At 40.8% G+C, this 257,952-nt stretch overlaps 4 protein-coding genes and 1 pseudogene across 4 annotated transcripts; 1 reads left to right on the top strand and 4 right to left on the bottom strand.

The window, feature by feature from the left end:
- Positions 1 to 9,041: 9,041 nt before the first annotated feature.
- On the bottom strand, positions 9,042 to 60,747 carry TMPRSS7 (transmembrane serine protease 7). The gene is made up of 18 exons (XM_052643792.1): positions 60,700 to 60,747; positions 57,656 to 57,863; positions 51,115 to 51,245; positions 46,394 to 46,461; positions 44,662 to 44,855; positions 42,867 to 42,905; positions 41,894 to 42,122; positions 40,322 to 40,452; positions 37,785 to 37,897; positions 27,597 to 27,703; positions 23,414 to 23,550; positions 21,409 to 21,516; positions 18,812 to 18,922; positions 17,793 to 17,909; positions 16,630 to 16,801; positions 13,953 to 14,221; positions 11,989 to 12,125; positions 9,042 to 9,212 (listed from the first exon to the last, which is right to left on the bottom strand). Exons 1-18 carry the CDS (start codon positions 60,745 to 60,747, stop codon positions 9,042 to 9,044), a joined length of 2,490 nt encoding a protein of 829 aa, XP_052499752.1.
- Positions 60,748 to 81,482: 20,735 nt separating this feature from the next.
- TAGLN3 (transgelin 3) lies at positions 81,483 to 95,929 on the bottom strand. The gene is given in 7 exon segments (XM_052641167.1): positions 81,483 to 81,802; positions 81,805 to 81,941; positions 83,292 to 83,394; positions 93,755 to 93,929; positions 95,133 to 95,314; positions 95,641 to 95,740; positions 95,872 to 95,929. Coding segments are annotated over 5 exon segments (822 nt in total). The 5' UTR covers positions 95,313 to 95,314; positions 95,641 to 95,740; positions 95,872 to 95,929; the 3' UTR covers positions 81,483 to 81,575.
- An 8,488-nt stretch (positions 95,930 to 104,417) lies between these two features.
- On the bottom strand, positions 104,418 to 118,667 carry ABHD10 (abhydrolase domain containing 10, depalmitoylase). Its single transcript, XM_052643810.1, has 5 exons — positions 118,517 to 118,667; positions 115,872 to 116,055; positions 112,066 to 112,177; positions 111,524 to 111,661; positions 104,418 to 105,161 (listed from the first exon to the last, which is right to left on the bottom strand). The coding sequence occupies exons 1-5, from the start codon at positions 118,656 to 118,658 to the stop codon at positions 104,817 to 104,819; spliced, it is 921 nt and encodes a 306-aa protein (XP_052499770.1). The 5' UTR covers positions 118,659 to 118,667; the 3' UTR covers positions 104,418 to 104,816.
- A 7,576-nt stretch (positions 118,668 to 126,243) lies between these two features.
- Positions 126,244 to 217,224, bottom strand: PHLDB2 (pleckstrin homology like domain family B member 2). Its single transcript, XM_052651140.1, has 17 exons — positions 215,879 to 217,224; positions 194,837 to 195,217; positions 184,972 to 185,115; positions 183,804 to 183,941; positions 170,951 to 171,079; positions 164,668 to 164,823; positions 163,277 to 163,387; positions 160,622 to 160,711; positions 156,623 to 156,766; positions 153,574 to 153,714; positions 152,265 to 152,364; positions 144,858 to 145,065; positions 135,114 to 135,204; positions 133,822 to 133,968; positions 131,488 to 131,707; positions 127,289 to 127,374; positions 126,244 to 126,479 (listed from the first exon to the last, which is right to left on the bottom strand). The coding sequence occupies exons 1-17, from the start codon at positions 217,211 to 217,213 to the stop codon at positions 126,339 to 126,341; spliced, it is 3,762 nt and encodes a 1,253-aa protein (XP_052507100.1). The 5' UTR covers positions 217,214 to 217,224; the 3' UTR covers positions 126,244 to 126,338.
- A 2,615-nt stretch (positions 217,225 to 219,839) lies between these two features.
- Positions 219,840 to 220,354, top strand: LOC128058718 (peptidyl-prolyl cis-trans isomerase A-like; annotated as a pseudogene).
- The last annotated feature ends 37,598 nt before the right edge of the window (positions 220,355 to 257,952 follow it).

The following is a 257,952-nucleotide window of genomic DNA, read 5'->3' as shown; positions in this document are numbered from 1 at the left end:
AGAGTCGCTCAGTCCTGTCCGACTCTTTGCGACCCCATGAATCGCAGCACGCCAGGCCTCCCTGTTTATCACCATCTCCCGGAGTTCACTCAGACTCATGTCCATCGAGTCCGTGATGCCATCCAGCTATCTCATCCTCGGTTGTCCCTTTCTCCTCCTGCCCCCAATCCCTCCCACCATCAGGGTCTTTTCCAATGAGTCAACTCTTCTCATGAGGTGGCCAAAGTACTGCAGTTTCAGCTTCAGCATCATTACCTCCAAAGAAATCCCAGGGTTGATCTCCTTCAGAATGGACTGGTTGGATCTCCTTGCAGTCCAAGGGACTCTCAAGAGTCTTCTCCAACACCACAGTTCAAGAGCATCAATTCTTCGGCACTCAGCCTTCTTCACAGTCCAACTCTCACATGCATACATGACCACAGGAAAAACCATAGCCTTGACTAGACAGACCTTAGTCGGCAAAGTAATGTCCCTGCTTTTGAATATGCTATCTAGGTTGGTCATAACTTTTCTTCCAAGGAGTAAGCATCTTTTAATTTCATGACTGCAATCACCATCTGCGGTGATTTTTGAGCCCAAAAAAATAAAGTCTGACACTGTTTCCACTGTTGCCCCATCTATTTCCCATGAAGTGATGGGACCGGATGCCATGATCTTCGTTTTCTGAATGTTGAGATTTAGGCCAACTTTTTCGCTCTCCTCTTTCACTTTCATCAAGAGGCTTTTTAGCTCCTCTTCACTTTCTGCCATAAGGGTGGTGTCATCTGCATATCTGTGGTTATTGATATTTCTCCCGGCAATCTTGATTCCAGCTTGTGTTTCTTCCAGCCCAGCGTTTCTCATGATATACTCTGCATAGAAGTTAAATAAGCAGGGTGGCAATATACAGCCTTGACGTACACCTTTTCCTATTTGGAACCAGTCTATTGTTCCATGTCCAGTTCTAACTGTTGCTTCCTGACCTGCATACAGATTTCTCAAGAGGCAGGTCAGGTGGTCTGGTATTCCCATCTCTTTAAGAATTTTCCACAGTTTATTGTGAGCCACACAGTCAAAGGCTTTGGCATAGTCAATAAAGCAGAAATGGATGTTTTTCTGGAACTCTCTTGCTTTTTCCATGATCCAGCGGATGTTGGCAATTTGATCTCTGGTTCCTCTGCCTTTTCTAAAACCAGCTTGAACATCTGGAAGTTCACGGTTCACGTATTGCTGAAGCCTGGCTTGGAGAATTTTGAGCATTACTTTACTAGCATGTGAGATGAGTGCAATTGTGCGGTAGTTTGAGCATTCTTTGGCATTGCCTTTCTTTGGGATTGGAATGAAAACTGACGTTTTCCAAGTCCTGTGGCCACTGCTGAGTTTTCCAAATTTGCTGGCATATTGAGTGCAGCACTTTCACAGCATCATCTTTCAGGATTTGAAATAGCTCAACTGGAATGCCTCCACTAGCTTTGTTCGTAGTGATGATTTCTAAGGCCCACTTGACTTCACATTCCAGAATGTCTGGCTCTAGGTGAGTGATCACACCATCATGATTATCTGGGTCGTGAAGATCTTTTTTGTGCAGTTCTTCCATGTATTCTTGCCACCTCTTCTTAATATCTTCTGCTTCTGTTAGGTCCAGACCATTTCTGTCCTTTATCGAGCCCATCTTTGCATGAAATGTTCCCTTGGTATCTCTGATTTTCTTGAAGAGATCTCTAGTCTTTCCCATTCTGATGCTTTCCTCTATTTCTTTGCATTGATCGCTGAAGAAGGCTTTCTTATCTCTTCTTGCTATTCTTTGGAACTCTGCATTCAGATGCTTATATCTTTCCTTTTCTCCTTCGCTTTTTGCCTCTCTCCTTTTCACAGCTATTTGTAAGGCCTCCCCAGACCGCCATTTTGCTTTTTTGCATTTCTTTTCCAGGGGGATGGTCTTGATCCCTATCTCCTGTACAGTGTCACAAACCTCATTCCATAGCTCATCAGGCACTCTATCTATCAGATCTAGTCCCTTAAATCTGTTTATCACTTCCACTGTATAATCATAAGGGATTTGATTTAGGTCATACCTGAATGGTCTAGCGGTTTTCCCTACTTTCTTCAATTTAAGTCTGAATTTGGTAATAAGGAGTTCATGATCTGAGCCACAGTCAGCTCCTGGTCTTGTTTTTGTTGACTGTATACAGCTTCTTCATCTTTGGTTGCAGAGAATATAATCAATGTGATTTCGGTGTTGGCCATCTGGTGATGTCCATGTGTAGAGTCTTCTCTTATGTTGTTGGAAGAGGGTGTTTGCTATGACCAGTGCATTTTCTTGGCAAAACTCTATTAGTCTTTGCCCTGCTTCATTCCGCATTCCAAGGCCAAATTTGCCTGTTACTCCAGGTGTTTCTTGACTTCCTACTTTTGCATTCCAGTCCCCTATGATGAAAAGGACATCTCTTTTGCATGTTAGTTCTAAAAGGTCTTGTAGGTCTTCATAAAACCATTCAACTTCAGTTTCTTCAGCGCTACTGGTTGGGGCATAGACTTGGATAACTGCGATATTGAATGGTTTGCCTTGGAGACAAACAGAGATCATTCTGTCGTTTTTTAGATTGCATCCAAGTACTGCATTTCGGACTCTTTTGTTGACCATGATGGCTACTCCATTTCTTCTGAGAGATTCCTGCCCGCAGTAGTAGATATAATGGTCATCTGAGTTAAATTCACCCATTCCAGTCCATTTTAGTTTGCTGATTTCTAGAATGTCAATGTTCACCCTTGCCATCTCCTGTTTGACCACTTCCAATTTGCCTTGATTCATGGACCTGACATTCCAGGTTCCTATTCAATATTGCTCTTTACAGCATCGGATCTTGCTTCTATCACCAGTCACATGCACAACTGGGTATTGTTTTTGTTTTGGCTCCATCCCTTCATTCTTTCTGGAGTTAGTTCTCCACTGATCTCCAGTAGCATATTGGGCACCTAATGACCTGGGGAGTTCCTCTTTTGGTATCCTATCATTTTGCCCATGAACAGCAGGAAGGCCAGGGGTCTCCAAATGGAAAAAATAGCCTGCAAGTGTCAACAACAACCTTTCAGTACCCCACCACCACCACTGCCACATATACACATACACACACACAGTCTTAGGAAAAAATTATGCACCAACCCACAATCCAAGTCCATGGTTCAGAACTTCTGGTCTTATGAGCGTGAAATTGTTTGCTAAGCAGGGTGTGTGCTGAGAGCCAGCTTGCTTCCCTACTTCTCATCCCTGTCTCCAACAAACACACATAGTGAGATAAGTTTGTGTTGCAGACACATTGCATAAAAATTAGCTCCATTTCAGAAGACACTGACTTGTGTCCAAAAATCCAGCATCCTTGATGCCTGCTCTTCAGACACTGCCTAGATATCCGATCTCTCTAATTGTTTCTTGCCTGCTACCGACTCATTTGGACTTGGGATTCCATCAGCCTGCCAGATGGGGTCCAGCTAACTGTAGCCGGTCAGCTGCTGGCTGGCACTGGCTTCTCCTTTTTCTACCCTAAAAGGCAGATCTTGCAAGACTCAGTCTGCATTCTCAGCTAGAACTCTTTAAGAGGATTTTTAATGGAGGAGCAAGGGTTAAGGGAACCAAGAAGGGATGCTGAGGCACCCAAGTTCTAGCAACAGCAGAAAGCCCTCTGTACCCTAAGGCTTAAAAGGGAGTAGAGCCTGATTAAAAACCAGAGCCATTATGTTGTACCATTGTGACAGGATCTGCATTTGTAGCCACTGCCAGGACCATGGTCTAGCAGTGCATGTGTGCATGCTAAGTCGCTTCAGTCATGTCCAACTCTGTGCAACCCTATGGACGGTAGCCTGCCAGGGTTCCCTGTCCCTGGGATTCTTTAAGCAAAAATACTGGAGTGGATTGCCATGCCCTTCTCCAGGGTATCTTTCCAACCCAGGGATGGAACCTGAGCCTCTTACATCTCTTGCATTGGCAGGTGGGTTTTGTTTTTGTTTGTTGTTGTTTTTTTTAACCACCAGTGCCACCTGGGAAGCTATATGACCCAACAAGAAGGAAAAATACTCTGATTTTCTCCCCAACTACCAGGAGCCTGCCTGTAACTCCCACTGGAAACTGGTGATGGAGGATAGGGATGAGCCTCCCAGGCTCAGAGCAGAGAATGAATCAGAGGTGCAAATAGGGAAGAACCCGCTCATATACCTTTCCCTGCAATAACCAACTTCCAGTTTATCTTCTCAGACATTCAGTAGTCAGTAGTCTCCTCTGGCTTAACCACATTCCTCTTCCTGGTTGGCTCTCACCCTCCCCCATTCTGTTGCTTCCCCTACTTCTTTGTGAATGGTGCTCCCTCTGCTTGAAATGCTTTTTCTTCCACTCCAGCCCATTTCTGTATGGAGAACTTCCATATGTCTTTAAATCTTAGCTGAAACACACTTTTTCCCACTAAACTTTCTCTGATTCCCCTCCTCCACGAAAAGTTATCCACACTGTTCTCTGCTACCAATACATGTTGTTTCTGGGCCAACTATGTCACATATCCAGTCTAATTTAATTCAAATGGTAGTACTGAGTGATTGCTATGTTTCAGGCATTCTTCTGGGTGCTTGAGATGTGTCTGAAGAGATAGCTGAATAAAACAAACTCATTGTCATTGTGAGGGCAATATTTATCAATGGGAAGCAAATATAAGTAATATTTCTAGAATATTCAAAGGTGCTGTGTGCTGTGGAAAAGATAAACAGAGTAAGGGAGGCTGGAGAGCTGAGTGGTGCAGGCTGGGAGCTGTGATTATAAATTGGGTGGCCAACTAAGGCTTCATTAAGAAAATGAAATTTGAGCAAAGAGTTAAAGATGATAAGGGAATTAGCTGTACAGATTTCTGAAAAAAAGAAGGAACTCCAGGACAAAGGACCTGAGGCTGGAGGCTGTTTGACTTTTACTGTCTGAGAACCACTAAAGATGCCAGAATGGCTGACATGGAGTATGAGGAGCAATATTTTTTTCCTTGTCTGTCTCTTCCATTGTTTAAACTCCTGAAATCTATCCAGCACAGGGCCCTCTATAAGTGTTGATTAACTGGACTAGTCTCCGAAATGATAACTTGCTAGACCCGAGGCCTAAGACCCCAACTAGAACCATTGTGGCATTGTTGTTTAGTCGCTAAGTCACGTCCAGCTTTTTTGTTACTCCAGGGATTCCCTGATGGCTCAGCAGTAAAGAGTCTACCCGCAATGCAAGAGATGCAGGAGATGGAGTGTCAGTCCCTGGGTCAGCAAGATACCCTGGAGAAGAAAATGGCAACCCTCTCCAGTATTCTTGCCTAGTAAATTACGTGGACGGAGGAGCCTAGAGGGCTACAGTCCATAAGGTCTCAAAAAGTTGGGCACAACTGAGCTCGCACAAACACTGAACTATTGCCCACCAACTCCTCAGTCCATGGGATTATTCAGGCAAGATTACTGGAGTGGGTATGTCCTTCTCCAAATGATCTTACTGACCCAAGAATCAAACTCTCATCTCCTGCATTGGCAGGTGGATTCTTTCTACTGAGCCACCAGGGAAGCCCTGATTAGAACCATTAAAACCTCTCAAACCCCAGGTCCCATTCTTACCCAGCCCCAGGGAACTTTTCCCATAAAAGCTCAGTCTCAGTGAGAGATCCCCTCTGTCGTATCAGATGGATTGTAGCTATCTTCCAACCCTGGTTTCTCCATGAGCAGATGTCTAAAAATCTCCTTCACTCCTGCAGAGAATCAAAAAGCTACTGTTTCCTGTCATATGCACAGTCTACACCAGATTTCTCAATGCCTTCTGAGTACAGTGAAGTGAGGCTTATATATTCTCTTACCTAGATTCTAATGCATTTCCAGAATTTCATAAACCTAGCCCCTGTACACTGTTGACATCCCTATGGCAGCATAGGTTTTGAAGAAGAGTTAGGATCAAATTTAAACCCTTGCTATCTGGGTGTTCTTGGGCAAGTTGTTTGAAGTCTATGAGCTTCTCTCCTTATAAAACGGTTCCTACCCAGTAGAATTAGGAGGATTAAATGAGGCAATTAAAGAATGCATTTATCCCTGTGCCTGGCAAAAGCAGAATCTCAGTAAATATTCCCAATATTCCTTTCTTTTCCATGACTATGAGTATCTCTGTAACTAAAACCTGCCCACCCCAAATTCTTTGCTCCCAGAAATAACCTTTGTATACTGAATATATTGACTTGTTTTCCTGTCCTATCAACTTTTCTGGATTACTAACACTTGCTGACACCTCACAATATACTCACAATGAACTACTTAAATTCTTACTTGTAACTTGTTCTGATTTCTGATAACCGCAAATTTCTTCATCCCTAGCCAGCTGACCTAGAATCTATATGGATGTTGCAATTTCTATTTGAGGACTTTTTTCACTCTGCCAGTCTGACTCTAAGCTAAGGATTCAGAAGTCGTTAGAAAGAAGTGTTTCTCCCTGGAGGTAGAACCAAATTTAGATTAAATAATTCTTGTTGAAGGCTTAGGATTTGTGAATGAGGAACCAATTTCTGTTTAGATTTGTTTTTGCATTTTCTTCAAAACTTCTATAGGGGTGGCTTTTTAAAGGATATTGTTCTTTCATAAATACCTCTTTAAATGTGTTTTCCAAAAGTATACTGTTCTTGCACAAATAGTTCTTTTTAATATAATCTAAAAATTATTATTGACTCAATTACTTTAGTTCGTTCAAGTTGTCAAATGTAAATAACATTAAAAAATTAAAACATGCTTCTTGCCAAGACTTGCTGACCAGTATAAAATGTTCAGTTTTGCTTTTCTTGTCATAATACTTGTTTTCTTTCTTCATCTCTTGTAAGAGCAAGTAATTTCCCAAATGGTTATCATATAAAACAAAAAGTAACACCATTAAAGTGACATCAGTAAAGCATCTCATTAGCTTCAAATAGATTTATGCCTTTTCAAAACACCACAATTGTACCCATATGTTGTCAGATGGCAAGCAGCACTATGCTGAACATCAGTAGTTGGGTCAGCCATGCAGAATAATCAAAGCAGAACACAACTGAGAAATAGTTGGTTGGCTTGTAGTGTTTCATTTTGCAGTTATCGAGGCACTGTGAAGAAGGCCAGGAGTCCCTACAAATTCTCCCCAGTAGTCTGACACATGGAAATGCTCCAGTCTTTGTTTTTGGAGACCATTCCCCACTGCTAAATAAACCAATCTTGGAATTTGCCTCTACTCACATTTTTGCAAGAATGAAGTAGATATTTTCACACTGTTCAGGTTATAAAGGCATCTTGGCATGAAATAGCCAAATAAGTTAGGCTGGTGTTTCTCAACCTTTCCTCCATCTCTGCACTGATGAGGATCATGGTACACTCACATTAGCACCAGCTAGTGCTTAGAATGGTACCAAGTATGTGTGGTTTGAAAACTCTCTCTGATGAATCTGAAAGATCATGCCAGCCATCCTTCATTTCCTAACTGAGATCATAAAGTTGTATAAAGTTGTGAAATATTCTGTTGAAATACAAATTTCCTTAGAAATGGTCATAAATAAAAAGTACAATTCACCATGTACCTAGGTCACAGCATTATGAGGCAAAACAAACCTTGGTTTTAAGAACTGTCAGCCTAATTTGCTCTTCTCTGCAGTGGATTCAGTAGCTAAGCTCCCATTTGTGGATTAAGTGGTGACTTGGCCCTCTGAACTGTACTATGTCACAGCTAGATAATGAATCCGGAAAGATCTATTCAGAGGGTATCACTAAAATCGATATTTTAAAATGGATATCAAAATGGATATTTCTGAAGGAAATAGTCTTTTAGTAAATAAAAATATGTTTTGCAAACTGGAAAATATTCACTGTCTCAGGGAAATCATATTCAGAGTCCAGTCTTACTATCTGATCCTGGTTATGACACCTTTTGCTCTCTCTTCTGCTGTTACATTAAGATTTTCCGAAGTCCTATGAAAACCAGTCCCACTATTTTGAGCCCTACCAAAAAAATAGCATTGCTATTACTTTTTTGACTTAGTCCCAGGGAAAAAAATAATATCATTCTTCTTTCTGCTTTTTTTATCTATTTGGTGATATTGTTAAGTCTGGCCTCTTTTAATGAAAAGTTTATTCTGAGATAAAGTGTGAAACACACTAAATCTGGACAAAATAAATCAATAACTGTGATATACTGAGCATGTACTATAGATTTACAACTATGCTAGATATTATAAGGCTCTGAAAATAAAAGAAAATCTTGGCCATTTGAGTTTTATAAAAGGATCAGAAGTTAGATGATTTCTGAAACTTTTCCCTTTCAAAACAATCATCCAAAAACTCTTTTGTCTTTCAATTGTTGGCCAGCCTTGCCACAATTTTTTTTAAATCCCATATAAATGTTTTCAATCCTCCTACCAGAATGCTTCATTCTATCATTTTAATGAAAAGTACTAATTGTTAGTTTTGTTAGCTGTTTGATGTTTTCTCTGTACACAATACTACCGTGTTATTGCTGAAGAAATGTCCCCGTGATATGGTTAGACCAAATCATGGAAAATGACAATATAGGTATTTCCTCTGTCAGTAATAGAGTTTGCCTTTATTTGCTTCGTGAAGGAGTCATTTTTATACATTCCATTAGAACACCAAAGATCAGGTGTGATTTTTTTTTATGGAACTTATTTCAATAAATCATATTTACCTAGATCTTTATAAATATCTGCCCTTGAATAGGAACATAAATTAAGGTGTGGATTCCTGAACATCTCACCCACTTATCTTATTTTAGAGGCTTGGTTCATGACATTACTTTGGTTTTCTTCCATTCCTGAATCAAGGGCCCTTTGATCCTTAAGAATGAATACAGCTGTATCCTAGATGCAATTTTTCTTGGAATAAAATACATATTAATCTTCCTGTCTTTCAATAAATACCAAATGTATGCAATCTGAAATTTCCAGAAGAAAAAAATTATCTCATTTTATTGACAATTACTGCATTTCTTTTAAAAGAATCTATCACATAAAACACAGTCAAAAATCAAACTTGCACAATTACAAAAGAGAAGGGACATATTTATGAATCCAGGGAACAAAGTTTGACACCCTTGTGTAAACACCAGGAAAGTTTGGTCTTCCACATCCATGACCCCAGCTAACAATGCCAGTCAAAATCCATTTTCCATCACTCTTTCTTCGACAGGATAAAGGTCCACCTGAATCTCCCTATAGAAGAAGATAACATTAAGTAAAAAGCATTTTTGTTCCATGGTTGTCAATTTTGTTATTAAAGTGCCTAATGAATTGTGTTCAAACTCCCAGTCTGACAGGGTTCTTAGCTAATTCCTATGCAGTTTGGGGAAGTATCAAGAAATAATGTGAAACTTCTAATGTCATTTTAGAATTATTTTTCCTATAATCAAAAAGGTGCATTCATCATAAGAAACTTGATTCTTTAGGCCAGGAGTAACACTTGAAGATTCTTGCAAAGGAATCAACTTTCACATACCTCCAAACAAATAGCAAACCTCAATAATACAAATAGTAGTAGTAGTAGTAATAGTAATAATAATAGCTAACATTTATTTAGTGCTGGGATATGCTAAGCACTATTTTGGGTCATTGAATCCTCATAATAACCTTTTGCCCCCAATGGTTCACAGCCTTGTCATGGTGAAGGGGCTTGCATAACTCAATGAAGCTATGAGCCATGCTGTGCAGGGCCACCCAAGATGGCCAGGTCATAGTGGAGAGTTCTGACAAAACATGGTCCACTGGAAGAGGGGATGGCAGAACACTCCAATGTTCCTGCCATGAAAACCCCATGAACAGTCTGAAAACATGAAAAGATACGATATCAGATGAGCCCCCCAGGTTGGAAGGTGTTCAGTATACTACAAGGGAGGGGTCAAGAAGACTTGTCACGACTGAGTGACTTTCACCTTCGTTTAGTGGTCGTATGTGCTAAGCACTGTTTTGGGTCATTTAATCTTCATAATAACCTTTTGAGGCACGGTTATCTTAGAGGCTTGGTTGACTTCTACCTCTCTGCCATGCAACTTCAGTGTTGGCTTATGGCCATGAGGACAAAAGGAAAGGAGACCCTCTTTAGCTGGAAAGGTCCAATGACACAACTCCAAGATCACAGGCTGATAGTTGTTACAGAAAAATCACTTTCACTTGAGAGCCCTTTCTAGTATCTGCATTCCAAAAACAAAGGCTGAAATGATTCAATGTTTAAATAATTTCTACAGTGTTCATTACTTAAGGATAATACCTGAAATTTTATTTTCAGCTAAAGGTGTTTGTGAGTGCTTAGTCATGTTTGACTCTTTGCAAGCTCATGGACTGTAGTCCACTGACGCTTCTGTCCCTGGGATTCTCCAGGCAAGAACACTGGAAGTGGGTAGCCATTCCCTTCTCCAGGGGATCTTCCCGGCCCAGGGATCGAACTTGGGTCTACCTGCATTGCAAGCTGATTGTTTACCATCTGAGCCGTCAGGGAAGCCCTAAAGCTGCCTACTCAGAGGCCAAGTTAAAAAAAGCATTCCAGATTTGTCCTTGGATGCCACCCCCACAATTCTAAACCTGATCAGGTAAATTCTAAGTAGTAGAGACTGGAATCTTTTTAACTGTTGGCACACCAACTCTCTGAAGCCTCATTCAACCTCTAAATGCTGGTAGCTATGGAGAACAGGGCTATATAACCAACTACCTGCAGGTAGCACCCAAAAGACAGTAGCTTTCAGAGATAAGAGTTCAAATCCCAGCTCAACTAGCTGACTTAGGCTCTCTGTGCCCCAGTTTCCTCTTCTATAAAATGCGGATGAAAGAATAATTTGCATGCATTTGTGTAAAGATCCCGGAGAAGGCGATGGCACCCCACTCCAGTACTCTAGCCTGGAAAAATCCCATGGACGGAAGAGCCTGGTGGGCTGCAGTCCATGGGGTCACGAAGAGTTGGAAACGGCTGAGCAACTTCACTTTCACTTTTCACTTTCATGCATTGGAGAAGGAAATGGCAACCCACTCCAGTGTTCTTGCCTAGAGAATCCCAGGGACGGAGGAGCCTGGTGGGCTGCCATCTATGGCGTCACACAGAGTCGGACATGACTGAAGCGACTTAGCAGCAGCAGCAGCAGTGTAAATATCCTAGCACCGTCCTTGCCACAAAATAGGAATTCAGAAGATAGAAGTCATGTTTATAATCAAGTTTTTGTAGCACAGTGTCTAAGGTTATGGAAAGATGTGGGAACAACTCCTCTGCCTGCACGTGTGCTCAGTCATGTCTGACTCTTCACAACCCCAGGAACTGTGGCCCAGCAGGCTCCTCTGTCCATGGGATTCTCCAGGCAACAATACTGGAGTAGGTTGCCATGCCACCCCCAAAGGGATGTTCCTGACCCAGGGATGGAACCCAAGTCTCCTGCACTGGCTCATCCTCTAAAACATCTGCTCACTTTTTGGTAATCCTATAGGTATCTGCATAGATTGGAATCTGAGACTTATAGAAATATCCCCCCAAAGGTGACCTTCAACTTCACCACTGTCAGGAGGCCTCTAGTCACCTTTCCCACTCCTCTTTTCTTTCCCCCAGGCTGTGTGTCAAAGGATTAAGTGAATAAAATACTTGTTATTTTAGAAGGTACACAGCCACTGCTAGAGAAATGGGTAGCGATCCTAAAACACTGTGTATGTGCGTCTTGCTATGTTTTTTAGTTTCTGGTTATTAAGACAATCATGGTAGAATGATAAATGCTGACCCCATTCTAATTGTTGGAGAAAAATACATGGGACTAGAAAATGAGTTTTACAGATCCAATTAGTATTTAATCACCTTTCCCTCATCTCAGACAAGTGGATTATAATTAGTATCTGAATTAAGGCAATCACCTGCCCGAGTTATTGACATTATTATTATTATCCAGATGGTGTAGATTAAACATGAAAGCATTTATGGAAAGTACAACATGTTAGACAAAGAAAACATAAGATGACTTACTCTGCAAGCATCTTTCTTGCCTGACATGACACCCGCACAGAACATCCTCGAAGTGATGATGCCATAGGTGGAAACACAGAGGGTTTGGTCAATGAGTTCTACCTCTGCTTGCTGCAAAACAGGGGAGCCTTTATTGTCTGGAAAATACACAGAAGTAGAAATCAAGGCAATGATTACACTTACTTTATTAGACAATTTATTCATTTTCTCCTTTTACTCTATAACAATTTTTTTTAGGTAAATTCTATTATGATCCTCATTTTTTCAAATGAAGACATAGGGCTTAGGAGGATAAAGGACTTATCTAATGGCACACAAATAGTGAAAAAATAGAGCAGGATTCAGACCCAAGGTCTGACTCAACCATTTGAGCCATCTGATGGTGCCAAGGTCAGACTCAACCATCTGAGCCAGGGTGCCATGGTCCTTCTCCACATACCTCCTGCCTTCAAGACTGTGAGTCAGCAACAGCTGTTGCCAACACTCCCTGGTCAAGAGGGCCCCTTAAGTGGAACATGATAACTGACATCTGGGAGTATCTAGGAACCATAAAAACATAAGAGTTTAGATCCTGCCCTTTCACTTCCTTTTTAACCCATATGGCTAAGATAATTCATTGATGCACTCACGCTTGTAAAGAAAATACCCATCAGCAGTGCAAGGCTGCCCAGCTCCCGGAAAGGTGTGGGAGTGACCTGCACCTGCTCACAGCTGCACAGCAGCTGCAGTGGTGGTTACATCCACTTCTGGGGCTGGGGAACACAGCAGTGTCATGCAAAGTTTTGTACTGTACATGAATGTTAAAAATGTTCTTTGTGTGTAGTAAATATTTAATAATACTATCAGAAACAGTAGAGTCAGCAGAATGATTTTTTTTAAAAAAAGAAAACGCCCCATGATGAAGTGGTTGAAGAAACTCTTTCCTCTTATGATATACAATGATATAATGAAAGCCCTGAGCACAGTCCTGATGGTTTATAGGTGTTCGAGCAGTGATCTGCCTTCTCCCAGAAGGCGCACACAGGTGGTGAATTTGGTGAGTTCAATAATTAAATGTAGGTAGTTAGCACTGGAGAAGATGCCCATAGTGAATCTTTAGAGAGTGTCAAAGCAAGACCAAGATACAGTTCAAGATTTAAAGATAATGTACCTGTTGTAAGCAGTTAGAAATGACTATAAGGGAATCCAAGAGAAAGACTAGGAGATCAAGAGAAGCATCAGCTCTCACCTCTGGGGAGATGTTCACAAAGTTTTGGATTATTCTCTTTACTGTGTATGTAGAATCCTAAACCATAAAAACCTTGGCAGGGCAGATGTAAAGACTTCCCTGCCATATAATCTGACCTTTGTGCATATGATAAAGATGCCCGCTCTGGGCGGGGTAATTGTAAAATGGCATTCTCCCTCGGTGGACCATTCCTAGGCCAATGTGACCACCCCCAAAGCCTGAATCAGCAGTCTGGGGAACTGAGGACAATCTGGGTTTCAGCCTTCACTCTCATCCACTTGCCCAGTTGCCCTCATGAAGGACATACTTGCATAATCCTCCAGACAATTGTCTATGAGTTGACAGTAAATTGTGTATGAGCAACCTTCTCTTTTTTATGAAAATGAGTCTTTTTTTTTTTTTTTTTGATGAAAGGGAACCTAAAAATATGGAGGAAATGTTCTTCTATAGCAGAAAACATAGCAAACCCCTCCGAGATTGCAAAGGGCCTGTACTATCCTGTCCTGCCTTGCTCATAGACCTTCCCTTAAGAAGAGGTTCTCACTTCTTTGGGGGACAAGGGGAGAGCATCATAAAACCGGAATTCTAATACTCTCCTCCAGCCTATCTATCAGAGTTGTCAGAAGGCTCAGATGAGATCATATACGAAAACCCTCTCCGTGAACCCCAAAGCACCACATCAACACGAGTTAGTGTCGTCTGGAGGGGAGCGGAGGGCATTCACTGACACACACACCTGCTTCGTGCCTGCGCCCCCAGCCGGTCACCCAGCACTTCTCTCCACTGCGCACTTTCTGGCCGGCAGGAGGAATGCATATTGGCTGGATGAGCTGCTTCAGGGTCTCAGGCCAGGCGACACTGAGCTGTAGCAAGGCAATATCATAGTCAAAGGTCTGGCTGTTATAGTATTCATGGACCACAATTCTTCTCACTGGGGAGATGAACTTGGCATTCCCCTGCACATACATGCCAAGGTGCGCAGTCCACGGTGTGGGATCAGACAGCCTGGTATGAAAGGAATGAAGCAAGAAGTCAGAGGCTTGTAGAACTATACATGGTTTGCAAAGAGCACTCCATAGAGAGAGAGGGGCTGCGGGAAGAGAGGTCTGACTTTCACTCCCTATTGTAGTAACTGACTCTGCCTCTGAGCCTCCCTTGTCTTCTTAGTAAAACCAAAGATAATGTAAGGTAGAGTAGGGCTGGCAGATGAGAGCTGGGTCCCAAAACATTCCATCAGTGAATTCTAAGGACATGCTGGAAATTTTCTTGCCAGCAGTATTTCAGGAACCACCCACAAGTCAAGATTGTTAGTGACTGGAGTTTATTTGGTACCTTCTCCCTATTCATGCTGACAGTGGTATTTGATGGAGACAGACAGGGCCAGTAAGACAGTGATCTGGGGATCCTTTTATCAAATTCAAATGATACCAAGAGACATTAGAAATCAAAGTGTTCCAAGCGGGAATTTAAGGAGATTTCTTTTTGCAAACTACCAGAAGTCTTAAAGATTGCTGCTCTAACTGCTCAAGCTTGACTGTCCACAGGGCCCCACTCCCTGTGAGCCCTCAGTGGACTGGCATGAAGTCATGAGGGCTTTGTAATCTCCATCTGAGGTTTCTTATCTCCGCCAGCACAGCAGCCTTGCTCTGGTGGGGTGAAGAGAACGTGGACGCTTTGGAAGAAAAATAAGGACAGATCCCAAAGTGCTCAGCCCCTAATCTCACGTGCAGTACAGGGACCCAGGGGAATATTGAGGGTCATATATTACATAAAGGACTAGTGATGGAACAGAAGCATAGCCATTTCAGTCATTAACATGAATCCTGTAATTTCCAGGAGAAACAAATACTCTTAATTGTATGAAGTGAAGCGAAGTCGCTCAGTCGTGTCCGACTCTTTGTGACCCCATGGACTGTAGCCTACCAGACTCCTCTGTCCATGAGATTTTCCAGGCAATAGTACTGGAGTGGATTGCCATTTCCTTCTCCAGGGGATCTTCCAGACCCAGGGATCGAACCCAGGTCTCCCGCATTGTAGAGAGATGCTTTACCGTCCGAGCCACCAGGGAAGTCCATAAATTGTACAAAGTCATTGAAATACTTTTAAAAATTCTAAGTGAGAAACAATTGATATATTTTTGTACCTAGGATTCAGCCGGTTCCAAATAAGGTTACATTTTAAGTGAAGTTGTTGTCTGAGCTTTTTTTTCACCCTTAGCGGGGAGAATGTCTGGCCCACGATAATCCCATTGGTAAGGGCAGACAGAGCCCTCCCAACAATTACACTAAAGGACTTGTTTGTGATCCTTCTCTCTGATACTGTGATTTATAATAAAAAATATACATTTGGTCATCCTTCCATTCCTGGCACAGAGCTCCTAAAACTCGTAGAATTTCCTAAGTGATGAGAGGGACCAAAGTGTCTTTTGTTATGTTACTGAGGTTACTTGGGGACTGCAACTAAGGCTGAAGGGGTTAGAGGATGAATCTGTGTCCAGTGACCAATGATTCAATGAATCGTGCCTGTGTCAGGAAGCCTCCATAAAAGCCCAAAAGGTCTGGAGAGCTTCCAGGTTGGTAGACACGGGAAGATTGGGAGTGAAACTGTCCATGCATGGAAAGCTGCACTCCTTCTCATACCTCACCGTATGTATGTCTTTCATCAGGCTGTTCCCAAATTGTATCTTGTTACAATAAACTGGCAAGCCAGCAAGTAAAATGTTTCTCTGAGTTTTGTGAGCTGCTGTAGCAAATTAGTAAAATCCAAGGAGGGGGTCACTGGAACCTACACTCTATAGCCAGTCAGTCAAAAGTGCAGGTGACAACCTGGACTTTCTACTAGTGTCTGAATTGGGGGAAGGGGAGTAGATTTGTTAGACTGAGCCCCTAAAGTGCTTAATCTGTCTATCTGGGGAGACAAAGTCAGAACTGAGTTGAATTACAGTACACCTAGCTGGTGTCAGACAATTGCTCGGGGGTGTGGGAACCCTTCCCACCACCACCCTGGAAACTGGATACAGAATCGTTGCCTTCACACCCTGAGTAGGGATCTCCATACTCCAGTGCTGTGCTCCACACATTCCTTCAGTCATCCCTCAGTGCTGTGCTCCACACTTTCCTACACTCCACAGTCTTCACACATTCCCACAGAATTCCTTCCAACTTGAAAGCGCTATCTCATTTTCTCAGCCTAGTAAAAGCCTATTCATTCTTGATACACTTTTGTGACCTTCCCTTTAAGTCAGTAATACTTAAAAAGAATATTCGGCATGCAATTGGTGTCACAGAAACAAAACGAAATTAAGAATGACCAACTGAATTGATTGAATGGATCCAAGTGCGAGCTTCTTCCCACAATGTCAGAGTAGCTCTGTGGTCTGTGGTCACTTCAGAGTAAGAATTGAGATGCTCTACCTGCTTCCATGGAAACAGTGGGCAGCAGAGAGGAGCCACTCCCTGGAGATGACTGAGGCGCCACAGTAGGCAGATCCAACGAAGTGGAGGCTGACTTGCCACGGCCAGCCCCCCTCCTGGGTGTCGGTGCCCCCGATGATCCGGTGGAGGGTGGGGGAACTGCTGGTGCAGCCTTTAGGAGAGGAGGGGTCCCATGAGTTAAAGGCAGACTTGGAAGTAAAACCAAGCAGTCAGTCAAATTTTGAGCTGGGTTGGGAAGTAACTAACCAGGTAAGCAACTGGAAATCCCTTGCTTATCTAGAGAGGCAATACGTGGGTCTGTCTGAAACCAGCACCAACAAATCACTACCTGCCTCCTGAAAACAGGCCTTGATGCAGAGTCTCTGTACAGTAATACACATGTGGGGAGGAAGGGATCTATTAGTAACAGCTGTACCGATAGAAACAGCAGCTGTGGAGTTCAGGGTGTTAGGTAGAGAAGAAAGATTAGTCCCAAAAGCAACCGAATTAAGAGTGTCCTTGAAATTGTGTTGATTTGGGAGAGAATTGTAAGTCCAAAACAAATGAAAACCTAGTTAAGAAAAACTAGGTATCAAAACAATTATCTCCCAGTGTAAATAGTGTTGAGAAGGACATGCAGTTAACATGCCGGCACATGGCCAGTTAGAGATCATGCAATTAATAATAACACATGGCAGACTACAGTTCTCAGGTCATAGCTAAAGAGAGAACCAGCTCTTGACATTGATCACAACATAAGGCATAATTAATAAAATCATCCACAGCATTCCAGTACCTATTTCTTTTCTCATAGGTTTTTTTTTAAGAGCTTATGCCTTGATTAGGGTTATTAGAAAGTGGGAGTTCTGTATGTAAACACCTAGTGTGGGAATAGTTATTATCAAGAAAGAAGGCAGAAAATAAAGAATAAGTAATTTTTGATTATTTCTTATTCTTAAGAATTAAGAAATAATTGAAAGAATTCAGTCTAGAATTTTTAATTCTGAGAAGCCATTTCAGATTCAGTTCACCAATATCTACTATTCTTCCCTGGCCTGTGGCAACTTCTGCCAGGAGAATTATACCACGAAGGAAATGAAAATGAAAAACAGGTCGACTGAGGGAGAAATACAAAAGATCCAAAGGAACGTGTTTCTACTCACGACATCCTTCTTCATCGGTCCTATCCGGACAGTCCATGTTGCCATCACATTTTGCATTTTGTTTCCTAATGCAAACATCATTGCCACACTTAAAAGTTCTGTCATTGCATGGAATACCTAAAAACGAACAAAAGAAGAGGCTGATTTGAGAGAATGACACTGCGCTCCGTCCACCAAGGATGGCTTAGCCACAGGGTCAGTATTTGCTGCACACGGCAGAGGGAACTGAAGCAGCCCCACAGAGTCCTGTCCCTGTGTCTCAGCAGAGCCACAGAAAGGCAGGCAGGCACTAGTTGAGAAGCAATCCAACAGCCTCTCCTTTCTTCCACTGTAGGGGAGATGCCAAGCTGTATCAGTGGCTTAAGCTATGCCCTCTTTGCCATTACTTTGTCTTGTTCTCCAAGAAAATTTTAAAGCAAAGATCATACTCAGTCCTTTTATTCCATTGGGGGCAGGGGGAGGATGGACAGATTTTGTGAATATACAGCACATTTGTTCACAACTCTGGCTGTGTGTGTTTTTATAGGGGCTAAGTAGACTATACCCGATCACGGTATCTGGCACATCCCTCTATATCCGACCCACAGTATACTTTAGTCAAGAGCAACATTAAAATTACGTCAGCAAGGAAAATCTTCCAGTATTCTCTCTCTTTCCCTCTTCTCTCTCCACACACACGCGCAGACTCCACCCCTATTAGTGAACAACTCATCCATTTTATCTGGGCCCAGGAGGATTCCTGGGACCTGAGACTTTCAGTGGGGAAACTAGGACAAGTCGCTTGCCCTAGCTCAACAGAGATATTTTGATTTTGGCTTAGAAGAGTGTGCTAAGGCATAAACACCCATGGTTGATTCATGTGAATGTATGGCAGAAACCACCACAATATTGTATTTAGCCTCCAATTAAAGTAAATAAATTAATTTAAAATAAATAAATAATAAAATGGGAAAGTTGGAAAAAAAGGAAAAAAAGAATGTGCTAGGGAGACCAGCAGAGTGCAGAGCACTCCCGCTCACTGTGAGTGCAGTTCTGCTCATCCTGGCCGTCCTCACAGTCCTGGAAGCCGTCACAGATCAGAGGGCTGTGCTGCCTGAAGGAGCTGGCATTGCAGGCAGGTTTAAGAGTCACTGGAAGGAGAACAGGCAGAAGCTGGTGAGCCTAAGACATCAGCAGGACCCCTGAGGACCAGCAGTGCTCCTGGAAACACGCAAGTGGTTAAGATGATTTAAACAAAACAAAATGGTGTTTGCTCAAAACTGACGGCTCCAAGAGGAAAAGTAGATGTTTAAGCTTTAGTGTAACTCTTTGTACTTTGAGTTTGTCAGATCTGACTTTTGCTGTGCGTAAATATATTACATTTTTGTGGTTTATTTAATTATAATTAAATGTAACATAAGATTTTAAGGAAAATAGAAATCATAAGCTGTTAGCTAAATTGCACTTGTTTACCTTCCTAAACAAGATGGAGTGTCCTGAGATTGGGGATTTTGTCTTACTCATCTCTGTACTTCAAGTGCTTGATTAAGCAGTTGTTATTGTTTAGTTGCTAAGTCGTGTCTGACTTTTTGTGACCCCAAGGACTGTAGCCCACCAGGTTTCTCTGTCCATGGGGTTTCCCAGGCAAGAATACTGAAGTGGGTTGCCATTTCTTTCTCCAGGGGATCTTCCTGACACTGGGATCAATCTCCTGCACTGGCAGGTGGGTTCTTTACCACTGAGCCACCAGGGAAGCCCGATCAAATAGTAGGTGCTCACTAAAAGCTTATTGAATAGATTAACGAATGTGAGATCTTAAAAAACAACAGACTTGTAGTCTGTTGGTAAGGAAAACTCTCTTTAAAATTATTTTACCCTGGAGACATTCATTTCCTGAATTAGGAAATACCAGTATAAATCTTATTACAATTTTTCTTCTTTGAAATATTTTCAGGAATTTCCTTTAAACCAGTGACAGATACAACATATTGGTGAGTACTCTTAGAAGGTATAACTTCTTAGACATTTCTGGTTTTTTGAGAAGTCATTATTTGTGTTATCTGCTCTTGTTTTTTTCAAAGGTACATCTTGAGGGGAGCAGAAAGGAGGACATTGCTGCTCTGAAATAGTTCATTTATCTACTCTGAGAGTACCTAGTAATCTAGTCAACTCCTAGAGAACAGCTTACCACATGGCATGATGAGAAATGATGATTACTAAAACACGGTTCTCATTACAAAGTAATAATAATCACTTTCACTTGGAGCATCAAGTGATGCATTAATAGGAAATAATAACATAAAACACAAAAGCAACCTCAATCCCTATATAATAGTATATATTTTCTTAAGAAATAGAAGATCCTATAGATTTAAATTCTTAATGAAGCCTAAGTTAAGAGAGTTTTATTTTGTTTTGCCAATAAAAAAAGGTGTAGAGTCACAGGTCATAAGTTTTCAGTTATTTATATTTCTCTACAATATGGAAAAGATTAAACAGCTTCACCATAGCAATTATATTAGAGTTAAACTCTGGATCTCTATTTATTTTTAATAGTTGTTCATTTATTTGGGCTGCATCAAGTCTTATTTGCAGCACACATGATCTTCAGTTGCAGCATTCGAGCTCTTATTTGCAGCACGTGGAATCTAGTTCCCTGACCAAGGATCGAACCAAGGTCCCCTGCATCGGGAGCATGGAGTCTTAGCCACTGGACCACAGGGAAGTCCCAAACTCTCGATCTTTAGGAGAAAGTGTTACCAGTGTATGGTCTGGTGAACTATTCTCCCCATATTGCTCCCTGAAACTGGAGATAGATTCAGAAATGATGTGCAAATAGTAATGAAAAGCCAAATCAGAGATTCTCTGCCCCCAAATAATAATATCCAATACCATACCATTTAATTATCACCATTGTGATATTGATGCAAACTACACAGGTAAAAAAAAAATCTTTTTATTTTTAACACCTGTACTCCATAAATGAGCATTCTGAAATAGTTTACTTCTCCACAGATTCTGAACTTCTTTCTAGAGGAAAAATCCACGCTTTAAAATGGGATCATGTTTAAGATTGTGGTAGACTGAATTATCAGCCGCAGGTCTTCACTCCCTAGAGTAGTATTATGCACCTCCACCTTTGCCATGGTCCCAAAGTGTGGAGAATAAACTCCCCTGCCCCTTGACTCTGGCCTCACTATTTGACTGATGGAATATGACTCAAGTAATACCGTTGCAGCTCCAAGCCCAGGACTTAAGAGGACACTTGTATTTTTGGTCACCCCTCCTTTGTTTCTACCACTGCTGTGGCCAGTCCACTAGTTCAATGAGGAAAAGAACCATGAGAAGTAGAGCGGACTCCAGCCTGAGAAGAACCAAGCTCAGGAGGACCCACAGCTTAGGTAATGACACCCAGCTGAGTCCAGCCTAGATCAGTCATACCTCAGACAACCCACAGAGGGATAATCTAGAGCAAATGATTGTCATAAGTCACTGAGTTTGGGGGTGTGGGGGGGGGTAATTTGTTATGTGGCAATAGACAACAGCTACAAAGACCAGGATATGTATCAGCACCAACAATGGTCCTGGCAAGCTACTTATTCCTAAGAAAAGTCATAATAAAAGCTTGAATACCCACCACAGAAGAGTTCATCGCTTTCATCAAAGCAGTCATTTACTCCATCACATCGCTGTGCCTGAGGGACACACAAACCGGAGGAGCATCTGAAAGATCCAACAGGACAGGCTAGAGACAATAAAAAAATTAAAAAATAAAAAAAATAAATAAAAAAATCTTGTGTGGGTCCCTAAAACACACCAGAACACATTAACAAAGAAATGTGAGTTGCTAAGTGATGTGAGTAGCAATGTGGCAACAGTAATAATACAATTTCTCCATCAAAGCAAAGCTATAGCTGATATTTGAAAGAGCAAAAAGGAGAATTTAAGAGAGCAAAGAAAGCAAACGAATCCACGAGAAGCTGAGTCAACACTGCACTCAGGTCACCATGTACAGTCGAACTCCTACACCTCCATCCTTGACTCAGCAAGGATGTGAGTCTTGGCTTTATCCCAGACTTGAAGAAAGAGAAAACTGGAGCATGACTTCGAATCTAGTAGGCTCAGAGTGCAGTCTTTAGAGCTTCTGGGGAATTTAAATGGCTTTCTGGTGTCTCTGAATCCTCTATGATCAGATACATCATTCTGAGTCTGTGCATTTAATTACATTTTCAAGTGATCTCTACCATAAAATGTATTAGTAACCACTGATCTTAAAGGTTGGACCTAGAGAGATTAACAACTGTTCTCAAAACTCAGGACTCCTAAGGCACTTCAACCAGGCTATTCATCAAAGATTCATTGCCTGCATGGCCCAGAGTCCTTACTCCTGGGCTTGTAGCTAAACATGATAGTAATCATGAATGTTTTCTCTCTGCCATGGTCTAGAGGACTGTGTTCGTCACCCTCCAAATTCATATGTTGAAATCCTAATGCCCAAGGTGATGGTAGGAGGAGATGGGGCCTTTGGGAGGTGATAAATGATGAACCAGAGCCCTCATGAATGAGATGAGTGCCTTTATTTCAATAATAGGCCCATAGAGCATCCTCACTCCTTCCATTACTCTAGGACATAATGAGAAATCTGAGGCCAGAAGATGGCCCTCCTTCAACCAGGCTGGACCATGATCTTGGATGCCCAGCTTCTAGAACAGTGAGAAGTAAATTTCTGTTCTTTATAAGCTACCTAGTCTATGCTTTGTGCAGATGAATAGGAATAGTGCATGGGTCAGGTCAACCACTGTCTCAATAGCACACAATGGAGAGGATAAGTTCCTAGAAAATATTCATCGTTCGAAAAAATAGTTAAAAATAAGATAGCTTACTATTTACCTCTATCCTCACTGGTGACTGTAGTATTCTGATACTCAGAAGTGTAACACTCTGAATCCAGAAGGAGATATATTAGTATTGGCAGAGATGGAAGGGTCTAACTGAGCTTTCTCTCAAGTCTTAACTTCATGGATTCCTAGGTGGTCAGCCCTTACTTTCCCTGCTTTTAAAACAGGTCGTGAATTTCCTGAGTCAGTGTCTACTCTCTCCAGCACTAATGACTTCCCTCAGACACTGCCTTTTCTGCTGACTGCCTTCTGGCCATGTTCCCAGTAGTTCTCAGTGTGAAGCTCAACATTCTGAAGATTGACATTTGGACTCTCCTTGAACGACCAGCTCCCCTTGGGTATCAGAGGCCACAGTGAATTGCAACTATTGCCCTTCAATCCACCAAGTGATGGTGTAAACCTCATATTTACAAAAAATTATGGATAGCAAGAAGAACAATGAATCAAGAAACTGATATTTCAGGAATAAGGTAAGACTCTATTTTTCAATTATAGCAAGCAATTATATTATTTCTTCTATAATTTAAACTTCAGCAGAATAAATACATAATTGTATGTATTATTTATCATATATTTTGTTTCTACTATATATTTATTTAAATATTATTATAAAAGTAGGCTAGTCAATCGCAGAAGTAAAGAAGTAGTTTTCATTCCTTAAAGTCTCAAAGTTTAGAGTCATAAAATGTTGGCCTCTGTTTCACCTTTCGTTATGGTTTCTTAAGGGGCTGATCTCCATCTTACGTTGACTGATGTTGTAACTGCCATATTCCACCAAAAGCGGCTTGTCCGAAAGCCTTGAACTGCACTGCAGCTGAACGTGAACCAGAGGACTGGGCACGCGGAAAATCGTCTGGTGATCCATGTAGGAGCCGCAGTACCTGCCAGCAAGGGTTGGGGGCACACAGTATGAGACTGTGTCAACTGCTTGTTGACCAAACTCACTGATACTTTGGTCATTTGAGCTTTGTAAACAGAGATGCTTATAGTAACGCTGATGGTAGTCATCCGTCCTATGCCAAGTTATTGTGACTGAGTCACTTCTGTCCCCTCGACAGGGAAGCCCACAAATAAAACAACAGCAGTGCTCTAAACATTATTACCTATTACTTTCCTCACCAATACTTAAAACTGGAAGAAACATGGGTTTATATCTCTTAGTCTTCTCTCTTCTTTCAGCATATATATAACAGTCTAACAAAAAAAAGAATTGCCTACTTTGTTCGGCTACCAACCTCTCTACAGAACAGAGTAGAATCCACCAACTAAAATTAAAAGCATGCAAAAAATTTCAGCAACACTTAAAACAAAAGACAACAATATTTCAGTCTAAATTGAATTCTGGTGAACTTCAGGGCTTGTCCTTGGCAAAGTTTCAAAATAGTGATATCTAGCTGCAATATTTGCCTACTTCAATTTCTTCTTATCAGCTAGGAGAAAATGTCCCTCTTATTAGTAATTTTTATTATATGAGCACTATGGTTAGTGGAACATGAAGTATAATTATTAATACACTGGGTACCCATGGTATGTTAGGCTCTGCCCTGTGTGGTCAAGACTTTTCCAGGTGAAATATGTAAGTTTCCAAAGGGAACCAATAAACACTAGGCTTGAGGGGGGTCATTCTCCTTTGGAATCTGTGAATGGCAATCACTCCAGGTCCCCAAAGCATTTGGGAACCACACATGTTCCATGGATCAGATGCTGTTGTTCAGTGGGAAGATCCTATCATTTCACAGATCAAAATAAGTGAAGTGAAAGTCACTCAGTCGTGTCCAACTCTTTGCAACCCCAAGGACTATACAGTCCATGGAATTCTCCAGGCCAGAATACTGGAGTGGGTAACCCTTCCCTTCTCCAAGGGATATTCCCAACCCAGGGATCAAACCCAAGTCTCCTGCATTACAGGTGGATTCTTTACCAACTGAGCTATCAGGGAAGCCCCACAATTCAAAGCATTCATGTATATTTCAGGACGAATCTTCTGCATTTGGCTGAAGTTCAGGAGCTGATGGGTGAATATACCAGCTCTGGAGATATGAGGAGCTGCAAGGACCCAAATGGCTAAGTGGGAACCAGCATCCAAAAGGCACCTAAAAGCTGAGTCAAGCTCTTGGGTCCAGAGTCTACTCTAGGTGTTCATCTTGGAATCAGAATCCTGCTTTCTAATATGATGATGATCGTATCAGTATCTCATAGCGATTTTAACATTTACTAGAGTTTTCTTGCAAAGATGAGCCTCACTATGATGTTAAGGAGAAGTCAAGGGGAAAGGGACCTTTGAAACCTTGCTTGGGCTAGACTTTACACGGGACAGTGTGGAAGGAGGCATACTGGAAGTTCTGATGCGAAGAACTGACTCTTTTGAAAAGACTCTGATGCTGGGAAAGATTGAAGGCAGGAGGAGAAAGGGACGACAGAGGATGAGATGGTTGGATGGCATCCCTGATTCAATGGACATGAGGTTGAGTGAACTTTGGGAGTTGGTGATGGACAAGGAGCCCTGGCGTGCTGCAGTCCATGGGGTCACAAAGAGTCGGACACAACTGAGTGACTGAACTGATAGTGGTAGTTTATGAAATGAATGTAAAATAAAGTGAGAGATTGATAAGCCAAGCAAGTGTTAGTTTACATGGACAGACAGGTGACAGGTAAGAAAACTGAGATGTAAGAGGTGAAGTAATTTGTTAAAATTCAAATAGCGAATAAGAAGAGACAGGATTAGGATAGAGTTCAGTTCAGTTCAGTCGCTCTGTCGTGTCCGACTCTTTGAGACCCCATGAATTGGAGCACGCCAGGTCTCCCTGTCCATCACCAACTCCCGGAGTTCACTCAGACTCACGTCCGTCAAGTCGGTGATGCCATCCAGCCATCTCATCCTCTGTCATCCCCTTCTCCTCCTGCCCCCAATCCCTCCCACCATCAGGGTCTTTTCCAATGAGTCAACTCTTCGCATGAGGTGGCCAAAGTACTGGAGTTTCAGCTTTAGCATCAGTCCTTCCAAAGAACACCCAGAACTGATCTCCTTTAGGATGGACAGGTTGGATCTCCTTGCAGTCCAAGGGACTCTCAAGAGTCTTCTCCAACACCACAGTTCAAAAGCATCAATTCTTCAGCATTTCAACAGATACTAAATCTTTACACTTTCTAACAAACCAACTGCCTTCCTCTCAGGAACTTGGTTGTACAAAGCTTTGAGGGAGGGTTATTCCTTTTTCAGGTTTGTATACTGCATTCCAGTTGCCCTGAGCACTCATACGCTACCCCGTGTTCTCTAAATTTAGGATCACCAGGCTTCCTGGTATCAGCATTGCTTTTTCTTCCTTCTCTACTATAGTTCCAAAGCTTTTAGGCTACTTAGCAGCAAAGTGTCAGAAATTAGTTCAATTAGAGCCTTTCTGATGAAAAGAACTGATAATGAAAAGGGCTGGCATTTAAAATCCTTTGGATACCACTAGTATCAAAAGAATCTGATAGGATTTCAGCCAACCCACAAGACAAGGGGAAGAACTGGCCCTTCAGGAAAAGTATTTAGGGCAGAGAGCTTTCCCGGTATTTGTGGGAGGAAACCGTCCATATTTTGGCAGCAATACATCGTGAGTGGTAGAGGTTGTTACTTCGGTGAGGGAAGTATCCCATTTTTCAAAGGACTGCTTTAAGCATATAAGTTTACAAAAGATTTCTAAAGATTTGTGTTCTGGACCTCTAATTAAATACCAAAATGCAGTATCTTTAAAGCCTTGGGGCATATTCACAGTATTTATGCATCTGATGTCATTTCCTCAGCAATCTTAATCATATTAATCATAGTTAATATATTTTGATGTATGATAAGCATCATTTCTCTGAATGCTTACTGAAAAAAACTCCACTTTATTACCTCATTTTACAGACTGACAAGCAAAGCAATTAAATAATTTGTCCTAGTTAATATAGCTACTAAATAACAGGGCTGCAACTTGAACCTAGGTCTTCTGCCTCCTGCATAATAGACACTTGATTCAAAAATACTTTCCAAGGGAGTACAGGCCACATATTAATAATGGCTCCAAGAAAACCTTTAAAACAAGCAGAAAATAAAAGTAAAAATGCTAGTCTCTGAGTAATGTCTGACTCTATGTGACTCCATGTCCTCTAGCCCGCAAGGCTCCTCTGCCCATGGAATTCTCCAGGCAAGAATACTGGAGTGGGTAGCCATTTCCTCCTCCAGGGGATCTTTCTGACCCAGATATCAAATCCGGGTCTCTTGGAAAATCATCTAAGAGTCTAAAGAAAATAGAAGAAGTTTGCTCAGAAACTTCTGAGCAGAAAGGGAAGGTTTCATTCATGGAAGAGCAAGGAGCAAAGAGTCAGCAGACAGATTTCTCAGGCTAACTTCACAAGTATCTTTAAAGTAAACTGAGAAGCTAATTGGCAAAAACAGGGCATCCTGTAATTTTTTAAAATATGAGACCTATTTTAACTTTAGAAGCAAATAAACAGTAGGAACAACTAAAGAATGAATTAAGGGAAAGAGTGAGGACTTACTAGGTCAATTCAGGAAGCCCAGACACCTAGATTTCTCTCAGTTTCTTTCTCCTATGGCACAGAATTGGCTAATGGTTTCTAGCTTTTATAATCACCAAGGCTTCTCTTTACTATTTTCCTTCAGGACTGCAATGCCTTATCTACCAATTATTCTTGCAAAGTACAGAGTGTGTATATCCATAGCGCAACAGCACAGAGCAGTGATGGAAACAGGGATTTATGAATCCTGGCTTAATACTTTATGAGCTGAGCAACCTAGAGAAAATTACTTAACTCCTATATTTTCAGTTCCCCTGTCTGTAAATAGCAAAGTGAAAACTCTTTGGAGAGAAGAAATCCAAGGCTTTAAACTTCTGGGCAAGGCTTTTCATTAAATTCTTCATATATGGTAAACACTTACATGTGCTCATTGATTTCCCACCATCCATGGTCACAGCCTTTCATACTCTTCTTGGTTATTGAATAGTTATGGAATTTCAGTGCTATGCCAAGAGTTGACAGGGGAGACTATGAAAAACAAAGGTAAGTCAGTGTCAGAAAAATGATTCAATTGAAGAATGTGTTTCAGACGAAGATTTTGTTACTTGGAACTCACTCCCTGGGCTTGCTGTTTTAAAGGCAGTTTATTCTTTGTGCCCTGTGGCACTTGGTGAGGTAGACCAGTTGCCCTGAACATGCCGACCCAAGGAAAATATGAGGGAGATGGAAGTGAACCACTCAGTGCTTAGGGAGCAGCTGTGAGACACCAGTGTGATAAACCTGGGATAGACGCATTAGTTCATCTCTACATTTCTGCTTCCTCCTAGTAAATGAGCTCAACTTTGAAAACACCCACTTGTTAGCAAGTGTACACACTTTCCTCCCTGGATACAATAATGTCATAGTTTATTAAGACACTATTCTGATTCTTTAGAAAAGGGAAGAATGAATCAATATCCTCTTTATAGTAAACCTTGGTATTCCGGAAGGCAGTAAATGAGTCACCACTATTATCAGAAAAGATCAAACGCGAGAAGTAGTTTCCTATTTGGTACATGCACAAGTGAACACACACACAAAATGCAACTGGCCTTGTTGTGGTATTGTATGCTACGCACATACAGCACATCTGATATGCCACAATACTTGTTTTATGTTTGATCCAGGGATTAAGAGTGAGTTCTCACATTTTAGAGAGTAGAATTTTGGTTTCCTTATTTTCAAGTTTTAATTCTATCCAAGTTAGATAAGAGATTATTTATTGCAGTGTAGCTTTTAAGTTTTTAATTTACCAAGAATTTTGTTGTGATCAAATGTATGAAGTCGCCAAGGTCATTTTGCAAAGGAAGGTAATTTCTGTTTATACATATATTACCACACTTATTATTTGTATGATTTAATACTCTTCCTAGCCTTATTTGTTGACCTCCGCCCTCACTGCCTCTATCATGAGCCAAGAAAAAGAAAAACCTCTTATTGAAGCACTCTCCACTTCTCTGTGTACTTCCTATAAGTTTTACAAGCAATAATACTATGTCCTTTGGTGTATAAATACTTGTAGTTCTTAGATCCCTGGGTGGATTGTCTTCTTTATCACTGTAGATTGCCTTCCTTTTCTCACTGCATGCCCTGATTTAAGCGTTGTCTGGCGTTAAGGTTGAGATCTCTGCTTTCTTATTGATTATGTGGTCTGGTATAAATGCCTATTTTTATTTTCAGATTTAGTAAATCACTTTTTAAATTCATTTTGTGTTTTAAAAACAGCATATAGGTAAGTTTTAGGCAATATTTTGCGATTCGACCTTACTGTCTTGTTCTTTTAACATATGAATTTTGTCCATTGGCTGTTATTTCTCTGACAGACATTTGGTTTTTCAGTTATGTCATCATATTTCACGTTACAGTTTCTTTGCCGTGTGGTGTGCTTCTTTCTAATCTGTGTTTAAATATAGTAGATTTTCCCCTTTAGCCTACCTTTGAGAGGGAATGGGTTGGGTACTTTGTGACTCCGATTTAAATGTCACAACATCACCGTTAGGCAGGTAGTATGATACCCATCCTACAGAAGAAGAACTCTAGGCTAACCAAAAACAAGTAACCTTCCCAAGGTTAAGAAATGACCTACTCCTGCATGTCCAAACCAGTCCTGCATGTCTCTGAAGGCCTCCTTTTCCTTAGTCCCAAGTAGAGATCCATGTTAGGAACTCAACAGGATTGTTTTTTATTCACCATAAGACTCATGAGAACACATATCACATTTTTTCCACTTGTCATCTATTTCTTTATACTAAAAAAAAAAAAATGCAAACTAAGAGATAGTAAACTCTTCAAAGAATCAATTAAATTGTACAGCATAAGAACATATTCCCGTGTAATCCTCCACTAACAAACTCGCTTAGGCATTTTCACTGAGTCCCAGGGCACCAAAACAAAATGGCTTTATAGGCACCACTACCCCCTCTCCCCAGAACAAAGCCTGACTACAGTGAAATGAAATATGTCCCCTTGCACACTAATTCCACTGACACAGAATGGCACACTTTCTACTTTCAGACCCAGATTAACCAGGAGGAGCTGTTGATATTACTGTGATACATGGAGGGGCAAAGGGCAGTTTCACAAAGCGTTGCAAGTTATTTTGACAAATGAACAAGAAACATGAACAACCTACTAAGTGCACTATCTCCTTCTACGTCCTATACTCTCTATTCCCATTGGCCAGCCCCTGCCTTTTCTTTGTGAACTTGAACCAAGTAAGGGGAGGAATTTTCCTGATCTGGACCTGCTGTATTTAAATATTTCTCTAGTCAATGATGATGACAGAATGCAGGACATGCCTTATCTTCAGTTACCCCTAGCTCGCCAATGGTTGTGTCCACACAGCTCAGATGAACTTCAGATGAACACTGGAGAATTCTGCAGCAAAGATGCTTGCCACAGAAGCATGGAAGAGAGATTTCCTTCTGGGAATCCCATCTGACATGAGGAGGTGAACGCCCATGGCCCACGGTGATCCCTGCTTGTGTCGGGCAGAACATACCTAATTGTACAGGGTGTTTGGCTGATAATATCTGTGATAAAACAACTCAGAAGACAGCTTCTTTCTTTGCTTCTGAGACTCTAAAGCAAAACTGATCATTTGGAGAAGAGAAACGGAAGAGAGGGAGGTGAATGTTCAGTGAAGTGATCGTTATGACACACAGGGGAGCTGAACATCTCTGTTGTTGTTTTTCAGTCGCCCAGTTGTGTCCTACTCTTTGCAGCCCCATGGGCTGCAGCACACTAGGGCTGCCTGTCCCTCACCATCACCCAGAGTTTGCCCAAGTTCATGTTCATTGTATCAGTGATGCCATCTAGCCGTCTCATTGCCTGATACCCCCTTCTCCTTCTGCCCTCGATCTATCCCAGCATCAGGGACTTTTCCAATGAGTTGTCTATTTGCATCAGATGACCAAAATATACTGGAGCTTCAGCTTTAGCATCAGTCCTTCCAGTGAATATTCAGGGTTGCTCTCCCTTAAGATTGAATAGTTTGATCTCCTTGCTGTCCAAGGGACTTTTAGGAGTCTTCTCCAGAAGCACAGTTTGAGGGCATCAGTTCTTTGGCTTTCTGCCTTCTTTAGGGTCTGAACATCTTTAGGAGCCCAGAAAAGCAGGGGCTGCTGAATTTATTTATGGAGGAGGCATGATTCCTTCTAATTCCACGTGGATTGCTCACTATTGGAGTGGCTTCTGGCAAATGATTTGCCCCCATTTCTGTTTTCTTATCTATAAACCATAACTAGAGTATCTACCCTACATCAGAGCTATATTTTGAGGAGCAAAATGTATGTGTGCTGAAAGCACTAAAGTACTAGACAAAAGTGGGGCTTTCCAGGTGGCACTAGTGAGCAGTAAGAGACTTGGTTATATCCCTGGGTTGGGAAGATCCCCTGGAGAAGGGCGTGGCAACCCACTCCAGTACTCTTGCCTGGAAAATCCCACGGTCAGAGAGACTAGTGGGCTACAGTCCATGGGGTCACAAAGAGTCGAAGCCACTGAGCACACTAAACAAAAGTAGACCACATATTATAACCTCAAAGTCCTTTTTTCGTTTTTCTGATTTAATATCTCCCTTCTCTGTAGTCTACAAGCTCTGCCAAGGACTTTGGTCACCTTGCTACTAGGCAACCCCCTACAGGTACAGTGCCTGACACGTAGCCGACAGTCTACAATTGTTCATTGAATGAACAGGAAGGAGAGCTTGGGAGAAGAATCAGGTGGGCTCTAAGTTGGAGCAAGAGTTAAACTTTCTCAGATAAATAAGACCTTAAAAACTCAGCTGAAAGTGAGTTGGCAAAGGGAATTGATTGTTCTTTGGTAGATTTGGAAATTGGACCAAGCACTAAGAAGGATGACATAATCAACTCTTGCGTAAAAAAGGTTTATCATGACTTGAGTCAGTATTTTTGCTGCTTAAGTCATCTGGTTCTTAATCATTTTTAATAAAGGCAAAGTTATTTTGCAGGTGACAAATTATTTTTTACATGATTTCCATTCCGAAGCATGCTCTCACGCAGCTATCAGTGGCTGCTCAAAGCTTTCTAAGGAAGGAACAGCTTTATTTAACCTTCACATTGAGAAGGACTGACCTTGATCTCTGAGAAATGGTGTCATCCCAAAAGTCTGTCCCCAGTATTTCCTGTCTCTCATTTCCCATTTCCCACCCCCAGGCTCTTTTCCTTATGAAGATTTCCTTTTATTCAGCATTTCTAACCCTTGATTCAGTGAAACAGAAAGTGATATGATATTTGTATTTGTTCAGTTCAGTTCAGTTGCTCAGTCATGTCTGACTCTGCAACCCCACGAATCGCAGCACGCCAGGCCTCCCTGACCATCACCAACTCCCGGAGTTCACTCAGATTCACGTCCATCGAGTCAGTGAGGCCATCCAGCCATCTCATCCTCTGCCGTCCCCTTCTCCCCTTGCCCCCAATCCCTCCCAGCATCAAAGTCTTTTCCAGTGAGTCAATTCTTCGCATGAGGTGGCCAAAGTACTGGAGTTTCAGCTTTAGCATCATTCCTTCCAAAGAAATCCCAGGGCTGATCTCTTTCAGAATGGACTGGTTGGATCTCCTTGCAGTCCAAGGGACTCTCAAGAGTCTTCTCCAATACCAGAGTTCAAAAGCATCAATTCATCGGTGCTCAGCCTTCTTCGCAGTCCAACTCTCACATCCATACATGACCACAGGAAAAACCATAGCCTTGACTAGACGGACCTTAGTCGGCAAAGTAATGTCTCCGCTTTTGAATATGCTATCTAGGTTGGTCATAACTTTCCTTCCAAGGAGTAAGCGTCTTTTAATTTCATGGCTGCAGTCACCATCTGCAGTGATTTTGGAGCCCAAAAAAAATAAAGTCTGACACTGTTTCCACTGTTGCCCCATCTATTTCCCATGAAGTGATGGGACCAGATGCCATGATCTTCATTTTCTGAATGTTGAGATTTAAGCCAACTTTTTCACTCTCCTCTTTCACTTTCATCAAGAGGCTTTTTAGTTCCTCTTCACTTTCTGCCATAAGGGTAGTGTCATCTGCATATCTGAGGTTATTGATATTTCTCCCAGCAATCTTGATTCCAGCTTGTGTTTCTTCCAGTCCAGCGTTCCTCATGATGTACTCTGCATATAACTTAAATAAGCAGGGTGACAATATACAGCCTTGACGTACTCCTTTTCCTATTTGAAACCAGTCTGTTGTTCCATGTCCAGTTCTAACTGTTGCTTCCTGACCTGCATACAGATTTCTCAAGAGATAGGTCAGGTGGTCTGGTATTCCCATCTCTTTCAGAATTTTCCACAGTTTATTGTGATCCACACAGTCAAAGGCTTAGGCATAGTCAATAAAGCAGAAATAGATGTTTTTCTGGAACTCTCTTGCTTTTTTCGATGATCCAGCAGATGTCGGCAATTTGATCTCTGGTTCCTCTGCCTTTTCTAAAACCAGCTTGAACATCTGGAAGTTCACAGTTCACATATTGCTGAAACTTGGCTTGGAGAATTTTGAGCATGACTTTACTAGCATGTGAGATGAGTGCAATTATGCGGTAGTTTGAGCATTCTTTTGCATTGCCTTTCTTTGGGATTGGAATGAAAACTGACATTTTCCAGTCCTGTGGCCACTGCTGAGTTTTCCAAATTTGCTGGCATATTGAGTGCAGCACTTTCACAGCATCATCTTTCAGGATTTGAAATGGAATTTCACCTCCATGAGCTTTGTTCGTAGTGATGCTTTCTAAGGCCCACTTGACTTCACATTCCAGAATGTCTGCCTCTAGATGAGTGATCACACCATCATGATTATCTGAGTCGTGAAGATCTTTTTTGTACAGTTCTTCCATGTATTCTTGCCACCTCTTCTTAATATCTTCTGCTTCTGTTAGGTCCATACCTTTTCTGTCCTTTATTGAGCCCATCTTTGCATGAAATGTTCTCTTGGTATCTCTGATTTTCTTGAAGAGATCTCTAGTCTTTCCCATTCTGTTCTTTTCCTCCATTTCTTTGCATTGATCGCTGAAGAAGGCGTTCTTATCTTTTTTTGCTATTCTTTGGAACTCTGCATTCAGATGCTTTTATCTTTCCTTTTCTCCTTTGGTTTTCACCTCTCTTCTTTTCACAGCTATTTGAAAGGCCTCCCCAGACAGCCATTTTGCTTTTTTGCATTTCTTTTCCATGGGGATGGTCTTGATCCCTGAAACCTTACACAGAAAACTAGTCAATCTAATCACACTAGGACCACAGCCTTGTCTAACTCAATGAAACTAAGCCATGCCAGGAGAAGGGAATGGCAAACCACTTCAGTATTCTTGCCTTGAGAACCCCATGAACAGTATGAAAAGGCAAAAGGATAGGATACTGAAAGAAGAACTCCCCAGGTCAGTAGGTACCCAACACGCTACTGGAGATCAGTGGAGAACTAACTCCAGAAAGAATGAAGGGATGGAGCCAAAGCAAAAACAATACCCAGCTGTGGATGTGACTGGTGATAGAAGCAAGGTACAAGGCTGTAAAGAGCAATATTGCATAGGAACCTGGACTGTCAGGTCCATGAATCAAGGCAAATTGGAAGTGGTCAAACAAGAGATCGCAAGAGTGAATATCGACATTCTAGGAATCAGCGAACTAAAATGGACTGGAATGGGTGAATTTAACTCAGATGACCATTATATCTACTACTGCGGGCAGGAATACCTCAGAAGAAATGGAGTAGCCATCAGAGTCAACAAAAGAGTCCAAAATGCAGTACTTGGATGCAATCTAAAAAACGACAGAATGATCTCTGCTCGTTTCCAAAGCAAACCATTCAATATCACAGTTATCCAAGTCTATGCCCCAACCAGTAACGCTGAAGAAACTGAAGTTGAATGGTTTTATGAAGACCTACAAGACCTTTTAGAACTAACATGCAAAAGAGATGTCCTTTTCATCATAGGGGACTGGAATGCAAAAGTAGGAAGTCAAGAAACACCTGGAGTAACAGGCAAATTTGGCCTTGGAATGCAGAATGAAGCAGGGCAAAGACTAATACAGTTTTGCCAAGAAAATGCACTCGTCATAGCAAACACCTTCTTCCAACAACACGAAAGACTCTACACATGGACATCACCAGATGGTCAACATCTAAATCAGATTGATTATATTCTTTGCAGCCAAAGATGGAGAAGCTCTATACAGTCAAAAAACACAAGACCAGGAGCTGACTGTGGCTCAGATCATGAACTCCTTATTACCAAATTCAGGCTTAAATTGAAGAAAGTAGGGAAAACCGCTAGACCATTCAGGTATGACCTAAATCAAATCCCTTATGATTATACAGTGGAAGTGAGAAACAGATTTAAGGGCCTAGATCTGATAGATAGAGTGATTTTTATTTGTACCTTAAACTAAAACTTAATCACAGCAATGTTTAGGAACTTTTAAGTTATACATGGGATCAATAGCTGTGTTACCTCAAAAAGAATTTCAAAATCACCTGGAGGTTTTAGAAATGGAGTCTTTCTTGTTCTGTGTGTTTAGTCACAGTCATGTCTGACCCTTTGCAGTTCCAGGGACTATAGCCCTCCTAGCTCCTCTGCCCTTTTATTTCCCAGGCAAGAATACTGGAGTAGGTTGCCATTTCCTACTCCAGGGAATATTCTCGACCCAGGGATGGAACTTGCGTCTCTTGTGTTTCCTGCGTCTCCTACATTGACAGGCAGATTCTTTATCACTAGCACCACCTGGGAAACCCCTTTCTTATTCTAGATATTATATAGAAGATAACTGTTCATTAAAGAGATTGAAGAGACAGATTTGATGTCTTTCCCTCCTCTTTCCCCAGCCCTTCTCATCTTCTCTTTCCCTCTTCCCGCCTCCCCCACCTTCATATTAGCTAGCCACCTGAAGCTCTGAGCTTGTGCTTCCGAGGCACCGAGAATCTGGCAGTGAGCCAGAGTTCAGCACCTTTATGTCTTAAATATATTTTAAATGTTTATGATAATGATTAAAAAATAATTTAAGGATGCATGCTGGCAGGACATTGACACCAAGTACAGATTTGGGTCTAATGAAATTATTTCAGTATTTAACGGTTATGACCTTGTACAAATCCTACATGAGCAGTAAGCAGGCTCCTGCCTGGGAGACTTTGCCTTGGCTTTTCCCTTTGCCTGCAACACTGTTGCCCTCAGCACACACCAGGTTAGTTCCCTTGTGTCTCAGGGTTCTGTGCAAATGTCCCCTTGTCAGTGAGGCTTTCCCTGATCATCCTATTTGAGACAACAAATCCCTGACTTCCTACCTTTCACACCCCCACCCCGACTCCGCTACAAAGCCCCTCCCCAGCTTCATTCTCCACAGCATTCTACCATCATGGAATGCGCTATAAACATTTTTGTTGCTGTTGTTCAGGTGCTTGGTCATGTCCAATTCTTTGTAAGTCCATGGACTGCGCACACCAGGCCTCCCTGTCCTTCACCATCTCCTAGCAAACATGTTTGCTCAGGCTCATGTCTGTTGAGTTGGTAATGCCATCCAACCATCTTATCCTCTGCCACCCTCTTCTCCTTTCCCAGCATCAGGGTCTTTTCAAATGACCCTTCACATCAGGTGGCCAAAGTATTGGAGCTTCAGCATCAGTCCTTAAAATGAATATTTAGGGTTAATTTCCTTTAGGATTGACTGGTTTCATCTCCTTGCAGTCCAAGGGACTCTTAAGAGTCTTCTCCAGCACCACAATTCCAAAGCATCAATTCTTAAGTTCCAGCATTCTTTATGTCCAACTCTCACATTTGCACATGACTACTGGAAAAGCCATGGCTTTCACTCTATGGATCTTTAAACATTTTACTTGTTTATTTGGTTGTCACCCGACTCCCTCTACTTTATAGTGAATTCCCTGAGAGCAGAGCTTGTGTGTGTGTGTGTGTGTGTGTGTGTTTGTCAGACTTCATGGATCCTAGTGTCTAGAATACTGCCTGACACATAGCAGGCATTTAATAACAACATGCTGATTGAATGCAAGCTAGACAGTGCCTGCTGCTTACATCCAATATCTACATCTCATAGACACTGGACGGTCTCACAAAAATTCCTTCATATGCATACGCTGGAAAAGCAAAGGTGACACCTTGCCCTGTCTCCCTCTACTGCTGCTGCTGCTAATTTGCTTCAGTCATGTCCGCCTCTGCACGACCCCAGAGGCAGCAGCCCACCAGGCTCCTCCGTCCCTGGGATTCTCCAGGCAAGAACACTGGAGTGGGCTGCCATTTCCTTCTCCAGTTATCTCCCGCTACATGAATATTAAGTTGAAGAAGGAAAAATAGGTAACAAACTGAGATTTTTAAAACAAACAGAGAAACAAACAAAAACCAGGAACTCCCTGTCTAGCACTAGAAGAAGTTGTATATATTTCATATAAATTTGTACTGATTTGTTTATACAATGATATATATGTTTTTTGTTTGTTTTAATCACTAAATCGTGTCTGACTTTTTGCAACCCCATGGACTGTAGCCTTCAAGGCTCCTCTGTCCATTGGATTCCCCAGACAAGAATACTGGAGTGGGTTGCCATTTCTTGCTTAATTCAATTTTTATTTTTTAAATTATTCTTGCCAATGAAGTAATTAAAAATTAATAATAAATGAGCTCGATCATAATAAAATAAGTTGTTTGATCCTATAATAATGTCTTTGCATTTTTCAATCTGAGCCATCAGGGAAGCCCCTGGAATATTCGAGTGGGTAGCCATTCCCTTCTCCAGGGAATCTTCCCAATCCAGGGTCTTCCACATTGCAGGCAGATTCTTTACCATCTGAGCCACCAGGGAAGCCTGCATTTTTTAATACAAACAAAATAAGAAACTGGACAAGTAAGCTCCAGGCTGCAAACAGCAGTTAATTTGTGGGAAACAAGCTGAAATTACAACAAACTTGAATGTTATAGGTAAAATATTTTAATAAAGCTTAAATATTATAAAACTAACATTCTTTTCAATAATTTAAACAATCAGTATAATTAAATTCAGAAATAAATTGTTACTAAGAATAAGATAACAATATTTTTTCTAAGATAGTGGTAAAACTAGGCTACCTGAAATTTCCAGGTACACTTGCATTTCGGAGGATAGTAGCTTGGGTAATATGGACTTGAAAATTTCCCTTCAAAACCAGTGATTTCTTTGACCAACACTGTGTTTTCACATTCTGAAAAAAATATCCAGTAACACACAGTGATTTGCAGTTGTGAAATTATGAGAAATAACTAGTATACATTTCTTTAATTATAAATACACATTCTCTTGACCAATAAATACTTATCTTTGAAATGTAAACTACTTTTTAAAAAGATATAGTACCCTAGGATATATAGCTATTATATTCTTCAAAGTTTACACTTGTTTTCAAAAATTTTATTTTGGTTACAGATCTATAGGATGCTATTTCTTTCTTTAAAATACATGGTTTAAATATATTTTTTCTTCCAGTTTAATTTTAATTTAAATATTAAATTAAAATAATAATAATTAAAATTAGAGCTATAATTAAAATATTAACCCTGTGTATATATTTTGACATACAGCACTATAAATATATATTTCTAAAGCTCTGAGTTAATTTTGTTCAAATTAGTGTGTATTTGTTATCAAGGGTATACCCAGTTTACGTAACATGTTACACTCTTTAAGACAATCTAAACATCTATTCTTACTGATATGGTCATCCTTCTGCTGGAATATAAGCTGTCTAAGAGCACTGATTTTTTAATCTATTTTGCTTATTATTTTCCTAACACCTAAGTAGTTCCTGGCATACAACAGACATTCAATAAGTATATTTTTAGTGAACAGACAAATTCTAGTACCATATTTCTGTTATAATTCTTTTTTTAACCATTGAAGTTACAGATAACTTTCAAAGCAACAATTGAAATATCGAGTTCAATTTTGTTCAATAAATTAATTTTACATTCGGCTTTGTAAAAATTTATCAAAATGAGCCAGTGCCCTAAAATATCAATGAACCTGTAGCTCTCACCATCTATTTAAGCCAAATTCTCTTCCCTCCTCACCCTCATCTCCCATTCTGATCTTTCTGTTGATGTTCATAATGAAGTCAGCAAAATCTGTAAGATTTGAGCAGTTTCCAAGGCAACAAATGTTACAAAAACATGAGAGTTTCAGTAAGGGCTCTTTTCATTCTGTTCTGTTTGACCATTTCAACCCAAGTCAAAAAAAGAAGAATGAAGGGAAAGGTCACTTTGTGCTCACTAGAAAACCTCTGGGTTTTGCATCACAAGCACCTTCTAGGATGGCATTCATGTGCACGCATGCTAAGTCACTTCAGTTGTGTCCGACTCTTTGCGACTTTATGGACTGTAGCCTGCCAGGCTCCTCTGTTCATGGGATTCTCCAGGCAAGAACACTGGAATGGGTTGTCACATCCTCTTGCAGGGGACGTTCTTGGCCCAGGGATCAAACCCACATCTCTTATGTCTCCTGCATTGGCAGGCTGCTTCTTTAGACTAGCACCACCTGGGAAGCCTGGTACACGTGTGCATTATTGTAAATGAGAATTCACAAAAGAATGTGCTAAAAGGATGTGCTCTACCACACTACTGTCCCTCAGCTCCAAACCCATCCCTCTCTGCTCTTCAAGGCTGGTCTGGCACTCTGCAAACTTCTTTCTTTTACCCCCTGATAGACTCTGCCAGAGGGCTTCCCAGGAGGCACTAGCGGTAAAGAATCCACTTGCCAATGCAGGAGACGTGAGAGATGAGGGTTCGATCCCTGGGTCGGGAAGATCCCCTAGAGAGGGCATGGCAACCCACTTCAGTATTCTTGCCGGGAGGATCCCATGGACACAAGAGACTAGAGGACTACAGCCCGTAGGGTTGCAAAGAGTCGGACTGAAGCAATTTAGCAGACAAGTATAGTAAGGGGTGCTAAAGAGAGGCTAGAAATCTGGAGAGGAAGAACAGGACTTGTGTGTTTCTTATTTCTGGGAGTGTCACCCCAGCAATGCCACTTCACCCCTGCAGGTTCTCTTCCTTCTTGTAGCAGAGTTGAATACTGCTAGCAGTTTTCCCACTTCCACTTTATTGTGTCTCCCTGAAAGACCAGCTCAGCTGTCTCGCACCCTCCCCTCAGAGGCCTGGGTCCCAACTTAATGAACTTCCAAAATCATAGACATGAACACCAGCTAGGCAGGACCCCCTCCTCAGAGGCCTGAATTTCATTCCACAGACCGTCTCCTCCAAGTCCTAAACTGTAATCACTCCAATTGCTTTTATTTGTTCCTCCAACTCTACCAATGGTAGTTGCTTCCTACATGTGTTACAAATGTAATAACTTACAGTCTTTTTGTTTTCATGTTTTTATGGGATTTTTTTTTTTTTTTGCCTTTTGAGATACCCATTTTCATACCTCTACAACTGAGCTAACAGTTTTGTATATTAAATCCTCTCTGTTAGAATAACTAATAAAAGATGCCCCTCTTCTGATCAGACCCTGACTCAGGATCCTGACGTAATGCAACTAGTATTACAACATAGCCTCAGGAGAGATATGACTGGAGTATCTTATCAAAACAAGTATTTCTCATAACTTATTTCAACTGGGAAAGACTTACTTTGTTCTGGAATGACTTCAAAATATGCCCGAATTCCTGATAGCCTCCATACCTGAGGAGACTTAAATGTCACCAACATGAGATTATTTGTGGAAACAAATGATTTTAATGTTCTTGTAGGTTCACAAATTCTGAAACCAGATAACAAAACAAAAGTGCATAAATAATACGTTGTTGAGGGTTGGACCTTCATCCCCACTAATTCTGCACATTTCTTGGGCCATCTGCACGATTCTCATGTTTTGGACTTTGCCAGCCAGGTCTTCATCAGTTAGTTGCCACAGGACACTACAGATGGAGGGGAGCTGATATAGGTACAGAAATTTTTGTCCAGTGACTATGGAAGAATGCTCCTGGATGGCTGTCACTGGACCCTCCTTGAGAGCAAACAAGGTATACCTGAAGGGTATTTAATGGCAAAATTCAATAGCTCTTCACCAGGGAAAACTGGGTTTGAAACTTAGCTCCATCACTTAACTGAGCAATGAAGTAACTAATTCCTCATAAATGACAGTTTCACAACTCTGAAATGGTAGTAATAATAATAGTATACTCCTCATAGCATTGTGATGGGGATTAAATGAGATAATAACTAACTGTGTCTGGGAATACTGAAAAGAAACCAATAACAATGATTGAGGGATAAGAATTAGTCACAAGTACTTTTCATTACAAATTTTTAGACACTGAATTTTTAACATGTTCATTCACCACCAAAATATGAAGAAATAACACTTGCAAAAATATTATTCTATATATGCATAAAAACTATTAAAAATGATAGGATAACTTGTATGTCTTTTAGCACAATGAGTAAAAATAACAAATTCTTAATAAAGCCTACTGACATTACTAGGTTATCAAACTATTAAACAGTCACAAAAAGATGTCTACTAGTAAGTAGAAAATACTAAGATATGTATATATGTGTAGAATAATGTACATGTATGAATGAAAGAATATATGCAAAACTATAACATTTATTTTTTCTGGGTAATGGAAATGCAAAATAATTAACATTGTTTTCTCTGATTGACCTCACTTTCACATTGAACATTGTGTTATCTTTATAATTAGGAAAAATTTTATTTTTCTACAGCTATGTAATCATAACAGAATATTTATTCAAACGGGCTTCCCAGGTGGCTCTAGTGATAAAGAACCCACCTGTCAATGCAGGAGACAGAGAGTTGTGGGTTGAATCCCTGGGTCAGGAAGATCCCCTGGAGGAGGGCATATTTAAACATTCTACTGAAACAATGGCCTTCACTGTGATTGTAATGAAGTAAAATTAAGGTTCCCCACCCCCCACAAATCTGTTATATATCAAAACTACTGACCGAAGTTCCCACTGTACTGATTTTGACTGTTGTATGCTACAAGTGGAAAGAAACATTGTGTCTGATAGGCTCTGGCTAATCCATGGGGCACTAGCTAAGGCATGGGTCAATCTCCAACCTCATGAACATACACAAAAATGATTTAAAAAAATCCAAGGGCAACCCACACACTGCAAAAGAGAGACGTCATAAAAGCTCTTCTCACTTGCCCACTAGAGTGCCTGCATCATACCTGTACAAGATGGTGCTCCGGATTGGCAAGAGAGAGTCATAAATGGTCAGGGAGTCAGTGACACAGCTGTCGGCTTCAATCTGGACAGACTCTATCGAGAGTCGGATCAGATGGCCCACTATGGCCACCAGCTTGAAGTGGCACCGCAGCCTCCCTGAGGTTGTTGAAATCTCCAGAGGGTAGCGGAGAGACAGGTGATCTGCGTAGAAGTCCTGGGAGCAGCCTTTGTCTGCGGAGACAGCACTTGGTTTTGCTTTGTTTTGTTTTAAGAATGATTTTTCTAGAAATCTTTATAAAAAAATAAACAACAAAAGAGCTCACATGGAGAATATCTGCTGCTTTTGCTAGCCTAGAATCCACTCTCATATCTTCTGATAACAGTGCCTAGATTTTACTTTGAGAAACCATCCTCTACATGGCTTCATTGGGGTTAAACTCACCCCTAGATCCAGAGGTGAGCACACAATGAAGACTGACCAATCAGAGCCAAAGAAGCTGGTTCGGGAAGTGGCATATCAGCCAGTTTGAGACAATGAGACTCAGTGCCAGGACTTCTGCAGGAACTATCATGAAATATAGGTGAGGTTTTCTTTTTTTCCTTCAGGGTTGCTAAACTGATAAATTATAAGCTTGGATCTGCTGGTGGCCATTTATGCCACCACAATGGAAGAACCACTTGATGAAGCCTCAACAGAAGAAAGCAAAAATGCAGAGTCCTGATGATATTTTATCTTAGAATCTGGACCCAACCATGTCTGCAACCAACATACTCTATGTATATCCCAGTTATATGAGTCAATCAAGTTTCCTTCATGCTTAACCTAGTTTGAATATCCATTTGTCACTTGCAACTGAAAGAACACTAACAAATACCATTGAACAGGAAAGGTACAGCCAGAAAGGATATAGATTTGTAGGCAGGGACATGGGTTGGGGGAGGAAGGGCAGGGAAGAAACCACAGATAGAATTTACCAGATCCTATGGTTGAAGAGTAATCTGACCGAAGACCAGCTGCAATGAAAAAGTACATAGAAAAAAAACCTGTCAGTCCCAGAAATCAGTTTGTCAGAATTTTGCTTAGTAAAAATATTTTCAGTCATTTAAAAGCAATCAGTATATCTGAGATTTGCTTTAAAATAATCCTGTAAGGTCAAGGAAGTCATTTAGGTGTTTAGAGATCAAATAGAACAGTAAGGAGTTGATAGTTGTTGAAGCTGAATGAAGGGTGTAAGAGTTCACTAAACTATTCTCTTTACTTTTATGCTTCAAATCATCTGTGGTCACAAGTTTTAAACACTTTTTACGACAAAAAAACCAACAAAATATGAAAATAACTGCTTTTGCATCTGAAATAGTGTATGTGGTACAGAATTTTCCACTAGACATTTTCCATTCATTCATTACTTATTCCAAATACTTTTCATCTACCTACTATATGCCCGCTTATATCTATCTATCTAACTTAAATCAAAATAGAAAGGTGCATACATTTGGGGTTAAATAATAATTAAACCACTTTCCTGTTAAGACAAGTGATGGAGTTTGCGTTTTGACTGTGCTATGGAGCAGGCCATTTTGGAGCATTGGAACACACTATAGAACATAGACACAGGTCTGTCTGAACAAAGGAAGAAACAAGCAAAGTAAACCTCAGGGAAACTTTCCTTCTTCAGGACTTTGTCCCTTGGAGCCTTGGTCTGAAGATGCCTGCAGCCAAATTAAGCATAGGGGAGGGTTTGTTGTTTAGTCACTCGGTTCTATCCGACTCTTTTGTGACTCCATGGACTGTAGCCTGCCAGACTCCTCTGTCCTTGGGATATTCCAGGTAAGAATACTGGAGCAGGTTGCCACTTCCTTCTCCAAGGGATCTTCCAGTCCCAGGGATTGAATCCGTGTCTCCTACATTGTCAGGCAAGTTCTTTACCACTGAGCCACTAGGGAAGCCCCATAGGGAAGGATACACTTTAATAAATTTAATTTCATAAATATGAAGTGAAGTGAAGTGAAATCGCTCAGTCGTGTCTGACTCTTTGCAACCCCATGGACTGTAGCCTACTGGACTCCCCCGTCCATGGGATTTTCCAGGCAAGAATACTGGAGTGGGTTGTCATTTCCTTCTCCAAGGGATCTTCCCGACCCAAGGATCGAACCCGTGTCTCCCACATTGTAGGCAGACGCTTTACCATCTGAGCCACAAGGGAAGCCCTGTTACATTTTATATATTTCATAATATATTTCATAAATATGTTTGACCCTAATTCTGTTGTCTAATCATTGTATATAGCATTTAGCAACTTTCTTTATCAATGTACCTCCAGAGTCTTTAGCTAATCCTGTTCCACTGAGATTGTGGAAAAGAATACAGTCATTTCTCAATATCCACCAGGAACTGGATCCAAGACTACCCCCAAGGACACCAAAATCCAAGGACACTCAAGTCCTTTGTATAAAGTGGAATAGTATTTGCATTAAAATCCATGCACATCCTCTGGTATACTTCAGATCATCTCAAGATTACTTATAGTAGCTAATTCAACATAAATGCTGTGTAAATTTGCCAGCCTGCAGCAAATTCAAGTTTCGCTTTTTGGAACTTTCTGGATTTTTTTTTCCTGAATATTTTGAACCCATGGTTGGTTGAATCCATGAATGCAGAGTCCGTGGACACAGAGGGAAGACTGTACTTCGTGACAACATTGATTATGATAAAACAGTATCAAGAGTACAGCTGGAAGGAGAGCTTGAAGAAGAATTACCCAATAATCACCATTTAGTACCACGGAGTCCATGTCCACAGCCAGACCCTGCAGGCTCCCCACAGAGGTCCGGTTTATGATGCTTGTCTGGATGGAGTCCTTCAAGATAGCAGCCACACAGTCCTCACAGAAGATGTGGCCCTTGGCATGAGGCATGACAAATACAAGCCAGAAGTGGACAAGGAGGCCACCTTTGTTGTTACTGCTACAGTGAAAAGAGAAAGAAGTTCAGGGATATACCTCTTCGGAAGTAGACATTCACAAGGAGCCAGTGACCCAACTGATAAATTCAAGGTGAAACCAACGAGCACACCCTTCAATAAATATAACTTCCTTCTTTAGGAAGCCATTGACCACTTTTATGGGAATTTAGAAAGAAAAGCATCTTGATATGTGTATTCTTGCACTGGATTCAGATCTAGAACCATTAGTATATTTTGCATCTCCATGGAGAATACCGGAGAAGGCAGTGGCACCCCACTCCAGTACTCCTGCCTGGAAAATCCCATGGATGGAGGAGGCTGGTGGGCTGCAGTCCATGGGGTCATGAAGAGTCAGACACGACTGAGTGACTTCACTTTCGCTTTTCACTTTCATGCATTGGAGAAGGAAATGGCAACCCACTCCAGTGTTCTTGCCGGAGAATCCAAGGGATGGAGGAGCCTGGTGGGCTGCCGTCTGTGCGGTCACACAGAGTCAGACACGACTGAAGCAACTTAGCAGCAGCAGCATGGAGAATACACTGTTTCTATGGGTATCAATCAATGTTCACCGCCATTACACATAACAACAGTTAGAATGTTTGATACCTCGGGATCTTTAGACACAGTGCTAAATCTGCTTTATCCCATTAATCCTGTGAGGAAGGTCCTATTACTCTTCCGACTTTACACATGAAGAAATGAGGGTCAACTCAAAATCATACAGCTGCTGAGTAACAAATCTAGAATTCAAGCCTAATTTGGTTTTCAGGTAGCTGCTCCTGCTTCAGTTTGCTCTTGGAGCAGAATCTCCTAAGACATAAACATTGTCATGTTTATGAAAAAAACATAAGATAGCGTTCTACCACACATATTTTGGGAAATGGAAAGTGGAGGAAAGGAAACAAACTGCTTTACTACAAGACTTTCTTAGTGCCTTTAATCTGCCAAAATGAATTGTGAATCTCTGCAGATATAGCGGAGGTGGGGGAAGGCAAGATACAGTACACAGCACACAAATTTTCCTAAAAATCATTTGACCATGGGATGCTTTTTTTCTCAGAAGAGTTCCAGCCACTAGCTTTTTACTGAACATATTTTGAAATACATCAATCAGTGTTTTATTTTTGCCTTCACCTAATGGTAGTGGACATGTTTATGGCCACTTTGCCTAGCAGCATTAGTACAGAGGTCCAGGTTAATTCCGGGTGTTTGTGTCTGTTCAGTCTCTCAGTCGTGTTTGACTCTTTGTGACTCCATGGGCTTTAGCCCACCAGGCTCCTCTGTCCATGGGATTTTCCCAGCAAAAATACTGGAATGGGTTGCCATTTCCTTCTCCAGGGGAGCTCCTGGTGAGTTTCAGTAAAGGAAGAGAAAACCTCAGCATGACAAAGATCTGGATCACAATTGTGCTAAAAGGGTATTAACCCACAACTCTCCCCAAGAAGTTACTTGCAAATGGTGTTATTACAGCCCTTCCACACCATTGTGAGGAATTTACGGCAGTGAATGTAGAAGTCCCAAAGCAAGGGACTTTCCATACCTGACATCTGCAACTACAGACTGCTTGTAAAATTCGGAGAAGGCAGATGTTGTATAAACCAGGTTTATCTGCAACAGAAGAACAAAGGTATCTGAAGTCTTTCAAACTTGGCTTCCATGCACAGTACCCAGCATTCTATAGGTCCAAGCTTTGACAGTTAGCAAGGAGAAAAGCCAGGCTCAAGCTAAAGACTTCTAATGCCAAACTCAGGCATTATTCTTTGCATTAAAATAATGTATTACTTCCTGTATCAGAGTTACTGTCATTCCGCTGTTGGTGAAAATTACTCAGTTACCTCTACTCATTTATTGCTGTCTTTAGATACCCTAGAAAATGGCAACCCACTCCAGTACTCTTGCCTGGAGAATCCCAGGGATAAGGGAGCCTGGTGGGTTGCCGTCTGTGGGGTCACACAGAGTTGGACACGACTGAAGTGACTTAGCACAGCAGATACCCTAATCAAGCTTAACTTCAGAATTATGCTACTCCAATAGTAAATTTTCCCCACAATAAGTAAAATTCCTTTAAGCACATTTTCAAAGCATTTGACCCAATCTCTTCTATCAAAGTATACCATGGAAAATGTATATCCTCAAGGACACATTCCTAAATTAGCCACTAGAGGGCGAGTAATACCCACGGTAGAGAGTAGAGAGTGGCGTGAAGTCGCTCAGTCGTGTCCGACCCTTTGCGACCCCGTGGACTGTAGCCTACCAGGCTTCTCCATCCATGGGATTCTCCAGGCAAGAATACTGGAGTGGGTTACCATTTCCTTCTCCAGGAGATCTTCCCGACCCAGGAATCAAACCCGGGTCTCCCTCATTGGAGGCAGACGCTTTAACCTCTGAGCCACCAGGATTTTACATCTCCCTTCAGAACTCTCCAGTCTCCAGGAATTTTTTTTTAACACCATAAATGGATCTCAAAAAGAGAGCTACTTCAATCAACTGATAGTGTGCCCTTACTTAGCATTTCTAAAACCAGTTTCTTCTACCAAGTCTTCCCCTGTATTCCCCTTCCTGCTGCTGCTGCTGCTAAGTCACTTCAGTCATGTCCGACTGTGCGACCCCATAAAAGGTAGTCCACCAGGTTCCTCCATCCCTGGGATTCTCCAGGCAAGAACACTGGAGTGGGTTCCCTTTACTCAGTTCAGTTCAGTCGCTCAGTCGTGTCTGAGTCTTTGCGACCCCATGAATCACAGCCCGACAGGCCTCCCTGTCCATCACCAACTTCCGGAGTTCGCGCAAACACATGTCCATCGAGTCAGTGATGCCATCCAGCCATCTCATCCTCTGTCGTCCCCTTCTCCTCCTGCCCCCAATCCCTCCCACCATCAGGGTCTTTTCCAATGAGTCAACTCTTCGCATGAGGTGGCCAAAGTATTGGAGTTTCAGCTTCAGCATCAGTCCTTCCAATGTACATCCAGGACTGATCTCCTTTAGGATGGACTGGTTGGATCTTCTTGCAGTCCAAGGGACTCTCAAGAGTCTTCTCCAACACCACAGTTCAAAAGCATCAATTCTTTTGCACTCAGCTTTCTTCACAGTCCAACTCTCACATCCATTATGACCACTGGAAAAACCATAGCCTTGACTAGACGGACCTTTGTTGGCAAAGTAATGTCTCTGCTTTTGAATATACTATCTAGGTTGGTCATAACTTTCCTTCCAAGGAGTAAGCGTCTTTTAATTTCATGGCTGCAATCACCATCTGCAGTGATTTTGGAGCCCCCCAAAAATAAAATCTGACACTGTTTCCCCATCTATTTCCCATGAAGTGATGGGACCAGCTGCCATGATCTTAGTTTTCTGAATGTTAAGCTTTAAGCCAACTTTTTCACTCTCCTCTTTCACTTTCATCAAGTGGTTTTTTTCGTTCCTCTTCACTTTCTGCCATAAGGGTGGTGTCATCTGTATATCTGAGGTTATTGATATTTTCCCGGCAATCTGGATTCCAGCTTGTGCTTCCTCCAGCCCAGCATTTCTCATGATGTACTCTGCATATAAGTTAAATAAGCAGGGTGACAATATACAGCCTTGACGTACTCCTTTTCCTCTTTGGAACCAGTCTGTTGCTCTATGTCCAGTTCTAACTGTTGCTTCCTGACCTGCATACAGGTTTCTCAAGAGGCAGGTCAGGTGGTCTGGTATCTCCATCTCTTTCAGAATTTTCCACAGTTTATTGTGATCCACACAGTCAAAGGCTTTGGCATAGTCAATAAGGCAGAAATAGATGTTTTTCTGGAACTCTCTCGCTTTTTTGATGATCTAGCAGATGTTGGCAATTTGATCTCTGCCTTTTCTAAAACCAGCTTTGAACATCTGGAAGTTCACAGTTCACGTATTGCTGAAGCCTGGCTTGGAGAATTTTAAGCATTACTTTACTAGCGTGTGAGATGAGTGCAATTGTGCAGTAATTGAGCATTCTTACATAGTAGCTACATAGCAGCAAAATCACCTACCTAACCTACCAGAGCCTCTTGATGAAGGTGAAAGAGGAAAGTGGAAAAGCTGGCTTAAAACTCAACATTCAAAAAACTAAGATCATGGCATCTAGTCCCATTACTTCATGGCAAATGAATGGGGAAACAATGGAAAAAGTAATGGACTTTATTTTCTTGGGCTCCAAAATCACTGCAGATGGTGACTGCACCCATGAAATTAAAAGATACTTGTTTCTTGGAAGAAAAGCTATGACCAACCTAGACAGCATATTAAAAAGCAGAGACATTACTTTGCCAACAAAGGTCCATCTAGTCAATGTTATGGTTTTTCCAGAAGTTATGTATGGATGTGAGAGTCTGACCATAAAGAAGGCTGAGTGCCGAAGAATTAATGCTTTTGAACTGTGGTGTTGGAGAAGACTCTTGAGAGTCCCTAGGACTGCAAGGATATCAAACCAGTCAATACTGAAGGAAGTCAATCCTGAATATTCATTGGTGGGACTGATGCTGAAGCTGAAGCTCCAATACTTTGGCTACCTGATGTGAAGAGCCAATTCATTAGAAAAAACCCTGATGCTGGGAAAGGTTGAAGGCAGGAGGAGAAGGGGACAACAGAGGACAAAGGTTGGATGGCATGACCCAGTCAATGGACGTGAGTTTGAGCAAGCTCTGGGAGATGGTGATGGATAGGGAAGCCTGGAGTGCAGCATGTCCATGGGGTTGCAAAGAGTCAGACATGACTGAACAACAAATGGCCCATGAGAAAAACACAAAACTCCCGAAACCTTGGAAATAATACAGCATCATGGAAAAATATGATCCACGAGTTTAAATTCACTGTGCAACACAGAACATGTCACCTTGGCCTACTGAGCTTCCTTTCCCCTGTCGCCTTCTCTCTTTTATATTCTGTAAAGAGGTGATAAAAATGCCTACTTCCTTGGGTGGGATGATAAATAGTTATAATTAAATGGGTTGAGCACAGTACTAACTATACAGACAGGGTCTACACAAAGCCAGCATTGAGTCTGCAGGAGGCCAGGGAGGGTTGCTTTGAGAAAGTTTTTTGGATGGATCATGAATGACGGGTGGAGGAATTTCATTCCCTAGAGGATGGACAGAAAAGTTTAGGTCCAAAGTGAGTAACACGAGAAATCAGAGCCACCAGACAGGTAAGTGCAATGATTATTCATAATGTGCAATGATTATTCATACCAAGCAAAGACTGCTTTATTTCACAAAGTTCCTGTGGGAGAAAGTGGTGAAAAATGAGACTGGGATGATCAGGGGACAGATCTGGAAAAGTGCTTGCCTGCCATTCTTCAGAATCAGTATGTTATCCTTATGCCAAAGGAGGAATGTTATTGTTGAAGGATCACTCCAGCAGTAGAGAGGAATGATTCTGGGTGGGGATGGAGGAGTACTGCCTGGGATTGGAAAAAAATGTTAAGGAGATTTAAAAAGAATGTCTCCCTCTTTGGGCTAATTGGAGAGATAATTGATGTTTAGGAAAGGCCATGATAGATATTTTTCTGTTTGACCAGTTATACTTCTAGGAACTCAGCTAAGGAAGTAATCAGAGACACACAGCTTACCTGGTGGTTTTGTTATAACATTGTAACAGCAAAAATTGGAAACAACTAAAATATCTAATAAAAGGGACTTTCCAACTTCAAAGCTATCAAAATTTATGTGTTTTTTTCAAAGACTATGTACTCCCATAGAAACATGCAATATTAAGAAGAAAAAGTCAGATTATAAAACTGACTATCTACTAATACTCCAGTTCTGTGCTATATCCTATGTCTGTGTGGTCCAAAATCAAAAGAGGCTCTATCTCTGGAGATTGCATTAAAGGAGATTTTATTTTTTCAATACTTTTTCTAAATTTTATAAATGTTTACAATAAATACGAATTAGTTCTATAATAGGAAAAGTGGGTTTTTTTAAGTGAAGAGATGATAGTGTATCAGTTTTGAAATAAATGTGTATGGATCACAGAATTAATCAGCATGCATGTAATTTCTGTACTAGAAGGCATTTTAAAGTTCATCTGATCCAATTACTTTACTTTATAGATAAGAAAAACTGAAGCTCAGGAAGTCATTTCTTTTTATTTTCAGTGGAAAAAAAAGAAATAATTCTATAAAATAGCGATTTTATCTTACAACCATGATGAGCTAAATCCCATGTTTTCCTGAGTTCTTCCTTGAGCCCCCCTCCCTCCCCTACTGACCTCACCTTTCCCAGCCTCTCCCAGCTCCCGCCATCACCTCACCACTTGCCGCACAGTCTGCGCCACTGACAGAAATTCCCTGGACTCCTTCTGTCGGTATTCAGGAAGAAACTCAATGTTGGTGATGCGAAACATCCCAGCAAAGTAAAAAGCATCTCTGCTTTCAGTCTTACCTGTAAGACAGGAGGAAAGGTGGTCAGTATGCCTTCCCATCTGTGTGGTGGTAAGGCATGATCTATGTCTGTATCACTGTTCTAAAACGCTTTTATTTTAGACGGTTTTGTATTTTACTGGTCATAGTCTGAGAAGTTCTAAATGTAGTTTACAACATCTCTTCCATCAGCATCTGTCCTAGAGTCATTAAATAAGGACTTTTGATAGCTCAGTTGGTAGAGTCTGCTTGCAATACAGGAGACCCTGATTCAATTCCTGGGTTAGGAAGGTTCACTGGAGAAGGGATAGGCTACCCACTCCAGTATTCTTGGGCTTCCCTTGTGGCTCAGCTGGTAAAGAATCCACCTGCAATGCAGGAGACCTGGGTTTGATCCTTGGGTTGGGAAGACCCCCTGGAGAAGGGAAAAGCTACCCCCTCCAGTATTCTGGCTTGGAAAATTACATAGACTCTTTAGTCCATGGAGTCGCAAAGAGCCCAACAGGACTGAGCAACTTTCACTTTCAGAGTCACTAAGGGGCCAAAAACATAGAGCATAGACAGTGTTCACATGTCTCGCGTCTGTGGCAGGTAAGGGGGTAAGAAATGTACACTGCCAGGCTCTGGAGTGTCACGAGCACAAGTGGGTGAAGAGGGAAGGACTCCCCCAGCTGACCTCCACTGAGCCCCAAGTCTCTCATCTCCTTTCTGACTTTTGTGGATGATGCCGTGGGTGCTGGGCTGATCTTTAGCTCTGAGAAATGCATGGAGAGCTTATTCACAAAGTGTGGTCCTCAGTCCAGTGTCAGATACTGCTAAGTCACTTCAGTCATGTCTGACTCTGTGCGACCCCATAGACGGCAGCCCACCAGGTTCCCCCGTCCCTGGGATTCTCCAGGCAAGAACACTGGAGTGGGTTGCCATTTCCTTCTCCAATGCATGAAAGTGAAAAGTGAAGAAAGTGAAAAGTGAAGTCGCTCAGTAAGGTAACGCCTGCTCAAAAATTCTGTCCAAGGAGGACCACGGGACTGGATATTATTTGAGCCAGAAACTGCTGCCAAGACAGACAAAGATATTGCCATATTTGAGATGCCTTCAGATCCCTGAGAATAGCCTAGGGAGATGAGGACTCTCTTTTCAGACTTTCCTTTTTGTTACAAGGTTTTATTGCTATGAGGCATCACCCCCAGGTTCTCATGGCCATGGTATATTTCTTTGCTGAGACACATGTCCCATGGTATCAGAACTTCCATCTGCATTTCTGCCTTTCTAAATGAACAGTAAATTTTTTTGTTCCTCAGCCCTTAACATGGGTAGTGAGTGCCTGACTCAGATTTCAAGCTCAATCAATGTTGGTGGGAAGGAGGGGAGAGGAAAACAGAGAACAGTCTCTCTTAGAACAATGCCCAGCACCTGGAAATGCTAAATAAGTGATGGCTGAATTAAAAGAAGGTGCAACCAGGATTTGCTTGGTGGTCCAGTGGTTAAGAATCTGCCTTGCAATGCAGGGGACACAGGTTCAATCCCTGGTCAGGGAACTAGAATTCCACATGCCCATGTGCCACAACTACGGAGCCAGCACACCACTACTAGAGAGTCTGTGTACCAAAACGGACGGTCTTGAATGATGCAACAAAGATCTCCATGCATGCCATACCTGAGACCAGACACAGCGGAACAAATATTAAAAGAAAAAAAAAGAAGGTGCAACCCAAGTGCCACAACTACTGAGCCAGCACACCACTACTAGAGAGTCTGTGTACCAAAACAGAAGGTCTTGAATGATGCAACAAAGATCTCCATGCATGCCATACCTGAGACCAGACACAGCGGAACAAATATTAAAAGAAAAAAAAAAGAAGGTGCAACCTGTATGAAGACTGGGGAGCTACCTCCCTGTGTGATCCATTCAGGGGTCACGTTAGCCATGTAGTGAGCCTGTGGAGGGGTGGGGAGGGGCCAGAGGCCTGAGCTCCTGTCCTAAATTTGTTCTCTCAAGTTATGAAGTTGAGCCTTCTAAAACTGAATTCCTCTGCCAAGTTTAGGACTAACTTTTCTGTCCAAAACTCTCTTCCTTTTCTTGTCCTACAACTGTTCACCTCTAAGAAAAGAGGGAACTGAAACAGAGCAAGACCCTGTGGGAGCCTGCTGGGTACAGAAGCCTTTCTGTTTTCCCCATTTCTTTTTTGTAGGAAAAAGGATTCATCCTCCCAGACCTTCCCTGAGTTACAAAAGGTAGATTCAAATGGTTACCAGTTAGAAATGAAAGAACGCAGAAATAAAGGAAATGTGGTCATGAAACAATTGTACAGCGATAAAGCAGAGACCTAGTTCCTCCTCGAGGGATATACATCATGTCAGGGGAGTGTGTCATTTCCTCAGTTCTGTTTTGTCACAACAAAAATTTGAAGCGACGGACCAGCGTTACAGCCCTCGGACGGGCCAGTGTCACAGCTCCAAGTTACAGCTCAGTTTTATTTAGAAAATAAAGGAAAATACATCCTCGAGGCAGGAAGGCTTGCCGACCCAAAAGACACAAAGAGGAGAGAGACAGAGAGCGAGCCCTGGCCCTTTGGCTCCTCTTTTTATGTTTTTTCTCCTCCCCCGGACTTGCCCTATGTAAACTGGGCTAGCCAAGAGTGCTGTTTGCTCCACCTGAGGTCCTCACTCCGTCCTCTGACCTTCCTTTGTTCTATTTTCGCAAGATTTTCCCTTCCTTGTCTTTTAGTCACTGTCATTCTGGACTCATTTTTCCTATTCTTACTACCTAACAATCACAATCTGGTCTATATCTTTGCGTTCTTAAGGCAGTGGCACCCCACTCCAGTACTCTTGCCTGGAAAATCCCATGGACGGAAGAGTCTGGTAGGCTGCAGTCGATGGGGTTGCTAAGAGTCAGACACGACTGAGCGACTTCACTTTCACTTTTCACGTTCATGCATTGGAGAAGGAAATGGCAACCCACTCCACTGTTCTTGCCTGGAGAATCCCACGGATGGGGGAGCCTGGTGGGTTGCCGTCTATGGGGTCGCACAGAGTCAGACACGACTGAAGCAACCTAGCAGCAGCATAGGAACTAAGGCCCCCAAACAGGTGGAGAATGGCGACGTCAGTCTGAGCACAAACACGTGGACTCCAGACTGGCTTGAACCAGAAGGCTGAGATTGAAACAGATTGAACCAGAAGGTTGAGATTTCTGACATACCATCTTGTTATCTCACCACCAACCATCAGAAGAAAGTCACACACCCCTCGGCCCACATTCACAAAATTTTCCTTTAAAAACTCTTCCTTGAAGACCATCAGGGAGTTAGCATCTTTTGAGCATGAGCTGCCCATTCTCCTTGCTTGGCTCATAAAATAAACCTTTCTTGCTCCAAATTCTGACATTGCAATTTGCTTGGCTTCACTGTGAGTTGGGCACATGAACTTGGGTTCAACAACAGTTATGTAACCTTGGACACACCACTTTGCCTCATTAGGCCTCTTGTATAAAGAAGCATTTGTTTCTGTCTCTGATTTTACTAACAAAGTCATTCTTAGGTGTTTGTTTGTTTGTTTGCTTTTTCTGTTGCAGATTCTTAAAATTTAAATGAAAGCTCTGACCACCTGGAAGCTCACAGGTGGTGAGCTTCCTTCTTCTATCTGTAGGTATTCGAGGGATAAACAACGCAAGAGAGTTCAGTTTAGCCAGCTTACATTTATCTAACTCTTCTGCTCAGGTCAACATACAATCCCTGCTTGTGAAACTGAGCAGGACCCTGTGGGGCCCTCCTAGGCACAAAAGCCTTTCTGTGTTCCCCGTTTTCTGATTTATAAAAAATCAGGGAAGTAGAAGAATGCAGAAACAAAGGAACAATCAAGAAACTATAGTCCAGGATCCTGGTTCTTCTGCAGGAACCACCCATACAGATGGAGGATGGTAACTTCAGGCTAAGCACAAGAATCCTTGAATACCACCCTGTTAGCTCACCAACCAATTAGAGGATAGTTGTATACCCAGCAGTCCTCAGTCCAGGTTTTTTATCTGTAATAACTTCTCCCTGCAAACCATTGGGGACTTTAGAGCATAAGTCACCCATTCTCCTTGCTGACCCCTGCAATAAACCTTTCTCTACTCCAGCCTCCAATATTATGGTTTATTTGGTGCATTGAACAAGCTTGCATTCAACAACAAATGGTCTTCCAGATGAGCTGTCCACCTCATTTCTGTTAAAAAAAAAAATCACATGGAAATTTCCTGTTGCTCCAGTGGTTAAGACTACATGCTCTCACTGCTAATGGACAGAGTTTGGACTCTGGAAATAAAATCCCACAAGCCTCAAGGTGCATCCAAAAAAATATAAAATATCACAAGCCCCAAATGGAGTCTTTTGCCCCCATGACTGCAAATTAAGACCTAATTGCAGAACTTCTCTTGTGGTGCAGTGGATAAGAATCTGACTGACAGTGCAGAGGACACAGGTTTGATCCCTGGTCTGGGAAGATGCCACATGCCCTGTCCATGTACCACAACTACTAAAGCCCGCTCACCCTGGAGGCTGTGCTCTGCAGCGATGAGAAACCATCACAATGAGAAGCCCCTTCCCCCATGCACAAGAGAACGCCTGCACAAAGAAACAAAGACCCAGCATAGCCAAAAAATAAATTTGAAAATAATAATAAATAAATAAAATTATAAAGAAAAAGGCTTAATTGCAGTTTCACTCTCTCCGGGGAATGTGACCTTTAAACAGACAATTTGAAAATTCCTGATCAACCCTAGAGGGAAACCGCATGATAAAAGACCCCTGCTCCCCCAAGATCTGAGGGGCTGCCCAGAACAATTCTGTCTTTTCTCCTGCTAATAGCCTCCTTGTCCCACCCTCCTTCTGCTTATAAAATCTTCCGTTTTGTTCACCAGCTCCAAGGTTTTTATTTACTATTAAATAAAATAGTACTTATTGATTTATTTGCTAGTATTTACCATTTACTATTTTATTGACTATTAATAGATGGGATGCTGTGATTCATGAGCAAGTACATAAAGCCAATTATATCACTAGATTTACTTGGTTGAATTTTTGTTTTTTAACATTTTTCAAGGCCACCCTCCATGCTCAAATTTCATGTATCAAAACTAACCTCTGTTGTTTGTGAAACAATTCTTTTATTCATACCTGTTTTCCTTTCCTCATACTAGCCTGTCTTTCTGAAATGCCCTTCTCTGATATTCAGACAACCAACAAATTACCTCATCATAGTGATGTCCCAAAACTTTATATGAATGTGCTAGGCAATGCAAATACATCAGTTTAGGGCTGGCAGAGAACTGATGGGAAATAAGTTGGTTTGCTCTGGGATGGGGCTGTGTGTCTTTTGTGTTTGTCTTAATTGCTCATTGACTTGACTGCCTTCACTAGTCTGTAAAGACAGATTCTTTCCTGTCTACCACTCTGTTCCATGCCTTTCACAGGGTCCAGCTCATAGCCGGCCCTCCCAGGCTGTGTCAAATGAATTCTCAGAAGCCAGTTCATGAAGCCTTGTCTAGACTCGATCCCTGAACAGGTTGTTGGATGCTTCCCTTCGGTGACTTCAAAGTAATTGCTTAAGAAAAAAAAAAAAAATCTGTCCTCACTCCCTCTCCAGCACTGAGCTGTGAGTTTTTTGAAAGTAGAAAATGCATCTCTGAGCTTTTTAAAAGTAGGAGATGCATCTTGGTGTGCCTGATGCATAGTACCACACAAATCATAGCTGATCAATTTCTATATATAATTGACCTGAACTTCTCAAGACAATATTCATTAATTCTTTGCCTATAATTTAGTTTTCCAATCAAATTTTAATACCCTTGAGAGTATCTTGCATTAAATATAATCATGTGTAGGGTGGGAAGTCCAGCATAAATCAATAAATGCTATAGTTACTGAGCTGCTTGGGTAACTACTCTCTACGGAAGAACTTAGTTATTACTCCTATCCAAAAGCATCAGTAAGATTGACAAAAACACAATCAACTGCATAAACAACATAAAAACAAAGAAGAGAAAGGTGCATTAGTAAACTGAAGTGCAGGGAGCTGGAAGCATGAGGTTGCCTAGCAACAGGCCTGAGTGGGTGGATGAGGAAATAAAACAGCTTAGCATTCCATTCATTTTTCACAGCTAAAAATATGTTACATTTCTGAACCAGTCAAAAGCTCCCAAGCATTTTCCTCAGGTCTTCTCTTGCTGGTATCTCTGCTCCTCTGGGAAGAAAGCAGTGGTGGTAAACTAAGAAATGGGAAAGACAATTCTGGCTTCTTCCTTAAAACCTCAACAGTTTTGAAAATGGCTTTCAGTCTAAGAAGTAAGAAAATTCTATCAGAAACACCCAAGGGCAGATGGGACCTGCATTGCCAATAGAACCCTCGGGGCAAGCCCTAACACCAAAGGAACAAGGGATTTCCACTCACTGACGTAGAGCCACAGCAGTGTCCAGGCTATGACCGCTAGGATGAATAAAAATACTGTGAAAAGAATGATTTTGTTTTGGACGTTCCAAAAGGGAGCTTTCTTCTTGAGTTGCTTCTTGGCTTTGGCTCCGGCGATGGGTTTTCTTGGTGGTCGTCTCCCTGGCAACTTCCCTGGGGCACTGATGACCTGAACTGAGATATTGGATATCTTCAAAAGAATGAGAGATGTGTTAACAATTAGAAGTAGTCTAGGGGTTAAATACAACCACTCAGTCAGGAGAATCTTAGTGCTAACAGGCCTGCATAAATCAAATGCTCTACATAAGCAACGACTTGCACTGAATCACACAATTAAGACCAATCAGAAAAAAAAAAAACAAAACAGTATATGAACTCCAGTGAAATTTTATCCAGGTTCTCCCCTCAACTTTCCAATTCTGCTAAATAGATACTAGAGAGGATAGACCTGAATTTTATGTAAGTGAAGACTAAAGGACCTAAAGGGCAGACAGTTAGGATTCTATGTGGGTTGATTCATGAGTCCACATCTCTGGGAATGTATGTGTTTGCAATATATATAGCTTTTTTTCCCACAATCAGTGTCTTCTAGGCTGAGGCAGGATTGACAGTAAGAATAGAAGTGAGTTCCTCAGAGAAACGAACTGATATCCTAATTATGGCTTCATGAACCGGTGGTCATGAAACCAAGCAGGACCTCCCTGTGTCCAGGGGTTCCTGGACACAAAAGCTGTTCTGTGTCCCCCATTTCTTGACTACAGGAAATGGGCTTCATTCAGCCTCCATTACCTTTCCTGAGTTCCAACAAGCAGGTTCAAACTGTTGCTAACTAGGGAAGGGTGGATGCAGAGACAAGGGAGGAACAATAGTCCAGCCTTGGGTCAGAGTCTTGGTTCTCCATCAAGGGATACACATAACAATATTTTTGAGCCATTTTGCAGATACTGAAATCCCTACCAGGTAGGAGAAATTAATGGTATGCTGCCCACAAGCATGTAAATCCCAGACTGGTTGGAACCAGAAGGTTAATGATGTTGACTCCCACTTACCTCACCACCAACCAATCAGAAGGTGGTCCACAAACTGGTCGTAACCTCTGTGAACCATTACTATAAAATTTCTCACTATCCCCTCCAGGTTGGGACACACAATTCTGAGGACATTAGCCTGTTGTGGCTCCTTTTGACTACCAAAGCAATAAAGCTATTTTTTCTACTTCATCAAAAACTGTCGCTGAAAATCAATTCTTTGTCCAAGTACAGAGGCTGAGTTTGGCTTCAATAAAGAGAAAAGTTCAGAATGATTCTCTTGTTTTGTTGTAGCCAAATGCTCTGGGAAGCAAACTCACTCAGAAGGACAGCATGGGTAGTGGACTGCAGTTTATTACACTGGGGGGTCCGAGGCAGAGTTTCCTCTTTAGCCAGGGACCCTGACCGACTTTTGTGAAAACCTTACATACCTTAAGTGTTCGTACTCAAGACCCTATCCCCGAATTCCTTAAACCTAGCCTGGAAAATGTTAAAGGGAAATACAGTCAGGTTACAGCCATGACTCATAATCAGAAGGGTCAGCTGGCATACATTGTAGCCTACACCAATGGGTGCCCTGAAGGTTACAAGGTGATTGGCCACAGAGAGGATTATTGCATTCTTTCTGACTGTGGGAAATCTTGGTACGGAATCTGGTGTTTATCAGTCCGTGAGGCCTGTTCTGCTGCAGGTGTGTTATCTCCATGGCTACCTGGCACATAGTCCAAAGTTCACTGAAAATGCAAGCAGCCCGATACTCCAAAGATCACTGGGAATGTAAGATGGAGCTTCCTTCTTTTTCAGGATGGAGTCAGCTCAGCCTGTTCCTTTCCTCCTTCAGTTTGTGTGGCGATGAAGGACAGGGGTCAAGTGCTTGTTTTACCATCGCCTCACAGGCATACTCTAGAAGTCAGCGACTGGCCTGAACAATAATTCAGTTTCTCAATCACAAATGAAAAAATGATCAAAAAATACAGAATGAAATAGGAGACTCATGTTAGATTAGAAAATTACCAGTTTTAGCATATTGACATACAAAGTGTTGTCTGCAACAGCGACAGGAAAAAAAGGATATTATTTAACTCTTTGCCCTCCTCTCTTTTTTTTTTTCTCCTCTACTCTGTCATTTGATGCAGTGAATTCTTTAATAATGTAAGTGAGAGTTCAGCTTCGTTGAAGGAGAGATTTATACATGTCAAGGTAACTAAACATCAATGATGAAATAACTTTTAACCACACATTCTTTTAAAGGCAAGAATGCGGAACACCAATATTAAAGAAATAATTCCTCTTTTGAGCTCTCCTCTAAGAGTGTTCTCATTCTCTCTTACTCTCTCTCACTGTTCCCTACGAAGTACATGTCTTCCAGTCTTTAATCCTACCAATTAATGGGATAATGTGTGGCCAAGAACATTCTAAATTATTCATGGCTCCCTCATTCTTTGTGCAAAACACTCTTGTCAACCCCTGGAGTGAAATCTAGCTTGCATGCCTCCCAGTGAAATTGAACTAGACCAGAGTTCATCGAATGTGATGTTCTGTAGGACTGAGGATGCTGTTTCTAAAAAGAAAACTTTCTGTTATAGGATGAGTTGACTATGGCGTCAAGCTACTTTAAAGTATACCCCCCAAGAAGTAAAAAGGAAAACTTTGAGCAGTGCTAGGCCATGATGAACTAACAAGGCCAAAGTTGGGTCTTTAAGTGCGGGAACACATTACAGGCAGTCTCAGTTAGCCCTGATTAAATTTTAAAATGGAATTTGTATAGAGATCAGTACAATTTCCCTGGAGTTTTAGAAAAACAGCTGCAAATCAATTACCAAGTAGAGCACTTTAAAACAAGCTCATATTTGTAAAGTCCATTAAGTACCAAAGGAAGGTTAAGTATTTTATTATTGTTTCCTTCATTTTTTTAAAGTGACTCAGTCTCGTTTTACTAACAAGGTCAACAATAAATGGCATTCAAGTAACAGAGAAGGTTTCTCACAATGTACTTACATTCACATCAACAGCTTTGGATGAAATATTTCTGTTTTCTTTGTCCATTTTTAGGTGTTCTGCAGGTGAACATCCAGAGGTGCTTCAAAGCCAGCTTTTCAGACCCTTACTTTCCCGCTTGAGAAGAACTGGTTGCCATATTCAAGCTAGCTAGAGGGATGGAATCAATTTACCTCCACCGGCTCCAGTTCAGAAACTGAAGCTGCCTCATTGCTATATAGTGAATGTTAAAGGGACCTAGCAGAGAGCTTCACAAATCCCAACTAAAGACTTCTTAATGTTACTCTGAATCAGGCCTCCTAGAGCCCAGCCTCAAGGCAAGTTTGCTTCAGGAGGATACAATCCAACAACCCCCAGATATTTACAAGTCTTTTAAATGTTTGCCTGCATCTACAAAGGAATATTAAGAGATCTAACTTCTAACCCTCAGCATTGCTTCTTAGAAATCCCTACACTGCCCAGGGGAGGGTGAAATGCATAAAGGAAGTCAATTGTATGGTGATGGGTAGTGATTAGACTTAGGATGATGACCCCTTTTGTAATGTATATAAATATCAATTTATAATGTTGTGCTCCTGAAATTATATGATGTTTCATGACAGTTTTGCCTCAATTTAAAAAAAAAAAAAGAGGGACTTCCCTGGTGGTCCAGTGGCTAAGACTCACCCTCCCAACGCACGGAGCTCAGGAACTAGATTCCACATGCCACAACTAAGAACTTATTTTGCATACAGCAACTAAAGATTCCAAGTGCCCCAACTAAGATCCAGTGCAGCCAAATAAATAAATATTTTTTAAAAATTCTTCCCCACCCCAACACATACCCATTTCTCTTGCTGGCATCTCATGCCAACTCCAGAAGCCTCACTTTCTAATTCTGCTCTCAGCTTTCTAGCTACACTCTCTAAAAATCCCTGTTCAAGAGGTTTTTTGGTTTCCTTTTTTACTTCCTCTCCTCTTGCAGTCCTCAGAAAACCCAGGCCCTTCATCATGAAAGTCCCCTGTTTCCATTTCTCCTATTCTTCCCCAGGTCAACCTGAATTAGATTCAAGGTAAAGGAGAGCAATTTCGAGGGTGGAATAAGGCTCACACATTGCTCCCCATGTCCCTGTGAGACAGGCGTACTTCCCTCTGGGCACTGGGCATCAGTGGAAAGTTGATCAATCGCCCTTTAAAAGGGAAGCACTGCTCTGCTGATCTGGACAAAACTCTGCGTCATTCAGGGGACAGTCATCGGAAAGCAAGTGAGAAACTGCCTGCTGAAAGGGGTGGAAGATAGCTAAGTAAAGCCTGACAAACAAATTATGTCATATTGTACACATTTGCTTCCTGGCTTTTTTATTTATTACTAACAGTGATAAAATGACTAATAATGCTTTAGGCTTTATAATGGTAAGAGAGGGAAATTTTAAATTGAAGTCCTTTTTAACTGCCTGTCCTTTTTGTATTTATTTCCTATATTTTTAGAACTACTCATTTCACAAATATAAGTAAAATATATGTCCTGGGCAGTGGCCACTGAAAAGACCCTCTCCTTGAGAATCAAACATTAGGTACTCTCTTCTGAGCCCTCTTTATGGCCAGGCCTCATTCTGGGATCCTTATCTCATCTGCCTGCCCAACTGTAGAAAGAATCCTGCTGTCAACATGGAGAAAACCCCACTACCTTGATATCTGCTTTCCTTTGATAGCTGATTAAGTTCTTCAATCTCTTCCTTTAATGTAGAGAATCTCAATCTTTGGCCTGCCTTTAGCAAGAATCCCTTGACATTTGAGGTTTCTTCTTAGTAATTTTCTATCTATTGATACCCTCACCCTGTTCATTTGCTATCTTTGAGGCTTCTCTGGTGTCTCAGCAGTGAAGAATCTACCTGCCAATGCTGGAAACTCAAGTTCTATCCCTGGGTCAGGAAGATCCCCTGGAGAAGGAAATGGTAATGCACGCCAGTATTCTTGCCTGAAAAATCTCAAGGACAGAGGAGCCTGGTGGGCTACCGTCTATGGCGTTGCCAAGAGTCCAACATGACAGCAACTAAACAAAAACAACCAGCTGTCTTTATTCAATCTGGGATTGAGCTACGTTCTATTCTGAAGTCTCGTCCCCCTATTACACCATTCTCTTTGAATAAAATTCTTTCAACTATGTGTTTGAAACACCAAGAATGGGAAGGGGCAGCAAAGCATAGGAGTTTGCACTATATGTACAGAATTTTAAAACAATCATGAAACCAACTACAGGCTAACTTTTAAAATTTCATTTGCCAATAGTTCTAAATAATGTCAGTGATAAATTATTCTTCTCTGAAAAAAAATCTTTGTTGTAAATTCTAAACAGTTGCTTCCATTACAATTAAGTTTTAATAATATATATATATATATAAAAGCTTCAAATGGCACATTTTAATTACTCATTATTTAATAAATAGGAATGTTATATAGAAGTTAATTTGAAGAACTCCCATTTGTGTGAAAGTGAACGTGTTAGTCACTCAGTCTTGTCCCACACTTTGTGACCCCATGGGCTATAGCCGGCCAGGCTCCTCTGTCCACGAGACTCTCCAGGCGAGAATACTGGAGTGAGCTGCTATTTCCTTCTCTAGGGGATCTTCCTGACCCAGGAATCAATGGGTCTCCATTGCAGGCAAATTCTCTACCGATTTGTATAGTTGGCTTCAAACATAAACGGACTCTATTGAACATGTTCATTTTGAAAGTACGTTTCTAACAGTTTGGAATCACTTGAACTCACCTGGGGCAGAATTTTTGCATTTCAGCATTTCAGTCCTGAATATTCATTGGAAGGACTGATGTTGAAGGTGAAACTCCAATACTTTGGCCACCTGACGGGAAGAACTGACTCATTGGAAAAGATCCTGATGCTGGGAAAGACTGAAGGAAGGAGGAGAAGGAGATGAAGGAGGACGAGATGGTTGGATGGCATCACCACTCGATGGACATGAGTTTGAGCAAGCTCTGGGAGCTGGTGATGGACAGGGAAGCCTGGCATGCTGCAGTCCATGGGGTCACAAAGAGGCAGACACTACTGAGTGACTGAACTGACTGGTGCAGAATTCTTCCTTCCAAAAACCTCTGTGGGACTACGAATTCCTGCAGTTAGAGAGGATATTCAAATAAGCAATAATAGAATGATGATTGTAAAGATGAAGAAACAGAACTGCAACTATTTCACATCTGTTACTTTCATGTGACCATTCAAAATTAAGTTATATTTAAAATGTAAAGCAAAAGTGTGAACTGAATGTGAGCTGCAAGTTATATTTTATATATAATATTTTGTATGCAAGATTTATTTTGTTAATTTTATTTTTGCTAGCAAAATTGCACAAAATGAAATAAACCTTTTCACCCTGTTTTCTAGATATTATTTTTCATTTTATTTCATGATTATTACAGAAAATTTGTTCATTGTATTAAGACAAGGCTTGTTTAAAAACAATCCCCTCCAGGTGGACAGACATATGATAAAGCAAGTATAAAAAATACTAATGTTGGAATCTAGATGTGGTTATATGCATTTACACTACAGATTTCTTTCAACTATATTCTGACAATTTTCTTTATTTCTTTTTTTTGAAAATTTTCTTGATTAAATATTGGAGAGGAAATTATCATCTCCAGGACTCAAAACTCTAGATAAACCACTGGTTTTGAGAGGTAACAGCAAAGGCAGCTGGGGTAGAGGGTAAGGTCTTGGTGAATGAGTTTTCATTCGTCTCCTTTTGCTTTTATTGGCATGGAAGTTCTGGTGCAAAAATCCCTTCAGTTGCCAGAACACATGGCCAAAGATAGTCACAATGGCCAGATGTAGGTTGGTGCTTGAAACAGCTTCAAAGAGAGTGAAGAGATTTCTTTTCTTTCCCAGGAACAAAGATCCTTTTGCTGAGGGAAGCGAGGCAGGTGTCTGCCCACTGGCTGGTGAGCAGATAGTGTGCAGTGACCTGATGGGAGGAGAGACATCTCCCCATTGGATTCTGTAGTGACTGTGGGAAGTACACAACGCAACACACCAATTCACCACTTGAAAATACTGGCAGCGCTTCAGACTTTGGCCTCAAGATGAGCTTAGCATGTCAGAGGTGGGGCCAAGTTACCCATCTAACACGAGCAAGATTCTAAACCCCTCGCACAGAGGGCTCTCACCAGGGAGTAGGGGTGGGGCTGTGGCACCTCCATCCTTGCCTAACCAGAGGAGAGGCCAGTTGTCCTGAAACCAACAAAGTTCATTTCTGTGACTCTGAAAAAACATGGTTCATTGGAGAAGGGAATGGCAAGCCACTTCAGCATTCTTGCCTTGAGAACCTCATGAACAGCATGAAAAGGCAAAAAGATAGGACACCGAAAGATGAACTCCCCAGGTTGGTAGGTGCCCAATATGCTACTGGAGATCAGTGGAGAAATAACTCCAGAAAGAATGAAGGGATGGAGCCAAAGCAAAAACAACACCCAGTTGTGAATGTGACTTGTGATGGAAGTAAAGTCCAATGCTCTAAAGAACAATATTGCATAGGAAACTGGAATGTTAGGTCCATGAATCAAGGCAAATTGGAAGTGGTCAAACAAGAGATGTCAAGGGTGAACACTGACATTTTAGAAATCAATGAACTAAAATAGACTGGGTGAATTTAACTCAGATGACCATTATATCCACTACTGTGGGCAAGAATCCCTTAGAAGAAATGGAGTAGCCATCATGGTCAACAAAAGAGTCCGAAATGCAATACTTGGATGCAATCTCAAATGACAGAATGATGTCTGTTCATTTCCAGGGCAAACCATTCAGTATCACAGTAATCCAAGTCTATGCTCTGACCAGTAATCTTTAAGAAGCTGAAGTTGAACGGTTCTATGAAGACCTACAAGACTTTCTAGAACTAACACTCAAAAAAGATGTCCTTTTCATTATAGGGGACTGGAATGCAAAAGTAGAAAGTCAAGAAATACCTGGAATAACAGGCAAATTTGGCCTTGGAGTACAGAATTAAGCAAGGCAAAGGCTAATAGAGTTTTGCCAAGAGAAAACACTGGTCAGAGCAAACACCCTCTTTCAACAACACAAGAGAAGACTCTACACATGGACATCACCAGATGGTCAACATCAAAATCAGATTGATTATATTCTTTGCAGCCCAAGATGGAGAAGCTCTATACAGTCAGCAAAAACAAGACCAGGAGCTAACTGTGACTCAGATCATGAATTCCTTATTGCCAAATTCAGAGTTATATTGAAGAAAGCAGAGAAAACCACTAGACCATTCAGGTATGACCTAAATCAAATCCCTTATGATCATACAGTGGAAGTGAGAAATAGATTTAAGGGTCTAGATCTGATAGACAGAGTGCCTGATGAACTATGGACAGAGGTCCGTGACATTGTACAGTAGGCAGGGATCAAAACCATCCCCAGGAAAAGAAATGCAAAAAGGCAAATGGTTGTCTGAGGAGACCTTACAAATAGCTGTGAAAAGAAGAAAAGCAAAAGGCAAAGGAGAAAAGGAAAGATAAACCCATTTGAATGCAGAGTTCCAAAGAATAGCAAGGAGAGATAAGAAAGCCTTCCTTAGGGATCAATGCAAAGAAATAGAGGGAAACAATAGAATGAGAGAGACTAGAGATCTCTTCAAGAAAATTTGAGATACCAAGGGAATATTTCATGCTAAGATGGGCACAATAAAAGACAGAAATGGTATGGACCTAACAGAAGCAGAAGATATTAAGAAGAGGTGGCAAGAATACACAGAAGAACTACACAAAAAAGATCTTCATGACCCAGAGAACCACAATAGTGTGATCACTCACCTAGAGCCAGACATCCTGGAATGTGAAGTCAAGTTGGCTTTAGGAAGCATCACTACAAACAAAGCTAGTGGGGGTGGTGTAATTCCAGTTGAGCTGTTTCAAATCCTGGAAGATGATGCTGTGAAAGTGTTGCACTCAATATGCCAGCAAATTTGGAAAACTCAACAGTGGCCATAGGACTGGAAAAAGTCAGTTTTCATTCCAATCCCATAGAAAGGCAATGCAAAAGAATGTTCAAACTGCCACACAGTTTCACTCATCTCACACGCTAGAAAAGTAATGCTGCTGCTGCTGCCGCTAAGTTTCTTCAGTCGTGTCCAACTCTGTGCGACCCCATAGACGGCAGCCCACCACACTCCCCCGTCCCTGGGATTCTCCAGGCAAGAACACTGGAGTGAGTTGCCATTTCCTTCTCCAAAAAATAGTAATGCTAGTAATGCTTAAAATTCTCCAAGCTATGCTTCAATAGTACGTGAAGCATGAACTTCCAGATGTTCAAGCTGGATTTAGAAAAGGTAGAGGAACCAGAGATCAAATTGCCAACATCCTCTGAATCATGGAAAAAGCATGAGACTTCCAGAAAAGCATCTACTTCTGCTTTATTGACTATGCCAAAGCCTTTGACTGTGTGGATCACAACAATCTGTGGGAAATTCTTAAGAGATGGGAATACCAGACCACCCAACCTGCTTCTTGAGAAATCTGTATGCAGGTCAGGAAGCAACAGTTAGAACTGGACATGGAACAGCAGACTGGTCCTAAATCGGGAAAGGAATATGTCAAGGCTGTATATTGTCACCCGGCTTACTTAACTTTAGAGTACATCATGAGAAACACTGGACTGGATGAAGCACAAGCTGGAATCAAGATTGTCGGGAGAAATAGCAATAACCTCAGATATGCAGATGACTTCACCCTTATGGAAGAAAGCAAAGAAGAACTAAAGGCCCTCTGATGAAAGGGAAAGGCGAGAATGAAAAAGTTGGCTTAAAGCTCAACATTCAGAAAGATAAGATCATGGCATCTGGTTCCTATCACTTCATGGCAAAGAGATGGAGAAACATTGGAAACAGTGTCAGACTTTATTTTTGGGGCTCCTAAAGCCCTGCAGATGGTTACTGCAGCCATGAAATTAAAAGACACTTACTCCTTGGAAGAAAAGTTATAACCAACCTAGACAGCATATTAAAAAGCAGAGACATTACTTTGCTTACAAAGGTCCGTTTAGTCAAAGCTATGATTTATCCAGTGGTCATGTATGGATGTGAGAGTTGGACTATAAAGAAAGCTGAGCTCTGAAGAATTGATGCTTTTGAACTGCGGTGTTGGAGAAGACTCTTGAGAGTCTCTTGAACTGCAAGGAGATCCAACCAGTCCATCCTAAAGGAAATCAGTCCTGAATATTCATTGGAAAGACTGATGCTGAAGCTGAAACTCCAATAGTTTGGCCACCTAAGGTGGAGAACTGACTCATTGGAAAAGCCCCTGATGCTGGGAAAGATTGAAGGGGATGACAGAAGATGAGATGGTTGGATGGCATCACTGACTTGATGGACATGAGTTTGAGTAAACTCCAGGAGTTGGTGATGGACAGGGAGGCCTGGTGTGCTGCAGTCCATGGGGTCACAAAGAGTTGGACATGACTGAGCAACTGAGCTGCACTTAGGATTCACTTTCCTCCATTATGACCAACGGATCCTAGCTTCTCTTCTCCTGCTGACTTACAGGGAACCTGATAGTAATTCTTTACATGACATCATACGGATCTTTTTTAAAAATGAAGTGACGTGGAACATCTTAGAGAACCCCTAGGTCTGTACCATTGTAATATCTCCTTAATAAGTTTTCCTCCTCTGGGCTCATCGCTTCCATTTGTTTGTCACTAATAAATACATCTTTCTAAAATAACTCTCCAGTATCACCTCCATCTTTGACAATGGCAGCCAGATCTTCTTTTGTTTAGCCCCCTAGCTTCATATTCAAGTTCCTCCTCAGTGTGGTACCAGGCTACTTTGTAGCCTGTCAAATCATGCAGTTTCAGCCTTTATTCCTCCATTTAGTCACCCATCCATCTGTTAACTCAACACTTACTGCGTGCCTACTATATGATAGACGCCAAATATTTTTCAAGTGAATTAACTATGTCTCTGCCCTTAGAAAGCTCTCAATAGAGTTTGACATTGAAACTCCAACTAGAAATCTTAATTTATCTACTTAAAAATTAATTGCAATATATAGTGGAACTATATGTAGATTTGTTCTGTATTTTCCAAGTCTCCTGTAAATGTGCTATACTTTCATAATTAAAAAAGAATTTTAAAGCAAAAAAAAAAAAACTCTCAATAGAGGAGGCTACAACATTATGTAATAATTTCTATCAAAGATGTATCAACAAAACGCCTTAGAATCATAGAGGAGGCTGATATCAGCAGTACTCTCCTCTCAGTCTTGCTGCGTCCTGCTTCCCGCCCCCATCCACATGACCTTATTCAAATCCTTACCACTTTCAATAGCCTACTTTTCTACCTACTTTTTTCACCCCAGCCCACAGCACTCTCTTCCTCCCCCAACTCATAGTCTTCATTGTGCATACCAGTACTTGAGACTTAACTATTGTTAGAATAATCCATCAAACACTGCGGCATCTCTCAGTGTCATCATGTTGATTATTTAGCTTATCATCTGTATATTTTGTCTCCAAGCTCCTTGACCTCATACTAACCAGTTATATCTGCAATGACCCTATTTCCAAATAAGGTCATGTTCTAAGGTTGTGGGAGTTCAAACTTCAACTTATCTTCTGAAATAAATGACACAAACCCAAAACACCATGCAAGGTCTGTAGGAATGGAAGGGACCCTTGGAAGGCAGGCACTCCAACAGAGTAAACTTGCTTTCAATTTTGCAAGTCGACAGTATTGCAAAAATTCTAGAGCCTGGTCATAGTCTGGGGAAGCTGCAGGTGGCATTCTAACCATGTTCTCTAGATGTTATCCTGAACCTTGCCATGATCTTCTGATTCCTTTTCCCTCCCGGATGAGGAGGGGGAAGTATAGTACAGTATGACCCAGTCATGGTTCAGAAGGAGCTGATCATCATCCATGATCAGTCATATCAATACCAAAGGACAAATGTTCAGACAAGACTGTCCTGCATCAGACCAGTAACGGGAGAATAAGGGCATGGATGGCCACTGTGACTTTGCTTTCTGGTTCAACGGATATATTAGAGACCTCTTTTCTCTTCTATGTGTGTGATATAAAAAGTACTCATTTCAGCAGAAACATGTGGTTGGGCTAAGGGGCACTTAGTAAACTAGACCAGAAGTCATTCTATAGCATATCCCTTACTGGATAAACCCTAAAGAGTCATATTGGCCCAAGCTGGCAAATAACACTGTCACAGAAAGCTATGAACACATTGAGCTGGCGGAGTTCTGGCTTGCTGTAGGCATTGAATCAACTCAATGTTTGAGGAAGGAATGGATCTCCTGTACTAAAAAGTATTGATCTTGGAAATTATGCAAAGGTCACTGGAATACAAAGGAATCCTTTATTTTAAAACAGTTCTAAAAATGAGATGAATCAGATTGAAAGGATAAGATTGGGGAAATGACAGATGATGAAAAATGAGAACAATTAGGATAAAAAGTATTTAAGAAAACAATGGAATCAAAAAAGCATGTGGCATAAGGCAGGGTGGAGGAAAAGGAGGAATAAAAACAAGAGGGCAAGAAAGCAAAGGTATAGGAGCAACTAACACATTTTAAATGTGTATTCCATGGCGTAATTTGGCCTGGAGAACACCCTCTCTTTTCAGCAGAGCCACGGCCTACACTGCTTTCTTTAGGAATAGCTTGTCTACCAATTTCGTCTCTCTCATGCTGTCCAATGCTCCAAGTTCCTTTGGAGTTTAGCCCTTGGCATTTCAACTTCCTCATGGGCCGTGTGCATGTTTCTGAAATCTGAAATACATACTGTCTGACTATTTGCTCATTCTCCTAATCATTCACAATTAGAGACCCCAACAGCTTTGACTTAATTTAAAAATGGCAAAGGAAAAATCCCTCATTAAATGTTCTGGTTATTTCTATCAAATAACAGATGCCCAGGAGCACAACTAAGATTCAAATGTAAACATCACTGATGTGGTTAAAAAAAAAAAAAAGACATACCCTCTCAAACCCTCCACCCCCAAGAGAGAAGTATTTCTCAATCGAATTAGACACTCCTAAAAAAATGGTTTGGCTCTCCAACATTTTTTACCTTGAGGGAATTTATACAGTGTTGAAGCAGGGTTTTTTCCCTTCAGTTACAAACTGTAGGTTCAGATTTTGTTCCAGCCAGCACATACAATGTCTGTGTGTGGTTTCTGTAGCATTCAATACTAATTTTTTTTATTAATCATTGCTGGTATCTCAATGTGATTAATCTGACCTACTTAATCACATTGATATCCTAACACTTCAGAGTATCAGTTAGATAGGCCTTTATTTGCCAGAATGTAGCCTGCCTGTCACGTTGTCTCTGATCTCATCTAAAGAGTTCTATCCTCTTCCCAGGTGGCTCAGTGATAAAGAATCCACCTGCCAATGTGCAAGACTCAGGAGATGAGGGTTTGATCCCAGGGTGGGGAAGATTCCCCTGGAGCAAGAAATAGCAACTCACTCCAGTATTCTTGCCTGGAAAAATAGGAGCCTGGCTGGCTGCAGTCCATGGGATTGCAAAGAGTCAGAGGTAACTGAACACACCCTGGCAAATTAAAATAATTCTGTAATATGGCTGTGAGTGTTCATCAGGACACAGGAGACTCCAGTGGGATTTTATTCCCTTTCCCAGCAGGCTAAGTGCTTCTGACTTATTGGGATGATTGCTGCCATCCTCTCACTGTCTCATCAAGCATAAAGGGCATATGAATGGATGTTTCTGCTAAGTGATCACTCGGTGCATCAATTTGCTGCAATGGACCGGAAAGGGTTTTATCTTAAAAAGAGTTTTTGCACTTCTTCCACAAATTGTATGTCACTAGAAGTCCTTGACAGTGCCAACTGACACTGACCTACGGCTACCAAACCTCCTTTCTCGAGATATAGTCTCTTCAGCCTCACTGATAAAAATCCTTAGTTTCTTCACAAACCAGCAAAGAATGGAGTCTGTCTACTGGGCTGGCATCAGATTGGGAGAGCCACTGCTCTCCACATCATCCAGAGCCACGAAGAAGGACTACTCAGGTAGGGGCGCTACTTCCCAACTCTCCCTAAAATAAACCCACATCAGCTGAGGGAGTCTGTTCCTTACAAACACCTTGAGGGTGGTATGGAGCCTGACACTTAGTAGGTGCTCAGTAAATCTTGGCTAACATAGTAAGTATTAATTAATGACATCTACTAATTACTGTGAATTAATGAATACAACATTGCCAAAGACTTAGTTTCTCTAAGCTTATTCCTTTTATCACAGAGGGGAGACTAGTTTTCTTCTCAAAATTAGTTTTTGTGCCCAAACCAAGTGCCTCTTTCACCTTACCCTAATCCTGGTCTTAAGTAAAAGATTCCAAAGAAAAAAATTTACGTAATTTTACAGAGCTTTGCAGGAATAATTCTGATGAAGAACCATAGGTTTAAAAAAAATAATCATAGATTAAGCTTTCATACATAAAACAAGCTACCTTTAGGGTCGGTTACTTGTATACACAAGTGTGCTCCAAATTCAGGAAGGATTTTAGCACTTCTTTCAAGCAGAACCCAGAAAATCATATCTGTGCTTTCCTGAATTACAAACAGGTGAGCTCTTCACTGTGCATTTCTACCAGGGGAAGACGAAATATTAGTCAAATATGGGGCCACATCTTCACTTGTGTTTCCCCCAAGCCTAGGAGTGTGTTTAAGATAGAGAAGGCAATATTGATGTAATTCATAAAACCTTGGAATCATAATGTTCAGGGTTCAAATTCTAGTCCCCCATTTACAACTATGTGATTCCCTTTGACCTCTCTAATCCTCACTTTCCTGAAAAAAGTTATGTCAATACTCCCCTTGCAGGTTCATTAGACACGTCAGAAGAGATGAATTATGTCATCCAACATTTAGTAGGTGCTCAGTAAGTATCTTTCAAGTGGAATTCCCCTGGGTCATTAATTTTCTGTTCAGTTGTTCTGAAGCAGGAGTTCTACTCTCGCAGAGTTTCTCATTTTGCAATTTGTGTGAGCCGAGCTCATCCCATCACAAGGGTGATACAATGTTCTCCCAAAGAATTATTGTTCCAAGAATGTTCCAAGGATGGCTCTTTAACTTTTCTAACAGAGGGCCATTTCAATATTTGTTTCATTAAATAAAGGTCAGTAGGGCAATATTCACCCTAAACCCATTTGAACCACAGTGAGTTGTACACTTGCCCTTCAAAATGGCTTTATATTCTCAGCTCAGAGCCATGAAAGTTGACATATTCATTTTGAGAATTTATTATAGGCTCATTGCCGCATCAGAACTTTAATTTTTCTGAATGACAAATCAATTAAACACATTTTGCTTTAATTTTCTTGCCTAAGACATCCAAGTTGAATTCTGGAAACAATTTCTGTTCTGGTGCCATATTATGGAATTTTGTTTTCCAGTTGACGCTTCTGTTTTTCACCAACCATGTCTACTTCAGAGTCATTAACAAGCATTAAAAGCTCATGGATTTAATGTGGTCTTTGGAAGAAATGAAAAATGCTAGGATTTGGAGCAAGGACCCAGCAAGCATAAAACTCCTTTGAAGCTGCTGAGAAAGAACAATAAGTTCTTTGTAGGCAGACAATGTCTTTCAAAATATTCGCAAATAGATTTTTAAAGTGCTAATGCTGATGAGAGTACAGAGAAATGGCCTCACTTATCTTTTACAGGTGAATGAAAACTGGTACTGGAGAAGGCAATGGCACCCCACTCCAGTACTCTTGCCTGGAAAATCCCATGGATGGAAGAACCTGGTAGATTGCAGTCCATGGGGTCGCCAAGAGTCAGACACAACTGAGTGACTTCACTTTCACTTTTCACTTTCATGCTTTGGAGAAGGAAATGGCAACCCACTCCGGTGTTCTTGCCTGGAGAATCCCAGGGACGGAGGAGCCTGTGGACTGCTGTCTATGGGGTAGCACAGAGTCGGACATGACTGAAGTGACTTAGCAGCAAACTGGTACTATAGGTATAATTTGACCATATTAACCAAAAATGGGTATTCAGAGCATCTAGGAAATTATCCTAAGGAAATGATCATAAAGATACCTCTATATAAATTTTTTTGGCGGGAGGCAGGGTGCTTCCCTTGTGGCTCAGTTGGTTAAGAATCCACCTGCAATACGGGAGACCTGGGTTTGATCCCTGGGTTGGGAAGATCCCCTGGAGAAGGGAAAGGCTATCCACTCCAGTATTCTGGCCTGGAGAATTCCATGGGCTGTATAGTCATGGGGTTGCAAAGAGTTGGACACGACTGAGCAACCTTCACTTTCATATAATTTTTCATACTGTCAATTTTAATGGTGAATTTGGAAACATTCTAAAATTGACAAAAAATGATCAATTAAGTGAAATATGGTACATTCATTCAATGGATTTTTGATGGGAAAGTATTTTGTCCTTCCCATGTAGAAGAGCTTTCTATGTAGGAATTATTACTTCTTCCTATTTTGTCGGAACACCCTTGTGAGTCACATCCTCTTGTTTCTTGAGACAATATCTGCCCTCTCCTTTCTATGAAGCTTTATTGGTGAAAAGATTGCATCCAAGAGGAACTAGATTCATACAAAAGGATAATGAAGATGGAAACATTCTAAAAATGGTTTAATTACATATGTATTTTAATATTCTATGATGGTATGCATTAAATTGTGGAGAGTGGTTATCCTGGGTAATGGGATTAAAGAGAGTTGTTCACGTACTCTGAATGATTTGGATATTTTACAAACTTTTGTCAAGGGAGGAAGAATACTTATTTTGAAGTTTAAAAAAGGAAAAATTATTGCTGTCCCCATGTATAAATACTGTGAAGCTAGAGTGATGGAAAATTAAGTATGCTAAACATTAATTGAAATCTGTGTAATTAATAAAGCAGTGGCAAGATTATAAAAGAACTGTAAGTCAACATCTGAAATCACTGTGTGCTTCCAAGGAGGACTGCCTCAGAGACTTATCTACTATGGATTATGTCATTGTTACTGGCAATACAAGGTAATCTTAACTTCAGTTCAGTTCCGTTCAGTCACTCAGTCATGTCACTCATTGTGACCCCATGGACGGCAGCATGCCAGGCTTCCTTGTCCATCACCAACCTCCAGAGTTTACTCAAATTCATGTCCATTGCGTTGGTGATGCCATCCAACCATCTCATCCTCTGTCGTCCCCTTCTCCTCCCACCTTCAATCTTACCCAGCATCGGGGTCTTTCCCAACGAGTTGGTTCTTCACATCAGGTGGCCAAAGTATTGGAGTTTCAGCTTCTGCATCAGTCCTTTCAAGGAATATTCAGGACTGATTTCCTTTGAAATTGACTGGTTTGATCTCCTTGCAGTCCAAGGGATTCTCAATAGTCTTCTGCAACACCACAGTTCAAAAGCATCAATACTTAAGTGCTCAGCTTTCTTTATAGTCCAACTCTCACATCCATACATGATTACTGGAAAAACCATAGGTTTGACTAGACGGAGCTTTGTTGGTAAAGTAATGTCTCTGCTTCTTGACTTAATTATATATTTTAGAAAGGATTAATGTTGGAAATATTCCATTATCTTTCTTTTCTTTGTTGGGTGCACATGATGGCAAAGAACTTATTTGATGTGGAAATTCCCATTTCTACAGTTTACAGCATGTCATATCACATGGAGAAAAACTGAGTACCAGAGGCCTAGGGCCAGATGGCCCCCTAATCAGTGGTTTCAATGGCATAATAGTGTCCCTAAGGAGACACAGGGTTTGCATAATGACTATTTAGGATTTATTCTGCCTAAATCACTGCTGCTTGCAATTAGAAAGAATCATAGCATTCTAAGCAGATCTATAATTTGAAAGAGAAGAAAGGTTGTTCTTTTTTTTTTAACTGTTTGTCAAATGAGGTCTTAGTTTCCTGACCAGGGATTGAACCTGTGACCCCAGCACTGGAAGCATGAAGGGAACACTAGGGAAATCCCGAAAAGGTTGCTCTTTTGTTTAAAAAAAAAAAAAAAATGGACTTGACTATACTCTGGATCCAAGCAAACCATTAGTTTATTTTGTAGAGCTGAAATGGGGAAAGAAATTATCAAGAATTGGCACCTACCAAAATGGTTCTTAAACATTGCTTAGGTGCAGAAAGCCTTGTGGGCTATAGCCCATGGGGTTGCAAAGAGTCAGACATAACTGAAGTGTCTTGGCATGCATGCAGGGCATGTAGTGGCCTTCAGCTTCTTCGCCATCTGCACAGTACAAGGGTATTACTAAGCCCTGAAAGATCATGGCCTTGAATCTATATTGTCTAAGAAGCTGGGCTATTTAAATGGAGAAATTTAGCCTTCAAAATGTTCAGGGGAACTAGGTTTACAAAACAGCTTGCAGGAATGATGTGCTCATTTCTGCCAATAACTCAGTAATTTGCATTTTAATCTTTGTGCTTTAACAGTTACCATAGAAGTGAAAGATCCTCAGTCAACAGGATTATGTCAATCGACGGTGAAATCAACAGTTAAGCTAATTTGAGGCCATGGAAACTAAATTTACTATCAGCAATAGTGCTGCAACCTACTGTGTCATTAAAGCTTTCTGTAAATGTTAACTAAATGGCAACCCGCCTGGAAACAAAACACAAGACCTTATGAAAAGTGAGCTTTGTTTTTCCATTAACAGAAGACCCAGTTTTCGTCACAGTTCTTGGTGGAAGGGATGATATAAAGAGTAGAGAACTCGGGTCTATCTGGAGTCAGACGTTTTCTTAAGTCATCTTCCTGTTCTTTGACATATGAGAGAGTTAGAAATGAGACTTGCATTCACCATGCAGCCTGTACAACCTTTCTAATGACAGACCTACAGATGTCACTAACTTTTAGCAAATCTGTTTGTTTCTGTGATCATGTGGACCCATGATCTTGGTTCCTGGGCTGAGGCAGCAGATATATGAAGCTGAAAGCTGGGTGTTGTGGTCCTGTCAGAGACCTGCAGCCATCACCACATAAAGTTTTGCACATCCCACATCAAGGTGAGCTCTAACTACACTGACCAAATTTGGCCTTTTAAAAAGTAGCTTGAAGGCACACACTTCTATAATTAAAGTAGATAACCAACAAGGGCTCACTGTATAGTAATAACTTACATGGAAAAAGAATTTGAGAAAGAATAGTTTAGGTATAACCGAATCACTTTGCTATATGCCTGAAACTAACATATTGCTAATCAATTATACTCCAATATAAAATTTAAAAAAAGAAAAATAAAAAGTAACTTGAAAACAAACAAATTTTATGTTTTTCTTTATGATCTCAACCTCTAACCCTGCCTCCTAGAAGTCTAAAGCAGAATAAGACCCCCAGGCATGGGTACCACAGGGATTTCTCGAATCACCCTTGCTCAAGTCCACCCAGAAAGGGTCTATCTGTAAATCCAAGCCTCTTTCTCATTGTTTCAACTGTTTTGGGTCCAGACAGGTTGGGACAAGTGGTAAAGAGGCTAATACATTCTCATAATGGCACAAAGTTGAAGTTCCTGAGTCCAGTGACCTCAAGCAAACATTCCCTGACCACCCCAGGTCAGAGAACTCTTCCTTCAGAGGGTCCGAGTGAACACTGCTGTGCTTCAGCCCATAAACAAGCAATAAATGACACAAGGTGCTGTTGGGTACATGGTTTGCTTAGCTAACTGCAAATTCAATTAAGAGCCATATCCATATTTCACTGTATCTCCTAGTCCATAAAACAGTTCCTTAACTATATTAAGGATTCAATAAACTCTGGTTGACTGATTACAGAATGATTTTCTAAGTCATTTTCTTATATTCAACACATAATGTGTTTTTTGTTGATTATCAGGGCTGTTTTTGAATAAATAAATAGATAGAAAAAACAGAATGAGACATTAGAACCTTAGTTAGTAATACCTTAGGAAGAATTAGTGAAAGAGATTTAGCAGAAAGGCCATACAGTTGAAAGAAATGTATGTTGCTCTGGGACTCTATGAAACTAGATTTAAATCCTCCTCCAAACAGCTAATTTGCTAAATGATGTTAGAGAAATCATTTCACTTTTGGTTTCCAGTATTATTGTAAAAAAAATGCAGGATTTGGAATAGATGATTTCTCTAGGACTTTAGAAGAGAAAATTACTAGGAATGGAATATGACTTCAAGTTTTACTGAGGGCTAATTCTACGGGAGAGTGAGTCCCCAAAGAGCCCATCCAGCTTAAAAAAAAAAAGAGTTCTCTCAACAGAGAAAGTGGTTCATTCTAGTAGAGTTTTGAAATACATAGTTGGAGTTGGTTAGGTATTATTTAGAATTTTTTACGTCTATGGTTTCAAGTGAAATCAGTCCAATTTTCTTTTCTTATCCTTATTGGACTTTGGGATCAATGTTAAACAACCCTCGTGATGTGAGTTGGAATCAATATGTTTGTCTTTTCCTAACAGTTCCCTAAATTTATCAATATCTATTTCTTCCAAATAGAACACTGTCCTTAGCACAGTCTCACCCACCCCTTCTCCCTGTACTTCTTCACTCAGATCACACATGAAGTACTGATATTGTATAGAATTTTAGTTCGGATTATTATAGTAAGTTTTCTCTCTTTATTTTTTAGTCCTTGATTATTTAAACAAGAATGAAATTTTCTAACTTATCTTTATTTCTCGTATCAAGTAGTGTTTTCCTGGTAATATATTTTTCTTAGTGGAATATTCAATCCAATTTTATTTTTAAATATGGTTTTTGTTAATATTTTTGTGTCACTTTGAGATTTTAAAAAATTAGCTATATAGAAAATTATGTGTTCAATGCTGTTGGGTTTTTTTCCCCTTCATTACCATAAAAATATTACTTAATGTATCCAGGGTACTACTGAGAAGTCTAATGTCCATCCGATTCTTTTTTCTTATATGTGATGAGCTTTTATTCTTTAGAAACTTGGAAGGGTTTCCTATTTATTTTCAGTGGTCATATATTTCACTGAAATATTTCCCACTGAGGGCTCCTATCCTTTATTTTTGGGCATCTTATATGTCTTTAAAAACTGAGTTCTTAGGCTTTTGTGTGTGTTTTTTTTTTGTAATTTTAAGAAATTCTCAAAATTATTTCTTCAAAATTTTCCTCCCTTACCTTGATCTTTTTCTTTTTCTTCTGAAATTTCAACTCTATGATTTTTTTGCCCAAATCAATATTTCTGTTGTATTTCCGTCTGTTGTCCCCATCTTTTTTTACAGGATCTTGTTTTAATATTCTAGTATATTAATTTGTTCTTTTTATGCATTCTACTATCAATCTTTATTTTATTTATTTTTTGGGCACACCACATGGCCTTCAGGATCTTAGTCCCCAGCCAGGAATCGAACCTGTGCCCCCCTGCAATGGAAGCATAGAGTCCTAACCACAAGACTGCCAGGGAATCCCCTGTTATTTTATTTTTATATGTTTCATATCCCCAGTTTGTTTTTTCTTCATAATGGAAGGAATAGCTTCAAGCTTCCAATATTTGCTCTTAACCGTTTTTAGGATATTATTGGACTAATTATAAATGATTCTTCTCTCTGGCCCATGAAGTCTTCTTCATCTAGTACTCCAGTGTGTCTTTAGAGGACAATACTTAAACTTCTCAGTGGTTTTCCAGTTGCTGCCCTTGAGCTCACATTTCCCTTAGATTATCTGCTACCTTGACTGCAAATGTGAAATGGAGAATGGGAAGAAAATCTCAGGCCCTAGCTTGGATTGCTTCTGGTGAGTTGGGAGCATACATCTGGTTGATGTGGTTGTGTAGTTGCTAAATCTCTTTTGCAATCCCATGGACTGCACCCTGCCAGGCTTCCTAGGCAAGATACTGGAGAGCATTGCCATTTCCTCCTCCAGGGGATCTTCCCTACCTAGGGATTGAACCCACATCTCCTCATCTCTCACATTGCCAGGCAGATTCTTTGGACTCTCTCATTCTCTGCTTCCTACCTCAATCCTGGGCACTCAGGGTAAAACTGTCTCCTAGAGCCTCACATTTTTCAACACCGTCATCTCCAGGCTAAAACATCTGATGGGACGGAAGAGGTGTGGGCCTGATGGAGGAGGGGAGTCTTGTTAGGAGGAAAACAAGCCAGAGTGCTGGCAAGTTCACTGTGTTGCCTGCTCCTCCCTCCAGCTGGCCTCTGTCAACCCTGGACTATGCTGCTTTCCTGCCTCTTAGAGTCTCTGGTGGAGCCAGGGCAATGTGGAAAACAGAACAAGCATACTCTGAAAACTCTCTCCCACACCTAGCCCCCCACCCCCTATGGAGGTTATGTCCCATGTCCCCCCTGCCCCCCTTCAATCCCAAATGGGAATCTAACCATCTTCCAACTCTCACCAGTAATTTCCTCCCAGTTTTATATCATTTGGGGGATTCCATTAATCTCCCTCTCTTGCTTTTATGGAAAATCCGAGGTAAAGTTTGAGAAAAGAATTCAGGTCCATGTTAATGTAACATCTTTCCAGGAATGGACAACTTACCAGTGGTTGTCAGAGGGTCACTAGGTCTTCTAGAGAGTACATTAGATCCTTTATGTGACCCACAGAATAATTTCCTTTAGAAAGTGAAAGTCGCTCAGTCATATCTGACTCTTTGTGACCCCATAGACTGTAACCTGTCAGGCGCCTCTGTCCATGGAATTCTCTAGGCAAGAATACTGGAGTGGGTTGCCATTTCCTTCTCCAGGGGATCTTCCCAACCCAGGGATCAAACCAGTGACTTTCATATCTCCTGCACTGGCAGGCAGATTCCTTACCACTAGCGCCACCTGGGAAAGCCCTACGTGAAGGAGCAGGGACCAGAATTCAGCCTCCTCCCCACCCCACTTCAGTTCAGTTCAGTTCAGTTGCTCAGTCGTGTCCGACTCTTTGCGACCCATGAATCGCTTCAGCCCCATGGAAATCCTGCAGAACTCTCTATGGAAGCCTTGTACTGCAAAAAACCTGGTCTGATGAACCATCATCCAGCATCTAGAGTGTGGCACTGTCTATAGTTTCATTAATTTTACCTTTTCTTGTTAGTTAACAATTCATTATATAAGTAAAAGACTGTTTTTTTACTAAATGAATCACAGTGTTTTCCTTTATCACTGGGAGGAAAAAGTAAGATGAATTGGTGGTTCCCGAGGTTTATTTGCCTTCTTAAGCTTTCATGGGTGAGCAAAATATTTAAAACATCTCATCTTAGCTAGATCCAGTCTTGGGCAAAGTTCAAGAGTGTTCAGTAAACTAATGTTTACAGAGAGCAATGTAGATTGCTTATCACTTCTGGCTGATGAAGAAACTGTATAAATATCTGCATCAGACCCAGAATCTGGCCTGTGGGGAGGAAGATTATTGATAGAGAAGGGAAAACTGTTTTCTTCAATCACTCATCCAGCTGATATAAACACCCTCCATACTTTCTGGGCATCTATACATGAGTCCCTGAAGAACTGGGGCTTTGGATTGCTCATTTCTGTGTCGTCCCCCTGACTCCCTGGCCAGAGTCTGGCATAATGAACATAAGGTAGGTACTCAAAAAATATGTGGGGGGCAAAGACCTTGTTCTTGAGCTCTTGGCTTCAGGCTGTCAGAGTGGGCAAAACTGTTCCAAAATGTTTTACCGCAACTGTCAAGATGACCAATATAACCTTGCAAGGGCTACCTCAAAGTTAACTTACATTTCTACAGCTATAAATACAGCTTAATTCCATATTGCTGGCTTCTTGAATGAAATGACCAGCCCTGCCTGCAGTCCCTAGAGACAAAGGAGAAACTTTACATTTGAAGACACAAGACTAATTTGTTTATTAGGTGCGTTTTGTAAGTTGAGGAGGGAAATTTTTGGCAAATAAATAAATAAATAATCAGACAAACGAAGGCTTCTAGGGCAAAGGAGCTGAGGAAGAGGAAGCGGAGTCTTTGCATAGTTCTAAATGAACAGGAGGTGGCAGCAGTAGGCAACATGGATTCGCAGCAGAAACGCAGCACTTGCAAAAACCAGGGGCAGGAGGCTTTGAGAAGGTCAGAAGGTGACTAACTACTTCTTTATCATAGAGACCACGAGGCGGCACTTTCGTCCCCGCTACAGGTTGTGGGACGTGGCGTCTTACATGATCTGCCTGGGCATTCCATACCCGGTCATGCCTGCCTGGGAGGCTCCCTTGTTGCTGCCCATCTGTAGGCCTATTACGTTCTGTCCCTGGCGAAGCTGCTCCTCGGAAAATCCTCTCCGATTCTGCTGGGCTTTCCTGGGCAGAGGGAATGAGATGGAACAATTTCATTCCGTTTTTAAAACTTTCCCAAGATATGCAGTTAGACATGTTCTTGTGGGGGCCACCGATTAGAAGGACAGGCCCTATTCTGAACCACAGTCCTGCCAAGAACTATGGTTCTACCCTGAACTATGACCCTACCCTGAGCTATGACCCTACCCTGGGTTACGGCACCACCTGGGCCAGGACCCTACCACAGATGGGCCCTACTATGATACACGACCTCTATACCCTTCAAGTGAATTTCCAGAATTTCCACAGCAAAGAACCGGTGCTGCTTCTCTGGCGATTTTACTCTCAGACAGCTTTCCTGTCTCTCTTCTCACCAGTTACCTCAAGCCCTTGTGAAAATTAAAATCAGCTCTTTTTTATTAAGCATTTCATTAGTCCCACTAAACCCTTTTCTGTATGGGGCCAAGGATGAACGTTCCACCTTAGTGCTGAGGGATGTAGTGAGTTAAGGAGGTGAAATTTCTTCCCCTAGACAGATGTCTGCGAGCTTTAGTCAAGAGCCAGATAGTAAATAATGCTGGTTTTATGGGCCATATAGACCACGGTAGGTCACTAACAAAATGGGGGCTGAACCACGGTTTTACCTGGCAATATCTAGGAGCTTTTCAGACCAGGTTCATTTAAATTGCCACAAGCTGGTACCTTTTTAAACTGTCAAGAAGAGGGGATTAGAGGAATGAAGGGTCAATTATCTGTACAAGGTGCTCTTTTCATCCCCCACTGAGCTACTGGGTTAACTTTAAGCTCCCTTGCTACCTCTCTCTGCCCCAAACAAACAGCAAAACAAATTTCTTTAGGAAAAGGCCCTTTACTGACACGACGATATAATTTATTATCCACTTCAGGCCACCTCTGAGAGTGACAGAGAATGCTATTAATGGATATGCTAGGAGGACAGGACGGTTCCAACAAATAAAACATATTTTCCCTTCATTACGTGGGAAAATAAATAAATACGTACATTCAGGGCAACTTGGCTCATAATAAAACCAAATTCAGACATCAAGGCAGATGTGAGAAAAGCCATTCAGTTCTGCTCCGTCTCAGGAGAGACATAATGTGGGCAGTGAGCTGCAGTGGTCAGGTATCTGAAAAGCAGGAAGAGCTCTGGTGGTATATTCACCTGAACTGGCAGTGTCGGTCTAGCCTTGTTCTGGGAGATTCAGGTGTGGGGCTGTGTTTGCCTGTGCCTAGCCTGGACTTTGTGTCCAAATAGCCTCTGGGGAGCTCCAAGGCTTCAGATGCTCACTTTTGTGAAAATCATCCTCGGCCCAGGGAAGAGGAGAGCGTGTGACTGAAAAGGCCTTTTTTTACCTGTGAAACCAGGACGGTTCTCCCCGGTAACAGCCATCATCCTTGGTGACAGCAACGCTGCCCAGAGCCATCAGGGTCCTCTGCACGGCCGCCATGTCCTTTCCTGGAAGCCAATGGAGAGATTAAAGCCAAGTGTGTGTCGGGGCCAAGGAGTCAAGGAGGATGGGGCTGGACCTCTGGGAAGAAGTTCTCATAGGAAACTGTAGTTGAGCACCCTCGAGAGAGAGGCATACAAAATACACCTCAAAGTGGCCCAAAGACAACCATAGCCAAACTCCTCAGAAAGGAACAACAACAAACATCTCCTGACTATTCTTTATGTGGTGCATGCCCGGAGACACCCAGGCTCGAACCCATTCCCAGTTGCATGCGTAACACATTCCAATAACTGAGCAGCGCAGACAGAAGTGGGTCCCTGCCCTTAGCAGAGGCCCCAGCCTCTGAGGGTTCTACAAGGAGTGGTGAGAGGAGGTGCTGTGGGCAGACTGGTGTGGGGATCTGCACAGAAGATTTTCCTCCAGACTGAAAAGAGAAAAGGAAACTGGAAAGATATTGACTGGATGGATGAACTGCACCAAACCCCAGGAGGATTCTTTCTTTTACTTTATCTGGGTTAAAAGGGTCTAAAATCACCCATGTGCATCAGATCGAGTATTCACTTGGTTCTTTGGGCTGGAGGCCTGGCAGATGAAGACAAGCAAATCAACACAGAGAGCATCCAGTGTGATGTGGTGAGAGGCTCTTCATTTTGTGCTGCTTGAAAGGAGCTAAATGGAGATAATAAATAAATCGCTTGCAGGAGAGAGAGTGAGGGAGGGAGAGAAGGGGAGAGACTGAGAGAAAGTGAAGGAGAAGTATGCCCCTCACTCAAGGGGAAGGGGCACACTGTCACCGAAGGAGCCCTGACCCTTCACCCACGGAGCGGACAACTGGCCTACAAGGCAGTCTCCTCTTCCCATCCTTTCTCCCTCCCCGCTTCTAGCCGGCTGACATGGCCGGGACAAGGAAAAGGGAAATTGCTACTGTGCTTAGCTCCACAATTTAGAACCAGATCACAGACATACGTACGGCACAAGTGTGGAGTGCAGAAGCTAAAGCCCCAGGCTGGGGGAGAGGTGCAGTGTTCAGTCTAGCAGGGGGCTGTGAAAGTTAAGGGCAGACACTAAGTTCCTCTTGAGACTGAGTGAACCATCTGCAATCTCCTTGGGGCAGGCTGCTGCAGCCTTGTCCCCAGGGAATACAGAATTGCAGGGGAAAGGCAGACAAAAAGTGAGAATGTAGCATAACTATAACAAAATAAACTATTAAGGCCCGCAGAGGAAGTCCAGTTCAGGATGTCCATTTATTTAAAGAGGAGAGGGAGACAGCGGATCCTCATCTCTCTCTCCCCGCCCCCTCCTCCACTGCCCACATTAACCACAGGATGATTTCCTGGATTGTGAGGTCCTGTGGGATGGATAATACATACAGAGATGAAACTTTCTCAATGGAGAGCCCCACACCAGACGCAAGGAACAGCTGGGGTGGTGGAGAAAGGAGGATCTGGGCAGCAGATGGAAGGAGACGGGCCCAAGGGATACTTAGAAGTCAGAGAGAGGAAATGGAGGAGAGGTTATGAGAATGTTCCCTCTCTTCCGCAGATTTAAAGCATTTCTGTGACTGTCACTGTATCATAGGATACATTTTTTTTTTTTTTTTTTTGGATAGAACTGTCGTGATGATATTCTGAAAGATCACTGCGGGAGGAGATAAGGAGAGGGCTTGCTTTCAAGCAGTGAGCCATTAAAGAGAACCTTGAGAAACTGAAGCACGTGGACGCTTAGGAAGGTCTGGGTACATCACTCATCTCCACTCTCTACGGGAAGCACACCGGAAATCTGTGCCTGGTGGTTGGAAAGAGCACATCTGGCATGTCCAGGATCTGGGAAAATGTGGAGCCTGGCACCTGGCAAGCAGCCACAAATACTACCCTGGTGCCAGGGGTGGGAAGCAAGCTCTGTTAAACCATAGACCCAGCCCCCATCCCATCACATAGGGCTAACACACACTGCATGAGCCCAGAGAGGAGGAGAGAGAGAACTAAGCTGGGGGCAAGGGGAAGACATCCAGGAATGTAGACCTATAAATCCCACCCCACCCTCAAGCCAGAAGCGACCAAAAGGAAGAAATTGCGTGATTGGGCAGAAGAAGCTGGGTAAACAGGCATTAGACAGGGAAAAACTGGAAAAACTTTTTTAAAAAAGAAACGTCCAGAGACAAGAGATTTGTTATAAATGATAGGCTAAACACTTTATTGGTTTCCCTGGTAGCTGAGATGGTAAAGAATATGCCTGTAATGTGGGAGACCTGGGTTCGATCCCTGGGTCAGGAAGATCCCCTGGAGAAGGGATAGGCTACCCACTCCAGTATCGTGGGCTTCCCATGTGACTCAGCTGGTAAAGAATCCGCCTGCAATGCGGGAGACCTGGGTTTGATATCTGGGTCAGAAGATCCCCTGGAGAAGGAAATGGCAACCCACTCCAGTATTCTGGCCTGGAGAATCCCATGGACAGAGAACCCCGGCAGGCTATAGTCCATGGGGTCACAGAGTCAAACATAACTGAGCAACTTTCAATTCAAAAACACTTCATTATATGTGATTGTGACCTCCATTTCATAGCTGTTGCTGCTAAGTCGTTTTAGTCGTGTCCAACTCTTTGTGACCCTACAGACCATAGCCCACCAGGCTCCTCTGACCATGAGATTCTCTGGGCAAGAATACTGTAATGGATTGCCATGACCTCCTCCTGGGGATCTTCCCAACCCAGGGATTGAACCCATGTCTCTTACATCTCCTGTATTGGCTGGCGGGTTCTTCACCACTAGAGCCATCTGTGAGGCGGTGGCTCAGACGGTAAAGAATCTGCCTGCAATGCAGGACACTGGGGTTCAGTCCCTGGGTCGGGAAGATCCCCTGGAGAAGGGCATGGCTACACACTCCAGTATTCTTGCCTGGAGAATCCCATGGACAGAGGAGTCTGCCAGGCTATAGTCCGTAAAGTCAGAGTCAGACACAACTCAGCGACTAACAGTTTCACTGGCCCCCATGGACTTGATATGATTCCTCCCAACAGGTGGAAGGAAAAATTAAACTTAGGAAAGTTAATTAACTTGCCAGAGCTACCCAACAAGTAAATCAGGGCCAAGCTCTAACTCAGGTCTGTCTGAAGGCAAAGCCCACAAACAGTCTAGGAGGCCACACTGCCATCTCCCACAGGCATAAAATCCCCATAAAATCTGGGGCACAAATTTCAAATGACCTCAAATCTTTGTTTTGTTTGGAATAATTTCTCAACCCTAGTCAGATTAAAGCAAAAGAAAACAGTTGGGGGCCCAGAGATCCCCACCAGTTTGCAGATCAAGTCAAAATAATTATTGTCAAGATTAAGTAATATAAATGAACAGAAATCTGCCTTCTGTAACCAGTTCATGTCTATTTTATTTTCTAAAAGGCACACTTTGGAAAGAATTCTACTATTCTGGGTGAACAGAATGGGAAGAGAGCCTCTATTCCAGCCTCATTTCTCTTGCCAGTTCAGAAGCTCAGATGAAGTGCTATTGGGTAGAAGGGAGCTGTTTTTGAAGGTTGATTTCTGTCACTGAGAGTCAAACACTGAAATGTTTGAAGGAGCAGTGAGGTTAGGAAAGAACTGTGAAGTGAGCCAGTTATAAAGCAGTAAAAGCTAAACTGCTGAATCACAACCACACATCCATCTGCCTAGAACCCAGCCTGCTCTAGGACATAGTTTCCCAAGCTTCTGGAATTATTTATCGGATGGGGTTGGGGGATCACTTTGAAAATATAAAAATTTCTGACTTTCTTTAAAAAAAAAAAATGAAATTTGAGGTCATTCCCTGGAGGGACTGATCTGGCAGTCCTGGGTGGGGCCTGGGAATTTGTATTTTTAATAATCTTTCCATATGATTCATGCCATCAGACAAATTTAAGAAACATGGGTTTCACCTGGCGACTCCTAACTAGACCGATTATCAGAATTACCTGAGGATCTTGAAAATTCACATCCTGGGACAATCTCTTGTGATGATTCTGATGCAGCCAGATGGACATGAAAGCATTGCCCCCAATACTATATTTTTTTAATTTTTAAAAACATCCCAATGTCTGATATGTGGTAGGTACTAAATTAAAGTTGTTAAGCAATAACTGCTTCCTTCAGAGCTACTCTCCACAAAGTCAGAAGTAACATCGATAGTTAAACATTAGGGAGGCTGCTCAGAACCTCAGAAGCTTGGAATTGCTTTGCTTCCTGAAAACTACCCCTAGACATTATGACAAGACAGCTTGAAATTGCTGTTCAAGGCTATTTCTCCAAGAAAAAGAGGGTGAAAGAGGAAGAAAGGGGAGGAGGAGAATGGTTCTAAAGTACCAACTAGGTGCTGGGACTTTTCTCGATGCCAGGAGTGTATGAATGAAACTGAGTCCAGGTGGCGGTGGTGGTTTAGTCGCCAAGTTGTGTCCAACTCTCGCGACCCCGTGGACTGTAGCCCTCCAGGCTCCTCTGTCCATGGGATTTTCCCAGGCAGGAATACTGGAGTAGGTTGCCATTTCCTTCTTAAGGGGACCTTCCTGACCCAGGGATTGAACCTGAGTTTCCTGCATTGCTGGGAGATTCTTTCCCGGCTGAGCCACCAGCGAAGCTCAGAGTCCAGGTGGTGATCTGAGACCACTGGCCACAGCAGGAAAGTGATACACAAAAGAGAGGGGCCACGTTTACAGCAAGAGCTCAGGATTTTAATCAGGCTCCTGAGCCCTTCCAGCCCCCTATCGGGGAAACTAATATTAGATTTACAATTATAAAAAGAGATGGCGGTGAGGTAGCTTTCCTTGTCAGAATTTCTTAAAGCAACTTACGTGACAGCACTCTGTCCCCTGTTCACTGCTTTATCACAGCACAGTGTCTCCCTGGTATGGTCTTACACTCCAGCAATTAAAGGATCATGTCCGGGGAGGGGGGCGGGCCACGGGTTCTACATTGTAAGGAACCCCAGTGCCCATAGCGTTTGAAGGCTTTTACCGAAAAGATACCTGAACAAGGATTCTGTTCCTTTAATTTAAAAAATTATTGTCATTCTGTTATGCATGTCTTTGGGTAGAAAAAAGTAAAAAGTTAAACAGAAAGAAACAAGGCCAGAGGAGTCATCTGGGCAGGTATAGTCAGGTTGGATACTCTGCTTTCAATACTAATACTCAGTCTTACATTCAAAGCTCTTACTTTGGAATTACTTTTATTTTACAGTATTCTTGACTCCACCTTGTTGCTCTTAGAATACTGGGTGCTTTTTTGTTTTGTTTTTCCAATCTTTCTAGGACTTAAAGAGAAAGCAGTCAGTGGATGAAAAAAACATTTCTTATTTTCCTGAGTAATATCAATTCTGCACTCAAGGTAGAAAACTATTGCTTTAGACCAGGGGGAAGCGTCAGAGGGTAGTTTGGGCTGCTTGCCTCCCCGAGAAATTCTGTAGGGCAGTGGTTCTCAGAGTGGAGTTCCCAGACCAGCAGAAGCAGTATCACCTGTGAATGGGTAAAAAATGCAAACCCCTAGGCCCCAGCCCAGACTTAATACCTCCAAAACTCTGGGGCTGAGGTCTAGTAATCTGGGTTTTCACAAGCCTAACAGGAGGTTCTCTCTGGTGCACACTGCAGCTGAAGGACCGCTGCTAAAGGAAGAGCCTGCCAAACACCAGAGTGAGCAGTGCTTGGAGTAAATGCAGTAATGGCTGCTCTGAGAGAAAAGGAGGCTTCAAGCAGCAGGCATTTCTGTAACGTCTCAAGTCACTACGGGTACCATACAATGTCCCCGAACAGCTCTCAGACTGGTGAAAAGTCTCGTCTTTTCTTGCTATTGAGGAATGACACATATAGTGACACCTCCCAGAGAACATATACGGCTCCATATTTGGAATATATTCCAGGCACTCCACCCTCAGTACAAACCTCGCCGACACTCAGTCATCAAGGAGGGGAACATGAAGACAGCATAAAGCCATGTGTCCCAGACCCTCACCAGTAGGATTATGGGGAAGAGCAATCAGATGTGACTGATCTTTGAGTCTTGCCTCCTCTGACATTCTAGAATTCTAGGTTGTCTAATACTCATCGCCTGGTTATGCATGGGAACCAAAAAGGATATTTATTGATGGACTGACAGCAGAGGGAAAAAAAACCAACGTTTATTAGGTGTCTCTTAGCCAGGCATCGCGCTAGGCGTTTTACACATTTAATCCTTGCAAGAATCCTACAAGGGGAGAGCTGATTACAGAGAAGGGAACTGAGCCTCTGAGAAACTAAGCAGTCTAAGCAAGGTCTGGAGCATGACGCTAAAACTCACGCTCTTCCCATAGTATCAAGACCCCTCGGTTTGGAATAGGCAAAGCAATACTATATCATGGGGAAACACAAGAAGGCTAATGACCGTAGAGGTGAGAAAAAGTCAATAAAGAGACCCAAAAGATGGCCCCTCGTTTTGGAGAATGGCCAGAGGTGAAGCCACTGGAGATGACAGAGAGAAAAAAGGTCTTCCAGGCAACCCTACCAGCTGCTTGTGTGAGGCCCTTAATGAAGTCCATTCATTCCAGACAGAACATGTGCCCTTCCCAGCCTTGCTCCTGCTGCCCTCACTTTCTATTAGTCTTTTTAAAGAGACAATGATAATAGTAACTTGAAAATTGCTATCATATTTTATGGTCTACTCTCCCACAGTAGAAGCACTGTGCTAAGCACTTTTAATGCATTGTCTCATTGACACCTCACATCAACCCTGCGAAACAGACACTATTATTCCCATTTTACAAGTGAGAAAATGGAAGCTTAGAAAAGCTCATTGGTAAGTGGTGGGGCAGAGGTTTGAACCTGGTGGTCTAATTTTTGACTTAGGGGCCTGCACTCTCCTACCCTCCAGGGTGACATTTCTTTGCACGCTTTGTGACCAGCACACTCACTTGCTCTCATGCATTATCTCTTACACACACAGACACCCCTCCTTTTCTGACTCCTTTCTTTCTCTCCTTCTCTCTTTCCCTCCACAGAAGAGATGCTGAAAACTAACCTCCATTGCTCTCCTGAGTCACAACTGAGATGGCCCCACCTGTCCTTTCCAGGGACCCAGGGTGAATCCCAAACCTGACAGGCATCCAACTTCCCCCATCCATGAGAAAGACCTCTCCTTCCATGGCTTTAAGCTGCCCTCACTGCTCCTCTACCACTGAAAGGAACAGGTCACCCAGCTTCCTTCAAGGGGAACTCCAGTAACCTTATCTATATCTCTGTAGTTGAGTTGTTTTTTTTAGACCATTCAGCCCTGGGTTCCTTCTTAAGGCCTTGAACCTTTTATTCTGGTTGCCCCCAAATCCATTCCAAACATTCCACCTTGTATCAAAAAGAGGTTTCAAGATAGAGGATACCTTGTCTAAACAACTGAAGCTAAAAGAGAAGGCATTTGGAAAGCTTTGGGCTCCTGCGACTTTATTCGTCTGCCACATAAGAGCAGCACAGAGTCACTGGGCAGCCATGGGCAAGCAGAGCCTTACTTAGGAAGATGCCAAGCAGGGGAGACAAGCGACTGAGAGCCGTCGAGTATAAAGTGCCTGCAGACAAGGAAGAGAAGTACCCAGGCAAGGAGGGCTGGCCCCTCGGAGCCACAGCTACCATGAGCACAATGCGAGGAATCAGGAGTGAATGTGAGTAATGTGAAATTTGATGACAGCGTCAAAACCACAGGCCAGGTGCAGAAGAGCAAGAAGAATGTGAAACTAAGCTAAGGGGATGGCCAGTCCAATAGCTGAGCACACAAACATGGACAGCCTCTCACGTACATAGGCACACTGACACCTGCCAGCCTGCCCAGCGGCATCCCTTAGACTCCAGCTTACTCATCCCCAGACTCGCAGGGGACCAGCAGCTCTGGCAGAAGGATCCAGCCTTGCGCTTGTCGGTGCTGCTATTCCATGGGTTTCACTCCTGGACTCACCCAGGGCCACATCGCTCCCCCATCTCTGCTCAAAGCAACCTACTTTCCTGCCTCTGGCTCCATTGTATGGTAACCAGCCCAAGCTGCAGACAGGGCTCCTGGGGGATGTCAAGTATCCCTTCTAGCACACAGAATGAATCTCCCAAACTCAGTCCTGAATTGTCCCTCCATGGAGGGGCCCACCAGGCCCTGGAGCCTCTAGACACTTTCAAGTATCTGTTCTATGCCAGCTCTCCTGACTACAGCATTTCAGCCACAGCACCCTGGCAGTAATCAGTTGCCTTCCTTATTTCCTTTACAGCCCCTTCTTTTGCCCTGGGAGCCCACTTGTCCACCTTAGAGTGTCTGCTTTTCCCCTTTTCTCTAGAAGTATCACCCTGCCTTGGAGCCCACCCTTCCACTACCCCATCTCAGGGGCCCACTGTCACACTGATGCCTTTCAACTTCCTTCTTCCCTGAGAGCTAGCTGATGCCCAGGGTTGGGGCAGGTAGTACAATATACATAAGTAATTGTGGGTGAGCTCTAGTGTCATCATCACCTACTCTACTTATCAGGGAACCTTTGCCCCCTGTCCTCCTCCCCCTCACTGCTAGCACCTCCTGTGCCTAAAGTTCACCTGTGTGGTCTTTGGAAAAGAGGAAAGACAAGCAAAGCCTCCTTAGCACAGAAAAGCACCCTCGGGCTCCTCACCTCCCCCAGCCCTCCCAGTTTCTTCCTTATCCTATCTACTTCCTGTACTCGGTGGGGTGGGGGACTCACTGGGACCCCTTCAATTCACACAAACCTGCCAGCACAGGGGCTCTCACCTTCCGTCCCACACAGCCCTGAATCATACTCCCTCTCCTTCTCGCCTCCTCACTCACAGTTGTGACTCAACAGCACACTCGTGGTGTGGGGGAAGGAAATAGCATGCTGGCTAAATCACAGCACGCAGACGAGTGAAGGCCCTACTCTCTGACATCACAGAGCCTGGGTTTGAGTCCTGGCTCTGCTAATTACTAGCCAATCATACGACAACACCCCCTCTCCTGGAACTGTTAGGAGAACTGATTGGTATGATGCAGAACGGCAATAGTACCGTGCCTAGTGTTGAGGAAAATATTGATAAGCAATAGGTACTATTAGCAAGGAAAAATCAGCATAGTTTTGACCTATAAAGCAGGGACTAAAGCTCAACGATGACATTCTGAGGGGATTTGGAGGCTAGTGTCCATGAGGTTCAATGGCCTGGCCTGAAGGTCTGAATATCTGAGCTTCTAAATAATAGCAAAACATGACTAATAAACTGATGGGCATCTTAGGATTTTTAAGTACTTATCTATGAAGGAAACAGGAAATGCCAGTTCTCTGCACGACATGGAGACAGGGTGTGTGTTGGGGGGCGGGGGGGGTGAGGATTAAGGAGGCAATTGCTTCTTTATAAGGTGTTTAATAGAATGGTCCTCTGCTAGAAATATGGTTCAACCATCATCTGAATATCCCTTCACATATCATTGTCTCCTCTGATCCCAGGAAAGTCTGTCCTTTCTCACTGTCAGCAGAGCCACTTGGGTCACTGCCCTGGTGTGCTGTTGGTTGAACCACTGAATGAGTGTGAGAGCGAAGCATCAACCTGGTAGCCCTGCTCACACAAGTCCCTCCCTCTCCCCACCGCGGCAGGCCTGCTGTGGAAAAACATGCTTGGATGGAAGTGTACATTTGGCTCCAGGGGACTCTGAGCCCTATGACCATGGGTCCCAAATTCTCTGGTGGTATCTCCATCCACATCACTTTCCCTAATGGTGGTGGATTGATAAATATGTCTAGAAACTTGATTTCCTTTTTATGCCTTGTTAGATTTCTTAAATCAATTCACAACTATAAAAGAAAACAATCATTTGTCACTGTCTCTGAGCAAATACACATCTGGAAGGTACAGTCATCAACCTCCCAGGTAATCATTTAATAAAAGGCTGGGGTGCTATTATTTCTCAGATTGAATGACAAAATTGCACCAGGCAGCTTTGTCTATAACCCTGGCTGCTGGTGAGTCAGAAGCATACTTGCCGAACCCCATCCCCTCCAGGAGCTATCATTTGTAGAGAAAATTACGTTGTGGGAGGAGTAAGAGAAACAAGAGGCATCCATGCAGCCTTTTTAGCTTCCTCTCCACAGAGGCTTCTGTTTATGCCTTTAGTTTGCTGGGTCCCTGCTGGGTCCCTGCTGTGTCCCGAGGTGTGTGTCCCTTAGAGGAGGAACACTTGGAATAGAATATCACAAAGTAGGAGGCAAACAGTGTGCCTGGTGACAGCTGATAATCCTCTCACACACTCAAATCACATGCGCACACACGCATGGGAGCACACGGAAGAACACTGTGGGCAGGTTTCACAAAGAGAAAAGCAAGAGGGTGGGGGGAGGGGAGAATGAGCCGAAGGCATGAGAAAGCTGTTTACCTTCCCACAGATCCACGGTCTGAAAAATGTCGGTGGTCCTGACACCATAGATCTCCGCAGCTTTTAGGAACTGGGAGATCTGCTCCATCTGCTTAAAAGCCATCTTGGACTCTGAGATCTTGGGAATGGGCTCTTGTCCTGGTGGGTATAAACTGTTTATCAGCTTGCACAACACCTGAGGAGGGAAAGGGTAGGGGTGGGGGACAGAATCAGTGCTTCCCTTTGTATTTACTAGTCCCTAAATGCAAAGTGAATCCTGGCCCCCACAGGGCACAGACTATAGGTTTGGGCCTGGGCCAATCTGGCACCCCAGAAAGGCATGGGCTCTGAGCTGGGTGGCCAGGCTCCCACACTGAATCCCCAAAACCCATCCTTGGCTGCTCCTGACCATGGTGAGGCCAGTAGCCTGGGAATCATCTTCCCTCCTAACTCCTCCCTTCCTTTTTCTGGGTGAAGGAAAGAATGTTTAGAGAGGGAATGTGTGCAGTGATGCAGTCACGATTTCAAGCTTTCAATGGAGGGATGAGTTAGTGGCTTCCAGAGAGGTTGAATGATACAGTATTATTTCTTCCATCAAAAGGCAGATCAGAATCAGGCTTCAATAATGCATCAGATAAGGGCTAATGATATGTAAAGGAACCAAACTGGGTGGCTCCCCCCAGACACCTATAACCAAAGCGCTGGGCATAACCCAACAGAAGCCTGGGACAGCAGTTATGTAACAGTAAATCACAGCCTGTGGGAAAAGACCGGCTTGTTGGAATCGGCAGAGCCTGTGGTCCCCATCCACCCAAATACACAGCAGCATCTCCTTAGAAAAGCAGTTATCAGATAAGGATTCTCTTCAGTTTCATGAGAACCCACCCATTCAACAGACAGGCACTGAGCATCCCCAAGGCGGATAGCTCCAAGAAGAATGGGAAGGTGGTGAGTCCTACTCCTCCACCCCTTCCTTTGTTTTACTATGTAACCAACCTATTATTCCTGGGGGAAGGAATCCCACCCCCCCCCCCAAAACACGCCCCATCTCCCTTCCAGGAGCTGATGCACCAAGAAGGCTGGAAAGATCTCAAGGAAATACTTATCTCTACTCTCGCTGGAAAGAGCAAAAGGGCTTCCAATCTGCCAGCAACTCAGAAGCAAGCTGTGATGTCCGGGATGGGCGGAGGGTCCTCTAATCTAGCGAGGGAAGTCTAGCAGGGAGCCCAGATCGTCCATCCCCGAAGAGATAAAGGCATTCCCATCTCCCTCCCCACGAGACAAGAGCTTGGCAGCCGCAGCTCCTCCGGCAGCCAGCCTCACGTAAAAAGAGGAGACCCTGGAGGGCTTCCCTGCCCACCGCTCGCCCTCATTCACTAGGATCGCTGCCAGTCCTTACCGTTCCGTCCATCAACCATTTCTGAAAATGGGCTCTGCCCGGGGGCGGGTGCTCTATGTCCTCGGCGCACTGCAGGATGATCCAGTCCACCAGCTTGTTCTCCAGGTCCGCGTCGTACTTCTGCTCGATCTTCTCCTGCACCTCTCGGCTTAAGCCGTAGCTCGGGCCCCTGTTAGCCATCTCTGGAAGAGAAGAGAGGACACGCGAGGCATCCACACAATAGAGCAGCCGCTCGGCTCTCTGCACCCGGGGCTGGGATGTGGCTGGGCCGCCTGGCCCGGCAGCAGCAAAGCGGGCAGAGAGCCGGGCGTGGTTTAAATCAAGGAGCCAATGAAGTCACTGGGGTTTCACCTACAAACGGGAGAGAAAGCGCAGCCACGCGCCAGTGACTCTTAGAATAAAGCCCCTGTCGGTCCGAGGGGGGTGGGGGTGGACGAGTGGGGGCTGGGGAGTGGGGAACTGGATGCCACCTCTCAGTCCCGCCTATCAATAAGACGAAACGACGCACCAGGACTCACAGTCAAGCCTGAAGCCCTGGGGCAGCAAGGGGGCTGGGTGGGAGTCGTTTCTTCCTTCCTCCCAGAGGCACTTTTGCAAAGGCAGGAACCCTGAGATGGGAGAGAGCAGGTAATTAACAGGCAGGGAGGAAGGCCCCCCTTGACGTTGCGCTGCAGATGCTACAAGCGCCTGGGAGAAGGGTACCCTGATTCGATTTTCTCGTGGCTGAGGAGGGTCAAACCAGGGCCGTTGCTAAGAGCCTTCCAAAAAGCCAGCCCTCTCCGGTGTCAGTCAAGCCCGCCTGCCTCCCTCCCGCGGAGAGCTGCTTTCTCAGCCGCACGATTCTCTCCGCTGCTCCGGGGGACAGCCGGCGTTGCGCACAAGACCCGCGCACAGCTGCGCAGGGGCCGGGGCCTGTGGGAGAGTCCGTTCTCTCAGCTGTCCATCTGTCAGGAGTTGCCAAACCACTTCGCCCCTGCCCGGAGGGGAACAGTTGTCTGGTGGGGCGGGAGGGGCGGGGCTGGGAGCTGCAACGCTCAGCTTGTTCTGCTGCCAGGCGGATTTCATCCAGAAACTTCCATCCTGGTGGGAAACCGCTGTGCCTCAGTTTGACTTATTCAAAGAGTATAGCGTTTTAATGCGGTTTTTAAATCTGAAAACACTGAGAACACGTTTTATGAATTAAAGGGAGCTCAATGTACGAAGAACTCTTGGAGTGAAAGGTTTCTATAAAGATGTCATCTGTGTTTTAATTAAGGACCAGGGAGGCACAGCTGACACGCTGTCAGTGGTCACTGCGTATTTGGCGTGAGCAAAGCAGACCTTGCGAAAAATCTTCAGACCTAAGTTGGCCTGAAATTTTTAGAACTGCTGAAGGTCTCGGTGGTTTGTCTTTCTAGACTATAAGCCACTTGGAGGTAAAGGTGAAGTCTTGTTGGGACTTCCTTGGTGGTCCAGTGGTTAAGACTTATACCTTCCACTGCAAGGGGATATGGGTTCAATCCCTGGTTGAAAGACTGCTAAGATTCTGTATGCAGGGAGATGCGGCCAAAAATAAAATAAAATAAAATTAAGTCTTATTGGTGTTATGTAAGTCTGGGTACTTTTCATGGGAAAAACATCACAAATTTTCTTTGGTTTATTCAACAATTTTTTTTTTTTTTGAGTATTTAACTGTGTCAAGTACTGTGCTGGAGAGAAATAAAATATAAAATTTTCCTCTGGAATAGATTGATTAGTTGACTCAGAACATTAGATAAAACAAGTCTAGCACATGGGATAGTGATCTTTGTCCCTGTGGGAAATTGATTTGAAGCTGTGCAGGAAATGACCTCAAACAATACATGTATTGAGAAAAATCTCCTGCCAGCTGGGGCCTGGACTCGTGAAAATCTAATTACTTCATAGTTATGTGGGTGGTTTGCTTGAGAAAAGGCTTACTGGCCAGTAGCTGAAGGAGTAGGAGAGAGAACCCTGTGAAAAACAAACGGTTGTGACAGAATCCGAGCTTTGAGGAGAGAAGTAGGTTAAAAAAAGGCTTGAGAAGGTCTGACAATCACAGGTCTGGAGGCTGCATGGACTCCTCAATTGAAGAAGTTTAAAGGCAGCAGACTGGCTTCAGAGACTAGAAGCTCAGGGGCAAGAGTCTCTAGCAGGGAAGGTGTCTGCTGAATTTTGGAAGTCAGTCAGTTGCATCTTGGGTGGAAGCAATATGGTCAGTTCTAACCTGGGACTAGCATGTTATTTCCTGTGTAGCTGGAATTACTCTAAGGAAGATTTGGTTTGTTATATAAAAGCAGAAACAATTCTAAAAGATGTACATTTGTCTTTTTCTTCAGACTGTGTTTTGCAGATCTTTTATACCCAAAGATGCTGTTGCCACTGTAACAAAATATGTGAATGATTGAAATCATGGTTCTGGAGAGGATATAATGGTAAAGAGAGGAACCCAAACAAGGCATAAGTTAGAAATGTCCAGAAACCCACAAGAAATCTTCAGAGGAAAAAAAAACAAAAACACAATCCCCTGGGTGGTGGCACCAGAAATTGGCTCAATCCTCTATTTACTGAGTGGCTACAGATATTATAGTTAATTTTTTCTACAACTTTTTAAAAAGGCCTATGTATCTGAGATTTTTAAAAAATGAGACATGGCAACATGGTCTAGCAGCAAAGTTAAACTTGTAAATCATAGATGCCAATCTAGGGTTATGCTTAAAATATGCACAAAGTCCTCAGGTACATTTGTATCTGGAGGAAGAAGGTAGGAGATTAGTGAAAAGATTTATAAGTGAGATGACTTTAAGTCTCAAAAGATGAGTAGGTGTTTGCCTAGTGGATGGGCTGAAGCAGGAAGGATACAGAAGGTGTTGCTGGCAAGGACAGCTTATTTGAGAAGGCAAACATAATCTAGTATCAACAAAACATAGGGTTAAAGGGAAGATACGCAGAGAAATAAAGCTGGAATGGCAGACAGGCTCCAGATTATAAAGGAGCGTGCTTGCAAGTGTGTCCATGGTTAATTTTCAGGAATTTTGAACGCCAGTTGTTAAACTCAGCCATTATAAGCACTTAAATTATGTAATCTTACTTTTAAATACATTATATTGCAGGTTAAATACTCAAAATGGATCACTTCCTAATTTATTTTGCTATATTTTACTACTACTAATTTTTTTTGAGGATGTTTATGGTTATTGTCTCTATATGGTGTATATACTATATAACAGCCTGGTACTGGCCATTTCTTCCCAGTTTCCTTGTATTTAGTGACATTACAATGGTAGCTTGAAGCCATTTATGACAGGAGTATTTCTACCATGGTTGTTGGCAAATGCTACAAATAGGAACTCACCCCAGCTAGTTGTTGACTATTTATTGGCCTTGCCACCAGGCTTATGTATCATGCAAATGAGCTTGAGTGCTTTCATAGCAAGGTGGGGGAGTGAGGGAAGAACCTTCAGATCTGATATAGGTGAAAGAAAAGAAGAGGGTCAAAATGACTTGTAAGTTTGACTTATATAATAAGGGTAATTGTTGCACCAGTTCTTTAAAGTGGACCATAAGCCAGGAGGCACATTTAAGGGGAAAGAAAATAGCATTTGGATTTATTGCATTTAGGAGGGCCACCACAGTCCATCCCAGGTTTTGTGCATCTGGAGCTCAAGAGAAAAATCTGGAATGAAGGAAAGTAGTTGAATTATCTGCATGTAGGTAGCAGTTAAAACCAAGAACCTGGGTGAAGTTGCTCAAGCTGAATAAGTAGGTTGCATAAGAGTCTGAGCTTCCCTAGTGGTTCAGTGGTAAAGAAACCTCCTGCAATGCTGGAGCCACAAGAGACAGAGGTTCCATCCTTGCATAGGGAAGATCCCCTGGAGGAGGGCATGGCAACCCACTCCAGTATTCTTGTCAGGAGAATCCCATGGACAGAGGAGCCTGGCAGGCTATAGTCCATAGGGTTGCAAAGAGTCAGACACGACTGAAGTGACTTAGCACACACACACACACACACATGAGAAGAGTGCCAAGGTCAGAACAGAAGGGAATATCAACATCGCAAGGTGGGTAAGGAGATGATGTGTGTGGTCGGGGATGCCTGGGGTTAGAGAACATCAGAACAAAGCTGCTGTTCTCAATATTGCTTTGAGAGAGGGAGGTTGGCATATAAACTGAGACTTTCCAAGCAGTAAGTTCTATCAAAAAGGCTTGAGCAGAGTGCTGTTCATGAGAGAGCACAGAGCACCTATCGAGAAAATTCTAGGACACAGAGACGATGAGTCAGGAAGGCAGTAAGAAGCTGAGATTTGAGCTTTTTTTCTATTAGATGTTTCTTCAAAAGACAAATTTGATTTTAAAAATTGCCTGCAGTTTTGAGGCATATACTCCAAATGTACCAAAGCATCACATTTTTTCATCAAGCCAAGTTATGCATATTACATATTACATATTTCTAAACTAAAAAGTGACTTTAGGTCTGTAATGGAAGGGGATCTGAAAAAGACATATCTAAATTCCACCCATTTTCTTTCTTCCTTCAGAAGATAGAGCTCCTTAGTTTTTGTTTTTTTTTTTTTTTTTAACAGCTTTAAATGTAATGAAAATTTCACATATCCCCTTTGGGCACTTCATTGGAAATGGTTGTGTCTCAAAGTAATGTTCTCTTGCTCTGCATCTCTGTGCTTTATAAAATTCAGCCTTGCCCAAAGCTCTTTTCCTCCTCTCCTCCTCACAGACCTGTCTACTGGCTGCTCAGAGATCAGCATACTGTGTAAATTTGTGTCTGGAAATACCTCTGAGCTCAACAGATGCTGCAAAAGTGAATGAATTCTGTGCTCTCATTAGCCTTCCTCTCCGTTGGCATTGACATTATCCTCTTCCATTGCAGGAGCTGCAGTTGTCAGAGGGTCCGTGTTGCTTTTAAAAGCAATGCAGGAATTCCAGAGGATAGGCACTCAGAGCCGGCTGGCTGTTTAAGTATTTTCCGTATCACTGAATACATGGCATGGTGTGGTTTTAGAAAAAGAGGAGCTTTGGTAGGAGGGAAGGAATGAAAATGAACACTAAAAGAATTAACAATGTCCTACATCAGACTCATTTGGAATTTATGATGCCAACCTCTGCAAAGCTAGGTTAAATTTTCAGACAGCTTTTCCCATCTTAAATAATGCAGGTTCCTGCCCCTCCCTTTTCCTAGCCATTGAACATTTGAAAGGATACCATACAGCTAACATTCCACTTTGGATCTTGGGAACTGGAAATTCCAATCCAGTTCAGTTTTAGAAGCCCTACTCACATCCTTTGCTCCCTAAACTCCAATGAATTGTGCCCTCCAGTTTCTCACTGGACTGTGTTTGGTGCATATAAAAATACAAGTGTTCTTGTTGATCCAGTGGTTGAGACGCTGAATTCTAAAGAAATAAACCTTTAAAAAACTACAAGGGAAATGGTAGTGACTCCAGTTCGTCATTGTTCTAAATGCATTGTGCCTAATCCTTACACTTTATTAAATAGGTTTATACTATGACACTTTACAGATGAGGAAACCTCAGGGAGGTTAAGTAAGTGGCTCAGTCACAGGACTAGTAAATGGTAAACCAGGACCTAAACCTAAAGCTCTAGACACTGTCTTTAAGCGCTATAGGTATTGCCTCCACAGAAGTACTATGAATTTCTAATCGTATTTATTGCATTTTCTCATAATTATGTTTAACCCTGAAAAGCTCTCAGGGGCTGGAGTCCTTTCCTCATCTTTCTAATAATCATGCCTAACAGTGTTTGGGCAACATAGGCCTCTGAAGAGAGGCCCTGCCATCCTGTAACAACCTGCTCAAACACCAGGCACTGTGGCACACAGATGGCTCATGTAATTTTGGTTTGTCAGTGATTTTTGTTTAGTATAAAAAATAACTCCTAGATTATATGTTATGGCCCCATAGGATATTAATATATTTTGGATCTGTGTCAGGGGTCCCCAAGACCATTCCCAGGTTTGACATTTCGCTAGCGGGACTCACGAGACTCAGCGTATAGTTGCCTCACAGCTATGATTTATTACAGTGAAAGGATACAAAGCAAAATCAGGAAATCAAAAAGGCACCGAAGTGAAGTCCGGGGACACTAGGCTTGAGCTTCTAAGAATTCTCTCCGAATGGTCACACAAATTGAGCTTACTTCTCCCAGAGATGCATTGTGACGGCACATATGAAACGTTCACCAGAGAAGCTTGTCAGAGACTGTGATGAGTATTTTATTGGGAGCTGGCCACTTGGGCAGTTTCTGCCTGGCACCTACCAAAATGCCAGACTCATAGAAGGAAAGCATTTGTCCAACACAAACCTCATTGTTTGTATGGACAGTTTAGACACAGTGAGCCACTTTGATCAGTTCTGGAATTGTTGGGAAAGGGGAATCCCTTCCAGGGTCTGAGAGAGGGCTCTCGTCTAATGCTCAGAAGTGAATTGTCCAAGGAGATACACAGCAAAAGACTTTACTGACCAAGAGACTATATTGGGAAGGGGTGCCCGGGTAGGGAGCAGCAGGGAAGGGAACCCAGAATTGTTCTGCATGTGACTCACAGTCTCAGGTTATATGGTAATGAGGTTAGTTTCTGGGTTATCTCTGGCCTTTCTGACTCAGGGTCCCTTCTGATGGCACATGCGCATCTCAGCCAAGATGAATCCCAGTGTGAGGCCTTCTGGAGGTAGGCGGGATAGTCTCCTTCTTCTTCCTTTTGGCCCCTCCCAAATTCTTTCAGGTTAGTTTTTCTTTTTAACTGAAGGATAACTGCTCTACAATATTGTGTTGGTTTCTGCCATACAAGATGAATCAGCCATAGGTAAACGTATGTCCCCTCCCTCTTGAACCTCCCTCCCACCTCCTACCCCATCCCACTCTTCTAGGTAGTCACAGAGTCCCAGTTTGAGATCCCCAAGTCATACAGCAAATTCCTGTTTTACATATGGTAGTGTGTATTTCCATGGCTTCCCTGGTAGCTCAGCGATAAAGAATCTGCCTACAAAGCAGGAGCCGCAGGAGACATGGGTTTGATCCCTAGGTAGGAAAGAGTCCCTGGAGGAGGGCATGACAACCCACTGCTGTTTTCTCGCCTGGACAGAGGAGCCTGGTGAGCTAGTCCATAGGGTCGCAGAGTCACACACAACTCAAGCAACTTAACACACACGATTCTATGCTGCTCTCTCCATTCGTCCCACCCTCTCCTTCCCCCAACTCAGTGTCTGTCAATCTGTTCTCTATGTCTGCATCTCCACTGCTGACCTGCAAATAGGTTCATCAGTACCATCTTTCTAGATGCCATATATATGCGTTAATATGTGGGTTTTCTCTTTCTGACTTACTTCACTGTATAATAGGCTCTAGGTTCATCCACCTTATTAGCACTGGCTCAAGTACACTCCTTTTTATGGTTGAGTAATATTCCACTATATATGTACCACAACTTCTTTATACATTCACCTGTTGATAGATATCTAGATTGCTTCTATGTCTGTAAATAGTGCTGCAATGAACATTGGTGTACATGCTTTTTTCAGTTATGGGGTTCTCAAAAGTATATGCCCAATAGTGGGATTTGTTGGGTCATTTTATTCCTAGTATTGTATTTCTAGGGTAGTTTATTCCTAGTTTTTAAAGGAATCTCCATACTGTCTTCCATAGAGGCTGTTATCAATTTATATCCCCGCCAACAGTGCAAGGGAGTTCCCTTTTCCCCTCACTCTCTTCAGGTTAGTTTTATGACATACTATGGGTTGGTGTGTCGTCCTTCCTTGCGGTCCCTCCCAAATTTTCCTGGTTAGTTTTCAGTGGCAGCACTGCGTTCTTTATTGGGACCTCCTTTTGTGAGACAGCTCAGACAAGTGGTTATCATTGTGTTTGGCCAAGGTAGATGGTTTTGGTCAACAGTTCCCTAACAAAATAGGGGGACGTTCCTAAAATCCAAGTTCATGAGATGCCAGCCAAGGGTGACTCTTGTAAGCAGGTCTCTTTGAGGATAAGCAGTCATTGGCTATGTTAACGCTTTTCAGCAGAGGACTTATCCCAACATTCTTCAGTATCTATAAATGCCTCTTGAATTGTCCTTTGAACCATCCTATTCCTTTACCAATGAGTTAAAGAAATCTTTGACACATGTTCAGTATATATATATATGTGTGTGTGTATATATATGTATATATATGAAGTTTTAGTTTGACAGATGTAACCTAAACAGGCTAAATGGAGTCCAAACTTAAAAGCTAAGACACCAATTTGTATCACGGCTGATTACTGCACAAGCTTAATTATAAAAAAATACAAACTGTATTTCCATTTCATATTTTCTTACTATCATCTCTACATTTTAGAAAGGTCTCTGATATAGATGGCAAAGAAATAAAGGGAAGTTGCTGAGTCATGTCCAACTTTTTGTGACCCCATGGGCTGTAGCCTGTCAGGCTCCTCCATCCATGGAATTTTCTGGGCAAGGATACTGGAGTGGGTTGTCATTTCCTTCTCCAGGAGATCCTCCTGACCCAGGGATTAAACCTGGGTCTCCGACACTGCAGGCACTCTTTACTGTCTGAGCCACCAGGGAAGGCCTGATATAGGTGGCAATCACTTGGTAAGATTCATTTCTTCTTTGGAATAAGAAATCAGAATATGAAAATACTATCATAAAAAAAGCTAAGGGCCAAAGAATTGATGCTTTTGAACTGGTGCTGGAGAAGATTCTTGAGAGTCCCTTGACAGCAAGGAGATCAAACCTGTCGATTCTAAAGAAAATCAAGCCTGAATATTCATTGGAAGGACTGACGTTGAAGCTGAAGCTCTAATACTGGCCACCTGATGTGAAGAACCGACTCATTGGAAAAGACCCTGCAGCTGGGAAATATTGAGGGCAGGAGATGGGGAAGATAGAAGACGATATGGTTGGATGGCATCACCAACTCAATGGACATGAATTTGAGCAAATTCTGGGAAACAGTGAAGGAAAGGGAAGCCTGGTATGCTATAGTCAGTGGGGTCGCAAAGAGTTGGACACAACTTGGCGATTGTACAACATTACTGCTTAAAGATGAAATCCCCCCACTTAACTGTATGACATATTAGCCAGAAGTTTAAAATGATATATATCCTTTATATATCTATAAAGTTTTGAGCCCTTAAAATAGAATAACCTTGATTTTAAGTTCAAATATAACATGCAAAAGACAAAAAGTAATAGCCTTTTATGAACTTTATTATGCTTCATACATTTCTCTAGTCATTTCAGATTTCAATAAATGTGTTCCTATATTTTGTGAACTGCATTTTAAAATCAGAGATAATTTTACAAATCTTCATATACAATGATACCAAATAAAAAAATTAAGCTTTATTAGCAAATCTAAGTAAGAGCTGGCATGTTAACATAAGCATTCAGAAGGTAAACATTTCTTGAATAAAAAAATAGGAAATATTTTAATAAAAAAAAAAATCAGGGATTGAGGAGGGAGAATATTTTTCAAACAGCAGCTGGCACTTTCTTCACAATTTGTATCACTTGTGAAAATACATCATTAGATAAATACTCACATGATATTTACAAAGTAGAGAGAAGAGGAAAAACCTTCTAAGTATCAAGGTCTTTCATCTGTTACTCTCTTCCATCTTCTGGATCCATTACTTTGCATACCAACTAAAGCTGTGATTCTAGTGAACTATGGTTGAAAGCTTATCAATTAAGTCATCAATAGTGTAAACCAGAAGCTGAATGTCTGCTTTTTCCTTCATTCGGTGATCACTATTCTTTCGGAGGATGACATCTACGTCTGTGCTAACTACTCGGTCAGCCACCTGCACAGACGTATGCCATGGTACAATATCATCCTTCATGCCGTGGAGCAATCTTATGGGACACTTCACAGGAATAGGACTATGTAACAAGCAGTGGTGCTCAGCTTCTTTAATGACACTGTACTGAATGCGATAAACTCCTTCTTCACTGTATTTTGATGGCATGGGCCACACACCTTTCATCTCTATTTCCTTTTTTGTCTGGTGGAACAAATGAAAATAAAAGTATTTATGCAACATTAACACATGCAATAGTCTTAATCTAAGGAAAGTGGTCTTTGAAACAAGAGGAAAAGAGATAACAAAAATGTAACAATGATAATTATCAATAATTAAATACCAGGTACAAGGAACTATAACAAGTATTTTCTGCATAGTATCTCACAGGATCCTGATAATAACTTTATTATTATTTCAATTTTACAAAAGAGGATATTAGAGTACACAGCTTTAAAGTTGAAAGGCAGTAGCTGCTGTGGCTAGGATTCAAACTCAGATTAACTAACTTTATCATATAACATCTTAAATCAGGCGTTGTTTCATCCTAGTTCAAAGGGAAAATGAGGAGAAAAATACAATAATTTCTTAGAATCAGTACAGGCAGCATTCATATTACATCAAATCAAATCTTAGGAATAAAAACTGTTTAGATTTAAAAATCATGAAATTCTGAAAGAGATGGGAATACCAGACCACCTGACCTGCCTCTTGAGAAACCTGAATGCAGGTCAGGAAGCAACAGTTAGAACTGGACATGGAACAACAGACTGGTTCCAAAGAGGAAAAGGAGTACGTCAAGGCTGTATATTGTCACCTTGCTTATTTAACTTCTATGCAGAGTACATCATGAGAAACACTGGGCTGGAGAAAGCACAAGCTGGAATCAAGATTGCCGGGAGAAATATCAATAACCTCAGATATGCAGATGACACCACCCTTATGGCAGAAAGTGAAGAGGAACTAAAAAGCCTCTTGATGAAAGTGAAAGAGGAGAGTGAAACAGTTGGCTTAAAGCTCAACATTCAGAAAACGAAGATCATGGCATCTGGTCCCATCACTTCATGGGAAATAGATGGGGAAACTGGAAACAGTGTCAGACTGTATTTTTTTGGGCTCCAAAATCACTGCAGATGGTGACTGCAGCCATGAAATTAAAAGACGCTTACTCTTTGGAAGAAAAGTTATGAGCAACCTAGATAGTATGTTGAAAAGCAGAGACATTACTTTGCCATCTAGTCAAGGCTATGGTTTTTCCTGTGGTCATGTATGGATGTGAGAGTTGGACTGTGAAGAAAGCTGAGTGCCGAAGAATTGATGCTCTTGAACTGTGGTGTTGGAGAAGACCCTTGAGAGTCCCTTGGACTGCAAGGAGATCCAACCAGTCCATTCTGAAAGAGATCAGCCCTGGGATTTCTTTGGAAGGAATGATGTTAAAGCTGAAACTCTAGTACTTTGGCCACCTCATGCGAAGAGTTGACTCATTGGAAAAGACTTTGATGCTGGGAGGGATTGGGGGCAGGAGAAGGGGAAGACAGAGGATGAGATGGCTGGATGGCATCACGGACTCGATGGACCTGAGTCTGAGTGAACTCCGGGAGTTGGTGATGGACAGGGAGGCCTGGCGTGCTGCGATTCATGGGGTCGCAAAGAGTTGGACACGACTGAGTGACTGAACCGAACTGAACTGAAAAGTGTGATTAGTGGAAGTTACTAAAATGGGGTGAGATAGGGGGAAAGGGGGAAGAATGGAGTATACTGGTAAAAATGAAAAATAAGACAGTGGTTACTCTGGGGCAACAATACATGCCCAATTTTAGGCTGAATGTAAAAAAAAAAAGTAGTTTTTGCCTTTCAGAGTTCTATGAAATGAGAAGAAAATTGTTTGTTGTTCTGGATGACAAAGAATTCTTGCAAATATCTCCTGAAAACTGAGCAATGGTATCATTTCTACCTTTAAAATAAAATGCTGGGTATTCTTTGATTCTTGAAGAATCTCTATTTTTGAGACCATTTGTCTTAAACATTTTTTCTACTTAAAGTAACATATACTCATTATTGAAAACATGGAAAATATAAAATGCATAAGAAGAAATAAATTACCAAGAGCCCTATCTCATGGATGTAACAACCAACCATTAATATTCTGGCTTATTTCCTTCTAGTATTTCCGTATGTGCTCGGTTTTAGATATATAATATGTAAAACACTTAGCTATTACATTTCATATATAGTTTTCAGTGCTTATTTATTTAATGTATATATATTTCTGGGTTTTAAAAGATAAGATTAAAAGTTTTTAAAGACTGGACAACTGTCTACCACAATGCATACAAGATAATTAACTCAACCATTTCCATATTGCTGAATACTTCTAGGAACATCTTTGAACATAAAGGGTTATATGTATATAATAAATTCTTTGGAAAGATTATCATAGCTTGAATTAGTAAATCAAGATGTAAATAGCTTTAAGCCTCTTGCAACCACATAATATGAAGGGAATTTCTGTCTAGAAAAAGACAGGTGGATGGCTTATCAAAAATAAAGAAAAATACAAGGAAAGAAAAGCTACATACAATGTATGTAAAAAAATTTGTATTTAAATTTTCAGTAAAAATATTGTATTTCCACATTTAAAACTATTCACTTATTACAAATTCAGAGGCAAAAAAGAATTTAAACAGTAAAATATATATGATGTTATCTATATGTATTTAGGTATTTTAATGTATTTTATAAAATTCCAAAAATATTCCAGTGAAAAAGCTGTATATCTGAAAGCTAGACTTCTAAACACCTATAGCCAAATGACTTAAAATAGACTAAAAAACTATATTATAACATATATTAATATCATGGGGTGCTCTGCATTAAAGCAACATGTGAACCAAATATTTAAAGCAAAAAAAATGATATTCAGTTATCCTCAAACTACTTATGACTGTTCCTGAATTTGTAATTTCAGTAGTTAGAACTAAGTTCCACTGATTATTTGATGAAGGGGCAACTATGCTAATTACCAACACATAATAATAGTTGCATTTTAAGCATTGCTGCTTCCCAACTAGCTCTGTTATCTGCTATTGAGGTGAATGAATATTGTACATTTGAAGAGCAGACTTAACTTTACAAAGTCTTGTATGTCCCAAAGCCTCAAAAACAAAAACTACAGGAATAGTAAAAACAGCTTTATACAAAGAAAATATACAATATTCATAATTCTTACACCAAAAGAAACTAGGAAGGCAATGTGTCTGTGAAGCTTGGATTCCAACAACTGTGCATCCTGTCTGACGCCCTCTAGTGTCCACAGAGAAATCTGTATGCAGGTCAAGAAGAAACAGTTAAATGAGACATTGAACAACAGACTGGTTCCAAATCGGGAAAGGAGTACTTCAAGGCTGTATATTGTCACCCTGCTTATTTAACTTATATGCAGAGTACATCATGCAAAATGCTAGGCTGGATGAAGCACAGGCTGGAATCAAGATTGCCAAGAGAAATATCAATAACCTCAGATATGCAGATGACACCGCCTTTATGGCAGAAAGTGAAGAACTAAAGAGTCTCTTGATGAAAGTGAAAGAGGAGAGTGAAACAGTTGGCTTAAAGCTCAACATTCAGAAAACTAAGATCATGGCATCAGGTCCCATCACTTCATGGCAAATAGATGAGAAACAATGGAAACAGTGAGAGACTATTTTTTTGGGCTCCAAAATCACTGCACATGGTGACTGCAGCCATGAAATTAAAAGATACTTGCTCCTTGGGAAAAAAGCTACGACCAACCTAGACAGCATATTAAAAAGCAGAGATATTACTTTACCAACAAAGGTTCCTCTAGTCAAAGCTATGGTTTTTCCAGTGGTCATGTATGGATGTGAGAGCTGGACTATAAAGAAAGCTGAGCACCGAAGAATTGATGTTTTTGAACTGTGCTGTTGGAGAAGACTCTTTTTGGACTGCAAGGAGAGACAACCAGTCCATCCTAAAGGGAATCAGTCCTGAATATTCATTGGGAGGAATGATGCTGAAGCTGAAACTCCAATAGTTTGGCCACTTGATGCAAAGAACTGACTCACTGGAAAAGACCCTGATGCCGGGAAAGATTGAAGGCGGGAGGAGAAGATAATGACAGAGGATGAGATGGCTGGATGGCATCACTGACTCGATGGAAATGAATCTGAGTGAACTCCGGGAGTTTGTGATGGACAGGGAGGCCTGGCGTGCTGCAGTCCATGGGGCTGCAAAGAGTCAGACACGACTGAGCGACTGAACTGAAGCATCCACAGAAGGAAACAATGATTAGAGTTAGAGGTAAATAAAATTCCCACACAAACAATGAATAATGCTGGGTCTTAACATTTCCAGGACTAAAGAAGACAGTAAAAACCTCTAGGTCTATTCCCTTGACACTAAGCACTAGCTGTTTCTGTGGAGAAGGGAGAGAGATCCTAGTGTCCGGGCCCTTTCTTTACGCATGTTTTTAAGTTTAAAGGGCTCAACATGTTTAAGAATTCTTCGCTGGTATGATTTAGGATTAACAAAGAAATACCCTGATTTGTAGGACATAGATCCTAGTCAATTATAGGCTATCTACCATATCTTCCCTCTGAGTGATGGATGTATACACATAAAGAGAAATGTACATAGATCTTGCCATTTCCCAATAACCCCCCAAAACTGTGTAATCAACGCCTTTCCAACAGGCCATCTTCTTGAAATAATTTCCCAACATGAGAAGCAGTGTAAGGGGTTCAAGGTTTAGATGCAGAGGATACAATGGCAGGAAAATTTAGCAGCATGAGGACATTAAGCATCTATGTACGAGAAACAAGAAAGTAAAACAAAAAAGAAAAAAAATCTCAGAAATAGGTAAGTGCAAAGATGATCAGCTTCGTAATTTTAGCCCTGACAGGAAATCATATGAAGAACCTGACTTCGCAGACAATGTCATTTCTCACAGAGCTGGGAAGAACAATGTGAACTTATAAGAATAAACTTAGAATAGATAGTACATAGCACTGAATTCAATGCAGAGCTTGAGGCAAAAGTCGATGATATTCTACTTTTCAACACTACATATGCTTTTTCCTTCTTTTTCTTTTCTTCCTCCTCCTTATTCCCTGCTCTCTACAGCAGTGGTTCTCAAACTTCACCTGGGGCCTTGTTAAAACGGACAGCTGGGCCATACACCCAGTTTCTGATTCAGTGGGTCTGGTGAAGCTCAAGAATACACATTGCTATTAATACAAGTTCTCAGGTGATGCGGTTACTGCTGGCCTAGGGACTACATGTTTTGAACCATGGCTCCAGACTGTTTCTTTCTGCTAGGATTAGTCCCATAGGTGAAATTTAGATCCCAAGGAAAAATATACCCGAGGAGAACTCAACTGATTTCCAAACAAAAAAATAACACACACAAAAATAAACAGCTATTACTTACCACTTTTTTTATCCTCGCAGACAATGAAAGTGCTTAAACATACATTCAAGAGCAAAGTATAATAAACCAATTACCTTTCTAATCATTTCAGAAATCTTATTTCTATCATGATTTGCGGAAGAACATGCTACTGATGAAAAGCACCTTTTTTTAAAGGTGAAAATTAGAAGTAGAAAAAGAATACCCAATTAGTGTCTAGGCCAGGAATGGCAAATCTTATCTCCCGTGTGTGACTGACAGTGTGTGCTTGGAGAGCTCTGCTAAGAGAGAATCTGAGGTTTTAAGGCTTAAAAAAAAAAACTTTCATAACTGATTAGCTGGTTTAACATGGTTATAGAATAGATATTAATAATATTACCCATAGGCCAAAAAATAAGACTAAGAGGTACACAAAGAGGTCACAACGTATGATCCAAATAAATAAATGTGGTTAATGGCAAAATCAACACAATATTGTAGTTAAGTCGCTCAGTCGTGTCCAACTCTTTGCGACCCCATGGACTGTAGCCCACCAGGCTCCTCCATCCATGGGATTCTCCAGGCAAGAATACTGGAGTGGGGTTGCCATTTCCTTCTCCAGGGGATCTTCCCGACCCAGGGATCGAGCCCAGGTCTCCTGTATTAGAGGCAGACTCTTTAACCTCTGAGCCACCAGGGAAGCCTACAATATTGTAATTAACCTCCAATTAAAATAAATTTACATTAAAAAAAAAGTTTAAAGTACGATTTCATTCATGTGACACAACGATTTGAAGGGACTGTGAAAAAATAGAAAATCTTAAACAGGAGACCAAATAGTTAAAAGGTGCTTCCCTGGTGGCTCAATTGGTAAAGAAAACATCTCCGGGAGAAGGGACCAGCTACCCACTCCAATATTTTGGCCTGGAGAATTCCATGGACTGTATAGTCCATGGGGTTGCAAAGAGTTGGACACGACTGAGTGACTCGCACTCACTCAAATAGTTAAAAAAAGCAAAGAAATGGTATACAAAAAGTCAGTTAAGACAAAAGGTGGAGCCAGCATCATAAGCCAAAGGACGGATGACACATGCACAGAATTCAGAGAAAGAGGGAGCAGAACAACAGGAGGGATACACTGAGGTTGCCTGGGACTTACCTCAATAGGAAGCTGATTAAATTGTGTCACCAGGCCATCTACAGCGGTCGCTACGCCAACGAGAGCAACAACCTTTTGTGGCCGTGCGATTGCAGCATGAAACATAAGCCAACCACCGAGGCTAGATCCAACCAGTATCTAAAAACAAAAGCACGCTGTTTTGAAGAGGAATTTCTTTTTCTTTTTGGTAATGGAGGGACTAATTTCATAGACTGTATATATTTTCTGCCTTTATATCCACTGGCTCCCAGACTTCTAATATTTGGCACAAAGTAAAATTAAGACCATGATTACTTTTTGTTAAAGTATCAGGTCTATAATAGAGAGTAAAGTAGACAAATAAAATTTGTAAATGAAAAGTAAAATGCTACTTACATGTTAGGAGAAGGTGAAAATGATAAAACTGATTGATTTGACATTAAAATATAAAAATTGACTGTTGGACATTTAAAATATTAAATATTTGCATCTAATGAAAAAGCTCCAATATCATGAGGTTATAGTCCACAACAATTATCATGATATTTATTAAAAACAGTCACCTGTGGTCCTTCAGCCAAGTCATCAATTATAGAAAGAACATCTTTTCTCCACTTTCCCACTGTGCATTCTTCTAAGTTACCATCTGAATTTCCAACTCCTGAGTAATCAAACCTGGAGAAAGAGAAAACATATTTGTATCTAGATATCTACTATCTGCTTCCCTAATTTCTAAGGAAGATAGCACATTAATTACAATGCCTCAACTCTATTAAAATAAAAGTGAAGTCAGTATGTATTTCAGCAAATCAACCTTCAAATACCTCCCACAGTCACTCACTTTCTCACCTCCTCCACCGTGCCAGCCTGGTCCAAGTCACTAGTCTCTCTCGACTGAACTAATGCAAGAGTCTCCTAGTAAATCTCCATTTTCATTTTTCACCCTCACAGTCTATTCCCCACACAGTAGTCAGTGATCCTTTAAAAAAAAAACCAACAACAACAACAAAAAAGATCATGTCCTGCACATACCCTTCAAAGGTTCTGTATAACCTTTAAGTAAAATCCAAAGTCCTTACCATCTTCTAGCCCCTAACTACCTCTCTGATCTCATTTCTTCCATTTCTCTCTCCCTCCCAACTGTATCCTCATTTTCCTTTTCCATGTTAATGGAGTACACCATCCACATTCCTGACTCAGGGGTTTTACATCAGCTTCTCCTTCCCTGAGGACGACTCTACCTGAGACATTCACTTAGACTGCTCCCTCCCTTCATTTGGGCTCCAGTGTTACATCTCCAGAAGCACTCTCTGACCATTCAACCTAAAGCTGTGCCTCTTTCATCTTTCTCCAGTTCCTTACTCTGTTTTCTTCTCTTTACAGCAAATACTGCTACCTGACGATATGTGTCTATTGGATTACTGGTTTGTGGCCTGCCTCCCACACTAGAATGGTATGTAGGAACAGTAGAATGGTGTAACATATTTTCTTAGAGATAAGGGATTTAAAAGTGGGGAAAGAAATTAAAATTTTAAGTATAAAGTGATGTAGTTTTGGATTCTTGGGAAATAGGATAACAAGGCAGAAGCTGAAGTCTAAGTCAGTTTTTATTTCTCCTCAATCCAAGGGATGTAGAAGGCAGACCAGGGAGAATGGGGGAGAAACACCCAATTCTCCTTTACCTTCCTCTGTGGGTAAAGATGTCTCTGCTTGCTGTATTGTTTACAGGTGCCTTCCAAGTATATGGTGAAGATGCAAAACACATGTACGTTTACGCTTAATCACTCAGTTGTGTCCGATTTTTTGTGACCCTGTGGACTGTAGCCCTCCAGGCTTCTCTGTCCATGGGGATTCTCCAGGCAAGAACACTGGAGTGGGTTGCCATGCCCTTCTCCAGAACACATGTACAGGGCCTTCAAAAAGGTAAATACAAGCATTCAGTGATACTAATGGGTAACAAATAAAAAATACAGTTCATTCTTGCTGAACCCTAACCAACTGACAAAGATTTGGCAATTTAAAACTTTTAATCACAGTAAGGCAATTCTGTCCTAGCAGCCTCAATATTCTCAAGTCTAAATATATTTTAAATTTCCCAAATCTAAAATTTTAAATTTTATTAGAAATCATCACGAGAGAAGACCAGTCCTAAAGCCATGTGTTATATTCCTGAGCTCCGACTCAATCTTAATATCCCGGATGGTGGCAGGATATTAAGAAACCATTTCCACCAAACCATAGGTACTGTTCTTGTATAATATACAAAACACCATTTCTTCATTCAAGATCTAAGTTTTAAAGACAGAATCACAAGAAAGGAAACTGAGAAACTAGGAGTATAAATAGAAGATAAAATCTCTTATCCAATCTCTATGTCTCCTACATTGGCAGGCGGGTTCTTTACCACTAGCGCCACCTGGGGATCCCTTAAAACAAGATAAAGGGCAATCAACTGCTAATAGTGATTAGATTGCAATGAAGTTTGAGAAAAGCATATAAAAAGGAGCCTGATCAAATTAAAAATTGTAATGAATGGCTATACTGTATAAAGGTGTATAAATATACATTTAGGTTACATTTTAATATAGTACCACATATTCCTGCGGAGAAAAGCAGTAAGGCTAAATTCATATAATTGTCTGTATACACTGTAATTTCATCATGGTTACTAAACATACCTTTAAAAAGAAAATTTATTTCATACGCATCTAAAATGCAGAAAACTCCCTCATACATCTTATAGGCAGACAGGAACTGGCTATAGCTCTTACAGTCTCAATTGAAATTCAGAACTGATAAAATGAGGATTTCTTGAGTTAAATTCTTTTGTGGACAAAGGAGAATGATGGCAATTTTTCTGATATCATTATGTCTTACTCAAAATAGTCCTCTTTGGATTTCTCTTCCTTCTTACCTAAATTCTAACTATTTTTCAGTGTTCCTTTATAGTTTTTTCTATCCACTTCAACCCCTATTTTTCTCTCAATATATACAGTTAAGTAGCATGCTATTTGACATAATCACATTTTGAAGAATATTTCTGCCTAATTTCCCATAGGTATTTTACCTTGCATTCCTCCACCCTGATTAAAAGATCCTTACAGGCAATGACCATATTTTAAAATTCTTTGTATATTTTACAGCACCATTGTAGGGCTAGAAGGTCTACCTGTAAAAAATACTCCAGTCTTAAGGATAACAGTTAATTTGGAACATTTTTAAGAGTTCTGAGCATGAAAATGAAATAATTCAGTTAATTTGATAAAATGAGTAAGACTAAATTCATATAATTGACAATTTCTGCTAATATACTGAGTAGATAAAAGTTATTTTTAAGTCTAAAACTTTATTTTTATTTCTAATTACTTATTTTACTTCCAAAAGTTGTATTTTCTAGACCTATTGAGTAAATGATAGTGAAACTCTTCTAGAACTACATAAATAGATTTTTAGGTTGCTAGTGCTAGAAATGAATTCAGAAATTATCTGTTATCCAATCTCCTTTTTTTGATGAAGAAAACAGGTCCAGCATTTATTAACCGACTCATCATGTCATCGCTAATGTTAGCATTAATTCTAGAGTCCATGTTTCTTGAATTTCAGGCCAGTGCTCTTTTTACTAACCCATAATATCTCTTCTGGCAAATGAGGCACTAAATAAATGACTGTTCTAAGTAAGCAACCCTAATAACAGTGAAACATTAGTAATTATCAGTATGAAATATTAAGAATTGTAAAATCAAGTAGTAAACAACACATATCCTTACTTATGCTTATATATACATATTCAGACTACAGAAGTGAGAGGAAAGAGGAAATTCAGTGAAAATGTGAATTACACAATATTAATTTTACAGTACTTTTAAACACAGATGCTATTTTAAACTGCATATTTTGAAAGAAATGAAATAAACAGTGGTTAAATAACAGCGGTCCTTAAGTCCCCAAAGGAAAACCACCTAGTATACTGGTTTGCTGTCATGTTAGAATATTGTTTCTAAAGCGCTTAAGTTATGACTAATTTCCCTGTCTGCCAGCATCATCAGCGTGGCACAAAGACCAGATGGGAGGGAGGTTCACCAGGGAGGGGACATACTTATACCTATGGTTGATTCAAGTTGATATATGGCAGAAACCAACACAATATTGTAAAGTAATTATCTTCCAGTTAAAAGTTAAAAAAAAAAAAAAACTATTAAAGACTGCATTTTACATGAACCCTAAATCACAAGATGAAAGTTTACAGACTGTTAAAATAAATTAATCTATAAAAAAGGCTGGCATTTATTTCAGTTGGTTAGAGCAGAAGTAATTCTTGACTGCCAAGGTAAATGGTAGTAACATTTTCTTTGAAATGTATTATTCCTACCTTATATAGGCGTGACCTAGAGATTTGCAAAACTCCTCAATCGCCAATGCTTTTGTACCATTCATATTAGAAATATAGCCAGGGATGAAGATAATTCCTGGACTTTTGCCTTTTAGCCTTTTATAAGCCAGGTTTGGGAGGTCTGGTCGACTAAGGAAAGAGATTGATGTCTTGTGTCTGCAAGCTGAACAGAGCACACAAAACATAAAGTTTGCAAATACAGTTTTTGGAAAACCATACATATTTTCAATCTTAACTTTCTTAACTCATCAAATTGATATCAAATACTATTTCCATTTCATAGGAAAAAATATAGACATGAAGTATTAAAGTCATAAGTCTGTGCCTATCTTTAAAAATCATGTCACAATTGATTTTCTCTGAGCAAGGTTCAATCATGATTCTTCCAAAATACACAAGGAAATTTTAGGCCACTAAAGACAGAGCGACTTGTCAAAAATGTTTTCCTGTTGTTTTATCATCTGTCCCAAACAGTATCAATCAATATTCATACTTACCTACACTAGTTTTAAGCCTTTTCTTGGGAGATGTCAGTCTTTTTTGAAAATTTTTTTTAATGTCTGAGGGGTTTTACATCCTCTACTTTTTGGTGGGGAGGGAGCGAAACAAGTTTGGTCTAATGTTGGGAAACTGAATCAAAGACAGAGGTGCTGGCCCCTTTCACTACTTATTCTTTCTCCACCCATAAGGTCTTGGGCCATGGTAATAGTCAATCATGATTCTCTAGCTGCTGAGGAGGGTTGGCTAACAGTTTCTTTACAAATAATCTTGAATAAATATATAATACCATTCTCGGAAAAAGATTTCTCACAGGACTCCCAATCACTGTTTTATTTGTTGGTTTGGCTTTCTTGAAAGGTACACACAAATCTGAATGCAAGTAAAAAGGCACAATGGGCAACCCTTATAATGTTATTCCACTCCACTATCTTTAAAGTTCTTTCCCCACCCGACAGTAAGGTCAACGGGTGCTTGTGCTCAGTGACCTCCGACTCTCTGCGACCCCATGGATTGTAACCCACCAGGTTCCTCTGGCCATGGCATTTTCCAGGCAAGAATACTGGAGTGGGTTGCCATTTCCTCCTCCAGGGGATCTTCCTTACCCAGGGACTGAACCCATCTCTTGCATCTCCTGCATGGGCAGGCAGATTCTTTACACTGTGGCCACCACCTGGGAAGCCATAAAGTCAATACTTGTTCTTAAAAAATGTAGAACAATGTTTAAAAACAAAAAGTCATTTATAATCCCATTTTCTCCCTCCAGAGAAATCAGATTCGTGTATTCCCTTAATAGTCTTTTTCTGGACTAATGAAATCTCTTTTTTATTCCTTGAAACCTTTCTCTATTGTGGCTAATTAAAACTTCACAGTTTCTTCCATGTGAGCTAATAACGTTTTCCTCATTTTGGATTTGAGAAGTTGATTCTTTAAACACTGAACTGAAGGCCTTAAAGCTATCCCTTTTACACGTAGGCTTGCTTCAGAGTTTCAACACAGAGTGAAATATGCCAAATTTAAAAGTTTTAGTGAAAAACAAGGAAAATAGGAGCCAGTTATGTAGACTGACAGATTGTAGCAGCAAAAATGTTCTTTACCCATTTCTTTAGCATTCAAAAACTCATTCCCATCCTTTTTTCCATGAGACCATTACAATTTATTTAATCTTAATGAGTTATAAATGGTCTGCTTAACATAATATCCATAAATGATCTTTGTACTATAAGAATTAGCTCAAAATCTTAGGCATATATCTTCAGTGAAACTACTAAACAGTGAAAGAGACTCATATTCTAGTTACTGAAATGACATATTATACTTTGCTAGAGGGACATATATAGCAGCCTTTTGGTTGTGAACAATTAAATTGACTATATATTTAAAAATTTTAACTCAAAACAAAGGGTATTTACAAAGACAGTCCCCATTTCAAGCACCATGCATCTAACAGCTGGGGGACAAGGGTATGAATCCCAAAACAAAAAGACATAATTCAGGAAGACAGGCTATATATATGGTGGAGTGGAGGTGAGATGAGCCGGAGAACAATCATGGACAAAGAAATATTCAGGGGCTTTAATTTTTGTCCAAATTCTAACTTCCCTTGTAGAGTAATGGCTATGTTTTTTTACTGGGCTGGAATCTTGGCGGCAAGGTTGGGGCGGGAAGACCCAAAACAACCAAAAAAAAAGCGAAAGTTAACACTTTTACAAAGAACAGGTAAAACCCTCCTGTAAAATCGCTCGAGAGAGAGCAGGTCTACGTAACTAACAGTCACGATCCGTAAACCCCTTAGAACGTGCACAGAAAAGATAAAGCAATTAATAATCAAACACATTAAATGCACATCTGATTTTTTCCTAGTCTTGGGCGCTTAACACAGGATAGCTGGGCAGAGAGAATCCTTGAACTACAGAGCATGACGCCAACCACTGCCCGGGCTGTCACGATGCCCCGGGGTCTGGCAGAGCTCTCTCACTACCTTCATCAGTATTGTTAAAAGAACTGGGGTACTGAGAACCTGGAAAGAGGATTTCTGAACGGAGCGCCAAAAACGCACGGAACAGGAACCGCCGAAATCCGGTATGTTCGAAAGAATGCGTCTTACTCGTCTTTCGGACACTGACCTCGGAGCCACTGTGGCGTCCGCTCAGTCTTCCGTGCAAGTAACGTGCTGAGACCATGGTGGAAGCCGAAGGTGACTGACGCCCAGCTCCACCTGCGACAAGGTACCCAAGCGGCCACGGCCGCCAGGCCCACCCCCGCCATCTTCCCAGCAGCCCCTGCGCCCTGCGCCCGCCTACTGAGATGCGCACTGCGCCCAGAAACAAAGGTGCGCATGCGCCGCTGGCTGGAGGCAGCAAATTGACAAACAGCTCTGGCCAGAGTTTCCACCCCCCAGAGAGCGCACATGCGCAGAGTGTCGGCGCTCTTACAGCGTTTTTCTGCTGGAGGAGTCTGTGGGGAGGTTTCAGTTAAGTCACTTAGTCGTCTCCGACTCTGCGACCCCAGGAAGCATGCCAGGCTCCACTGACAATCACCAACTCCCAAAGCTAGCTCAAATTCATGTCCATCGAGTTGGTGATGCCATCCAACTATCTCATCCTCTGTTGTCCCCTGTCGTGCCTTGAATGTTTCCCAGCATCAGGGTCTTTTTCAAGGAGTCAGTTCCCGTTTGGCCTATGACAGCTTGGGATATTTTGAGCGTCCTTGGTAGCCTGCTTTCTAGATCAGTGGATACTCCAGGACTGGAAGCAAAAAGAGGATCCCCATGCAACATTCCTAGACAGGAAAACATCTGGTCATCCCGAGACCCCAGGGAACTGAAACATAAATAAAGTGTTAAGCTTGCTGCATTGCAAGTCGGTCTCACTCCTGATACTGAGTAGGTTAACAGGCCTGAAGGCCAGGGGTCTCCAAACGGAGGAAAGAGGGTGCAAGTGTCAGACATTATACATCTCCCTCTTAAGAGGCAGGAGAAACAAACCACTAGTGTTATATTTTTCCCCCTTAACACTATACAAATTTTAAAAGAGGTTTCTTTTAAAATTCTGTGTTGCCATAACAACACCTGCTTCCACCTGAACTTAACATTTCTCAAACCTTGAGCTAATCAATGTGTTTTTCTTATGGAAATGTTTGTCTTAAGCTATGTTAATGAACTATGTATTTGGACTCTGTCTTCAAGTTGATTCCACTTAAGACTCAGAACCCTCTTGACAAACTAGTATGTTTTACTCATGCGAATATTCTCTTAAGCTATGTTAATGAGACTGTATTTGCTTGGAAACCTGCCTTTCTGCAAGATCCATGTCAATCATTTTATGACCCGGAACAACTCTCCTTGTACCAATGTTATCTCAAAATGCATGTAGTGGGTGAGGGAACTGCTGCCAGTCTCTGAATTTTGAGAATGTCCTTTCTCTAATTCAGTTCAGTTCAGTTGCTCAGTTGTGTCCGACTCTTTGTGACCCCATGGACTGCAGCACTCCAGGCTTCCCTGTCCATCACAAACTCCCAGAGTTTACTCAAACTCATATCCATTAAGTCGGTGATGCCATCCAACCATCTCATCCTCTGTCGCCCCCTTCTCCTCCTGCCTTCAGTCTTTCCCAGCATCAGGGTATTTTTCCAGTGAGTCAGTTCTTCACATCAGGTGGCCAAACTATTGGAGTTTCAGCTTCAGCATCAGTCCTTCCAATGAATACTCACTCGGGACTGATTTCCTTTAGAATGGACTGGTTGGATCTCCTTGTAGTCCAAGGGATTCGTCAAGAATCTTCTCCAACACCACAGTTCAAAAGCATCAATTCTTTGGTGCTCAGCTTTCTTTATAGTCCAACTTTCACATCCATACATGACTCCTGGAAAAACCATAGCTTTGACTAGACAGTCCTTTGTTGGCAAAGTAATGTCTCTGCTGTCTAGGTTGGTCATAATTTTTCTTCAAAGGAGCAAGCATCTTTTAATTTTATGGCTGAGTCACCATCTGCAGTGATTTTGGAGCACCCCCCCCCCCCCCAAAAAGTCTATCACTGTTTCCATCGTTTTCCCATCTATTTGCCATGAAGTGATGGGACCAGATCCCATGATCTTTGTTTTCTGAATGTTGTGCTTTAAGTCAACTTTTCCACTCGCCTCTTTCACTTTCATCAAGAGGCTCTTTAGGTCTTCTTCACTTTCTGCCATAAGGGTGGTATTATCTGCATATCTGAGGTTATTGATATTTCTACCGGCAATCTTGATTCCAGCCTGTGCTTCATCCAGCCTAGCATTTTGCATGATGTACTCTGCATATAAGTTAAATAAGCAGGGTGACAATATACAGCCTTGACGTACTCCTTTCCCGATTTGGAACCAGTCTGTTGTTTCATGTCCAGTTCTAACTGTTGCTTCCTGACCTGCATACAGATTTCTCAAGAGGCAGGTCAGGTCTGGTATTCCCATCTCTTAAAGAATTTCCACAGTTTATTGTGATCCACACAGTCAAAGGCTTTGGCATAGTCAATAAAACAGAAATAGATGTTTTTCTGGAACTCTCTTGCTTTTTCGATGATGCAGCAGATGTTGGGAGTTTGATTTCTGGTTCCTCTGCCTTTTCTAAAACCTGCTTGAACATCTGGAAGTTCATGGTTCACATACTGTTGAAGCCTGTTAGAGAATTTTGAGCATTACTTTACTAGCGTGTGAGATGAGTGCAGTTGTGTGGTAGTTTGAGAATTCTTTGGCATTGCCTTACTTTGGGATTGGAATGAAAACTGACCTTTTCCAGTCCTGTGGCCACTGCTGAGTTTTCCAAATCTGCTGGCATATTGACTGCAGCGCTTTCACAGCATCACCTTTTAGGATTTGAAATAGCTCAACTGGAATTCCGTCACCTCCACTAGCTTTGTTCATAGTGATACTTCCTAAGACCCACTTGACGTCACATTCCAGAATGTCTGGCTCTAGGTGAGTGATCAAACCATCGTGATTATCTAGGTCGTGAAGATCTTTTTTTGTAATAGTTCTTCTGTGTATTCCTGCCATCTCTTCTTAATATTTTCTGCTTCTGTTATGTCCATACCATTTCTGTCCTCTATTGTGCCCATCTTTGCATGAAATGTTCCCTTGGTATCTCTAATTTTCTTAAAGAGATCTCTAGTCTTTCCCATTCTGTTGTTTTCCTCTATTTCTTTGCATTGATCCCTGAGGAAGGCTTTGTTATCTCTCTTTGCTATTCTTTGGAACTCTGCATTCAAATGGGTATATCGTTCCTTTGCCTTTAGCTTCTCTTCTTTTTTCAGCTATTTGTAAGGCCTCCTCAGACAAACATTTTGCCTTTTTGCATTTCTTTTTTTGGGGGCAGGATCTTGGGATCTTTTTTGGGTGTTAGTTCTAGGTCTTGTAGGTTTTCATAGACCCATTCAACTTCAGCTTCTTCAGCATTAGTGGTTGGAGCATAGACATGGATTACTGTGATATTGAATGGTTTCCCCTGGAAACGAGCAGAGATCATTCTGTCGTTTTTGAAATTGCATCCAAGTACTGTATTTCAGTACTTCAGCCACCTCATGTGAAGAGTTGACTCATTGGAAAAGACTCTGATGCTGGGAGGGATTGGGGGCAGAAGGAGAAGGGGACGACAGAGGATGAGATGGCTGGATGGCATCACTGACTCGATGGACGTGAGTCTGAGTAAACTCCGGGAGTTGGTGATGGACAGGGAGGCCTGGCGTGCTGCGATTCATGGGGTCACAAAGAGTTGGACACGACTGAGCGACTGAACTGAACTGAACTGAACTGTATTTCAGACTCTTTTTTCTCTAATTAACAGACTGTTGGTAGCTGTCTATCAACCAAATAAAGACTATCAGGGAGGCACTCTTTCTGACCCCTTCTGATGTCTATCAGAAGCTTTCCCTATCTCTTTTATACATTAATAAAACTTTATTACACGAAAGCTCCGAGCGATCAAGCCTCATCACTGGCCCCGAATTGAATTTTTCTCCGTTGGAGGCCAAGAATCCCAGCACCTTTCATGGTACAGCAACAACCTTTCAATATATTGACTTGTAGAGGGAATGTTTCCAAATTCTGACCTCAATCATGCTTGTATAAGCGCCTGGAGTGGAACTGAACTTTCACTGCTTCTTTTCAATTTGTTTTTGTACTAGCTCTTTGTGTGTCGGACTGTTGAATTATTAAGACCCCTCTCTCATACTTCCCAGGAGACTCAGATGGTAAAGAATCTGCTTTCAATGTGGGAGATGCAGGTTCGATCCCTGGGTGGGAAAGATCCCCTGGAGAAGGAAATGGCAACCCACTCCAGTATTCTTGCCTGGAGAATTCTATGAACAGAGGAGCCTGGTGGGCTACAGTTCATCGGGTCGCAGAGTCGGACAGGACTGAGCGACTAACACACACTCCCTCATACTGTGTGCGAAGATAAATTCCAGTAGCTAAACCGTCTCAATGAAAGAATAAAACCTAGAGGATTAAATACACTTTAGGAGAATATAGTATAGATAAAAGGAACTTTTTAAAGCAAGATTTGAAACCCCTGGAATAAAAAATAAAAACATATAGCGAAATTGATTTACTGAGTGGATAACAAAGTATTAATACTTCTGTTTAGCCTGCTCCCAGAAATGGGTAGAAAAAATATGTAATTTTTGTGATAGGCAGTTCACATATGTAAACATGATGATCAACCTCACTAATTGAAAAACGTGAATAACATGCATTAAATGTTAAAAATTAGCATGCCATTTTTCCTACCCGTCATGTTGGCAGAAGTTAAAAAGAACAATTATTGGCAAGCTGGCATTCGTGTATGGATGGTGAGAAAGTAAACTGCTAAACTCTTTTGTCAAGTAATAATATCACCTATGACAATTCAAAATTTACATCGTCAATGCTCTTTGATCCAGTGGCCCCAATTTCTGACCATCCTATAGAAAACAATAATGGTTTATAAGGATGTATGTTATCTGCTAGAGCAGCATTTTCAGAGGCAAACAGAAGAAAAATGTAATGGCCAATAAAAATATGATTGAATAATTTGTGGTACAAGGGTCTCTGGATTCCAGCTCTGATGTCCTTCAAAGCAGTTCTTGGAGGCCTCAAGCATCAAGTAAAGACTTACCTCAGTTTTTTTGTTGTTTGTTTTCTATGCAAAAGTTACAGTGGCTGGTTTACGACTTTGAGTAAAGCCACTTAACTATCTTGGTCATAAATTTTGGAGCAATGACTGGTGCTAGAGTTAAAGGCAAAGGCTGGATACAGTGAATTCAGCTTATCTTTGGAGTTTTGAGAAACTATTCTTTAGAAGGCACCAAGAAAGTTGGACAAATGAAAGAAGAGATTTCTTCCTTGAGAGGTAAAATGCCAGAAACAGAGCAAGGATGCTGCTTGATTTAACAACTTTCTCCAAAAGCTGCTGAGTTATTTCTCTGGTTCTCCATTAAGCACTAAGGTGACACACATCACTGCAGCATCCATAGTATCTTAACAACAAACACTTCTTACTGTGGTTCTGGATAATCCAAATATTCTCAATCATTCCTGTCCCTATTCTCTCCCTTTATTTTTACATGTCTTCTGGCATTTTATGTGAAGCAAAACAAATAAAAAATTTTTACTTGTTCGCATACTGGGAAAGGCACCACACACACACACACACACACACACACACACACACACACACACAAAACCCAGAGAAACCCACGAACCCATGAATCATTTTCTCCACTCACCTTCATCAATTTAACACATCAGCAAAAATTGTGACTGGAGTCAAGTGAAGATGCTTTTACTGACAGTGATGGGCTTGAAGCAGACAGTGTTGTTTCCATTGACCCACTATCAATGTTGCCTTCATTAACATGTGTGAAAGGACATGTTATTGAGGGCAGTTTTTCTCTGAAATCTGCTGCCTTAGTTCAGGGAGACAAATGTGGTCCCCACCCAGTAAAGCCTTAGAGCTTTAAGTTCACACCTGTGTGATTTTTTTTCCCCATCAGAGAGACAGATAGGTAAATGCACTCTTTCAATCCCCAGTAATGATTGCGTCGATGCAATTAGACATAAAGATGTCAGATTTCTCAGGGGTCATCTCATTTTGTTAGCAACAGGAATGTGACCAGAGACACATCTGATTACTTCAGTTTATAAACTACCAGTCATAATGTTAGCTAGCACACAAACTTTATGTCAATTCTACAGTTGACTTCTGCTGATTAATTCACCCCTTGTCATGTCACCAATGGGTAATTTCCTAATTAAAATGAGTTTATTTTCGAATGTGAAATCTGATCAACATTTTAATCCAAACTCAACATATTTTGACACACATATTTGAACCATTTACTACATCGTGCAAGATAGAAAGTTGATTAGAGTATCTTTACAGTCCTATGAAGAAAGTAAAGTACAATTCAGAAAAGTTATATCTTTACATTAACCAACAAAAGTTCAGCACTTGTACTTCACTGTCTTAGATCACTACAGGGTTTAGGGGTGATCTCTGTAGAAACAGATTATAAAAATATCTTCTGCAATTGTGATTTTGTCCTTCACTGTTCAAGTAACGTCATGTGTAATCCAGTCCCAAAATCTTATTATTGGCAACATGTATATAAACCACTGCAAATTAAAAAAAAAAAAAATTGTACCCAGTCAGGCCTGACAAATTTTATAGACACTTCTAATCACTTCATTTTTACTAGTAAGTAACATTATTATTTTCTACTTCTATTCCTTTGTCAATGAGTAGAAAGAGTACATTCATACTTACAAAAACACACAACATGATAAACCAGGATAAATGGCATTTGAAAAACTGTTACAAAAGGACTTGCCTGAAGTGATTTCATTCAATACAAGTTAATTGAACTCTAAAAAACAAAAGCTAACTGTAAAGAAAAAACATCATAAAATAGTACATTACAGAGAACATTAAGGTGAACTTCATGTGCCTCTGAATAGAACTACAATACTTTGGAAAATAACTGGTCTGTTCTTTGGTGAAAACAGAGCTCTATTTCATAGTTATATCATGTGAGGCTGCAGTTAACACATGTACTCCACAACAAAGAGAAGTTGGACAATCTAAAGGAAATCAGTTACTGTTGCCTTTATTCTCAGCACTGGAACTGGAGAAATCATCAGCAAAACAGCTGAAGCTAAACATTGTCTTTAAATTGCCCAGTGTGATAGAATGTCCAAGACTCCTTCTTCCTAAAACACACAGCTTTTTGTTCTTCTTTTACAAAGTGTTTGCTATGTATGTACAGTAGCTTATGCTGGTGGTGACTCTTCAAAGTCAACTTCCTGGGCACTTGTTGGCATCAAAGTACCATTTTAAAATGCAGAGTGACACTAAGTGCAGTTCATCACGTGGAACTACTACTGTTCAGCAGAGGTCATGTCAAGTCTTTGGTTTCGGTGTAGTACTTAAAAATTAGGGCCAAACTCCTCCTACCATAGACTGCCTTTCCAAGCCCTTATTTGTTTATATTAATATTTATAAAATAACCTTCCACAAAATGCTCCTTTAAAAAAGAGCCAGTTGATTACCAAGAACGTCAATGCCACCAATGATTTGGGTGCTAATATAATTTCATATTTTCCAAGTACAGACATTTTGTAAACTAGTGTATTTCATCAAAATCAACAATTGATAAAAAGAGTTTATAAGAAATGTTCCTATAAGTGATGCTATTTACCAAAAGTGTTTTCTTTCTCATAGGCAATTCTTTTGCAGTTTATGATCAAGCTTTGAATTATTTATGATCAAGCTCTGAATTAAAACCCCTTTTTTCTCTTTTACAAATGACTTCCTGTCACTATGAAAGCAGTTCTGAGTATCCGCAGTTAAAGGGACGGGTCTGCTGGGTCCGTCCACCTGGTGTTATGGCTTCATTCTTGTAAGATTATTGCAGTCTGCCCTGAAGCTGTATCAGCTCACTACAGCAAGAAGTGAGTGTAGCCTTCCGCCCCAGTCACTATAACGTCCATCCAGATCCGCATGGCTTCTGGCGACGGGGCCACCATGTAGTAGATTCTGTCATGTGTCTTGACACTAAAGGTAAGTAAAGGATTAGGACTCTAGAAAGAAAATCAAGAGAGGAAAAGAATGTTAACTGAATACATTGCAATTACAACATTAAATATAACACAGGGATATGTGAGGGCTTCTTCCTCTTTAAAAGTTCCAATTTATAGAATGGAGAAGACAATGGCACCCCACTCCAGTACTCTTGCCTGGAGAATCCCATGGATGGAGGAGCCTGGTGGGGTGCAGTCCATGAGGTCACTAAGAGTCGGACATGACTGAGCAACTTCACTTTGACTTTTCACTTTCATGCATTGGAGAAGGAAATGGCAACCCACTCCAGTATTATTGCCTGGAGAATCCCAGGGACGGGGGAGCCTGGTGGGCTGCCATCTATGGGGTCGCACAGAGTCGACACGACTGAAGCAACTTAGCAACAGCAATGTAGTCATTACTTTTGCTCTAATATAACCTACAGTCTTGCCCTCAATACCTTTCTCAAGATTGACCATCTTTCTGGCTTTTTTGCGCAAGAACTCTCACAGTGAGCTCACCAGTCATTTTAGCAGATACTTTGTAAAGTTCTAGCAGGGGTACCTGGCTGATAGTGAGTGCTCCAAAAATAATACTACTCTGCCTTACTAAGATGTTTCCTTGAAGTTTCCTCATAAGCAAGTACTAACTCCTTCTTTCACCCAACTTTTTTTTTGGCCATGCGCCATATGGGCTGTTAGTTCCCCAACTGGGAGTCAAACCAGCTTGCCCTGCAGTAGAAGCATGGAGTCTTACCCACTGGACCTTTGGGAAAGTCTCACCCCAACTTATGTGTTCAAATTGTGGGAATCTGAAATTCATTGCTTACCTTATTAGCATTCTTGAGGTGATCATAATATACTTCTTCAATGGCTTGAAAGTATATTACTCCTTTTAATTTAGCTTCATGCTTGTCTGCAATGGCAGATGAGTGTTAAAATAAATACTTTATCACCACTGATGAACAGAAAAAATCATAACTTCATTATAACTATCATCATTAAAATATTTATCTAGCATTTAAACCATGACAATATTGTAATTAGTTTCCAATTAAAATAAATGAATTAATTTAAAAAATTTATCTAGCATTTAAATTGTCTAAGGTTAATTCAGATAACGTAGGTTAGCCCCATCCCATCCTGAAAAAAGAGAAAAAAAAAATAGGTTGGAATTAGCAACCCTACATGAAAGAGACTAAGTGACTTTGCTCAAGGCTTTTCACTAAATTAGCAGTCAAATATAATATAGAATATTGACTGTCAGTTTAGCACACAAAGTGTAAACACCGCTAACATCAATAAAAATTATTTTTCTACATTCTCAAGACAGTAGTTGTATACTTTGCCCACATGATGCAAAGAACTGACTCACTAGAAAAGACCCTGATGCTGGGAAAGATTGAAGGCGGGATGAGAAGGGGACGACAGAGGATGAGATGGTTGGATGGCATCACCAACCCAATGGACATGAGTTTGAGTAAGCTCCAGGAGTTGGTGATGGACAGGGAAGCCTGGAGTGCTGTAGTCCATAGGGTTGCAAAGAGTCGGACATGACTGAGGAACTGAACTGGAACTGGAACTCTTGTAAACATTTGTAATAAGTGTGCTTTTTACTTATAATTTAAAATAATATCCTACTTACGTTTCTTCCCTATCAAATTTCTTGTCTACTCTGCTTGGTTTTTTTAATCCTGTTCCCAACAGAGCTTCGTGTCAATAATGTAATGTCCTTTCAATGCAACGCTTTTCAAATTGCTTCCAAAGATTTCATCATATTTGCCATAAAAACCAAACCAAACATTAAAGAAAACAAAACCAACAATGAAACCACCAATCAAATAGCATCACTCTGTAATGACTAATAAGAACAATAAGTGCTTGAGATATTTTGTAATTTAATCTCTGCAGGGATGATAACACATGCAAGTACATAAAAAAAAAATAAGAAAGAGGCTCTTATCATACACTGTTGGAGGAAATGCAAATAAGAAAGCCTCTTCTGGAAGTCAATTTGGTAAAACATACACAATGGAAAGTGCCAAAATTCTCTTACTCAGCAATTTTGCTTCTAAAACTGCATCCTAAAAGAGCTTCTTATGCATGTGCGTATGTATTTGTGTTCATTAGGACCTGCGTGCTGAGTGCTAAGTTGGTTCAGCTGTGTCCGACTCTGTGTGACCCTATGGACACCTGTGTGGCACCTCTGTCCATGGGATTCTCCAGGCAAGAACACGAGTGGGTTGCTGTGCCCTCCTCCAGGCAATCTTCCCAACCCAGGTATCAAACTGTTATCTCTAATGTCTCCTGCATTGGCAGGCAGGTTCTTTACCACTAGTGCCACCCACAATGCTGCAAAAGACTTGCTGGAGCCTTAATAGGGAACTGATTCAATTCTAGACCAGTCATACAATGGAATCTACACAGCCAGTGAAAAGACCAAGGTAAATATGCATGTGCTCAAGAGAAAAACTTTGAAATATCATTATGAGAAGAAAGGTATGAACAGGGTGAATAATTTGGTCCTAAATGGATTAAAGAAGAAACAATACCTATATACATTGAACCATATATGAAAAGGCATGGAGAAAATCTGAAAGGATATTTCATGCTTAACAGTGTTAAAAAAGGTCAGAACTTCAGTCATGGGACAGAGACTTACTTCAAATATTTAGACTTAGTTGCATTTTGAAGTTTTTACTAAAATGAGAGTCCTTGTCCCCCCCCCCCCCATAACAACAGTAAAAAGCAAATTTGAAAAATATCAGCCCTGAGAAGTTTAGCAGAAAGTAAACCTATATAATTGCATTTAACTCAGCATTTTTTTTAACTTATTTGAGCACAGACCATATTTTTGTGTTTATTTTTGCTCTTCCTAGGGAAACACTTTTAATTAATACCATGTTCAGTGGGTTTCCATCCGTTTCTGTGAAAGAAAAGGTGAGTGTGTTTCTCAAACATTTGGTGGAAAAGATCCTGCAATAATTCATTCACTGGAAAACAATAATACTCTGTTTTCTGGAAATGGGTATAAAATAAAATCTGAAGATAAAAGTAAACCTTGTCAGTGTTTCAAAGCAGGCAGAAAACTGGGAGAAGAAAACTTTTGTTTGTAGGGCAAGTCAGAAAAAATGAAAAATACAAGGCTCTTGTAAATTGATGAGATAATTCTAGTATTCCTTCTCAATAGCATTATCCTAGCAATTTACAGACATATTTTCTGTGCCTTAGGTTTGTTTAGAGACTCTTCTAAAGTTGCTCAGTTACTATGTGGGAGACCAAGCACAGGGGCCTGCTCCACAGGGAGACCTATGAGTTTGGCTTAGGCCCTGCACACACACCGTGTTCATTTACCAGGCTGACTAGCTTGCTGACATGGGATTTGATCTCGTGGCACCTATGGGATCGAGTCCAGCATGAACTACATCTGCAGGACAAACCTGCTGGCTGATCTATTAATGTGCTTGGTGGTGTCTGGGAAAGAGTCGGGGCGGGGAGGGCGGGAGCAGGAAAGCTGATGATGGCTGCAAACAGAGCCAAATGGGCAGCGTTTCGTTCATCAAACTAGGTCTCACCAGTCAGCTATACAATCCGTAAATATTAAAAAGCTGAATTAAATATAACTTTTGTCTGTTTTCGGTATTAGCGTTCTGAGTAATCGTTCATATACCAAAAGATTTTGGTATTTAAGAAAAAATTGAAAACTGGTCACTAAGAAGTTTAAATTTGAAAAACACATTTATATGGGCCAGAAACAAGCACTGACCCTCTCACCTGTCAGACTGAAGAAAGAACGAAATAAGGCTCCTAGAAAAAAGGAGCAGAGATAAGCAAAGCTGTTTTATTTGAATTATTTTAAAATTCTGGCTAAGGCTGTCAGTGGAGACTAGCACATAGCAAAATTTCTTTATGCATTTTGCAGACACTGAATTGGCACTTCTTATCACATAGACATCGCTTCTATTGTATTAACTGAAGATCTTGTCTTTGGATTCTTATAAAACCCAAAATCAGAAAGCCCAAAAGAGGTAACCAGTGAGAGTTAGGCCATTTGCTCTCCACCGTAGAAACTGGAGCCCACACAAACAGCCCCCGCTTAAAGGCATGCACCCTGCCACCCTTCACTCTGGGATTCTGGGTCTCCATAGACAGAGGTTCCTTTCTTCCACAAGCTTCTTGGTTTCTGACACCTTTCTTCATAAACATACCTGACCACACCCTAAATGACTGGACTGTTTTTTAAAATTTATTACTTGCTACACTTAGTAACAATTCCCAACAATGCTCATAAATGCTGGAACTATCACCCCAAGGCAGGGTGTCTTCATAACCTCTAGTCTGACACTACTCTTATTCAGCAGCTGAAAAGAGAGTACAGCTATACTTGTGCAGCTAATGGACATATTTCATATGAAATCCATGTGTAAATAAGGGGCTTCTTAATAGCGTCTTAATAAGTACACTGGTTACACACATATTCCTGTACTCATAGAGGATTCAGTAGGGTACGAGTCTCATAATCTATCATTTAAAGAATCCAAAAATATTCCAGTATTTATTGGAAATTTTCCCAGTAAATACTTAACTTATTCAGTAGTTCACCGAGGAGCTTTTCACTGCTGAAATTACCATGAACTAGAGCTGAATGGCTGTCAGCTAAGCTATCTAATTGTGTGTGACTTAAATAGGGCATATGACCATAAATAAATAAATAGAAACCTTTTCTGATCTGATGGTTTAAAAGATAGTATTTTGGTCTAAAAAGTAAATTCCATTTAATATTTATTTGGGTTTGAGTTTATTTCAGAACCAGAACAAAACTGACTCACACTTTTTAAAAATGTAATTTTTATTATTTCTAGAGGAAATTCGTAAATACTGGACCATATGATCTGAATACATCTAGCAAGCTAATATTGCCATTAATCTATTACTTTTCATTTTACTTATTTATTCTGAATTTTATTGCTTTTGTTCTTTAACAGAAAATTCCTGATTTGAATATCACTTGGATTTTTTTATGACCTACCTGCATAATAAGAGAAGGTGCGCTTGTTCCGATCAAAAACAAACCAACGTTTTTTCCAGGTTTTAATTTTTCCACCCATTTTGATGAGGAATCCTCTGCAGGTCTTCTCTGTGATTGACACATGATAACACGTATCGATATTGTGGCCAGCAGTCTCTACGTGGCTCCGCAAATCAAAGTCTTCCTTCCGCACAGGCAGATAGCGGGTCAGAGGTCGAGCCTGGGAATGTACAAGCCCATCTAATCTATAGCTCTTTGTTTGGTTTTAGGTCACAGATGTTTATGAACTGAAAAGCCTAAGTGTTCAAACGTCCATGCAATTATGAGAACTTAAACACTGTCATTTGGAATCGAAAAAGTGGATGGCATTTAAAGAAAAATGTAATGGTATGGGGAGGGGAGGATGCGAATAAATTCAGGCCAACAGATTCTATTCCTTGAAAAGGCCAGATGAAAAAATGGAAACATGTCATTTACCTTAGTTTTAAAAGAGGTATTCAGCACTTAAAACTGGGAAGGGATTTCCCTGGCGGTCCAGTGGTTAAGACTCCATACTTCCAGCACAGGGGGCATGGCTTTGATGCCGGGTCGGGGAACTAAGATCCCATATGCCGCTTGGCACGGCAGATAACAAGACAAAAACATAAGGAAATAGGGCATGAAGTTCCCTCGGCTGCTTCTTTCAGAGGAGGGCTCCTCCACTGTAATGTTCCCAGGAGTTCTCCCTGCCACAACCTCAACAACAGTTCTCCTTATATAACCTCAGGCATGATGTAACTGACTGAACGTCATTTAGTAAGTACAGCCCCCAACAGATACCCCAAGCATATATGTATGTACATGCTGATTTGCGTGTACTCTCTGATAGAAACTGAAGGCAGAGGTGTTCTGAAAGGCAAAGTTAAAATAAGATAAGAATGTGGAATGAAAGCTGTACCCAATGAGTAGTCCGGGACCAGGCAGTGAAGTCTGTCATTGATGTCTTTAAGTTTACCACAGCTGGACATGACTGAGCGACTTCACTTTCACTTCTCACTTTCATGCATTGGAGAAGGAAATAACAACCCACTCCGGTGTTCTTGCCTGGAGAAGCCCAGGGACGGGGGAGCCTGGTGGGCTGCCGTCTATGGGGTCGCACAGAGTCAGACACGACTGAAGTGACTTAGCAGCAGCAATAGCAATAGCTGGAGCAGAGATTCGTCTAGACTAGGACGCGCATGTCACCACGAGTAACATTTCTAAACCGGTCTCGTATTTTATGCTGTTAGACTACCCCACCCCTTTGTCCTGGGGGAACATAACCTAATCATATACTTGGAAACAAAACGAATCTTTGAGATTAAAATAGAATTGTGCCTTTGGTTTGGCTTCAGATACCAAATAGTCATGGATGACCTTTCCGGCAAACCGAAATGTGAGAGGTTTGGCATAATGAGATAAAACGAACACGTTTTACTTGGATTGTCTCTTTATTTTGCCTTTGATTCTGTGGTACTCTGACTCTAGATGGGTGCCACAGATGAAGGCAAGTCTCTCACTGCTGAACTTCAAACTGCCAGCAACTGGAAGGAATAAGGGAAGGAACTGGTACCTTTTATCTTTAAATCTAGTAAGCCTTGGTAAAGCTGACTTGACCTTTAAATTACATGGTACCTAAAATTTTACTTTAGTTTCTCAGGAAACATACATTATGTAAGCAGTTCTAGTGACAAGACCAAACTCCACGATGACTGAGACAGGAAGTTAAACAAAGTGGGTGGTTCTCCTGAGTTTAGCAATCCTGTGCCCATGTGTGTGTACTGGCAGCACTGTGACAACACAGTGTGGTTAGGAAAACAATTCAAAATATTAATTATTGATTAAATTCCACCATTAAAATTAATTTAAAATGAATTCCACCATAAATATTAATTCCACCAGCAAGGAACTGGGCTGGTTATTCTGTACTGGAGTGTCTGCTTCCAAAAGATGACAGAATCTCTTTTTCTCAACTCAGTTTGGGTGTTGTATTTGTTTCTAGAAACGAATCTAGCCGAACTTTCAAAGTTGCTCAAAAAAAAAAAATTCTCCTTTTTAAATATACTCCAAAAAATGGGTTCCCATGAAAATGTTCCACGCTTAACTAAAGAAAAATGTCATTTTGTTAGTTGTCGCCAATGAATTTTGAAATAAACACAGTTTTTTTTGGCCTAATAACATCTTCCTCTTGGCCATTACAAGCCAAAGCTAATGGGCAGCACAGCCACAGGCATCCTCAGACACAGCACGACCGTCTTCTAAAAAATGACCACCAGGGGGCAGCCTACTCCAGCCCATCCAGATTGACCGACCCACCTGGGCCCTTTGTTTCTCCCTTATTTTTACTTCCTTTTCAATTAACTTCTGCCTCTGGCTAGTTTCTTCCTGCAACCGTTTTTCCAGGAGTTCTCGACGTCGTTTTTCTTCTTCCAGAGCGCGTTTCTTGGCTTCCATTTCTCGTTCCTAGGTATCATTATCCAGAAGAAAATTTCAAACATACTGGTTATACTCAAATAATTCCAATGCATATATATCTAAATCTCACTAGGCAATTCCTAATTTTATAGCTGAGGTTCTTACAGTGTATAACCCAGAGTAAAATATCCATAATCATCGCTCACAGAGCTTTCAAATCATTCTGTGCAGAAATGCAGCCACTACATAAAGTTAACAATGGAATATTAAGTGAAACCCAGCTTGTGACTCTTCAGTCCTTTCATACTAATGACCCCAACTCTCCATTTTTAATACAAAAAGGTTAATTGTGACCCAGCACTAGTCACAACTTTTAGCCTTTCTTTGATGGTTGTGGGTCCTTCTAATTCCTGTTGTTGCTCTGTGGCTTCCTGGCTGAAGGTCGCAGAGGAAGGAGCAGGGAAGTCAGAGGAGGAAAGGAGGTGCCCTTTCAGGCAGGATGTAAAGCAATCTGGGGGATTCCTAAGGAAGTGCACATTCTGGCTTGAAATATAGTCATAATAACGTGGGAGTTTTAATATTATAATAGTGTCCTTATCACGAACTGGCAAGGCAGGGAGAACGTGTAAAGACCTGCCATTCTTCCTTTCCCCCAGCAGGCAAACAAATGGGCCATTGAGGGGAAAATGTAATACAAAGAATTCATTATGCCCATGCTGTATACACTTTACATTTAAAAAAATGGTAGTGCAGTAAAGAGTGGTAGAGAACATCTCTCCAACACTCTCACTTTTTAGAAAAGAAAATGCAGCCAGTGGGATTTCCCTATTGGTCCACTGGTTAGTATTCTGTGCTTTCACTTTGAGGGCCTGGGCTCAGTTCTGGTCAGGGAACTAAGACCCCAAAAGCCATTTCGGTGTGTAGGCAGTCGTGCTGGACTCTTGCGATCCCATGGACTGTAGTCTACCAGGTTCTTCTGTTCATGGAATTTTTCAGGCAAGAACACTGAAGTGGGTTGCCATTTCCTCCCAAAAGCCATTTGGTGTGGCCAAAAAATAAAAAAGAATAAAAAGAAAATAAGGCCAAGAAAGGTAGAGTGACTATTCCAAGGTCCCACTGCTTATTGAGGCCTGAAGACAGGGCATCTTGAACCACCACATCACTGGCCTCTGGCATAAAGATATTAGGCCTACCCTGGATTCAAGCAGCCTTGTCTTCTCTGCATGAGCCTGCTTCAACAGTCTCTCCATTTCTTCTATTCGGGCAATATTTGAAGTGCTGGCACTAAAGAAAACACAAAAGCCTTTTAAGAATACTGCTTCTCACTGATGTCTCATCAGATACACACACACACACCCCAAGATCCAATATGAAATGATGTTGCTTACAAGAATCACTGGTCTGACGAGGCAAGCCACTTCAACTCTAACAGCTCTAGGTGAAAGTAACTTACCTCAGTTTAGAAGACGAAATACCAGCAAGGGAAATAACACCACACAAAGTGCTCTACTCATACATAAGGCGAAACCAAATCCTACAAAGTGTGTTCCCAATATGTTTCCTCCAAAGTTTAGACATTCTGGCCTGTGGGAGGCCTTCTCATTAGTTTAATTATTCAGAGATGCCAGACTGTTCAACAAAACTATCGCCAGATTCTATGTAGATGACCCCTAAGTTTGGCAGTCATTTGATTTGGTTTGGGATCATATGTCACCAGCTACTCTCTTGCTATATCTTCATGCTTCTGGACATTTTATTTCTTACATGGTGATTTAACATGGTCAATTAAAAAATGACTTCTCTTACAGGTGCAATAGAAGAGTGGTGGCCAGTTGTGTGAACCATACCAACGAGGAAACTGCATTCAAGATTTCAGAGCTTTAAAAGCAATGTCTCTTGAGAAAGACGTCACACAAGGGAAGGAAAAAACCAAAAGAGAAAGAGAAGAACTTGGGAATGTTTACCATTAAACAAAATATTTTACTTTTTACTTTTTCACATTTTGACTATTCTGGAAAAAAAAGGCGGTGGCCTAAGTCAAAACTTACTCACTCTGATGTTCTGGTCGTGAAGAACCAGTGTTCTTATGCATGCATACTTGCATAGTCACTTAAATATGTTTTCTTTAAAAATAGTTTTTTTAAATTTATTTATTTGGCTGCACTGGGTCTTAGTTGTGGCATGTGGGATCTAGTTCCCTGACCAGGGATTGAACCCTGGTCCCCTGCATTGGGAGCACAGTCTTAGCCACTGAACTACCAGGGAAGTCCCAAATATGTTTTCTTTTCTAGACTCTCTTGGGTACAGAGAGGTTTTTGTGCCTGTATCCTCCATAGCATAGAGCCTGGCACACAGCAGGGGTTCATGTTTGAAGCACACATTCATATAAAACTAATTCACGTAGAAATGAATAAGATAATTGTTAGCATAATCTTCTTAAACCATACTGTTGATCAACTCCAACCCTGGATGTTTCAACACAGTGCTAAGAGTTCTTTTGAAGAGAAATGACCACAGTAATTAAGGATATATAGTTTATCTTAAAATCAGCACTGTGCACACATGTTTATTGCAGCTTTATTCACAAATGCCAACACTTGGAAGCAACCAAGGTATCCTTTAGTAAGTAAATGAATAAATAAAGCATAGTACATCCAGACTATGTATGGAGTAGTATTTAGCACTAAAAAGAAATGAGCCATCAAGTGATGAAAAGACATGGAGGAACTATACACGCATGTTACTAAGTGAAAGAAGCCAATCTGAAGGGCTAAATATTTTATTACTCCAACTATATGGCATTCTGGAAAAGAAAAAGAGCGATGGAGACAGTAAAAAGATTAGTAGTTATCAGCAATTTGAAGTGGGGAGGGTAGGCAGGGAGACAATGATGAATAGACAGGGCACAGAAGATTTTTAGGGCAATGAAAATACTGTTTGATACAATAATGATGGATACAGGATATATATTTGTCCAAATCCAAGAGTGAATCTATATAATTTGTAATTACAGACTTTGGGTAATAGTACTGTGTCAATGTAGGTTCGTTACTTGTAACAAATGTACCACTCTGGTGGGGGGTGTTGATAAAGGGGTAGGGGATGCATATGTGGTGGGAGTCAGTATATGGGAAATCTATGTACCTTCCTTTCAATTTTGCTGTGACTCTAAAACTGCTTTAAAAAATTAAAGTGAAAAAAAAATAAAATCAGTATTGCCAGCCCCATTACAAAATGTATCCATCAAGGAGAGGGACAGCTTTAGTAATGGTGGATCCTCAGAAGCTTAACAATTAGGCTGAGGCAGAGTGAATGTGGGCCAATTTTTAGCCAGGTGTTTTCTCATGAGAAAGGCAGGAATAAGCCATATTTCCCCTCATACTTCTGTGGGCTGATGGAGGGAGGTACAAAGGGATAAGTTCCATTCTCTTCAACCAGCAAGAATGCCAACAGTGCAGCCTGACAGAATTTTCTGAAAACATCTCATAGAAAATGCATATTAACATTTACTACATCACATCTTCATAACTGTTAGGCACCTAAAGTCTCGCTTTTAAAAAATTACATTTTAAAAGTTACTTAAAACTTTTTTTTTTAAATTTTGGCTGCGCTGGGTCTTTGCTGCTGCACACGGGCTAACATGCCTGTGGCATGTGAAGCCTTAGTTCCACAAGCAGGGACTGAACCTGTGTCCCCTGCACTGGAAGGTGGATTCTTAACCTCTGGGCCACTAAGGAAGTCCCTACTTTGGTTATTTTGTTAAAAATAATAAATTTTTATCCATGGACACCTACTTGTTCTCTATAGCTACATTTTTGCTATTGTTGATTTTAAGATTCCACTGATATGTACAGCACTTTAGCAAAACTTTAAATGCTACTCTATGATACTGCTACTCTCTCTGATACTCTGGGGGGAGGGGGCAGAACTGTACCTGCAGTGAGAAGCAAATGCAATCGCAGTAGGAATTTAGGGTGAAGTCTAGACTTGTCAGTATCAGGGCATGGAACAAATGAAATGTAATTTGGCTAGCACTTTGCATGCCAAGGGAGAGCCTGAAGTCACTGAAAATACACTTTTAATGTATTACCTGGAGCACAAGACACTCATCATTGGTTTCTCCAGCCCATCCAAATTACAAGAGGAGTCATTGCTTCAACTTCTGACCTTCTTCAGAAGGCAGGCACATTTCTGATCTCGTATAGGATTATTGTATGATACCAAATAATATGAAATCACTTGGCCATTTATGGAGAAAAGGTGACTAGTTTTGCCTACTTTCTCTACTTGGCCATGTTCTATTTTATCAACTGAAGATTATTTGTCTCATGTGACCAACTTTGGTAAAAACCCACAGTTATAAAGAAAAATGAAACTTTTTCAAGGGTTCAGTTCAGTTCAGCTCAGTTCAGTCGCTCAGTCGTGTCCGACTCTTTGCGACCCCATGAATTGCAGCACACCAGCCCTCCGTGTCTGTCATCAACTCCCGGAGTTCACCCAGACTCAAGGAATCTAAATAGCAGATTTAGTTTTCAGTGCTGAATAATACCTTTCAGCAAAATCTGAATTTGCTTTCTAGAATATTCACTTTAGAGGCAAAGGCAAAAACAGAAAAAGGAAGAAGAAAAGGAAATAAGAACATCATCATACAACAAATAAATAAAACAAAACAGAAAACAAACAAAATTTTCCATACAGACAGAAAACTTTTCCAAGACTGTCTTCAGTGCCCCAATGCTGCTACTAAATGAAGAGCCAGTGTCCCAGAATATTTATTTTCAATTCATCTTCTCAATTCTTTTTTCAGGTCAAGAAAACTATTACTCCTGATACAATGTCTAATCTTTCTCTGTCCAGTGGACTACCTGGTCCCTTTGCAAGCTGCCTGCCCTCCTCTGAAATGCTCTGGTTTTCTGTATCTCTTCTGAGAGAAATCCCTAGAATAAAACGCAAATGCTATGTTGACTACCTTGGGTAGAAAGCAGAATAAACCAAAGGGATAAGAAGTATCTGAAAGTCTGTTTGAAGTATCTCTTAAAGCTAAGCTCAGCCTTGGATGCTCTCAACCTTATATCCAGTCGTTTCCTCACTCCACACACACACTTGTGGTGGTTAACAGCTATCATGACATCAATTTCCTCAACATTCTCTCAAAGCATGACCACGAGGTCAGGGCTTGTTAGCAATAGTAACAATAATGTAGAATTGTAGGTAGTATTCAGAACACTACCCTCTATGAGCTCATTCAATAATTTTAGCAGAATACAGACTTTATGCAGAACTGACATTCAGCTGCTGTTTTTTAAGACAAAAGCCCTGTTTTCTTAGCTTTATGTTTGTGTACAGCGTAATGATACTGAAAAAGTAAAAACACTGTCTGACTCCAAGAATATTCTGCTGGACACAAAGATGATGTCTCGACAAAAAGTGTAAGGCAAAGGTACCCGCAACTCAGAGTAATTCTGTAATCCTACCAATGGCTTTTGTGACACAATAAACCACAAGACTAAGTTTATGTTGCTAGAATTCCAGCATGGAGCTCCCTCTTTAAAACACGTATAATTTCAGTGTATTTCAATACATCATTTTTAAAAGATCTAAAAAAGAGAAAAGTTTTTTAGTTCTTTATCTTTCTTTCTGTGTATGTGGCAGTCACTCAGTTGAGTCCGACTCTTTGCAACCCTATGGGCTGCAGCCCGCCAGGCTCCTCTGTCCATGGATTTCCCAGGCAAGAATAGTGGAATGGGTTGCCATTTCCTTTTCCAGGGGATCTTCCCGACCCAGGGATCGAACCTGGGTCTCCTGCATTGCAGGTGGATGCTTTACCATCTGAGCCACCAGGGAAGACCTCTTTCTACCTATCTTCAAAAAATTCCCATTAGGATGTGCTCTCATACTACTATGCATGCCAAACGTCAGTTCCTTATCCATTTTCCTGATATTTATCACATTTATTTTCCTTCATAAAATGGGTACAAGCTTATCTTAGGGTAGGATGAATATTTTTAGGTAGATGGCACACAAGAGAAATGCTTGTTTCCTCTCTCCCTCTTCCTCTTATTTACACTAGACCTTTGCAGGCATCTTCTACTTTGGCTTCAATTTTTGACATTCAGAGAATCTGACAGCACACTTAACTAATACTTTCTAACTGTGGTGTTGGAGAAGACTCTTAGAGTCCCTTGGACTGCAAGATCAAACCAGTCCATCCTAAAGGAAATCAATCCTGAATATTCATTGGAAGGACTGATGCTGAAGCTGAAGCTCCAATACTTTGGCCACCTGACACAAAGAGCCGACTCACTGGAAAAGACCCTGATGCTGGGAAAGACTGAAGGCAGGAGGGGAAGGGGACAACAGAGGACGAGATGGTTGGATGGCATCACCAACTTGATGGACATGAATTTCAGTAAGCTCCGGGAGATGGTGAAAGACAAGGAACCCTGGTGTGCTGCAGTCCATGGGGTCGCAAAGAGTTGGACATGACTGAGTGACTGAACAACAACAAATCGTAATTTCTGACCATGGTGATTGGTAATCTATGACGCTAGCTGCACTGGGTCAGTTCTCTGTGAAGTAACTATGATGCAAAGTAATATGCAAAAAAGTTAATACATAATGTATAATAAAATCATTAATTTATATGTAAAAAAAAAGGAAAAAAAAATACTTGGTGCTGGACTGATAAACCGGGGGGCAGGGGGAGGCACTATGGAAAATGATGGTGGTCACAGGGAACTACCTGCCAGAAATAATGTTGTCCTCTTACTATGGCACATTCAGTGGAGTCATCTCCATTTAAAGAAAATGTAGGTGGGTGAACAAAAAAAGGTAGATTAAGATTTTGGTGGCTACTGTCCTGAAGTCTCTGGATCTAAACTTCTTGCTGTTCACTGTTCAGTTGCTAAGTCATGTCCAACTCTTTGTGACCCCATGAACTGCAGCATAATGGGCTTTTCTGTCCTTCATTATCTCCCTGAGCTTGCTCAAACTGATGTCCATTGAGTCAGTGATGCCATCCAACCATCTCATCCTCTGTCACACCGTTCTCTTCTTGCCCTCGATCTTTCCCAGCATCGGGGTCTTTTCCAGTGAGTCAGTTCTTTGCATCAGGTAGCCAAAGTATTGGAGTTTCAGGTTCAACATCAGTCCTTCCTTAAATATTCAGGGTTGATTTCCTTTAGGATTGACTGGTTTGATCTCCTTGCTGTCCAAGGGACTCTCAAGAGTCTTCTTCAGCACCACAGTTTGAAAGCACCAATTCTTTGGAGATTAGCCTTCTTTATGGTCCAACTCTCACATCCATATGTGACTACTGGAAAAACCATAGCTTTGACTATACGGACCTTTGTCAGCAAAGTGATGTCTCTGCTCTTTAATAGACTGTCTAGCTTTCTCATAGCTATTCTTCCAAGGAGCAAGCATCTTGGTAAATCTAATTGAAATGGCTCCCTTTTAGGTAACTTTCTGTACTCACTGCCATGCTGCCATTCACCACCTTCAAATATGAGAGATGGGGTTTGAGGAGGGAATCATTTGAAGGTATGTACACTTATTTTTAGTTTTTGGAGGGGATAAAGGGGTAGAGAGCAGAAAATGGAGCAGAAAAAGCCACCAATATAGGAAAACATATAGAGTGTAATTATTTATTAAAGAGGGCTCAAGAATAGAAAGGATAAAAAAGGCCATGCTATCAGCGGTTCACCCAGGGGAATACTGTTATAAAATATTCACAATTTATTTGGGTAGGTAGTCTGATGTTTTCAAAATAACAACTTTCAAAAGTGCACAGTGCCTCAGAAACCCGGAAAGTCCCTCTGAGATGCTATACTAGGGAAAGAAATGATTGCCCGGTCACCTTTTATTCCTCCCACCATTGATAGACAATAGTTGCCAAGCTGCTGACTTTCTTGTCCTGTTATTCAAAAGCAACACATTTGATCGGTCAATTTACTGGCGTTTATGAATAATTACTCAACGTTCTAGGCTTTCTGTCCCGGGAACATCAGCTCCTGGCACCCCCGCATGGCTCTCGGACACCCTCATGGGAGCAGCCAGTGCCTTACGAGAACACCCAGAGCAAGAGATGGATGGTTTGGTGCCTAGTCATTCCACACACTCAAGTGTCTTTCATTTTTTAAAAAGTGAGATACAGAATTTTCCAATATTAAAAGAAGTGAAATACTAACCCTTCTGATATTAAATAATAAGGGCAGCAAAACATTATCTTTAGTCTTTACATATTCCTCTCTTTAAATTTAAATTAAATTTCTCATGTGATAAGGAGAAATACCTATAATTCTTATGGTTGCTTTAGTGTTTTTCCCCAAGAATTCCTTTCCTTCTCTGGAAGGATGTATTCAGTAATATCAATATTTCACCTATTATAATGCTAGAATTAAAATACACTGCATTCTATATACCACAAAATATAGCATTTATCCCTTTAAAAAATATATATTTATTTATTTATTTGGCTACACCAAATTCTGGTGTAGCCAAATAAATTAAAAAAATATATAATTCCCTGATCAGGGGTAGAACCCCAGGCCTCCTGCACTGGGCATGCAGAGTCTTAGCCACTGGACCACCAGGGAAGTCCCTTTTCTTCTTTTCCTCCACTCCCCAAATTTCCTGGCTATAATATTTCCTTAGATTTGGATCTTTCAAAATTCTTTCCATTTATGAGACACTAACCCAAAGCTTTGCGTTACATTACTTTGCCAACAAAGGTCCGTCTAGTCAAGGCTATGGTTTTCCCAGTAGTCATGTATGGATGTAAGAGTTGGACTGTGAAGAAGGCTGAGCGCCAAAGAATTGATGCTTTTGAACTGTGGTGTTGGAGAAGACTCTTGAGAGTCCCTTGGACTGCAAGGAGATCCAACCAGTCCTGAAGGAGATCAGCCCTGGGATTTCTTTGGAAGGAATGATGCTAAAGCTGAAACTCCAGTACTTTGGCCATCTCATGAGAAGAGTGGACTCATTGGAAAAGACTCTGATGCTGGGAGGGATTGGGGGCAGGAGGAGAAGGGGACGACCAAGGATGAGATGGCTGGATGGCATCACGGACTCGATGGACGTGAGTCTGAGTGAACTCCAGGAGATGGTGATGGACAGGGAGGCCTGGCGTGCTGCGATTCATGGGGTCGCAAAGAGTCGGACACGACTGAGCGACTGAACTGAACTGAACCCAAAGCTAAGCATACCTTGCCGATATTGCTTTCTCTCTGTCTCTGTCACTCCTTTTGGGGGGGGAAGGGGAGAAGCAAATGATTCAAAACTTTGTAAAGAAATTCTATATACATGATGATAATTTACCACCAAAATATTTTAAAATCCATCATCCTTTTGCACTCAAGGAACAATACATCATTTATCAGATTAGCAAATCAGAACCTAGAGAGATCTGTGATCTGCTTCAAGTAGCACAGTTAGCTGTCAGGTAAGGCCCAGACAGCTCCTGTCCTTAGCCTGTGACTTCACTGCAACAGAGGAAAATTTGTTTGATGGTCATCATACAGTTAGTCATTTTCACTTGAGACAGTCGCTCAATGGACATTATTAAACACTGGATGTTCCTTGGGTTGAAATCATAATGGTTCTCAGCCAATTGAAACAGAACAAAAAAAGAAAAAAATCAAAATTGAAAATATGTCTACTATTTCCCAAGGTATTTATTCAGCCAACACTAACTGAATGCCTACTATGTGCCAAGATTTCTGCTGAATGTGGAAACCAAAAGATAATTAGCATCCTCCTTGACATTTAGGAATGTGCCAAGTAATTATTGTAGAAAAAATTTTATACTGCAATGTGATCAGTGATACAAGAGAAAAAAGTATCAACTTCCATGGAAACATGAAAGAAAAACACTCTCAAAGGAGAAATTTTCATGAGTTTCCAACTTAAGTTTGAGCTTAAATGGTGAGGAGACTTTCTCCAGGCTAAGGTGGGAGGGGGTAGGGAAAGGTAAAGACATTTTGCAATGCTAGACACTCTGAACGCTCAGTTATGCACAGGTTGAGGGAATACACGAATGAAAGGAAGAACTGACTCTAGACAGTGGTGTGCTGATAAATCAGCTCTCTGGAGGAAAACAAAACCCTGATAATGCAACAAATTGTCAATTTATGTGGTGGAAATACTCCCACTGTGGCCAATTTCATACTACCAACATGACATCACTGATCACAGAGTTAGGAGGTGTGCACCCAGCTCTTGCAACTGGTTTGAGTCAACTCCAGCTCACTGTTAACTGTAGAGTACTCTGTAAGGATCTGTGGAGTGAATAAGCATATAAATAAAAGAAACAACAGATGACATGATGCCAGGGCTAGAACCGATATGGTCAAAGGCACAGAAATCTGAGAATTCATCGCCCTCTCAATGAATAAGAAGCTCTGGGAGGTGTAGCAGGACAGCATGAATGCAGAGTTGGGCTGGATCTAGAATGCCAGGCTCTGAGGTCTGACTTTTCTTAAAAGGTAGCAAGGCATCATCACAAGCTCTTGAAGGAGCACTATAACTAGATTTATAGTTTAGATGCACCTTTGGCCATAATCCCATAAGACCACTTTTGCTTGCCTCGAAGTATGAACACAAATATGAATGGCTAAATCTTTACAAGCAATCCTAATGACGTTTGGAGTCAACCAACAGAGGTAAACCCATTTTGAAGCACAGTATACGTGTGAAGTCAAGTGCAAAGAAATAAAGGAGAAAATGGATTAGATGGTGTGTGACTGGCTCAAGTCACTGCAGACAAAGAAAGTACTTTCAAAGACCACCAGGACACTCAACCCTCTTCTGTATTGTAGCTCTTTTCGTTTCAGAAATTTGGGCTTGTACATATACATTGCCTCAGATTGATGGTTTTACTTTTTGAAACAAGCAGGTGCTGTTCCAAACCAGAAACCTTCCTCAGCAGTACATCTTACCTAGAGATATTGTCAGGTGAGCAGGCAGAGATGCTGGTCTCCATGCTGTCAGAGCTGTCTAGGCTCAGAGTATCAAAGGCCTGGTCCTTGTAGCTGTGATCTGGGTAGTGGAAACTGTTCAAGTAGACATTCGACTCAGAAGCTGTGCGGTTGTAAAACTCAGAAGACTTCTGCCTTTGTCCTTCACTCATCTGTTGGTGATTATATCCTAAGGAGAGAGCCATAAATATGTTCGTATGCCTCATTTTTTCAGTCTTAGATCTTCTAAGACTCTCAAACCAGCAACCCAAAACATCTGCCTATGAAACTGGGGCCTTGGTCTAATTTGTTTTGAAGCCAAGAAGATCAAAGAAACGGCATCATGCTCAGGGCAAGCATGAGTTTCAAAGAAGTGGACTTGTGAGTGATTTTTTTTAATTTTTTATTGTCAGCAGTTCACTTGACACTTTCCTATGCCATTTCTACATCTCAGCACAATGGAGAATAATACATCAACACACACAGAAACCCACACACAAAACCAAAATAGAAACATAATTCAAACCCCAAATCCTCTAACAATAGCTGAGTTTAAGCAAAGCACGATGACTTCTTATGACAAGTGACACGAGGCTCTTAGGGTGGTCACTTCTTCAGTTGTATTCTAGTTTCAAAGGTACTTGATCTGGTCATAAAACAGCAAGTAGATAATCTAGGTGTAGGACCTGAGAAACTTGTATCTTACTCATATCACTAACATTTTTACATTGGTTAATGTTTCAACTGCACATTTTTCTCATTCTTTTTTTTTTTCTTTCTCAAATCCCCCTGTCTGCCAATTACTCATTTAAAACACTCAGAATCAACAATCCTTCCAATAGTTGTGATCAGCCTAATTAGGATATTTTTAGCTCTCTTCCTTCTTCTGCCTTAACCACCAGCCTTCAACTAGTTGGTGATAAGCGTATGGAAAAGTAGGGATCATATCCACAGGAGCAAAAGTGCCTCTATTAAGAGGGGCTTTCCTTACCCTGGTACCTGGTTAGTTGGCACACCAGGCCACAGCCTTTACTTTGTGTTATTCTATGGCTTTCTTCTGGTAGCTGATTTTGGGTATCACAAATCAAATTATCTTTATTTTAATTCTCTGTTTACCATGTACTCAAGAATCAGGAGTCCTAGTGATAAACGAAGCCCTCAATTCATTAAAATATGTTCTTTAGCCAGTACAATAGCTCACAATCACTTTCTCCCAGATCAAATGTACTGCCATGCCTGTTAAGACTATATATTTGGACCATCTGGATTTTCCCTGTTTTCTTGTACCCTACCTACCTTTCTATGAGGTTTTTAATTAGTAATGAAATGACCAAAAAAACAGGCCAGAGGGTAAAAGAAGGCAAGTGATTCCAAACCGCTTCCTCAGCTGTTGATTAAACATTTTCATTTAAAAACAGATGCCACATCTGTGATGCTTCAACAAAACATTATAGATCAAAACTAAACCTGTAAAATGATTTGAATTCCATGAGGGGTTTGCATGCCACTAGTATTTAGAGCAGTTTTAGATATCGAAGTTAAAATATGTTAGTTTAGGTTAAGGCATTTCTGGGAAAATAAGTTTCCTTAATGTAAGAGATAATCATAAGTTATAAATACACACACATATGTAAAAACTACATATCACTTTGCTAAGGAAAGATGCAAAACATAAAAGCACACCATGAGGCTTTAGAGAGAACAGCATCAGCTGTAATGATTAATGCATAAAGCATTACAAAGGCCAGCGCATTCATAAACACGGAGCTTGTGCCTGTTTTTTTCAATCTTAAACATGGCAAAATAATTCATTGCACAAATATTTACCTTTGACACTTGAACTTTTGGAATTACTAACTGCTCCTTTTAAATTGTTTCCAATTATTCATTATGGAAAAGGGAGGGACAAAAAATACCAGAGATTATTTGAAAAGGTCACACATGTATCTTGCTTTACACTTTCAAAAAAGCCTTGTTGGCAAAGAGAACTTCATGCTGGCACCCATAACATGGAAGGCATTTCCTTGTTTTAGTATGAAAACCAAATCCCTAAAGGACAACCCTGTCATTTAAAACACAAGAATCGTCTCCTTGGTGATGACATGGGTCACAACCTCTCTTCCCTTCAGTTTTTTCATGATAAGGAAAGCTACTTCCTGTAATGCAATTATGTAAGTATGTCCTGCTCCTTAGATAGTCCAGGATTTTTTTCCTAACTGTATCACAGAATAAGAAAATGAACTTACCACCTTCAGGGGAGGTAGACGGTAAACTAAAATGACTCCAAAATTTTCAAATGTGGGCACAAGGGGCTGCCATGTTACAGTGTTAGGACTGCAGATGTAAATTCCCTAGGTCACCTCACCATGTGTTTTACCTTATTTCTTTGCTCTGTGTCTCAGAGAACCTTCTATCATTCTGGTGATAGGATAAAACTCGGAATTTTCAACTTAAATGAAAAAGGCTGCTGCTAACAAGGAGCTTCCATGGCAGGATTTTAGTTTCCTGTGGCTCCAATATGAATGGGAACATCCACCTTATGCAGCCCCTCCTTTCCCCCCAACCAGCAACACTTTACTGATCACGACAAACTCACCTGTCACCTGGCTTAGCCTCCTCCCTCCTGAGCAATTCCAAAAAAACAAGTGATCCCTGAAATTACAAATAAGGGTATGGACCTCCCCTTTGTGATCCTGGAACGGCACCAGCGTGATTCCTAGGAGCTGGTTTTGGGCTCCAGGCTCTGGCCTGGCCATTTAAAGGTACAGATACTTTCAACAGAAGGACACCATCGGGGCTCAGGAGACGGAGGAGGGTCCCCTGGCAGGAGGGCCAAGGACGACTGCTGGTACAATGAAGTAGCACCAGAAGAGGTGTGAGCCGGATTAAGCCTCCACTCAAGTGTAGGTCATCAGGGAGGGGGCCATATATGTCCTGTTCAGCACAGAATCCCATTTGTTTAGTACTCAGATGTCACAATATAAAAGGTCACTGAGTGAATTCATAAATTTCAAATATACTAGTGACTAAATAAGGAAATGCAATGCATCTACTATTTCAGGTGGGGCAAAGTAAGTGGATTGGGGAAACATGAGACTTTCCTAAATCCCTGAGACTGCTTGGTTTCTGTTTTTCTTTTTAAATTATGTGGCAAGAATAATATTCAGCAGTGGGACAATCTCTAAAGAGTAAAAAGGGCCTTGTAAATACTCTAAATCCTTCTTGACTGGACAGGAACGGCTGTCTGAATTGGGTATTTTACAAAGTTTATAAAGTAAGACCTGGTAATATCTGAGGCTGGTCGCTAAGCATAGCACATACATGGAACCCAAATCAACTCAACATTCTTCACTGTCCCAGAAGAGCCAATAGGTTGGATGTGCAAGGCCCATTTATTATTATTATTTTTAAAATACCATTCTCTGTGAATTCTGGCTAATCGTACCTGAACAGTCCTGTGTGAGTTAGCCACGGTGGGATATATAATCTTGCTGATGTTTTCTAAATGTGTCTTATATACCTTAAAATGGTTATCTGGGCCTTAATACAGAAAACGCAATGACCTAAATTTGTAACCTGGATTTAGGAGGATAAAATTAATCAGTATTTCTGACAATTTCTCACCTGCTGAGAAATTCATTCTTCCTAACCATAGTCCGCAGCCGGAAGATGAACGTGCAGGACAAGTCAGGAATGAGGAGAAGAATGATAGAGAAAGGGAAAAAGATACAAGATCAAAAAGGATGACAAGGGGACAGGAAAAACACACCCTTCCAACATGCAGTCATTGACAGTGTTAGTAACAGTACCAGCTTGACAAGGGAAGATAGTCATATTTTTAGATTAAATTTGAGTTTATAGAGAAGAATTCAAGAAGTTAACAAAACAAAAACAAGCTTCTGATACATGCACACAGTCAAAAAACGATTTGTTACAGGGAAAAAAAAAGAGAGAAACCATCACACATGTTCAACCAGAAAACAGGGAGAATAAAAACAAGATTATATCTATAAAATAATTCTTTATTCCAAGAAGATGCTAACAAATAGCTTTTTAAAGTTAAGGTTTGTAATATGCCATTCGATGATTTGAGGCACAGTTCATCCAACTTTATAACAAATCAGTTCTGTAATGTCCTGCATTACTATCACCTAGCCACATAGGAATCATTTGTTCTAGCCAGTCATTTAGACAGTTCCTCACTCTATACTGGGTTCAGTCCCTGGGTTGGAAAGATCCCCTGGAGAAGGGAAAGGCTACCCACTCCAGTATTCTGGCCTGGAGAATTCCATGGATTGTATAGCCCATGGGGTCGCAAAGAGACACAACTGAGTGACTTTCCCTTTCACTCTATAATAGGTTTTAAGGCTTAAATGGAATACTAGGATCCTCCTAAATCCTTCCATCCTCTCACATAGGCCTGCTTTATTTATACCTGTCCTCTATAAAGGAGAAACAGCATATCTTATACTTAGCCTATACACAGTACAAGCCCACTCTTTGCTTTATCTAGATCCTGAGTCTTATGAAGCAACACTTCCGAACCACTCGTGTTTCCTGCATGATCTGACCTTGCAATAAAAAATCGAGACAAAGAGGGTCATGCAGCTGCCTGTGAATGAACAGCAGCTGCACGCAGCATTGTGTTTTTAGCAAACGTGCAACAATTCCCCTCTATTGTGTAAAAGAAATAATCATTAGACTAAAAATCCACCATTGTACAGTGTTAAATCTGATCATTTCTTAAAGATGACATGACAATGATCTTTCACTACTTGCTGGAAACAAAAACACCACACAGGGAGGTTGTCATACCTTTCTTGGACTTTCCTGCATTGAACAGAAGAAAAAGGACAAAGATTTCATTCATTCTAAAGCTTACAAAGGGATGGTTCACAAGTTGTACAAAAGCCAATAACCATTTCAACTTTAAGAGTTGAGTTCCTGGGCTCTTCGCTTTAAATTCTGCTCTCACAGATCTTTGTTTGCATGACTCACACTGTCAGATCTATCACAAGAGTGCTTATGGAAGGAAGGCTTATACTCACACCATTGTCCTTGATGCATCCATTATGAATAAGCAGCAAAAAAACAGTTCATTTAAGTTAATGGTATAAGTCGTGAAAATGATAAGGTCTATTTCATTTGAGTTAATGAAAAATGTGCAAGGTCCAATTTTTTCAAAACCATAGACTTTTTACTTGGTTAGTTTACTTTGCTATTTTAATGGCACCACCAATTGATGGTGAAACAATTCTAAATGAAATTATGATTCATCCTTCCTGGTCCTTGTGGGCCACCTGTATGGGTTTAGTAGAAAATCCTGCCGATTTTTATGGTCCGTTGTAGCTCTAAAAACTGCAATCCCTACCCACTTCTCCTCTGGGTGAGGGAGCCAAAGGCGGCAGGCTGGCCTTGTAAGATACATCACAATCTCTTACATCAACACACACCTTATGCTTCTCTATTTCTTTGGGAACTGTCTCATCATCACCACATGAAACTGTTTAAGAGGAACACCAGGTGGAATACCACTCAGTCTGCAGTCTGAGGCTGCAGACTTCTGGGATGCACAAAAGACCTACCAGCGAAGAACAGGAGCACAAAAGACAGGTCAAAGACAACAGATTTGGCAGAGGGTACCTAATGTGACCTAAGGGAATTGGCTCAGCTTTTTCTCCATGAACCTAACATGGGGGATCCCATTATTTGAGGGGAACACAGATGAGAAAAACAGAGATCAAACACCCCTTCAGTTTCACCACATTCTCACAAGAATCCTCTTAAACAATATTGTTTACAGCCCTTCATTTTTACAAATCTATTTGGTATACAGGTCTAGTTTTTCTTACTCTATTTTAAGAGAAAAACTTTCAACATAAAGTATGTGTTGTGGCCAATCTGAACTTTGACGTCTTCAGCCCGTGGGAAAAATAGTCAAAAAGAAGTCTATAAATATCACAGAAAAATGTTTTGACAGAAAACAGACTTGACCCACAAGTGAACAGTAATAAGTGAGAGCCAAATATACTCATTTATGTTTAATTATTTATAAACTATGGGGTACTTTTAGTTTAAGAAATTATGACAAAAGAGAAGTTAAGTCAAATGTATTTTATTAAAATAAATAAAACCTCTCATACTATAAACCACTTTTATGAATACCATAGCCTCTGTTAACTCTTAAATCACACTGGTAATGATATGAAATCCTCTTTCAAGAATACATATATGTATGTACATCTCACTTAGCCACACACACATACACATTATGTATACATGCATATATATATACCAGTATATAAACGTATTTCTGATGGTAATAGTGATTATTCTCTGGTGACATTAGCAAAGATGCCGAGCAGTCAGAACTGCATCCTAGCCACCTTAGAGGGAAGAGCTTCAAAATGAAAGCATTGATAGGAAAGATGTCTATCATCCTGTCAGCATCCTGGGCACACCTCCAACACTGCATTTTCCACATTTGATTGAAATTATCAGTTATGTTTCTGTCTTCCTCATGAGGCTAGGTATTTCAAGGGCAAGGATCATGTCATTTATTTGCATTTTTGCTACCTAGCACCATACCTGCTCAAAAGTCAAGGCCAATATAAGTTGACCTAAAGCCCCATTTTAACACAATAAATCTAATCTTCTCTACAAGGAGCTCACCTCTGGAACTGCCTTAGAGTATTTTCTTCCAGCCACACACAGACTGCTTGAGAATCCCATTAGAAATGCAATGTATTATTTCAAAGAAATAGAGCATGCTGAGAATCCAAGTCTACCTGAAACCTAACAACCACATAAAAGTTCAACCCACATTAGAAGGCCTAAAGGAAAGTCTGCGCTGGGCCACTAATTCTGTGTGTTTGCTCAGTGAATCTTTAGCTCAATGAGTCATTCCTGCAGTGGAAGAGTGGCTCAGCCACAAACCAGGAGAGCGACTTAGCTAAGTGGGTGGTAATCTGTCAGAATCTCAGGGGTCTTTTTTTTCTTTCAATCAGATAAGGTTAGTAATTCTCAAGGGGCCTCTCTGAATGGAAAATTCCACTGCATTTATAAAAAGTGCAATGGGAATATACCAGCCACGTGTGCATACAGGAAAACTTATCTCAGTACAACAATAAGATTTATATATACATTCTCCCTCTAAGGAGACACATAAAGAGTAAAGCTGACTGAATCACTTTGCTGTAGAGCAGAAATTAATACAACACTGTAAACTATATATACATCAATACAATTTAAAAAATAAAAATTAAAAAGTGGCATTTAGGACTTTGGTTGATCCCCTGTCTAATGACCCCCAATTCTGTTCTGATTCCCCCTCCTTGAGAAATTCTAATGCTTGACAAAGGGCATGACCCAGACTCACAAGATACCTACCTCTGAGCATCCTCCGAGATTCTGAGTCTTTGGTCATGGTTGCTAGCGAGTGGGGGAGCACGCTGCCACAGCTGTTGCTCTGTCCCAGGGGCAGGTGGCCCTGTGAGAACCAGGAGGAAACAATTCAGGCAAGCTACAAGCCCAATGGTCCTTTCGGACACAGCCACATCGCTGTTTGCCTAACTCCTAATTAAGCGCAGAAGGCAGGTCTTTGCAACCAATGTATTGATGCTAAATGGTACAGACCAGTTGCTGTCACTCCCCCAGAGATTCGCAGCAGCCTCAGCATCACAGCCATTCCTCCACAGGGAGCAGTTGCAGAAGTGAAGACAGATGGGGAAAACACTGTCTAGAACCACCTTCGAGAAAAACTCAAAAGTCCTTCATGCGCCAGGGGCAGAGAGCAGAGGCAGGGCAAGGATGCATGCATGTCATGCACAAGGACAGAGGAGATCCACACACTCTTCAGGGGCACCAGCTTGCATCTGCTCCTGGTGATCAGGTGGGCTAAACACTGGAGAATCCTACTAACTGTCCCAGTGGTTTTAGCACCCTTCAAAGTAACACAATCTTAGTGTAAAACATTCTGGGAACACCAGTTTATAAAATAGATAAAAAGAAACAAAGTTATTCTGATTAAGAGCAAGAGAAGAACTCCAACTTCTGTCCCACTCAGAGCCTCCTTCTCTCTTGCCCTTGCCTTCATCCTGCCACGACTCTTCAGGCAAGCTAGCAGAACAGGAGCAAGGGCAACTCAGGCATCAGACCACGTGGGTTCACATTCTAGCTTCAATGCCAACCAGCTGAGGACACATGGGCCACTCACCTAGCTTCTTTCCAATTCAGTTTTCCATGTGTACGATGGAGATACTAATTAGTATTAATACCTCTACTGCAGGGTGTTGAGTTTTACAGTGAAACGATACACCTAAAAGGCGTAGCCCAGTGTCAGGTTCCAAGAAACGATCCAATAAATATTGGTTGCTAATACTCCTAGAATCCAGAGCCTACATCCTCCAATTTCCAGATCTAGGATGCAGCCTGGGAGTGTGTCATGGAAGTGAATGCCGCTCACCACTTGTGTGGTGGTGGCAGAACACACCCTGGACCAGGTGCCTTGGTCCCAGAGCATACAATTCCAAACGTCCTCTGAACAAGATAGAAAGTGCAATTCAGTTATGATGTCTGCCCAACAAGCAAACTTAATAATCTATTATTGAGCATTTTCTTTAAGGCCTTTGCATGTCAGTCAATGTAAGGACAGAAAGACTCACTGATGGTGAGGCTCGTGACTCTCCCCATGTCCTACCTTTGGGGCGGTGCTTCTCCCCATAGTAGCGCTGCTGAAATGTGGGGATATGGAAGGTGTGGTTTTCTTTCGAGGCAAAGTGTCACTCAGATAGAGGCCTTCCTGGTGCTGTTTTTTCCTTTCTTCCAGGCTTCTAAAATGCTTTAGATGCAAATGTAAAGCAGAATAGCAAAACTTGACTAATTGAAACAGATCACTAAAGAAATTAAGAAGTATGCATTTATAAGAAGCTTTGGAATTTTAACACAGACTAGAAAAAATTATTCAACTTCTACTCATGTTCGCCAAGAGACTTGGGCTAACATTTGGTAAGATACACAGACATGAGAAGAATTTATTACTGAAAATTTCAGAAAAATCCACCTGTCACTTTGACGGTAGTGCCAGCTGCCTTGGGGGCCTCAAGACAACTTACAAGTTATCATGATGGTTGCCATGTGGATGGAGGAACAGTCAGTGGACAAAGCATAAGTAGTTTCCCCCTTTGTCTGGACAGTTCTGTGTGATGGCACAGATCCCAGAGTGAGGACAGTAAGAAATGGGAGAAGGAAGAAGATGAAGAGAAAGCATAAACAGGGAAGTTGGTTTAAAGATGGAATCATGTTTCAATCACATAAACATACTTCAAATCCACATGATGTTTCCATATAAGGCATCCTTCTAGACTGAAAAAAAGGTGTTGGCCAAGGAGCCTCCATAGCAGTCCCTCACATTTAAAAATCCTCCTGTTGACCATTTCACTTTTTTTTTTTTTTCAGATTCCTAAGGCAACATTTTACCAACTTGAAACTTACCCACATTTTTCTTGGCCTTCCCCAAAATGTCTTCGATAGGAAAGTTATTTTCTATTTAGAGGTTCTTTAGGTTGAATCATTTTAATACTAAACTCGGGCTTTTGAAATATCTAAAAATTAGTGCAACTCTGAGATATCAAATTTGCTATCAATCTTCCAACATGCCAATCATGAAGAATATCTGCACTTTAACTTAACAATTATCTATTTATGCTAGACATTTATTAACCTAAAAGTAGTGAGGAGATATGGACCTTTAACCAAAGATAATAGATAGAAAGGTAAGAGAAAGACATAACGAACCAGAGCTCACCTACTTTGGGAGGTCTATTGACTGACACCTTAGGATCTTCTGGGGCCAAATTCATGTAAGGATTTGATTATAGTTTAAAGTTTCAAATCAAAATTTTTTGGTGGTTTAGTCGCTAAGTCATGTTCGACTCTTGAGACCCCATGGACTAGCCCACCAGGCTCCTCTGTCCATGGGATTCTCCAGGCAAGAATACTGGAGTGGGTTGCCATTCCCTTCTCCAGGGGATCTTCCTGACTGAGGGATCAAACCTGGGTCTCACGCATTGCAGGCAGATTCTTTACCAACTGAGCCACTAGGGCGGTCCATGAGTATTCATAAAATGTCCTAAAAAGAGGGCAACATGTTTGGAATAAGAAATTATTTATTTTAAAATATGTAATAAAAAACTGTTGCTCTATGGACCAAATGCACTGCTTGTGATACGACTCTGGACAAGCTGCTTACCAACATTGAGTCTCAGTTCCCGACATATCAATACAGAGATAGTGCATATTTCATGGGATTGTTAGAAGGAAGAAATGAGACATTTGTAAAATGCTAAGGAAGTTTTGAATCACAGCAGAGGAATGGTGTCTACTATTATGGTTTCAATAATGTGTAAGGAAAATATTTTGTGTTGACATAGCAACTTTGTATACCATGGATTTTATGGAAATAATTATTATGATTTTGAAAAATACCTGAAGTTGCAATATTTTGATTGAATGGGAACTGAAGCATGAGGATGTGAAACTAGCTTCAACATATCAAAAGCCAGGAGAGGACAATCAAGGCCTCAAGCTCTCTAACAATCCCCACACTCTTAAGTGAAGTTGCTCAGTCGTGTCCGACTCTTTACGACCCGTGGACTGCAGCCTACCAGGCTTCTCTGTCCGTGGGATTCTCCAGGCAAGAATACTGGAATGGGTTGCCATTTCCTTCTCCAGGGGATCTTCCCAACCCAGGGATCGAACCCAGGACTCCCACACTGGAGGCAGACGCTTTAACCTCTGAGCCACCAGGGAAGCTAAATGCTCTTTTAAAAAAAGGAGTATGCACCTTATCTTTTTAAAAAATATCTTTGGAAAAACTGAAGAAAAGATTTCACATCAGTAAGTTTGGTGTCAAGGTAAAATTTCCAAACTCTAAATGCCAGCTCCTAATTACCTGCTGGTCCTGCTGCTGTTGCCTTCTGTGTTTCTTAGCTGGTAGAGGAGGAGGTGTGTCATTTAAAGGAAAAGAATCGACAGAAGTAGCTACGACTTCAGGCCAAGGGGCTGATGGAGGTTGAGTGACAGGATGAGAAGAAAGAGTGGAAGGAAACATACATCCAGAACAGACAGACGATCTTTGCTTTAAAGGAGAAAAAAAAAGTATTTATGTGTCCATATGAAATGAAAGAATAAGACAAAGAAATGAAATCGATAATCTCGTTGTTCTGTTTTCTTATATGTTACTCAAGGAGTCATAAATGACGGGGAGTATCTTTAAATTTAGCCTTGTGTTCAAATCCCACACTTGGATCAGTAGGAGATATTTTAATTTACTATTATTTGTCTCTCCCCAGATGTTTTAAAGCAGAAGAAAATGAAAAAAGAAATCCGTACTGTAAAACAAAATTGAATACAAAATCAAACTGGAAAGGTGCTTCAAACCAACAATTTTAGAAAGTCTCTTTGGTTTCTAAGAAAACTAGGCTGGGCTAAAACACTAAGATAGAGTTTATTCTTCTGAACTTCCTTCTCCTAGTACTCTGTACTCTGTACCATATTTCACGGTTTCAAGTATTATTATTGGTAGAGCATTACTTCCCAAATTGGTCTGTTTTTCAAACTCAGCATCACTCCAGCCCTCTGGTCAACCAGACATATCGTTGTCTCACACAGCATTGTTTTCTGTTAACCATGGGTTAATTTTTGACATGAGGAAAGCAGTGACTGAATGAAACGGCATGCCAACACACCTCTTTACTTTGTGGCTGGCTCATCAGCACAGCTGTGGTAGGCCCAGTGGCAGCAGCATCAGCATCAGCAGGGAACTGAGTGGAAGGGGGGAGATTCGTGGAACTGCCACATGACTCATTAATTTCATTTACAATGATATAGCCCTAAAAGGAGGAATTGATACATTACACATGAGGAAAGCAAGAGCTGAAGCATGCGAGAGTATTAATGCTCCAGTACAATGGAGTTAGCTCAGAGCATCACAGCCAGATATCTGTGGTATTATCAAATGTTTCATTAAGGCAATCATCAGTTATTAAAATGGATGTATGGTGCTTAATCTTGAAAAATTGTATTTCCAACATTAAAAGTAAATCTTCAGATAAAATCAAAATGACTTATTATAAATAACCCAGTATCTTTGATTTAAAAATATCCATCCACATCAGCATTCATTCTGTTGACTGAATAAGGTTATCACTACACAGCATTTAAAATAATCACACACAAAAATACATCTGAGACAGAAGATCGACAATGCAACCACTCTCTGATTGAAGAGACTTTTCCATAAATCTTTAAGATTTTCTCTTTTTCTTCTGTTGCCTGACAAACTAGAGGATGAATAAATATAGACTAAGGACTACTGACTTTTGCACTAAGACATTTACAAAGCAGTAGTTTATTTGTAATGGAATCTAGCTTTTAGGCATCTCAACAAAATGAAAATAAAAAGGACACTATTCTCCTGTGAGCCTTCCCCAGGAAGAGAAATGTACATGCTCGCCCACACACACACATACACACACACACTCTTAGGGCAAAGTTGCAGCTCAAGAGTGTTTCAGTTTAAGGCAACTTCCCTCTAGAACAGTGAATTTTCAGTTACTTTTAAATTCAATGATTCGGTTGTGGCTTCAGCTTAGAGAAAGCACCCATGAATCAAAATCTTTGAGAATTAAAATTTCTGAATTTATATTTGAGGAAAAGGCTCTTGTAAATTACCATGGAAAGTAGTTTACAGACCATTCATATTTTCACTAGATGAATAAAACAGTATGAAAAAAGAATAAAGGGTATAAATTAGCATCTCTCTTTTAAAAGTAAATTGTGTTAAATTTAATATTTGAGTTCTACTTGTCCATCAATCGTTTCAGATAGTGGCTCCAGGAAAGGTAAGATATTGTTATGCTGGTGAAGCAAAAATCCCAGATGGGAAAACAAGGTTTTCACTGAGAGTTCATAATTCTGACAAAATAGAGAAAACCAGAGTTGACTGTTCATAAATTGAAGATATCAAAATGCTGCTGAATTTAGTTCTGCACTTCAGAAAGGGACAATAGATAGTATGTAAAGTTTTATAATTTAAATTGAAGAAAGGAAGTTGAAAATTGGGTTGTCAAATTTATTTTATCTTTGATAATGAGAATGAAGAGTAGCAACTTGAGTTATTCTTTTGCTAAGTTGGTAGAATCTTTCAAAACCAAAATTTGATTCCTATATGATTCATATAATAACCTATTATAACTGTAATAACCTACTAACTGTAATAACCTAATTAATTGCTTAAAAATGTATGTCATTTTTCAAAAGTGGGACTTATTTAAAAGAGATGGATATAAATTCATCATTCTTTAAAAAAAAAGAAAGAGAATGAGACAGTTGGGGGGAGAAAGAAAGACGAGAGAAAGAAAGAAAATTGAAACCTCTTCTGAGCCAAGTCTGCTGGGCATGAGAGAACACATAGCCACGCAACAAACCTGAGAGTTGCAGACACACAAATACAGTCAAAACCCCAGTGGGCTTTCAACAACAGGAGGGCTGCAGAGAAAAAGAGGAACTCCTTAGTAGAAAGCGAAAGATCTGATTCTTCTAAGAGGTGAAGAGACCTTCAGTTCAGTTCAGTCGCTCAGTTGTGTCTGACTCTTTGCGACCCCATGAATCACAGCACACCAGGCCTCCTTGTCCATCACCAACTCCCAGAGTTCACTCAGACTCACGTCCATCGAGTCAGTGATGCCATCAAGCCATCTCATCCTCTGTCGTCCCCTTCTCCTCCTGCCCCCAATCCCTCCCAGCATCAGAGTCTTTTCCAATGAGTCAACTCTTCGCATGAGGTGGCCAAAGTACTGGAGTTTCAGCTTTAGCATCATTGCTTCCAAAGAAATGCCAGGGCTGAACTCCTTCAGAATGGACTGGTTGGATCTCCTTGCAGTCCAAGGGACTCTCAAGTCTTCTCCAATACCACAGTTCAAAAGCATCAATTCTTTGGCACTCAGCCTTCTTCGCAGTCCAACTCTCACATCCATATATGACCACAGGAAAAACCATAGCCTTGACTAGATGGACCTTAGTCGGCAAAGTAATGTCTCTGCTTTTGAATATGCTATCTAGGTTGGTCATAACTTTTTTCCCAAGGAGTAAGCGTCTTTTAATTTTATGGTTGCAGTCACCATCTGCAGTGATTTTGGAGCCCCCAAAAATAAAGTCTGACACTGTTTCCACTGTTTCCCCATCTATTTCCCATTAGACCCTATCTAATGCATTTGGAAGCCACAAGCCCTTCAAACTCATATCCAGAGTCAAACTGCACACCTTTCTACTTAAACCTATTCTTTCCCCAGTCTTCTCCATCTCAGTAACAGCTACTCACCATCCACCTCATTATTCAAACTGAAATTTTTAACAGCAGCATTCCTGACAATGCCCTTAACGTACTTCACTCCCACATCCAATCTATCAGCAAGAACTGTCAACTCTACCTCCAAAGCATTTCTGCATCTAGCTGGTTCTGTCCATCTTTCTTTCTTTGTTCAAATTCAAGTCACTAGCACCTCCAACTTATACTACAATCACTGCCACACTGGTTTTCCAGCAACTCTTCTTTATAATCCAGTAGAGCAGCTTAGGATGATCTTTAACAAATGGATCTCAAATAACGTCACCTCCCTGCTTAAAACCACTCAGTGGCTTCCCATCCACATAAAATAAACCATATTTCTTTAACATGACTCACAAGAGCCAGCCCCTGCCCACCTCACTGACATAATCTTATTCCTCTACACTCCATTCACAAGCATCCTTTATGCAGTGAATCTGCCAGCCTGTGTTCTAAATAATGGAGAGAAACTCCATAACGGAATGGTGTAATAAAGCTTTTGTGGAAACAGTTCACAAAATGCTTCCGAAGTACGTATCAGTCACACCTGTTATGTGATGAGCATTTACTTCACACACACACACACATATATATATATACACACACACACAGAAAATATTTTCTATGAAGGAATTCCTAACTTTACTGCTTTTTTAAAGCGGTTTATAAAGTGGTTTTTGCTATTACGAAAAATTTTATGCATAAGCAAGCTTTTTCTTTAGCTTTTTGAAAAAAAAAAGATCAAGAAAACTATTTCTTTCTGGTCAGGGTTCTAATTTTCCAAATTAGAGTTAAAATATTTTTACCATTATAGCAGTGTAGCTCTATAAAAAGATATTTGGGAAAAGGCGGTGACGGGGTCTTGGGAAAGATGAATGTTTGGGATAAAGAGGGTGTACAGCTTAATGTAAACAGGATTTTTCCAATTTAGGGCAAAATAACCCAGACAACACTGGGAGAAAAGGGCAGAGATGCGTGGGGGCTTTTCACATTCCAGAAGACGTAGGAAAAAGAGAAGTAGGAAAGATGAGAAACTGAGAAAGGAAAATACAAGAGGAAAGAAGAGCTATTAAGACTAGTTTGGCTTTGGATCCTAAATGTTTGAAACCCCAAAGTAACCCATATCACTATTAAGCAAAGTATTCCCCCCCCCACACACACACAGCATCTGCATCAGACATAAAGATAATCCCTGAAATTCTCAAAGCATAAATCAGGAAAGGCAGGAAAACCTCAAAGCACTGAGTGCTTTCACAAGTCACTTCAGTTCCTGTTTCCCAGTCAGCTAATCCCAGAAAACTGAGGCACATCTCCTGAGTTCTAAGGTGATAATGAGTGGACATGTAAAATCACAGCTTACCTCTTTCAGAGTATTGGGGGTGACAGGAAACCCTTTCCCCCCAGACAGGCTGGAGTATTTCTTTTCCAAATTACAAAGATTTTCCTTTTCCTGAAGGAACACAAAATCTATTAAGCTGAGTCAACTTTGTATTTTCCTGATGACTAACAATGCCACTCTTTCATGGGACTTATGGACTCTTCATATAACTTCACATAACTTTTGTGAAATGTTTCAACTGCAGCCTTTTGTCTGTTTTTTAAAATTTTATTTGTTGGTTGTTTACTATTTTTGAGTTTTGGAGTTTCTAATATATTCTGTATACAAGTTTTTTGTCATTTACTCTTTAAGAAATCTTTGTTTACTCTGAGGCCATGAAGGTATACTTGCCCACCTGTATTTTCTAGAAACTTTATCTTGCTAATTTTTATGTTTAGGCCTATAATCTGTCTCAAATTAATTTATATGCATGACATGAGGGTAAACAGTATTGAGATTCATTGTTATCCATGTTTGCCCAGTTGATCCAGCTGGACTTTCCTTTCCCTCTGGATTGTCTTGGAACCTTTGTCAAAAATCAATAGACAGTATATGTGAGTTTATTTCTGGACTCTGTTCGGTTCCTCTGATCTATATGTCTACTTGTATGCCAGCACCACACCCTCTTAAATGCTATAGCTTTACAGAAAAACTTGAAGTCAAATAGTATAAATCCTCCAACTTTGTTCTTGTTCAAAGTTATCTTGACCACGCTATGCCCTTTACATTTTCATGTGCATTCGATTCCCATCATCTGCAGTGATTACCTTCTATAATGTTGCCACGAATGCTGAAGTAGTGAATACTGACCCACTGTTCCAAAGGGAAATATAAGGTTGGGCTGCTGTGGGCATCTGGTCACAATATTTTCATCAACTGATCACTACATAACTGTCTTAACGTGTGTTTCCATTTAAAGACATCTTATTTAATAGACAAGGTTGATTATGAACATTAAACTCACAGCCAACAGCACTATAGTTCCTGCCTGAAAGCTGTTTATCTAACAGATGTATTTTCACCATGAGGCACATCACAACCGTCCTGCCCTTAGAACACCAGCCAATACTTTAGCACTTGTGAGGCATTTTAAACAGCAAAATCACCAATGAAAAGCACAAAAACATGAAGACATGGCACCAAATGGTCTCCAAAAAGGACATTTGTTTATAGAAGGAGAGCAAAACAAGCAGGCAAGAGCAACCTCAGCTGAGAATATGAATGTCCATTGGGTGACTCAAAATTTTCACTGTTCTGTGCTCACCTGTCCATCCGTGACTGCATGACAAGTATTGATTGCAGGGTTACAAAGGTTAGTGATTAGGTAGAGTCACAAATATGGACCCCGTGAATAATGAAGATCAACTTCAAATTTTAGCGTCACTGGAATTTTTATTGGGGTTGAGGTGTAGCTATACGTCAATTTGGGAAAACAAAAATCTTAAGACATAGTTTTTACAACAGAATTATATATTTTAATGAGGAGATCTTATTTCTACTTTGTGCTTATCCATTAAAAATCTATCACTAAGAGATTTTTTTTCTTTTTTTGCTAAAATTTCAGCAACTACTTAAATATTATATGTTGTACAATCTAATTGAAGCTGTGCCTTTGAATCTTGTGCGCAAAAGGTGGTGGGGAGCCTAATAGCACCAGATTTCACCCCCAGAGTAGAGGATAGCGTTGGAAAGTCCAGCTTCAACTGGCAACGTCCAGGCGCTGCAGAAGCAGGAGGAGGGGAACTGGCAGGGATTCATGTGGGCTGCAGAGGCACTGTAAGTGAACTCATGATTGCATGTGAAGGGCCAGTTTTCTCTTCTCAACCTGAAAATGGCTAAGCTGTAAAGATGGGAATGAGTGCTCCAACTCCATTTCTTCTAGATGGGACCATGGCGCAGCATTGTCTTTAATCCATCATTTGAGATTTGTTCTCTGCTGCACTCCACTCTGAGTCCATCTCATGTTTTCATGATCCCAAGTGTCCCATTTCTAAGTGGCCTGCATGCAAGGCCCAGTCCTGAGACTAGCCCCATCAACTTCAAGTTTTTGTGTCTTATCCCTGAAATTAAGAGTTTATGTCAGAAAATTAGGCTGTAGTTTGGACAAAATAAACCCTTTACATGGAGCATGTTAGAAGCTGGGTGGATGGCGACACAGTCCCTGTGATGAGGATGACCTTGCCACACCCACATGGGGCATTCACCCCACTGATTAAGCCAAAATCCAATGTGGCATTTGCCAAGAAGACCCATATGCAAATAATTAGAGTTCAAAACACCAAAGCAACTGAGCCAAAATGTCTGAGAGCAGTAAAAAGAGCAGAATACGTTTAACCTATTTGATGAAAAATAAGATTTTTTTTTAAGAAGAAAATCAGAAAACATACAGATTACCCATAGTTTGGATTCTCACGCTGTGGAAAAAACATGAAGAAAATGTCTTTGCTTATTTCTGAATTACAGTTAATCATTCAGAGCATCAGTTTATTAATGTGGAAGATTAAATAAAGATGTATATAGAAAAGCCTTCCTTACATTATAATTCATTCATTAAAAGGCAGTTAGTTCGATGGAAGCTACTTTCCCTGAACTGGAACCTGTATTTTGCTCTCACCAGTACTGAAAGGAAATACTTACTCTCTGCAGCATCATTATTAAATTATTCTTTTCTTTCACAAAATGATCTTGTTCTCTTTGAGCCTGCTGGACAATGTGATTAGCTTGCTTTTTCAATGCAGAAATTTTTTCCTGGAGGGAAAAAAATCAACCATAGAAAGATGTACATTAGACACCTAAGGGTTTGCTGTCTGTCCTGGAAAAGGGAGAAGTGTTTATAACTAGAAGTGCAGTGACCATATTTCATTGACATTAGGTGTGGTTAGTCACTCAGTCGTGTCTGACTCTTTGTGACCCCATGGACTGCAGTCCACCAGGCTCCTCTGTCCATGGGGATTCTCCACTCAAGAATACTGGAGTGGGTTGCCATGCCTTCCTCCAGGGCATCTTCCCAATCCAGGGATCGAACTCAGGTGTCCCACAGTGCAGGTGGATTCTTTTCCATCTGAGCCACCAGGGAAGCCCAAGAATACTGGAGTGGGTAGACTATCCCTTCTCCAGGGGAACTTTCTGATCCAGGAATCAAAATGGGGTCTCCTGCACCCCAGGCAGATTCTTTACCAGCGGAGTACCAGGGCAGCCGACCCAATGTTAGGTACGCAGTTATTATTATCCAGACTGTGAAGCAGTTTCTTTGAACTCACAAGCTCAAGGCTTTTCTTTACCTAAGACCAAGTGATTTGGAATCTATTTCAAGTATTCATAAGTCAATGGGAAATCTTGTTTTAGAACATAAATGAATTTCTGACTTCACCTTAGGAGACGCCTCACGGGAAGAAAAACTATGGAATTTCTTGTTTAAACTGAAAGTGTCACTTTCTCCATTGTCCTTTCCCTCAATTTTATCGGTTTACTACAGAGCACTGGGGTGAGGATTATAAATTTTGGAACAAGAGATGAATTCTGGACTCGACATCTGGGTGCTCAGGGTTGGGTGGACGCAGTCACTTGCATACCATTCCCCAAGGCTGCTTCTAATAGTAATAAGCTATCAGCCAGCTTTGAAAACTATTGGGTCTGGAAACAGAAATTCCAAAAGACTTCTCAACAAATTATTTTAAATCAAGTTACTATGATTGCAAAAGCAAGTAATTTAAAATAAATATCTAGATTTCTGATTTTCTGTACCTTGGTGTTCACATAAAAGAATCAGACATTCATACATACATCTACAGCATCAGGTAACACTGACTATACCAAGTCTCACTTTATCTAGTTTGAGCATCAGTTGGCATGCACATGGCAGCCTGCATGATCTGCCAAATGTAACAAAACACACAAAGATATTCAGATATAACAGATATATAAACAGATGGACACATGCTATAGCTATATTAACAATCACTATTGTCTCATAGCAAGGGGTATATATATTTTGACTTTCTACATTGAACAACACCTGGTAAAAATACCTTTCTAGTAACAATGTTCCGTTGATACTCAGCCACTTCACGCAGGAGCTGCTGGGTCAGGTTCTCCTTTTCCTCATCTAGACGGCTTTCACGCTCAAGCTGCTGGAATTCCAGGTCTTCAAAGTGTTTGCTCTCAACATCCAGTAGGTCGGCATCCTTTGGAGAAAAGGGAATGAAAACAAGACACACGAGAATGGCTGCGGCCTTCTTAACATGAAGAAAAAATTAATAAAAGCAGAAACTCCAAAATATTTTTCCAGTTACAACACTGACCAGGATTAGAACATGATAATCATCTCTTTGGAGTTAAACTCCAGAGTGGTGACTAGGATGAAACTGAAAGGGACTGTGGTAGCGGTGGGAGGGGGGGCATTTATTTCAGCATTGGTTTTAGAGTGTTTTTTGGCTGTAGGAATTCTTGCTTTAACTCTACCAGGTGGCTTTAAAATGGATCATGAACTATAAAAAGAATGCAACAAATAACCTAAACATTATCTGCAGACCAAAGGTGTGACATAATCTCTTGAGAAACTTATTTTTCACAAACTTCCAGATGAAATCAGACTTTAGCATAAAGACTAAATTCAATATTCCAAAGTTGCTTACTATAAAAAATAAGATTCAGTAGGATAGGGTGGGAGGTAGGAGGGAGGTTCAAGAGGGAGGGGACCTATGTATACCTATGGCTGATTCATGTTGATGTATTATAGAAACCAACACAATATTAGAAAGCAATTATCCTTCAGCTAAAAATAAATATATTAAAAAAATAAACTTAAAAAAAGATTTAAAAGTTGGCATATGTAACAGATCAGAGGTCTCTAAGGGGAATATATGTACCCCAAAAGGCATATAACACAAGGCACTGGGATGTGAGGAAGAAATATTAGACCTTCTTTATATTTATTTTTAGTTTTTCCTTTTCTTTTACAATTTCTCAATAAATGTTCTCTAATGTACATACAGGTAAAGTAACATATGTAAGATTATTTTAAATGAATATATATATTTTGAGCATGCATACAATACATATAATACATGTATTTATAACATTATATGACCTATATGTATGTACATATAGGAATGCATGCTCAAGTAATTTTAGTGAAGGGAGAAGTCATCAAAAACATTTGAAGACTGGAGTTCTTACATGGGCTTCTGTCAATCTCTTAAAATTGTTTACAAACCTTTTTACTAGAAATAGTAAGAACCACAGTGTTCATAAAGCACAAAGACTGACTCGAAAGGTTAAGCAGTGCTAGTCTAGGAATAATCTTCAAGACATATAAGAACAAACAGATATCATAAGTCAGTCTAGAAGAGTTGTTCTCCAACCTATGAGATGTCTGAAGACAGGGGTGAAACTGGACCTGAGCAGAGGCTGGTGCATGTGGTATGAATTGTTCTCCCATTTACTTAGAGAAAACAAAAAGCCTCCTGATTTTGGGAGCCTTTGACAGAACCATAAAATGTGGTATGTATAGAAGATTCTTTTTAAGTATATAATTTATGAATAATTAATGACCCCCCCCAAAACAGGCAGCTGGGCTATGTGACTCATAGCTCTAAGTGCCAGGGCATTTCTTTCAATCAACACATTAAAAAGAGCTGGATTTTGTGTTGTTCTTTCTCAACCCTTTATCAAGCATAGTAGAAAACCTTTTGTATATGTGCGTGTGTGCACACACACACACACACATATATAGTATGTATGTAGAATATGATATATATATTTTAGAAAACATGAATTTTTGCCTAGCTAAAAAACTTATGACATTTTTGTTCCACTTGTTTGACTTGTTAGGAATAGAATACTAGATTTCTAATTTATATTTATTCAAAACTTTGATATAGTTTCATGTATTTTGGCATCTAGTGTCACTGCTATGTCCAGAAAGTTTATTATCTTAATGATTTTTTAAAAATTGAATGAGGATTAAATCTTTTAATTCAGTTCCAAGAATATAAAGAAATACTATCTTGGTTTAAAAAAACAGGAAAATAAATGTGATACAGTATTATTAACTAAAGTACAGATTTTGTTCAAATTTCAAAAAAAAAAAAAGAGTTGGATAAATCTGTGATAAATTAGGTCTATTATCAGTATTTAAACACACTACCCCCTCCTCTGAATTTCATGTAAGTGGTAAATTAAATCTTTTAATTAAATGAAATATTTTTTTATCTTCTGGAATTAATTTTATTCTGGGGATGATTCACAAAAGGACTATTAGCTACCATGAAATTACAACCAGCACTATAGCAACAGGATTATTATGCCAACACAGACAGTGGATTCTCAAAGCCTAAGAATAGAAAAAACAAGGTGAAAAACACATTCAGCATTTCTCAAAACTTCTTTACATTTTAATTGGCCAAATGTAAAGCAGTTTTGGTTTCAAGTAACTGGGTGATATTTCAAATTTATCAGAGATTTCATTCTTATAACTTCTACAAGAATTAATGAATTTGGACCAAATCTAGTTGTTACTAAAGGAATTAAGATGTAACTCTAATGTTATGTCTTAAAACAAAATATCTGCAGTCTTAAAACATCAGTGATAAATTTATTCACAGAAGCTTCCATATTCAAGTTTTTAAAGACTTTCAATTAAACCTGGCCTGTGGCTAAAGGTTACTGAGACAAAAATTTTAATAAGGTTTCTTTTTTTTTCGTTTATAAAGAATCTCAAAGTGGGCATATGGCTCACAATATATAAACTACACTGGTAAATTGCTTGCCCACATCTGGTTAATATGCAACATGTGTTATTTTAACCACATGAAGGTCACAAAGTCACTAATTTATTTTTAGTAAATATTTAAACCACTGTATGAAAATAATAGCACATTAGGCAGGAAAGTTTAAAATTAAACCTAAGCTCAGCACTCAGATTCCTCTGGTGTAATCATCTGATCAAGTTATCTAAAGCATTGAAATGTGTGTATATAAACTTACACTGTGAAAGAAAAACAGTTTGGGGGAGAAAAAAAAAAACTGTTACAAGATTTTAGATAAGAATAAGTATTCAAGAGATGGAATTTAGGGGCAAGAGTAGTTTAATTGAGCACAGAATAATATATACAGGAAGCTCAAAGTCAAGTGTGTGACTAGTTGAATGAAAATTTTAACTAAACTTCTCCACTAAAAGAATATGACAAGTCTTTACTGGCTGCAAGTTCAAAGGCCAGGTGTGAAAGGAAATAAAACAGATGTGTTACAGAAAATTCAGTGAAAGTCATTTTTTCTTCCCAATAACATTTTTGAGAATGTGTAGCTAGTGGTAAAGGACCCGCCTACTAATACAGGAGACTTAAAAGACATGGTTTCGATCTCCAGGAAGATCCCCTGGAGAAGTGGTATGGCAACCCACTCCAGGATTCTTGCCTGGAGAATCCCATGGACAGAGAAGCCTGGCAGGCCTCAGTCCATAGCATCACGAAGAGTCAGACACAACTGAAGCGACTTAGCAAGCAGCATGCATGGCAGAAGTTTACATGCCCAGCTTTGTTTTCTTTGCTTTCTTTCAGTAGAGGAACTGAAAGAAGGGACTAGATATGGTATGGCCAGGAGATATTACAAGAATAGTTTTATGACACCTCAAGGCCCTCTGAAAGCAAGTTTTGAACTTTTTAAGAGTGCGTTACTATTTCTCTGTCTTTATGCACTATATTCAAAAACTTTTTTGCATACTTTTTTGAATTTGGAAAAAAGACAATTAAAATTGTCTAGCACAAACTTCTCGTTATTCATGAGGATAATGAGGGCCATAGAGGTTGAATGACTTATTCAAGAGTAAAGGATAAACTAATTGTGGACCTAGTGAGGAAAACAGAAAAGGTCTCCTAATTGTAGATATCACTGTATAGAATTTTTTTTAAATCAAGAGACCAAACTCAACCATTCAGCTGAATAAACATCAAAACACAAGTAAACTATCCTAGCCAGGCCTGTGCTGGCAAATGAAAGGCTCATTTATCTTCAGCTTTTTTTTCTCATATCACTTCTATGATTTGATTGGTAAGCCCAATTATCAACTACATTAAATCACAGGCCATGAAATCAACATTGGATGAAAACTGTATTCTGCTTCTAAAGCAATGATTTAGGAGTTAAGAAGCCCAGTCATAAATCCATAGTGTTGTATGCACAAAGTCATTTTACAGTTTTGGCTCACATATTTGAGATTGCATACAGGCTAAGAAAATTATTTTCTTCCTATTCATTTATTTTCTCTTGTGTCTGATTTGTCACCTAATGAAGTTAGTTGTAATAAAATCAACATTATTACATTTAGCTTAAATGCCTTGAAGAAAGCTCTGTAATGAAGTGCTATTCTGGAGTGTTTGAAGTCTGAAGGGAAATGAGTTGTGATAACACAGGAAGCTCCAGTATGAATGGACTTCTCATGAAATAAGTGAACTTTTTACTGATTAAGCCAAAGGACTGATGAAGAGTCATTTTGGTCATTGTCCATCTCTGGAGAACAGAATTAGTATTTCTCTTAATATCAGGTGAACAGAAGCTAGCACAAGCCAGTTTCTCTCCTAAGGAAAGGGGTTTTATGACAAAAATTTTGCAGTCTGCTTGGAAAGGAAGAGGAAGGAGTCTTTGCCTTCGATTAGTGGAATAGGCTGTCTGCATCATTTCCTTTCATCTTTTGTAGTCAAAGTCCTTGGAACATACAGAAATTTATGAGTTATCTTATAGAATTTAGATTAAGCAAACTAATTATATTATGCTTGACTCCAAGTTATTAATAGAATTTGCCAATTTTTATTTGAATATTTAAAAGAATACAGGCAATAACTAGATAACTAAAGGAAGGGAAGAACAAAATGTATAACCATGCTTCTGACTCTACATAAAGCACTATTGTGACTGTGTAAAATCTTTACCAATAACGAAAGCTGAAAAATAGTAAACAAATATAAAAAAATCAGTTTCCCAATCTCTTTTGTGAATTGGCATAAACACATAAATGTACAAACTAAAATAATTTTACAAATACTTTTCTTTTTCCAATCATTTTTATCGTAAGACTTTCAGCGAATTGGGACACTGAGGGACAGGAAGTTTTATCTTTTTACAGCAAATTAAGCTGTACACAATAAAATGAATGAAGGGGAAGAAACAGTTTTGAAATTTTTTTTTATCCAACATTGCATAAATTACAAATATTAGAATTGTTAAGCTGTAGTTAACTTGTCTGTACTGGTTTCTTTCTATACTCAAAGATTCTTTCAATCTGTGCAATACAGTGGAAAGCTTCAACTATAAATTTTCATAACCTAGTGATACTCAGGGGTATCAAACATTTTTGTATTCAAGGTCATCTTAAAAATTTTCAAGGGTATGCTATCTTAACTGATTTTTACCAAGTTGCCCATTTCCAAGAAGGCCCAAAAATAGTAATATGAGTAAAACTAGTTTTTCCTACTCCTATGGAATCATAAAATGTTACTTATTTAGGACAAATTACTATTAGACTCCTTTAGAGATCCAGAACTATTAATGACTGACTAACAGTCACAGCCTATCTGGGCTGCTGTTTAGAGCCAACAACCCAGCTGTCTAGAGGCTATGAAATATGAAGTGGCCTTCTTAGTGTCTGCAAAACTATCCACCTAGGAAGACAGGTAGCAAGGTCGTTTCATCACTGCCAATATTAAAGATCGAAGAACAACCTGATAAAATTCAACTACAACATCTATGCTGCATAAAATTTTTTTAAATTATGAAGCCTGAATATTGAATGCCCTGCATCTTGGGTCTTGTTTGATTATGTGATCATGCTAATGAGTTCAATGCCACTAAGAATACGAAAGGAAAAGAAAAACAAAATGATGAGTGGTGGTGGGGAGCAAACCGGAGAATAGAAAAGCCTGTGCACAGGAGTATAAAGTTAAGCTGGGGGGAAAAAAAATTTCAAGGGAAATTAGTACTCAAGGTGCAGTAGAGAATGGAATGCAGGAAACAATGTCAGCTGATTTAAATGCGACAGTCTTGTTGGTTACATATCAGTGACAACTCTCTTTTGTTTCAAAGAAGGACTTGAAATGTTTTTGCATTATTAATGAGGTGAAGGATTCCAAGAAGGAATTTTATAACTGATTAGCAAGGAATAATATGTACTGTCAGCATGCATATTTCTATTTAAAACGTTATCTAATGAACAGGGTTTATGCAAATTTATACTATGCGACGGAGGGAGTCAAAAGTAAGTGGAACTTAATTGAAAAAAACAAAAAAACAACTAGCACATTCCTGTTTGCTACTGACCCTCTTCAGTTGTTGTTGTAACTGTTCCCTCATGGACTCAGGACAATTGTCCAGCTGGGTCTTCTGCTCGGAGTAAAGCTCCTGAAGCCTCTCTAGTTTTTCCCTTTCAGCATCAAGCTTTACCTTCTCCTGAAGTTCAGAAATCAGAAAATAGAAGTTACCTTCATACCCCAAGCAGACGTTAGTGAACATTTCCCATGGATAACACAAATAAACAAACTCACAAACTCCAGACATCCTAGGAATGTAGAAACATATCTTGTTAGTGACTAAGATAAGGAGGTCTAAGTGGAAGTAAAGACAAGGGGCCCCATTTCTGCATTCTCGAAACCCAGCCCACTCCATTGGGTGTTGGCACTGATCCCGGTCTTCCCTTCCTCCCTTCCTTCCTGCCACCATGTTACAAAGGCAGGGGAAGCAACAGTCATATTGGTCAATGGTGAACAAAGAACAAAAGAAATGCCAGCCAAATTCCTAAGATAGCCCTGCAGACAGTCACTTGCCAGAGAACCAAACAAAGGATGGCTAGTATTTACCTTGAACACAGTCAGAGTCCAATTTGCTGAAGGCATGTGTTAAGCAAACTTTGGAAACTATTTAAATTTTGTTCTTAGGTTAGAGGCATGTTAGGTGCATAAGTTGATATTCCAGTCATCTGGAACAGTTTCAGCTCTTTGGCAACCCTCAGAGTTTAAGCAACTAGAAAATCTGCTGTCAAGGAGAGCATCTAGTTCAGACATTGAGAGAGCTAGTAACAGTGCAAGGCTGACAGAGCAGCAAAAGGAAGACTTGTTAGACAGTTCAGATACACCAAAGGTGTGACATTTATTGTGGAGATAAGGACTTCCCTACAAAGACTGACATAAAAAATGATTGAAACGAGGACCACGGAAAAAGTAAAGGAGTCAGAGAACAGAAGAGGAAAGGGAAGATTGCACTACATCCCTCCCAGTCACACACTTCAAAGTGACCCTGGATGTTTTCCAGGGTGTAATAGGCAAATACTGTTATACACTATTACAGTCTTATAAGGCTGCCTCTTAAACTGAGAAGTAAGGCTCCAGTCTGTTTAGTGTCAGTTTTCCCATCTTGTGTTCCTTTTATGATACTCTGGACCCTTGAAGTAACTTTCAGATCTAGTCCTCCCCTTGGGTAACACTCTCAGCCTAAACTAGAGCACTTCAGTGGCATGGGAGCACCACCACCAGTCGAGGCACGCGTGATCAGTTGTATCAGACTCTTTGCCACCCCAAGGATTGTAACCCGCTAGGCTCCTCTGTCCATGGGAATTTATATTTTTAAAAAAGTAAAAAAAAGAAAAGAATACTAGAGTGAGTTCCCGTTTCCTTCTCCAGGGGATCTTCCCAACCTGGGATCGATCCTGCATCTCCTGCATTTGCAGGCAGATTCTTAACCACTGAGCCACCTGGGAGCCCTCCTTTAGGTTACTCACTTTCAGTGGTGCTACTAGAAAAGCTGCATTCTGTTTTACACCTCCTTGCTTCTGTCACTGTTCCCTGTCCCTTCGATAAGCAAAATACCACCACTTGACTTTCTTATGTTCACTATTGATTTGGTAGAAATAAAGCTGGCTTCCAAGCATATTACAGAAAAAAATTTTTTTGAAGGATGAAGATTTGAAGTAGCCCTATAAATTTATACTGCGTTCATTTCTTCATCCAAATGGTCATGATTTCCTATGTAAAATACATGTAAATTCTTTATAAAAGATGTTACATTTTAAGTATATGACATCAATACCTACACCAGTGCACTTGGGTCTCCACTTTTGGCTTACATTTTAAAATTTTGAGGGCATTTTAGAAATGTATATTTTGATTTAAAAGCGTCTTTTTTTCTCAAAATGATTACATCTAGAAGTCATAAAACTGACACTCTTACCTCATATATCAGCCTAAAAATGATTCTACAACTTAGACTTTAGCAGACAATAAAGAAAGTTTCCTAAAAGGGAACTTCCTGGCAGTTCAGTGGTTAGGACTTGGTGCTTTCACTGCCAAGGGCCCAGGTTCAATCCCTGGTCTGGGAATTAAGATCTCACCAAAAAAAGAAAAAAAAGAAAGGAAGTTTCCTGAGTCTTTAATGTGAAGCATGCTCACTAAGCACAGCTGCTGTGTAGGAGTGAGAAAAAGCAATGGTGTCCTTCACAGAATAAAGGATTCTCAAGTGTTACCGCACAGAAAACTGAATATACTAGTACCAGTTAGATTTAGTCCTTAGCTTCAGAATTAATCATTTTTTCCCTTAATAAAGCCAACAGTACAGAACACTTGTTGTCTTTTGGCTAAGAAAATGTGCTATTTCCCTTACTTGCAAATCAAAGATTGCCCTATTACATAGCAAAAGAATATTATCCACAAAGAGTTCTATTTCTAGGTACTGTATCACCAGAATTTGCACCCATTCCAGTTCCAAACAGAAAGGTAAATAAGTAAGAAAATTATTTATTCCAATCAAATAGCAAATGTGCAAAGCCCTAAGATTTCAAATCATATATGATAGAAAACACTGAAACGACATCTAATATGAAAAGGCCTAAAAGACAGGTCTTAATTTCAGAGAAATAACCCAACTATTCCGCTAATGCTCTCAATTTTTAAACTGTTAATAATAAGCAGAAGTAAACAACTAGTAAAACATACCTTGTGTCTACATAGTGCCTTCCTTCTGAGGTGCTCAAAACGTTTGGCAATTCCATACAAGGAGGCGGTTACGAGAATTACGCAAGCAGGCACCATCAAAACCGCCTGCGGCTTCTCTGTGGTTATCAGTGGTGCTGCGGCCACTACCTTGGTCTCAGAGCGAAAGCTCAATGGGGCTAAAGCTAGGGCAGAGGAAGTGAGGGGAAGGATGAAAGAGGGACTAGTGACAGGTGGGCCAGGCTATAAATCACAGGGGGCCGCAGAGGTGATATCACTCCTACAAGAGCCAACAGTAGGCCAACAGCTGAGCCAGAGAGAAACGAATATACCTCTCTTCTAATTATTGTCCAGGAAGTTTTCAAAGAAAAATTAGCTCTAGGCAAGCGGTTGATTAGAGCTGAAAGTATCACCTTCTACAGTGAAGGTAAAATAGTGGAACACATTACATGACATTCCAGGGTTTGGGGAGTCTAGCTTTTTCCATGTAATATATTAACACCAGGTATCATCCTCGTTCCCCAGATTCAAACTGGTAACGTCACCTATTCTAATTACTACAGGCACAGTGCTATTTTCTCTTTTTAATTTAAATTTTTTATTCTCTATTGAGTATAGCCGATTAACAATATTGTGACAGTTTCCAGTGAACAGTGAAGGAACTCAAGCCATAGATAAACACTTATCCATTCTCCCCTAATTTCCCCTCCCATGAGGCTGCCACATCACATTGGGAGACAGCTCATTTTTTCTTAGATTCATAAATCCGTTTTCAGGAAATATATGAATTAAACTGCATTTTAAATATTTTTAACAAATTTGAATTACTTTGTTGAAAGAATAAGATTAACCTTTCAGGAATCAGAACAGTCCAGGAAGATGCAGATGTACAGGGGGGCATTTATTTTAAAAAGACCAGAACATGACTTCCCTAGAGACACGGCTGCCGCCATTGTTTTCCAATTGCCTTGTCTTCTCTACATGGACTGGCAGAAATCCAGTTGGGTCATAAATTCATTGCCAGATTCTGCCTATTTAGGGTATTGAAGACTGATGTTCCTGAAGTGTATACAGGGCCAAAGGTAAAATTTTCACCAGCAAATAAAAGTAAAAAGTGCTGTATAGAGTTGAGCCTATATCTCAACTCTCAGTGAAGTTGTTCATTCACTCAGCCAATAAATATTTATAAACGGACTAGAGAAAGAGAGAAGAGGTAAGTTGATCACTGTCCCTATGAAGTACAGTCTAGCTAGTTCTGTGCTCATCAGCCCGGACCACATTAGAATGCACTGGGAGAGCTTTTAAATACACTGTCTCCCAGAGTTGTAAGGCTAGGGATGAAACATTTAAAAAACTTCTCCAGGTTTTCTCAGATGCAACCAGAATCACTGATTCAGCCAACCAGAATAATGTGAGAGCCAAAGAACTACAAAATGAACTAAAATTTGATTTCTGTGATGAAGACTCAGGACAAAATACAGAATCCATCAAATTTTGTTCTGAAGGTATTTGACCTTAGAACCTTGCCTTCATAGTATAAAAGTCCTCTCTTATAAGTAAAATTCCAAATGTAAAGTTTTAACTTTTAGATTAAATGCCTCAAGTGAACCCCTCTCCCCAAAAGAACTGTGAGATTCCAACATCCAAAATGCTTTCAAAGAGGAAAGACAAATTTCAAGATCAGAAGTAAAATGACTCTCTTCTAATCATACCAATGATCCAGAGAAGGTATAAATTTACCCTTAGTTATCGGAACATGTACACAGGAGTTGCCAATAATCTTGAATAAACTTAAAAATCCAAGACGTTATTTTGTCAGATCTCTTGTTAAAAGACAACAATACATTTTCTCTAAGTTGTAGTCTCAAAGAAAGGAACTGAAATTTAACTTGCTGCCTCTATTAGAAATTCACTACTACACAGAAAATTCTTAAATGCCAATAAAAACATAATTTTACCACATCTAACTAATATTTGGTTTGAGTTTACCCTGTAAAGATGCCTACTTCATTAGTTTATAAGGTTGCCAGATAAAATAGAGGAAACCCAGTTAAATGTAGATGAACTTAAGATGAACAACAAATGATTTTTTAAATGTATGGTGGTAGTTTAGTCACTAAGTCATGTCCAATTCTTCGCGACTCCCATTGACTGTTGCCCACCAGGCTTCTCTGTCCATCTGACCTACAAGGAAAGCCTGCTTTTAAATATGTTTCAGATGGGGCTTCCCTGGTGGCTCGGCAAGTAAAGAATCCACCTGCAATGCAGGAGACTGCCTCAATCCCTGGGTTGGGAAGATCCCCTGGCAGCCCTAAATCTGGCAGCCCTGTTAGCTTGATAAAGGCTTCTGAAAAATTAAGATTCATATTTGTAATTTCCAAAGTATTCAGCACAGAATCCAGCACAAACAGGTACTGAAGCCATGTTTCTTGAAACACTGTGTTAAGTTTGCAATTGATGCACAGGTATGTTGAAATTCATAACACCTAAGCTACTACTTTTTAATGTGTCACTTTATTTATTTTTGTCTGTGTTGGTTCTTAGTGGCTGCGCTGGGCTTTCCTCTGGCTGTGGCAAGCAGGGGCCACTCTTCAATGCAGTGCGAGGGCGTCTCATTGCGGTGGTTCCTCCTGTTGTGGAGCGGAGGCTCTAGGGTGTGTGGGCTCAGAAGATGAGGCTCCCAGGCTCTACAGCACAGGCTTGATAGTTGTGGAGCAGGGTTTAGTTGCTCTGCAGCACGTGGGGATCTTCCCAGACCAGGAATCAAACCCGTGTCTTCTGCATTGCCAGGTGGACTCTTTATCACTTAGTCACCAGGGAAGCCCCTCTAAGCCATCATTTTTAAGGGTGCATGGGTGTGAGCTCAGTCACTTCAGTCATGTTCAACTCTTTGCGAATCTCTGAACCGTAGTCCACCAGGCTCTTCCGTCCATGCGGATTTCTCCAGGCAAGAATACTGGAGTGGGTTGCCATGCCCTTCTCCAGGGGATCTTCTCAACCCAGGGATCAAACTCAACTCTCCCATGTCTCCTGCATTACAGGCAGATTCTTTACCACTGAACCACCAGGAAAGCCCCCTCTAAGCCATCATTTTTAAGGATGGCCCATTCAAAGTCCTCTCCATACCCCTTCCAGTCTCTTTCCTTCCAGTTCCTAAACCACATGGGGAGGTTTGAGAGGCATGCATTCTCAGAGGTTCAAAATCAGGCAATTGTTTCAGAGCCAAAATCACTTATCTGAAATTTGCAAGGCTAAATGTGTTCTAGGTTTCAGAATATCCTGCATTTAATAGAGGTAACACAGTTTATAAAGCATATACTGTATGGCATTTTCAGTGAGGTCTGGGGCAATACCCTATAATCAAATATACTTCTATTTCTGCTGCTACTTATAAATATTCATATCAAGTGTGAATATCAGTCCAAGTCAAGTTTTGCAACCATAAGTTTTGATGCCAACCTTATAAAAAAATTTTTTTCCCTACAAAACTTCAGAATTGTAGAGGAAAGATTATGGACCTATGTGCATAGATGCTAATTGTTGAAAACCCTCTTGAGAGGCACATTCTTATATTATTTTCAGGGGATTTATTTTCTGTTGATTTTGACAAATTAATTGCACAATTGATGGATGTTTAGTGTGAAAAACACTGGAAAATAATTGTTGAAAACCTTCTTGAGAGGCACATTCTTATATTATTTTCAGAGGATTTTTTTTCTATTGATTTTGACATATTAATTGCACAATTGATGGATGTTTAGTGCAGAAAACACTGGAAAATCAGAACACTATGCATTTATGTAATCAAACAATCATCAGGAAAAAAAAAATCACCTTAATCTGGAATCCTGTTCATTTAATCCCCAAATCCCACAATATAGTTCCACTTCCTCTAAACAGGGAGCTAACTTTGAAATGTAAGAAAGAGGCACGGGAAGGGCTGGGTCTCTTCTGAACACTGCCTGTGACTTGGCAGCGACTCTGCACCCAACAGGCATTAACACTTTGCATGGAATTCTAGGCAGGCTCAGTCTTCTCCTGGCTCAGAGGAAGGATGGGGAGGAAGTAACAGGTACTTTGGCAAGATGACAATGGAGAATACAATTAACCACTTAAGATATGAGGCTTATTATAGAAAAATTAGCCAACTAATTGAAGGAAATTTCACTCAGGAACACGCTGCATAGCATGGAGTGATTTAAGCCTCAGCTCCCACATTTAAGTGTGTTTAGCTACAAAAGTATGCAGACCAAGATTGCTACAAAGTCTCACAATCTATCTGTGTGAGGACAGATCTTTAAGCAGAACGATGGTTTGAGCTTTGTGATGACCCATCTGGGTGACAGGAGAGACTTCAACAAGACTATGTGAGCAAAGCCTTTCCTTAACCATTTTATTTAATTTCAGTACAACTAATTTTTGATTGTCATATGCTCAGGGGCAGGAATGAGAAGATAATCCAAAAATAGAGACACTGAAAAGCTATTTTCGGTTCTGAATTTTTTATGTTGTCAGAAATAGACAAAGACAGAAGGGAAATGGACATAAACAAATGCAGAAAGACATCCAGCAGTCCAATGATGCTTTGCCTTTAGAGAGCGGAAGCGCTGGGGGAGGGAAGCCATTCCAGCTCTGCCCAAACTGAGCTTCACAGTTCTGGTGGCTTCCCAGTCACCAAGCCCATCAAACTAAAATAGTTTTCCAGTGCAGAGGTTAACGAGTCTCTCTCCTTTCTCTTGCTCTAAGAAAATACTATGGCTTTAAGCTTACTGCTTCAAATAAACATCCCCTTTGAGTTTATGTTCAAGCCTGATCCTTCTATTTGTTTGGGGTTCATCCAAGCTCATAGAGACTCTATTTGTGATGTGGCTGCTGTCTGAGAACGCAACAGGCAGACGGCCTTCAGCTCAGAGTCACCTGGAAACAGGCACACTGATGGACTTGGCAATGGTACCCACAGGGGCAATGAAAGAGCAGTCCAGGGAGCTACTGCAAACATGTATTGTACATATACTCATATGTACATATATGTGTATATGTACATATATGTACACATATATGTATATGCACATATACATACAATACATAGATATATATACATGTATATACGTGTGTGTATACATGTATTGTATATATATTCAACAAATACATAATTAAAGACTGTCTATATTTTGAACCCAGGTCCATATATTATTATGTCTGTAGTTTGTATTTTGAGCTTCCCTGGTAGCTCAGCAGGTAAAGAATCTGCCAGCAATGCAGGAGACCTGGGTTCAATCCAGGAAGATCCCCTGGAGAAGGAACAGGCTACCCACTCCAGTACGGCCCGGAGAATTCCATGGAGTCCATGAGGTTGCAAAGAGTCCGACACAAGTGAGCATAGTATAGTACCATATAATAATAGTGGTCACCTATGAAATACATCAATTTATACTAAGCACAGAAAACAGAATGATAGTTCCCAAATAAGCTAAAAGAAATAACATTAAAGTCTGATCTTGAGAGCCAAGGAAACAATGTCGATAATTTCACACCAGGATTTGAACTCTCATGTGATATTAAACTTTTCTCCTATGGCTCCAGGCCTTGTCTCAAAAAATGAGAGCCAGGTTTACAGGATGTGCTGCCGACATCTGAATTGGAGTTTGCCCAACAGGGATATCTTTCAGGTTTTGGTTTTCTCATTTCACCGTTTATATCTGACAACAGCAACAGGTGTATGGGAAAGGAAACGAGATCCAAAAGGGTAAAGGCCACTTCCTTCTTCTGTCTTACGCCCTGGCTTGACGAGCCGCCTGGCATGAGCACTTGGACAGACCATCCCAGCTGTCCTGAAACTTGGCTGCACGTAGCTCTGAAGCAGGTGTTTGGCTGCATGTTTCTGTTCAGACTCAGCTAGGACTCGCCGTTAGCAGAAGATCCAAGGACAATATTCCCCAAGAATACTGGGCGGTATTCTGGCACCTCTTACGAGCTGGATAAACAGTGGGTAACAGTGCCTACCTCTATTTCACAGGCTAGAGAGGGAAATACATATCTAACAAAACCAAAACAAATATAAATGATAAAATGTGATTTGTGAAAGGACTGATAGAACAGAGAGCACATCATCTGAGCTGGAAAGGGCCGGTAGAGTTTTTCTGAAAAACTAACAGTGAGCTCAAGCCTTGAAAGACAGAGCCAACCAGACACAGAATATGGGAAAGGAGATTCCAGGCAAGGCAAGCTGATCTGCAAGGGACCTTGGCAGGGGCAGAGGGTGGGGTGGATCTTTGAACAAATAGAAAGAAGGCCACCATGTGAATGATGTGCAGAGGGGAGAAAAGTAATATAAACAGTCAGGATAGATAAGGAATTTAGGTTCATGTAAAATACAGGGGAATACAAACCAGAACGATGTGACCTAATTTATATTTTTAAAAAGTCACACTGGCTGCTGTGAAGAAAATGGGCTGAAGGGAAGCAAAGGGAAATGGAACTCAAAAGGAAATGTTGATGATTTTGAAGAGAATGCTATTAGGGGAGATGCAGAGAAGTTAAAGTAACTGAAAAATAGCATTGTAATCAATTATAAGTGGGGTTGATAGAGAAAGAAATATTAGGATCTACTTCCAGGTTTCTGTTTGGGCATATAGGTGTATAATGATGCCACTTCCTGGTGGGCAAACTAGAGGAAAAGCAGGATTGGAAGTAGGGGAGGTGTATGGAAGGCAAGGGGAAAGATGAGATCAAGAGTTCAGTTACGGGGTGTTCAGCTGGAAATACCTGAGAAATCTCTCAGTGGAGATATCAGCTGGGCTACAGGATATGAGTCAGAAGTACAGAAAAAGGTTGTGGACTAAAGACATACATTTGACAGTCACCAGTGCATACAGGTTATTTGAAGCTATGGCTATAAAAGAATGTGAAAATACAAGAGCAGAGAGTTCTCAACAAGAGATGGCGGGTGTTAACCAGACATACTGTGGAGATCATTCCACAGTGTACACAAATATTGAATAATTATGTTGATACCCGAAACTAATATCATATGTCAATTACACCTCAACTTTTCAACAAAAAAGAGAATGAGTCAAGGCATATATCTTAATTCAGACCAATGAGAGGGCACAGAATTTTTCCGTGAACTTCTGGGAAAGTTTGATCTTGCTTTAAAAAAAAAAAAAAGAAGAAGGTGGTTCAGATCAGAGACACTCTTAACAACTGGCTGGGCAGAGGCAGAGGAAGAAGCAAGGGGAACTCAGATGGAAATGTCAGAGAGAAGAGTAAGAGGACAAGAAGGAAAGCCAGAAGAGTGTGGTACCTGGAGGCAAAGGGGCTGGGTAGGGGGTAGTGCCCAGGAAAAGAGTTGTCCCTTATCTTGAATGCTGAACAGAAGTGTGCTCATAAGAGGGCTGAAAAGCGCCCAGCAGGTGGGTTAGGCTGCACTAAGGCAGCAGTACGAACAGGAGCAACTGATGGAGCAGGGAAACAAGAATGGGAGGAACAGCTAACTGAGCAAGATATCATCCAGCGTACTGAGAAAACTGTTTGAAAAGCTCAGCTATGTTGAAGAGAAACTAGCTAAGATAATCGCTGGAAGGAACTTTATTTTTAAATAATAATAATAATTTTGAAAATTTAAATTTATTTATTTTAATTGGAGGCTAATTACAATATTGTGGTGGTTTTTGCCATACATTCACATGAATCAGCCATGGGTGTACATGTGTTCCCCGTCCTGAACCAATTTTTAAAAATAATAATGTTGGCATATTGGCGGTATAGGTCCAGTAAAGAGGGAGTGGATGGGGGGAGCTGGAAACAGAAGGATTGAAAAACCTCTAGACGGTGGGACGGTACCCTGGGTACATCCAAAGGGACGGGTCTTTGAGGGGAAAAGAGCCTTCCTCGGGCTCCCCAGGTGGTGTTAGTGGTAAAGAACTTGCCTGCCAATGCAGGAGACGTAAGAGACTCAGGTTCAGTCCCTGGGTCAGGAAGATCCCCTGGAAGAGGGCATGGTAACCCACTCCAGTTTTCTTGGCTGGAGAATCTCATGGACAGAGAGGTTCGGCGGGCTACAGCCTGTGGGGTCACAAACAGTCAGATATGACTGAAGCAACTTAGCACGCGCAAACACGAGCCTTTCTTTGTGAAGATGCTGCTGCTGCTAAGTCGCTTCAGTCGTAATTTCTAAGTAGTGGTGAAGTAGGTGGTGAGATCATCTCAGAGCCAAGCGGAGGAAATTGGACTAGAAGTTTGAACAGAGTGAAGGTATGAAATAGCCATGCCATAAAACAGTAGAGTAACATTATTTGAGAAAGAGTGATGCTGCCAAGAGGTATTCAGTCTCTGTTTGAGTTTGGTTGTCAAGAATATGCAGTAACATCATCTAGGCCAGTCTGTTTTCACTTCCCTCGCTCTCCCCCGGAATCTCTCACCCAAAGCCAGTTTCTGTCATTTTTCATACCATGTGATGACAGACAATAATCCCACCTTCCGAGACCGACTAATCCCCTAACAGCTGCGTGAGCTGCTTCTATACTTCAAGCCCCCACTGTCCCCTCTCTTCAAAATAATAATAGGAAGGATACAATAAAGAACAATAATGTAAGTAGCCTCCTCTTTGTTTCCACCCATGTTACTAGAGTTCCATCTCTACCTTAGGTCTGGAGAATATAACACAACTGGCCCTGAAAAGTGAGATTTAGCACTCAACTTACTTCACTTTTGTGTGTAGAATTTACAGGCTGTGTCATATGTGGGTTACACAAAGACAAACAACTACACGGATGGGGAAGGCAGACAGGTTCACAGAGAATCTGATACCCCATTCCTATGTCCCACAAGCTTTCCAGTTTGACATAAACAGTAAAATACTAGCAAGCACCAAAACAAAGACACCTGATGACTCCAACAAAAGTTCCTTGCTGTATCAGTGCAGAATCTTTGAAAACCATAATATTGCTGTTCAGCAGAACTAGACAATAAATGCTTTCATGTGGTTTTGAGCTTTTAAAGAAAAATATGTCCACTACGCAAATGGATTCTTTACTGTTTCAAAGTCTGGAGCTCAAAGGCACATACATAAACTTTAACATGAAAAAGATGTGCAGTTTAATCTTGACAAGCAGGCAACCAAGAAATTGATATGTAGCTTTTAATCTGACTTTAATTTCTGACAATATATTTTTGAGCTCACTATCTGGCACCAAGATCAAATGCCTTTATTTATAGGTTTCAAACAAAGAGAAGCCTAAAAAGGAAGCCATATGCAGCAGAAATCCTCTCCATATATTAACGGTGGAATTTACTCAAATTGAAATTTTTTTTTCTTTTTCTCAGTTTAGAGGAGAACTCGATGATCAAGAAAGAATGTAAGCTCATTTGTTTGTTTGTTTGTTTGTTTTTCAAATTTTAATTTTAATTTTTAATTTAGGCTGAGTTTAGCTGTAGCTGACTTAGAATTTGAGATGACAGTAAATGAAATATTTTCCAGAAGAAATAAACAGAAAACAACAACAAAAACCAAAAACCCAATTACTACCCTGAATTCTAAAATCTGCAAGTAATTCTCCATATTCCCTAGGAGGGATCAGCTAACATTTAGGCTGTGGCCTAAAACGTGTAAGTAAAACTTTTTCCAAAATAAGTGTCAACTGTATTTCATAGTTTTCACTTGGCAGTGTGTGAGGATCCCCTGAAAACCCCAATGTATTTTTCTAAGAGCGGTGCACTTGCATTGAAGCCAATGGCAAGGCAAGACAGATGAGATGAACGGTTCCCATTCACCTTTTTAATACACAGGAAAATGAAAAGAAATGAGGCAACCATATTTGAATATGCTTAAGCCATCCTTGCAGGGCACCAGTAGTAAAGAAGTTCCAAACTACTAAAATGATTCTTTTAAAAAAGTGGAATCAGAAGAGCAGAAAGGCTAATGGAAAAAAGCGATTCACTCATCTCACGAGGGGTAAACTGCCACAAATACCAGCTCAAACATTAAGCAGGTTCTACCCCCTCAGCATCAGCTGCTCTGTACCTGACGGTTCTTAGTCTGCAATGACTTACCTCATCTGAAGACTTTTTTCTAGTGTCACTGTCTCCTGGAACATGACACACAAATCCAAAACCACAATTCATACATTTAAGTTTAATCAATGGGACCACCATTTTGCCCACAAAATTTGTATCGAATATAATTTCCTTTTTACCTTGGTCTTTTCACCAACAATGTTCTTTTCCAGTTCTGTGATTTTCCGGTTTAGATGATCCAAAATCTCCTTCTCTTTCATAAGTTCAGTTGTTTCCGATTTTTGTTCTCCATCCAAGAGAGCACATTCCATATCCAGCTGAAGACACAAACAAAGCTCAGAAATGTTTCACCATCAGGAAAATTTCCAGCTGCCTCCTTTAAAGGTGTATTTTTAACAGGTACAAATTGCAAAAAGTACTACTGTTATCAGTCAGATTATGGAGCCCAGAAAACACTCCAGAGTCCATGCGAGACTCAGAATTCTTACATGAGAAAGTAGGGAGGCCAGAACATACGTGCTAAGAAAACTGGCTATCTTTTAATTTAATTTTTCCCCGCCTTTTCGCTTACTTCTCAAGATAATTTTGCCTATTTGCTTAGATTCAGGCTCAAGTGTGAATCATCTTGAGAGCAGTCACCATCTCTGTTTGTCCCTAGAGCACAGAAAGTGAAAACTACACTCAGTCCATCAAGCAAGCACTGCATTTCCAGCGATGCCAGCAGGAGGGGCTTCCAGGGTCTGTACATGACAGATGAGCATTCCCTTCCACACACGGGCTGTCTGCATCAGCTGTGAGAACAGACATGAAGATGCTTCTTGGGCAGAATGAGCGCCTCCTTCTTACTCCACGGAGGTATGAAAAAAGCACCCTTTTCTTTAACTGTAGTTATACGGTATATGTCTGTCTCCTCTAGAGGTTTGCAAACCTCGGGAAAGTGAGGCCTATGATTGATTCACATGTAAATCCCCCCATAGTGCCAAGATGATACTCAACTCATACTTAACATGCTTACAAAAATGTTGGATTTGAGCTTAAACGTCTAAATATATGGTACCTCAGCTGACAGATCTTGAAGGTCAGAAAGCATACACCAGTTAAGACAAAGTCAGTTACATAACATATATTAAAAATGGCTTCACATGTTTATCTCACTGGATGAATAAAAACACAAAAACATTTTAAAAAGGCAATTATTCCCCACATATGAACCCATTCCATGAATATTTGCTCATGTTGACCTCTATGTATTTGGCCCCCCAAGGCCTGTGCCCTAAGAGGTACTGATTAAGCTGAAGAAAAGAAAGAAAATTGGGAGAGGGTAATAAGTGAACTCGTGGTTTGTACCTCTCTGGAAGATTCCTCCATCTGGTCATTTATATCTTTGATTTTCTGTTCAAGTTCCTCAAGGTTGTTGAGAATTGCTATCCGGGTCTCTTCCATCGCAGTCAACTCCTGAATCCTTTGTTCTTCACTTATACCCTCTGGGGTCTGTGATTAATCAACACATAAAAGGGCTAGTCACACTTCAATGCCAGAATTTCCCAGTTAATAAAGCAGTCACAAGTCTAGCATTTCACAGTCTGTGTCTATTTGAACTCTGAAAGCATCCTTGTGACTGTCTGCTCAGAACTCTGCATGTTCCCATAGACCTCCAGTAGATAGCGTCTCAGGTAAGTTTCTACAAATCAGGTTCAGTGAACAAATTCATGTTCTTTTAAAACCAAAATAACTAAGAGGTAATATAGATGAGGAAGCTATAGTCCACAGAGATTGTAGCGACTTCTCTCAGGTTACAGATAAAGTTTGGAGTGCAGAGACCTAGAATCTAGAGGGGACTGCTGACATCTTCCTTAGGAATGTCTCTTGGGCAGTCTGCTACCTTCATTACAAGGTCCATGTTCTCTCCTGTCTCCAAGGGAATACACTTCCTACAAGTCTCCAGAACTTCTGCTGGGTCCCACTGCTAGGGCTATCTGCAAACGAGCAATCCTTCTTATTTATATTCTTTCCAATACAAGATGGTAAATAGGGACATGGTATTTGGCCCCACCTCACTGATATGTTCCATAAAGTTAATAAGCAGGACAGTATTACTTTATTACTTTGGCAACCCTCAGAATGATTTAAAATTACATACTTAATACCAAGTTACTTCATGTTTCAGTTTTTGCATTAGCACACTACTTACTGGTCTCTCCTATGTACTGATGAAGACACTAACTGGGCCAATGAGCTTTTGTGACATGAAATAGGATATTGGCCATTATTCATAAAATTATGTCATGGAAAAACTGATATCTTTCACAAGGAATGAGAAAGTTAGGAAAGAAATTAAGTGAGATAGGGCATACTTACACCTCTGAACAGAGTAAAATGCCCAGAAAAGAAAGGAATATTTAGATCACACACACAGCCAAAATGTGACTACCAATTATTTTAAGAAGAGATACAACAAATTGAAAATAGCTTCTTCAAGTGACAAACAACTAATCTCAAAAATATACAAGCAACTTATGCAGCTCAATTCCAGAAAAATAAATGACCCAATCAACAAATGGGCCAAAGAACTAAATAGACATTTCTCCAAAGAAGACATACAGATGGCTAACAAACACATGAAAAGATGCTCAACATCACTCATTATCAGAGAAATGCAAATCAAAACCACAATGAGGTACCACTTCACACCAGTCAGAATGGCAGCGATCCAAAAGTCTACAAGCAATAAATGCTGGAGAGGGTGTGGAGAAAAGGGAACCCTCTTACACTGTTGGTGGGGATGCAAACTAGTACAGCCACTATGGAAAACAGTGTGGAGATTCCTTTAAAAATTGCAAATAGAACTGCCTTATGACCCAGCAATCCCACTGCTGGGCATACACACCGAGGAAACCAGAACTGAAAGAGACACGTGTACCCCAATGTTCATCGCAGCACTGTTTATAACAGCCAGGACATGGAAACAACCTAGATGTCCATCAGCAGATGAATGGATAAGAAAGCTGTGGTACATATACACAATGGAGTATTACTCAGCCATTAAAAAGAATACATTTGAATCAGTTCTAATGAGGTGGATGAAACTGGAGCCTATTATACAGAGTGAAGTAAGCCAAGAAGAAAAACACCAATACAGTATACTAACACATATATATGGAATTTAGAAAGATGGTAATGATAACCCTGTATGCAAGACAGCAAAAGAGACACAGATGTTTAGAACAAACTTTTGGGCTCTGAGGGAGAGGGAGAGGGTGGGATGATTTGGGAGAATGGCATTGAAACATGTATACTATCATGTAAGAAATGAATCACCAGTCTATGTTCGATACAGGATACAGGATGCTTGGGGCTGGTGTACGAGGATGATCCAGAGAGATGATATGGGGTGGGAGGTGGGAGCGGGGTTCAGGATTGGGAACTCATGTACACCGTGGCTGATTCATGTCAATGTATGGCAAAACCAATACAGTATTGTAAAGCAAAATAAAGTAAAAATAAAAAATAAAAAAAAAAGAAAATAGCTTCTTTTTTCAAGAATTTCAAGTTAGTTATTTTGGATATCCCCTGGTGGAGACCAGTCTTTCTATAAGGCAAGGGATGCCAATATAGGCATTATTTATTTAATTTTATCTCTTTTTGAAAAAAAAAGCAATTTCTTTGCACCAGTAAATCAATGATTATATAGTTTCACAATTGGAAATTGGAAACAGCAGCCAAGTTATAATACATAAATTGCTGAAGATTACTCATCAACCACCGAAAATAACATTCAAATTAACCAAAGAGAAAAAAGAAAAAATTAACCAAAGAAACCATTAACATTTTGTGTCTCTAAATTCATTTAACGTACTTAACAATCCTAAACATTACTGTAAAAAGAGAGGCATCATGTCCATTTCTTTATTCTTTATTAATATTCTTCATTTTTAACCCTACTTTGCTGCTTCTCAAAATTTAACCATTGAAAAGTTACACATCTCAGGTTGACTAGAGCAAAGGTTAGAAGGCCTTTCAAGCCCTCTGTTTATTTGTTTGCTGATATTTAGCTTTTAAACTGTCATCTTAAATCCAGCATCTTATCAACTAATAAAACAACCTGTGACCTTTCTTCACAGACAATGAATTTCATTGTCCTAACACTTGGGTGGCCAGGTTTAGGGCATGAGGAAAGCCTGCAGTAGTGAATGGCATTCCTAAATCATCGAGGAGTAATCCTAGCAGGAAAGCCTCAAGAAGGCCAGTATCCTGTTGGGTCAACATTTCATATTAGGTTTCAACTTCCAACATGATTTAAAAATATCTTTCACTGGTGGAAGCAAAGCATCAAAAGAAAAGAAAACCTGAACAATCTGCAAAACTATACTGATAGGTAACAGTGGCACTTATAAGTATCTGTATAACTCAACATTTCTAGAAAATTTATCACAATAGGTCTAATAAAAGACAACTCGACAGTCTGTTTGTTGCAGTAAAAGTTATCTAGGTATTGACTTTTGCTATTGTTATTTATAAAAAGCAAAATCTTCAAGGGGCGTTCTAAAACTCTGGTTTGTAATAGAAAGGGATGAGGATACTGGACTCTCATTTATATCCAAATAAAAAACAAAAGAGTCCCAAGGGTGTGGTAGCCACTAAACAGCTTTAGCTTGTGGTGACAGAAAAAGGTGGAATTTTAATCTATCTGATTTTTTTATAGTAATGTACAGGGTTCCACTGAGAGTGATGTTTTTAAAAAAGCACATATTGTGCATACCCAGATATATTGTTTTTACGTTAACTCCATCTGCACACACACAGAAAGGAGAGACAGGAGGGACAAGACAATTTGCATCTACCCTTCCTTTTGTGTGTGTGTGTGTGTGTGTGTGTGTGCAGATCTCTGATCTCAAGAGGTTTCTAAAAAGAAATATGCAAAAAAGGGGGGTCATGGTAAATAGAAATTGTCTTGTTCCTACTCCTGTCTTCCCTTTCTGTGTGCATGTGGATGGAATTAACTCAAAAACAGCATATCTGGGAATGCACAATATATGATTTTATTAAAACACTTCACTCTCAGTGGAACCTTATACATTACCATAAAAAAATTCAGATAGATTAACTTAGAAACCTCTTGAGATCAGAGTGGGTTGCAAGTGTGAAAGGTTTCCACTGTAGACAGAATGATTACATGATTACTCAAAAAGAGTGGAAAAGTTTTCACAAGAGAAAAAAATATTTTTTTGGCAAATACACGAGGAGATAGAATAAACTAAATTTATTGCAGCCATCGTTTTGCAAAACATGTAAGTCATTAGGCTGTACCCTTTAAATTTATACAGTGCTGTATGTCAATTATATATCAATAAAACTGCAAGGAAAAAAAAAGAGTGAGCTGTTTTCAGCTTTCACCTCAGGTGGTGGTAGACAGATTCATAAAGCCAATTAAAAAGAGCATGTTTCCAAGGTCATCTGCATCTTTAAGTGTTAGATAAAAGCAAAGTCAAAAATGGTGAACTTCAGGCTTTCTAAATGTCATTAAAATCTTTGTGTTTTTCACATTCTTCTCCATTACTCCTCAGATTGATAATAACAAATACTGTACTTTAAGTAAATAATCCAAAAACACTCAAAGAGCAAGAGCATTTAAAACAAACAAAAAAAAGACTTTTTCTTTTTTTAAAGATTTTTCCATCTCCTGTCTCAAGTTAACACATGTCTGTCTTCAGAGAATCAAAAATGAAAAACCCGTTCCCTGGAACCAACCCATTGCCTCTCAGCTGCACTCTGTCTATGCTGCTGTGTGGTACCCAGAGGTTCCCTTGATGCTTCCTGTCTCTAAAGGAGACACAACGTTCTGCTGTGTGCTGCAAGGAAGATGTTCCAACCTTCAAAGTCCTCCTATTTCCCAGAAGTGTACTGGGGCAATGAAAAACATCTGTCAAAATCTGCTCATTTATATCCAAGTTTTCTTGTCACAGCCCTCTTCAGGAGGAAGCAGTGTGTGTGTGTGTGCTTAGACACTCAGTTGTGTCAGACTCTTTGCTGCCCCATGGACTGAAGCCCGCCAGGCTTCCCTGTCCATGGGATTCTCCAGACAAGAATACTGGAGTGGGTTGTCACACCCTCTTCCAGAGAATCTTCCCAACCCAGGGATCGAATCCAGGTCTCTTGAGTCTCCTGCATGGGCAGGCAGATTCTTTACCACTAGTTCTACCTGGGAAGCCCTTCAGGGGGAAACTGGTCTCCCAAAAGTTAGTCCTCAGAGCACACAGCTCACTGTTTTAACAAAAGTTTGGCAGATCCCTGAAGGAAAAGAGTGAAAGGATTTAAGATAAAAAGTACAGGAAGCCCCATGTTTGATGACAACAGCTCGGATGTTCAAATGATGGTCATTTACTTTGCCTGAACACCAATAATTTTTGATTTCTACCCCACATCCTAGTTTCTAACCATTGCAACTTTCTGGCAGGAGAGACAGAAGTCCTATTCAGAATTACTCTCCTTTGAGAATGACTCTTCTAGTCATTAGAAGAAAGAAGGGTTGAACAGTGCAGAGTCCTGATGAATACATGGGCGAACTCTATAGGTAGGTAGATTTCTGACTAGAAACATTCAGTCAAAAAGTTTTGTTGCACTGGGAAAGGCAAAACTATAGAGACAATAAAAAGAATGATGGCTCACAAGGTTTCATGAGAGCAGAGAAGAGAAATGAATAGGTTGAATCCAGGAGATTCTTAGGGTGATGAAATTATTATGTATGAGACAGCAACGATGGACATATTACACATTGCACTTGTCAAAACCAATAGAACCATACACTATGAAGTGTGTGTATGCTTAGTCGCTCAGTCATGTCTGACTCTTTGCAACCCCATGAACTGTAGTCTGCCAGGCTCTTCTGTCCATAATATTCTCCAGGCAAAAATACTGGAGTGGGTAGCCATTTCCTTCTCCAGGGACCTAGGGATTGAACCCAAGTTTCCTGAATTGCAGGTGGATTCTTTACCATCTGAGTTATCAGGGAAGCATACAATATGAAAAGACATCCTTACTGTAAACTACGGTCTTTAGTCAATACTGTATATCAAAATTGGTTCATCAATTTTGATGAATGTGCCATACTTATGTGTGTTACTCGCTCAGTCGTGTCCGGCTCTTTGCGACCCCATGGACTGTGTAGCCCACCAGGTTCTTCTGTCCATGGGATTCTCCAGGCAAGAATACTGGAGTGAGTTGCCGTTTCCTTCTCCAGGGGATCTTCCTGATCCAGGGATGGAACCTGGGTCTCCTGCATTGCACGCAGATTCTTTACCATCTGAGCCAGCAGGGAAGCCCACCATCATACTTAGGCAAGATGTAAATAATAGGAGATACTCTAGGAAAGCAAGGAGGACAAATAGAAACTCTTTACACAACCTTTTCAGGAGAAGGGGATGACAGAGGATGAGATGGTTGGATGGCATCACTAATTCGATGGATGAGTTTTTGAGCAAGCTCCGGGAGTTTACAGGGGAGCCTGGCATGTTGCAGTCCCTGGGGTTGCAAAGGGTCAGACACAACTGAGCGACTGAACTGAACTGATAAATGTCCAATATATCTGAAACAGTCATTAACAATGTCAAGAGGAAGACGACTCATGATAAAAGACTCATGTCCTTACCACCACAATAGCTCCTAGTACTGAGACAAAGAATTTTTTAAAAAATCAGTGACAAGACAAGGGAGATCAAGATGGTAGAGTAGAAGGAGGCCGAGCTCAGCATCCTGACGAACACATCAAGGATACATCTGGATGTATAGCAACTCTAGCTGGACACAAACAGGAGTCTGGAGGAAAGGCTCTGCTACAAGCAAGGCTGTAAAGACCCACATGGAATCGGGCAGGAACAGAGGAGATGAAAGCAAGCAGGACCCATGCCCCAAGCAGGACACAGAGGAGGAGGGGGATATGACGGGCTCAGAGATCACCCCTGTGAAGTTAGGGCACACCGGCCGTAGGGTCCAACCCAGGGAAGACAAGTCCCCTTAGCTGGTTTGAAAACTGTGGGACTACAGGAGGGCTTAAGAAGCCGAGACTCTGCTCACGAAGAGCGGGCGCACATGCCTGCCTGCTCTAGGGAACAAGGGGGAGGAAGCAGACTGAAAACAGTGTGGAGAGTCTGGCTGGTTTCCCACAACTGCTCCTGTCTGCAACAAGTGCCTGATCTAGCTTCTCTTGCTCCTGAGCAGCTCCCCACCAGGACAGAGGTGCTGTATTCGGGGGAGGGAGTGCACATTTAGAAGAAAAGGAACCCGCCTGGACTTGACCCTCAGGGCTTCTGGTCCAGCACCTTGAGCTCTGCTGACACCCAGATAGGGAAGTGACAGCCACTGAACATGGGAGAAAACAGCTTGCCCCTGGCTGTGGCTCTAGCCCCTCCATCTCCAGCCCTACCTCTCACCAAAGTGACAGCTGCCACCCCAGGAGAAGATGGGATCCTTGCTCACTGCAGATCCAGCTTTTCCCACCAAAGCCACCGGGCACTTGCAGACCGCATAGGGGCACTCACATACAAGGATACCCCATTTAAGATTAGGATAGGTAACTATATCAACAAATTTCATAAAGTTAAACATAAAGGGAATACAGAGGAAAATGTTTCAAATGAAAGAACAAGGAGGAAGAAAGACCTGAAGAAAACCCTAATGAAACAGAGATAAAAATTCACCAGATAAAAGGGTTCAAAGTATTAGTAATAAGAATGTTAACTGAAATGGGTAAAAAAAAAAAAAGATACAAAGAATAAGAATTTTAACAAGGAACTAAAACATATTTTAAAAAACAGAGCTCCAGAATACAATAACTGAAATGAAGAACACACTCGAAGGAATTAATAGCAGGTTAGGTGATACAGAAAAACACATGAGAAATCTGGAAGAGAGAATAATGCAATCACCCAGTCATAAATAGCAAAAAGAAAAGCAAACCAAGGGACTTCTGAGACAACATCAAGTGTTATAACATTCACATTACAGGGGTCCCAGAAGGTGGAAAGAGAAAGGGGTCGAAAATGTATTTGATGAAATTATGGCTGAAAGCTCCTAAAGCTGAGGAAGGAAACAGATTTCTAGTACAGGAAGCACAGGTAGTTTCAGAGAAGATGAACTCAAAAGAGACCCACTTTGAGACATATCATAATTAAAATGGCAAAAGCTAGAGATTAAAAAGAGAATTTTAAAGGCAGCAAGAGAAAAATAGAGTCACCTACAAGGGAACCCCCTCCCCCTCAAAACATAGGACTTAATTAAACTTAAAAGTCTTTTTCACAGCAAAGGAAACCATCACCAAAATGAAGAGACAACCTGCTGAATGGGAGAAAATACTTGCAAATGATACGACCAATAAAGAGTTAATATTCAAAATATACAGCTCATACAATTCAATATCAGAAAAACAACTGTTTTGAAAAGGGCAGAAGACCTGAATAGACAGTTTTCTGAAGAAGACATACAGATGGCAAACAGGCACAGGAAAAGATGCTCAACGTTGCCAATTGTCAGAATAATGCACATCATAACCACGGCGAGATCAGCTCACACCTGTCAGAACGGCTATCATCAAGAAGTTCACAGACAACACATGTCGGTGAGGATGTGGATCAAAGGGAACCTTAGTACGCCACTGGTGGGAATGTAAACTGGCAAACCACTATGGAAAACAGCATAGAGCTTTCTCAAAAAAACTAAAAATAGAACCACCATATGATCCAGCAAGTCCCAATCCTGGGTATATATCTGAAGAAAACCAAAAACAGTAATTTGAAAAGATACATGCACCTCAATGTTTATAGCAACACTATTTATAATAGCCAAGAAATGAAAGCAACCTAAGTGTAACAAATGAGTGGTTAAAGAGGATGTGGTAAAAATGGACAATGAAATACTGTTCATAAAAAATAATGAAAATTTCCTATTTGCAACAACATGGATGGACCTGGAGGATATTATGCTTAGTGAAATAAGTCAGCAAAAGAAAGATATATACTGCATATTAGCACTTGTATGTGGAACCTAAAAAAATAAACATAACAAAGAGAAACAGATTTACTGATACAGATCAATACAGATCCAGTGAGGAGGGGACTTCCCTGGGGGCTCAGACAGTAAAGAATCTGCCTGCAATGCAGGAGACCCTGGTTCAAGCCCTGGGTTCAGAAGATCCTCTGGAGAAGGGAATGGCTACCCACTCCAGTATTCTTGCCAGTTAAATTGGCAAGCAAATTAAAGCATAATTAACTTAGCAAATTGAGAATTTTGATGATACATACTTTGGCAAGTGTATAAATAACAAGGTGCAGGGATAAACTCTTCTCAAGAGTCACCTGGAAATACACACAGTCTTTGAGAGTATAATTTGGAAATATTATTCAAAATGAATAATACACAAACTCTTTGACCTACCAAGTCCACAGACACACTCGCACAATTTGTGCTAATATATATATTTCAGAATATTTGCTGCATATAGATTTTATTAGTAAAATGTTGGTAACAATTTAAACAGTATTTCCAAAAAATAAAATACTAGTTGACCATTAATAAGAATGAGGTAAAACTGTATAGTAATATGCAAAGATGCTCAAGACATTCAATAGGAGAAAAACATCATGCAGAACACTATACTTGTGTTTATGTGTGTCTATGCTTATATTGCCACATGTGCACAGAAATATTGGGAAGGCATGTAAGACTCTCTGTGTTTCTCTCTCAGGTATGCAACCAGAGGGGACAGGGAGAAGTCAAACTGTTTCTCTTTCTCTTTCTGTACTGCTACATTTTCTAGAGTCTAAATTTGTTACTTTATAGTAAACACTAGAATTTGCTGCACCTTGTTTAGCTAGTGTTAGTGTTAGTGGCTCACTCGTGTCTGACTCTTTGCGACCCCTATGGACCCCTATAGCCCACCAGGTTCCTCTGACCATGGAAGTTCCCAGGCAAGAATACTGGAGTGGACTGCCATTTCCTCCTCCACTGGATCTTCCCCCATCCAGGAACGGAACCTGGTTCTCCCGCACTGCAGGTAGATTCTTTACTGTCTGAGCCACCAGAGTAGCTGCTTTACTGAAAACATTCTGGAAAACAAGCAGTAAGACCCCTAATGTCTAGGCCAGGGCAGATGCACGGTCTAGGCCAGGGCAGATGCACGGTCCGGGCCCTGTATCTAATCTCTGTGTGTGGCTGGCTTTACCTTTGGTAGGATGCTTAGGTAAGCAGACTCGCCGGAAGCTTTCAGAAAGGCAGAGGAGGGCGGCGGGGGAGTCCTGAGGTCCCCGAGCAGTTCATCATTCCTGGCGCCCCGTGGGGGGAGGGAGCTGGCACTGCTCTGACTGAGGCTCCCAAAGCCTGCCAGGTCCGCGTCGTGGAGAGCGCTTTTCTGGTGGCATCTGTACCTGGTGTCCGGGCTCACCAGGGCTTCTTCAAACACAGACTCCTCATCGGAGAGCTGCAGTTTCTCCAGCTCTTTATTGATTTTCTGCACATCTGCCACGGTGGTGCTGGGGGGCACGCGGCTGTCAGGCTTCGTGTACTCAGCACAGAGACTGAGGATGGTCTCCAGTCGCTGTCTCTCCTGGAACACAGAAGACAGAAGGTCGGGGAGTTTGTGAGGAGGGAGCAACTCCACACAGAGAAGAGGCTGGGACCACGGGTGAATTCAACCACACATGGTCCCACAGACACTTGGCTGTTGATATTTTTTTATCATTGATGAATCCATTTATAAAATCCAGATGAAACCTGGTTTAACAATGCCTGATGCTCCTCCCAAACTCAATTCTTTATTTGTATATTCCAGTGCTGATCCTAGCACATACTAGCACTTAGTGAGACCTTTTTTGATTTGTCAATTCTCCAAACACTTCAAAAAAATTTTTTATAATCTCTTTTTTGAAATCTTCACCCCCTTGCCTCCCTCTACTATCTACCTTCAACAATAGCTCTTTCAGATTGTAGCCTTAGTATTATATTTGCACTTAAAATTAATTCTCTAACTTTCTATAGAAATATCATTGTACTATTTAGATGCACAAAAGAAAAATGCTACTTTAAAAAAGGTTTAATCTGAAAGGCATAACTAGATCTTTATTTTTTTTTCTTGAAATGCTTCAAAACTTTCAAAACTTTTTAATGTCTTGTCAAGACATAAAGATCTTTCCCACCAATTTCTCATATGAATAAATTAAAATAATTTTTTAAAAAAGAGAATGTTGTAGAAAGATGAAGAATATTCAATATCAGGTCCAGACAGGAAGACAGCAATATATTTCAAATTCTGAGATCATTAAATATTTGAATCATTCAGCTGAATTATAAAATGACAGTTTGTTTTTAAAACTCAATATACCTGCCATTGATGTCTATAACGGTACCACTAACTGAAACTGCACCAAGCTCCCCAGAAAAAACAAGTATATATTTATGATTTTTGACTTTAAGTAAATTTACTATATGTTTGTGAACAAGGGGATATAATTTACAAAATGCTTATCATAAACCTAGACAGCACTGTTAGGGTAAGGAAACTCAACATCTTCTTCTCTCACATTAGCTCAATTGCCAAAGTGAAAAGAAAAAATAAAATAGCAAAAAAATCTCTTGTTATTACATCTACCACATTTTCCAAACTGGCTACCAGTAACAAAAGACAAAAATGTTAAGTAGCCCTGGGCTATTGTTTTTAATATTTTACAGCAAATCTTTAGAGACGAAATTCTGAAGGCAGTTTACTCTTTATTAGTGGAAGAATATCGAATAGGAAAATCAAATAGGAAAAGGCCAACATAATTCCCTTGTTTTCATTAAATACATCCATTAAATGACAAATTAGCATGAAATGACTTTTATCCGTCTTCTTAAGTACTCTCCACACTCCAAAAATGCAATAACTTGATCAAAAGGACTATTAAACTGGTTCTTATAAGCCCCACCTCCCTTTCACTGCCTGAACTTCTGGACTCCAGCTGCAGCTCCGTCCTCATGGCCTCAGTCTCATGGAAGGCACTCAGCTGTAACAACCTCATCGCAGGAGCTTCTGCACCCTGTCCATCCAGGAGTCCTGGTGCTTATTTATCTCTGCAGCTGGCACCAGGCTGCCAAGTCCTACCCACCTCAGCTTTGTGGGGAGGGAGCGTGTGTGTGTCGGGGGGGGGGGGGGGGGGGGCGGCGGTAGTGGCACAGCATTCACTGCCTTATTTTAAACTTCTCTAACAATCTAGAAGTCTGCGTGGGAATATGCAAAAACAACTGGAAGGCATAAGTGAGGAAGGGGATAGGAACAAGATGTTATAATTTACCCCTTCTCAAGAGCATCTGCATTAGAGGCTAATCTCCAAGGAAAAGTTCTCTTTCTGCAGCGTAGGTGAATTAAGTCAAAGCATCTAAACTCAGTCTTTGCTAATCTTCATAGAAGACAGTGTGTATACCTTGACATTCATTATGTTTGGAATTATAGGAAAGTTGTCAATTTCTATTAATCAAGTTGCTAATGAACAGTGCAGTCCTCAAAAGCATGAAAGGTACTTCTGCCCAGTCTGTCATTCATGGCAAAATTCCTCCTACCTCTCCTTCCCAAAATAGTCTCTTTTGCTGCCAGTGCCATTGCTTAATTCAGAGGGAATAAACGATCCCAGCCTTAAGATGAATGCTATTTCAGATGGTGAAACAGTATTCCAAGGCGGGTGCACAGGAAGTTTGGTCTACTGCTATGTGCTTCTCTCTATTCTTATCACCCCATTCACAGCCAATCTGTTCAGACTTGGATCTCACACGCATGCAGCACTGCTGCCCACGAGTCTAACAGAAATCCGGACTGTGCCGAGATGCACTGGCCCCGTCAGAAGCTGCACCAAAGAAAAATAAACTGATGCTGAGAAGTGCGTCAGAAGAAAGGTCTGCGAGGCATTTCGGAAAGCATGAGAAGCCTTTTAAGGAAAACCTTGAGCAGAATCGCCCTCATAATTCTCCCCTGAGCTGTCTTCATCCTTCCCATTCATCACGCCGATATTCTCCACTCTGCATGACCTGAAACAAGAGCGGCCATTCTGCACAGGACACTTTTGAGAATCAAATAGAGCACTATTAATAATTACGCTGGGACAGCAAGCCCAAACTGGGATGGGCAACCTGAGATATGTGGCTCTCTTCCTAAAATTCAATTTCCTTTGACGCTTCACCTGACAACCTGGTGAGTTAGGAAGCTACCCTCTTTGAGATCTCCAATTCCTACCCACCTTTCCAAACCAGTAACCTACTGTGCATTCTCTTGAAAAGGTACCAGCAGAGAGTCTAAATATCTCAATGACCTAAAACACTGGTGTTCAGGATTTAGAATGTAGCTCCCTTTGAATCAAATTATTTAAAATACATTTAGACTTTTTTCCCTCTCCATTTTCCCTTTCCTCCATCTCCATATATCATAGGAAGCTCTGAAGGGGACACAGAGCTTAACAAATAAACCTGAAGAAAATGGTGCACCTTTCTTTCCCTTAATGGTTAAAAAAATTGTGGGCTGTGTCTTTTGACCACAGAGCTTTCTTTCTTTTCAGATGAATGTGTTTGGCATTGCCCCATTGTAGTTCACAGCCCTCATCAGGAACCTCATCAGTATTTTGAACCCACCCAGTGCTCTCGTAATCAACAGCCACCTAAGCCCTTGGACAATGAATATAATATAGAAATAAATTATGCAGAAAATCAAGTACCAATGCTTAATCATGAGTGAAATCTTTGTTAAAATTTCCCTTTTAGCAACCACTATGGAGATGATATGGAAATTCCTTAAAAAACTAAAAATGGAGTTACCATATGATCCTGTAAACCCACTCCTAAACATACATCCAGAGAAAACTATAATTCAAAAACATACATGCACCCCAATGTTCACTGCAGCACGATTTATAATAGCCAAGATATGGACGCAACCTCAATATCCACTGAAAGATGAGTGGATAAAGATGTGAGATATATATATATACACAAAGGAATATTGTTGTTGCTGAGTTGGTAAGTCATGTTCATGGAATATTACCCAGTCATAAAAGAGAATGAAATAATGCCATCTGCAGCAACATGGATGGCCCTAGAGATGATCATATTAAGAGAAGTAAGTCAGAGAAAGACAAATATCACATGATATCATTTATGTGTGGAATATTTTTTAAAAAAAGGTACAAATGAAGTGATTTACAAAGCAGAAACAGACCCATAGACGTAGAAAATAGGCTTTGGTTACCAAAAAGGACAGAAGGAAGGAGGGATAAATTATGAGTTTGGAATTAGCATATATACACACTACTATATATAAAATAGCCAACAAGGACCTGCTATACAGCACAGGCAACAGTACTAAGTACTTTGTAATAACCTATAAAAGAAAAGAATCTGAAAAAGAATGCATACATGCATATATGTATATATACATACAGAAACGGAATCACCGTGTTGTACACTTGAAACTAATAGGACATTACAAATCAACTAGACTTCAATTAAAAAAGCCTCAAAAGAAAAGGAAAAAGAAAATCCCTCTTTTATAACTATATATGCTATTTATTACAAAAAAGGCCAACTTTTAGTGGTTAGAAATAATTTACTTGAAAAGAGATTTTTCTCTATTTAAGAGGACCTGTTGTAACTAATACAACCTCACTCTTCTATTAATCCTAGGGATTCAATGTCTCCATATCTTCAGTTCAATAACAATCTATTAAGCTACTCTCTGCCTGGTATTGTGCTGGGACTACAAAGACAGAAAAAGACAGCGTTTGTACCCTCAGATCTTTAACCAGAAGCACAAATAGGCAATTGACTAAAGAAACAGTGATAACAGGTTTACAGAAAATATATGGATTCTTTTATGGGAAGGCAGTACACAAAAATTATAGAAAAAGAAATCTGAATTGAGTCCTCAAGGATAAATATGAGTCTGGTCTGCTGGATAGGTAGGCAGGGCATTTCTATAAAGGACCATATAAGCAAAGTCATAGAGTCACGAATTATCACAGTATACTCAAAGATCAACAGCTACTATGTGGCTAGAGAGATGGGGTTCTTGGAGGAAGAGGAATGAGATACACGCAGAGATGGGTCAAATATCTTCCTCTTTATATCAGGACTCAGTATGTTCCAACACCCTAAATAAATTTTAGGAATAAATTCATAGGGTGCACCAGCGAGGGTCAGAGATCTCGGTTTAAAAGTGGATGGTAGAATGAGACGAGCTGACAGCATGTAAACAGAATTTCCAAAACTCTATGATCAAATTCTGATGTCTCAATTAGGTGGGTCTGTAAGGAGGAAAAACAGAAGCAATGGCTTAGAAATCTTTTCTGTGTGTCTCTATGTTTTTAGAGATAAGTCCCTTAATGTGAAAGTGAAAGTGAAGTCGCTCAGTCGTGTCCAACCTTCAGCAACCCCATGGCCTGCAGCCTTCCAGGCTCCTCCGTCCATGGGATTTTCCAGGCAAGAGTGCTGGAGTGGGGTCAAAGTAAATCCCTGTTGATAGACAACAGGCGTCACTTCTGCCTAAACAGCCAGCCCAGGATTCATTACACGCCTGGCTTTATCATAGCAGAGTGAAACTGCAATGATGTTGGCTCCATCAACCTGGGCTGTGAGTGAGCAAGCATGGAGCAGAGGCCTCATTCAACCCATGCGGGCCACGGGGTATGGCAGTGAAACAGATCTATGCTGCCTTCCGCTTTTGAGATACGTTTGCTGTGTAACAAAGAATTTGACTTTGCCCAAAGAGAGGTCTGCTTCTGCTGTTGGCTTCTGGAAGGTAATCTATGTCATAACTGATAAGAGTGTTTTTGTTGATTAGGGAAAGGTTGGCCACACCAGATAATCTCAGGGGAGGGGCTGGCTACTCCAAAAAGACCACATGGTTTCAAGTGGGTGCCTTGGGTCATGTGGTATCAATCAACCTGGAGATAGAAGTTAACCATGCCTATGTCATGAAGTCCAATAAAAACTCTGGACACAAAAGCTCGGGTAAGCTTCACTGGTGGCCTACAGGAAAAATATCTTATGCAGCTAAATATCTCCCTGAAAGTTCACAGACTATGGGATTCCTTTGCCAATCTGGAAAGAGAAAGAATTCCCTCATTGCCTAGAATTCTTCCCTGTGGTAGATTAGGTGCCTAAGCCCACTCGCCAGAGTAACCCAGGGAGGAAAGAATCTTTTTCTGTCACTCACTGCCATTTGGTCCCTCTAACCCCACCACTACTGAGCAATATACATTCTGCACAGCGTAAGTCCATGGAGTAGCTTCTAGAAAGAACTACCTTCCAAAAACTCCATCTCCTAACCAGTACACACTTCACCCCTGATGTAGAACCCAGGTTTCTATTTCACGTTGTCTCTGGCTTCACCTTAAATGCCAGAGGTAATCAGTGTCCCTGCCCTGTGAGTACATGCCTCATTCAAATACCCGAGGAGCTTATCATATCCTGCCTTTGCTCATACCCAGAGAAATTCAGTTATCCTAGTGCCATTTTATAAATCAATCCTCACACTCCCGATCATTTTTTAAAAGAACTAAATGGTGTGTCAACAGCTCCATTAAGTGTGCTTGTTTCTACTATTATTTTTAGCTGTGGCCCTCTTCTGGAGGAGCTTATACTTTAGAAAATATGTATAAATATAAGTATATAATATACGTAACTCAACACAATGATAAAATATATTTAAATATTAATACAGGCTTCCCTGGTGGCTCAATGGTAAACAAGTACCTATAATGCAGGAGATGTGCCAGGTGCTGCGGGTTCTATCCCTGGGCCAGAACAATCCCCTGGAGGAGGGCATGGCAACCCACTCCGGTATTCTTGCCTGGGGAATCCCCTGGACAGAGAACCCTGGCGGGCTACAGTCCATGGGGTCGCAAAAGAGTTGGACACAACTTTGTGACTGAACTACAACAAATATTAATATGTTTCATAATTTACTATCATATAGTTATATGGATTACATATAATACAAATGTATGTACATCAAATATGTCCTCAAATACTACCACTTTATTAAATTAATCATGTTCCTTTCTAATCCAAGAATCTTTTCTCAACTTTCTTTTTCTGCCTCTAGTTATTCATTGCATTTGCTAGGCAGACTTAAGTCAATCTCTGACCATATATCTAGGATTTTTTGTAGTTTAGTCCTTTCCTGATGCCTTTCGGCATCATTTTGCCATTTAAAATCAACTGGCAGACATGCAAGTTTTGAAAAGTTTTACTCTTATAAAATATCCACTTAAAATATTACAGGATGTCATTTGAAAGAAAATGACCATCATGAATGTCTCCATAACATTATTGCTTCTGCTCAGAAAATTTAAGGAGAAAATTCACTTCTCCCTATAGACTGAAAAACACTGGCTGTAAAGAAAGGAAGTTCATGTGATCAATATAATCATAATTTCTACAGTGTTTAAGAAAAATATGCCAGGTATTTTTCCTCTTACATCGCCATTTCAGAAGAAAATCTCCATGGTGCTTGAGCCCCTTCTATTAAAGAAATTATGCGATTGTTCCATACCATTAAAGAAAACATGATAAAAGTCCAAGAGTACTGTCATTTGCTTACATTTTCACCTCGGTTTAACTAAGTTCCAGAGGGTCTTTTTGATTTGTTTGTGTCTCCTGAAAGACCACAGTTTACAATGTACAACCCACTGAAATACTTTTACAATTTTATGTAATATTTTATTCTGTTCAATCAAAACCAGTGTATGAGAGATACCCAAACTCAATCTTCACATTTGAAAATCTATCTTAAAAAATAAAGTTTTTTTTAAATGCATAAAGAAGTTGCTGGATTGAAAAAGTAGGAAGGTGTAATGTATAAAAAAGAAGGGTGGGCTATCACATACCAACTAAAAGTATTGCAAACAACCATCTATGGGAGATATACCTCATGGGAAATACAACGTGCTATAATTTTAAAAGCATGCTATAGAGTTTTACATATAGAAATTAAAAGTAAACAATGACGTCTTCTTTCTTTGGGCTTCCCTGGTGGCTTAGATGGTAAAGCGTCTGCCTGCAATGCAGGAGACCTTGTTTCTAATCCCAGGGTTGGAAAGATGTTCTAGAGAAGGAAATAGCACCCCACTCCACTACTCTTGCCTGGAAAATCCCATGCACGGAGGAGCCTGGTAGGCTACAGTTCATGGGGTTGCAGAGAGTCGGACATGACTGAGCAACTTCACTTTCACTTTATTTGAGTTGTTAGGAAAGTAATGATATTCTCCTTTCTTCCAAGGCAGCTTTCAAAAACTATAATCTGCCTGACATGATTTAGGCCTTGGTCTTCATAAGCGGATAGAAAAGTCCAACTTTTCAAAGTTCTGGCTCTGCTATTCTATAATCAAAATGAAAGAAATACATGTCTGAAAAAACTTGTTCTTTTTAACTGTACTTAGTGTTTTCTTAAAATTATCTTTTTTTCAAAATCTAAACTACAATCCCAGATCTGGGATAGGGTCTTGGCAAGTTTGAATGAGAAAAACATCAATTTTTCCAAACCAAAATTCTTCAAAGAACACACTCCCACAGAAATATATCTCCCTTGCAGTCAATTAGATTTCACCAAATTTCTTGGCTGTTCTGAACTTTGAAAAACCAATCTTACTGATTTCTGCTTCTGGGAAGATGGTGTAGAGATCCTTTCCCCTATTCTTCTCACTAAAGTACAACTAAGAACCTCGAAAATTTTATATATAGGACAAACATAAGGCTCGGAAAAATGGGGAGAAAGCAGCAGATCAGCTAGGAAACTCGAGTCTCAAGGAAAGGCAGAGACAAACTCCCTGGGATTTTCTTTTGTCTCATAAATCCCAGACTTAGAACTGAAGAAAAGGCAATAACAGCAACAAATGGACTCAATCTCTATAGAGTATTATGCAGTGGAAAAAGCCAAATGCAAAGGGTTACATAGTATCTGATTATATTTGTGTAACATTCCTGAAATGACAAAAACAGAAATGGAGAACAGACCAGTGATTGCCAAGGGTTGAGGAGGAGATGAGGGTAGGAGGAAAGCAGGGGCAGCTATAAAAAGGATAACAGGAGAAGAACCCTTGTGGTGTTAGAACTGTTCTGTGTCTTGACTGCATCGTCATCCTGCTATATATCATCATATATCCTGCTATAATAGGGAAGCACAAAGCTGACTCCATATTAGATCTGTTTCTTTACCCTTTATATTTTACTGCTTTTGCTACAAGTTAGGAATGTTGCCAATAGGCTGAAATACATGATAGCCCATTCTCAAGGGCTATATTTTTTAAAGTATAATACTTTTTCATTCATATAGAGATAAAGCGTTGTAGAACAGAGAATAACATTTTTCTTACTGGAGGTTTACAGGAATACTATGACCTAACCTACATGGACAGCTGCAAGAAGAAAGGATTCCAAGAGCAATAAGTTTGCCACAACCAGCCCCCTCCCCACTTTCAGTATAAGTCTGAATTCTAACTTCGGTAAGATGGGGCACTAGTACGCCGTCTTCTGTCTGCTGCCCTTCTGAATAAAGTTGCTATTTCTTGCCCCAACAACTTCTCTATTTATTGGCATGTCATGAGGCAAGCAGTAGGAGCCTGGACCTGGTAACACTGGTTATTATATTGTACCGGAGGGCACAAGATGTTACCACTGGAAGAAACTGGGTAGAGGATCTCTGAACTATTTCTTACAATTAATTGCATGGGAATCTACAGCTACCTCTAAAATATAAAGATTAACTTTTTAAAAGTGCCTTCTAAAATGTCTTAACCTACACATTCAGATGACTGAATCAAAATTCACTCATTGAAAAAGTGATGAATGTGTTTGATTTCAAATACTTGTTTTGGACTTGTTTTTTTTTTTTTTTAAAGAATCAACCTCAAACTTTAAAAACAGTCTTCATAGCAAATATTCACATAAACTTTTGTAGAACAGAGAGGGAAAATTTCTCATTATAAGAATTAGCCAGCAGTCACTAAATCTACTATTTGATGACAGATCTTCAAAGGCAGGTCAATAAATGGCTTTTAATTTAGAAATATGAAGTAATTTGACAACAAATAAGGAGATCCCCTTTCCTACAAAGAATCAATAGTCTTCTCTCATCTCCCCTCTCCCATATACCTGTTGATATTGACATATACTGTTTTCCATTTTCATTCAGTTTATATGTTTTTCTAAAATGATTTAACACTTTAAAAAAAGAATGTAACTTTTCCCATAAGTGACATAGTGGCATATGGGGCCTCCTTTTAGTCTAAGCTACATTCTGTATTTCAGCATTTAGCCTGAGAAAGCTGAATTATGCACCTGAGGTGCACAGTACACATCCCTCAGCTCTAAGCAGGGATTTTTAAATGTTTGGCACCATCAAGAGGAAAGAACTTGTACTGCCACTGTAACAAGACCCTAGGATTTGCTCTCAAGTATAGAGGAACTCACTTTTAACAGCAACTGTCATAGACTACTGTAACACAGAATTATACTAAGACTTTTGGCTCTGTTTCCCCAATGTGGAGTCACTAGATATTGCTGAACACTTTTTCCCCTTCCCATTCCTCTTCTACCCATCTAGTCCTCCAACTGAAGAAGAAAAAAAAAGATGGATAACTTTTTATTCTCAGGTAACTGGGGATAGTTGGCAAGTCTAGTTTGCAAAGAATAAATTCCTTCAATATTTACTGAACATCTACATTTAAGCCAGCAATTTGCTATGTAAAAGATAAAATCTTTATTCTCTCATGATCCAAGGTGATCTGACCACAGATAACAGTCTACTTTATATTATCTACTAATTATAGATTTACTCTTATTGTATGAGTAATGGAAGAAGTTGGCTTAGAGAACTGATAGCTTAGACAGTATACAGTATTACCAATCTAATCCTGTACTGACCAATATCCAGCATATTGTAATTAACTTCTTTAAGTTTTTCTCAATGTAAGGAAGTTTAAAAATACATAGTTCACATTTACAGCTCACTTTGTGTTTCTGCAGCAGACTATAAACCATCCCAAAGGCCTGAAAGTGAAAGAAGGCAGAGAGCTGACCAGCTGTTTTAAACATCAGAGCTAAGAAAAGCACAGCTCCACAGATACAAATCATTCTAAAGCTTACCTTAAACCTGAAGATTAAATCAATTAATTAACTAATGGACATTCTGACTCAGCATACAGGAAGAGCTGTAATTTCTAAATATCCCTTTAAAAGACTGAGCCACTCACTTTATTTGGTTAGTAAACCAACCTCTCACCCCATTTGCAGTTTAAGTGGCTCGCTTCCCACTAGTGCAACCTATTTTTTTTTTCCTCAAACTAAAACTATAGTCAGGATGTAGCAAGAGGAAAGGCCACATCAGGAAGCAGATGCCTTTCAAGTCAGATGGGAGCACAAAATAGCTTTCAATACTTAAGTTTGCCTTCACATTCCAAACACATTCTTCTTAGGAAAAAAGAAAGATGGCTAGGCAGCCATAAACAGTCTTATAACACTGTCCATTCTGCTTCCAACTAAGAAATGCTGTCCAATTGACAAAACAGTCTGAATGACCAAACTGTCTTTGGGGTCAGGAGTCACTGGGAAGTGGAGGCAGCAAGGAGCAGATATAGAAGCACAGGACATCTACAGGTGGAGTAACTTTCATCTGACAATGCTCACTCTTCTTGGTTTCCCAAGTAAGTTTTTCTAATTATACAACTGAAGTATCAAGGTTGTTTACTCTCTGGCTTCTAAAATGCTATCTGTATATTACCACCACAGGGAGATTAAAGAACACACACACACACACACACACACATTTTTGAATAATTTTTATTGGTAATTTATGCTTTATTTATGAATAGAATATTACTACCCTTTCATTGTTTTTGAATTAAAGTGATTCCTTATGCTTTTCTATGATATCCATAATTACTTTACTGTTACATTGGTTTCTGCTCTACAATGTGATATATCCCTCCTTCTTGGACCTCCCTCCCAACCCCTGCCCCATCCCATCCCTCTACGTTGTCACAGAGCACTGGATTAAGCTTCCTGTGTTATATAGCAACTTCCCACTAGCTATCAATTTTACATATGGTAAAAGAACATATACTTTTATATGAGAACATATACTTTTATAAAATTCCATTTTATATTTTAACTCCTAAGGTATCCTCAATTACACTTAACTTCAAGAACATTACACCTACTGTCTGCTCAAAAGTAAGCAACCCTTGGTTTTGAACACCACCAGGTCTTACAAAGAATGCCACAAATTTTTCGACGTAAAGAAAAATGCCTGTCTTTTATTTTTATTTTTAATTGAAAAAGTGGAAGAGAATTTCTCCACTTCTAGAAGTAAAAAGAATTCATTTATGCTGAGATATTTGCATCCTTTTGTAGTCAGCTTCACTGTTACCTAGAACTACATGCATAAACATAAGTTTGAGATCCAGGAACTAAGGGTGCAGACTTCAGCCACAGAATAAGGAAAGCCAGAATGAACGCCATTCATTTACTTTCTAAAAACATGTGTACATTGCTTCCTATATTCTGCATACTTGGCTACGATGTAGAGATATACAGCAGTGAGTAAGACAGGCACGGTCCCAGCCCTTTGCAACTTAAAATTCTTTTGTTGTAAAGTGCTTTCAGAGAGGCTATTAGAACAAAACATCTTCTAAATTGCAGACAATTGCTGTCTCAGACATTTCACCTATTCAAGTAATAAATACCATGGAAGTCAACCTCATCTCCAGGGTGGCAGAGTATGTAAAAAGTTAGAAGATCTTATTCCACAGTGCCTCATGAGAACTGGCATCATATTACAACTTGTTCCATGCATGGAGAAATGAATGCCAAGTGTGGTTCTACATAGTTCTAAATGGCGACAATGCTGTTTATCAAGGCACTGCAGATGACTGTCATCAACCAGAAAGAAAACATTGGATTGCTACAAAGCAAGCTGTGGGAATCCACCAGTTCTCCACAACAGCACACAGATGCTTTTGGTGATGGAGCCAAATAGAGTCTTAATAGCAGTAGGATTTGCTTTAAGCTTTTAATTTTCCTCTTTTCTTCTTAAAATGACTTTGACTGTCTTGGACCATAAAATGAACTAGAGGGCCATCACTACCTCTACATTACTGGAAGGGAGGCAGGACTCAAATGAGATGAACGAAAGAATATCTTGCCTACTTTATAATGATTTCTTTAGTCTTTGAAACATCTAGTTTGTCAAAAGGTCAGCATCCCAGCCCATCAGAGGTACCTTATCCATTACCTCTACTTGGAAAACAGCTCAGAACTGGGAAGTTTAAATGACCACTCACCAGCCCAAAATGATGTCACAAGGTCTATGAGCTGAAGTACACACGTTTCATGCACACAGGACCCGCTCAAGATCTCACTTGCACCTAGTAACTCATAGTTGGCAATATTTTTAAACAGGCTTGATATCTGGTTTCTAAAAGTTATAAATTAAAAAAAGATTGGCACAATGACAAAAGAAAAACTAGCAGCTTAGAGCCAGAAAGAAGGAAGAAAAATTATTGAAACAACTCAAATAGCACAGCACTTGGAAGCTATTTAATGTTGACTCACAGTGAACAGTTGTACCCCATTAGCAGGTCTTTGGAGGTTCATGATTAGGGTTCAGTCTTTAATATTTTAAATAATTATCTTAAGTTTTCAAATAAAGATTGCACATGTAAAAAAAAAATCCAAATGAAGCACTGAGATAGTCAAAACTTAAGTTAAAAAATGCTACAGAAATTATGCTTAGTGTATCTACTTTATCCTGCTCGGTTTCCTCATTAATGAATTCAATAAATTTTTGGCATCTATTAATTTTATATTTGTTTAAGAGTTGGGTTTATTTTTTGAAAATTATGCTTTGACAACGTGGAGATTCCAGTTAATTGTCCCAGTGGATCCTGAAGAGCCAGTTGAACTGTACTTCTCATGAACAATATCTCATGGGCTGGAAGCCCAGGCATAGCTTTTCCTGGCTCCTGGAGTAAATCTCAAATGGCAGCAGAACTTCACCCTCACTGACTCACTGTCCTCTAACATCTGTGTTTACCTACTCTGTGTCTCTGATTCTTGTCTGCATCTGAGCGGGGTTTTGGTTTGCAAATAACTGATAATTTTCTGCATTAATGGCACCATAACTGGGAATCTGGCTTTATGATTTGACCACTTGGTGATCCATCAGGTAGAACTGGAAGCCAGCCTTTCTCCAGTGAGCATGGTCCAGCATTTGTTTGTTGTTCTTCCTCATCTGTTATTTTTCTATCTATGAACTCAAATCAGGACAATTTTTTTGCCCAGTCTCTAACTGAGAAAAAATATCACCATGTGAGAGTGAAATATTTTCCTACTTCCTGAAGATAACAATAAATTAAAATAAAGGACCTCTATTATGATTGGTTTATAGAGACTAATAAGCATTTAAATAAATCTAATATTCCCAAAATTTCCCCCAAAATGAAATTCTAAAAATTTAAATGTATTCTTTTTAAGAAAAAGACCTTCTTCATCAAAAGTCTTGACTTCAGAAACAGTTTTCTTTTCCATGGAAAACAAGTTTATATGACTAAAGTAAATCTTTATACAAATTATCAAACACTGATTTGATAATTTAGTTTAAAAAACAGCTATATGTCTTTGCATTATCTTATCAGTGCATAGTATAATACAAGTATAATTTCATCTTTCAGATAAGTTTAGATTAGTTTTATCACAGATTAGTTGATCTGAACTTCTTCAATGTACTAGTTTACTGAAAAGATGTTAAGATTATTTCTATATACAGTATAAGATTAAAAAAATACAAAATTCATGTTCAACTATACTGAATTATAATTGTGACAAGTCTTTTTATATCAACAGTAATTACATCCTGTGATGTGTCACCTTGAACATAATTTACAATATCTTAAGTCATTTGCCTTAGTGTCTGGTTGTTCCAGAAAGTGAAAGAAGACTGTGAAGAACAAAAAGTTGACAGAAATTAAAAAACTGTCGATTGGGATGTTAGGGAGTTCAAGATAGTGGAAAGAGGATGCTGAGCTCAACTGCTCCCACCACACACACATTAAAAGTAAAACCATGTGTGGAGCAACTTCCAATGAGCACAGATTGGAGGCTCTTCTACAACCAAGGCTGTAAAGAAGGGCCCACACACAGTTAAGTAGGAAGGGAGGGAAAACTATGATGTTGGTACTCGCATCTCCATGAGGGGATGCAGAAGATGAAGGGGTTATCACTGGCCCTGGAGAGTGATGGATTCAAGCCAAATACTGGGCACCCCAGTCCTAGGTAAAACGCGACCCTTCAGGTGCTTTGAAAACCAGTGGGACTTACATGTGAAGAGCACACAGGTTTCCTTACTCCCAGAGCAAGGGGCAGAAAGCAGACCGAAACTGCCCAGGGCTCTAGATGGTTTCTCACAACCATCCTACCCTGCAGCCCTGCCTGCACAGGCTGCCTACTGCAGTCCCTCTTGCCCTACTGCTGTACCATACTAGGGGCAACGCTGCTGTTTTTGGAAGACTGAGGGATGTGCATACAGAGGAAGTAGAGCCAGCTCAACCATGTTCAGTCTCTGAAAAGCGTAAAGGCAGATTTGGCTGCAAGTGGTCCTGAAGGCAACAAATTGGAAACTGCCTGGGGCTCTGACCGGCTTGCTGGGACTGTCTCAGCATGCAACACAGTCTGAACCCAGTGCCGAAACCAGGCCTTCTAGCTCTGGCTTGCTCTTCTCTAGGGTGGAAGTGCCACTGTGAAGAGAAAGCACACAATCAGAGGGAATGGAACCAGTCTGAATCCAACCCAAAGGGCTTTTGCTCCAGCACCCTGAGAGCTGGGCCTGCCTCCAATAGAGGGATGCCAGTCATTAAGCATAGGAGAAGCCCAGGTTTACCAGAGGCCCTGGCTCCACCTCTCCATCTCGTTGTGACCTCCTACAAAGGTGACAGCTGACAACACACCCCGTGGGAAAGCGCCATCCATGCTCACTTCAGATCCAACTCCCCCACTAAAGCCACTGAGTTCACACAGACTGCACAGGGACACACCCACACAAGGACACACCTTCACAACTGCAACAGGTAACTATCCACCTAATTCCATAGGAACCACAAGGACACACCTTTACAACTGCAACAGGTAACTATTCACCTAATTCCATAGAAACAGAGAAATTTAAACAAAACGAGAAGACATAGCAGTTTGTTTCAAATAGCAGAACAAAAAACAGTGCTGAGAACACCCCTAAAGATTAGATAATTTACCAGGTAAAAAATTAAAAGCATTAATTATGAAAGTGCTTATAACTGTATTTGAAGAAAGAATAGATGGACACAGTGAGAATTTCAACAAGGAACTAGAAAATATAAGAAACCAAAAGGAACCAGTCAGAGCTGAAGAAAACAATAACAGAAATGAAAATACACTAGAAGGAATTAGAAGAAGACGAGTTGATACACCTAGTGATAAGTGATCTAAAAGATAGCAAAAAAGGAAATCACCTGATCATAATAACGAAAAGAAAGACAAATTTTAAAAAATGAGGATGGTTTAAGGAACCTCTGAGACAGTATCAAGCACTATAATATTCACATTATAGGGTTCCCTCAAGAAGAAGAGAGAGAGGGATGGGGTGGGAAATGTATCTGAAGAAGGGAACAGATATCCAGGTACAGGATGCATAGGTAGTCCCAAACGAGATGAACTGAAAAAGATCCACATCAAGATATATCATAGTTAAAATGGCAAATGTTAATTATGAAGAGAACTTTAAAGGCAGCAAGAGAAAACCAGAGCCACATACAAGGGAATCCCCACAAAGTTATCAGTTCTTTTTTCTTCAGAAACTTTGCAGGCCAGAAGGGAGTAGCACGATATATTTAAAATGCTGAAAGGGAAAAACTTGCAACCTAGGATACTCTACCCAACAAGGTTATCCCTCAGAAGTGAAGAAGAGAGGAAGTACTTCTCAGAAAAGAAAATATTGAGTTCATCAGTTCTAAAGTGATCCTAAAAGAAGTGTTCAATGGTCTTCTCTAAGAGGAAAACAAAAGGCTACAACAAGAAGTGAGAATTTATAGGAAAGGAAAAATCCCACAGGTGGGGCAAATTTATAGTAAAGGCTGTGGATAAGTATCGAGCAGGAAGACTGGAAGACAAAAATTGTAAAATCGGTTATAACTACAATAAACAACGAAGGGATAGACATGAAGATGTAAAGCATGACATCCAAAACTCAAAATGTGGGGGAGGGAGTACAAAATGTAGATGTTTCAGAATTTAAATGACTATCACTTTCGAACAAGTAGATAAATATTGAGAGACGATGAAAAAAGAAGATGTGGTATACAGAGACAATGCAATATTACTCAGCTACAGAAAGAATGCCGTTTTCCCATTTGCAGTAACACAGATAGACCTGTAGAATATTATGCTTAATGAATAAGTCAGCTGGAGAAAGACAAATATTGTACATTAGCACTTACATGTAGAATCTAAAAACGAATAAACGTAACAGAAACAGACTCAGAGACATAGAGAACTAACTAGTAGTTACCTGTGGGGAGAGGGGAGAGGGGAGGGACATATAGGAGTAGGGAATTAAGAGGCACAAATCACTACGTACAAAATAAAAAACTTCAATGACATATGGTATAGCACAGGGAATACAGTCACTATCTTATAATAACTTTAAGTGAATATAATCTATAAAAACATTGAATCACCATGTTGTACATCTGAAAGTAATACAATATTGTAAATCAATGGTACTTTGAATAAAATTACATGAAAATTTGAGATTTGCAGAAAAGGAGCATATTTGACTTGGTTTATAACATTTACAAAGTTAGTTCTGTTATTTTTGTAATCTGTCCAGAGAGAAGAGTTTCAGCATCTGAAAATACTAATCTGTTGTGTCTTGTCCTAACTGGGATATATACTTGCATATTTAAAATGATCAAAATAGGTCATTTCTGATTACTTTAAGATTTATTATTTATAATAAATAACTTATCCTCATTTTATCAGGTAATCAAACTGCAACATTCATTTTCTCAGGGATCCATAATATATTATTAATCTCTAATTAATATTTGATTTTGCCTTCCCAAGATCAGACCCTAAATTCAGGAAAACAAATTTTTCAAAGATACCTTTCACACTTGAACTATCTCTAAGTTTTTCCAGAGGACCCTTGGGCAATGACAAAGTTGTTTTTTTTTTTTTTCCTTAATCTTACAAAAAGAATGCTAGAAATATTTGAGGTTTATTCACTACACCCCTTGTATAAACAGCTCAACACTATCAAAAAATGCATAGGAAGATTGCCTTCCCTCATTTAATTTTTTATAGGTAAAATTTTATAAAGCTCAGTGATTGCATACCTATGGAAAGGCCCTGGATATACATCAATATCCTCACCCTCTGTCGTATGTTCTTACCCTTATGTGAAACACTAATTAAATAAGATCAACATCCTATTGCATAATGGAAGATTCAAACTTTCCTTCTTGTTGATCAAGTTTGTTAAATTAACTATAGATTAACCACAGCCACTTGCCCTTACCCTCACCCAGTAGTCTGTGGTTTCCTCTCATGCTTATAGTCTGCTTATAGTCGAGGATGAGCCTTTAACAAAGAAAGACAGTCTCAGAGCCCCACGGACAGAACTTTACCAGACACTCATTACTCTTACTATTTCAAAGAATGGACTTAATGGGCAGAAGCTGACAGAAGAGCTGGCTTTACATAGGCAAGTATCATATAGTACTAGCAACTAAATCAGACTTTCAGGACTTCATTTAGTCCAGAAATAAATGACTATATGAAATCAAATTAATGACTCAAGACTAGAGGAATAAGAATTAATTATATAGAACTCATGGAACTGAAACTGGAAATCTGATTTCCAAACGCAGATATGTGTTTTGGAAAATTATTGGCATTAATCTTAATGTTCTATTTTCTGATGGGGAAAACCCTTTTACCATTCATCTTGATCATTCTCTAACCCTCAATTCAGTTGACTCCGATTTTGCAAACTAAATGAAACATTCTTTCAATGGCAGTCTGTTCTTGGCCTCTCAGAATTCAGGAAGTGATATTTTTTTCTGAGTCACTTTACTTTTTAATGGCAATAACATTATTTGCAAACACTCTATAAGAATCTGTTTTCTGTTTCACTGGGATGTAATCAGACAAACAGACAATGCAATAGCAGTCAAATGTAGATTGTCTTACTTAAAAATAAGCCTCATTTCTTATTACAAGCTCTTGATAAAGGAAAAAGGGTTATAACCTCATATCTGAAGTTAATACCCAAAACCTCTCCTAAGAAGTTGATCTAAGACCTGTTTGTGGCTTATAGGACACCAACCTTACAGGCAGTAAGAAAGGTCACTGGATTGCCAGGAACCTTAGCAGATTTGGGAAAACTAGAGGAAAGAGAACTTTACCAACACTTACACATGCTAAAGATGAAACCTGCTGTCAATGAACTTCAAGTTTGGTTTCTTTTTCCTTAGAACAGAAGACTAAATGAAAGCATTTAAGGAAGACCTCTGGAGAGATGAAGCCACTGAAATGTTTGCTTGCTGCTGCTGCTAAGTCACTTCAGTCGTGTCCAACTCTGCACGACCCCAGAGACAGCAGCCCACCAGGCTCCCCCATCTCTGGGATTCTCCAGGCAAGAACACTGAAGTGGGTTGCCATTTCCTTCTCCAATGCATGAAAGTAAAAAGTGAAAGAGAAGTCGCTCAGTCGTATCCGACTCTTAGCGACCCCATGGACTGCAGCCTACCAGGCTCCTTCGTTCATAGCATTTTCCAGGCAAGAGTACTGGAGTGGAGTGCCATTGCCTTCAGATACCTTAATAAATTATCAGATAGATTCTCTGGTTTTATCAATGAGAGTTGTTCAGTACAGTATAGTGCTAGGTTTGCTATTCACATACAAGAAGGCCTTTATATGCTAATTACAACCTTTTCTAATTTATGTCAGTGAATCAAGCCCAAATATAATGCCTTTTTGTGATCATGAAAAATATTTGGAGATTATGTATGGTAACAAAGAAACTGCTATCCCCACCCACAGGACATCAAGTTCTCTGGGGCATACACATTTGTCTTCATTCACTAGTATATGGATCAGGACATTTGGAAACTCTGTAAGGGCAGACATTAACTGACCAAGAAAAGCTGCAACTGATGCAGATAATTACTTTTCTAAAATTTCAAGAAAATTCTGTCCTGTATAGATGTAAATAGTTTCAGTTCATTATAATCCAAAAGTTAAAATTTTACTGTCTGGTCGCGCATTAACTAGCTTTGTATGGGATTCAGAAATTTTATTCCAGCATACTTTTTTTTAGCAACTAAAATACTTTGATACTCCTATACTTCAGAATATCAGCTCTACCATCCTACTGCTTCCCACACTAAGGAAATCATTAATGAATCAAAATAATCTGACAGGTATTCGCCCTAAGAAACTTATGCTTAAAAGAAAACAGAATAGAAAAATGTGCCAGCTTGTTCTCATTCATTAGTGGGACTCTCCTGTTCCCTCTTACTATTTTCAATATTTTTATAGTAATCATAAATCCGTATTAAAAGACAACTCAGTAACTTTGGGGGACATGCGAAGTTTGTAGTCATTACATGTATTAAGACATGGTTGAAGTATGATGCGTGGTGTGTGTGTATCTGTGTGTATACAGTGCAGAAAAAAGGTTGAGCACCAGTGCGGCAACCTTTCAACTTCTCAGACAACTTGCTACACAGAAAAACTTACTGCCTAATTCCCAGTGAGTTGTCATTTCACTGACTATTACTATCATAGTATATACATTCAAATTTGATGACATAAATAATATATGTCAGTTTTTCCTCATAGTCTTAAAAGTCCCTAAGACTTTTAAAGAAACTCAGTAAAATTCACAACTACCTTTGTTAGATTTATCAAGAGTTTATACTTGTGAGGCCTCTGCAGAGCAATTTAATATAACATTAGGCACATGTAGGCCTTCAAAACAGCCCTATGTGACTAATAATAGTGATTTGGGAAGGGGAAGGTTAGCAGGAGGAAATCTAGGAAGGGACACCAGGAGCTGGCACACTGGGAAATTCCACATGCCCACGTGTATCCTTGGAGCTTGTCTCCAAGAAGCTGCTCAATGAAACAGTGAGGTCAAGTCAGATGAAGAGATTACCAATCGCTCCATCTCCTGCTCCCTGAGTCTCTCCTCCCTCTGCCGCCGGTGATAATCCATCAGGTCGTCTCGTCCGGAAATGGAGCTAATGCTGCTTTTCCGTTCCCGAAGGACAGGCTGGGGGGTTCCTGAGGCCTGTCTGAGGCTGTCCAAGTCTGCATCATCAAACTCGACAGATCCACACGAGAAGTTCCTTCTGGCTGCAAACGCTCGGTCCAGCTCCCCAGGAGGAAACGAATGACCAGGGCTGGTACCCGAGTAGGAAGCCCTGTCAAAGTCGTCAGAGGTGCAGGAGGAGGTGGAGGCCAGAAGCATCTTGCGAGCCACTCGAGGACTGGCAGGCACACTGAGGGTGGAACTCACGTACGGACTGCCCTCGGAGGCAGAGGTTTTGTAGGGCAAAGCTCCTGAGCTCAAAGAAGAAAAATTCAGGTAATTGTCATTGTCTATGATGCTATGAGGTAGATCCTTTTCCCCCAGTTTCGTTCGTTTGGAACTGCCCAGAGAGCTTCTTGGAGGCAGACTGAGGGGTGCCAACTGGTTCTCGGTGGCTCTATGCAACCTGGGGAGAGAGCGGCTGTAGGCGCCCATGTGACTCAGGCTGCCGCTAGAGTACTTCCTGGTTCTTAAACTGATGTTTTCAGATGCCGGGTCCCGGTGTCTGCTCAACTTGGGCTGAAGTGTCAGGTTGTCCTGGATGCTTATTTTCCTGGCTTGCTTTGGGCTTGAAGGCATGCTGGCCGCCCCTGACCTGTTGATGGGCGAGGAGCCAGTGTCACTCAGGGAACTTCCATTCCACATGGTCAGGAGCGAGCCAGATGCTTTTCGGCCTTCCAGCCCTCCGAGAAAGTAGACATTGTCGTGGGATTTATTCCTTGAGCTATATTTGGAATAGGGAGGCTTCTCTGAAAGCCTCAAGGACCTTTCGGCGTCCCGGCCAAGAAAATGATCAAAGTCTGCTCTCCCAAGTGCATATCCACTAAGGGAGGGTGAAGTGCTGCGTAAAGGGGTGGGCGGTTTCATGGAAATACTTTTGTCACTTCCATCGCAAGAGAACTGCTTAGTTCCCTGAATTTTGGCCAAAGAAGGGCTACTTCTGACACTGGTTCCCAAAGGAGAAGGGCTTCTTTTAGCAGGCACAGGTTGTGAGAGGGTTAAATAGGAGCCAGAACAGTCTCCATTGGCTTTAAATCTCAGACTGGAAGAATATTTCTTTGGGCTCAGGCTCTCCATCATGTTTTGGGAATCGTTTTCGAGGGAATTCTCCCCAAAGCCTGCCTCTAAGCTACCATTCTGTAAATCCAGCTGCTTTTGCATGTGGCTCTGCTCTGCCATAATCTTGGAATCTGCAAAGGAAAAAAAGAGAGAGAGAGAGACAGCTTTACTTAACAAATATTTTAAAAGACCAACCACTTGTTAGCCTACATGGGTACACAAACAGGCTGGCAATCTGATACGTTGCTGTTTTAGTAATAAACCTAGTAAAGCTGTCCTGCAAAATGAAGATGACTAAAGACCACTGATCTGGGATGTTTTCTGACCAAAAGAAAAATAATTCAAGAGAACATCAGTGATATTTGAGAGGAACAAATCCCTAATACCAAGTACAGGTGCAAGATGAGGGGGTGATACCTAAAAAAGACAATGACCCTTTAGTGTTCTACTCCCTGGGGGACCACCTGCTTCCTGAGTACCTAGCAAACACCTGAAGGGATGAGGCAACGGGCTTTCCTTTAGATATCTCTGTAAGAAATATTAACCACTCAGAAGTCCTAAGGAAACTAAATTCACATTCTAGCAGAGAAAGAAAATTTTATGATCAATAACATGAGGGTTAGAAGATGATTCTTTACAAGAGGACTATAAGAGTTACCTTCTCAACAAAAAGACTTAAAAAACTCCCTGCATCCATCAGAAAAAGGTAGGTATTTACAATAGTAGAGGGAAGAGTGGTCCCCACATTCCTGACATATCAGTGTCAGGTAGAATATCTAGAAACCTGAAACTGATATATCCTTCAAGTTCCCAGGCATCCCAGAGGCACCACGATCATCCTTGATCTAACTTTCTCCTCTCATGGAAACACCTTTCTCCTCCTTTCACACCCATATGAACCCACACAGCCTTTGAGGTTCAGATCAATATTCTAGTTTCCACAGTGAATAAAAGAATTTTTAAATGGATACACCTGTAAGAATATGTTTTGGACCCTGGTTTGAACAATATTAACTTAAGAAACTAAAGTTATAGTCTATAAAAACGTCTTTTCATTATAAACTAACCCTGCCAATGTGAAAGGTTATATTTTAAACTGATCAAAATGCTTTCTTTAAGTTTTCATCAAAGTGAAGATGCAGTTTAAACATTCCCATTGAACTCAGGCACTGCTAAGACTGTCCTCCAACTTCTTAGGCACCTCAGACACCAGTTACTACATCTCTGTAATATGTGGTATGTAAACAGAATCACATTTGGTTAGTAATAAATATCATAATGTGCTTGTTTCTGTGACTGACATACAAGTTTAAGGAAGAGGGTTATGTACAGTATTTCTATCATATCTCCAGTCCCTCCTGACTCCCACTGTCCCACAGGAGAGACACTCAATGAACACAAGTTTTTAATTATCCATCACAGCCTTCCCTACTCCCTCCCAGCCTCAGATGGAGGATCTTCATCTTGCTTGCTCAGCCTCACAGACTTCCTGGGCAAATGCAGGCAGCCTAATAAGGAACTGCCTTTCACCCACAGAGTCGGGCCAAGAAACAGTCTGGCTGCTTAAATTCTAGTGATGGGCTGAGTCCTCACACCCTCAAAGCTGCAGCTTCCCCTCGACAAGCTCTGCCTTGGGGTCCTTATCCTCCAACCCAAAGCCCTGCCCTTATGAAAAAAAACATGGTTATCTTTTGAACTGGACCTCAAAAAAATTTTTTTAAGATTCTCCTTTAGAATTGCTTCCCAGCTGGGGTCTGGCCCTGCCCTCTGGGTCTTGACAGGTCACAAATGTCCCTCTCAACAATTGTGTGCCACCACCAATTCTGACCTTGAAAGCAACACCAGCCTGGCTCAAGCTATATCTATCTCACCATGTCCCCCATGGAGGACTGAAATCAAGCTGACCTCTATCCAGTCTTGGTTCCTTCTATTTCTGAATAACTGTATCACATGTTGGTTTGCCATGTTGAAATTCCAGCAAACCATGGCCAATTCCCTCATGTCAAATTTTTTTGAATTGAGGAAACAAGGAAGTATGTGGAACCTGAGAACATTACCATGCTATTTATTAAAAGGGAAAATACACGCTAATTTCCCAACAATAGGGAGAAAATTAAAAGCCATAGTATGTCATGAGTGTATATTAAACCACTTAAAATCTTATTTTGAGGTATGTTTACAACATAAAAAGTACATTAATATAATGTTCAGTAAAGTTTTAAAAACCATACATACAATGAGTGCAGCCTTATATACACACCCACCTATACTTATCAATTACACACAGATGTTTAAGCCAGAATCTAAGGAGTCATCATTGGTCTCCTCTATCATTATATCCTCTATCCTCTACCATCTGTCACTTCTTTATTCCCTCCTTTCTCATTTTATCCATCAACAAATCCTATTGCTACCCCCGTATTACAAGCCAGTATCTTCTCTTTCCTCTTCCATATGCTATATGCTCATTTTACAACAATAACAATGGAATGAAATAAATCACACTAGTGATTTTTAATTCCTCTTTCTCAAACTAGTTTGTATTTTTCACATTTTATACCATGTGTTTGGGTTGCCTTTACAATGAATGAAAAAATTAGTGTAAAATGCTAACATACAATCTGAAGCAATACTTCACTTTTAAGTTGGGTAGATATTCATTTTTCCTAAGCTCTTGTCCAATTTTTGAGCCAGACACTAATTCTTCCAAAAAAAAAAAAAAGGTTAGGCCTTGCAGATGCCGCCACCCCGGAGCCTCTCTTGCTGTCTAGCCATGGTCAACCCCACTGTGTTCTTCGACATCGCTGTCGATGGCAAGCCCTTGGGCCGCGTCTCTTTTGAGCTGTTTGCAGACAAAGTTCCAAAGACAGCAGAAAACTTTCGAGCTCTGAGCACTGGAGAGAAAGGATTTGGTTATAAAGGTTCCTGCTTTCACAGTATAATCCCGGGATTTATGGGCCAGGGTGGTGACTTCACACGCCATAATGGTACTGGTGGCAAGTCCATCTATGGCGAGAAATTTGATGATGAGAATTTCAGAAGCATACAGGTCCTGGCATCTTGTCCATGGCAAATGCTGGCCCCAACACAAACGGTTCCTAGTTTTTCATCTGCACTGCCAAGACCGAGTGGCTGGATGGCAAGCACCTGGTCTTTGGCAAGGTGAAAGAGGGCATGAATACTGTGGAAGCCATGGAGCGCTTTGGGGCCAGGAATGGCAAGACCAGCAAGATCACCATTGCTGACTGCGGACAAATCTAATAAATTTGACTTGCATTTTACTTAACCACCAGGAGAACACCCCTTCACCCCATCTGCTCGAAATATCCTATAATCTTTGTGTTCTCACTACAGTTCTTTGGGTTCCGTATTTTCCTTATTCCCCCTCCAAGTTTAGCTGGATTGCAAAGTTAAATTTATGATTATGAAATAAAACTAAACAATTAAAAAAAAAAGGTTAAAGAACTTCTTGATCAGACTAACTTAATATGTCAGTTGAAGCCTTCGATGTTTTCTTCCAAATCTAAAAGATTCAGGGGAAAATCATAATTATACAAGTCTGATGGCTCAGACAGTAAAGAATCTATCTGCAATGCAGGAGACTCAGGTTTGCTTTCCAGGTCGGGAAGATCCCCTGTAGAAGGGATTGGCTACCCATTCCACTATTCTTGCCTGGAGAATTCCATGGACAGAGGAGCCTAGCAGGCTATAGTCTATGGGGCCACAAAGAGTCAGACACAACTGAGAAACTAATACTTTCACTTTACTGCGACCATTTCATACTTTGTACATCTGAAAGTGTAGAAGCAAACACAACTAATACATTTCCCTAATCACTTCCCTAACATGAATAAATGAACAGAGTGTTACCCAAAAGGTCTCCAGATGTTTACTGAATATAGCTTAGATAATAATGTTAGTTTGCTCATTTTTAAAATGTAGTTATTAGATTATTGCATTACTTGAGGTGATTCTGCTCATGGTATAGAAAAAATTAAAATCCTAACAGGTAGTTTTAGGTACTTCATTCATTAATCAGCCCTGGGATTTCTTTGGAAGGAATGATGCTGGAGCTGAAACTCCAGTACTTTGGCCACCTCATGCGAAGAGTTGATTCATTGGAAAAGACTCTGATGCTGGGAGGGATTGGGGGCAGGAGGAGAAGGGGAGACAGAGGATGAGATGGCTGGATGGCATCACTGACTCGATGGACGCGAGTCTGAGTGAACTCTGGGAGTTGGTGATGGACAGGGAGGCCTGGCGTGCTGCGATTCATGGGGTCACAAGGAGTCGGACATGACTGAGCGACTAAACTAACTAACTGACATCTCAAAAGCCTCCTGATGAAAGCGAAAGAGGAGAGTGACAAAGTTGGTTTAAAGCCCAACATTCAGAAAACTAAGATCATGGCATCTGGTCCCATCACTTCATGGGAAATAGATGGGGAAACAGTGGAAACAGTGTCAGACTTTATTTTTTGGGGCTCCAAAATCACTGCAGGTGGTGATTGCAGCCATGAAATTAAAAGACGCTTACTCCTTGGAAGAAAAGTTATGACCAACCTAGATAGCATATTCAAAAGCAGAGACATTACTTTGCCAACAAAGGTCCGTCTAGTCAAGGCTATGGTTTTTCCAGTAGTCATGTACGGATGTGAGAGTTGGACTGCGAAGAAAGCTGAGTGCCGAAGAATTGATGCTTTTGAATCGTGGTGTTGGAGAAGACTCTTGAGAGTCCCTTGGACTGCAAGGAGATCCAACCAGTCCATTCTAAAGGAGATCAGTCCTGGGTATTCTTTAGAAAGACTGATGCTAAAGCTGAAACTCCAATACTTTGGCCACCTCATGTGAAGAGTTGACTCATTGGAAAAGACCCTGATGCTGGGAGGGATTGGGGGCAGGAGGAGAAGGGGAGACAGAGGATGAGATGGCTGGATGGCATCACTGACTCGATGGACATGAGTTTGCGTGAACTCCGGGAGTTGGTGATGGACTGGGAGGCCTGGTGTGCTGTGATTCACGGGGTTGCAAAGAATTGGACATGACTGAGCAACTGAACTGAACTGAACATCTCAGACACTGACTTAACAGGCATTGGTGTTGCTCACCATTATTTCTGTTCTTTCCTTTCAGAAACACTGCAGTGTTGTTCTTCCTCATCCTTATGACATTAGGTGTGGCTATGTCCCTTGCTTTGATCAAGGAAATATGAGAGAAAGTGATGTGTCAGTTCCAAGCTGAAACATCAAGAGCTGGCATGATTCACCATTTCCATACCCGTCTTGTGTCCAAGTCTGTAAACGCTTCCTTAGCCTACCTCCCTCAGTGATGATAATGGGGAAGAGGGCCTTCGCCAATCCAGGATTGTCTTAAGCCACTGAGATTTGAGAGTTGTTTGTTACTATGAAGGTGCTAATCTTCATTAAGTGCCTACTATAAACCAGGCTTTGAGCTAGGCCCTGGAAAGTATGTGGTCAAAGATAGTATTTCCTGCTAATACACAGCTTACAATCCAAAGTGGCAAATACATGTATGAATAAATGCTATACAGTGTGATGCACGCCTTAATAGAGGACTGATTGACAGGTTGGTAAAGGACTGATTGACAGATGGAGGGGAGCTAACCCAGTGAGAGGGATAGTCTGGGTAAGTTATGATAGGAAGAAATGACAATGGAGTTAAGTCCCACTGAAAGAAAGAGAATCTGATGGGTATTATCCAATGATAGCATAAAGTTACCTCCACACCTAAAATTTTGAAGTTTTAAAAATATAAACAAAATCTCAAGCCCATCTGAGGTCAGACTACTGGTACATCCAGGAAACATTCTGTCTCTGACAGAATTAATAACAAAAATTGTGTAGAAAAAAGCAAGTTATTTTCTATATTTATTAACTATGTATTTCTCTCTCATAGTTACCTAAATCTTTTCCCATCGACACCATCATGTAAGATATGTTCTGTGGGGTCCAAGTCTATGCCTATCTTAGGTGTGGTTTAAATCTGACAGCAATCCTCCAACCATTTAGGGTATTTTAGACAAGGAGACAAAGGGAAATCCGTCAAGTCAGATGTTAGAATAACACTAAAGCCAGTTAGTGGGCAAAGCTCTGGTTGTAAGGTAATGCATACAAAATAGGAAACAGAATTAAGTGCAAGATAGGAATCCAGAAAGCAAGCCAGAGCAGATGCTATGCAATGGAAGCTAGAAACTAAGCCCTGAGCCCAGAACTCTGCATTTTCAAAATTTACTCTAATGGTACAGAATTGAATGTTTTACACCTCATGTCAAAATGAATACATAAAAGTTTAATTTTTAACTGAGCAGTATATGACATTAATGTCATCTTAGATGATAAAATGTGTTAATATATTTCAACCTGTTTGCAGTTGCAAATGCTGCTCAATCACCCAAATGAAATATTACCAAACTCTGTTTCTTCTTCCTTTGAGCCAACAAAACTAGAGAGTATCAAACCACTATAGGGTATTCTTACTACCCTACAGGGTGCCGACACTTGGTCCCCCCCCCCCCTTACGTGTACATTTTTTTAATCAAAAAATGTGATTATTGGGAATTCCCTGCCAGTCCAGTGGCTAGGACTTCATGCTTCCACTGCAGGGGACATAGATTTGTTTCCTGGTCAGGGAACTAAGATCCTGCATGCTGCACAACACAGCCAATTCAGCCAAAAAGGAAAAAAAAAAAAAACAAAGAAACATAATATAATTATTGATGCAGTTTAGCTGGCCAAACAAAATACCAAAACATTCCACAGTAGTGCTGGCTGAAAGATTAGGTTCACAGTCTGTAGGGAAGAGACAAGTAGGCCATTTGCAAATAATAAATCACATCCAAGAAACAGTCATGCAACATTTCTCCACCATACATATTGCAGAAGAAAGTTACAGATGATCTGGATCGAAGAACCTTCTAGAGGATATTTTAAGATATTCATGCTCCATACTCTATAGTTTTTCATTTCAGCCTTTTTGGGTTTGTTAATGATGTGTAAGAAGTCGTGCATTTAAAGATTTGTCATCAAGTATAAACATGTAATTCACTCAAGTTACTGAAGCTGAGTGTACCAGCCATAGCTGAATATATATGTATGGATCCTTGTGTCAGTTTGAGATCTTCAAGACTTAATTCCACAAATCAATTCTACTCAAAAGGTGGAGAATCACACAGGTGCCTTTCTGACCCTAGGAGTGACAATAGTGGGTCATGATATCTCTCTCCTTCCCTACTTCCAGGGTATTCTTTTCATCGTGGGTGAGATCATAAGAGTGGAGGCCTAGAGATGGGAAGAGTATGCTGCTAAGCCACTTCAGTCGTGTCCGACTCTGAGCGACCCCATAGATGGCAGCCCACCAGGCTCCCCCGTTCCTGGGATTCTCCAGGCAAGAACACTGGAGTGGGTTGCCATTACCTTCTCCAATGCATGAAAGTGAAAAGTGAAAGTGAAGTCACTCAGTCGTGTCCAACCCTCAGCGACCCCATGGACTGCAGCCTTCCAGGCTCCTCCTTCCATGGGATTTTCCAGGCAAGAGTACTGAAGTGGGCTGCCATTGCCTCCTCCGAAACATACAACAGGAAGTAGTAACATATTTTCAATGAGATGAAACGAAGGCAAGGAGAGCAGAGGCAGGAGGGCAGAGGATATACAATGGGAAGCACTGGGTTTAATTCCCCAGGAGAGAGGGAGATAGTGACATGATAGACCCTGCAGATAGTGCATCAGAGACTGCAGTTGAGGTTAGGGAAAGAAAGCAGAAGAACTAGAACAGTGGGAAGTGAAAAGGGGCTATCAAAGTGACACACAAGTAGAAGCACAGCAGGAAAGATGTCTGTATTAACACGTGTAAAAGAGGAGGCGAGGAAGATTCCACGGTTTCCAGACTGGATTCTTGATCTCCACTGCTGTTTCTTTTTGGTTTCCTGGTGGCTCAGAGGGTAAAGCGTCTGCCTGCAAGGCGGGAGACCTCAGTTCGATCCCTGGGTTGGGAAGATCCCCTGGAGAAGGAAATGGCAACCTACTCCAGTACCCTTGCCTGGAGAATCCCGTGGACGGAGGAGCTGTAATAGGCTACAGCCCATGGGGTTGCAAAGAGTCGGACACGACTGAGCGATTTCACTTTCACTTTTCACTTTCACATTTTTGTAAACAAAAAAGAAGTCTCAGGGAAATTATAAAATCACTGCATTATGTTATTGTGGAAGCAAAACAGTCCCTAGGGCCCTAATGGCTCCATACACTTTATGCAGATGAAGAGAAAGAGAACCGGGCATGGAAAAGGGAAGAAGCCATCTGGTGCCCATCTGAGAGAAAAGACAACCTGGGGACGTCTAAACAGGAAAGAAGTTAGTGTGTGTTGAAACGTCTGGGCTTATTTTTCAATCCATAAATTTAATCCCTCCAGAGCGCTTGTTATTTTTATCACCTGAAATGTATGTCATCTTATTGTCAATTAGAGAATGCCAGGAGTCACTTAGAGATCTTTGGAAGGTAGCATAGCAAGTCACAGTACATTTTTCCCTTGAGAAGTAAATTACTGGAAAAACTAATCTCAAGCATGATGTTTGCAAGTTTCTGGTAGATTCTTTTTTCTTTGGCACAATGCTGGTGTGCGTTTTAAAAGATAATTTTCCAGCTCTATTTGTACCAAATAACATCATAGTGAGGTTAATCCTAACCAAACCGTGAGTCACCAGTGGTGAGCTTCAGAGCACTGTGATGGCCAGAGCTGTAGGGATCTGGCTTTCAAGATAATGAAAACACACCCAGGGAGCAAAGTTTTAAAAAACAAACCAATTAAAATGAAGCATCTGTTGTGTTGTGTGTACTGTTTTAGAGGACAGAGATTTAAAGTCTGGCATATATATAAGTTCAGTTTTCCAGGTAATTTACACCAAGAGTTTGGAGAATCCTTACACAATAAAACATGTTACTTGTCATTTTATATTGCCATGCACAAACACTTCTCAGGATCATACAATATAGCAGGAATTAATCAAAAGGGGACTGCTAGAGCAAGTCACCAAAAAGCAGAAACCTTTTCATATTGCTGGGGAAAGGACGTAGACTGGCGTGGCACGTTGGCATGCTCACTCGGTTGTGTCCGACTCTTTGCAACCCCATGGACTGTACCCCGCCAGGCTCCTCTGTTCATGGAATTCTCCAGGCCAGAATACTGGAGTGGGTTGCCATTCCCTTCTCTAGGGAATCTTCCTGACCCAGGGATAGAGCATGCCTCTTCTGCATTGGCAGGTGGATTCTCCTTTTTTTCAGGCGGATTCTTTATCACTGAGCCACTGGGTACAGAAGCAAACTCAGAACAAGAATCTTAAAACTCAGGAAGGTTTAGGTTAAAATTTCCACCTTATGAAAAAGTTTGAGTTTCTGTCTTGTCCTACAGGAGCCTTAGAGCTGAGGAGCTGGCTCTGGGAGCATATTTTGTCACAGACAGTGGTTGAAGACTGGTGTTTAAGCTCTCCTGGTGCACTGGTGGTCCACAGGCCAGCCTCTTTCAGCACTGATGTTTATGGTATGGCAATGTTTGAAAGCACACACTGATGACATGGAATTGAATTCAGACACCGGCTTAGAGCAGTCTGTCAGAGGCATGCCATTGTCTGTGTGCATGGTGGGGAGGACTGGGGGGGCAGATTCTGTGATGACGATAGGGCCTGAGGGAGGAAGCTTTAGAGGACTGAATAGGAAAAACGAAGACATCTATTTCAGCCCCAAACTCCAAGCTTAAGAACGGAGAACAATGGACACAAAACCTTCCTTTTTCCACTAATCTCAACATGAAAACGTGATGGGGGGAGGGTAAGTAGAAGCTTCAGGAACACACACTTCCTTGTCTAGCAATATTCTCATTTCAGAAACCCTGAAGCAGCCTGTCTTCCCCACCCTCTGTTATCCAAACACTATCCTCTGTTAAACCATCAGTCCTCTCAACTCTGCTTTTACAAACATACGCTCCTTTTTCACAAGTATTTCCTCTCATCACTAAATCCTCAATCTCCGGCATCTCTGCACACAAACCATATCTCTCCACACAACCCCACACCCATTGGCAAACACCTCCCCCTCCAGCATATATTCCCGGATGCTCTCTTCTTCAAAGAACCCCTCCCATCCAGCATCCCAAAACTTGAGCCTCCCCACTGTCTCAACACCCACCTGTATAGAACTGCATCTCCCACTCATACAACCCAGCTTCCTAATCTCTGTTCCTTTAAACTCTCCCACCACACCCAAGATTTTACATCTCAGCGCAGGAAAGAAAAAAAAAATTTTTAATGAAATAAAATAAAAAAACCAAAAGCCTGTGAGTAGACATAGTGCCCTTATTGGTTCTTTGCAAACATACAGAGCAGCAAATGGACTGTCATTCCTTGTTCCTTACACCATGTTCTTTATCATTTAAAGATCTGCCTCTTTGAACAAATTATTATTATCTACTAGATACATGTAGATAGGCTGATTATCTCCAAGGAGATTTTTATCTCTCAAAAAATCCAGAAAAGCAGTATCACAGGAACAAATGTATTTTAATGGCAGCATAAGGAGGCTGAGCGCCGAAGAATTGATGCTTTTGAACTGTGGTATTGGAGAAGACTCTTGAGAGTCCCTTGGACTGCAAGGAGATCCAACCAGTCCATTCTGAAGATCAGCCCTGGGATTTCTTTGGAAGGAATGATGCTGAAACTGAAGCTCCAGTACTTTGGCCACCTCATGCGAAGAGTTGACTCATTGGAAAAGACTGATGCTGGGAGGGATTGGGGGCAGGAGGAGAAGGGGACGACAGAGGATGAGATGGCTGGATGACATCACGGACTCAATGGACGTGAGTCTGAGTGAACTCCGGGAGTTGGTGATGGACAGGGAGGCCTGGCGTGCTTCGATTCATGGGGTCTCAAAGAGCAGGACATGACTGAGCGACTGAACTGAACTGAACTGAACTGAAGGAGGATGTTTGGTTCCTGCAGACTGAGCCCGTTACAACAGTAAATCTCATGTGTGCAGATGCTTACACACACTCACAGACACACAGAGACAGACACGCACGGCCCACACGCCTATAGCAGTCTAAAAGGCACAAAGGCTTTGTGAGTGCCAGAGGAGGCTCTTCAGAACCCAGGGAAGCTGAGGCATCCTCAGAATTTGCCAGGTGTTGGGGTCATGCACAGCGGGCTGGGGAGAAAGGGAGGACCACTGGAATGCCAATAGGATCTCAGGACACTGATCACACAGTTTCTTTCTGGATTTTCCTGTTTTCCCTTTTGAATTTTTATTTGATTATGTTTTGAAAAACATCTAAAAGAAGAGGTAAGGGTGACCATTAAGGAAAGAACAAAAGTATCAGATGATGCCACAGGGAGGAAGGAAGCACAGAAGGGAGTGGAGAGTGATGAGGGGACGGGGGAGGCAAGGAGAGATGGAAGACGTGATGACAAAAAGTAAGACAAACAAAAAAGCTTCAGCTTCTTCCTATCACAATAAAGGAGTCTAACCCCATGATGGCTTTCCAGGTGGCTCTATGGTAAAGAATCCGCCTGCCAATGCAGGAGACAAAAGAGACGTGAGTTCGATCCCTGAGTCGGGAAGATCCCCTGCAGTATAAAAGGCAACCCACTCCAGTATTCTTGCCTGGGAAATCCCATGGACAGAGGAGCCTGGCAGGCTGCAGTCCATGGGGTTGCAAAGAGTCAGACACATCTGAGCAACTGAGCACAAGCAGCTGGCACAGGAACCCCATGCCACCATTCCTTTCTGTCATTTCTAGCCTACTGAAGTCTAAGCTCTGCCAAAAAAAAAACACTCTAGATGGATATCCAATGGTTCCTAACGGTAACCACAATCAACAGTAATAACCATATTCAAATGAAGATCTGTATCCCCTGTGATCAGAAGCGACGTTTTACAAAGTCTAGATTGTTTTATATTAGGAATTATCAAGAATCTTTGAGGACTCATTAAACAAAGTAAAACATCGATTATAGAGATTTTAAATAGTTTTGTGCTAGTCCCTTGAATAAAACTTGTCTGTATGAACTTGAAAATATTCTTTAACTATCCAACAAATTTGGCACCGCATTTCCTACAATAACTCTTCAGCCAGGGATACAGGCAGAGGAGGAAGGACAAAAAACAGGAACAACCTCAAAAATCAACTGGGTCATTCAAATTCCCTTCCTACCTGCAAAATTCTTGACTTTTACCTAAATATGGCAGACGTGACTTTTTCCAGCTGGACACATGTTTGCATCTGTGTCATTATTACGTAGTTTTGGGCTTCCCTGGTGGCTCCGATGGTAATGAACCTGCCTGCAATGCAGCAGACCCAGGTTTGATCCCTGAGTCGGGAAGATCCCCTGGAGAAGGGCAGGGCAACCCACTCTAGTATTCTTGCCTGGAGAAGCCCATGGACAGAGGAGCCTGGAGGGCTACAGTTCATGGGATCACAAAGAGTCAGACATGACTGAGTGACTAACAGTTTACTTTCAAAGCAGCTTTAGCAATGTCTGAAAAAGACACAATATTCATGTAGTAAGTATATATATGCTGCTGCTGCTGCTGCTGCTACGAATATATATATATCTTAAAAATTAAGTTTAACACAGCTCGATGGACAGGGAGGCCTGGTGTGCTGTGATTCATGGGGTCGCAAAGAGTCGGACACAACTGAGTGACTGAACTGAACTGAACTGATGGTAGGAAAGTTCTCAAATTAAAAGCAGGCTGTCTCCAACTATAGAAAATTAAAAGAACAGAGGAATATGAAACACACCATAGAGATGTTATCACTTAAATCTAAAACATGGGAAGTCTACAGAAAAATAACCAATGTCTTCAAGCAGCAAATGGTAAGAAAAGAAAAATAAGAGAGGGAACTGTTCTAGAGACCAAGGAAACATGTTATTAAGCTGCTAAACTGTATCCAGTTCTTTTGCAACCCCATGGACTATAGCCCACCAGGCTCCTCTGTCCGTGGGATTTCCCAAGGAAGGATACTGGAGTGGGTTGCCATTTCCTTCTCCAAGGGAATCTTCCCAGCCCAGGGATCAAACCCGCATCCCCTGAATTGCAGGTGGATTTTTTACCACTGAGTCACCAGGAAGGCCCAGGAGACATACCAACTAACAATTAAATACAATGCGCAGGCTGTGTTTAGATCTTGTCTTGAAAAATCCAACTATTAAATGAAAAATTTATGTGACAATCAGAGAATCTGAACACTGGAAAAAAGATATTTTAATTACTGGCTTTTTTTTTTAGGTGTAATAATGATGTTGTTGGACTTTTTAAACATCCTAAACTCTTAGATTTACATTTTTATGAATAAAATACTACAGTATTTCGAATTCGCTTGATAACAATCTGTTTTGGGCAAGTAAGGTCTACAGATGAAACAAGATTATCATATGTACATAACTTGAAACTGAATGATGGGTACTTGGGATTTCACTGTATTCTTCTTCTAATTTTTATGTACATTTACAATTTTCCATAACAAAATATTTAAAAAGTAAAAGATGTGTGCATTCTAAAAATCAAATATGAATAAAAATATAAACTTCCCTGGTGGCTCAGACTGTAAAGAATCTGTCTGCAATGCAGGAGACCCGGGTTCGATCCCTGGGTCGGGAAGATCTCCTGGAGAAGGAAATGGCAATCCACTCCAGTACTATTGCCTGGAAAATCCCATGGACAGAGAAGCCTGGTAGGCTACAGTCCATGGGGTCGCAAAGAGTCGGACACAACTGAGCGACTGCACTTCACTTCACATACTAACTTAAAAATTATAGTGGCTCACTTTACAAAGAAGGATGTGTTTATACCAGTGGCTCCTGGCTGATTTTTTAAAAAGCACGAAACACTAATCCTCTATCATGTTGAATTAAGCTCCTAAAAGCTTATTTTTAAAAATTAACTTGAAGAAACTTAAAAGGAAATGCACTGCCTAGATTACAAGTATTAGATTACTATATTTAGGATACTTGCAAGATAATGAATGGTAGGTAGTGGTATCTAAATTTCATTACTATGTGTATTCAAATAAAATCCATCTCTTCAGAAAGTTAAAATATAAACACAAAAACTGCCATACCTGTGATATCTTGAAGACTTTCAGCCTCAAAAACATTAAAACAAACACACACTTTATAAATTCTTAAATTATGTGGTGGCTTCTCTGAAAGTGGGAAAGTTCTTTGGGTAGGAAATTAAAAACCCGTATTTTCAGGGTTCTTTATAGAATCCTAAGGTAGCTTCAGTTGAAGAAAAAGGTTTCTAAAATTTTCCCAAATAAAGTAAATATTTCCAGATGTTTTTTACTCCTGATCATCAGCATAATTCATCCCCGGGTGTAGGTGATTCTGATTGTAGCCTCTGAAGAATCCTCCCACATCATGTGACCACCACAGTGAAGACAAAGCGAAGAAGCAGAGGCACAGAATAACTAAGTTGGAGGTGTTGAACGTCTGGGCTTCCCAGGTGGCAAAGTGGTAAAGAATCCGCCTGCAATGCAGGAGCTGCGAAAGATGGGGTTTTGATCCCTGGGTCGGGAAGATCCCCTGGAGGAGGGCATGGCAACCCACTCCAATGTTCTCGCCTAGAGAATCCCACGGACAGAGGAGCCTGGCGGGTTACTGTCCACGGGGCCGTAGAGTCAGACACCACTGAGCACGTACTTCCTTGAATGTCAGGGAGCAGACGTCTTACTTGCTGAAGCAAAGAGGCACTCGAGGAAAAAGCATTCTTTAAAGCCAATTTTATCCAAGAAAAATTATTGACCCTGGGATCACATGGAGATAAAGATGGTCTCTCTTGACCCTGAAACCACCTATCTGGGCTGGAATTGGAAGCTGAGAGTCTGTGGGATCAAACTCTGATCTCTACACCATCCCGTCCCCAGTCCACACTACCAATCAAAATAAATTCTTTTAAAAGTCAGTGTCTATTTCTTCAAAGTAACGTTCACCAAACCCAAACGCCCTAGGTTCCTCATTCCCTTACCCAATATTTATGAGCTGGAAATAGTCAGGAACTTCTATGGACAAAGAAGCCTGGTGGACTACAGTCTATGGGGTCGCAAGAGTCAGACACAACTTAGTGACTAAACCACCACCAGGCAAGCTCAGGAAAGATGGAACAAACACAAGTTGACCACATCATCCATGGTTATAATGTTTTCCCATTTACCTAAAAAAAACTGAATGCTTAGGCTAAAAATACTATAAAGTAAGCAAAACAATAATGAAATCATCTCTTCATTGCTTAACTGCAGATTATGCAAAGTGGGTGGTACAGACACTTAATTTTTTCCTTTCCTATTACCTACTTTTTAACCATTTATTTCGATGGAAGGAAAAGGAAAAAAGGACATGAACTAGCAAAGCTCAATAAACAACTGACTACACTAAATTTAATCGATGCTGTTTTTTACATCTGCCCAAAAGACCTAATTAAGGAAATGGTTACATTACGATGTCTTTTTATTGTAGTGGCCAATCTAGTGCAAAGAATACTGGATGGGCTGCCAGAAACACGAGTCAGGAGACTCATCCCTAGTCCTGGTTCTGCCAAAATAACCAACAGAAGAAAGAGCCAGAGCAAGTCACTTGGCTTGTCTTCACCTTGTTTTAGCAGAGGTTTCCCCATATTTAAAATGGTGAGGGTGAACTAGATGCTTTTCTGTTTCAACTTTCTCGGCTCCCACAGGCACAGGTTAAGTAACACAGGAGTGCCATTTATACAATGCAGGAAATGGAAATGATCACAGGACACAAACACGTTTCAGTGATAAGGCGGCAGCTACCTAACTGGGAAAGGACTGCACTGGCACTGTTGCCCATGACCTTTCAAGGGCATGGTAAATTATTTCAGCACAACATAGAAAAAAAAGCCTGGTCAGAGCTATGTTAGTGTAATATGATATGGGAATTTGATTTAGCATGATGTATAAGAAATATTTTGTCTACATTCCCATGGTTTGCAATTTCCTTACTAAATCTTGAGCTGTTTTTTGAAGACCTACTTCTGCAATGACGTAAGCAGTGTGGCAGCCAGACCTCACTTCCCAAGCCCCCTCTGACTATCGCTTGGCTACAAAGCACAACTCAGGCTACATTTGAACTGGGCAAAACAAGGCAGAAGTTGGCTTTCCTTTGCTTTTACCTGCCTTTGTTTCAGCAATTTAGTGATCAAGAAACAAGTCTAGGAGAAATCTTTTAACTTTCAGCTTTTTTTCCCCTTCCATATGCTAATTCTACAAGCATATCGCCATCTGGATTGATCATACGCTGCTTGCAAACAAAATAAGATGATCAACACTGATTTCCACGGAACTCTAGATTTGGCAGCAAGTCTTAGAAAAAGCTGACCCCACTTGAGGTAACAATATTAAATATTGGAATAAACTAACTTTTCCTTCCCCTTAATTTGCAAAGTAAGGAAAAACCGATATTCTAATAAATCAACCCACTCACACTAAGCAAAACAAGTATCTTTTGTTAAAAAAAAACCCTCTCAACAAGTCTCCCTATAACTTAGCCTGTTGCTCTATGTCTTATTTATCTGTTTCTTTGTATGGAAAGCTTCTCCAGTCCCTAGCCTTTCCACTGAATCTCAACAAAATTATTTTTATACTTGGGTTTCTCCTGTGGACCATTAGCTGCTATAGATAACAACCTTGCCTTTAAAGCAGATACAGCAAAAAGGTTCTCATCAACATCTAAGAAACATTCCTAAATATCATGAGACTAGCTGTGCACACTAACTTCCAGAAGAATTTGAATTCCTGGGTGGCAGAGACAAGTTCTGCCTTACTTATTTTGAAGGGGTGTGAAAACCTGAGCTACCCTTTCCGGTTTTACTCACTTTCAAAAGACAGGAAATCATATTAATCAAATGCCAATAAATAGTTCCAGTCAAAATTATAAAGAAAAACACACACTCATCTTCTGTCCCATCACCTGAAAAATAAGTAACAAGAATGACGAGATGAAAAGTGATCATGAAAAGGATGCTATGCCCCTTTACTGCAACACCTGCAGAGAGCAGACCTCTTAAAAAAGTCATCACTTCTGAATCATTTCTAAATATACTACTATGTACTTGGCCTTGAGGTACACCCATTGGCTACTTGTTGAAACGATAAGAACTTACCGCAGTGAGGTTCAGAGCTCTTCTAGGAAAGGCACACTAAAGAATTCTCCTATATTGCCAGAACCTCCCAGATTTGAGGCATGTAACTACCCTGGCAGGACCACTCAGCACACAGAACTGAAACCCATAATTACAGGCCTAATGGGTAATCATAGCCATGTAAATGCGAGAGCTGCCATATGTGCACAGCTTTTCTGATCACCAAAAGCTCACTGAGATAACTCCTGTCTGTAAGCAGAACCATTCACAAAGACCATGCCTTTGAAACTCTCCCAGGAAGTGAACAAAAACTTTATGTTAACTATCAATTTTTCCCCATTAAGTAAACAGAGGGAATAGTAGAGACCAGGAGTGTAAGAGAAAGTAACAATGAAAGAGGAGGTCTGGTTTGTAGGTTGTAGCAAACCAAGTGAGTGAATTCAAATAAGAGGATTTCTAAGATTCCTTTTACCCTCATTATTATTTTGCCCTATTCCCCCAGAGAAGTGCCATGCTTGAACTGACTTCGGATTCCTAAGCCAAGTTCTACACAAACATCATATTTATCTTAGATATCCACTCATCAACTTATGAGTTTTCTCCATCACTGCATGCTCGTTTCCTAAAACATCAGGTATCATTTTTTAACACTGTATTCAGGAAGCCCCTCTCATTATCCCTTCTGTCCAAAACAACCCTATCCATTCAGGCCCTCGACTCTTAACCCAGAAGGCAGAGAGAAAAAAAAAAAAAATCTCAAATGTTCTGTTTTGTACCTGTATTCAAAAGCAACATCTGCTATGAGTTGTGGAACCATCTGTTGCCCACTTGGCCATGGGAAGGACGGTACAGGCCACAGACATGGAGTGTCACAGGTTGCACAATAGAATTATGCCCATCTTGGGGCTGACACACCCAAGCATATGCTCCACAGTCACCATGGCTAACACTACCCTTCCCCCATCGAACAGTGTATTTCCTTATAGAGAATGGTACTTCTAAATTCTCACAAAGGGTTGTCAGTTTTTTAAAAAGTTTCATTTGCCTGAATATCAGTTTCTAAATTCTCTAATCCTGGGTTGCACCTAAAACTAACATCTGTCACTAATACATTTGAGACTTTATCAGTCACTATTTTGGGGCATCTCAGTTTTTGTGTCTATAAAACAAAAAGGTTGAGTCCAGCGACCTCTGAGTCTCCCTGACACTGTAACACTTCCAAATTCTGTAATTTTAAGCCAGCTCAAACTCAGTGAACACAAGTTCCTTCACATCTATGGTATATTGACTCCTAATGCCAAGGTCAAAAGAATCTACTGCAGACAAAAAGGTCTCTTTAGGCTGAGCAAGAACACAGTTTCTTGAAGACCCAAATTAGATTAAGATCCCTAAACTTGTTAACATATGCCCTCAAGGTACTATCCTAATGAAGAGTTTGGGGCTCAATAATTTATTGTTTGTGTGTCCTGGACATTATAGGATATTACCCAGCATCTGAGGCCTCTACCCACTAGAGGCCAGTCAAAGTTGGCCATTGGGGTTGTCCCCTGCCCCTAGTTGAGACAACCAAAAATGTCTCCAGTCACTGGTTGATAACCCCTGGAGAGCAACCCCCTCTCACTCTACCGCCTCCATTTAGAATTGCTGCTGTTGTATATACCAGAGCTTCATAATAAAGCACATCATTTCAAAGATGTTTTTGTTTCAAATAGATGACATTTACACAGTTAATACATGCATCAAGGCTTAACAGATAGTCAGATTTATAAAACACATGTATTCCACTTGGAAGATGTGCAAAACCACTGTCTTTCCAAGTTATTCATAGAACCAACCACCTTCCTGCTAAGGGCTGAGAATTAGCATGCAAAGTAATAACCACAACTGCTCTTTAAAAGTGTTTAAAAGCATTCATGTTTTTCACAGTAACTCTTCTAGTGCACTCCAGAATCAACCCTTGCATACAGCACAGACCTCAAAACCGGGTTTGGAGGAAACAGCAAAACTGAGTGGTGGGTTTAATCACTTCAGCTTTTTCTTCCCTTTCTTGTGCAAAAGCCAGGAAATAAAATATTCCTGAAAAGGTTGTTAAAGAGTTCCAGCTTTGGTACAGGGTTCTTTAGGAAAGGAGGTAGGAGGTAGCCAGCTCGCAGATGAATTTCCCGTGTCTTTTCCTCCTGCACTTCAAATGGGGATTCAAGAGGCCATCCCTTAAATCCAGTCCTCAGCCCAGAAGGACAGCAGCTGGCAGCAGCACTAAACAGACTGAAGGCCGCAAACTGACTGAAATGATGACTACGAGCCAAACATCTCATTTTTCCATTTGTGAAAAAGGCTGGGATTTGCAAACCTCTGGGTCTCAGGAGGTGAAGGCTACACTACTCAGCTAAGCAAAACCTCGACTCCCCCTCACTTTTAAAGGAAATCGCAGTTATAAACTTTCAGGGACTTTACAGAGTTTCTCAAGGACATATGTTTAAATTTCCACAGTATAGATGTAAGACAAAAACAATTTAAAAAAAATCTTTTAATAACCTAAGTCCAGGAAATGAAAAGGGAATCATGAATAGACGCAACTGTTACTTTTCAGAGAACCTTAGCTCTTTATTCAAACAAATATTTACACAATTGAGGGCAATGGTACCAGGGATATAGCCATTCTGTTAAAACAGTGGGCAACTCTAAAGATTTATTTATCCCAAATCAGACTACTCTGTTGCTATCCTACCAGGAACGAAGAATTCAAGTGCTCCCAGGGCAAAAGTTTAACTAACCCTCTGAAATTGTGAACTTCATTTAAACCTCTCCCAGCTGAATTCAGATGTTAGAATCTTGGAGACAAATCTTAAGGGCTTGTTAAGCCAAACTACAAGCTAAAAGTTACAAGTCCAATACTTGAAAATTAATATCTGTAATTAATACATTCATATGATGCACGGAAATGTGACTGACATATATTCACCCTAAAAGCAAGCCACATTTTTACGCCTCTTCTCTTAGTTCCACTCCCAGCTGCGTCTGGCTGTGACTAGCCATGCATTCTAGAATTCTTGAGAGCAACTTGAGAGCAGGAGAAGGAAGATTTCTAGGGAAGACAGCAGGGCCAGGCGAGAGGACTTCCAGCCGCGGGCAAGTGGACCAGCATAAAAGCCAGCGGGCGCAGTTCCTGCTTTTACATGAGAAAGGTAGATGGGTAGCAGGTTCGATTTCCGAAGCGCTTTCAAACAGGAAACCCCAACTTTGGAAGGGACAGCCTGTCAGCCTTTTAATTTCCTGGCGGTGGCGAGAGTTAGCCAGGTCCTCGGCGCTTTAGTTAAGAGATGTTTGTTGAAGCTAAGTTATTCAGTACACCAGCAAACATTTCAGCTGCGCCTCGGCAGTGCCGGGCGCGGGTGAAACCGGGGTTCAAAGCGTTCCCTACTTCCAGGCGCTATCTCTAGGGGTGCGGAGGCCGCCAAACCATACATTTGGGGGAAAACCACGTCCAAACAGGCATTAAGAGCCGCTGGACGGTTTAAACTCGCGAGCCCAAGTTTTGAAACAAAGTGAACCAGGACAGCTAGATAGATATTTGGGGGAGGGGGTCTTTTCTGAATTGCTCGACCACACCATCCAGCAGCGGACCTTCTCTTTTCTCCGCCCCCGGGGACAAAGCAACTGTATCACGATCCCTCTCTCCCGGAGTATCCAGACGTCTTTGCCAAAGTTGCCCCGGGTCCCCCCAAATCCCGCCCGTTCCCTACGATCGCTCTGTGAGCCGCTCTTCCACCTCGCCACTCCCTCCCGAGGATCCTCTCTACCGAAGTCCACCCATTCTTGGGGTTCAAAGCTGCGCAGCCCAGCCTGGGCTTTTGTCCCTGCAGCCTGCAAGAGAAGCAAGAAACTCTGCACCCACTCACCGTCTCATCTTCCCTCCGAATCGCCGCTCTCCACTGACCCCGCCGCCGGCGCTTGACCCCCGCCTCCCTCCCACCCTCCCTTCGGCCCCGACCCCCGGGCCCAGCCGCCGCCGCCGCCCCAGCCGCAGCGGTCCAGCCACTCTGGACTCGCCGTGCGCAGTCAGCGCGCCCCTCCTGGCCCCGGCGGCCGCTGCTTCCTCTCCGCCCCCAACCCTCGGACGCGCAAATGGGCGGCGACCAACTCGGCGGCGGGGGAGGCAGCGCCCCCGGGGACCCGCTGGGAGGCTAGAAACCGGCGAGGCCCCCTGCAGCCCGCCGGCCGCCGCCCCCTCCTCACCTGGCGGGTCGGCGCGGCCGGGTGTCCGCGGCGAGAGAGACGAGGCGCGCTGCGGGCACCCAAGCCGCTGGGTGCGGTCCCCCTAGGGCCGCGGTGGTGGGCTCCGCGCCGCTCGGTCCCGCGCCCCGGCCCCCTTCGAGCGCGCCGCGGCGGGGCACCTAGGGTAGCCCGGAGCAGTGAAGTGGGCGAAGGTGCCGGGCAATTGGCAGTCGGGGCTTTCACTGCTCCGGGAAGGGTCTGGCCTCATCGGAGGGCGCCAGCTTCGAGGAGCCGCGTTTACAGCGGCGGTGGAGACTGTGTGGCAGGCTTTCCTAAGGAGCTGGAAGAAGGACGGGAGGGTGCACGTCCTCCAGCTAAGATCTCCTCACCCAGCGGGGAAGTTTCTACTGGGAAACTCCTGGTGACCGCGCCTCCTCCCGACAATTCGCCCGCAGGCAGGTACCTGATGCGTCAGAGAAGCAGTTCTGCAAAGCTGTTGCGGCACCGTCTCAGCTGAGGATTTTAAACTAACTTGTGCTGATTTCCTTTCGGTTATTTCTCTCCAAAGTTTCTACATTTTCTAGCGTGTTTTTCTCAGTTGCTGCAACCAATGAAAACAATGCTGATATGAATGGAGGGTGCGTTCGCGGAAGGTGACCAATTGGACTTAGGGCGTCCTTAGCCCATCTCCCCAAGGGGGACTGTGAACCTCTGGCAAGTTCTGGGTGATTCTCTGGCTTACAATAAGAAAGGTCATCAGTCTTGGAGAAACACAATAGCAAGAAAGAGCACAATAAAGTGCAAACTCATTTCTGGTCAGTATTGCTTTGATTGGGCAAGTTGTTTCAACTCCTAGCAACAATGTCATCTACACCAGGGGTCCCCTAACACCCAGGATCTAATGCCTGATGATCTGAGATGGAGCTGATGTAATAATAATAGAAATATGAAGTGCACAATAAATGTAATGCCCTTAAATCATCTGGAAACCATCCTCTCCCCTCCCCATCTGTGGAAAAATTGTCTTCCATGAAACAATTTTGTTTGAAAAAATTTCAAGCAATGTTGAAACCGATCCCTGGTGCCAAAAAGGTTTGGGAACACTGATATACAATATAGTAACAATGATAACTGGCATTGCAGGATGGTTAAGAAGCTTCTGGATAATGTATACAAAGTTCCTGACGCCATGAGTGGCACTCAGGCACTCAAAAATAACTTATTTATAATGCACTTTTCATTTTTGCAAGTAAAGTCTGACTTCTAATTTACAGGAGAGGCTCACCTCTGAGCTCCTTGGTGTTCTATAGGCATTATTTTTCCCTGCCCTGGCTCTTTCTCCCACAGAAACATAAAGAAACCAATAGGACACTTAAGCGGCCCTGCACTTTCCCCCTATTGGATCATCCCATCCCTGTAAAAACATGTTCTTGCTCCCATCTTAAAAACAAAAAACTCTTGAATCCGCTTCCTCCTCCAGCCACTTACCCTCCTTTTTTTCCCCTTCTCAGCCACAGCTAAAGAAAAGCCACCTCCAAGTTTTTTCTTCCCATTTATTTCAATCAGGCTTTTGCTTCTACTATGTCCAGTAGAACTCTTTCTATCGAGATCAGACTCCTAAATTAGATGCTTTCTCAGGTCTCATCTCACTGGAACTATCAGCAGAAATTAACAGTTGCACACTTTTTTTCCCCTGTAAACTTTATTTGGACTTCCACAACTTCTTCATTTTTTTTTCTTCTTCCTAACTCCACTGCTGGTTCTTTCTCAGCCTCCCTTGCTGGTCCCCTCTCTTCTCCCAGTGTCCAGAGTCCCCAGAATTCTGACTTTGGACCTCCTGTCTATTTACACTCACTCCCTGGGTTATCTCATCTTGTCTCCTGGCGCTATAGATCACCTGTGTGGTGATGACTCCCAAAATTTACCTCCAGTCTGAACATCCCCCCTGAACTCCAGGCTACTGCCCACTTAGATGCCTACTAGGCTTCTCCCACCCACTCTAATGTCCTTGCCTGGAGAATCCCAGGGACAGGGAAGCTTGGTGGGCTGCCGTTTATGGGGTCGTACAGAGTCTGAAGTGACTTAGCAGCATCAGCAGCAGCAGCAGCAGCAGCAGGCTTCTCCCACCTAACATTCTTGACTCTGCAATTAATTCTGAAATTCTTTCCTCTGTCCCCCAGCCACTCAGTCTCAATTGAAATCTTCCTGACATCAGGCCCCAAACCTGGGTGTCATCCCTGACTTTTCTATCATATTTCGAATCCAATCCATCAGGGGGGAAAAAAAATCATCTCTCTTTTCAAAATAAATCCAAAATCCAATTACTTACTACCTCCATGACTGAGCAACTAGCACACACACGTGCACACACACACACACACACCACTGTTATTAGCACCCTAATCTACCATCATGTCTTGATTCTATCTTTGACCTCTTCTTACTTTTGCCCTCATGCAGGCAGCTCTCAATACAGCCAGAAGATATCAGCAAGGTACAAGAGTTAATGAAATGTGAAATGCAGACTCCAACATCTTAAAATGTATACGAGGCACTCAAAATTTAGCATATTATTATTGTAATAATTGTTCTTATCAGAATTTTTTAGCTATGATGATATTTTTGAAAATAGAAAGAAAAAGAAAAGATATGAGCTCTTTCCTTCTTTTTCCATTTCCTGGATTCTTTAAAACAAAGTCCCCTATTTAATCATAGACCCAGACACACCTCCCCTTGTCTGCCATTCCCTATTGTCCACCAGGGATATTGTGTTGTAAACAGGAGAACTTCCTTTCCTTTCCTTTCCTTTCTCTAGGATCTATAGTGGTTAATAGTATCTGATGGTACTTTTCAGAGGTGAAGTGTGGCACACAGAGATATAATTAATTATTTATGGATTATTTCATTTGCAGTTAGTTTTCATTAGCATAGACTGGTTGGACTTGATTAGCTCATGTCCTGAATCTGTACTTCTTTTCCTTCTGCAGTAATAGCCCAACAAATCTTTGAAGCTACCAACTTGGCCATGATTTGGCCAGTGGAGCAACTGTTTGAAGTGAAATTATCTTTAATATTATGCCTCTGTAAAGAATCAAGGTTTTATTTGCAGAGTGCAGTGGAATGATCATTGACTTTGGAATCATGAAGATCTGGGTTTAATCCCTGACTCAGCCCCTTTACCAATCAGATAAGTTGAGTGTGTTATTTACCTTCATTGAGAAACAAGTTTCTTTTCTGAAGAAATGGGATGAATAACACCCAACTCATATGTTTATGAATTAACGTGATAATGTAGCTATCATTCCTGTACAGAAGAAAGCACAGAGATTACTCAAAAGTGGTTTCTTTATATTATTATTATTCTTTTTAAATGAAAATAGTATATATTTAAGGTGGACAACAGGCATATTTTATGGACATACATGTAGTGAAATGACTGCTATAGTCAAGCTAATTAACACCTCACATATTAATTTAACTTTTGTATGTAAATGAGAACAGTGTAAATCTGATCTCACCAAATGCGCTATATTTAACAAGGTATCATGCTGTTGCATTAGATCTTCATACTTATTTATCATTTAACAGCTTTGTACCTTTTGATGAACATCACCCCATTTCCCTCATCTCTTTTCCCCTGGTAACCACCTTTCCACACTCAGCTTCTATGTAATCTACATTTTTAGGTTCCACATTAAGTGAGGTCATGAAGATTTTTTTCTTTCTGTGCCTGGTTTATTTCACTTAGCAGAATGTCCTCATCAAAAGAGTAGTTTCCAACCATACTTGCTCTTCTCCATTGTCAGTGACATCAGCCATCATTCTGTACTGTCTTATTGAAGCTGAGTTCATAAATTCCTTTCAGAATTTAGTACTAGGATAAATTTTCTCTCAAAAAAGCTATGTACTTTCATTTCTTAGAAAAGTTACCTTCATCTATTTTCACATTAGATTGGCAGTCATTGTTAAAAAGCACAGTGTCACATTTACTATTAAATTATTGTACTATTATAAATTATAATTTTTAACATTTAGTAGTACAGTTTAATGTATTATATTATAATGAATGGACTTTCCAGGTGGCTCAGTGGTAAAGAATCTGCCTGCCGATGCAGGAGACCCAAGAGACAAGGGTTCAGTCCTTGGGTTGGGAAGATCCTCTGGAGTAGGAAATGGCAACCTGCTCCAGTATTCTTGCCTGGAAAATTCCATGAGCAGAAGAGCCTGGTGGGCTGCAATCCATGGGGTCGCAAAGAGTCAGACATGACGTAATAACTAAGCACACACACATATCATAATGCATAATGTAATATAGTTGTACTACTATAAATTAAGTTGTTGTTATTGTATCAAAGATTTTTGCCTCCGACTCTTTTTCATGTGTTCAATATATTCATATTCCAATGACCTTATTGGATACTTGGATTTTACTCTACACTCTAATATATATAGATATCCAAATATATTAAGTAAAAATAATACCTCAACTCTTCAAATTAACAGCAGAAAATTAACCAAAATTAAAGTGGAAATGTACTCCCACGTGTTGCTTTATGTTCAAACTATTATAAGATTGACTCTCTAATTATGATAATTATTTAAATACATTTGAAGCATCTGATTAATTTCTGCATAAAAATGTTTCTTTATGTCCTGCCCCCAATTTTTTCTGTCAGTTTGTATTGGAATCAGACAGGAAAAGGATGCTGGGACTGTGTGGGTCTGCGTCCCCTTTAGATTACTCTATCCTAGCTGTGTTTATCTGGTTTACTTTTCTAATCACTTGAGGAACTTGAATTGGTCTACTTTTCCTGCATGGCAGACTTAAAACAAACAGTTTTCTTTGTAGGTTATCTGCTCATCACAGAAAAAAAAAGACAGTGCTGCATCAGTGGTAATCCTTGATATTGCTGGGATGCTGGGAAGTCATTTTCTTTTCTCTGTTTCTCCTCTTTAATTTTTCTTTCATCTGACCTTTATCAACCCTCCAACAATCTCATACTTTGAATTCAAATTCTCCCATAATATAATATATTTAATATTGTTGTTGTTGTTCAGACACCCAGTTGTGTCCAGCTCTTTGTGATCCCATGGACTGCAGCATGCCAGGCCTCCCTGTCCCTCACCATCACCTATATTTATTTATTTTGGAGTCATATTTTTTCAGGAATAAGTGTTTGATGTGCTGGATATATAAAGACTTCATTGCACTAGAGACTTCTGATAGCTCAGAGAAGAAGATTCAGAACATGAGGTTTGTTAAACACAAGGGAAAATTTACCAAATGTCTACTCTGTTCCGGACTTCCCAGGTGGTGCTAGTAGTAAAGAACCCGCCTGCAGATGTGGGAGACAAGGGATGCAGGTTCAATCCCTTGGTCAGGAAGATCCCCAAGAGAAGGGCATGTCAACCCACTCCAGTATTCTTGTCTGGAGAATCCCATAGACAGAGGAGCTTGGCAGTCTACAATCCATAGGGTTGCAAAAAGTCAAAATGACTGAAGAGACAGCATACACACTATTCTGTTCCACACAATATGCCTAGATGGGTGGGAAATGGAGATAAGATATTTGTTGTGTGTCTATATATAGGAATTTACTGCCTGGCATATAACTGTAATGTGATCATGAAATGCAAAAATCTAGAGAAAATGATACAAATGAGTTCAGAGAAGAAGTCTATCAGGGAAGACAATGTGTGTGGCCTTCGTATTGAAAGAACAGTCTTCCGGCAGAGGAGACTTCAGGCACACAGCTGCTGGGCAGTAAAGCCAAGGCAGGTTAGGGAAGTGGTGAGTGATGCAGCTTGCCTGAACCCACAGTACATGGCAGGAGGCTCGGGAGATAAGATCTGGGGGTCTGGGGGGAGGTTTGAGGAGAGGGAAGAGATGGGACCTTGAATTTCAGATTTTATGTCTAATACCATTTTAATTATGTCATTTCCTTTCCTCCTAAACTTATACTGGCTCCTCCTTGCCTGATAAATCCAGGAAGAGCCAGCAGCTCTGTAGTGATTATATAGCTGTAGGATAAAAGAGAAAGACAAGCTCCAGCCACAGAATTTAAAGACCAATAAAGTAGTCCAGGTTCTGTGTCCTAACATGTCACACAAGGTTATCAATCCAAGAAAAGGTTGCTCAACTGAATATTTACTGCTGCTGCTGCTGCTAAGTCGCTTCAGTTGTGTCCGACTCTGTGCGACCCCATAGACGGCAGCCCACCAAGCTCCGCCGTCCGTGGGATTCTCCAGGCTAAGGGCCCAGTTAAGATCCTGAGTCTCCCTGCCTGCTCTTGACTGCCATCCATTTTTTTAAATCTTAGGATGACTCCATAGTTACAGATTCTGAGTTCTCACAGAAGTACATGTGAAACAGGTAACTTCTGGCTATTGTGGTCAAGGATTGAACTGGAAACTCAGTGGCTTAATATTCCAATGAACCAGTTGTGTCACCAGGAGCCTAGGACTACTTGCTTGGCCTTTTAAGATGTTTCACATTATGGGGGTAATTCCTCCCAGGAGAGTTGTTAAGAGAGCATGTAAAACATTATTATATACCACTCATCTCTGACTAGAGATTTAGAATGAGTACTCAAAAAATTCTAAATGGTTGTTTAAAGCATTTATCTCTGAGATATAGATAGCGATGCATATGACTGGTACAGTTCTTTTAGATTCATTTGAATTTCTTGCTCTTCACAAGAACCAGGCACTTCTCTGAGTTACAAATATGCCTAAACAAGATGATCAAAATTCTCTTACAGGTTCCTGAAGATGGGACCAAAATGAAATTCTATTCAGAATGTCCTTCTCTTATCATTCATCTCAAGAGGTGGATCTCCATGGTATAAGCATTGTATTTATAAGACTGACATAAGAATCTCCAGAACTTTAACATAGGGAGATAGAGACACTACACCTTCAATGTTAATATTAAAAGTTAGCTTTATAAAAGGCTTATCAACCCAAGAACTCACAAGAGAAAAGTTACAGCTACTGAAATGGATTGGCTAGACAAGAAGACAAATCTGGATATGACTGAAGTGTGTGTTTCCTCCCTTTCTCCCACACCTGCTTGCAGAACTTCCTGTGGCGCTCTCTCTGCTTCCGCTCCAAGAAGACCTGGTGAGGTCTGAGGATCCCCAATAACTGAGTGCTAGTGGACGACAGTCACCTACATGATCTTCATTCTTCTAGTGTGTTGAATATCGATAGACATTGTTGTCAAGACAAGCCCTGATGTGGTTTAATGATTTCCTGTCTCACAAGCTAGTTTTGGCCCTCATCCTGTCTGGCTCCTGAGTTAATCAAAGTGACAATCCAGGTGGGAAATTCTTTACAAATTTTGAAGGTTCTGTGTGGGTGGAGGGCAACATTACTTCTAATGAATAATTCACTGGTAATTTGTGCCCCAAAGAAAGTTTTCTCTCTTGTTGGTTATTAGCATCCATGTTAAATTCCCTGTGACTTGTAAATAGTTGAATGCTTTGATCCTACTGGAAATATCGGTCCCTTGTTTTCCATTTGAACTGTCCCCACCTCCAGTACAAGGAAGGTGGGGATGACGTATAGGGCAGCTGCTGAGGGACTGCTCATTATCCGAAGCAATTATGTACTTATTTTATGTGTCTTTCCCTACCCCTCCCCCCAATTCCCTCACCTCCCCCACCCCTATAATTCTAAGCTGTGTGAAGTCAGGGACCTTCTACATTGTTCATCGTTATACACCCAATGCCTCCCCCATACACCATAAATTATTTGTTTACTAATTACATAAATTGGTCTTGAATACTGAAAATCTAATTTCATCACTTCAATGATTAAGAATTCTTCACGGACTCCTCCAAGGTGTGCAGATAAAATAAATCCAGAATCACTGCTTTCGCATTTAAAAAAAGTAAGTCAGTCATCTGGTTACTTCAGGTTATTTTCCTACATGGTATCTCATTGATTCCTCTGCCCTCTCTCTGCAAGGAGGGGATGTTTTAATCATAATAAACGACTTGCAGTTAATCACATGTCATATTTGTTCACCTCTTTCCTCCTAACTGGCAAAAAATCAGTGCAGGAATCATGAGTTCCAGAAAGCTTTTCCCACCTCCATCCCTGGTCTTGGTTGGAGGTTAGGGTACTTCATGTTATTGGATTACAGGTTTTCTGTTTCATTGTCTGTCTCTATTCAAGTCATAAAACTCCCTCAAGTAAGAGGACTGTGATGGATAATTTTATATATAGCCAGGCTATTGCTTCCCTGGTGGCTCAGAGGTTAAAACATCTGCTTGCAACGCGGGAGACCTGGGTTCGATCCCTGGGTTGGGAAGATCCCCTGGAGAAGGAAATGGCAACCCACTCCAGTATTCTTGCCTGGAGAACCCCATGGACAGAGGAGCCTGGTGGGCTACAGTCCATGGGGTTGCAAAGAGTCGGACTAGACTGAGTGACTTCACTTTCACTTTCACTTTATGGTGCCCAATGTTTGGTCAAACATCAGATTAGATGTCACTGTGAAGGTGATTTTAGGTATGATTGGCATTTAAATCAACAGACTTAGAGTAAAGCAAATTAGCCTTCAAAACATGACTGGGCCTCCTCCAATAGTTGAGACCTTCAGTTCAGTCACTCAGTTGTGTCCGACTCTTTGCGACCCCATGGACTTCAGTATGCCAGGCTTCCCTGTCCATCACCAACTCCCGGAGCCTACTCAAATCCATGCCCATCGTGTCAGTGATACCTTGAGACCTTAAGAGCATCTAGACAGAGGGTTCCCAGAGAGAACTCTCAAGAAGGAGGAAATCTCAAGACTATAACATAGAAACACTATGTCAGTTTCCAGCCTGTCCACCAGAACCCGGATTCAAGACTACAACATCAGCTCTTGTCTGAATTTCCAGCCCTCAGGCCTACCCTGAGGATTTCAACCCTGCCAGCCCCTATCGTGTGAGACAAGTCTTAAAAATCTCCCTCTTTAAAAAAAAAAAAAAAAACTCCCTCTTTTTCTCTCTGCTTCTCCTCTCTCTTTCCCCACTCTATGTCTGTTTTTCTATACATATACACATCTGTTGGTTCTGTTTCTCTGGAGAACCTTCACTATCCTGGAAGCTTTCTAGTTTAACTCCTGTTTTTAGAACACAGCACAATAAGTAAATGAAAAATTAAATCTAGCTTGAAATCCCCCTGCTTAATAGAGGAGAACTTTGCAGTGCAGAGATGGTCATTTAGTCCTGTTGAGGCCAACTAAACAGGTCCCTAGCACATCCCTGAGCACCCCCACCCCTGTCCCTTGGTAACTTGGTCATCTGACCCATAATAAAAAAATAATGCGGAAAATACACATTTTATGAACCTACTTATTTTGTTGAATGCCAGGAAATGCATTACAGAGATTCCAACCAGCACCACATGCCCTGTGAGTCAGAGTAGCTGAGTTGGAGCCTCATCATCCCTCAGAAGGGGACATCAGGATCAGCCTCTCTTCTGGAATACATAAAACTTCATGCCTTTCTCTCTACATCCCATCCCACCCCTTTTTGTTTGTGTTTTGATTTTTGAATGACCGATGAGTCACTGGAAATGACCTCTCCACACCAGCTGCTTTGGCCTGCCTATCACTCAGCATCTGTTCCAAACAAAACCTCAGCAATCTTCAGTGGAGTAAGTAAGCACATGATCAAAGTTCCAGGGTAGGGTTTATAGCCTCAGGCTATCTTCCTGGTATTTGCTGGACTCCTGAGTTTATGCTGGGAAAAGCCAGGTCTTTCCCAGTATGCATGACACACTGAAAACCCCTGAGGATGAAATGCACATCAAAAGAGTTCTCACCCACAGGCTGTCTGTCACCAACTCCCTCTTCCTTGGTGTCCTCTCTTTGGGTATTATCCTCCTCCATCAGGATCTTCTGCTGAGTCTCCGAGGATAAACTAGGATCAATGCCAGCCTGCGCACAGCAAGAAAAGAAAGGTACCATGAGCAGGAAGCTGGAAGCTGAAGCAACCTCTGGAAACTGAAAGTCAGCAGAGCTAACATCTGGGGAACACTAACAGCTGTTGAAATTGAAAAGCAGATATCCTGCATCGTCCTATATTTGCTCTGCTGAGTATCCTTCAGAATGACAAAACCTAAACACCGTCACCACTAACCAACACCAACAGAAGCATACATATGGCTAGAATGACAGACTTTGAAAAAAAAAAAGGATGCTGGTGAACAAGTGATGTGCACTATTTAGACCAAGAGACACATCAGTCTTTCAGCACAGTTTCTACTTGCCATTTGTTATTGCTTATTTTCTATTTTTCATCCCATGCTTATTATTTACCAGCCATCATCCTGTTAGTTACTTTGTCTTTATTATATCTTTCAATTTCCACAAAATCTCATATTATAGAAAAGGAAACCAATGCCCTTGTTCTTAAGAGCTCCCCACAGAGCCCCTGAGTTTATGACAGGGTTCCCACAGTTCTCTTTATGTCCAGTTTTCTCTGCAGAACGCAGAGTTGCCTCAGTAGATGGTGTGATCCCCCCATCATGTTAGAGCCGCCATTTGTTTTGTGCCTAAGATGCCAAATATTTCTCGCTTGATTTTCACAATAACTGTAAGGTTTGGAGTGAGAAGGGAAATTCAGTTTCAGACATGTTGAATTGGGGTATATCTGTAGATCATTTAAGTGAAGTGTAGGGTAGAGATAATGGCCATAGCTGGAGATGTATATTTAGAGGACGCAGATCTTAAGAAGTTTTGCTTTTCCTTAAAATGGGAGAAAGAAAGCTAAAGCCGGTTCATAGGCTGAGGGAAAATAGGGAAATGGTAAAAATCTAGGGGGCAGGAGATTAAATGATGGAGCAAGTTCCTGGAGAAGAGAAGGGGGATGAGATCATCTTACAGTTAGAGGTTTGGCCTTGACAAAGAGATATATTCTTCATTTTAAGAGAATGGATAAAGGAAACATGATGAAGATAGATATCCATGTAGTTCAAAAGCTGTGTGGCAGAAAGAGTTAAGAGGACGGGATTTTTAGATACGGAGGGCCTCACTCTTGTCGATGAAGTACTATGCTAACTCTTCCACTGAAAGTCTACCAACTGGAGTATTTTTGTAGGAGTTAAATGCTGAAATACAGACTTCCATAAGTTACATTAAAAAGGTGCTTTAAAAACTTTTGGGCTACAAATAATACCAAGAAAAAAGACAAACCACAGAATGGGAGAAAATGTATACAAATCATATATCTAACAAGTGACTTGCATCTAGAATATTAAAAATAAAAAACAACCTTAAAATTCAACATGGTCTTAGAATCTGAATAGATGTCTCTCCAAAGAAGATAAACACATGGCCAATAAACACATGAAAAAATGCTGAGCATTATTAATTATTAGGGGAAAGTGCATCAATCCAACAATTTGATACCACTTCACACCCACTGGGATGGCTATAATGAGAAAGACAGATACTAGCACATATTGGAAAGGATAAGGTGCCTGTGGGTATGTACAATGCCACTTTGGAAAACAGTCCCTCAGTTCTTCAAAATGTTAAAAACAGAGCTGCAATAAGACCCAGCAATGCTACTCGTAGGCATATACCCAAAAGAAATGAAAACATGTTCACACATGACTTGAATACAAATGTTCCTCTCATCACTGTTCATAATAGCCAAAAGGTAGAAGCAACTCAGGCATCCTTCAAATATTTATATCATCACTGTTCATAATAGCCAAAAAGTAGAAACAACTCAGTTGTCTTTCAGCTAGTGAATGGATAAATACAACTGTGGGTTATCCATACAAAGAAATATTATTTGGCCCTATAAAGGAATGATGGAGAAGGAAATGGCAATCCACTCCAGTATACTTGCCTGGAAAATTCCATGGGCAGGGGAGCCTGGTGGGCTTCAGTCCGTGGGGTCACAAAGAGTCAGACGCAACTGAGCACACGGTACAGTATAAAGGAATGAAGTACGGACGCACGCTCCAACATAGATGAAACTTGTATACACTAGAGTAATTGGAAAAAGCCAGTCGCTAAGTATCACATACTGTGTGATTCCATTTATAGGAAATGTCCGGAATATGCAAATGTCCAGAGACGCAAAGTAGATTGGTGGTTGCCTAGAGCTGGTTGTGAGGAGTGAAGGAGGGGTAAGGAGTGATTGCTAATGAGCAGGGGGTTCTTTTGGGGATTGATGAAAATGTTCTAAAATTAGATTGTGGACAACTTTATGAAAGTATTTTTAAAAATACCGAATTCTACAGTTTAAATGGATGAATTGTATGATTATGGGGATTATATCTCAGTAAGCTTTTTAAATAAAAAAGAAACTTGAGGTCTGAGGAGAGGATTATTGACAGAGGCAAGACTGAAGAACACTGCTGAAGACCAGATAATAATAACAGCAATTCTCGTAAGGATTCACATGCCAGGCACTGTGCTTGGTGGTTTTCCTGCATCATTTCCTTTAATTTTCACCACAAACACATATATATCAGATCCTTTCCCCTCATTCTACAGGCTATGCAATTAAAGCTCAGAAAACATGTGGAGATCAACAGCAAGAGACGAGACAAAATGTAGCCCAGGTCTGTGTCGGTCTAGAGTCTGTTTCTTAATACCTGTGCCATGCTGTCTTCCCAAGTTTTGCTTTTCTATTTAGCTTCGACTTCATAGGTTCAGCTAAACGTCAATGTCTTTAGGTCAAACTTTCCCCCCCTTGCACTGCCACAATTTTGTGCCCACTGTCATCCCTGCAATGTTAATAAAGAGACACACTCTCCTTACCTCCTCCACACTCAGGAGTCCTAGGAGCACAGTCACTGGCCTCTCTGTATGGAGTGATTTCTCCAAGTTCAGAACACTGACTAAACGTGTAGAGATAACACATCTCCCCTTTCTCTTCTGCTTGGAGAGGTTATGGTTGAGAAGAACAAATGCTAGTCTTAACTCTTAGATAGATAATGACCACACCCACCCCCTTTCAAGCTGGTTCCCTCAGGTTTCTCCTCACCAATGAACTGCAGATAGACCTAGCAACCAGTAAGGGTTCAAGAAATTTTATCTTCCTTTTCCATTCTTTTCACAGTCCCTTTACATTCAAACCTCTAGTCTGGAATGGGATGACTGTAAAAGAAGAGACAAAAACACTAAGATTAGGTACCATGACCAAGTGGGATTCATTTCTGGAATGCAAGAATAACTCCGTATTAGGAAGTCTAGGGCTTCCCTGGTAGCTCAGACGGTAAAGCGTCTGTCTACAATGCGGGAGGCCAGGGTTCGATCCTTAGGTTGGGAAGATCCCCTGGAGAAGGAAACGGCAACCCACTCCAGTATTCATGCTTGGAAAGTCCCATGGACCGAGGAGCCTGGTGGGCTACAGTCCATGGGGTTGCAAAGAGTCAGACACGACTGAGTGACTTCACTATTATTATGAACATGATATTATGAACATGTAAAAGTAATAATCACATGATTATTTTTAAGATAAAGAAGAAAAGTTGTCAAAAGATACTTCCTGATAAAAACACTCAAGAAAATAGGAAATGAAGCATATTCCCTAAAGCCAGAATTGTGCTTAATGTGGTAATATTAGGGGAATTTCTAATACGATTAGAAATGAGTCAGGAACATCCACTGTATCTATTACTGTTGAACATAGTCCTGGAGAAATTAGCCAGTAGAATTTAAAGAGAGAAAACAGTAAGCAGTACAGGAATTGGAAAAGTAAATCTATTTTCAGGTAATTTGGTAGTTTACCTAGAGAACCTGAGAGCATCAGTGATAAGCTAACACAAACAATAAAATGAATGTACTCTTTTTTTAAATGCTAAAGATAATGTCAATTAAAAAAAAATTCAGAGATAGTTTCAGAAATAATTTCAGAATAATTGTAGAAAAACTGCAAGACTAGCACAAAAACATTCTTTCTGGAACCATTTGGGGATAAGTTTTGAGTGTGGTATCCTTCTCTCCTGAATTGGACATTCTCCAGACAACCACAATACAAGGATCAAAATCAGGACATTATCATTGACCCTTATGGACACTGAACTCACAGACTCCATTCACGTATAATCAATTGTCTCAATAATATTCTTTCTTTATCGGCTCTAATTAAGGATCATGTGTTGCATGGAGTGGTCATGTCTCTTTAGCGTTTTCTTGGTCTGGAAGAGTGCAGCATGGGTGGCCTCTCACAGGCTAATTAATTCTCACTCCCACCTCTCTGCACCAGGGGTGATGGAAAAGACAGAGAAGTATCACAAACAAATGCCATCCTGCCAGACATATAAAATAAATAATTGCTTGAGTGGGTAAAGAGATGCCTTTTATTTTTACTACTATAAAAGTTTTAAAGCAGACTGTAAAAATAGAAATATATTAAACCATTTACTCTTTGCTGAATTCTTCCGAGTTAGAATGTTCACAAGAAAAATCCTTCTTGTTTCCAAATGGTCTCAGACAATCTCTCTTAAATCAGACTGAGCACTGCATCTCTGAGATCAGCATATTCTCAGGTCTGTTTTTATCTTCAAGTAAATCACAGTTAGGAGGCCGGTTCCTAGATCGAATTTTAAACAGGCAAACAGAAAACACAGCTATCCCTATTGTGTTAGATATGAATTCCGAGTTAAGAAGATATCTAATCTAACCACCTCAAAGTTCTGTTGAGAATTCTTGGAATTCTATTAGATTACCACTAATTCCATAGGGAGTTACTTTGAATTTCTTTGTATGTAGAGCTTGCAACTACTTTTGTCTAGTTATATTTTTATGATAACCAAATCATTAGCTTTCATACATTTTGACTGTTGACTATCTGAAGGTTTTTGAAAGCAGAACACGTGTACAGGTAACCACCGTGTTATGCTTGCTTGATGAATCCTTGTCCTCATGTTTTCTGGTTAACTTAGATATATTATTGGATGTTTCTTCAGCCCAAATAGCTTTCTTTTTTTTTCTTTTTTTTTAAAAGCAAATTCTAGATTTCTTTGAGTACCTGAGGTCCATGCTTCTTAAAGCTGACTTAATGCAAGTATTTATGAATGCTGATGTTCTGTTTTCTAGCCATCTCTTTGGTGGCAGAATACCACCCTCCTTTTTTTTTTTTTTTTTTGCTACATTTCTTTATGGGAGCCACTTTTCTCAGAATAGGTTGGAAAAAAAAAAAGATGGTGATTATGGGAAGGGTCAGTTCCTGTTCTGGGCTGCCTGGAGGGAAGGCGACACCAGAGTTTTTTAAAAATACAAATTCTTTAACCCCATTCTAGACTGTCTAATCGGAATCTGTGGAGGTGGATCCATTAATATGTATTTTTAAGTTTACCAAGAGATTTTTCCTTGACTGGCATTGAGAAGTTGTTTTCTACACATTGGTTTAGCAGAATGGTACCTATGAAATCCTAAAAATTGAGAAAATAATGCTGTCTATATCTCCTTCTTAGCAAGCCATGGCTAGTATTGCCATATGCATTTAAGGAAAGTCTATTTAATTTTGTTTAACTCAGCATTTCACCAGTTTATTTGCGAATAGAACATACTTCTTTTTCTTAACACAACTCATATTACTATAGCACACTCAAAACACAGACTTTGTCAAATATTGGTATAGAGAATATGACTCACCCTGTCACCCCCTCTTTATTAACAGTCAGCAACTCTTTGATGTTTAGCAACTCAGTAATAAGTAACCACAGCTATTCATTAGGACTATCACACAAGGTTTCGCAAAGCCTTCCTGCCCAGTGTTACTCTCTGGCTCTTCTTCGGCTTAATCCTAAATATGACGAAAACCCTGACAATAGTGATGATAACTAATATACATTGATTGCCGAACTATGTTTTAGTCCAAGCACTCTGCAGGCATTATACCACTCAATTCACAGTCCTGTCAGTAGCTTGCATTATTATAACAAAGGTACAGTAGGATGACGAGGAACAGAGAGATTAAGTGGCCAAACCTAAGAAAATACACAGTTATAAAGTGGTGATGCATGTATTACAAATATTAAATCTGACTCAGATTTAAAGGCTATTGCATTAACCACTCAGTATTTTGCTTGAGCTTTCGTCATTGGTCTTCCTCTACATGCTCCTCCTTAACAGTCTCATTCGACCAAAGCTTGACCTTGGTCTAAGCTCTCTCCCTAAATTGCTCTCTCTTCTGAGCCACAGACCCGCTTCCCCAACTGCTTGTTAGACATTTCAGTGAGGAGCTATGGTTGGAATCTTAAACTCAACTTATTTCTAACAGAATCTCATCTTTCCCCTCCAAACTCATCCCTCCTTGTATGTCTTCACTTCCTATTCATGCATGTCTTCATGTGACTCATATGAACACCTACTATGTGTTTGTACTGTACTCTATTGAGGATACACATAAAAATGAACGGGACTCTGGTTCTTACTCCTAGTGTCTAGCACTCCATAACTTTAGTGAATGTATGTTCCATCATGTTCTTTCTCTTTCTCTGTTATGTCCTGTAATCTCCAGTGGCTCATATTTTATTCTCTAAATTATTCATAAATTATATTCAGTTGAAAGGGAATTTAACTGTCCTGGATTGTCTTCCTATGACAGGTTGTTGGCACATCCATAGGTGCTGCGGCAGGCTGTATTGTAAAGAGGGCAGCACCATCCCACATGCTCTTCTTGCAATGTGATGACAGTGGTCCTTATCATGAGGTGGGGTCTACATTTCCTCCCTCTGGATCTGTGTGGGTCTATAGAAGGCAATGGCACCCCACTCCAGTCCTCTTGCCTGGAAAATCCCATGGATGGAAGAGCCTGGTAGGCTATAGTCCATGGGGTCGCAAAGAGTCAGACACGACTGAGCGACTTCACGTTCACTTTTCACTTTCATGCACTGGAGAAGGAAATGGCAACCCACTTCAGTGTTCTTGCCTGGAGAATCCCAGGGACGGGGGAGCCTGGTGGGCTGCCATCTATGCGGTCGCACAGAGTTGGACATGACTGACATGATTTAGCAGCAGTAGCATGCTAGGAACCCAGGCCCCAAGCCAGAAAGACTACACAGAAGGTATTTCAGGTGACAGTTCTCACCAAGGACCCAGCTGACAGCTAGCACCAGCCTCCAGACTAGGGGGTAAGCAAACCTTCAGATGATTCCTATTCCTGGCCTTCAGGCCACTCTAGCCTTTGATGAGTGTAGCAGAGACAAGCTGTCCCCTCTGAGCCTTACCTGAATTGCAGATTTGTAAACAAAACAAATACTGTCATTGTTGCAAGCCACTGAGTTTTGAGGTGGCTTGTTCGGTAGCAATAGATCACCAGAACAGATACCTATCTTTGTGTCAATCAGCTATTGCCTGACACCAGTTCCTTGGCACGAAGCTCAATGCCTGGAAGGAGTTGCTGCCAGGAAGGCAGGCATCATGATTAAATGTCAATTGTGTTCCATTCTTTTTAAATGTTAAATCCTTTCTAGCACTTTCATGCATTGGAGAAGGAAATGGCAACCCACTCCAATGTTCTTGCCTGGAGAATCCCAGGGATGGGGGAGCCTGGTGGGCTGCCGTCTCTGGGGTCGCACAGAGTCGGACACGACTGAAGCGACTTAGCAGCAGCAGCAGCAGCAGTACATAATAAAGTGTTTTGCATGGAGAGTACATCAAATAAATATTTACTGAATTGAATTGAAATATAGTGTGATAGTAAGAACACGCAGAAGGCAATGGCACCCCACTCCAGCACTCTTGCTTGGAAAATCCCATGGATGGAGGAGCCTGGTGGGCTGCAGTCCATGGGGTCGCTAAGAGTCAGACATGACTGAGCACCTTCACTTTCACTTTTCACTTTCATGCATTGGAGAAGGAAATGGCAACCCACTCCATTGTTCTTGCCTGGAGAATCCCATGGACGGGGGAGCCTGGTGGGCTGCCATCTATGGAGTCGCACAGAGTCGGACACAACTGAGGCGACTTAGCAGCAGCAAGAACACGCATTTTGCTGTCAGATGTACTAAATTTCAAATCACCACTCTAGATGCCACAGCTTTGGAGTAGAGAGTAAATTGCCTCTCTAATCTGTTACTTTCCCTTCTAAAACTGATGTGAGTTTTAAAATACTTAGGGCATGTGAAGCACCTAAGAGTATGTGGTTCATGGTAGATCTCTTCCTCAATCCCTACCTCACTCTCAAATTTTTAAATAGGAGACATAAGTATAAACTGAGAAAAACTGAAACCTGATTATGAAGGATCCTGAATGTATGGTTAAGGTCTAATTTTTAGAGAATGGGGATTCATGGAAGATTATAGGAATGTGATATGCATAAAATAATTTTTGAAGATTCAGTTCAGTTCAGTCGCTCAGTCATGTCCAACTCTTTGCAGTCCCATGAATCGCAGCATGCCAGGCCTCCCTGTCCATCACCAATTCCTGGAGTTTACCCAGACTCAAGTCCAGCGAGTCGGTGATGCCATCCAGCCATCTCATCCTCTGTCGTCCCCTTCTCCTCCTGCCCCCAATCCCTCCCAGCATCAAGGTCTTTTCCAATGAGTCAACTCTTCGCATCAGGTGGCCAAAGTATGGAGTTTCAGCTTCAGCATCAGTCCTTCCAATGAACACCCAGGACTGATCTCCTTTAGGATGGACTGGTTGGATCTCCGGCAGTCCAAGGGACTCTCAAGTGTCTTCTCCAACACCACAGTTCAAAAGCATCAATTCTTTGGCGCTCAGCTTTCTTTATAGTCCAACTCTCACATCTGTACATGACTACTGGAAAAGCCATAGCCTTGACTAGATGGACCTTTGTTGGCAAAGTAATGTCTCTGCTTTTTAATATGCCGTCTAGCTTTCCTTCCAAGGAGTAAGCGTCTTTTAATCTCATGGCTGCAGTCACCATGTGCAGTGATTTTGAAGCCCCCAAAACTGAAGTCAGCTACTGTTTCCACTATTTCCCATTTGCCATGAAGTGATGGGACTGGATGTCATGATCTTAGTTTTCTGTATGTTGAGTTTTAAGCCAACTTTTTCACTCTTCTTTTTCGCTTTCATCAAGAGGCTTTTTAGCTCTTCTTCACTTTCGGCCATAAGGGTGGTGTCATCTGCATATCTGAAGTTATTGATATTTCTCCCGGCAATTTTGATTCCAGCTTGTGCTTCATTTAGCTCAGCATTTCTCAGTAGGGTAATTGTTAAATAATACATTTAAAAATTTTTTAAATGCATATGCAAAGTAATTTGAAGTCCCTACAATATTTGTGAATCTATTGTCGATTGTTTCCTTTTATTTATTCTATCTTCTGTAGATTCTGAATATACAGATTAAAAAAAAAAACATGTCATGATGCCTTTCTATTCATTTTTTCTTTACAAATCTAAGAAAAAATCATAGAAGCATAATTGTTACCTAAGATCCCATAGCACTTCATGTAGACAATGGTACACTCTGGGATGTATTGCTCCATGTTTAGAAACAAAATATTTATACATGCCCCAAAGTTTTAAATTTTCCCTGCTTGTCTTCATGCA

Source organism: Budorcas taxicolor, chromosome 1, assembly GCF_023091745.1.
Source record: "Budorcas taxicolor isolate Tak-1 chromosome 1, Takin1.1, whole genome shotgun sequence".
NCBI classification, from domain to species: Eukaryota; Metazoa; Chordata; class Mammalia; order Artiodactyla; family Bovidae; genus Budorcas; species Budorcas taxicolor.
The sequence above is the reverse complement of the archived record's forward strand: the minus strand, read 5'-3'. Positions and strand labels throughout refer to the sequence as shown.

Coding starts and splice junctions, on each gene's coding strand:
- ABHD10 (XM_052643810.1), bottom strand. CDS start 118,658: ATGGCGGGGGTGGGCCTGGCGGCCGTGGCCGCTTGGGTACCTTGTCGC. Junction 116,056..118,516: donor GACGCCACAGTGGCTCCGAG/GTCAGTGTCCGA, acceptor TGCTCTGTTCAG/CTTGCAGACACAAGACATCA. Junction 111,662..112,065: donor ACTTGGCTGAAGGACCACAG/GTGACTGTTTTT, acceptor TTTTGTTTTTAG/ATACTGGTTGGATCTAGCCT.
- PHLDB2 (XM_052651140.1), bottom strand. CDS start 217,213: ATGGCAGAGCAGAGCCACATGCAAAAGCAGCTGGATTTACAGAATGGT. Junction 156,767..160,621: donor CCCCCAATACTCTGAAAGAG/GTAAGCTGTGAT, acceptor TCCTCCTTTTAG/GGCTATATCATTGTAAATGA. Junction 135,205..144,857: donor TCACCTGACAATATCTCTAG/GTAAGATGTACT, acceptor TGTTTTCTTTAG/TGCCAGCACTTCAAATATTG.
- TMPRSS7 (XM_052643792.1), bottom strand. CDS start 60,747: ATGGACAAAGAAAACAGAAATATTTCATCCAAAGCTGTTGATGTGAAT. Junction 21,517..23,413: donor CAGTTACAACATCAGTCAAC/GTAAGATGGAGA, acceptor TATTGTCTCTAG/CCTGTCCTGTTGGATCTTTC. Junction 12,126..13,952: donor GGGGCGCAGGCACGAAGCAG/GTGTGTGTGTCA, acceptor TGTATTTTCCAG/ACAATAAAGGCTCCCCTGTT.